This window comes from Ranitomeya variabilis, chromosome 7 (genome assembly GCF_051348905.1).
Source record: "Ranitomeya variabilis isolate aRanVar5 chromosome 7, aRanVar5.hap1, whole genome shotgun sequence".
Classification (NCBI taxonomy): Eukaryota; Metazoa; Chordata; class Amphibia; order Anura; family Dendrobatidae; genus Ranitomeya; species Ranitomeya variabilis.
The window spans coordinates 47,674,133-47,962,490 of NC_135238.1; the positions used below are offsets into that span (position 1 = coordinate 47,674,133).

A 288,358-nucleotide genomic window follows, 5' to 3' on the forward strand; every position below is an offset into this window, starting at 1 on the left:
AGCGGTTCAGCTCTTTGCTCCGCCACCTTCTTCTCAGCTCTTGGCTCTGCCTTCTTCTTCTCTGCTCTTGGCTCTGCCTCCTGTGTTTCTGCTTTGCATCCCCTCTTGCAGTTTTGCTCTTCCTCCATTCAGTAATTTGCGGGTCAGGTTCCTACCTGTTCCCATATACCCTCCTGTCTGAACAGGTTCCTATCTGTTTCCATATACCTGCCTGAAATCCGGTGCCTACCTGTCCTGCCAGAGTACCAGCCCTGTCCGCCTGTCCTGCCAGTGTCTCAGATGTGCCCGTCTGCTTGCCAGTGTCTCAGCCGTACCCGTCTGCCAGTGTCTCAGCTGTGACTGCCTTCTTGCCTGTGTTCCGTCCCCCAATGGGATCAGCAGCCACAGCCAAACACCACCCTCGAGTGGCACCTGGCAACTCAAGATAGCTGCTTAGTTACGCCCCTCCCAGGGTAGTCTGGTTAGTGGTCCCGTGGGGCCACACCTCCCACGCCAACCAGCCAAGGTGCGAGCGTTACACATTATCCTAAGAATCCTGTTCCAAAAATGGTTGATTTCCACTGAAAATCTACATGAACAGATGATGTTGGGGTAAATAAGAATCGGGTGTTTGAAAATTATTCTCCTGATACTTTTGTTTACTGGGGAGATGATTCTCAGCAGCGGTTCCCTCATATAGAAACACAGGAAGGCTGAGCTGAGTGTTGTGTATTTAGGAGACGGGAGGAAGATGTCGGCTGAACGATCGTTGTCTGTCAGCTTCTAATGGGTAAGGCCAACTTTTGGCCTGTTCATTGGAGGAGCGCTTGTGAACTGACGGCCTAAGTGAGCTCGTTCCTCACGGTAGCATTGGTGGCCAAAGGCTAGAGTGGCTTGTCCATTGCAGGAGAGATGGTGGGCTGGAGGCCAAGAAGTTTGGCTCAAGGCCTGAAGAGACCCTGAAAAGTAGAGCATCTGGCACTTTTTGGGAGAGAACGATTAGCCTAATACTGCTATGCAAGACCCAGAGACAGTCATTGTGGGCACACTGGAAACTTCTCAGTCCTTTTAGTCAAGAGGGTACTGAATATATGACTGCAAGTCATCAAAAAAGTGTTCTCATTTCAAGTACGGCTGCTGAGACTCCCACTAGTCGGGAAAGACCTGAAGCCCCCTATATGACTGGGGCAGGAGTGAGCATACGTGACCACCACTTCTACAGACAGTGAATGGAACAAAAGTGGCACATAATCACTACTATTACATTTAGGCCGGCGTCACACTCAGCGTAGGGAAATATGGTCCGTATTTTACGGTCGTAATACGCAGTAATTGTCCCAAAACACTGTTCCGTATTCAATGCGAGGATGCGATTTTTACGCACAAATTTATCCGTGTGTCATCCGTACGGCGATTTTTTTTCTCACAGACTTGCAAAATGGACATATCATGGATCCATCGGCTCAAATATTCTTAAAAACATATATACAGTCTATATATATATGTCAGTGAGACACACACACATATATATATATATATATATATATATATATATATATATATTTATATTTAATACAGCGCTAGATAGCAGAAAAGCCGGTAATTCAATTGCCGGCTTTTCCTATCTCCTTCACAAACCCGACAGGATATGAGACATGGTTTACACACAGTAAACCATTTCATATCCCTTCTTTTATTACATATTCCTCTTTACTAATGTAAGAAGCGTCTTTGTGTCAAATTTGGGGGCTCTAGCTATTAAATTAAAGGGTTAAATCCCGGAAAAAATTGGCGTGCGCTCCAGCGCAATTTTCTCCGCCAGAGTGGGAAAGCCACTGACTGAGGACAGATATTAATAGCCTAGAGAGGGACCATGGTTATAGGACCCCCCTGGCTAAAAACATCTGCCCCCAGCCACCCCAGAAAAGGCACATCTGTACGATGCGCCTATTCTGGCACTTAGCCTCTCTCTTCCCACTCCCATGTAGCAGTGGGATATGGGGTAATGAAGGGTTAATGTCACCTTGCTATTGTAAGGTGACATTAAGCCAGGTTAATAATAGAGAGGCGTCAATTATGACACCTATCCTTTATTAATCCAATAGTACGAAATGGTTAATAAAACACACACATTATTAAAAAGTATTTTAATGAAATAAAGACACAGGGTGTTTTAATATTCTATTATACTCTCAATCCACCTGAAGACCCTTGTCACTTGAAATAATGTTAAACAAAACAAACAACAATATTCCATACCTTCCGTTGTTCAGTCTTGTCCCACGCTGTAAATCCATCTGAAGGGGTTAAATCATTTTACACCCAGGAGCTCAAGTCGCGGTGATACGCCCTCTGCTGGATGAACTCATATGAACTCGAGCCTCGGAACTTTTCTGAATATTTTCCCATGCTCGAGTTCATATGAGTTCATCCAGCAGAGGGCGCATCACCGCGACTCGAGGTAACTACAGTACATTCTCCTGCATTCCATTCATTCACCAAGTTTTACAGTCAGGAGCACAGCTGCATTAGCAGAGCTCCTGGGTGTAAAATGATTTAACCCCTTCAGATGGATTTACAGCGTGGGAAAAGACTGAACGACGGAAGGTATGGGATATTGTTGTTTGTTTTTTTTAACTTTATTTCAGGTGACAAGGGTCTTCAGGTGGATTGAGAGTATAATAAAATATTAAAACACCATGTGTATTTATTTCATTAAAATACTTTTTAATAATGTGTGTCTGTTTTTTTAACTATTTCGTACTATAGGATTAATAATGGATAGGTGTCATAATTGACGCCTCTCCATTATTAATCTGGCTTAATGTCACCTTACAATAGCAAGGTGACATTAACCCTTCATTACCCCATATCCCACCGCTACACGGGAGTGGGAAGAGAGAGGCCAAGTGCCAGGATAGGCGCATCTTCCAGATGTGCCTTTTCTGGGGTGGCTGGGGGCAGATGTTTTTAGCCGGGGGGGGGGGGGCAATAACCATGGTCCCTCTCTAGGCTATTAATATCTGCCCTCAGTCACTGGCTTTCCCACTCCGGCGGACAAAATTGAGCGGGAGCCCACGCCAGTTTATTCCGCAATTTAACCCTTTAATAGCTAGAGCCCCCAAATTTGACACAAAGACACTTTTTACATTAGTGAAGAGGAATATGTAATGAAAGAAGGGATATGAGATGGTTTACTGTATGTAAACCATGTCTCATATCCTGTCGGGTTTGTGAAGGAGATCGCAAAAGACGGCAATTGAATTACCGGCTTTTCTGCTATCTAGCGCTGAATTAAATATAAATATATATATGTCTCACTGATATATACATATAACTATTCTATGTGTACACATTTATTCTACCTATTCTATTCTGTCAGTGTGATTTTACTGTACACCGTGGTGAATTACCGGCTTTTCAATAGAACAACGCTGCGAATTTCTCGCAAGTCACACTGCTGGTCCGTGTGTAATCCATAATTTTCTCGCACCCATAGACTTTCATTGGCGCATTTTTTGCGCAATACGCTGACAAACGCAGCATGCTGCGATTTTTTACGGCCGTAACGTACCGTATATTACGAATGCGTAAAATACGGCAGATAGGATCTGACCCATAGAGAATCATTGGGCCGTGTGCAATGCGTATTTTCTGGACGTACTTTCTGCTCTCATATGTCCGTAAAACTCGCTAGTGTGACGCCGGCCTTACAGTACACAGGTGGCTTTTGGATCCTCACTCTCGAGAATGGTGGAGGTCCCAGCAGCGAGACCCCCAGCAATCATACAACTATAACCTCTCTTGAGGACAGGTGAAACCTAGCGAATTTGGAAAATGTGTGTCTAAAAAAGTATCACATGACCTTAAAAAGTGCAAAGTGAGAATATACCCAAGAATTACAGAGAATAGGTACTGATCCAAAATCAGAGCACGGGTTCACATCTTGCTTTTATCTTATGTTTGGTGTGTATTTTCCTGACTTCTGTGCCAATCAGGTCCACAGGTTACAACGTACTTTGAGGCTGTGTGCACACGTAGCAGATTTTTCGTGTTTTTTTTTCGCTATAAAACCGCAAAAAAAACGCTCACATTAAGCATCCTATTTAATAGAATGCAATCCGCATTTTTTGTGCACATGCTGCATTTTTTTCCTGAGCGGAATCGCTTTCCAGAAAAAAACGCAGCATGTTCATTAAATTTGCGGAATCGCAGGAATTCCGCTCACCTAGGAATGCATTGATCTGCTTACTTCCCGCATGGGGCTATGCCCACCATGCGGGAAGTAAGCAGATCATGTGCGGTTGGTACCCAGGGTGGAGGAGAGGAGACTCTCCTCCACGGACTGGGCACCATATAATTGTTAAAAAAAATAAATAATTAAAACAAAAAATCGTGATATACTCACCCTCTGATGGCCCCGGAGTCCTCCCGCCTCTCAGCGGTGCACGTGGCCGCTTCTGTTCCTATAGATGGTGTGTGTGAAGGACCTGCGATGACGTCGCGGTCACGTGACCGTGACGTCATCAAAAGTCCTGCACACACACCATCTATAGGAACGGAAGCCGCTGAGGAGATCGGCTGTTTGCGGAAGGTGAGTATAACCATTTTTTTATTATTTTTAACATTCTATCTTTTACTATTGATGCGGCATATGTTTGACAAGTTTGACCAACCTGTCAATCAGTTTTCCAAGAGATGCTACAGATCTCTTTGAAAACGCTAGCATTCTGCAAGCTAATTATGCTTGCAAAACGCTAGTTTTCTGCGGGAATATGTATGCCAATTCTGCATGCGATATACCCGCGGCAGGAGTTGCAGAATTGCCGCGGAAAATTCCGCAGCAATTCTGCAACGTATGCACTTAGCCTTAGTGATTTCGCTCTAGAAACATTGATTGATCTTTATTCCCCACGGCCGCACCTCATTTTCAGTTATCGCCCCTCCACGCACCCTTGATGCTCTTAGGGTATGTGACCACGTTCAGGATTGCATCAGGATTTGGTCAGGATTTTTCATCAGTATTTGTAAGCCAAAACCAGGAGTGGAACAATTAGAGGAAAAGTATAACAGAAACACATGCACCACTTTTGCATTTATCACCCACTCCTGGTTTTGGCTTACAAATACTGATGAAAAATCCTGACCAAATCCTGATGCAATCCTGAACGTGGACACATACCCTTAGAGAGCACAGCTCTAATGATGGGACAACCCAATATCACATACAGAAAAACATTCAGCGAGGTCGGACAGCACTGCCCTATTTTTGTGCGCATCCTGAGAAGTTGCCAAAATTGACAATTCCACTTTACAAGAAAAGATGATTCACGAAACAAAGTGTCCAGCTCATGAAACATTGTGACGCCTTTCTCAATGTATTCACGAGTAGAAAATATTATGCGCTTACAGCTCACCTCACAAATGCTCCGTTACATCCATGGGAAGTGCTCAGATGAAAAATTCTGGTTTCGAAGGAATCGATAAACCTATAGAATAAAAAGAGACATCAAGTAAGAATTATTTTTAAATACTCGCAAATCACACAACTTCTTAAATCTCAGGGCGGTCTGCAGATAACTCTGCAAGGACTTTATAAAAGTAAACTGCAGAGTTAGCAGCTGCACGGAAATCATACAGCTGCTGTCAGAAACGGCCAGAATCCCCATAGAGAAGGCAGAGATGACTTATTACCATCTCTGCCTTCCTCGTCACTGCACAGACAGCACTAAACAAGTATAGGAAGCATAAACAGCGCCTCCTCCTCCGGACCCCAGAGATCATACGATGGCCGGACCCCGGAGCTGTGTGGTGTTAGCAGTCCCAGATTAGCGCTACAAGTGCAGGCCGCAGGCTGAATGTCCCCTGTAACCGACCCTAATGTGCCAGCCCCAGTTACAGGGGAAATCACCAATTACATGACATGTATAAATATTGAATTGTCCACCCCACAAAGGGCTTTTATGACCATATTGGGGTACAATGTAGGAAATAAGTGAAAAATGATAATGTCTGTAATGTGCTGTGGAATTAAATTAAATATTTGCAATATCATAGAGGAAAATGCGTACATAATGAAAAAATAAAAAAAATACTAACAAAATAAAAAAAGAAAGGCCAATCTGTATCCGTTTCTAGCCCCGCCGAGCCCCCCGTCCTCCAACTATTCAATGTATAAAAATAATTGCTACCTAACAGGAACCCGATTCAGAATATATGATAGGGCTCCCATGTGTGGCAAACAATAAAAAAAGTGAAAAACAAGCCAGATATTTCCTCTTTTTGTTTCCACACTTTCCTTTATAGCAAAGAAAAAAATATATTAAAAAGATAAGAATATAAAAATGAAAAAAAAAAAGATTAAAATAAGATTCGAACAAGGAGTCATGAAATAAAGAGGTAAAATTATTTGGATGCTGAAATGAGAAAACATTTTAGAGCTATTAAAAAAAGCATTTAAGAAATAAAAAATAAAAAGTGTCTGGTCGCGATATGGTTAATGATTTTTCATTCTCGATTATCACTGATTCTATAAAGAACTTTATCACTCTGCAACCAAGCTTTATTAGCGCTCCCTAACCAGAATCAGCGAGAGCCAATAGGATCGTATTACGTCATTCTCACGCTGCCGTCGCAGGCTGATGACATCACACAAACTATAGTGATGCATTAAAGCAGTATCCCTCCGCTACACAATATAGTCCCTCTCAATGCAAATCGCTTTACTGCAACGGTTTCACGTACGAATAACGGAGATGGCGACGATTATTATCAGCGATCTGGGTTATTATTGCATTGTGAACGATTAGATTGGAAGGTTTTATCTGGGATGTAGAGAAGAACTCGTCACTCGCGCAAAGGCTTTTGCGATGTGTGTTGGGCGGAAAACGGCGGAAGGTTCAAGTGTCCATTTCCGTGTGTGGTGCAGGGGCGGAATGTCTGGCCTGTAGCTCTGCGGTGATCGCCACGGTGAGATTTATGACTGGCGCCTTCTGGGGGTGACGGGGATTTTCTGTTTCTCGTCCCCATATGATGTGATAACGCTGAGCGGGCGGGCGTGAGGCCGGAGCTCTCCCCGGGGCTGCAGCACCATCCTGCCCGGCTGTACAGGGGACGTGCTGGGGCCGGTGCCCGGGCCTCCTGGCCGGATCTCCCCCCACACCGCGCTGCTCCCACTAGATGGCGCCTGTGTTCCTCATAGTGTGAGGAAGGAAATGCTGCAGTAATAAGCGCCATAAGCGGGGTCTGGAGGCCTCTCCTCACAGCTGTGGGCGGATATTAGCAGCGATTTGTTCTGTTTCTAGTGATGTTTCCAATTGTCACAGTCTGTTCTGTGCCCCATACACTGCGGCCATCTGCTAGTAATGTATTCTCCATGTGGGGGGCTGGAGACTGGGTATTCCCAGCTCTGAGATCCTGTCCTGATACGGAATAATATTATGTTACTAGAAGACACCAGGCGCTAGGCACGCGTGCCCAGAACAGCAGCAGGCTAACCAGTTAGTGGGGTGTGAAGGACTAACAACAAGCCAATAGGTATTTTAAAGGTTGCCGCGCTGAACGGCACTTACACGATGAAGTAACGTCCTGTGGGAAAAAAGTAGCTACTTGTCTGGCAATGTCCTTCCTCCCAGTCCAGGAATCTTTAGCAATCGGAATAATATTAGCTAATACCTCCAGACATATAGTATAGTTCTTCTGATTAGCTATGTCGCAGGGCATATCTCATGTGCAGGCATTGCAGTACTGTAGGTATACAAGGCTAAGACCACTCATGTAGTGAGTTGTTAGTGGTCATGACCATGGATACTTAAGCTACTGCAATGCCCTGCAACATAGCTAATCAGAAGAACTTTACTACATTTCTAATTGGAGGTATTTGCTAATATTATTATTACTCTTACTATATATTGGGATAGGGCCTTTTAAAGAGAACCTGTCCTTAGATTCCTGCTGCCTGAACCCCAAGCAGCATAAGTATGATTGCAGCCAGGTATATTTTGCTCTAAAATGTTGCTGTGTTTCTCACTAAATCTAGTTTGACGCCACCACACTTCAGATGACTGACAGGTCTCTTCCTATGTACGCACATGAGACCTGTCAATCACCAGGATCAGGCTGGGGGCCGCATCAAAGTCGGTCTCTGAAATGGCTTCTCAAGCAAAGGAGGCGATTCATCAGTTTTGTCACAAGTCGGTTGGTTTAAAAAAAAAAAAAATTGTTACTTTTGGCGTCCTCACTCCATTGTCACCCAGCTCTGAAAAAGTGGGATTGGGTGGGGACGTGGCTGCCCCCCACTCATCAAGCTTCTCCACAAGTCTTAAGGTACCTTCACACGAAACGACTTTGTAACGATATCGCTAGCAATCCGTGACGTTGCAGCGTCCTCGCTAGTGATATCGTTTAGTTTGACACGCAGCAGCGATCAGGATCCTGCTGTGATGTCGCTGGTCGCTGAATAAAGTCCAGAACTTTATTTGGTCGTCCGATCGCCGTGTATCGTTGTGTTTGAAAGCAAAAGCAACGATACCAGGGTAAACATCGGGTTACCAAGCGCAGGGCCGCGCTTAGTAACCCGATGTTTACCCTGGTTACCAGCGTAAAAAAAACAAACAGTACATACTCACCTGCGCGTCCCCCAGCGTCTGCTTCCTGACACTTACTGAGCGCCAGCCCTAAAGTGAAAGTGAAAGCACAGCGGTGACGTCACCGCTGTGCTGTTAGGGCCGGAGCTCAGTCAGTGTCAGGAAGCAGACGCTGGGGGACGCGCAGGTGAGTATGTACTGTTTGTTTTTTTTACTTTTACGCTGGTAACCAGGGTAAACATCGGGTTACTAAGCGCGGCCCTGCGCTTAGCAACCCGATGTTTACCCTGGTTACCCGGGGACCTCGGCATCGTTGGTCGCTGGAGAGCGGTCTGTGTGACAGCTCTCCAGCGACCAAACAGCGACGCTGCAGCGATCGGCATCGTTGCCGCTATCGCTGCAGCGTCGCTTCGTGTGAAGGTACCTTTACTCAAGCAGGGACTGGAGTAAGATTTGCAGTGAGGTGCACACCACTACGCACCTCGCCTGATTTATCCCCTTCACGACCTCCGCCGTACTAATACGGGAGGCTATTGAAGCATGGCAAAAGTAAAAAAAAAAAATGTTTAAAAAAATATATAAAAGTTTAAATCACCCCCCTTTTGACCCATTCAAAATAAAACGATAAAAAAAAGAAAAAAAACCTACACATCTGTTATCGCCGCGTTCAGAATCGCCCAATCGATAAATAAAAGGATTAACCTGATCGCTAAATGGCGTAGCGAGAAAAAAATTCGAAACGCCAGAATTACGTTTTTTTGGTCACCATGACATTGCATTAAAATGCAAAAGGTATCTGTACCAAAATGGTATCATTAAAAACACCAGCTCAGCACGCAAAAAATAAGCCCTCACCTGACTCCAGATCATGAAAAATGGAGACGCTACGGGTATCAGAAAATTGCACAGTGTTTTGTTTTTTTTTGCAAAGTTTGGAATTTTTTTTCACCACTTAGCTAACACATAACCTAGTCATGTTAGGTGTCTATGAACTCGTAATGACCTGGAAAATCAAAATGTCAGGTTAGTTTTTGCATTTAGTGAACCTAGCAAAAATGTCAAACAAAAAACCAGTGTGGGATTGCACTTTTGGCAATTTCATCGCACGTGGAATTTTTTTCCTGGATTCTACCGTGTTTCCCCGAAAGTAAGACAGTGTCCTACATTCTTTTACCACTCAAAAGTCCCACTATGTCTTACTTTCGGGGTATGTCTTACATTGGAAAAAAAACAACGATGCCGATCGCTGCAGCGTCGTTGTGTGGTCGCTGGAGAGCTGTCACACAGACAGCTCTCCAGCGACCAACTATGCGAAGTCCCCTGGTAACCAGGGTAAACATCGGGTTACTAAGCGCAGGGCCGCGCTTAGTAACCCGATGTTTACCCTGGTTACCCTTGTAAATGTAAAAAAAAAAAGAAAAAAAGTGAGGTGTCATATCTTGTTTTTTCCAGAGGTGATTTTGGAGTTTTTGGGCTGTCGGGACAGAATACAGTGGCTCTTCCTTTGCCTTTTGGTGTTTTTAATCCTTCAGAAAGATACTGTTGACTTCCATCTCCAAGTTCTAATCGTCGCTTCGCCGGAGGGTGCCCCAGTGCAGGCTGCAGTAGGCCGGCTCTGGCGGCGGGTCCATGCGGGGTGGAGTAGAGGAAGCTGGCCGCTGCTTGCTGCTCCGGAGCGCACAGTCCGTGCGGGGGATGGTGCATTGGGCCGGGGGAGGACAGGACGTGCAGGTATCCACCGCCTCCTACCCCAACCACAGCGCCGCCCCCGGCCACGAACCCCCCGGAGAAGCTGGAGCATTTGTCGGGTAGCAGCAGCTGGTCGTGCCCGAGGTGGCTTCCCTTTCTCATGGTACGGAGCCGCCGCCTTCTCCGCTCTCCTCCTTGTGACCCCAGTAATCCGCACTGCCCGGCCTGCACCCTACAAATAGCTGGGGCTGCAGTTAGAGCAGGTGCTGAGGTGAGCTCGTCAGAGGGCTATCGAGCACCGGGGGAGGCAGATGGAGGCGGATTGTACGGCTGTGTGTGCTCGGGCCCCAGCTCCGACCTCCCTGCCACCGCCGCGGCTGAAAAATGGCTCCAGGAAGCTGACAATGAATGAAGGGATGCGGTTTACGCGCGAAGGTCGGTGTTACATCCTCCGCTACGCTCCAGCGTCCTCGTTCCATCGCTCCAGCGTCCCGTCTGCTACGCTCCAGCGTCCTCGTTCCATCGCTCCAGCGTCCCGGTCTGCACGCTCCTCTGCAGGTGTTCTTTCTCTGCGCAGGCGCTCTAGCTTCCCTGTAGCTCGCAGGCCCAGCGTCTCTGTTACCTCCTTCTGAAGTCACATGTTCTTTCCATCCAATCCTGTTCCTGCTCCTCCTATAAAAGGTAGTTCTTCCTGCTTCCTGGTGCCTGATTGTTTTAGCACGTTTGCTATTACGTTTGGCCCTTCGTATTCCCTGCTCAGTGCCTGCACTCTGTGCCTTATCGTGCTACCTTCTGGTTCTCTCTGGTTCACTCCGTTTCCCTGTTGTTACCTGCAGTCCCTGTTCTTATTTTCCTGTAGTTACCTATGGTCTTTGTTTTGTTTTCCTTCCCTCAGCTCCGCTTCGTTCCTGCCTCCCGGCCCTCCAGGCTCTCTAGCAGCTTCCCGTATTCTTCCCCAGTATCCTGCCTTCGTTTATCTCTCTTCCTGGAGCCGTTCCTACTGGTATCTCACCGTGGGTAAGTGACCTCTGGGCTTGCTCCTTGCGGTCCCTGTATAGGGGTCGTTATCTCCTAGGTCGCTCGCCCAGGGGTAGGGCTCCCCACGGTCCAGAGGGTCCACTCTTGTCTCTCCTAGTTCGCTATAGTCGGAGCTGGGGCCCCGAGCACACACAGCCGTACAATCCACCTCACGAGGAGAGTGGAGAAGGCGGCGGCTCCGTACCATGAGAAAGGGAAGCCACCTCGGGCACGACCAGCTGCTGCTCCCCGACAAATGCTCCAGCTTCTCCGGGGGGTTCGTGGCCGGGGGCGGCGCTGTGGTTGGCGTAGGAGGGGTCAGATACCTGCACGTCCTGTCCCCCCCCCAGCCCGGTGCACCATCCCCCGCACGGACTGTGCGCTCCGGAGCAGCAAGCAGCGGCCAGCTTCATCTACTCCACCCCGCATGGACCCGCCGCCAGAGTCGGCCTACTGCAGCCTGCACTGGGGCGCCCTCCGGCGAAGTGACGATTAGAACTTGGAGATGGAAGTCAACAGTATCTTTCTGAAGGATTAAAAACGCCAAAAGGCAAAGGAAGAGCCACTGTATTCTGTCCCGACAGCCCAAAAACTCTAAAATCACCTCTGGAAATAACAAGATATGACACCTCATATTTTTTTTTTTTAACATTTACACTGGCAACCAGGGTAAACATCGGGTTACTAAGCGCGGCCCTGCGCTTAGTAACCCGATGTTTACCCTGGTTACCAGTGAAGACATCGCTGAATCGTCCGCATCCCGCAGTTAATGCAGCAAAAGGTACCGGTACGGCTTATATTTTTCCAACGTACAGTACTGTCTTACTTTCGGGGTGCGTCTTACATTAGCCGACCCCGCTAAAACCCCCACTACGTCTTACTATCGTGGGTGTCTTACTATCGGGGAAACACTGTAGTACACGAAATGATAAAACCAATGATGTCGTTCAAAAGTACAATTTGTCCCTCAAAAAACAAGCCCTCACATGGTTATATTGATGGAAAAATAAAAAAGTTATGGCTCTGGGATGGAGGGGAGCGAAAAACGAAAGCGAAAAAGGGCGAGGTCTTGAAGGGGTTAATGAATCATGAACACTTTGTTCCAATTCCTCCATTCATCAAGATCAGCAAGAAGATTGCTGGTTTGATAAATCGGAGCTAATAATAATAATCTTTTTATATAGCGCTAACATATTCTGCAGCGCTGTAGAGTTTGCACACATTATCATCGCTGTCCCCGATGGGGCTCACAATCTACATTCCCTATCAGTAAGTCTTTGGAATGTGGGAGTTCATGCAGCCCAGGAATTTACAGGAACTGGAGGCTTTTTGCCAAGAAGAGTGGGCAGCTTTACCATCTGAGAAAATAAAGACCCTCATCCACAACTACCACAAAAGACTTCAAGCTGTCATTGATGTTAGAGGGGGTGTCACGTTAATGTATAAAATCGCAGACGATTTTTCATTCTCCCTTGTTACCACACACGCTGCGGGCTCCGACCCCCCCCCCCCCCCCCCCTTTTTTTTTTTTCAAACCTTGGCCTGGCTTGGCCCAATCCGTGTGTAACTTGAAACTCAGTGTGGGGCTCTGATCCCCCTCCTCCTCCAAGCTAGGAATGTTAATTAGGAAGGAATTCCTTTGTCCAAAAAGAAACATGTGCTTTCCTTTGTATATAAGGGAGATAGTAAAAAGGGCATATCTCCGGCCCAATCAATGATAGAGACATGACAGATACATATTCGGAACGGGCTTTGATAGAGCTTCGCTACGGTGCCTTTTGATAAACTCTAAACCCCCAGGAACCTGAGAAATGGATTTCTCCTGAACTGTGTGGAATAGCTAGCCCAAGCGTAGACTGTTATGACCCCAATGGCAGAGGGTCTTAGAAGTTATTACCAAATCTGCAAACACAAAAAACCAGCTCATAGGGCAGTGGTAACTAGGCTGACCATATACCTGATCCTAGCACCACAAATAGCAGCAGCCGGGGAACGTACCTACGTTGGTTCTAGACGTCTCGCGCCAGCCGGAGAACTAACTAACTAACCCTAGAAGGGAAAAGATAGACCTTTCTTGCCTCCAGAGAAAAGACCCCAAAAGTTGGATACAAGCCCCCAACAAATAATAACTGTGAGGTAAGAAGAAAAGACAAACGTAAGAATGAACTAGGTTTTTAGCAAAGAGAGGCCCACTGACTAATAGCAGAATATAGTAAGATGACTTATACGGTCAGCAAAAACCCTATCAAAATTTCCACGCTGAATATTCAAGAACCCCCGAACCGTCTAACGGCCCGGGGGGAGAATATCAGCCCCCTAGAGCTTCCAGCAAAATCAGGAATCACATTTAGTGCAAGCTGGACAAAAAAGAGCCAGGTGGGTACCAAGCTGGGGAAAGAAAATCAGTGTCATGTCGCTAGTGACCACAAGAGGGAGCCAAATAATCCAATTCACAACAGTACCCCCCCCTTAAGGAGGGGTCACCGAACCCTCACCAAGACCACCAGGACGATCAGGATGAGCAGCGTGAAAGGCACGAACCAAATCGGCCGCATGAACATCAGAGGCGACCACCCAGGAATTATCCTCCTGACCATAGCCCTTCCACTTGACCAGATACTGAAGCCTCCGTCTGGAGAGACGAGAATCCAAGATCTTCTCCACCATGTACTCCAACTCGCCCTCAACCAACACCGGAGCAGGAGGCTCAACAGAAGGAACCACAGGCACAACATAGCGCCGCAACAAAGACCTATGGAACACGTTGTGAATGGCAAACGACACCGGAAGATCCAAGCGAAAGGACACTGGATTAAGGATTTCCAAAATCTTATAAGGACCGATGAAGCGAGGCTTAAATTTAGGAGAGGAGACCTTCATAGGAACAAACCGAGAAGACAGCCACACCAAATCCCCAACACGAAGTCGGGGACCCACACCGCGGCGGCGGTTGGCAAAACGCTGAGCCTTCTCCTGTGACAACTTTAAGTTGTCCACCACATGATTCCAGATCCGCTGCAACCTATCCACCACAGAATCCACCCCAGGACAGTCAGAGGGCTCAACATGTCCCGAGGAAAAACGAGGATGAAAACCAGAGTTGCAGAAAAATGGCGAAACCAAAGTAGCGGAACTAGCCCGATTATTAAGGGCAAACTCAGCCAATGGCAAGAAGGTCACCCAATCATCCTGATCTACAGAAACAAAACACCTCAAATAAGCCTCCAGAGTCTGATTTGTTCGCTCCGTTTGGCCATTAGTCTGAGGATGAAAGGCAAACAAAAATGACAAATCAATGCCCATCTTAGCACAAAAGGATCGCCAGAACCTGGAAACAAACTGGGATCCTCTGTCAGACACGATATTCTCAGGAATGCCGTGCAAACGAACCACATTCTGAAAGAACAAAGGAACCAGATCGGAAGAGGAAGGCAGCTTAGGCAAAGACACCAAATGGACCATCTTGGAAAAGCGATCACATACCACCCAGATGACAGACATGCCCTGAGACACTGGAAGATCTGAAATGAAATCCATGGAAATGTGTGTCCAAGGCCTCTTCGGGACAGGCAAGGGCAAGAGCAACCCGCTGGCACGAGAACAGCAAGGCTTAGCTCGAGCACAAGTCCCACAGGACTGCACAAATGACCGCACATCCCGTGACAAGGAAGGCCACCAAAAGGACCTAGCCACCAAATCTCTGGTGCCAAAAATCCCCGGATGCCCTGCCAACACCGAGGAATGAACCTCGGAAATGACTCTGCTGGTCCATTTATCAGGAACAAACAGTCTGTCAGGTGGACAAGAGTCAGGTCTACCAGCCTGAAATCTCTACAACACATGTCGCAAATCCGGAGAAATGGCTGACAAGATTACTCCCTCTTTAAGAATACCAGCTGGCTCTGAGACTCCAGGAGAGTCAGGCACAAAGCTCCTTGAAAGAGCATCAGCCTTCACATTCTTTGAACCTGGCAAATATGAGACCACAAAGTCAAAACGGGAGAAAAACAATGACCAATGGGCCTGTCTAGGATTCAGGCGTTTAGCAGACTCGAGATACATCAGATTTTTGTGATCAGTCAAGACCACCACACGATGCTTAGCACCCTCGAGCCAATGACGCCACTCCTCAAATGCCCACTTCATGGCCAACAACTCCCGATTGCCAACATCATAATTCCGCTCAGCAGGCGAAAACTTCCTAGAAAAAAAAGCACATGGTCTCATTACAGAGTAACCAGGGCCTCTCTGCGACAAAACGGCCCCTGCCCCGATCTCAGAAGCATCCACTTCAACCTGAAAGGGAAGTGAGACATCAGGCTGGCACAAAACAGGCGCCGAAGTAAACCGGCGCTTCAGCTCTTGGAAAGCTTCCACGGCTGGAGGAGCCCAGTTAGCAACATCAGAACCTTTCTTGGTCATATCCGTCAAAGGTTTAACAACGCTAGAAAAGTTAGCGATAAAACGACGGTAGAAGTTGGCAAAACCCAAGAACTTCTGAAGACTCTTAACTGACGTGGGTTGAGTCCAATCATGAATAGCTCGGACCTTGACTGGGTCCATCTCCACCGCAGAAGGGAAAAAAATAAAACCCAAAAAGGGAACCTTCTGTACTCCAAAGAGACACTTTGAGCCCTTAACAAACAAAGCATTCTCACGCAAAACCTGAAACACCATCCTGACCTGCTTTACATGGGAGTCCCAATCATCAGAAAAAAACAGAATATCATCCAGATAAACAATCATAAATTTATCCAGATACTTCCGGAAGATATCATGCATAAAGGACTGAAACACTGAAGGAGCATTAGAGAGCCCAAAAGGCATCACCAAGTACTCAAAATGACCTTCGGGCGTATTAAATGCAGTTTTCCATTCATCTCCTTGCTTAATGCGCACAAGGTTGTACGCACCACGAAGATCTATCTTGGTGAACCACTTGGCACCTTTAATCCGGGCAAACAAGTCCGACAACAGAGGCAAAGGATACTGAAATTTAACAGTGATTTTATTCAGAAGCCGATAGTCAATACAAGGTCTCAAAGATCCGTCCTTCTTGGCCACAAAAAAGAATCCCGCACCAAGAGGGGAAGAGGATGGACGGATATGCCCCTTCTCCAGAGACTCCTTGATATACGAACGCATTGCGGTATGCTCAGGTACAGACAGATTAAATAATCTTCCCTTAGGAAATTTACTACCTGGAATCAAATCTATAGCGCAGTCACAGTCCCTATGAGGAGGAAGAGCACTGGACCTGGACTCGCTGAATACATCCTGATAATCAGACAAATACTCAGGAACTTCCGAAGGAGTAGAGGAAGCAATAGACACCGGCGGGGAATCACCATGAATTCCCTGACAGCCCCAAATTGACACAGACATTGCCTTCCAATCCAAGACTGGATTATGGGTCTGTAACCATGGCAGACCCAAAACGACCAAATCATGCATCTTATGCAGAACAAGAAAACGAATCACCTCCCGATGCTCAGGAGTCATGCACATGGTTACCTGTGTCCAAAACTGCGGCTTATTTTCCGCCAATGGCGTAGCATCAATACCTCTAAGAGGGATAGGATTTACCAACGGCTCAAGAACAAAACCACAGCGCTTGGCAAATGACAGATCCATAAGACTCAGGGCAGCACCTGAATCCACAAACGCCATAACAGGGTAGGAAGACAATGAGCAAATTAAAGTCACAGACAAAATAAATTTAGGTTGCAAATTACCAATGGCGACAGGACTAACAACCCTTGTTAGGCGTTTAGAGCATGCTGATATAACATGTGTAGAATCACCACAGTAAAAACACAACCCATTCTGACGTCTATGATTTTTCCGTTCATTTCTAGTCTGAATTCTACCACATTGCATTAAATCAGGTGTTTGTTCAGACAACACCACCAGAGGATTAGCGGCTTTGCGCTCCCGCAAACGCCGGTCAATTTGAATAGCCAGCGCCATGGAATCATTCAGACTTGTAGGAATGGAGAAACCCACCATCACATTCTTAATGGCTTCAGAAAGGCCATTTCTGAAATTTGCGGCCAGAGCACACTCATTCCACTGAGTAAGTACGGACCATTTCCGAAATTTTTGGCAATACACTTCAGCTTCATCCTGGCCCTGAGAGATAGCCAGCAAGGCTTTTTCTACCTGAATTTCAAGATTGGGTTCCTCGTAAAGCAACCCGAGCGCCAGAAAAAACGCATCAATATTTGCCAATGCCGGATCTCCTGGCGCTAACGAGAAGGCCCAATCCTGAGGGTCGCCCCGCAAGAAAGAGATAACAATTTTAACTTGCTGAGCTGAGTCTCCAGACGAACGGGGTCTCAGAGATAGAAACAATTTACAATTATTCCTGAAATTCCTAAACTTAAGTCGGTCTCCAGAGAACAGTTCAGGAATAGGTATTTTAGGTTCAGACATAGGACTACTGGTAACAAAATCTTGAATGCCCTGCACACGAGCAGCAAGCTGATCCACACTAGTAATCAAAGTCTGGACATTCATGTCTGCAGCAAGCTCAAGCCACTCAGAGGTAAAGGGGAGGAAGAAAGAGAAAAAAAAAAACTCAGAATTTCCTTTCTTATTATCCCACTTCTGCAATGCATTAAACATTCACCTTGGGCCTGGCATACTGTTATGACCCCAATGGCAGAGGGTCTCAGAAGTTATTACCAAGTCTGCAAACACAAAAAACCAGCTCATAGGGCAGTGGTAACTAGGCTGACCGTATACCTGATCCTAGCACCACAAATAGCAGCAGCCGGGGAACGTACCTACGTTGGTTCTAGACGTCTCGCGCCAGCCGGAGAACTAACTAACCCTAGAAGGGAAAAGATAGACCTTTCTTGCCTCCAGAGAAAAGACCCCAAAAGTTGGATACAAGCCGCCAACAAATAATAACTGTGAGGTAAGAAGAAAAGACAAACGTAAGAATGAACTAGGTTTTTAGCAAAGAGAGGCCCACTGACTAATAGCAGAATATAGTAAGATGACTTATACGGTCAGCAAAAACCCTATCAAAATTTCCACGCTGAATATTCAAGAACCCCCGAACCGTCTAACGGCCCAGGGGGAGAATATCAGCCCCCTAGAGCTTCCAGCAAAATCAGGAATCACATTTAGTGCAAGCTGGACAAAAAATAAGAACAATGCAAATAACCAAAAAATAAGGAAGCAGGTCTTAGCTTATTTTGCAAGAACCAGGACCAGCAGACAGGAGCAAACAGAAAGGAACTGATTACAACGATGCCAGGCACCAGACTGAAAATCCAGGAAGCTTAAATAGCAACACCCCTGGACTAACGAGCCAGGTGGGTACCAAGCTGGGGAAAGAAACTCAAAGTGTCATGTCGCTAGTGACCACAAGAGGGAGCCAAATAATCCAATTCACAACAGTAGACCCATTAGAAAGCTAATTTCAATAGAAGATGAGTGATGTGGGTGCCGTTATTCTGCTAGGTACACAAGCACATTTAGGAGTATTATAAGTTTTCGTCCCAAAATGTGCACCCGGGCAGCTAGGGGAGGGTGCAGGTAAACCAGCCCCTTTAGTGATGTTGCAAGCCAGCAAGTATAAGGCACGGCTGTCAGCCCAGCATTCATTCTTGCCTGGGACCTCACTACAGAAAGATTCCCTGATGAATTGGGACTTCTGGCTCCGCCCACCAGCATGGTTAGCCTGAAATGATCTAATCCCTGTATTTTTTATAATTGCTGTACATACTTTAATTTTTCTCATATTGTAAAATCTTTATATACCTTTTATAAACACTGCCTAATCTTTTATGGAGTAAAATATAAAATTTACTAGTTCATTTTCCTTGCTCTAAAACCCTAAAAAGTCCTCTGAAGTTAATTACGCTACTAATTTGGGTTGGCTCGAACCCCTCTCTGAGAAATCTGAGCTGGTGGCAGCGAAGTGAGTTCTGGGCGAGGTGGGGACAGCTGGCAGCGACGGAACATGGTTTTATAAGCTATTGTCTGGCTGTGGCTTGAGCATTTATAATTCCCTCGCTGCAGCGTGCCTGCTAGCCAGTTCACAGTGAAGCAGCCCATCCGACGACTAATTATCCTAGGTGTAGTTCCCTGACTGACCTGAGGGTAAGGAGGGGCGCCGGAGAGCTGCAAGTTCTGAAGCGGAACTGAAAAGCGGGATATACATAAATCCCTGCAGTTCGTGATATATTGTAGCAGCAGTGGGATAACTAAAATAAGCTCCTGCGGTAAATTGATAGGTCAATATCCTTGGTTGTGTTTTCATCACATTGTAGCCGTAGAGGGATAACTAAGATAAGCCCCCCTGCACGTGTGATAGCCGTGTGCTGGCCAAAGGTCACCGACGATCCGTGACTGGGTAATACACGGTATTAAGAAATGGGGTGTGTGAACTTTAGATCATCGTCATTTGGATGTTTTGGGTTGTCATTATGATTTAAAAAGAGAAAACAGTAGTTTGACAATAAATTGCTTCACCCAACCACAATAGAGTTTATTTAATTTTAGTATCCATGATTAACCCCTTACCGACATCGGACGTACTATCCCGTCCGATGTCGGCTCCCCTGCTTTGATGAAGGGCTCCGCGGTGAGCCCGCATCAAAGCCGGGACATGTCAGCTGTTTTGAACAGCTGACATGTGCCCGCTATAGTGGCGGGTGAAATCGCGATTCACCCGCCGCTATTAACTAGTTAAATGCCGCTGTCAAACGCAGACAGCGGCATTTAACTACCGCATCCGGCCGGGCGGCCGGAAATGACGTCATCGCCGACCCCCGCCACATGATCGGGGGTCGGCGATGTGTCAGGACAGTAACCATAGAGGTCCTTGAGACCTCTATGGTTACTGATCGCCGGTAGCTGTGAGCGCCACCCTGTGGTCGGCGCTCACAGCACACCTGATTTTCTACTACATAGCAGCGAACAGCAGATCACTGCTATATAGCAGAGGCGATCGTGCTGTGCCTGCTTCTAGCCTCCCATGGAGGCTATTGAAGCATGGCAAAAGTAAAAAAAAAAAAAAGTTAAAAAAATATAAAAGTTTAAATCACCCCCCCTTTCGCCCCAATCAAAATAAATCAATAAAAAAATCAAATCTACACATATTTGGTATCGCCACGTTCAGAATCGCCCGATCTATCAATAATAAAAAAAGCATTAACCTGATCGCTAAACGGCGTAATGAGAAAAAAAATCGAAACGCCAGAATTACGTTTTTTTGGTCGCCGCGACATTGCATTAAAATGCAATAACGGGCGATCAAAAGAACGTATCTGCACCGAATTGGAATCATTAAAAATGCCAGCTCGGCACACAAAAAATAAGACCTCAACCGACCCCAGATCATGAAAAATGGAGACGCTACGAGTATCGGAAAATGGCGCAATTTTTTTTTAACTTAGGTAAAAAATAACCTAGTCATGTTAGGTGTCTATGAACTCGTAATGACCTGGAGAATCATAATGGCAGGTCAGTTTTAGCATTTAGTGAACCTAGCAAAAAAGCCAAGCAAAAAACAAGTGTGGGATTGCACTTTTTTTGCAATTTCATCGCACTTGGAATTTTTTTCCCGTTTTCTAGTACACGACATGGTAAAACCAATGATGTCGTTCAAAAGTACAACTCGTCCCGCAAAAAATAAGACCTCACATGGCCAAATTGACGGAAAAATAAAAAAGTTATGGCTCTGGGAAGGAGGGGAGTGAAAAACGAACACGGAAAAACGAAAAATCCCACGGTCATGAAGGGGTTAAGGACTGGTGTACAGTCAGAAATGCATAGGAAATTTATACTATATTGCTGGATGTTATTGAAAATGTTGTTCACTTTTTAACCGCACTGGGATAAATTTCTATTTTATACCTGGATTTTCTGTCTGGAGTTTTTCTTTTGGATCTGTATATCATGGAGTGTAGCAAGAGCGGCTTCTCCTGTACTGAAGAAAAAAACAGCTCTCCCGTTATATTAGTTTGATTCTATTTTTGCAATTTTAGAGGCAGATGATTTCTGAATATCACATCCATCATCTGCTGGCAGAGATGTGGGCTCAATTAATGAGCTTGCATCAAGGTCTTAGTTGCCAACCGTCTATAAATTTACGGACAGTCCATAAAATCCTGATGCTTTTCTCTGCTGTCCGTAGCATCCGGCAGAAATAAACACCGTCCAGTGAATTTCCTTCCCCATCCCTGAAGTTTGTACTGTGCATGCGCTAAAAAGGCTGCCATGTGCAGTACAAACAGGACCTGTCCCGGAAGAAGACTAGAAGGGCCATGTGGGAACCTGAAGGGTGGTGGCAGAAAATGGCGGAATTCTGCTGCAGACCTTCCTGCTGCTGCTCCCGGCTAGCTGAGCTGATGCTCTGGGACTCGGTGCACTACAGGTAGGGGGGCCCGAATCCGATGCCAGCGCGCTGGTGTCCCCTGCTCCAGTCTGCTTAGCGTCATTCTATCTAAGACGTCTCAGTGCAGAGGTCACGTTGTTGTCACTACAGCGCACTCTCTGTGCTGAGATGTCAGATAATCAGAACTTAGAATGTGCTGAGGAGACCTGACCGGAGCAGTGGACTCTGGAGCTCTGGCAGCGGGGAATACAACAGGGAGAAATGAGTATTTGTTGTTTTTCTTTTGTTTTTATAATGGAGCAATATATGGGACCCATTATTCTGTATTGAGAAATATATGGGTCCATTATACTGTATGCAGCATTATATGGGGCCATTATTCTGTATGGAGCATTATATGGGGCCCATAGGGATGGCAAATTCAGAATACCAAATTACCCAGAGGGTAAATAAGCCCTAGTTAAGGGCTTGTTAAAAAATGGTGGTACATAAATTATAAAAAAAAACACCCAGCAGTGTGCCTGTTAAATCTCACTATTATAATCTCTGTAAAAAAATATGTATAGCCCCAACCCTATGAGGAAGCATGTTAGGCAAAACTTGTTGGGGAAGCTATGTGTTAGTTTTAGATAGCAAAAGTGATGCCTGTGTATCCTAGGGATAGAGACTAACCCATAAACTGCAGTCATGGTGAATATAGTATTGCTCTGAATAGGGATTAGATTGATGAATTAATAAGATGGTTTGTGTATTCCTCCCTTTCCTTATCCTCCTGCCTATTTTGGTAAGTGCTGTTGTATGATAGTGGTATTCAGTTATCCCTGTTTTGTATTTGTGTCTTGTTTCTCTTACATTTCTGTACCAAGCCCCATGGGGTTTAACAAGATCATAGTAAGGTTGGAGACCCAGGCCTCTCTACCATCAAGAGAACCCCTGAGACAGGGATAGTTAGGGTCTCAGTTCCAGAGACAGTTTTAGGCACCTCTGTTATGTCTGTCACAGCGTGTCACCTACATACAGTATAATGGGCCCCAAATTGTCCTCCATACAGTGTAATACCTCCATATAGTCCTCAATATATAATGGCCCCACATTGTCCTCTATTCAGTATAATGGCCGCACTTAGTCCATACATTATAATGGCCCCACATACTCATCCATACAGTGTAATGACTCCACATAATCCTCTATACAGTGTATTGGGCCCCACAGTCCTCAATACAATATAATGAGCCCCACACACTCCTCCACACAGAATAATGGCCCCACATCTTCCATACAGTATAATGGCCCCACATAACCCTCCATACAGTATAATGGCCCCAAGAAATACTCCATATGGCATAATGTTTCCCACATTAAAAATAAAAATACTCCGCTCTCCCCAGTGTTCCAGACTCGACAGCGAGAACTCTGAAACTTGTCACTGCACTGCACAGCGGGAGTGTAAGGGCTCGTGCACACATTGCGGTTTTTGCTGCGGATCCACAGCGGATTTGACGCTGCGGATCCGCAGCAGTTTTCCATGCAGGGTACAGTACAATGTTACCCTATGGAAAACAAAAACCGCTGTGCCCACGATGCGGAAAATTCATTGCGGAACCGCTGCGGAAAAAAAGAAGGTGCATGTCACTTCTTTCTGCGGATTCCGCAGCGGTTTTCAACATATACCAATAAAAAAGTGCTATTGAAAACCCGAAGAAGAATCCGCAGTGAAAACCGCTGCGGTTTTGCACTGCGGATTTTCCAAATCCGCAGCGGAAAAGTCCCCAGAAGAATCCGCAAAGTGTGCACATACCCTAATAGTGATATTATCGCACCCCCTGCACTAAGACATCAGATGCAGAAGGAGAATTATGGCTCAGATCCCTCATTCATTATTACCTTCAACTGTATCGGAATCCTGGATGCTGAACAGTTGGAGTGATGCCGGGAAGGGGGCAGGGATTGGTGCGAACATCGTGGGCCAAATATAATCACCCTGCCGGAGAGATTTGGCCCGCAGGCCAGCATTTGACATGTGTGGTTCAAACCATACTGGGCTTCATGTAAATATTAAAAAATGGGTGGACAACTTTTCTCACATGACATATCAGAAATGAATGCCATAAAAAGAAAAAAATGCTTCCAACCTCACAAACAATATAAATGGTTATCAGATTGTCGGCGCTTCCACTTTAATCTGATCCACATCCTGAGATCATGATTGTGTGATCCTGATGTTTGTCATGGCAATTCATGGCCAAATAGCGGCCTTAGAGTCTCCCGGCTATAGCGGCCTGTTCAGAAGTTAGCGTCATTTAGGTGGTAAAAATACACTTTTTCATTCCTGTCATGCCATTTTGCATTAATTCCTTAAATCACCTAAAGGGTTAATAAACTACCTGACAGCAGTTTTCGATATGTCGGGGGGTGATGTTTTCAAAATGGTATCACTTTTGGGGTTTTACCAATATACAGGACCCCAAAGTCACTTCAAATCTGGATACGTCCCTCAAAAAATATATTTTGTAAGTTTCCTTGAAAAAATTAAAAATTACTGCTACATTTTTAAACCTAAAAGGCTAAGAAAATAAAATAACATTTTACAAATGGTGCCAATGTAAAGCAGACATGAGGGAAATGTTATTTATTAATGTTTTTCTGTGGTATGACAATCTGGATTAACCCCTTCACCCTGAAGCCTGTTTTCACCTAAGTGACAGGGCCAATTTTTACAATTCTGACCACTGTCACTTTATGAGGTCATAACTCTGAAACGCTTTAACGGATCTTGGTGATTCTGACACTGTTTTCTCGTGACATATTGTACTTCATGATAGTGGTAAAACTTCTTCGATATGACTTGCATTTATTTGTGAAAAAAACAAAAATTTGTCAAATTATGAAAATTTTGCAATTTTCAAACTTTTAGTTTTTATGCTTTTAAATTAGAGAGTTATATCACATAATATAGTTAATAAACAACATTTCCCACATGTCTGCTTTACATCAGCACAATTTTGGAAACATAATTTTTTTTTTTTGTTAGGGAGTTATAAGGGTTAAAAGTTGACCAGCGATTTCTCATTTTTGCAACAAAACCATTTTTTTACGGACCACCTCACACTTGAATTGACTTTGAGGGGTCTATATGACAGAAAATGCCCAAAAATGACACCATTCTAAAAACTGCACCCCTCAAGGTACTCAAAACCACATTCAAAAAGTTTATTAACCCTTCAGGTGCTTCACAGGAATTTTTGGAATGTTTAAAAAAAAATTGAACATTTAACTTTTTTTTTCACAAAATGTTTACTTCAGATCCAATTTGTTTTGTTTTACCAAGGGTAACAGGAGAAATTGGACCACAAAAGTTGTTGTACAATTTGTCCTGAGTACGCTGATACTTCATATATGGGGATAAACCACTGTTTGAGCGCATGGCAGAGCTCGGAAGGGAAGGAGCGCCGTTTGACTTTTCAATGCAAAATTGGCTGGAATTGAGATTGGAACCCATGTCGCGTTTGGAGAGCCCCTGACGTGCCTAAACAGTGGAAACACCCCACAAGTGACTCCATTTTGGAAAGCAGACCCCTAAGGAACTTATCTAGATGTGTGGTGAGCACTTTTAACCCCCAATTGTTTCACTAAAGTTTAGAATGTAGCACTGTGAAAATTAAAAAATCATTTTTTCTTTCCACAAAATGATGTTTTAGCCCGCAATTTTTTTTCCCCAAGGGTAACAGGAGAAATTGGACCACAAAAGTTATTGTCCAATTTGTCCTGAGTACGCTGATACCCCATATGTGGGGGGGAACCACTGTTTGGGCGCACGGCAGAGCTCGGAAGGGAAGGAGCGCCGTTTGAAATGCAGACTTAGATGGATTGGTCTGCAGGCGTCATGTTGCATTTGCAGAGCCCCTGATGTACCTAAACAGTAGAAACCCCCCACAAGTGACCCCATATTGGAAACTAGACCCCCCAAGGAACTTATCTAGATGTGTTGTGAGAACTTTGAACCAACAAGTGTTTCACTACAGTTTATCACGCAGAGCCGTGAAAAAAAAAATGGTTTTTTTTCCACGAAAATGATATTTTAGCCCCCACATTTTATTTTCCCAAGGGTAACAGGACAAATTGGACCCCAAAAGTTGTTGTCCAACTTGTCCTGAGAATGCTGATACCCCATATGTTGGGGGGAACCACTGTTTGGGCGCACAGGAGAACTCGGAAGGGAAGGAGCACTGTTTTAGTTTTTCAAAGCAGAATTGGCTGGAATTGATCGGGCGCCATGTTGCGTTTGGAGAGCCCCTGATGTGCCTAAACAGTGGAAACTCCCCAATTCTAACTGCAACCCTAACCCTAGCCCTAACCCTAATGGGAAAATGGAAATAAATACATTTTTTAAAATTGTATTATTTTTCCCTAACTAAGGGATGATGAAGGGGGGTTTGATTTACTTTAATAGCGTTTTTTGGCGGATTTTTATGATTGGCAGCCGTCACACACTAAAAGACGCTTTTTATTGCAAAAAATAGTTTTTGCATCACCACATTCTGAGAGCTGTAATTTATCTATATTTTGGCCCACATAGTCATGTGAGATCTTGTTTTTTGCGGGACGAGTTGACGTTTTTATTGGTACCATTTTCGGGCACATGACATTTTTTTGATCGCTTTTTATTCCGATTTTTGGGAGGCGGAATGAACAAAAACCAGCAATTCCTGAAATTCTTTTAGGGGGGGCGTTTATACCGTTCCACGTGTGGTAAAATTGATAAAGCAGCTTTATTTTTAAGGTCAGTACGATTACAGCTATACCTCATTTATGTAATTTTTTTATGTTTTGGCGCTTTTACACAATAAAAACTGTTTTATATAAAAAAATAATTGTTTTTGCATCGCTTTATTCTGAGAGCTATAACTTTTTTATTTTTCTGCTGATGATGCTGTATGGCGGCTTTTTTGTTGCGGGACAAGATGACGCTTTCAGTGGTACCATGGTTATTTATAACTGTTTTTGATCGCGTGTTATTCCACTTTTTGTTCGTCTGTATGATAATAAAGCGTTGTTTTTTGCCTTGTTTTTTATTTTTATTTTTTGCGGTGTTCACTGAAGGGGTTAACTAGTGAGATAGTTTTATAGAGCGGGTCGTTACGGACGCGGCGATACCAAATATGTGTACTTTTATTGTTTTTTTTTAATTACATAAATAAATGGATTTACTGGGAAATGTTTTTTTGTTCTTTATTTGGGGATTTGTTTTTTTTTTATACATTCTATTTTTTTTTTTTTTTTACTTTCTACCATTGTCCCAGGGTGGGACATCACTGCATTAGATCAGATCGTTGATCTGACAGTGTGCATAGCACTCTGTCCGATCAGCGTTCTGACAGGCAAGTTCAGGAGGCTTTCCGGCACCTGCTCTCAGCAGCTCTCAGCAGCTCTCAGCAGGCGCCGGCTAGCCAGGTCATTTCATGACCCGGAAGGAGTCCCGCGGCCATCTTGGATCCGGGGACTCCTTCCCGATGACCGGAGCAACGCGATCTGCTACAGTGGGAGAGCGCAGGGAGCCCCCGTCCCTGCGCGATCCCCCTCTATGCCGCTGTCACTACTGACAGCGGCATCAGAGGGGTTAAATGCCCGCGATCGGCGCTAGCGCCGATCGTGGGCATTGCTGCGGGGTGTCAGCTGTCATAATACAGCTGACACCCGCACCCGATCACCGCGGCGCTCAGCGCGAGACCGCGGTGATCGGTGCGCCGTACTAGTACTGCGGCTGGCACAAATGCAGTGTCGGCAGCGCAGTACTAGTACGGCGCATGGCGCAAAGGGGTTAAAGGAATAATCATTCAAAGTTTGAAAATGGCTATTTTTTTTATATTTTTGTCAAATTTGTATTACGGTATTTTTTATAAATAAACACAAAACGTATCAATCTAAATGTATCATTATTATAATTTATAATGTGCCACTAAAATACATTCCCAAATTCATGGGATTTGTTGAAGGATTCCAGAGTTATTACCCCATAAAGTGACATTGATCAGAATTCAAAAATTTGGCCCGATCACTAAGAGCTTAATGAAGGAAATGACTTTTTATAGGAGGCGGAGATGTCAGCATCTTTTGGCGACTTAGGTGCCCCATGAGCTTGTAGTAAAAGCCTCCATCTAGAACATTCCATGTGAGTTTTCTTTCTGTCTGACTTTTACATTATTACTTTCACAGCTTTGACATCCAGGCAAATATCTGAAGAATATCAAAGCTGAAGCCATAATGGAGAAAGGAGAAAGTGATGTGTGGTTTGATGAGTGGTGCAAAGAGGACTTTCCTACAGGTAACTGCCCCAGTGAGGAGTCACCACTAAATAGAGAATAGTCACATTCTCCTCATTGACCGGACTGGACAATTGAAGTTTGATGTTATGTGTTTTCTCAGCTTTTTTGGCCATAGATTTCCCTATTCAGCTAAAATACAGATTATATAGGGCTGACAATGTAATGGCGCAATATGTAATAAGACTGGCTGTGTATCTATAATATAGATTTTAAGGTACCGTCACACTCAACGAGAGCGACAACGATCCGTGACGTTGCAGTGACGTTGCAGCGTCCTGGATAGCGATCTCGTTGTGTTTGACACGCAGCAGCGATCTGGATCCGATGTTTACCCTGGTTACCATTGTAAAAGTAAAAAAAAAACCACTACATACTCACCTTCTGATGTCTGTCACGTCCCGCGGCGTCCACTCGCTGCTGCAGGGAGCTTTCCCTGCACTGACTGTGTGAGCGCCGGCCGGCCGTAAAGCAGAGCACAGCGGTGATGTCACTGCTGGCGACGCTGACACAATCAGTGCAGGGAAAGCTCTCTGCAGCAGCGCGTGGACGCCGGGGGACGTGACAGACATCAGAAGGTGAGTATGTAGTTTTTTTTTTTTTACTTTTACTATGGTAACCAGGGGAAATATCAGGTTACTAAGCGCGGCCCTGCACTTAGTAACCTGATGTTTACCCTGGTTAACCGGGTGCTGCAGAGGACTTCGGCATCGTTGAAGACAGTTTCAACGATGCCGAAGTCTTTCCCCTGATCGTTGGTCGCTGGAGAGAGCTGTCTGTGTGACAGCTCCCCAGCGACCACACAACGACTTGCCAACGATCAAGTCGATTTAAAGTCAAGTCAATTCAGATGGAATGAGAGGAATTCTTGGAATGAAAAGGTCCTCTCCTTTGGCACATTCTGTTGCTGAGCTGTGTATCTAATCCTATCCTGTGTGATACCATCTGCTGAGCTGTGTATCTAATTTTGTCCTGTGTGATACTGTCTACTGAGTCGTGTATCTAATCTATCCTGTGTGATACTGGGCTGTGTATCTAATCCTGTCCTGTGTGCTACTGTCTGCTGAGCTGTATATCTAATCCTATTCTGTGTTAGGCCATGTTCACACAATGCGTTTTTTACTGCGGAACCGCCGCGATTCTGCCGCTGCGGGTCCGCAGCTGTTTTCCATGCAGGGTATAGTACAATGTAACCCTATGGAAAACAGGAAACGCTGTGCACATGATGCTGAAATTCACTAAAAAAGCCGCGCTGAATAGCTGCGGTAAAAAAGAAGGACCATGTCACTTCTTTGTGCGGAACTGCAGCGGTTCTGCACCCATAGACCTCCATTGTGAGGTCAAACCCGCAGTAAAACCTGCAGATCAAAAATATATCTGCGGGTTTTATTGCGGTTATGGGTGGAGAAACCGCTGCAGCAGGAAGTGCGGGGAAGCGGGCGGAAGTGCGTGGGCGGAGTGTGTTCCTGTATCCCGAAGAGACATGGAGGCATACCGTCGCATGGGGATCGATGTCGGCCGTTTGATAGATTTGGTATGTGTATGTGTGTGTGTCCCCATGCGACGCTAGTGCCACCATTGTGCTAAGTCGCCGTATGGGACTACATGGGAGAGTTGTCCCTGTGTCCGGCGACTTAGCACAGTTGTAAAGTTACACAAAACACACACAATACACATACATGACACACAGTACATACAACATATAACACAGAGTATATACTCACCAACAGCACACTGGTAGGCGAAGCCCTCGATCCCCTAGAAAAAATCCCAAAATAAAAAATCAAATTCATACTCCCTGTCCGCAGAATCCATAAAACGAGTGTCCCACGCCGATCGGCTGCTCTCCGGCGATACACTGCCAGGAGCGAAGCTCCTAGCAGTGTATCGCGTACTGTTCCGGAGTTCAATGGCTCCGGCGTCTCGGTTAACGGCAGTACAGCTGTGTTGAACTTTCCCACGCAGCACTGCCGTTAAGCGAGAGTGCCGGGGTCAATGACCGCCTGTAAACTCGCTCGCGCATGCGCAGTGACACACCGACAGGAACTATGGCTCCTGTCAGTGTGTTGCTGCAGCCGTGGAGAGCAGACATATCTCTGGATGTGTCTGTTCTCCATGGAAGATCTTCGTGGGACCCTCGATGGATTTCTGCGGACAGGGCCAGGGAGTATGAATTTGTTTTTTTTATTTTGCGTCTTTTTCAGGTCGAGGGTCTTCAGGACGGATTGAGCGTACAATAAAATATGGTCAAAAAGTGGGTGTCTTTATTTCATTAAAATATTTTTTTTATAGTGTTATGTCTTATTGACGCCTCTCCATTATTAACCGGGCTTAATGCCACCTTACAATAGCAAGGTGGCATTAACCCCTCATTACCCCATATCCCACCGCTACAGGGAGTGGGAAGAGAGGGGCTAAGTGCCGGAATTGGCACATCATTTTGATGCGCCTTTTCTGGGGCAGCTGCGGGCTTATATTTGTAGCCGGGGGGGGGGGGGGGGGGGGGCAAATATCCATGGCCCCTTTCCTAGGCTATGAATGTAAGCCCACGCTGTCTGCGTAGCCTTTCTGGCCTAAAAATATAGGGGAACCCCAACACTTTTTTTGGGGGGGGGCTCTCCCTTTATTTCTGAGCCAGAAAGGCTACGCAGACAGCTGTGGGCTTCATATTCATGGCCTGGGAACAGCCATGGGTATTTTAACCCCTTCCCAGGCCACAAATATTGGCCCGCAGCAGTCTGCCTAGCCTTTCTGGCCTAAAAATATAGGGGGACCATATGTCTTTTTTTTTTTTTTTTTTTTTTTTTTTGGGGGGGGGTCCCCCTATATTTTTTTTAATCAATTTAATAGCATTAATAATGGATAGGCGTCTTATTGACGCCTCTCCATTATTAACTGGGATTAATGCCACCTTACAATAGCAAAAATAAGTGCAACTGAAATACGTGGCACTTGAATACGTGATACATGGCACTTGAGTACGTGATACGTGGCACTTAAATACGTGGCACTGAATACGTGATACGTGGCACTTAAATACATTGCACTTAAATACGTTGCACTTAAATACGTGGCACTGAAATACGTGATACGTGGCACTTAAATACGTGGCACTTAAATAGCTGGATAGAGCTGGATCCACGGGCTGTGATCTGGCCTACGCTCAGCACTCTGCGGAGCGCTGTCATTCAAAACACGTCCACTCATTTTGGTGTTTAGTCCCAAAATGGAGGATGGAAGAAGAAAAGGGTTGGACAAGGAAATTACATCATTTCTTTTTTTTCCCCCACTGCAGTTAAAGCTTTATTTGTGTCAAACACAGACAATCTGCAGAGAAAACTGCACTAAAAACCGCACCAAAAACCGCACCTGCGTTTTCTGCCAAGAGCTGCGGTTTTTAGTGCAGAAAAAACAGCAGGGAAATCAGGAACGTGTGAACATGGCCTTACTGTCTGCTGAGCCGTGTATCTAATCCTCTCCTTTGTGATACTGATTGCTGAGCCGTGTATCTAATTATATCCTGTGTGATACTGGGCTCCCCCTGCAGTCTGTGTCAGCACGGTAATAAATTATTTCCAGCTTTACAGAGGGACAATAACACCATAGAAATGATAAGAATAATAGGCCTCTGTTACCACAACTGTCCACAAGGAAAACTGTTGCTCATAGCAACCAATCACAGCTCAGCTTCTTATAAACAGCTCTGGTGAAATGAAAGCTGCTTAGTGATTGGTTGCTATGTGGAGTGGGCGTGGCTGATACACACACACACGTGCTTAGTGATTGGTTGCCCACACACATGCACTCATTAGATAGATGGATATAGATTTCCACAGCACACACCAGAGGATGCAATATGGAAACCAATTTTGCTTTATTATTCTAAAACAGTCCAGACCACAGACATAGACATGTAATTAGAGATGTTAGTACAGACATTACTTGTACCTGAGCCTTCTGACCGCACTGTCTCTGAAATCCACCATAGCCATGACGGTCCGGCCAATCATTCATCTATTATCTATGGGGAGAGAGAACAAAGCTGCTCCCATATCATGAATCAGTGCTTGTTACAGGTCATTACCTGCCTGTGTAAATGAACCTCTAAAGATAACCTGTCAGCTACAAAAATGCGATTTACCTGCAGGTATATTGGTAATCTGTAAGTACCGTATATACTCGAGTATAAGCCGACCCCCCTAATTTTGCAGCAAAAAACTGGGAAAACTTAATGACTCGAGTATAAGCCTAGGGTGGAAAAATGCAGCAGCTACCGGTAAATGTCAAAAGTAAAAATAGATACCAATAAAAGTAAAATTAATTGAGACATCAGTAGGTTAAGTGTTTTTGAATATCCATATTGAATCAGGAGCCCCATATAATGCTCCATACAGTTCAGTATGGCCCCGTAAGATGCTCCATATAATGCTCCATGCAGCTCTTTGTGACCCAATAGATGCCCCATATAATGCTCCATTCAGTTCTTTATGGCCCATTGATGCACCATATAATGCTCCATGCAGTTATGGCCCCATAGATGCCCCATATAATGCTCCATTCAGTACTTTATGGCCCCGTAGATGCCCCATATAATGCTCCTTTCAGTTCTTTATGGCCCATAGATGCACCATATAATGCTCCATGCAGTTATGGCCCCATAGATGCTCCATATAATGCTCCATGCAGTTCTTTATGGCCCCATAGATGCCCCATATAATGCTCCATGCAGTTATGGCCCCATATAATGCTCCATGCAGTTATGGCCCCATATAATGCTCCATGCAGTTATGGCCCCATAGATGCCCCATATAGCATTGTGCCACATGTAATGCTGCTGCTGCACTAAAAAAAATAAATAAATACATACTCGCCTCTCGCCGCTGCTCCTCAGCGTCCCGTCTCTCCACACTGACTGTTCAAGCAGAGGGCGGCGCGCACAGCGCACACTAATACGTCATCGCGTCCTCTGACCTGAACAGTCACTGCAGAGGACGCGGAAGACGGGGCGGCGGTGGAACGCGGAAAGGTGAATATGAAATACTCACCTGCTTCTGGCGCGGTCCCTGCATGTCCCACGTCTCCGGGAGCCGGCAGCTTCTTCCTGTAGTGAGCGGTGATGTGGCACCGCTCATTACAGTAATTAATATGCGGCTCCACCCCTATGGGAGTAGAGTCCATATTCATAACTTTAATGAGCGGTACCAGTGACCGCTGAACAGGGGAAGAAGCTGCCGTGCCCGAAGACCGTGGGACATGCAGGGACCGCGCCGGGAGCAGGTGAGTATTTGACAGGCATCGCTCCCCCTCACCCGTCGACCATGACTCAAGTATAAGCCGAGAGGGGCACTTTCAGCCCAATTTTTTTTAGCTGAAAATCTCGGCTTATACTCTACTATATATATATGGTAAATAGTATTTAAAGCATGTTAGGCTGTTTTATTGGGAGAGCGGCTACCAGGAGAAATTAAAATGTTTCTTGCAGCTTCTCGCTTAACCCCTTGCTGACATTGAGTGTAATGGTACTCCGATGTCAGTATCCCTCCCTTTGATGTTGGCTCCGATGCTGAGCTCACATCTTTCCCGGGACATGTCAGCTGTTTTGAACAGCTGACATGTGCCCGCAATATCCGCGGGTGGAATCGCGATTCATCTGCTTCTATTAACTAGTTAAATGCCGCTTCCTGCACTCGTGCCAGAAATACGCACACCGGTGACCCCGTCACGTGATCGGGGGTTACCGATTCGTCAGCATGACAACCAGAGGTCTCCTGGAGACCTCTTTGGTTGTCAGTGCCGGATTGCTGTGAGCGCCACTCAGTGGTCGACGCTCAAAACAACAAGTCAGTAATTCAGCTACATAAAAGCGAACTGATCATCGCCTCTATGTAGCTGACTCGATCGGTTTGTGGCAGCTTCTAGCCTCCCATGGAGACTATTGAAGCATGCCAAAAGTAAAAAGAAAAATGTTTTTAAAAATATAAAAAAAAATTAAAAAAAAAAAAGTTGAAATTGCCCCCCTTTTGCCCCATTCAATATAATACAAAAAAAAAAATCAAACATACACATATTTGGTATCACCGAATTCAGAATCTCCCGATCTATCAAAAAAAAAAAAGAATTAACCTGATCGCTAAACGGCGTAGCGAGGAAAAAAAATCTAAATGTCAGAATTACATTATTTTTGATCGCCACGACATTGCATTCGAATGCAATAACGGGCGATCAAAAGAATTTATCTGCACCAAAATGGTATAATTAAAAATGTCAGCTCGGCACGCAAAAAATAAGCCCTCACCCGACCCGAGGTCACGAAAAATGGAGACGCTACGGGTATAGGAAAATGGCGCATTTTTTTTCAACAAAGTTTGGATTTTTTTTTTTCACCGCTTTAAATACTAAAGAACCTAGACATGTTTGGTGTCTGTGAACTCGTAATGACCTGGAGAATCATAATGGCAGGTCAGTTTTACCAGTTAGTGAACCTAGTAAAAAAGCCAAACATAAAACAAGTGTGGGATTGCACTTTTTTTGCAATTTCACCGTACTTGGAAATTGTTAACTATTTTCTAGTACACGACATGGTAAAACCAATGGTGTAATTCAAAAGTAAAACTCGTTCTCCAAAAACCAAGCACTCATACGGCCATATTGGCGGAAAAATAAAAAAAAATTATGGCTCTGGGAAGGAGAGCGAAAAATGAAAACGCAAAACTGAAAAAAAGCTCTGGGGGTTAAGGGGTTAAAGTCATTGAGGTGGTGCATGGAGCTATAACAGAGAGGTGACTGCTACATCCCACTACTTCTGAAGAATAAAATCGAGTGGCTGCAAGGCGAATATAATTTCATCAATAAGCAGTGATTGATGGTATAGGAAGGTGATTGGGCTTATTAGCTTTCATTTTGATGAAGGAATGATGATTTGTTTCCTTATCTCATGGCTTTTTTATGATTGCAGAATATCCTCAGTTTATACAAAGGGGATGATGTGCTGTCAACAACGATCATTTTTATTCTAAGATATAAAATATGCGACCAATGACAAATGTTTTATTATTTGATGTTTGCATTGGCCAATGATTGCGAATGAACATTAGCACAATTGATTCTTTGTCAAATCATCACATCATGTAAATTACACCTTTAGTCAGTTAATAATAGAACTTAGCTACACACTTTGCAATTTCTATTTTTTTTTACTTAATGTTTTCTTATATTTAGATAAATATACGTATTAAGGTTTTTTGACTCAAAAATCACATCAGTTATATTCTTTACAGATGGTTGTACCAGCAGCTCCAAAATCCAAAAAAGCATTGCACAAGACCCATATGAAGAAGATGCCAACATCTCAAACATGGATCCTTTTAAAGTACACTGTCCTAATTCATCACAGACTGTTAAACAAAATAAAAGTCACAGAAGAAGTGTGGGAAATAAAAAAGCTCCCACAAGGAAGAAGCCATTTTCATGTTCAGAATGTGGAAAATGTTTCACAGTAAAATCACGTCTTGTTACACATGAGAGAATTCACACAGGAGAAAAGACATTTTCATGTACAGAATGTGGAAAATGGTTTGCCACAAAATCACATCTTGTTACACATGAGAGAATTCACACAGGAGAGAAGCCATTTTCATGTACAGAATGTGGGAAATGTTTTACTAAAAAAGATCATCTTGTCAGACATGAGAAAATTCACACAGGCGAGAAGCCATTTACATGTTCAGAATGTGGAAAATGTTTTACTAAAAAATATCAACTTGTCTCACATGAGAGAATTCACACAGGAGTGAAGCCATTTTCATGTTTAGAATGTAAAAAATGTTTTACAGAGAAATCAACTCTTCTTAAACATATGAGAATTCACACAGGAGAGAAGCCATTTTCATGTTCAGAATGTGGAAAATGTTTTACTAAAAAAGATCATCTTGTCACACATGAGAGAATTCACACGGGAGAGAAGCCATTTTCATGTTTGGAATGTGGAAAATGTTTTACAGACAAATCAACTTTTGTTAGACATGAGATAACGCACACAGGAGAGAAACCATTTTCCTGTTCAGATTGTGGGAAATGTTTTACACGGAAATCAATTCTTGTTGCACATGAGAGAATGCACACAGGAGAGAAGCTATTTTCATGTTCGGAATGTGGGCAATGTTTTACTCGTAAATCACATCTTTTTACACATGAGAGAATTCACAAAGCAGAGAAACCATTTTCATGTTCAGATTGTGGGAAATGTTTTACACGGAAATCAACTCTTGTTACACATGAGAGAATTCACACAGGCGAGAAGCCATTTTCATGCTCAGAATGTGGAAAATGTTTTACACAGAAATCAACTCTTGTTACACATGAGAGAATGCACACAGGAGAGAAACTATTTGCATGTTCATATTGTTGGAAATGTTTTACTCAGAAATCAACTCTTGTTACACATGAGTGTTCACACAGGAGAGTAGCCATTTTCATGTCCTGAAATGTGTGATATTTTTTAATCTAAATCTCAACTTCTTAGACATCAGAGAACTCGCATTGGGAAGAATGCATTGTAATTCTTTAGTGACCAAACCTAATTTTTGAAATTTGACATGTCACTTTTTGTAGTAATAATGATGGATTGTCTCGGGGCTGTGGCTATGTAAACACTGAGAAGTTGCATCTGAGAGGAGCTCCAGCCATCCGTACATTATCCTGCATCATACCTGACATCTGAGGCTCTGGTAAGCCTGTAAACTTCATCCTGGGGTGAATTTAGCCTGGCTCCAGAGGGGCTGTTTAGGTTCAGCCTCAGTTGGGCAGGGAGCTTCAAATCAACCACACAGAATACAGCTCTGGAGGTGTCAACGACCATCTTGGGTCCACGCTCTAAGGTACAGAGAGAGAGAGGAGTGAAAGTGCTCACAGCCTACTGTGGGATATGAATTTTTTCAGATACAGCCTGGGAGCTGTGGTGCAGAGCCCTGAATAAGGGACCCACAGCCAGCGTTTCTCTGCTGGACACAGGAGCTACGGCTAGGTTCACACTGTGTTGTGTGAACCCGTTTAACGGACTACGTTATAACGCGGTGTAACGTAGTCCGTTAACGCAGCCATTACTTTCAATGGCGAACGCATCGCTAGCGCACGCCCACAATGGGCGTGCGCTAGCGATGTGCCGTCATTTGAGTGACGGACCTGAGAAGCGGGCTGCAGCGTTTCCGGGTCCGTCACTGCTAGCGCAGATGGAGCTAGCTGGAGCTCCATCTGCGCTAGCGCTAAGCAAGCGCAGGCACTTGCGTTAGTGCAGTACATTCAACATATCTGTTAAACGGACTGCACTAACGCAGTGTGAACCTAGCCTAAGGAGGGATCTTGATTCAGTGAGGAGATTCTCTCAACCTCCTCCCAGAGATTAGTTCACTGGCAGTGGAAAACTTTGATTGTGACACTCAGCAGGCACCCAGGTAAGCTGTATTAAGGGTATGTGCACACGTCAGGATTTCTTGCAGAAATTTCCTGAAGAAAACCGGAAATTTTCTGCAAGAAATCCGCATTTTTTTTTTTTTTGCATTTTTTTTTTTGCATTTTTTTTTTCGCATTTTGCAAGCGTAATTAGCTTGCAGAATGATAAAGTTTTCCAAGCGATCTGTAGCATCGCTTGGAAAACTGACTGACAGGTTGGTCACACTTGTCAAACATAGTGTTTGACAAGTGTGACCAACTTTTTACTATAGATGCTGCTTATGCAGCATCTATAGTAAAAGATAGAATGTTTAAAAATAATAAAAAAAATGGTTATACTCACCCTCTGCAGACAGCCGATATCCTCAGCGGCGTCCGTTCCTATAGATGGGGTGGTTCAGGACCTTCGATGGTGTCGCGGTCACGTGACCGGTCGCATGACCGGTCTCTCGACCAATCACAAGACAGCGACGTCATCGCAGGTCCTTCACCACACCATCTATTAGGAACTGAAGCGGCAGCGGTGAGAGGCGGGAACACTCCGGGGGCCAACGAAGGTGAGTATATGACTATTTTTTATTTTAATTCTTTTTTTTTTTACCAATTATATGGTGCCCAGTCTGTGGAGGAGAGTCTACTCTCCTCCACCCTGGGTACCAACCGCACATAATCTGCTTACTTCCCGCATGGTGTGCACAGCCCCGTGCGGGAAGTAAGCAGATCAATGCACTCCTAGGTGTGCGGAATCCCCGCAATTCCGCATTTTTAATGAACATGTTGCTTTTTTTTCCGCGAAGTGATTTTTTTCGCGGAAAAAAATGCAACATTTGCACAAAAACTGCGGAATACACTGTAAATAATAGGAGGCATATGTAAGCGTTTTTATCACGTTTTTATAGCGGAAAAAAAAACGTGAAAAATACTGAATGTGTGCACATGGTTTAAGCCTTGTGATAAGGAACTGATAGCAAGCCTTATAACTCTATCAAACAATAGACATAGGCTGAGTGTCACAGGTCCCACAGTTCATAAAAAAACACAGGCATTGCAAATAAATTGACCAGGCTGTTAACAAGGAATATAGAATGCCCCAACCAGTGAGCAAAGTCCTATATTGCCTAAGGCCACCATTTTTTTTTTTTAGGGACCACATCTCATTTGAAGTCATTTTGAGGGGTCTATATGATAGAAAATAACCAAGTGTGACACCATTATAAAAACTGCACCCCTCAAGGTGCTCAAAACCACATTCAAGAAGTTTATTAATCCTTCAGGTGTTTCATAGGAATTTTTGGAATGTTTAAATAAAAATGAACATTTAACTTTATCACACAAAATTTATTTCAGCTCCAATTTGTTTTATTTTACCAAGGGTAACAGGAGAAAATGGACCCCAAAAGTTGTTGTACAATTTGTCCTGAGTACGCTGATACCCCATATGTGGGGGTAAACCACTGTTTGGGCGCATGGCAGAGCTCAGAAGGGAAGGAGCGCCATTTGACTTTTCAATGCAAAATTGACTGGAATTGAGATGGGACGCCATGTTGCGTTTGGAGAGCCCCTGATGTGCCTAAACATTGAAACCCCCCACAAGTGACACCATTTTGGAAAGTATACCCCTTAAGGAAGTTATCTAGATGTGTGGTGAGCACTTTGACCCACCAAGTGCTTCACAGACGTTTATAATGCAGAGCCGTAAAAATAAAAAATCTTATTTTTTCACAAAAATGATCTTTTCGCCCCCAATTTTTTATTTTCCCAAAGGTAAGAGAAGAAATTGGACCCTAAAAATTGTGCAATTTGTCCTGAGTACGCTGATATCCCATATGTGGGGGTAAACCATTGTTTGGGCATATGGCAGAGCTCGGAAGGGAAGGAGCGCCATTTGACTTTTCAATGCAAAATTGGAATTGAGATGGGACGCCATGTTGCGTTTGGAGAGCCCCTGATGTGCCTAAACATTGAAACCCCCCACAAGTGACACCATTTTGGAAAGTAGACCCCTTAAGGAACTTATCTAGATGTTTTTTGAGAGCTTTGAACCCCCAAGTGTTTCACTACAGTTTATAACGCAGAGCCGTGAAAATAAAAATTCTTTTTTTTTTTTCACAAAATTATTTTTTAGCCCCCAGTTTAGTATTTTCACAGGGGTAACAGGATAAATTGGACCCAAAAAGTTGTTGTCCAATTTGTCCTGAGTACGCTGATACCCAATATGTGGGGGGGAACCACTGTTTGGGCGCATGGCAGAGCTCGGAAGGGAAGGAGCGCCATTTGGAATGCAGACTTAGATGGATTGGTCTGCAGGCGTCACGTTGCATTTTCAGAGCCCCTGATGTACCCAAACAGTAGAAACCCCCCACAAGTGACCCCATATTGGAAACTAGACCTCCCAAGGAACGTATCTATATGTGTTGTGAGACCTTTGAACCCCCAACTGTTTCACTACAGTTTACAACGCAGAGCCGTGAAAATAAAAAATCTTTTTCCCTCAAAAATGATTTTTAGCCCCCCAAATTTTTATTTTACCAAGGATGACAAGAGAACTTGGACCTCAAAAGTTGTTGTCCAATTTGTCCCGAGTATGCTGATACCCCATATGTTGGGGTAAACCCCTGTTTGTGCGCATGGGAGAGCTCGGAAGGGAAGGAGCACTGTTTTACTTTTTCAACGCAGAATTGGCTGGAATTGAGATCGGACGCCATGTCGCGTTTGGAGAGCCCCTGATGTGCCTAAACAGTGGAAACTCCCCAATTCTACCTGAAACCCTAATCCAAACACACCCCTAACCCTAATCCCAACGGTAACCCTAACCACACCCCTAACCCTGACACACCCCTAATTCTAATCCCAACTGTAAATGTAATCCAAACCCTAACTTTAGCCCCAACCCTAACTTTAGCCGCAACCCTAACTTTAGCCCTAACCCTAACTTTAGCTCCAGCCCTAACCCTAATGAAAATAAATACATTTTTTTAATTTTATTTTTCCCTAACTAAGGGGGTGATGAAGGGGGGTTTGATTTACTTTTATAGCGTTTTTTATATCGAATTTTTATGATTGGCAGCTGTCACACACTAAAAGACGCTTTTTATAGCAAAAAAGTTTTTGCGTTTTCACATTTTGAGACCTATAATTTTTCCATATTTTGGTCCACAGAGTCATGTGAGGTCTTGTTTTTTGCGGGACGAGTTGACGTTTTTATTGGTAACATTTTCGGACACGTGACAGTTTTTGATCACTTTTTATTCCTATTTTTGTGAGGCAGAATGACCAAAAACCGGCTATTCATGAATTTCTTTTGGGGGAGGCGTTTATACCGTTCCACGTTTGGTAAAATTGATAAAGCAGTTTTATTCTTCGGGTCAGTACGATTACAGCGATACCTCATTTATATCATTTTTTTATGTTTTGTCGCTTTTATACAATAAAAGCTATTTTATAGAAAAAATAATTATTTTGGCATCGCTTTATTCTGAGGACTATAACTTTTTTATTTTTTTGCTTATGATGCTGTATGGTAGCTTCTTTTTTGCAGGACAAGATGACATTTTCATCGGTACCATGGTTATTTATATCCGTCTTTTTGATCACGTGTTATTCCACTTTTTGTTTGGCGGTATGATAATAAAGCGTTTTTTGGCTTTTTTTTTTTTCTTACGGTGTTCACTGAAGGGGTTAACTAGTGGGACAGTTTTATAGGTTGGGTCGCGATACTAAATATGTGTACTTTTATTGATTTTTTTTTAGATAAAGAAATGTATTTATGGGAATAATATATTTTTTTTTACACATGTGGAAATTTTTTTTTTTACTTTGTCCCGGGGGGGACATCACAGATCGCCGATTTGACAGTTTGACAGATCGGCGATCTGTCACATACAGCAGTGCAGGCTTTCCAGCGCCTGCTGTGGACCCGGAACTACTCCCTGCAGGACCCGGATGCAGCCCCGCGGCAATTTTGGATCCGGGGACTGCAGGGAGGAGACGCTCGGTACAAGGTGAGTACATCATGTTTGATCTCAGTGTGCCGGGGGTTAATGTGCCGGGGGCGGTCCGTGACTGCTCCTGGCACATAGTGCCGGATGTCAGCTGCGATAGTCAGCTGACACCCGTGAGCGCGGCCGATCGTATATGACGTACTCTCCCGTCACTGGGAATTAAGTCCCAGGTCACCTTGACGGGATAGTACGTCATATGGGATTAAGGGGTTAACTGAACTCACTTTATTAAAAGACTGCTCACACCGCCTACAAAATGAGTCCTGGGAAGAGTTCTAATCTGGCAGAAAAGCTTAAGAAATATGCCAGGACTGAACAAGCTGACTTTCCCGTGCCTCAAGGGAACAACACCTCAACAGCTAACAATACAGACCAGAGCAGATCTCAAATAAGCGAGAATGAGGGGAATGAAAATCAAGAGGATATGACTCTGAAGCAAGTAACTGAACAGCTTCTACACGCTATCTCTAGCTGTAAAACATCCCTATCAGGGAAGATTGAGGAGGTACATTCTGAAGTGGGGTTTCTCCGGCAAGATATGCAGGCTCTGAGAGGCTGTATAACAGAGGCCGAAAATAGGTTGTGGAGCTTGGAGGACAGGGTGGATGGTCACTAAACGAACAAAAGTGTCGGGATTAGTGATGCGTGAATATACTCGTTGCTCAGCCGCACCTCATTTTCAGTTATCGCCCCTCCACGCACCCTAGATATTCTTAGATACCAGAGCTCTAATGATGGGACAACCCAATATCACATACAGAAAAACATTCAGCGAGGTTGGACAGGACTCCCCTATTTTTGTGAGATTTCTGAGAAGTTGCCAAAATTGACAATTTTGCTTTACAAGAAAAGATGATTCACGAAAAAAAAAGTGTACAGCTCATGAAACATTGTGATTAGTGATGAGCGAGGATACTCGTTGCTCGGGTGGTCTCAGAATATTTGTTAGTGGTCGGATATTTAGTTTTCATCGCCGCAGCTGAATGATTTACATCTGTTAGCCAGCTTGATTACATGTGGGGATTTCCTAGCAACCAGGCAACCCCCACATGTACTCAGCCTGGCTAGTAGCTGTAAATCATTCAGCTGCGGCGATGAAAACTACATCTCCGAACACTAATAAATACTCAGGGACCACACTTGAGTGTGCTCGGGAAAACTCGAGCAACGAGTATATTCGCTCATCACTACTCGGGATCAATAAACGCCTGGCGTCAAAAAGCGGATGACTTGGAAAATCATCTGCACCGCAATAATTTGCGCATCATCAGATTACCAGAGTGAACAGAAGCGCAACAACCTGAGTGTTTTCTGGAGGAGTAGCTCAAGGACACACTCGGGGACAAATTTTCAAGTTTGCGGTAGAAAGAGCATAGAATCCCAACCAGATCTCTCCCACCCGGTGCCCTCCACGTCCATTCCTTGCATGTGTTCTAAATTGTAAGGCCCGAGATACCGCTCTACGCTTGTCGACACGAAAAAGCCCCATCAAGCATGATAATGCCACAATCTTTCATGACTTCTCGGGGGACCTATGAAAACAACAGGCCCAATTTCTGGAGGTGAAAAGCCCCCTTTGTGAAGAAGCTGAATAGCGAAACGGTGCTCGTCGGGCGCAGGGTTTTGGTACAGTCCTCCTTCCACACTGCATATTACTTCAGTATCTAACCTCAGGTATAGAGATGTTTCTGAGACCAGATTCCTTTTACAGCTTTAAGCTTTCAACAGCCACTGCTTATATTATCCATTCCATTCTTTGATTAGACATTTACTGCCCTCCAGTGGGCTGTCTGTAAATAGCCGCAAGGGTTTATTTAAATATATATATAACGATCTATTATCCCTTTCAGCAGGCTGCTACTGTTCATAGATCCATCTAATATATAAAGCTGAATATGTGTGTGTGTATGTCCGGGATTGGCATCTGCACCGTCGCAGCTACAGCCACAAAATCTTGCACAGTTACACGTCTGGACCCCGAGAGCGCCATAGGCTATGTTGTGAGGCGAAATTTCAACCCCACGCATTCCAATTCGCCAGACAATTTTGTCTTTATCTACATAATGGGGAAAAAGTGAAAGGAAAAGTGTTGGAGACAAATAGACAGCTGCCAGATGTGAACAAGGGGGACTTAAAGAATGAGAGCGATGGCGCCAAAGAGTATATACTGTACAGTTGCTAAGGTGGGGCCCCGACAAGGGATACTCACCACACACGGGGATATGAACACACACAAAATGCGCCACACACTACCACGTGCTTGAACACATATACCACCCTCAGCACACATTTCACCACACATACACCAACCTCGCCACATAAAACTCGAAACACAAAAGTCACCGCTCAAAACTCACCACGCGCAAAACTAGGCTCACGCAAAACTAGCCACACGTGCAAAACTCACCTGATGGAAAACTCGCCACACGCAAAACTTGAACACACGAAAAAATTGCCACATGTACAAAAGTTGCAACACATGCAAAAGTTGCCTCACACAAATCTTGCACATACTCAAAACGCACCACACATAAAACTCGCCACGCGCAAAACTCGCCACGTGCAAAACTTGCTGCACACAACTTGCTACACTAACCTGTCACATGCAACTCGACACACAAAAGTTGCTACACGCATGTCGCCACACGCAACTCAACACACAACTTGACACATGAAACTCGCCCTAAAACACACACAAGTCTGGTATTATCCTTCAAAAAAGAAAAATCTGATTAATAAGCAGACAAACTACAAGAGCAACAAATGTACCATATAGGAAATACGGCAGCTGTCAGTCACATGACCTGTCTATTATTTGTATGTGTGAGCTAATATATACTGCCAGGGGGGAGGGCTTCCTGTTAGCTGGGGATTTATCAGGCTGCCAATTTAGCTTACAAATACTGAGGTAAAAATACTGACTAAACGTGTGAACGAGGTCTAATACAGGAGGAGATGACATACAGGTACATACTATGTACAGGGGAGATGACACAGGTATATACTATATACAGGGGAGATGACACAGGTATATACTATATACAGCAGATGACATACAGGTATATACTATATACAGGAGCAGATGACAGAGGTATATACAATATACAGGAGCAGATTACACAGGTATATACTATATACAGGAGGAGATGACATACATGTATATACTATATATAGAAGGACATGACATACAGGTATATACTATATACAGAAGAGATGACATACAGGTATATACTATATACAGGAGGAGATGACATACAGCAGGTATATACTATTTACAGGGGAGATGACATACAGGTATATACTATATACAGGAGATGATGCAGCGCCCCAGAGTCCTGGTCGTTGCAGTACTGATGCTCCGCCACTAAGGGGAGTGATGGTACGTCTGATGGCACTGAAGGGGTTCACCTGACCAGGTATCACAGACACACAGTACACTTCACACTCCGGCCACCAGGAGGAGTGGTTCTATCTAGTAGGCCACTCCTCACAGTCTGGTAAAACTGGGGGTTGGACAGGAAGTCAGGGAGAAGAGAGCCCGGGAGAGTAGGAGAGAGGATCTGTCAAGTGAGGGGATCCTGATAGCGGGCCTGAAAAGAGAGAGATTGTTACGGAGTCGCGCCTGCACTATCTTGCGGCGGCATCTTAAGAAAGGACACGAGGCGAAGGATACTGTGGAAAAGTGAGAAGAGTGATCACAGCATTTAGGAGAAGGCACCAGAAGGAGTCGTGCCGTGGGACCGAGGCAACATCCTTCTGAGGCGCATAGCCGGTGGCCGGGGCACCGAGAAAGTAAGAGACTTTATGTACAACTTTGAACACGGCAGGACAGCTAATCATAGGTTGGTTGTCTCACCCAAATCGCCTAAGCAGACCAAGGAGGCAATCGTGGGAGAGGGGCGACTCTAGGGTCCCAGAATAGCTCCAGGCCTCCCCGTCATACGGGTGCGTCCTAGCCTGATCATCTGGGGGACAGAGAAGAACATCGAACGCAGACACAGCGGTTGTGAGGACTATCCCGTGGTGCTCAGCAGGGAAGGACTACAACATATAGGCGCTAGGAGGTAGGCACTGATCTCCACATGCAAGGAGAACCCTGGATGTGCCATCGGACCAGCCGGACTCTCACCGCCCGGTTAACCGTATTCCAGACTGAGGATCCTGAGCCTTCAGTAAAGAGGTAAAGAGACTGCAACCTGGTGTCATTAAATACTGTGACCGGCACTGCACCACATCATCACCACCACCCACACATCGAACTGTTATTCCTTTATTGGATCCCCCTTAACAGGGTCACAGGCCGGGGTCTAGCCACCGTGACATCGCCAGAGCCAGAAGGGAGACCCGGTACTTAGGACTCGGTGGCCCTGTGGTAGGGGCGCTCCAACTTGGCGTCACGAACAGGATCCTACTTAAGCCCGAGGCTCGGGTCATGTGTGCCTTGGAACTGTGACTGAATTGTGCTTTATTGAGAAGACTGTATTGCCGCAAAAAAAAAAATTTGCCATTGCCGCGACGAGGGGAGGGGCCATAGCTTCGTGGGCGGAGCCGGCCGAAAAGAGCGCGGAACGAGAAGGCACGGTGAAGAGCTGACTCCGGAAAAAGGAACTCTGACCCCGGAAGGCTAGCAAGGGAAAAGAACAGCTATGTCGGACCCCGGAGAAGCGGAGGCGGCGGCCGCAGCCACGGAGGCACTTCCGGACCCCGCAGTAGCCGCAGCCGCAGGTCCGGTATCACCGCCAGAAGCCGCGGGGCTTGCCGCTCCCATCGGCCAGCCGGACACTGCTACAGCTACAACAGCCATAATGCCCTTCTCCATGCCGTACCTACCAGGAGCCGCCTGGCTCCCGCGATACTCTGGAGAATCCCATATGTTCACTGACTTTAAAGAAGGGATCTGCAACCTGCTTGAGTTCTATCCCCTGACAGAGCCTCAGAAGGTCCATATGATAACCGGACAACTCTTCGGCGCAGCTTTAAGAGAAGTGAAGTCCTGGCCCGCCGCGGATAAGAAAACTGCACAGCAGGTCTTTGCAAAGCTAAAAACCACCTTTGACACCCGCACCGCTACGGAAATCAAATTGACATTCTATGGGTGCAAACAGAGGCCGCAGGATAGCTTATGGGACTATGCCCTTAATCTTCAGGAGGCACTGCGGGCCATCAAGCAGAGTGACCCCGGTAGTATGCAGGATGAAGATAAACTCCTGAAAGAACGGTTTGTCGAGGGGCTCCTGTGCAATCACCAAAGAGCCCAGCTACACTTCCTAGCCATGCAGAATCCGGACCTGACCTTCGCGCAGTTCAAAGATAAAGCCATCAAGGCGCTACAGGAGCGACAGCCCAGCCGCGCTGTCCTTCCCAGGCGTCAAGCTCTTACATACCATCAGGAGGCGGCGCCGGAAGCCCCTGTCTCCGCTGAGGCCGATGCCCAAATTCTGGACGACGATTCCCCCGCAGGACTACGTCTCCAGATGCAGGAGCTGACCAAGAGCGTTGCTGCCCTAGCCCGGACCGTCCAGTCCCTACAGGAGGCTCCCAAGGAAGAGATCCAGCTGGCTCCCAGACCGGAGGATGTCCCCTGGCAGCGACAGAGGAGGGTTTCGTCGGCCAGAGGCCGAGACAACGACCGCTTTCATCGGGATGGACGACCCATTTGCCGCCGCTGCCACCAAGTGGGCCACCTTGCAAGGTACTGTCATTTAAACGAGCAACCCCTGGGGCCAAGGGCCAACCCCCAGGAGTAGGACGATCGGGCCCGCAGAACTGGAGAGCCAAATACATTGGGGGACGACCAGTTCTCCCTATCGTGGTCGACGGCATCCCCATGAACGCTTTGTTGGACACCGGTTCCCAGGTGACGACTATGCCCTACGTCCTTTATAAGCGTTATTGGGAGGACACTGACATCACCCGCGGCCCTGATGATGATTTCACCATAATAGCTAGTAATGGTCAACCACTGCCACAAGTGGGGTATAAAGAGGTCACCATTAAAGTGGGGTGGGTGGAGTTGGAGGCCCAGGGGATGGTCATTGTTGATATCGATCGACGTGAATGTAATCCCATGATGACTATTGGTACTAATGTCATAGAAAATTGTCTTGCAGAAGTTATTGTCTTGTTGCAGCAGGTAGCCGAAACAGCTGGTTACAGTGAACAACATGCCTTACAGAAAGAAATCAGAGCTCTGATGCAGAGACAGCAGGTGGAGTTGACTGGTGGTGAAATTGGCCGGGTCACGGTGAGTGATTCAAACCCCATTGCGATACCCCCCAGGAGTGAAATGTTAATATGGTGTCGGGCAGCTATAGGCCTCAGAGGTAAAGACTATCAGGCCTTGGTCGAACCTGTGTATTCAGATAACAGGCCTACCCTCCTGACAGCCAGAGGGGTGGTTGACGTCCGCAAGGGGAGGGTGCCAGTCCGTATTCTCAACTGTGGGGAGGAAGAGGTCCACCTAACCAAATACGTCACACTTGCTAAACTGTTAACTGTTAATAACAACGCGATAGAGACACCCGGGCCCTTGGTTCCGCCCAGTCCAGCGGGAGACAATGGCGCTGCAGAGCAGTTGAAAGAATGGTGTCAGGAATTACATGTGGGCATTGACTCTACCCCATCTCACCAGAAACAGGGGGCCTACAGGGTAGTTTGTGAGTATGAGCGGGTATTTAGTAAGCATCCCCTAGATTTCGGGCAGGTAAAAGGGATTCAACATCACATCCCCACGGGAGATCACCCGCCCATAAAAGAGAGGTACCGTCCTGTACCCCCAGCTCAGTATCAGTGTGCCAAGGACATGTTGCGAGAGATGAAGGAGGTTGGGGTAGTAAGAGACAGTTGTAGCCCCTGGGCAGCTCCATTAGTTCTCGTTAGAAAGAAAGATGGCACCATGAGGATGTGTGTGGATTACAGGCAATTAAACCGCATTACACATAAGGATGCATATCCCCTGCCCAGGATAGAGGAGTCCTTGGCTGCCCTGAAGTCCGCTAACTACTTCTCTACCTTAGATCTCACCAGTGGCTACTGGCAGGTTCCCGTGGCGGAGGCGGACAAAGAAAAGACGGCCTTCACGACACCGATGGGTCTCTGCGAGTTCAATTATATGCCCTTCGGGTTGTGTAATGCCCCGGGGACGTTCCAGAGGATGATGGAGTGCTGTCTGGGACACAAGAACTTTGAAACTGTGCTGATCTATCTGGACGATGTCATTGTCTTCTCTAAAACCTATGAAGACCACCTGAAGCACCTGGCCGAGGTGTTTGAAGCTCTGTCCAACCTTGGCTTAAAGGTGAAACCGTCCAAATGCCATCTGCTAAAGCCCAAAGTGCAGTACCTGGGCCATGTGGTGAGTGCCGAAGGAGTAGCTCCAGACCCCGATAAGGTCACGGTGATCAAGGACTGGCCAAAGCCCGATAACCTCCATGAGGTCCGGCAGTTCCTCGGGTTGGTCGGCTACTACCGAAGGTTTATCAAAGACTTCACCAAAAAGGCCGCACCGCTGCAAGACCTGTTGGTGGGTCAATCCAAGAAGCCCAAGGGTAAGAGTGCCTCATTTGATTGGAACGATGGACTGGAAGAATCGTTCACATGCCTGAAGTCGGCGCTGACTGGAGAAGAGGTACTGGCTTACCCTGAATATGACCAACCGTTTGTGTTGTATACGGATGCCAGCAACGTGGGGCTGGGGGCCGTGCTGTCCCAGTTCCAGAAGGGCAAGGAAAGAGTAATCGCTTACGCCAGCAGGAAACTTCGCCCCACTGAGAGGAACCCTGACAACTACAGTTCCTTCAAGCTGGAGTTCCTTGCCGTTGTTTGGGCTGTGACGGAGAGGTTCAAACACTACCTGGCCTCGGCCAAATTCACCGTCTTCACGGACAATAATCCGTTAACGCACTTGGACACAGCGAAACTCGGTGCCCTGGAGCAGCGGTGGATGGCTCGATTGTCTAACTACGATTTCACCCTCAAGTACCGGGCAGGGCATAAGAATGCGAATGCCGATGCATTGTCCCGGATGCCTCACTTGTCAGAAACGGAGGAAGATCTGGAAGCGTTCGAGGAGGTGGAGATGCCCGCTTTCCATTGCCCCAAGGCAACCCAGTGCTCCCATCAGGTAGAGAACCGGCCCAAGAATAGACAAGGCGCCCTGTTGAATCCCCTGCCCCATCACGGGTGGGCAGAGAATCAGGATGGTGATCCTACGGTCCGTCGGGTGAAAGAGCTCCTGACGCAGGCAGGTTTGCATCCTGGCCCGGATGATCCGCCAGAGGCGTTGCAGTTGTGGAAGGAGAGGGGCAAGTTGTTTATTCACGATGGTAAGCTGTGCCAGAGGAGCATCGACCCCCGCACTCATGAATTGGTGTGGCAGATCGTGGTCCCAAGACAAGATGTGCCAATGGTCCTGGGGGCGTACCATGATGGGTCCGGACACTTCGGATGGAAGAAGCTAGAGAGGCTACTCCGTGGGAGGTTCTACTGGATTGGTATGAAGAGAGCCATCGAGAAATGGTGTCGAGAGTGTGGCCCCTGTAGCCTGCGCAGGAAGGATCGTGATAGCCAACGGGCCCCCTTGCAGCCTATCATCACCAAACGGCCGCTCGAGTTGGTCGCGCTAGATCACGTGAAGTTGACCCCAAGCCGGTCAGGCTATATCTATGCTCTCACCATAGTGGACCACTACTCGAGATTCCTGGTAGTCGTGCCGGTCAAAGATCTAACGTCTAGGACGGCTGCCAAAACCTTCCAACAGTACTTCTGTAGACCTCATGGGTACCCAGAGAGGGTATTGACTGACCAGGGGTCAGCATTCGAAGCGGAAGTGTTTCAGGAATTCTGCAACCTGTACGGGTGTAAGAAGATCAGAACCACGCCCTACCATCCACAAACCAACGGGATGTGTGAGAAGATGAACCAGGTGGTGATCGACTTACTGAAGACCTTGCCGGTAGAGGAACGGAACTTGTGGCCCTCAAAGTTGCTGGACCTGGTGGATATGTACAATCACATCCCAGTGAATTCCACCAACTGCACGCCGGCATACCTGATGCGAGGAAGGTCCAGCAAGTTACCTGTGGACCTGGACATGGGGGTCCTGACCCCTGAGGATATCTCGCCAGATGCGGATTGGGATACAGAGAGGCAGCAAAAGTACCGCCGAGTGCAGGAATGCGTGGAAAGAAGTCTCACCCAAGCCAGACAGAAACAGGAGAGGGATTACAACCAGCATGCTCCTGCAACTTCTTTGTCGCCTGGGGAGCAAGTACTCAAACGGAAGAGAAGGCTACACAAGCTTGATGACCAGTGGGAAACGGACCCGTATACCATCCTGCCATCCGATTTCGACAACACGAAGGTCTGCCTCATCAGCAAGGATGGAGGGGAAACCTCGACGGCAATATCAAGAGACCACCTTAAAGTGTGCCCTGACAAGTTGAGAGAGAGGGGAGCAGCTCCAGGGACCTCCCCACCTGTGGAAGAGGAGAAGGTGATGCACACTGTTCTTGGTGATTTTCCCCAGTCTTGGACTCAGATCGATCAGGCGATTGTGGTACCCGTCCTAACGTTCCGTCAACCGAACCTGCCAGAACTAATTGTGGGGCCAGATCATCCAGGTTTGCAATCTCCGCAACTCCCGCCTGAAGATGCCACGCCCACCGTTGATCCGGCAAGTCCTCCCTCCGCTATCAGCGAATCCGCCGTACCCACTGCTGGTGGCAGCAGCCCAGAGAGCCCCAACATGCCAGTGATACCAAGACTCACTAGAAGCGTAGCTAGAAGACAGTGCACTACACCAGTGGTAGCAAGCATAGCGGGCCCTGTTAGGCCGATAGCCGTCCCTGCGCTGCGAAGGCTTACACGCAGCACCCAGAATCAAACTCCCCTCTGCTACAAAACGTGGAGGTATTAATGAGGGCTGCTACTTGGTTGAAAATGTTTGTGTGCATATCTTTTGTTATAGATTTTAAAAATGGACAACGGAGTAATGGACAGTGAATTGCTCCAAAAACTTCTAAGGGGACCCCTTTGTTTAATCGGGGTCCCCGCCATTTCAAACACCGAACTGAGAGTCATAAACTGTGCATGACCTAACTTTCGCAACGTTCAAGAATCCTCACCTCCCGTAACGGGAAGCACTGTTATGTTTAATTGTTTATGTCATTTCAAAATTTTGCGTGTGTTTTCTATTAACATGTATTGTTGTTCTTATTTTCCCAGTCCGGGAGTACTGGATTTAGCCGGGGGGGGGGGGGGGAGTGCAGCGCCCCAGAGTCCTGGTCGTTGCAGTACTGATGCTCCGCCACTAAGGGGAGTGATGGTACGTCTGATGGCACTGAAGGGGTTCACCTGACCAGGTATCACAGACACGCAGTACACTTCACACTCCGGCCACCAGGAGGAGTGGTTCTATCTAGTAGGCCACTCCTCAAAGTCTGGTAAAACTGGGGGTTGGACAGGAAGTCAGGGAGAAGAGAGCCCGGGAGAGTAGGAGAGAGGATCTGTCAAGTGAGGGGATCCTGATAGCGGGCCTGAAAAGAGAGAGACTGTTACGGAGTAGCGCCTGCACTATCTTGCGGCGGCATCTTAAGAAAGGACACGAGGCGAAGGATACTGTGGAAAAGTGAGAAGAGTGATCACAGCATTTAGGAGAAGGCACCAGAAGGAGTCGTGCCGTGGGACCGAGGCAACATCCTTCTGAGGCGCATAGCCGGTGGCCGGTGCACCGAGAAAGTAAGAGACTTTATGTACAACTGTGAACACGGCAGGACTAGTGTTGAGCATTCCGATACCGCAAGTATCGGGTATCGGCCGATACTTGCGGGTATCGGAATTCCGATACCGAGATCCGATACTTTTGTGGTATCGGGAATCGGTATCGGGATTAATATCAATGTGTAAAAGAAAGAATTAAAATAAAAAATAGGGATATACTCACCTCTCCGACGCAGCCTGGACTTTACCGCCGTAACCGGGAGCCGTTGTACCTAAAAATGCGCGCTTGAAGGGCCTTAGATGAGGTCACGGCGCTCTGATTGGTCCGTAGCGGTCGCGTGACCGCTACGGACCAATCACAAAGCAGTGACGTCACCTAAGGTCTTTCAAGCGCTTGAAAGACCTTAGGTGACGTCACTGCTTTGTGATTGGTCGCGTAGCGGTCACGCGACCGCTACGCGACCAATCAGAAGCTGCGGACGTCTTCTAAGGTATTTTCTAAGGAAATTTCTATGTGACCCTAAACTTTTGAACGGTAGTGTGCGCTCCACAACAACAATTATGGGCATTACCATAGCCGACCGAACTGATGCTATTGGCCTATACACGGACGATATGGTAATATTTATGCATAAGGTTGAATAAACTTTACCACAGGTCATATCCATTATAGACACATTTAGGAAATATTCCGGACTCTACATAAATTGGGATAAGTCAGCACTAATGCCTCTAACATCCAGCAGGGGTCCATTTGAAGTGGCTATCTCCGCTCCCACCTGTATCTCAACTTAAATACCTGGACATAATTATACAGAAAGATAGCAGAAATGAGTTCCCATCTAACATCTCCCCCCTGCTTGACCACGCTAAACTTAAATTCACACAATGGAGCAAATTACCACTTTCAGTTACTGGAAGGATAAATCTGTTTAAATGATTCTACTCTTTAATTAAGCTATATATTTCAGCATAGTGGCATACCCCGTCCTAAGTTCTTTTCAACTCTTAGTTCATTAATCACTGGATTTATCTGGGGAAACTAGGCTGAAACTTAAACTGTCTACTCTACAAAGGCCCAAAAAGCAAGGTGGGGAGGCGCTACCAGACTGCTTTTCATACTACCTAGAGCAGGGGAGGGCAACTAATTTTGCCATGGGGCCGCATGAGAAATTGGGATGGTTTTAGAGGGCCAGACTAATACAATTAACTCATTTTTACCCAATACTGTAGTATACATATGCTATCTTTTCATAAGCAAACAGTATGTTAAACAATGCAAAGATTTACAATACAAAGGAAATATGGAAGACATACTTACATCATTAGATTAGAGATGAGTGAACTTACAGAAAGTACGGGTTCTTGCAAATGCAAATTTTCCACTGGATTCCACTGCCTGGAGAAAATGGATGCAGCCCTAGAGCCAGGAAAACAAGGATACAGCCATGTATAGCTATGGAAATAAATAAACATATCTGGTATCGCTGTATATGAAATTGTCAACTATGGGCCAGGTGGGGGTGTGGATGCAGGAAAAAATAGTATTTAGGACCCCTGTATTACATAGTAAAAGTGCCCCATCTGTGCCCTCATACCCCACTGTGCCACCATATTGAAAATAGAACCCCTATGTCCCTGCATATAGGGATCAGACCCCTCTGTGCCTCTAGCAATCCTCCCCCCCCCCCGTTCCCCTCCCCAGTATGTGATATCACCATTTCACGTAGTATTCCCCATGTAACACCCAATATGTAATATTCCTTAATGTAGCCATCCCTTGTAAGTAATCCCCATTGGTAGCAATCCCCCTGCCCCCCCCCCCCAGTATGTGATATCCCCCACTTTAGGTAGTGTTCTCCATGTAGCCCCCAATTATTGTGTCACCCTGTGTATTCAACACTCCTGTATCACCCTGTGTATTCTGCACCGTTTCACCCTGTGTGTGTATCCTGCACCCCTGTGTCTCCCTGTGTATCCTGCACCCCTGTGTCTCCCTGTGTATCCTGCACCCCTGTGTCTCTGGATGTTTTTCACCCCCCATGTCACCCTGTGTATCCTGCATTCCTGTGTCTCTCTGTGTATCCTGCACCCCTGTGTCGCCCTGGGTATCCGGTGGCTGCACTATATGGCAGTGTCCCCTATATTACCCTCCATCTCTTATAAGTGCAGATAAGAGATGCCACCTCTGCCATTCACCCCCAGCCCAGAACACACGTGCTTCCTACAGGACTGGGCCCTGGCTCTCTGGAAATTGATGCTTGCTGGTTTCTCTGCTGATTCTGACGATTGCTTTGGTTGGATATCCCTGGGAGCAGATATGGACCACGGACACACAGGCTTCAGCTGCGGATTAGTGTCTCCTCATACCTGTGTCGTGTCCACCTCGGCATTAGGTAGTACATGGACTTGTACGTTCCCCGTTGTGTTTCGTGTGATTTAATGGGAGGATCAGGGTTCATAACTCCCCAGCAACACAGGGACCCCCTCTCCCCCGACCGCGCAGATACTCACCCGAGACCGCCAGCCAGCAACTTTCACCGCAGCACATCCCGCACGGCGCTGGAGTGACGTACACACGTGGCATACAGGGCCGGCCAGTGAGCACCGCCCACCCATCCACCAGCGTCGCCCTGACCGCCAACGCAAGATCACATGGGGCCCCATATGATCAACGCATCAGACAGCGGGTGGAGTCAGTGGGTATGGCAGGGTGCAGTCAAATGACCAACGCACTCCATCTTAATCATGGGCTGCTCAGAACCGTCTGGTCGAGCGATGCCGGGGGCGGGCCGTTTAAAATCATCAGGCGGGCCGGATGCGGGCCGCATCTTGCCCAGGTCTGACCTAGAGGGACAGCTTAGGGCAATTGACTCGTGGATGCCAGATACTTCTCTGCCTAACTCAGAGAATCACTTGGCACAAGCAGCAGGGACGAACTGTTTATTGGGATTTCTGGAGACAAATAAACCAAACATTCCTAGAATGTTACCTCTCAAGCTTGCCCGCATAACCTGGACACAAAAAGTAAAAAAGTAGGTGATTTCACTGATGATGTGGCAGAAATGCCACTCTGGCACAACACATACTTCCCTTCTCTACAAGAACATCCCTCCTCTGCTTTCTGGAGCTCCAGAAATGTATTGAAAGTAAAAGACTTATATAATCCAAACATTCTAATGTCAGCAAACATGGACTCTACCCCTTTGGCGGTTAAGAGAAAATGGCAACCCTTGATTCCTAATATTCAGGAGGAGGACTGGGAGGAGATGCTGGAGTCCTCAATCAAGGTTTCCCCATCAGCTAACAACAAAATGACCCAATTATATATAATCCATCAAGCATATCTTACACCGGCTAAATTAGAAAAAATGGGCCATTCTCACACCTCGGAATGTCCGAGGTGTCATGAGTTGGAGGCCGACTTCATACACATGATGTGGAGGTGTCCAGTAATATATACACTCACCGGCCACTTTATTAGGTACACCATGCTAGTAACGGGTTGGACCCCCTTTTGCCTTCAGAACTGCCTCAATTCTTCGTGGCATAGATTCAACAAGGTGCTGGAAGCATTCCTCAGAGATTTTGGTCCATATTGACATGATGGCATCACACAGTTGCCGCAGATTTGTCGGCTGCACATCCCAAAGATGCTCCATACAAGGCAGGATGGATCCATGCTTTCATGTTGTTTACGCCAAATTCTGACCCTACCATCCGAATGTCGCAGCAGAAATCGAGACTCATCAGACAAAGCAACGTTTTTCCAATCTTCTACTGTCCAATTTCGATGAGCTTGTACAAATTGTAGCCTCAGTTTCCTGTTCTTAGCTGAAAGGAGTGGTACCCGGTGTGGTCTTCTGCTGCTGTAGCCCATCTGCCTCAAAGTTCGACGCACTGTGCGTTCAGAGATGCTCTTAGGCCTACCTTGGTTGTAACGGGTGGCGATTTGAGTCACTGTTGCCTTTCTATCAGCTCGAACCAGTCTGCCCATTCTCCTCTGACCTCTGGCATCAACAAGGCATTTCCGCCCACAGAACTGCCGCTCACTGGATTTTTTTTCTTTTTCGGACTATTCTCTGTAAACCCTAGAGATGGTTGTGCGTGAAAATCCCAGTAGATCAGCAGTTTCTGAAATACTCAGACCAGCCCTTCTGGCACCAACAACCATGCCACGTTCAAAGGCACTCAAATCACCTTTCTTCCCCATACTGATGCTCGGTTTGAACTGCAGGAGATTGTCTTGACCATGTCTACATGCCTAAATGCACTGAGTTGCCGCCATGTGATTGGCTGATTAGAAATTAAGTGTTAACAAGAAGTTGGACAGGTGTACCTAATAAAGTGGCCGGTGAGTGTACATTCTGGTAGGAGGTTACCACCTTCTTGTCATCCCTAATAGCAATACCAATTCCCCTGGATCCCTTGGTGTGCCTGTTTAGGGTTGTGGAAGAAGATAATTGGGACCATTATATTAAAATATTTCTCCAAGAGATGCTATTTTTGGCCAGGAAATTAATTGCTCTGAGATGGATGGGTAGTTCACACCCAACAATGAGATCTTGGGTAGAAATTGTCAATTCAGTGATTCCATATGAAAACACGGTCTATCAAAATAGAGGGTGCCCCGGGAAATTCTATAAAATATGGGACTTCTGGAACTCCACACCCGTCACTATCTAACAAGGGCCTATGAATATTAACGTGTGGGGGGGGGTGCCCAAACCACATTTACAGGTGCGTCGGTTTTTCCAGCAAAAATGTTAATTTTTAGTTATGTAAATAGTTATTGGGTATTCATCTCCAAGTTTCAAGATCGAAGTTGTGTGCGATCCAGTAAATGTGTCCTGAGATACCAAGGTAGAATGTGTGGTTAGATGTATGTGAAATATATAACCACAGGGTAACATTGCTGGACGGTTTATGACCAGACATGGGGATGAGCGCTACTAATTCATACAATGTTGCTTTTAATTTTATAAACCAGTGTAATAACAAAGCGTACTCCTGTTTATTTGTGTTTGTTCTTATGTATATTTTTACTTAACAAAGTAAGAAAAAAAATGATGGAATGTCTCATATCCCAGTTATTCTGAAAATATTTTTTTCCTTACAGTATATGTTGTTCTTTATTTTGGTAATGAATAATATGCAATATTCCAGCTTTGAATGTTTATACCTGTAAACCGTATAGTTATACTACATAAAAAACTTACAAAAACATTTACCTTATGTCTTCGATGTCAGTAATTTTTCAAACATCCTTTTATTTTGTTTGAAGGGTTAAAAGTTTAGTAGTTTAATAATTTTTCATTATTTTAAGGCAATGTGCAAAAGTCAAGGTTTTTAGGGACCTATTCAGTTTTGAAGTGACTTTGAGGGACTCATATATTGGGGATTCCTCTTAAAGGGATGCTGTTTTAACCCTTTCACCCACATGCCTGTTTTCACCTTCCTGACCAGAACAATTTTTTTCAATTCTGACCAGTGTCACGTTAAGGTAATAATGGAATGCTTCAATGGATCCAACGGATTCTGAGACATACTGACATACAGTGGGGAACATAAGTAGTTGATAATCTGCTGATCTTTCAAGTTTTCCCTCATACAAAGAATGGAGAGGTCTGTAATTATCGTAGGTAAACTTCAACTGTGAGAGACAGATTCTAAAAATAAAAATCAGAAAATGACATTGTATGATTTTTAAATAATTAAATTGCATTTTCTTGCATAAAAAAGTATTTAATCACCTACCAGCCAGCCTGTCTCTCACAGACCTGTTCACTTTTCTTTAAGAATCCCTCCTACTCTGCACTCATTACCTTATTATTGATTAATTGTAAAGTGCAGCGGAATATGTTGGCGCCATATAAATAAAGATTATTATTATTATTACTAGCTGTATTAATTGCACAGATCTCTCCATTCTTTGTAGGTGGGAAAACTGGCAACATCTCCAGTGTATCAAATAAGTATTTTCCCCACTGTATTGTACTTCATGATAGAGATATACTTTCTTTGATATGACTTGCATTTATTTGTGAAATAATTTGGAAAAAATGTAGAAAATTTTTCAAATTTTCAAACTTTTATTTTTTTAATTCCATTATATCAGAGTCATGTTACACCAAATAGTTAAACCGATAAAATTTTCCTTATGTCTACTTTACATCAGCACAATTTTTTGAAACATTATTTTTTTTTGTTAGGAAGTTAGAAGGGTTAAAAGTTGACCAGCGATTTCTCATTTTTACAATAAAATTTACTAACCCTTTTCTTATGGCCCACATCACCTTTGAAGTGACTTTGATGAGTCTATACGACAGAAAGTACTCAAAAGTGACACCATTCTAAAAACTGCACCCCTCAATGTGCTCAAAACCACATTCAAGTAGTTTATTAACCTTTCAGGAGCTACGCAGGAATCAATGGAATGTGGAAGTAAAAAATGAACATTTTAACATTTTTCACAAAAATATTACTTTAGACCCAAATTTTATTTTCACAAGGGTAACAGTGAAATAATGCCCTCCAAAATGTGTTGTGCAATTTCTCCTGAGCACGCCTACACTCCATATGTGATTGAATAGTACTGTTTGGGTGCATGGCAGGGCTCGCAAGGGAAGGAGCACTATTTGTCTTTTTTGAACAGCAGTCCCAGCTTCTCCTATGTGATGTATATACAGCAGTCCCTCCGTCTCCTATGTGATGTATATACAGCAGTCCCATCGTCTCCTATGTGATGTATATACAGCTGTCTCAGCGTCCTCTTTGTGATATAGATACAGCAGTCTCAGGGTCTCCTATGTGATATATAGACAGCAGTTACAGTGTCTCCTATGTGACATATATACAGCAGTCCCATCGTCTCCTATGTGGTGTATTTACAGCTGTCTCAGCATCTCCTGTCATGATCTCTGCGGCCAGAGATCATAGCAAGCCTATAGAGGGACAAGCTCTTGGAGATGGGACTATACTGACCATGAACTAAACCTGTCGCGCAACTAGAAATAGCCAGGTAGCATTTCCTATTTATCGCTAGATGCCCAGCTCTGGCCTAAGACCTAAATAGCTAGCAGAGGGAAATATAAGACCTGGCTCACCTCTAGAGGAATATTCAAAAGGAGATAGTAGCCCCCCACATATAATGACGGTGATTTCAGATGAAACAACAAACGCAGCAGGAAAATAGTTTTAGCAAATTTGAGGTCCGCTTACTAGATAGCAGAAGACAGATAGAGTACTTTCATGGTCAGCAGAAAAACCCTAACAAAACACCATCCAGTGATTACCTTAAACTCTGGCATTAACTCATAACGCCAGAGTAGTAATCCCTGATCACAAGAGCTTTCCAGACACAGTAACAAAACTGCAGCTGTGAACTGGAACAAATAGGCAAAAAACCAAGCATGGACAAAGTCCAACTTATCTAGTAGTTGTCTAGAAGCAGGAACAAGCACTGAGAGGAATCAGATAACATTGTTGACCGGCAAGGCACCACCAGAGAAATGAGCTTAAATAGCGACACCCACATCTGATGGAACCAGGTGAAACAGGAAAGAAGATGACAAGTCCAATTCCACAAGTAGCCACCGGGGGAGCCCAGAATCCAAATTCACAACAGTACCCCCCCCTCAAGGAGGGGTGTCATGATCTCTGCAGCCAGAGATCATAGCAAGCCTATAGAGGGACAAGCTCTTGGAAGATGGAGCTATACTGACCATGAACTAAGCCTGCCGCGCAACTAGAAATAGCCAGGTAGCATTTCCTATTTATCGCTAGATGCCCAGCTCTGGCCTAAGACCTAAATAGCTAGCAGAGGGAAATATAAGACCTGGCTCACCTCTAGAGAAATATTCAAAAGGAGATAATAGCCCCCCACATATAATGACGGTGAATTCAGATGAAACAACAAACGCAGCAGGAAAATAGTTTTAGCAAATTTGAGGTCCGCTTACTAGATAGCAGAAGACAGATAGAATACTTTCATGGTCAGCAGAAAAACACTAACAAAACACCATCCAGAGATTACCTTAAACTCTGGCATTAACTCATAACGCCAGAGTAGCAATCCCTGATCAACAAGAGCTTTCCAGACACAGTAACAAAACTTCAGCTGTGAACTGGACAAATAGGCAAAACAAAACATGGACAAAAGTCCAACTTATCTAGTAGTTGTCTAGAAGCAGGAACAAGCACTGAGAGGCATCAGATAACATTGTTGACCGGCAAGAAACCACCAGGGAAATGAGCTTAAATAGCGACACCCACATCTGATGGAACCAGGTGAAACAGGAAAGAGGATGACAAGTCCAATTCCACAAGTGGCCACCGGGGGAGCCCAGAATCCAAATTCACAACAGTACCCCCCCCTCAAGGAGGGGGCACCGAACCCTCACCAGAACCACCAGGGCGACCAGGATGAGCCCTATGAAAGGCACGAACAAGATCAGAAGCATGAACATCAGATGCATTGACCCAAGAATTATCCTCCTGGCCGTAACCCTTCCAGTTGACCAGATACTGGAGTCTCCGTCTGGAAACACGAGAGTCCAAAATTTTCTCCACAACGTACTCCAACTCACCCTCAACCAACACCGGAGCAGGAGGCTCAACTGAAGGTACAACAGGTACCTCATACCTGCGCAATAACGACCGATGAAAAACGTTATGAATGGAAAAGGATGCAGGGAGGTCCAAACGAAAAGAAACAGGATTAAGAATCTCCAATATTTTATAAGGGCCGATGAACCGAGGTTTAAACTTAGGAGAAGAGACCCTCATAGGGACAAAACGAGAAGACAACCACACCAAATCTCCAACACAAAGCCGAGAACCAACACGACGATGACGGTTGGCAAAACGCTGAGTCTTCTCTTGGGACAACTTCAAATTGTCCATAACCTGCCCCCAGATGTGATGCAATCTCTCCACCACCGCATCCACTCCAGGACAATCCGAGGATTCCACCTGACCGGAAGAAAATCGAGGGTGAAACCCCGAATTACAGAAAAACGGGGACACCAAGGTGGAAGAGCTGGCCCGATTATTGAGGGCGAACTCTGCCAATGGCAAAAAAGCAACCCAATCATCCTGGTCAGCAGAGACAAAGCACCTCAGATATGTCTCCAGGGTCTGATTAGTCCGCTCGGTCTGGCCATTAGTCTGAGGGTGGAAAGCAGATGAAAAAGACAAATCTATGCCCATCCTAGCACAGAATGCCCGCCAAAATCTAGACACAAATTGGGTACCTCTGTCAGAAACGATATTCTCAGGAATACCGTGCAATCGGACAACATTCTGAAAAAACAGAGGAACCAACTCAGAAGAAGAAGGCAACTTGGGCAGAGGAACCAAATGGACCATTTTAGAGAAACGGTCACACACCACCCAGATGACAGACATCTTCTGGGAAACAGGCAGATCTGAAATAAAATCCATCGAGATGTGTGTCCAAGGCCTCTTAGGAATAGGCAAGGGCAACAGCAGTCCACTAGCCCGAGAACTACAAGACTTGGCCCGAGCACAAATGTCACATGACTGCACAAAGACTCGCACATCCCGTGACAGGGAAGGCCACCAGAAGGATCTTGCCACCAAATCCCTGGTACCAAAAATTCCGGGATGACCTGCCAATGCAGAAGAATGTACCTCAGAGATGACTCTACTGGTCCAATCATCCGGAACAAACAGTCTATCAGGCGGACAACGATCCGGTCTATCCGCCTGAAACTCTTGCAAGGACCGCCGCAGATCAGGGGAAACGGCCGACAAAATTACTCCATCCCTAAGGATACCTGTGGGTTCAGAATTACCAGGAGAGTCCGGGTCAAAACTCCTAGAAAGGGCATCTGCCTTAACATTCTTAGAACCCGGTAGGTACGACACCACAAAATTAAAGCGAGAAAAAAATAAAGACCAGCGCGCCTGTCTAGGATTCAGGCGCCTGGCAGTCTCAAGATAAATCAAATTTTTGTGGTCAGTCAATACCACCACCTGATGCCTAGCCCCCTCGAGCCAATGGCGCCACTCCTCAAACGCCCACTTCATAGCCAAAAGCTCCCGATTCCCAACATCCTAATTCCGCTCTGCGGGCGAAAATTTGCGAGAAAAGAAGGCACAAGGCCTCATGACGGAGCAGTCGGAACCTTTCTGCGACAACACTGCCCCAGCTCCGATCTCCGAAGCGTCAACCTCAACCTGAAAAGGCAGATTCACATCAGGCTGACGCAACACAGGGGCAGAGGCAAAACGGTGCTTAAGCTCCTGAAAGGCCTCCACAGCATGAGGGGACCAATTAGCAACATCAGCGCCTTGTCTGGTCAAATCAGTCAGTGGTTTAACGACATCCGAAAAACCAGCAATAAATCGGCGGTAAAAGTTGGCAAAGCCCAAAAATCTCTGAAGACCCTTAAGAGAGGAGGGCTGAGTCCAGTCACAAATAGCTTGCACCTTGACGGGATCCATCTCAATGGAAGAGGGAGAAAAAATATACCCCAAAAAGGAAATTTTCTGGACCCCAAAAACGCACTTAGACCCCTTCACACACAAAGAATTAGACCGCAAAACCTGAAAAACCCTCCTGACATGCTGGACATGAGAGTCCCAGTCATCAGAAAAAATCAGAATATCATCCAGATATATTATCATAAATTTATCCAGAAAATCGCGGAAAATATCATGCATAAAAGACTGGAAAACTGAAGGGGCATTAGAAAGACCAAAAGGCATCACCAAATACTCAAAGTGGCCCTCGGGCGTATTAAATGCGGTTTTCCACTCATCCCCCTGCCTGATCCGCACCAAATTATACGCCCCACGAAGATCAATCTTAGAGAACCACTTGGCCCCCTCTATACGAGCAAACAAGTCAGTAAGCAATGGCAATGGGTATTGATACTTAACAGTGATTTTATTCAGAAGCCGATAATCAATACATGGTCTCAAAGAGCCGTCTTTTTTTGAGACAAAGAAAAACCCAGCTCCCAAGGGAGATGAAGATGGACGAATATGTCCCTTTTCCAAAGACTCCTTTATATATTCCCGCATAGCAGCATGTTCCGGCACAGACAGATTAAACAAACGACCCTTTGGATATTTACAACCCGGTATTAAATCTATGGCACAATCGCACTCACGGTGCGGAGGTAACGACCCAAGCTTGGGTTCGTCAAAGACGTCACGATAATCAGAGAGGAACTCAGGGACTTCAGAGGGAATGGACGAAGAAATAGAAACCAAAGGTATGTCCCCATGAATACCCTTACATCCCCAGCTCAACACAGACATTGCTCTCCAGTCCAGGACCGGATTGTGAGACTGCAACCATGGCAATCCCAGTACCAAATCGTCATGTAAATTATACAGCACCAGGAAACGAATAATCTCCTGGTGATCCGGATTAATACGCATGGTTACTTGTGTCCAGTATTGTGGTTTATTATTAGCCAATGGGGTGGAGTCAATCCCCTTCAGAGGAATAAGAGTCTCCAAAGGCTCTAAATCAAAACCACAACGATTGGCAAAGGACCAATCCATAAGACTCAGAGCGGCGCCAGAGTCAACATAGGCGTCCGTGGCAATGGATGACAAAGAGCAAATCAGGGTTACAGACAAAATAAACTTAGACTGCATGGTGCCAATGGAAACAGACTTATCAAGCTTCTTTGTACGCCTAGAGCATGCTGATATAACATGAGTAGAATCCCCACAATAGAAACACAATCCATTCTTCCGTCTAAAATTCTGTCGCTCGCTCCTGGAGAGAATTCTATCACACTGCATACTTTCTGGCGTCTTTTCTATGGACACCGCCAGATGGTGCACTGGTTTGCGCTCCCGCAGACGCCTATCAATCTGAATAGCCATTGTCATGGACTCATTCAGACTTGCAGGCACAGGGAACCCCACCATAACATCTTTAACGGCATCAGAGAGACCTTCTCTGAAAGTTGCCGCCAAGGCGCACTCATTCCACTGAGTAAGCACAGACCATTTACGGAATTTTTGGCAGTAGACTTCAGCTTCGTCTTGCCCCTGAGATAGTGCCATCAAAGTTTTTTCTGCCTGAAGTTCCAAATGAGGTTCCTCATACAGCAATCCCAAGGCCAGAAAAAACGCATCCACATCGCACAACGCAGGATCCCCTGCTGGTAATGAGAAGGCCCAATCTTGAGGGTCATCCCTGAGCAAAGAAATCACAATCCTAACCTGCTGAGCAGGGTCTCCAGCAGAACGAGATTTCAGGGACAAATATAGCTTACAATTATTTCTGAAATTCTGGAAGCTAGCTCTATTCCCTGAGAAGAACTCCGGCAAAGGAATTCTCGGCTCAGATACCGGAGCATGCACCACAAAATCTTGTAAATTTTGTACTTTCGTGATGAGATTATTCAAACCCGCAGTTACACTCTGAAGATCCATTATTGTCAGGTGCACACAGAGCCATACAGAGATTAGGAGGAGAGAGAGAAAAAAGACTGCAGCAAGGCAGACTGGAAGTGAACCAATCAAGCAAACACACAACTAGAGGAAAAAAAAAAAAATTCCCAGCAGACTTCTTATAACTCTCCTTTCTCAACCTGGGTCTTTAACACTTTATTGGCCGGTCAAACTGTCATGATCTCTGCAGCCAGAGATCATAGCAAGCCTATAGAGGGACAAGCTCTTGGAAGATGGAGCTATACTGACCATGAACTAAGCCTGCCGCGCAACTAGAAATAGCCAGGTAGCATTTCCTATTTATCGCTAGATGCCCAGCTCTGGCCTAAGACCTAAATAGCTAGCAGAGGGAAATATAAGACCTGGCTCACCTCTAGAGAAATATTCAAAAGGAGATAATAGCCCCCCACATATAATGACGGTGAATTCAGATGAAACAACAAACGCAGCAGGAAAATAGTTTTAGCAAATTTGAGGTCCGCTTACTAGATAGCAGAAGACAGATAGAATACTTTCATGGTCAGCAGAAAAACACTAACAAAACACCATCCAGAGATTACCTTAAACTCTGGCATTAACTCATAACGCCAGAGTAGCAATCCCTGATCAACAAGAGCTTTCCAGACACAGTAACAAAACTTCAGCTGTGAACTGGACAAATAGGCAAAACAAAACATGGACAAAAGTCCAACTTATCTAGTAGTTGTCTAGAAGCAGGAACAAGCACTGAGAGGCATCAGATAACATTGTTGACCGGCAAGAAACCACCAGGGAAATGAGCTTAAATAGCGACACCCACATCTGATGGAACCAGGTGAAACAGGAAAGAGGATGACAAGTCCAATTCCACAAGTGGCCACCGGGGGAGCCCAGAATCCAAATTCACAACAGAGGGGGCACCGAACCCTCACCAGAACCACCAGGGCGACCAGGATGAGCCCTATGAAAGGCACGAACAAGATCGGAAGCATGAACATCAGATGCATTGACCCAAGAATTATCCTCCTGGCCGTAACCCTTCCAGTTGACCAGATACTGGAGTCTCCGTCTGGAAACACGAGAGTCCAAAATTTTTTCCACAACGTACTCCAACTCACCCTCAACCAACACCGGAGCAGGAGGCTCAACGGAAGGTACAACAGGTACCTCATACCTGCGCAATAACGACCGATGAAAAACGTTATGAATGGAAAAGGATGCAGGGAGGTCCAAACGGAAAGAAACAGGGTTAAGAATCTCCAATATTTTATAAGGGCCGATGAACCGAGGTTTAAACTTGGGAGAAGAGACCCTCATAGGGACAAAACGAGAAGACAACCACACCAAATCTCCAACACAAAGCCGAGAACCAACACGACGATGACGGTTGGCAAAAAGCTGAGTCTTCTCCTGGGACAACTTCAAATTGTCCATAACCTGCCCCCAGATATGATGCAATCTCTCCACCACCGCATCCACTCCAGGACAATCCGAGGACTCCACCTGACCGGAGGAAAATCGAGGGTGAAACCCCGAATTACAGAAAAACGGGGACACCAAGGTGGAAGAGCTGGCCCGATTATTGAGGGCGAACTCTGCCAATGGCAAAAAAGCAACCCAATCATCCTGGTCAGCAGAGACAAAGCACCTCAGATATGTCTCCAGGGTCTGATTAGTCCGCTCGGTCTGGCCATTAGTCTGAGGGTGGAAAGCAGATGAAAAAGACAAATCTATGCCCATCCTAGCACAGAATGCCCGCCAAAATCTAGACACAAATTGGGTACCTCTGTCAGAAACGATATTCTCAGGAATACCGTGCAAACGGACAACATTCTGAAAAAACAGAGGAACCAACTCAGAAGAAGAAGGCAACTTGGGCAGGGGAACCAAATGGACCATTTTAGAGAAACGGTCACACACCACCCAGACGACAGACATCTTCTGGGAAACAGGCAGATCTGAAATAAAATCCATCGAGATGTGTGTCCAAGGCCTCTTAGGAATAGGCAAGGGCAACAGCAGTCCACTAGCCCGAGAACTACAAGACTTGGCCCGAGCACAAATGTCACATGACTGCACAAAGACTCGCACATCTCGTGACAGGGAAGGCCACCAGAAGGATCTTGCCACCAAATCCCTGGTACCAAAAATTCCAGGATGACCTGCCAATGCAGAAGAATGTACCTCAGAGATGACTCTACTGGTCCAATCATCCGGAACAAACAGTCTATCAGGCGGACAACGATCTGGTCTATCCGCCTGAAACTCTTGCAAGGACCGCCGCAGATCAGGGGAAACGGCCGACAGAATCACTCCATCCCTAAGGATACCTGTGGGTTCAGAATTACCCGGAGAGTCCGGCTCAAAACTCCTAGAGAGGGCATCTGCCTTAACATTCTTAGAACCCGGTAGGTATGACACCACAAAATTAAAGCGAGAAAAAAATAATGACCAGCGCGCCTGTCTAGGATTCAGGCGCCTGGCAGACTCAAGATAAATCAAATTTTTGTGGTCAGTCAATACCACCACCTGATGCCTAGCCCCCTCGAGCCAATGGCGCCACTCCTCAAACGCCCACTTCATGGCCAAAAGCTCCCGATTCCCAACATCATAATTCCGCTCTGCGGGCGAAAATTTGCGAGAAAAGAAGGCACAAGGCCTCATGACGGAGCAGTCGGAACTTTTCTGCGACAACACTGCCCCAGCTCCGATCTCAGAAGCGTCGACCTCAACCTGAAAAGGAAGATTCACATCAGGCTGACGCAACACAGGGGCAGAAGCAAAACGGTGCTTAAGCTCCTGAAAGGCCTCCACAGCATGAGGGGACCAATTAGCAACATCAGCACCTTGTCTGGTCAAATCAGTCAGTGGTTTTGCGACATCCGAAAAACCAGCAATAAATCGGCGGTAAAAGTTGGCAAAGCCCAAAAATCTTGTAAATTTTGTACTTTCGTGATGAGATTATTCAAACCCGCAGTTACACTCTGAAGATCCATTATTAACAGGTGCACGCAGAGCCATACAGAGATTTAGAAGGAGAGAGAGAAAAAAGACTGCAGCAAGGCAGACTGGAAGTGAAGCCAATCAAGCAAACACACAACTAGGGAAAAAAAAAAAAAAAAAAAATTTTCAGCAGACTTCTTATTACTCTCCTTTCTCAACCTAGGTCTTTAACACTTTACAGGGCCGGTCAAACTGTCATGATCTCTGCGGCCAGAGATCATAGCAAGCCTATAGAGGGACAAGCTCTTGGAGATGGGACTATACTGACCATGAACTAAACCTGTCGCGCAACTAGAAATAGCCAGGTAGCATTTCCTATTTATCGCTAGATGCCCAGCTCTGGCCTAAGACCTAAATAGCTAGCAGAGGGAAATATAAGACCTGGCTCACCTCTAGAGGAATATTCAAAAGGAGATAGTAGCCCCCCACATATAATGACGGTGATTTCAGATGAAACAACAAACGCAGCAGGAAAATAGTTTTAGCAAATTTGAGGTCCGCTTACTAGATAGCAGAAGACAGATAGAGTACTTTCATGGTCAGCAGAAAAACCCTAACAAAACACCATCCAGTGATTACCTTAAACTCTGGCATTAACTCATAACGCCAGAGTAGTAATCCCTGATCACAAGAGCTTTCCAGACACAGTAACAAAACTGCAGCTGTGAACTGGAACAAATAGGCAAAAAACCAAGCATGGACAAAGTCCAAAAGCAGGAACAAGCACTGAGAGGAATCAGATAACATTGTTGACCGGCAAGGCACCACCAGAGAAATGAGCTTAAATAGCGACACCCACATCTGATGGAACCAGGTGAAACAGGAAAGAAGATGACAAGTCCAATTCCACAAGTAGCCACCGGGGGAGCCCAGAATCCAAATTCACAACAATCTCCTATATAATGTATATGATTTACAAAACTTATTATGACAAAAAGTTGACTGCTCTCCTCTCGTGGCCAACTCAAACCTGGAAAAGCAGCTTGGAATCCATGTTTTTTAAAAATGTTCCAAGAATTTTTTAATAAATTTATCTATTCTTGGATGGAGGAGCTGATTTCCTCCTTATTCCAATTCATTAGCGTTGAAGAGTTTGGTTCCAGGGTTCAAGAGGACTGTTCTCAGGATCACTGGGGGTCCCAATGGTCGGACCCCCAGTGATTAGTAAGCTAGTCACCATCTTATGGATTGGAGGCAAGTTAATATCTTGGGAATAACCCTTTAACGCAGACAGCGGCATTTAACCGCCGCTAGTGGCCGGAAATGAGCGTATCGCTGACCCCCGTCACATGATTGGAGGTCGGCGATGCTTCTACATTGTAACCATAGAGGTCCTTGAGACCTCTATGGTTTCTGATCCCGGATAGCTGTGAGCGCCACCCTGTGGTCGGCGCTCATAGCACACCTGCAATTCTGCTGCATAGCAGCGAACATCAGATCGCTGCTATGTAGCAGAGGCGATGGCGTTGTGCCTACTTCTAGCCTCCCATGGAGGCTATAGAAGCATGGCAAAAGTTAAAAAAAAAATGTGAAAAAAATAAAAAAGAATAAAAGTTTTAAATCACCCACCTTTCGCCCCAATCAAAGTAATTCAATATAAAAAAAATCAAACCTATACATATTTGGTATCGCCGTGTTCAGAATCGCCCGATCTATCAATAAAAAAAGCATTAACCTGATCGCTAAACGGCGTAGCGAGAAAAAAATTTGAAACGCCAGAATTAAGTTTTTTTGGTCGTCGCGACATTGCATTAAAATGCAATAACGGGTGATCAAAAGAACGTATCTGCACCGAATTGGAATCATTAAAAACACCAGCTCGGCACGCAAAAATAAGCCCTCAACCGACCCCAGATCATGAAAAATGGAGACGCTACGAGTATCGGAAAATGGCGCAATTTTTTTTTTTTTATTAGAAAAGTTTGGAATTTTTTTTTCACCACTTAGATAAAAAATAACCTAGTCATGTTAGGTGTCTATTAACTCGTACTGACCTGGAGAATCATAATGGCAGGTCAGTTTTAGCATTTAGTGAACTTAGCAAAAAAGCCAAACAAAAAACAAGCATGGGATTGCACTTTTTTTGCAATTTCACCGCACTTGGAATTTTTTTCCCGTTTTCTAGTACAAGACATGGTAAAACCAATGATGTCGTTCAAAAGTACAAATCCTCCTGCAAAAAAATAAGCCCTCACATGGCCAAATTGACGGAAAAATATAAAAGTTATGGCTGTGGGAAGGAGGTGAGCGAAAAACGAACACGGAAAAATGTAAAATCCCAAGGTCATGAAGGGGCTAAGGCTGCTTGGTGGATACTGTACATCCAACATATACATCTGGAAAATCAACCAGCGTATACAAAGGACGTATCCATAGATCCTAAGATCTGGACACATGCCATTAGAGCCGGGTTGGGGACCTGCCTTCTCGGAATGCTAAGCTCTGTATAACCCCGCCCACACCACTGATTGGCAGCTTTCTGTGTACACTGTGCATAGGCAGAAAGCTGCCAATCAGTGGTGTGGGTGGGGTTATATAGAGACTTGGTAGATCTGCCGCAGAAAAAAAACTGATTTTATCAAAACTGCAGCAAGTAGCCCAGTAAGTGACACATCGCTGGAATCAGGCTCTCAGACCCTACATTTTTCTGCTCTCGGAATACATAGCAAAAACCTGCTGACAAATTCCCTATGAGTTATACAGAAGTGAAACTTTTTCCTTGCATATCTTATTCTTCCAATATATTTGTCTCTCAGTATAGGTTCATAATTATACATCAGTCTTACTGCAGCATAAAATCGTACGGACGGTGATGTACGGACCGGTCGCGGGTCTCTCAACCTAAAGTCAACGGTCTCGTAAAACGTGTTTTTCACTGATGCCACTAATTAGCCACCAGTGTTCCCTTCTATGTATACAAATATCATAGTAATATGTGTATACAGGGGCCGACGAGAGGACGCAGGCGGAGTAAGGAACCTCAATCAGGCCCACTGGGGTGTGGATGAACCTACTGAGGGGAGGGTTAATTTGGGGGAGTAAACGCCCCCGGACTAGTCCACAGATTGTCTGCTATATACACAAGGAGGTGAATTTATATAATGCAAGAATCACATCATTATAACGAAGGAATAAAACTGTGCAGCCAACGGTGGCGGTCTGGGGACCTGGCCAGTTCACTTTAAGAAACAAAAATTCCCTAAAAATGGCAACAGATAAATGATCCTGCAATATATCAATGACAGCTGAGATATTCCCACATCAGGCCGAAATATGCAGCAAAATGCCAATGAAATCTTCCTCACATCCCCGGCCCTCGGGGGCAGAATATTTGCAATTACCCGATCTTATGTCACTTAGATTTTCACCCTATAAATTCAATTGCACGACATAGCCATTCCCAGATACAGCAGTGACAGCCCCTACAATATACCCGACAGCCAGCAACGCATCCCCAGGGTATCAATGGGTTACTTACATCCAAATGTGGCAGCAGTCAGGAAAAGAAGGCAGTGGGTCACAGGCGTGAAGCTGGAGGCCATGACACCCCTATGTAGGGAGCAGCGAAGATCAGGAGCAGCTTTGTGCAGTCACATAATATGACAGCATCACCTCCCTCCTCTGTACCAGGGTGCTGTCACCCTCTGGTGGAAGTAGGTGGAACTGCACAGAGACATTGAGACAGAGGCAAAACTCCTTGTAATAACTTTTTTTTAAAATTTAATATGCCGAAATGAGGTTCCCACCGCATAATCTTGTTGAAAAAAAAAAAAAAAAAAATCAATTGAACTGCATTATAGTACATACTGTATAGAATGGTGGTAAGACCCCTCGGAGGTGGGACTGTTAATGATAATGCATGGGCAAAGTAAACCAATAGTAAGGCTGATCATTCATAACATTAACACCACCTGACTAATATTGTGTAGGTCCACCTAATGCTCCGAAAACTGCTGTAATCTATCAAGGCATGGACTCCACCAGACGTCTCATGGTGTCCAGTGATATCTGGCCCCAAGAGCTGATCCTGGAATTTGGAGGCTTCCTAACTTACAGTTTTCAGGTTTATATGTCCCATTGGGCCCCTCTTCACTTTCGATTTTTCCTCCTTGTTTTCCAACATCTGTACCTTTTTTCATTTCTTGTTCCATACAGTTGCATCTGGGCTTAATTTTTTTTAGGCCCAATCTGTAGTTTTTACCATCACCATTTTGGGGCCCATACGCTTTCTGATCTCTTATTGCTTTGTCTTTATGGGAGGTGAAATGACTGAAAAATAGCGGTTTCAATTTTATTTTTCATTTTATTCATTTTATAGGATAAATATTATATTTTATTCTTTTGAACTTATATATGTGGTGATACTAAATATCCAAATTATTTTTTTAAACATATTTCTTTGTTTGTTCTTTGTATGTTTTTATTGGATCACCCAATGGGCCTCTAACCTGCGATCCATCGATGACTTGTACACTACACTGCTTTGCTGTAATTATTCCGATACTCTTAAATATCGATCTCACTACTGACAGAGGCTTCTAGGGGGTTCAAATAAATTTGATTGCAGCAGTTACAGTGTATAACACAGCCGACATCCATGCTGTATGGAGCAGGCTCAACTCTGGAGACTGCTACATACATGCAGTGCGCGTATACAGCATGTATCATGAGTGGAAGTTTGGGCTGAGTGTCCGCCCCTCCATCCCTTGGTACAGTGGACTGACACTTGCCCGGGTATGCCAGGTGCTGGTGCCAGCTGTGACAGGCAGGGCTTGTTCTTCCAGCACATCTCACAGATGTTCTATCCGTCTGAGAAACCATAAATCCTTTGTCGTGATCCTGTAATAATTTCTGAGCATTTTTTTCAGAGTGGTATGTCACATTATCCTGCTAGAAAAGGTGTCTGCTACCACAAAGGGTGTTACTCGGTCTGTCCATTATTTAGGTAGCTGATATATGTCACATCCATGTGAATGCCAGGATCCAGTGCAGCAGACTGACTCCTCGTCATAATGTATCTTGATGCTCTCTCATCCCCAGATCATAACAATTCAGAAGAAGACGCAGTGGATGATTGTAAAAATGGACGATGTGTTTGATGGCTGGTAATGGGTGCCGTGATATTTCTAATGATTCGCATCACTTTTCTCAAATGGCCTCCCATCCCCCACCTGCCTGATACATCAACTTACTCACTCCGGACCATGCTGTGAGTTCTGTCTGCTGCCGACTCCATGCTGTGTGCCTCATGTCGTCTGCCTGCTCTGTGCATGCTTCCTGGCTGTGTGCATAGGGGGGCGGTGCTGGCAATTCCAGATTGTTATTGAGACTGTGTGCACCTCCCTAAGGTGTCCCCGGCCAATTGCCTAGAGGCCTCTGATACTTAAGGCATCCTCACCCATTGTTGGATGCCTGAGCAAATGATTTCCCTCAGTATCTTGTTACTGAGCTGCCAGGTCCTGTCTCTGCCTTCTGGGGGCTGCAATACCCAGGCCTATATCCGTGTCGAGTTCATGTATCCGTGTCTGCCCCTGTCAGTACTCTGGTCTATGTCCGTTCCTGTTGTTCTTTGCTTGTTTACCTTTCCCACTCTGCCGTTTGTACCTCTGTGTTCTCTCCCTCCTGCTCTGCTCAACCTGTGGCTCTGCGCCTCACTGCTCTGCTCGTCGCAACTTGTGGCTCTGTGCCTTCCTGCTCCCTGCTCTGCCTCTGGCGGTTCAGCTCTTGGCTCTGCCTCTGGCGGTTCAGCTCTTGGCTCTGCCTCCGACGGTTCAGCTCTTGGCTCTGCCTCCGACGGTTCAGCTCTTGGCTCTGCCTCCGACGGTTCAGCTCTTGGCTCTGCCTCCGGCGGTTCAGCTCTTTGCTCCGCCTCCTTCTCTGCTCTTGGCTCTGCCTCCTTCTTCTCAGCTCTTGGCTCTGCCTCCTTCTTCTCAGCTCTTGGCTCTGCCTCCTGTGTTTCTGCTTTGCATCCGCTCTTGCGGTCTTGCTCTTCCATGTACCCTCCTGTCTGAACAGGTTCCTATCTGTTTCCATATACCTGCCTGAATTCCGGTGCCTACCTGTCCTGCCAGAGTACCAGCCCTGTCCGCCTGTCCTGCCAATGTCTCAGACGTGCCCGGCTGCCTGCCAGTGTCTCAGCCGTACCCATCTGCCTGCCAGTGTCTCAGCTGTGCTTGCCTGTGTTCCGTCCCCCCATGGGATCGGTAGCCACAGCAAAACACCACCCTAGAGTGGCACCTGGCAGCTCAAGATAGCTGCTAAGTAACGCCCACCCAGGGTAGTCTGGTTAGTGGTCCAGTGGGGCCACACCTCCCACGCTCGCGCCAACTAGCAAAGGTGCGAGAGTTACACATAATCCTAGGAATCCTGTTTCAAAAATGGTTGATTTCCACTGAAAATCTACAAGAACAGAAGATATGGGGGTAAATAAGGATCGGGTGGTTGGAATTCAGTCTCCTTATGCTTTTTTTTTGCTGGGGAGATGATTCTCAGACGCGGTTCCCTCATATAGAAACACAGGAAGGCTGAGCTGAGTGTTGTGTATTTAGGAGACGGGAGGAAGATGTCGGCTCAATGATCATTTGGCTGATAGCTTCTAATGGGTAAGGCCAACTTTCGGCCTGTTCATTGGAGGAGCGCTTGTGAACTGACGGGCTAAGTGAGCTCGTTCCTCACGGTAGCATTGGTGGCCAAAGGCTAGAGTGGTTTGTCCATTGCAGGAGAGATGGTGGGCTGGAGGCCAAGAAGTTTGGCACAAGGCCTGTAGAGACACTGAAAAGTGGGGCATCTGGCACTTTTTGGGAGAGAACTATTAGCCTAATATTTCTATGCAAGACTCAGAGATAGTCATTGCGGGCAGACTGGAAACTTCTCAACAGTCATTTTAGTCAAGAGGGTACTGAGTATACGACTGTAAGCCATCAAAAAACTTCTCTCATTTCATGTACGGCTGCTGAGACTCCCACTAGTCGGAAAAGACCTGAAGCCCCCTATGTGAATGGGGCAGGAGTGGGCATATGTGACCACCACTTCTACAGACAGTGAATGGTACAATAGTGGTACATAATCGCTACTACTACATTTACACAGGTGGCTTTTGGATCCTCACTCTCGAGAATAGTGGAGGTCTCAGCAGCAAGACCCCCAGCAATCATACAACTATAACCTCTTCTGAGGACAGGTGAAACCTAGCGAATTTGGAAAATTTGTGTCTAAAAAAGTATCACATGACCTTAAAAAGTGCAAAGTGTGAATATACCCAAGAATTACAGAGGATAGGTACCGATCTGCCAAAATCAGAGCACAGGTTCACATCTTGCTTTTATCTTATGTTTGGTTTGTATTTTCCTGACTTCTGTGCCTATCAGGCCCACAGGTTACAACATCCTTTTAGCGATGCCGCTCTAGAAACATTGATCGATCTGTATTCCCCACGGCCGCACCTCATTTTCAGTTATCGCCCCTCCACGCACCCTAGATGTTCTCAGATACCAGAGCTCTAATGATGGGACAACCCAATATCACATACAGAAAAACATTCAGCGAGGTCGGACAGGACTCCCCTATTTTTGTGTGATTTCTGAGAAGTTGCCAAAATTGACAATTCCACTTTACAAGAAAAGATGATTCACGGAAAAACAAAGTGTCCAGCTCATGAAACATTGTGACGCCTTTCTCAATGTATTCACGAGTAGAAAATATTATGCGCTTACAGCTCACCTCACAAATGCTCCGTTACATCCATGGGAAGTGCTCAGATGAAAAATTCTGGTTTTGAAGGAATCGATTAAACCTACAGAAAAAAAAGAGACATCAAGTAAGAATTATTTTTAAATACTTGCAAATCACCCAACTAATTAAAATCTCAGGGCGGTCTGCAGATAACTGCAAGGACTTTATAAAAGTAAACTGCAGAGTTAGCAGCTGCACGGAAATCATACAGCTGCTGTCAGAAACGGCCAGAATCCCCATAGAGAAGGCAGAGATGACTTATTACCATCTCTGCCTTCCTCCTCACTGCACAGACAGCACTAAACAAGTGTAGGAAGCAGAAACAGCGCTTCCTCCTCCGGACCCCAGAGATCATACGATGGCCGGACCCCGGAGCTGTGTGGTGTTAGCAGTCCCAGATTAGCGCTACAAGTGCAGGCCGCAGGCTGAATGTCCCCTGTAACCAACCCTAATGTGCCAGCCCCAGTTACAGGGGAAATCACCAATTACATGAAATGTATAAATATTGAATTGTCCACCCCACAAAGGGCTTTTATGACCTCATTGGGGTACAATGTAGGAAATAAATGAAAAATGATAATGTCTGTAAAGTGCTGTGGAATTAAAGGTGCGATATCCACGAGTAAAATAATGAAAAAATAAGGAAAAAAAATACTAACAAAATAATAAAAAAAGAAAGGCCAATCTGTATCGCTGTTTCTAGCCCCCCCTCCCCCCCAACTATTCAATGTATAAAAATAATTGCTACCTAACAGGGAACCCGATTCAGAATATATGATAGGGCTCCCATGTGGTGGCAAAAAATAAAAAAAAGTGAAAAACAAAATGCGTGAAAAACAAGCCAGATATTTTCTTTTTTTTTTTCAACACTTTCCCTCAATATCAAAGAAAAAAATATATAAAAAAGAATAAGACTATAAAAATGACAAAAAAGCATAAAAATAAGGTTCAAACGTCATGGAAAAAAGAGGGAAAAATTATTTGGATGCTGAAATGAGAAAACATTTTAGAGCTTAAGAAAAAAAATCTAAAAAATAGAAAAAAAAGTGTCTGGTCCTGAAATGGTTAATGATTTTTCATTCTCGATTATCGCTGATTCTATAAAGAACTTTATGACTCTGCAACCAAGCTTTATTAGCGCTCCCTAACCAGACTCAGCGAGAGCCAATGGGATTGCAGGACGTCATTCTCACGCTGCCGTCGGAGGCTGATGACATCATAAGGCAACTATAGTTATTTTCTAAAAGCAGTATCCCTCCGCTCTACAATATAGTCCCTTTCAATGCAAATCTCTTTACTGCAACGGTTTCACGTACGAATAACGGAGATGGCGGCGATTATTATCAGCGATCTGGGTTATTATTGCGTTGTGAACGATGAGATTGGAAGGTTTTATCTGGGATGTAGAGAAGATCTCATCACTCGCGCAAAGGCTTCTGGGATGTGTGCTGAGCGGGAGACGGCGGAAGGTTCCACTCCTGGTGGCTGGTGCTGGGGCGGAATGCCGGGGGGCCTGTAGCTGTGAGGTGATCGCCACGGTGAGATTTATGAATGGCGCCTTCTGGGGGTGACGGGGATTTTCTGTTTCTCGTCCCCATATGATGTGATAATGCTGAGCGGGCGGGCGTGAGGCCGGAGCTCTCCCCGGGGCTGCAGCACCATCCTGCCCGGCTGTACAGGGGACGTGCTGGGGCCGGTGCCCGGGCCTCCTGGCCGGATCTCCCACCACACCGCGCTGCTCCCACTAGATGGCGCCTGTGTTCCTCATAGTGTGAAGGAGGAAATGCTGCAGTTAGTGATGGGCAGTCCGGCTCTTTTTTTAAAATAAAACTAGATTTTACACTGTCATGGTTCCCGCTCTTTGCCTGTAACAGTGAGGGCCTCATGATACACCTGTATAAGTATCTAGTGAAGCAGTACTGACTGTTTTTTAGCGTTGCTGTTTCCGCAGATTGTTGGCTCTTGTGAACAGGGTCTGCGCTACTCGGTTGTAGTCCTAAGGCCGGGTTCACACTGCGTTAGCAGCAGCCCGCTCAGCACATACGCTAACGGGCTGCTGTAACGTAAGTGCCGACATTCGCAGCGCGCTAGCGCAGATAGAGCATCTTCTAGCTCTATGTGCACTAGCAGTGACGGACCCGGAAATGCTGCAGCCCGCGTCTCAGGGTCCGTCACTCAATGACGGCACATCCCATTGTGGCCGTGCGCTAGTGATGCGTCCGACATTGGAGTCAATGGCGGCCGTAACGGACTATGTTACACCGCGTTTATGTCGCTGTGTAACGTAGTCCGTCTAACGGACGCCACTAACGCAATGTGAACCCAGCCTAACCTGTATCACTTTGTAATATGTGCCGTTTTTTGTACACGTCCTTTCTGAATTAGTAAGTGCTGTGCTATATGTTGGTGCTGTATAAGATTGTGAGTCATAAAAATAAAGGCATGCTGCAAGCACTGTGCTAAGGCTGCTTTCACACTAGCGTTGGTGCGGGGCCGTCGCTATGCGTCGGCCCGACGCACGTTGTGAAAGAAATGAACAACGGGGGCAGCGGATGCAGTTTTTCAATGCATCCGCTGCCCCATTGTAAGGTCCGGGGAGGAGGGGGCGCGGTCGAAAATGGCGGACGCGACGCACAAAAAAAGTTACATGGAACGTTTCTTTGTGCCGTCGGTCCACCAAAACACGACGCATCCGTCGCACGACGGATGCGACGTGTGGCCATGCGTCGCTAATGAAAGTCTATGGAGAAAAAACGCATCCTGCAGACAATTCTGCAGGATGCGTTTTTTTCTCCAAAACAACGCATTGCGACGTACACCAAACAACGCTAGTGTAAAAGTAGCCTTACGCACACTGTACACACATACACTGTACACACACACACTGTAAAGCATACGGAATAGTAAACTCAGTTTATTTCAACACAACATGGAACAGAAATGTATAAATGCTACTATACCAAGGTATCAACTTCTCCTGCTGGCGGTGCACAGCACTACAAATCCCAGCAAGTCAAACAGAATATGGCACTGCAACCCTAGTTACATACCAACTGTATTAACAGTTAAGGTACAGTAAATATACTTGAGGTAGTATTACACATAGAACAAGTTTAAAGAGATTGTCCATGACTAACATTGATGGCCTGGCCTATATTACTATAGGTGATCAATGTGTGATCACTGGACTCACATGCATTTATTTACAGTCCACAGACTCCACATCTCCCTCTCTGCTGACTACTCCTCCCACATGAGTCACAGTCACACTTCACTGGCTGAATCTGATAGGCTGCAGGCGCCAGACAAGGAAGGAAAAAAAAAAAAAGACTCGGCTCACTCACGCTGCAGAGCCGACTCCTTTCGTTCACAGCAGGGAGCCGGCTCTTTGTGTCGGCTCGTTCACGAACGACACATCACTACTGCAGTAATAAGAGCCATAAGCGGGGTCTGGAGGCCTCTCCTCACAGTTGTGGTCGGATATTAGCAGGGATTTGTTATGTTTCTATTGATGTTTCCAATTGTCACCGTCTGTTCTGTGCCCCATACACTGCGGCCATCTGCTAGTAATGTATTCTCTATGTGGGGGGCAAGAGCCTGAATATAGGGGTATTCCCAGCTCCGAGATCCTTCCCCAATATGGAATAACATTAGCTAATACCTCCAATTAAAACTACTGCAGTATAGTTCTTCTGATTAGCTATGTCGCAGGGCATCCCTCATGTGCAGGCATTGCAGTAGTGTAGGTATCCATGGTTACGACCACTCATGTAGTGAGTTGTTAACGAGGCTGAAGTTGGTTTCTTATTCGGCAATTTTTTTCTTTTGTTTTTTTTATAGGTTTAACGACAAAAAATAAACATCACAATATAACATACAATGCAGCGAGGTGCCGTAATGTGAATACACTTAAAAACAGCTACAAAAATTATAAAACTGGTACAAAAATGGGCATGAAAGGGCGTTAATGAAAGGGTTAAATGACTTTGGGCCACTGGTCTCACACTGCAGACATATAGAACAGGGCGCCCCACAGCAAAACCAGGAATCTCTAGCCTGGCCCAAATGGGCCAGTGGGCAGCACGGTGGCTCAGTGGATAGCACTGCAAGCAGCTTGTATGTTCTCCCCGTGTTTGCATGAGTTTCCTCTGGTTTCTCTGGTTTCCTCCCACATTCCAAAGACATACTGATAGGGAATGTAGATTGTGAGCCCCATCGGGGACAGCGATGATAATGTGTGCAAACTGTAACGCGCTGCTGAATATGTTGGCGCTATATAAATATAGATTATTATTATTTAAACTAGATGATGGCCCGATTCTAACGCATCGGGTATTCTAGAATATGTATTTATGTATGTACGGTATATAGCAGCCACATATTATATAGCACAGGCCATGTAGTATATAGCAGACAAATACTATGTGGCCTGTGCTATATACTGTGTGGCTGTTATATACATACATACATACATATTGTAGAATACCCGATGCGTAAATACAGGCCACGCAATATATAACAGTGGCCATGCAGTATATAACACAGCCCAAACAGTATATAACACAGCCCACGTACTATATAACACTGGCCGCATAGTATATAACACTGGCCGCATAGTATATAACACTGGCCGCATAGTATATAACACTGGCCGCGCGGTATATAACACTGGCCGCGCGGTATATAACACTGGCCGCGCGGTATATAACACTGGCCGCGCGGTATATAACACTGGCCGCGCGGTATATAACACTGGCCGCGCGGTATATAACACTGGCCGCGCGGTATATAACACTGGCCGCGCGGTATATAACACTGGCCGCGCGGTATATAACACTGGCCGCGCGGTATAGAACACTGCCCACGTAGTATATAGCAGCCATGTAGTATATAACGCAGCCCACGCAGTATAGAACACTGGTCATGTAGTATATAGCAGCCACGCGGTATCTAACACAGCCCACGTAGTATACAGCAGTGTGGGCACCATATCCCTGTTAAAAAAAATAATTAAAATGAAAAATAGTTATATATTCACCCCTGGGATCCAGCGAAGCTCCGGTGATGCGCACGCGGCTGCCGCCATCTTCCGTTCCCATAATGCATTGCGAAATTACCCAGATGACTTAGCGGTCTCCCGAGACCGCTAAGTCTTCTGGGTAATTTCGCAATGCATCTCTGGGAACGGAAGATGGCGGCAGCATCAATAGTAAAAAGATGGGGACACACAGGGTTAATAGCAGCGGAAACGGAGTGCGTTACCTGCGGCATAGCGCGGTCCATTACCGCCGGCATTAACCCTGTGTGAGCAGTGACTGGAGGGGAGTATGCGGGCGCTGGGCACTGACTGCAGGGAGGAAGGAGCGGTTATTTTGCCGCCGGACTGTGCCTGTCGCTGATTGGTTGTGGCTGTTTTGCCGCGACCAATCAGCGACTTGGATTTCCATGACAGACAGAGGCCGCGACCAATGAATATCTGTGACAGAAAGACAGACAGAAGTGACCCTTAGACAATTATATAGTAGATGGGTTCTGGGCATCATAACTGGCATCAAAGTTGAAAAACAGCCGATTTCCCAGATTTGAATAAGTAATAGTGATGGGCGAGTAGCATTGTTGCTCTGGTTTCCCTGAGCACGCTCTGGTGATCTCCGAGTATTTGTGAGTGCTTGGAGAGTTTTTGTCCAAGCAGCTGCATGATTTACGGCTGCTAGCCAGCCTGAGTACATGTGGGGGTTCCCTAGTTGCTAGTTAATCCCCACATGTATTCAAGCTGTCTGCTGCGGTCGACAAAAACTAAATCACCGAGCAGTCACATACTCGGAGACCACATGAGCATGCTTGGGAAAACCCGAGCAACGGATATAGTCGCTCATCACTAATAAGTAACTGATGTTTTAAAGGGTTAAATGACTTTCGGCCACTGATCTCACACAGAAATACACAGATGTATATTCTTAAGGTACCTTCACACGAAGCGACGCTGCAGCGATAGCGACAACGATGCTGATCGCTGCAGCGTCGCTGTTTGATCGCTGGAGAGCTGTCACACAGACCGCTCTCCAGCGACCAACGATGCCGAGGTCCCCGGGTAACCAGGGTAAACATCGGGTTGCTAAGCGCAAGGCCGCGCTTAGTAACCCGATGTTTACCCTGGTTACCAGCATAAAAGTTAAAAAAACAAACACTACATACTCACCAGCGCGTCCCCCAGCCTCTGCTTCCTGACACTGACTGAGCTCCGGTCCTAACAGCAGAGCGGTGACGTCACCGCTGTGCTTTCACTTTCACTTTAGGGCTGGCGCTCAGAGTGTCAGGAAGCAGACGCTGGGGGGACACGCTGGTGAGTATGTACTGTTTGTTTTTTTTACTTTTACGCTGGTAACCAGGGTAAACATCGGGTTACTAAGCGCGGCCCTGCGCTTAGTAACCCGATGTTTACCCTGGTTACCAGTGTAAAATATCGCTGGTATCGTTGCTTTTGCTTTCAAACACAACGATACACAGCGATCGGACGACCAAATAAAGTTCTGGACTTTATTCAGCGACCAGCGACATCACAGCAGGATCCTGATCGCTGCTGCGTGTCAAACGAAACGATATCGCTAGCGAGGACGCTGCAACGTCACGGATCGCTAGCGATATCGTTTCGTGTGAAGGTACCTTTAGTGTGAGATCAGTGGCCCAAAGTCAATTAGCCCCTTAAAACATCAGTCACTTATTCAAATCTGTGAAAATCAGATGTTTTCCCAATGTGATGCCAGTTCTGATGCCCAGAACCCATTTTGGCCAGACTAGAGGGACCTGTGTTTGATGCAGGGCATCACTATCTGTGTTTTCTTAGTGTGAGATCAGCGGCCCAAAGTCATTTAACCCCTTAAATCATCAGCTATCAGTTACTTATTCAAATCTGTGAAAATGGGCTGTTTGCCCACTATGATGCCAAGAACCCATTTGAGCCATGATGGAGGGACCTGGGTTTGATGCGCAACATCAATGGCTCTGTATTCTTTGTGTGTGCTCTGTGAGCCAAAGGCATTTAACCCCTTAAAAACATCAGTTACTTATTCAAAATCTGTGAAAATGGGCTGTTTGCCCACTTTGATGCCACTTCTGATGCCCAGAACCCATTTAGGCCAGGCTGGAAGGTCCTGGGTTTGATGCAAGGCATCACTATCTATGTATTCTTAGTGTGAGATCAGAGGCCCAAAGTCATTTAACCCCCTTCTCATGCGGCCCGCGGGAAGGTCCTCAGTGTCCGCAATGTCCGGGCGGCAGCCGCATCCTGCCGGCCCTTTAACTCCAAGTGCACCGCATGCAGCGTTCATCACAGAATCCTGCCTGCCCTGCACAGGAATGGTGTCATCGGGGTGGGCAGGGTTAGCATTAGGTAGGCGTGGCTGGGGTGGGCGAGGCCTGCACCAAATGCTCTCCCATCCTACTGTCCCTGAAGAGGAGCTGCTGCAGCCAGAGAGTCCAGAGCGATCTCTGTGCTGGCAGCTCTGCAGGTGATCTGTGTCCCTCAACTAATCTATGTGCCCATTGTGATCTCTGTGCCCCCCCCTGCTATGTGCCCCAATATGATCTCTTTGCTCCCCCAACTATAAGCCCCCTGTGATCTCTGTGCCTCCCAGCAATGTGGCCCATGTCATCTTTGTGCCCCTCCTGTGATCCCTGTGCCCATCAGCCATGTGCCCCCTGTGATCTCTGTTCCCCCCGCTATGCGCCCCAATATGATCTATTTGCTCCCCCAAGTATAAGCTCTGTGATCTCTGTGCCTCCCAGCTATGTGCCCCCATGTCATCACTGTGCCCCTCCTGTGATCCCTGTACCCCCCCAGCTATGTGCCCCCTGTGATTTGTGCCCCCCTCTATGTGCCACCCACTTTGTGCCCCAATATGATCTTTTTGCTCCCCCCAACTATAAGCCCCCTGTGATCTGTGCCTCCCAGCTATATGCCCCATGTCATCTCTGTGCCCTTCCTGTGATCCCTGTGCCCCTCAGCTATGTGCCACCTGTGATCTCTGTGCCCCCCGATATGTGCCCCAATATGTTCTTTGATCCCCCAACTATAAGCCCTCTGTGACTCCCAGCTATGTGCCCTCATGTCATCTCTGTGCCCCTCCTGTGATCCCTGTCACCCCGGCTATGTTTCCCCTGTGATTTATGTGCCCCTCAGTGATCTGTTCCCCCTGTAATCTCTGCCCCCCGCAGCTATATGCCCCCCTGTGATTTCTGTGCCCTCCAGCTATATGCCTCCTATGATCTCTGTGCCACCAGCTATGTGCCCCCCTGTGATCTCTGTTCCCCCTGTGATCTCTGTTCCCCCTGTGATCTCTGTTCCCCCTGTGATCTCTGTTCCCCCTGTGATCTCTGTTCCCCCTGTGATCTCTGTTCCCCCTGTGATCTCTGTGCCCCCTGTGATCTCTGTGCCCCCTGTGATCTCTGTGCCCCCTGTGATCTCTGTGCCCCCTGTGATCTCTGTGCCCCCTGTGATCTCTGTGCCCCCTGTGATCTCTGCCCCTTATCTATATGCCCCTCTGTGATTTCTGTGCCGTCCAGCTATATGTCCCTGTGATCTGTTCTCCCTGTGATCTCTCTGCCCCTCCAGCTATATGCCCCCTTGTGATATCTGTGCCCCCAGCTATGTGCATCCCTATGATCTCTGTGCCCCCTGCTATGTACCCCCCTTGTGATATTTGTGCTCCCATTTGAACTGTGGCCCTCCGTGATCTGTGTCCCCCAGTCATGTGCCCTCTTTTGATCTTTGTCCCCCCCTGTGATTTCTGTGCCCCTCCCCTGTGATCTTCGTGCCACCCCTGGAAAAGCAACTGTGAGAAGCAACATGATCAGCATCACCTAACATCACAGCTGCACCAAAGAGAAGCAGCTCCAGCCATCACATTAAGGGTGAGTTACCGTAATTAATTGTTTGACTAAACCTACCGGGGGAATTTTCAAGGTGATCATTTTTATGTGGCCCTTGAATGATGGTAGAAATTTCCAAATGGCCCCCGGCCGGAAAAAGGTTCCTCACCCCTGCCTTAAAGCATCAGTTACTTATTCATATCTGTAAAAATTGGCTGTTTGCCCACTTTGATGCCAATTCTGATGCCCTGAACCCATTTGGGCCAGGCTGGAGGGATCTGGATTTGATGCGGAGATCTGTATTTTAAGAGCAGATCAGTGGCCCAAAGTCATTTAACCCCTTAAAAACATCACTTATTCAAATCTGTGAAAATGGGCTGTTTGCCCACTTTGATGCCAGTTCTGAGGCCCAGAACCTATTTGGGCCAGGCTGGAGGGACCTGGTTTTGCTGTGGGGCTCCCTGTTCTATATGTCTGCAGTGTGGTATCCATGGCCCAAAGTCATTTAACCCTTTCATTAACGCCCTTTGGTGCCCACTTTGATGCCTGTTTTTGTGCTAGTTTTATCATTTGTGTAACTGTTTTTAACTGTATTCACATCAGGGCACCTCACTGCATTGTTTGTTGTTATTGCCGAGCAGAAGTGGAGAGGTATTCATATTTATTACCTTAAAGGGAACATGTCGCCCCCAAAATCGATGGTGAGGTAAGCCCACCGTCATCAGGGGCTCATTTACAGCATTCTGTAATGCTGTAGATAAGCCCCCGATGTATCCTGAAAGATGAGAAAAAGAGGTTAGATTATACTCACCCAGGGGCGGTGACGTCCTCTTCTGGTCTTCATGCCACGGCTCTGGCGCAGGCGTACTTTGTCTGCCCTGTTGAGGGCAGAGCAAAGTACTGCAGTGCGCAGGCATCGGGCCTCTCTGACCTTTCCCAGCGCCTTCGCACTGCAGTACTTTGCTCTGCCCTCAACAGGGCAGACAAAGTACGCCTGCGCCAGAGCCGTGGCGTGAAGACCAGAAGAGGACGTCATGGAATGAAGATTGGAGGCGCCGGATTGGACCTGAGACGCCCATCGGACCGGACCGCAGCGCAGCAGGACCGCCCAGGTGAGTATAATCTAACCTCTTTTTCTCCTCTTTCAGGATACATCGGGGGCTTAGCTACAGCATTACAGAATGCTGTAGATAAGCCCCTTAAACTAATAAACTAATAAAAACTAATAAAGAGCGCTGCAAAATCTCTTCTACTATCTTACAGCAAGAAAAACAAAATGAGATGGAGAAATTCCTAAAACGCAAACCTCTTATAGCTCGCGCAGCACATAAAAATTCTCACTCTAATAGTGCACTGGAAGAACATATAGAGGATTCTGATTCAAGCGATGTCGCTTCGGAGAGTGATGTTCCCCATGGGAGGAATATCAAAATCCTTTCTCAAAAAAGCACTAGCTTTGGCGATGAAGCCATTAATAGCTGAAGTCTCGGGCCTAAGAACAGACATACAACAAATTGGCAATAGGGTGGAAGCCCTGGAATCTACCCAATCTTCCATAATAAACCATTCAAACATCATCAAAGATTATCTAGAATTTCATAGATCACAACTAAACTCTGCATCCCTGCTCCTAGAAGACCAAGAAAACCAGAGCCGCAGAAAAAATATTAGAATTAAAGGTATACCGGAAAGTGTCTCTAATGAAGTTCTTGAGAAATCAACCTATGAGTGATCACCCATACAACTTTTTCAAGACTTAGCCCCTTCAACTCTTGCAAAAAGGAGAATCTTGAAGCCCCAACTCGAGGCTCTTCGTGCAAATAAAATTCTTTACAAGTGGTTATTCCCATTTGGACTGTCAATCCATGGCGGAGGAAAACAAGTCACGGTATGCCACGATGATCTTGTGAAAGTTTGGGACACCTTTAAAATTGAGGCAATTGAGGTTCCCTCTTGGCTGTCCCTTGACACCTCATTGAACACTCCCCCTAAACTCCACCCATTGAAGGACCAGGGGGACTGGTCTCCTGTTGAGAGATTTTCGTCACGGGGGAAATCTGGAGCTAAAAAGAAACCTCCACCCTGAGCTTCCTTGAATTCTCGAGGCTTCATATTTTGCGCTTGCCTTCCGCGAGCTCTATAGACCACATGTTTCGGCTACTTTTTGAACTCTTGTAGCTATGAGAATAATGTCAATTTGTTCTCCGTCTTAACCACCCTTTTCCACAGATATCCTTAAAAGGCTTGCTGGTAATACATAAAATAGTTTAGGCTTTTTTTTTTATCACCGGCGCGCCCACAAGAGACTGTTCTATCTACTTTGGAGGATGTTACATGCCCCAGCCTCCGCCGTGGATGGGATTTATTATGTTGATACGTTAACCATTTTCGCCCCAATTGTTAAAATTTTTATAATTGTTATGGCTACTTCCCCAGTTTGGTACACATGTGCTGCTCCTCTCTTAGCCACTTTATTGTTAAGTTATAGCAGGTAAAGATTCACAACTGGCTACTATAACAGTAGCTTTGTATAATATTAAAGGTCTACTCTCCCCGAATAAACGTGGCCAAATCATGAGATTCCTACACTACAAAAATTCCAGTATTATATTTTTTCAAGAAACCCATTTTAAAACTGGTCGAACCCCAGATATGTCACAGTCGCTTTTCCCTACCTGGTACCATAGCACGGGTCTCTCGGCGTCCAAGGGTGTGAGTATTGCAATACTAAAAAAAATGTTCCATTTAGCCTACAAGACTATCTTTCGGACCCAGAGGGAAGATATGTTATGGTTGTTACTTTTTGCAATCTTTATGCCCCCAATAATAATCAAATAAATTGGATACTCTTAGTCTGTTTAAAGAGGGTCTTCTGATAGTGGGAGGGGATCTCAATGTTTCATTTAACCCCTTGTTGGACACCTCATCAGGCAGATCTTCAATTTCACAAAAAGCTTTGAGAAAACTCCATCTGGGCCTTCTAGCTTTAAATTTGATTGACCCATGGAGAACCTTATTCCCTACATCAAGAGATTATACTTTTTTTTTCGCCACCTCACAATAGCTACCATAGAATTGATTACCTACTACTCCAAACCCCACACTTACAACTAGTAAAATCAGCAGACATAGATGTTATCTCTTTATCTGGCCACGCCCCGATCTTCTTAGAAATATTCGTTAGCTCCTTGCCTAAAGGCCCCGTCTCACATAGCGAGATCGCTAGCGAGATCGCTGCTGAGTCACAAGTTTTGTGACGCAACAGCGACCTCAGTAGCGATCTCGCTATGTGTGACACGTACCAGCGACCAGGCCCCTGCTGCGATTTCGCTGGTCGTGTCGGAATGGCCTGGACCTTTTTTTGGTCGTTGAGGTCCCGCTGACATCGCTGCATCGGTGTGTGTGACACGGATTCAGCGATGTCTTCGCTGGTAACCAGGGTAAACATCAAGTTACTAAGCGCAGGGCCGCGCTTAGTAACCCGATGTTTACCCTGGTTACCATCGTAAATGTAAAAAAAAACAAACAGTACATACTCACATTCCGGTGTCCGTCAGGTCCCTTGCCGTCTACTTCCTGCTCTCACTGAGTGCCGCCGTACAGTGAGATCAGAGCGCAGCGGTGACGTCGCCGCTCTGCTGTGCTCTCACTTTACGGCGGCACTCAGTGAGAGCGGGAAGCAGACGGCAAGGGACCTGACGGACACCGAAAGGCGAGTATGTACTGTTTGTTTTTTTTGGTAACCAGGGTAAACATCGGGTTACTAAGCGCGGCCCTGCGCTTAGTAACCCGATGTTTACCCTGGTTACCCGGGTGCTGCAGGGGGACTTTGGCATAGTTGAAGACCGTTTCAACAATGCCGAAGTCGTTCCCCTGATCGTTGGTCGCTGGAGAGAGCTGTCTGTGTGACAGCTCCCCAGCGACCACACAATGACTTACCAACGATCACGGCCAGGTCGTATCGCTGGTCGTGATCGTTGGTAAGTCGTTTAGTGAGACGGGGCCTTAAGCCCTCTTTCACTTGGATACTAAATGAAACACTTCTAGATTTCACTTCACATTTGACCAAATTCACAACCATCCTTGACCTTTTTTTCAAAGAAAATTCCCTCTCTGGTCCTTCCACGCCAATGGTTTGGGAGGCACACAAAACTGTTTTAAGAGGAGAATTCATAGCTCTAGGATCGTACCTGAACAAACAGAGGTCAAGGGAGGTGCTTTCTATCCTTCACCTGATAAACTCAGTTGAAAAACTTCACAAAAAATCACAACTGGAGGAGGTTCAGAAGAGGCTCATGGCACTTAGGTCTTCTCTAAAGGACCTTTTAAATGTTTAATCGGTTAAAATTTACATGAGAAGCCAACAAAGGTTTTATCTACATGGCAATAGAAGCAGCAAACTTATGACTTCTCTCCTGAAAAAACGCAAAGGCCAAACCTTTATTACAAACCTGAAATCCTCCAAAGGCGCTGTAATAACTGAGTCAACTGACAGCGCTAATGAATTTCAAAATTTCTATGAACGCCTTTATAATATAGATATACCTGACTACATGAGAGATCCTGCTAAAGCAATAGACACCATAGATAGATGGATTTCTATCTCCTTTAAAACTTCCCTCGCTATCGAGTGATGACTACTTATTTCTTCAAACACCAGTTACGTCTGAAGAGGTGCTGGATGTTCTTTCAACCATTCCCAACGGAAAAGCCCCGGGCCCAGATGGCCTCCCAATAATTTATTATAAAAAACTAATAAAACCATTGTTACCGCATCTAGTAGCCCTCTTCAACTCTTTCCTCGCAGGGAACTCCCCACTCCAACAAGCTTTGGAAGCCTTTATCACAATTTTACCAAAAGAAGGAAAAGACCCGCAGTTCTGTGCAAGTTATAGACCAATATCCCTACTTAAAGGGAACCTGTCACCACGTTTTTGGAAGATGGGATAAAAATAGCGTTAAATAGGGGCAGAGGTGGGCGTTACATTAGTGTGTTTGTTATGCGTTTATTACCCACCTAAGTTGCCGAAATACCTTTGCAAAGTCTCCGTTTTCGCCTGTCAATCAGGCTGGTCCGGTCACATGGGCGTGGTGTCTTCACCCAGATTTGGCATAGTTTTCCGTTGGTGGCGTAGTGGTGTGCGCATGCCCAAGGTCCCGAATCCTCTGCCAGGGGATTTCAAAGAGCGCGGTGTTCGTTACTGCATTGGTGATCGGTGGGCGCGGCCATCTTCCTTTGGCCGCGCGTGCGCCAGAAGCGGCGCTCTGCTGGCCGCGGCGCTCTGCTGGCCGCGGCTTCAGGAAAATGGCCGCCGCGATATCCATCTGCGCACGCGCGGCATCCCGCGGCCATTTTCCTGATGCCGCGGCCAGCAGAGCGCCACTTCTGCGCACGCGCGGCCAAAGGAAGATGGCCGCGCCCACCGATCACCAATGCAATAACGAACAGCGCGCTCTTTGAAATCCCCTGGCAGAGGATTCGGGACCTTGGCCATGCGCACACCACTACGCCACCAACGGAAAACTACGCCAAATCTGGGTGAAGACACCACGCCCATGCGACCGGACCAGCCTGATTGACAGGCGAAAACGGAGACTTTGCAAAGGTATTTCGGCAACTTAGGTGGGTAATAAACGCATAACAAACACACTAATGTAACGCCCACCTCTGCCCCTATTTAACGCTATTTTTATCCCATCTTCCAAAAACGTGGTGACAGGTTCCCTTTAATACAGACACAAAACTATGGGCGAAAATTCTAGCAAACAGACTAAGAGACATTCTTCCTAAATTGATCCATTCTGACCAAGCAGGGTTTGTCCGGGGGGCGAGAAGGCAAGGACAACTCAACCAAAATACTCCAATCTATAATGTATGCTAAAAAACGAGGCATCCCCCTGACTCTCCTGTCCACAGATGCTGAAGAAGCATTCAATAGGGTGAGCTGGAGATACATGGAACGTGTACTCAAATTTGCTTTCCCCCCACAATTCATTTCAGCAATTCTTTCTTTGTACTCTGCTCCCACAGCGAGGGTCAGGGTGAATGGCTCTTTATCGAATAGTCTAAAGATTTGTAATGGTACCAGACAGGGGTGCCCATTATTCCCATCTCTATTCATACTGATTATCGAGACGCTCATCCAATGCATCAGACAAAACACACAAATAGAGGGTCTCCAAATTGGTAACTTGGAAATAAAAACCCTAGCCTTTGCAGATGATCTGCTATTCGTGGTCACTAACCCACTCAAAGCTTTCCCTGTAATTCTAAACATACTCAACCACTTCGGCCAACTATCTAATTTTAAAATTAACTATTCTAAATCAGAAGCTCTTAATGTAACTCTATCGAATTACCATCTAGTTAAGCTTCGGAAACTGACACCCTTTCACTGGTCCACGACCTTCATAAAATATCTGGGAATCTGGATAACTAAAGACCCCACGGACCTATTCAAAATAAATTTCTATCCTCTATTAAAGAAACTAGAAACAATGATGAAAACTTACGACCTCCCCATTCTTTCTTGGGTGGGACGGGTTAATGTATTCAAAGCATATCTGATGCCGATTATACTATATAACATGAATATGGTGCCTATCTACCTACCGCTTACGTTTTTAAGAATCTAAGATCTCTGATTCTAGTTTTCATATGGAAAGGTAAAATGACTTAGGTTACCTTTTAAGCTTCTTACATACCCAAATTCATACGGAGGCCTAGGACTACTGGATCCTTATAATTATTACAAAGCTATTCACCTTAGTAGATGGCTGAGAGTTGTATTGGATTTTGATAAAAACACACACAATACCATCGATTTAGCTTTATTAGGCACCAAAGGTATTCTGCTCTTGTAGTCATATTCTAAACCACCTTCAACTTTAAGAATAGATGAAATCACTTCGACAACCCTGCGTATTAGACACTTAACTCTGAAGGATCTCCCATCAGATAAGTTCCCTTCATCTTTAACTCCCGTGTCAGCTATCCCATATCTAGTGGATCCAAATTTCAAAGACCCATATAACTTATGGTCGACATTACCCAAAGATTCCCTGGGTGGCCTCTACTCTAATAGCATTTTTGATAATGATGCCTGGTGGCCTATAGATGCCCTATCTAGCCCTAAAAATTTCCTCCAAGAACAACATGTCATACGGATCCTCTCGCAATTTAGACGAAAATATCCAAACAAATCTTCTTGGTCATGGCTAGACATCATGTTCAAAACATCATCCCCTAGATTCAAAACTATATCAAGAATGTATTCTTGCCTTATTTCACCTCCTCAAAATTTTAAACCCTCCTTTATCCACTCCTGGGAGACTGAACTTAAAATCAAGTTCTCAGATACCCAAATTACTAAAATTCTCCAGCATGCACGAGGATTCTCACGTTGCATTCTTCTACAAGAGAATGCATACAAAATTTTAACAAGATGGCATATGTCCCCGGTCAAGCTTTACCACCTAGGATTAGCGGATTCGGATTTGTGTTGGAGATGTGGAAGCCATCAGGGAAACCATACACACATCTTTTGGGATTGCCCGCTTATTAAAAATTTCTGGTCAAATGTTAATCTCAATCTCATAAAATTAAACTTGATCCAATCACACCTGACGGCTCAAGAAGCTTTAAGGTACCTTCACACTAAGCGACTTTGCAGCGAGAGCGACAGCGAACCGTGACGTTGCAGCGTCCTGGATAGCGATCTCGTTGTGTTTGACACGCAGCAGCGATCTGGATCCCGCTGTGATATTGCTGGTTGGAGCTAGAAGGCCAGAACTTTATTTCGTCGCTGATCACCCGCTGTCCATCCCTGGATCGGCGTGTGTGACGCCGACCGAGCGATGTGTTCACTTGTAACCAGGGTAAACATCGGGTTACTAAGCGCAGGGCCGCGCTTAGTAACCCGATATTTACCCTGGTTACCATTGTAAAAGTAAAAAAAAAAACTACATACTCACCTTCTGATTTCTGTCACGTCCCCCGGCGTCCACAGGGTTACGCGCTGCTGCTCAGAGCCTCCTGCACTGAATGTGTCAGTGCCGGCAGTAACAGCGGTGACGTCACCACTGTGCTCTGCTTTCCGGCTGCGCTGACACATTCAGTGCAGGAAGCTCTGAGCAGCAGCGCGTAACCCTGCGGACGCCGGGGGACGTGACAGACATCAGAAGGTGAGTATGTAGTGTTTTTTTTTTTTTTTTCTAACTTTTACAATGGTAACCAGGGTAAATATCGGGTTACTAAGCGCGGCCCAGCACTTACAGTAGTAACCCGATGTTTACCCTGGTTACCCGGGGACTTCGGCATCGTTGAAGACAGTTTCAGCGATGCCGAAGTCGTTCCCCTGATCGTTGGTCGCTGGAGAGCTGTCTGTGTGACAGCTCCCCAGCGACCTAAACAGCGACGCTGCAGCGATCGGCTCGCTGTCTATATCGCTGCAGCGTCGCTGAGTGTGACGGTACCTTAACTTTCATGCCCATCAGTCAACTTTAAACCCCATAAACATGACCTCCTACCCCTGCTTTTAAGCGCTGCTAAACATCTAATCACCTTCCATTAGCGGAGTGTGACTCCCCCAACAATAGAGGAATGGTTCACCAAAATTGACCACATCTCTAGATTAGAGGAGCTTTCAAGCTGGGAAGTTTATAAACACGATGCGTATTTGAAAACCTGGAGTCTATGGAAATCCTTTCATAAGACTTAATAAATGTGAATCTGTCTAAAATTTTTACCTGCACTTTTGGCAATTCTTCTTATTAGAAGTTTGTTCAAGGTTACATACATGTGTGTATCTGTTACCTTATTGGTTGTTACCCCTACCCTCCCCTCACTACCATTCCTAGCCTTTCTTACCAACTCCCCTTCCCCCCTTTTCTTCCCAATCCCCCCTTTCCCTCCTTCCTCTACTCCACTTTGTAATTTGTTTTCTTGTTTATTCTCTTAACTTAATTGTTGTTTATTGCATTTTCAGAAAAGCAAATATTCAAAAACGTTGTTTTGTAATTTTCCGTTTTCAAAATAAAGAATAAAAAAAAAAAACCAGGAGTGGAACAATTAGAGGAAAAGTATAATAGAAACATATGCACCACTTCTGCATTTATCACCCACTCCTGGTTTTGGCTTACAAATACTGATGTAAAATACTGACCAAATACTGCTAGTGTGACGGCAGCCTTATTCTGTATGGAACATTATATGAGGCCATCATTCTGTATGGAACATTATATGGGGCCCATACGGATGGCAAATTCATAATACCAAATTACCCAGAGGGTAAATAAGCCCTAATTAAGGGATGCATTAAAACATGGATTTTATTATACTTTTTTAAAAAATAGTGGTGCATAAATTAAAAAAAAAATACAAGTGTGCCTGTGCAATCTCATTATTATAATCTCTAAAAAATGTATAACCCCAACCCTATGAGGAAGCATGTTGGGGTACTGTCTCACAGTGGCACTTTGGTCGCTACGACGGCACGATCCGTGACGTTCCAGCGATATAGTTACGATCTCGCAGTGTCTGACACGCTACTGCGATCAGGGACCCCGCTGAGAATCGTACGTCGTAGCAGATCGTTTGAAACTTTCTTTCGTCGTCTAGTGTCCCGCTGTGGCGGCATGATTGCATCGTGTAACAAAGGTGTGCACGATATTGTATACGATGTGCGCACAGTAACCAACGGCTTCTACATCGCAAATACGTCATGAAATTATCGCTCCAGCGTCGTGCATTGTGAAGTGTGACCGCAGTCTACAACGCTGGAGCGATAATGGTGCGATGCTGGAGCGTCACAGATCGTGCCGTCGTAGCGACCAAAGTGCCACTGTGAGACGGTACCCTTAGGCAAAATTTGTTGGGGAAGCTGTGTGTTAGTTTTAGATAGCACAAGTGATGCCTGTGTATCCTAGTGATAGAGACTCTAACCCATGAACTGCAGTCATGGTGGATATAGTATTGCTCTGAATAGGGATTAGATTATTATTTATATAGCACCATTAATTCCATGTTGCTGTACATGAGAAAAGGGGTTACGTGCAAAGTTATAGATATCGTTTACAGTAAATAAATTTACAGTGACAGACTGGTACAGAGGGGAGAGGACCCTGTCCTTGCGGACTTACATTCTACGGGATAATGGGGAAGAGACAGAAGGTCGGGGGTGCGGCAGCTCTGGTGGTGGTGAGGCGGCAGCTTGGGTGGTGGTGAGGCGGCAGCTCGGGTGGTTGGTGAGGCGGCAGCTCGGGTGGTTGGTGAGGCGGCAGAATGGTTATTGCAGGCTGTAGGCTTTCCTGAAGAGATGGGTTTTCAGGTTCCGTCTGAAGGATCCGAGGGTGGTGGATAATCGGACATGTTGAGGCACAGAATTCCAGAGGATGGGGGATATTTGGGAGAATTCTTGGGAGTCGGTTGTGTGAGGAACGAATAAGTGTGGAGGAGAGTAGGAGGTCTTGGGAGGATCGAAGATTACGTGAGGGAAGATACTGGGAGATTAGTTCAGAGAATAGGGAGGGGACAGGTTATGGATGGCTTTGTAGGTCAGTGTTAGTAGTTTGAACTGGATTCGGTGAGGAATTGGGAGCCAGTGGAGGGATTTGCAGAGGGGAGAAACAGGGGAGTAGCGAGGAGAGAGGTGGATTAACCGGGCAGCAGAGTTGAGGACAGACTGGAGCGGTGCAAGAGAGTTAGCGGGGAGGCCACAGAGGAGGGTATTGCAGTAATCGAGGCGGGAGATGATAAGGGCATGCACAAGAGTTTAAGTAGATTGGAAACTGAGGAAGGGACAGATTCTGGCAATATTTTTGAGTTGGAGGCGACAGGAGGTGGCGAGTTTGGACGTGCGGTTTAAAGGACAGGGCAGAGTTGAGAGTTACCCCGAGGCAGCAGATTTCAGGTGCGGGAGAGAGCGTGATGCCGTTTACCATAATAGATCAGGTAGGGGGGATACACGAGATGGGGGAAAGATGATGAGTTCAGTTTTGTCTACATTGAGTTTTAGGAAGCGAGAGTTGAAGAAGGAGGATATGGCTGATGGACACTCAGGGATTCTGGAGAGCAGAGGTGTGAGATCTGGGCCAGAGAGGTAGATCTGAGTGTCGTCCGCATACAGGTGGTACTGGAAGCCATGGGACTTTGAGTTGTCCTAGTCCAAGGGTATAGATGGAAAACAGTGGGGGCCCCAGGACAGAGCCTTGAGGGGCTCCAACAGAGAGAGGGCGGTATGAGGAGGTAGTGGGAAATGCTAAATGGGCGGTCGGAAAGGTATGAGGCAATCCAGGATAGGGTAAGGCCTTTGATGCCAAGGGAAGAAAGAATCTGTAGCAGTAGGCAGTGGTCGACTGTGTCGAAAGCAGAGGACAGGTCGAGAAGGAGGAGGATGAAGAACTGTCTGTTAGCTTTTGCTGTGAGTAAGTCATTAGTAATTTTGGTCAGCGCAGTTTCGTTGGAGTGATGGGGCGGTAGTCAGATTGGAGGTTGTGAAGGAGAGAGTTAGATGAGAGGTGGGAGGAAAGTTGAGCATGGACATGCTGTTCAAGGAGTTTGGAAGCAAATGGGAGCAGTGATATGGGGCGATAGCTAGGCATAGCAGTTGGGTCAAGGTTAGCTTTTTGGTGTGATGGTGGCATGTTTGAAGGCAGAGGGGAAGGTACCAGAAGATAGCGATAGATTGAAGAGATGGGTTAGGGCTGGAATGAGCATGTTAGTGAGGTTGGGGAGCAGGTGGGAAGGGATGGGGTCAAGTGCACAGGTGGTGAGGTGTGATTTGGAAAGGAGGTGAGTAAGTTCTCCTTCAGTGATGTTGGAGAGGGATGTTATTATTGAAGGGCAGAGGTCTGGTATATGGAGTGGTTGGGGAGGTGGAACAGTAAAGGATTGCCTTGTTTGGTCGGTCTTGTTTTTGAAGTAGGTGGCAAAGTCCTCGGAAGAGATGAGGGGAGTTGGAGGTGGCAGTGGTGGGCAGAGGAGAGAATTAGGGTATGTTTCCACTTGCCAGATTACATCCGGAATAGCTGCGGATTGAACGCTGAATACAACCGCAGTGATTAACCCGCAGCGTCCAGATGTTACAACATAGTGGAGGGGATTGTATGAAATCCCGTCTCCACTATGCGTGCGAACACGTATCCGGCGGCCCTGCGATTCCGGACATGCGGCGCGCCTTTTTTGAACGCTGCATGTCCTTGCGGCGACGCCCTATGAATGGCGTGCGGAGATTCCGGATGTGTGCAATGAACAATGAGCTTTGGGCAGAGAGAGTTTTTTGCTCCGTCCAAAGCGCCGACGATTCGGCAAGTGGAAACATACCCTTAAATGTGCTGAAAAGTTGTTTCGGGTTGTAGGATAATGAAGATACAAAGTTTGTGAAATAGGTCTGTTTAGCAGAAGTGAGGGCTAGTTTGAAGGCAAGTGTAGCTTGTTTGAATGCTGTGAAGTTATCTGGCAGGCGTGTTTTCTTCCAGCACCGCTCCGCGACCCTGGATGTTTGTCGGAGTTTTGATTGATGAATGAATCTGATGGTTTGTGCATTCCTCTCTTTCCTTATCTTCCTGCCTATTTTGGTAAGTGCTGTTGTATGATAGTGGTATTCCGTTATCCCTGTTATGTATTTGTGTCTTGTTTCCCTTACACTTCTGTACCAAGCCCCATGGGGTGGGTGAGGGACCAGATTAGGGTTTAACAAGAACATAGTAAGGTTGGAGACCCAGGTCTCTCTACCATCAAGACATCAAGACTACCCCTGAGACAGGGATAGTTAGGGTTCCAGGGACAGTTTTAGCCCACTCTCCCTTACGTCTGTCACAGCATGACACCTACAAAACGTATAATGGGCCCCAAATTGTCCTCCATACAGTGTAAGGACTCCATATAGTCCTCAATACAGTATATAATGGCCCCACATAGTCCTCTATACAGTATAATGGCCGCACTTAGTCCTCCATATAGTATAATGGGCCCCCACATAGTCATCCATACAGTGTGATGACTCTACATAGTCCTATACCGTATATTGGGCCCCACATAGTCTTCTATACCATATAATGAGCCACAGCCAGTCTTCCACACAGAATAATGGTCCCACATAGTCCTCCATACAGTATAGTGGCCCGAATTATTACTCCGTGTGGCTTAATGGTCCCCACATTAAAAATAAAAATACTCAGTTCTCCCCAGTGCTCCAGGCTCGACAGCGAGTACTCTGAAGCTCTTCACTGCTCAGTACAGCTGGAGCGGAATAGTGATGTTATCGCACCCGCTGCACTGAGACATCAGGCGCAGAAGGAGAATTATGGGTGAGATCCCTCCAGGGCTGTTGAGTCGGAGTCGTGGAGTCGGAGTTAGTTTACGTTGGAGTCGGTAGAAATGTATCGACTCCGACTCCAGCTTTAAAAAAAATGCATTAATATTTCATAATTGAACTTCATATGAATTTTATAGATGTTACTCAAATATATATGTTCTATCAAACTATGAACAACAGTGATAAGCAGTTCTGCTGGAGATAGGGACATTTCTTCTTGTGTGTCACTGTTCTCCACTGCCCTTATCTAATCTTATACTTGGTTAACCTCATGCTGCCCCAACCCCCCTACTTACAATGTATGAAACTGAAAGTGAAAATGTGTTGCAAATTCTTAGTAGTAAAGCTCCTCCTCTAGACTAGATGTTTACTAGGTGTGCGTCTTCCAAGCATCTCACAGCTGCTACTCAGAAGAGGAAGACTGTAAGAAGTATTCTCCTTTCAACAAACTTTGCATCAGATAACTGTGAGTACATGAGGAATAACAGTATTACTGACCACTATATCAGTTGTACGACCTGGCAGTAATTTTGTACAATTGATTTTATGAAAAACAATTGTCATTTGGATTGTGAATGCAGAATTAAAAACCTGAGAATGTCAAAGAAGCGTCACATTAAATCAGCTGTATTGAACATTTCACCATCACTCAAGATAGAAAACATTATGTCTGTCAGTGTATGACAAATGATCCAGCAAAGATAAAAATGCTCCTACCAGAGCTTCTAATCTAAAGAGACATTTACAGCGCTTTCATCCAGAAGTACTGAAAGCAGTGGATGAGAAAAACTGCATCCAAACCAATGAACCAGTGCCCAGCTCTTCCAGCCAAACAAAGGAGCAGAGAACTTTGCAGCCATCAGTTGCAAGATATTTTGTCAGTGACAAAGTTACTCTGACAATGACAGTAGATACATTTAAAAAAACATATCATAGAGCTTGTTGTAAAGGATAGTGTGCCTATTTCATTATTTTCACGACCAGCTTTTATGTGTCTGAATGGGGAAATGGCCCGCAAGCTTGGTGTTTCTCTGGAGAGAGAGAGTATTAGAAAATTAGTAATCGAAGAAGCTTTTAAACAAAAGGAAGAACTTAAAAAAACTCTCAAGGGATGCTTTCTGTTTCTTAAAATGGATGCCTGCACAAGTCACAGAGTGAACTATTTTGCCATCAATGTCCGATTTGTTTGTGACAAAAATGAAATAGTTACCAAGACATTGGCAGGAAAAGACTCCAAAGCTCATCACACCAGTGAGTTTCTCCAGGTCTTGGTGGAAAAGGTTCTGCAAGACTATATACTTAAAAAAGAGCAAGTTCTTTCTGTCGTAACTGACAATGCTTCAAATATGATAAGTACTATTAAGCTAATGAATGAGAGTAATGGTGGTGACCAGCAGCTAGAAGAACATTCTGGGTCCACAGACACAGAAATGTTTGAAATAGAGGAACACAGTATTGTAACTGAGTAGCAAACTGAAGTTGCTTCAGATGAACAGCAACATGATAGTTTAGATGATCTTGTTGAAACTGTGTCAATACGTTCTTTCATTCATCACATGCGCGGTGTTGTGCATACGCTACAGCTGGCTATAAGAGACAGTCTGCAAGAAGGACATGCTGCTGCACTGATTGGCAAGGTGAGAAAATTGGCTACTGTTGCCAGAACCCCTAAAGTTGACTCAATTTTGAAGAGACGTGCTCGAAAAGGGGCAATTATTGCTCAAGCCACACGATGGGGCAGTACTTACTTAATGATTCAGCGCTTGGTTGAACTGAAAACCTTTCTTGTAGACATGGCTAACCCTCAACTGACGCTAAATGAAAGTCAGTGGAATCAGGTGACTGAGCTGGAAAAATTGCTAGAGCACCCATTTACAATGACTAAAAAATTACAAGCAGAGGACTTAACTCCAGGTATTTTCTTAAAGGAGTGGGAGAACCTGATGTTTCGCCTGTCCCAAAGAGGAGGGTTAATTGCAAGTGGCATTTCTACATCAATGAAACGGAGAGAGGAGCTACTATTACAAAATAACATTCTTTTGGCAGCTGTTTATGTAGACCCAATGCATCGGATTCTTCGAGAGGATCAACAGCTAACTAAAGGAAAAGAAGCTGTGTTTGAAATAGCAGTAAGGATGAAAGGGTTGCAGAACAGTCAGGAGGAACAAGAAGAATTTGGTCGTCCTGCCACATCTTCACCCTCATCAACTGATGAAGAATTTAATTTCAAAAAATATTTGGATCACAAGGACCGTGTAAAGCGTTCCCGCATAGAAGAGTCATCCCCATCAAAGAACACAGCCAGTACATTTCAGCACAATTTTTCATGTGCACTAAAAGAAATTGAGAAATTTGACCGATCAAAAATAACAGTGCAACAAGCGATTCTTCTGTATCCTGACATTGTCAGAGATGTTGCCCGAGTGGTTACTGCTTTGCCACCAACCCAAGTTAGTGTAGAGAGGTTGTTCTCTGCTCTCAAAATAATTAGATCAGATTTAAGGGCATCCATGAAGGAGGATCTGACAGGCAATACTTTTTCTGACGACAAATTTATAGATTTCTTCTTATTAACCCTAGAACGCATATTGGGGGCCTTTTAGGCCCCCATGCTTACATTTTTGCTATTATCTGCAAAATTACTTTAGTTAGAATTTTGAAACTCCAGGTATTCCTCAAGTATGTCGTTGTTGATAATATCCAGTTTTTCATATAATTTTTTTCATAGGCATTATGGTGTAACAATCCTTGTTTTTTGAAAACTACATCTGTGCGAATTGGGGGTCTTTTAGTCCCCCGCTATTTTTATCACGTTCTCAGTAGTGTTTGTATCTCAAGTTACTTTATTTGTACTCAGTAATGCTGGTGGAGGGGCCAGGGTGTGGATAATAACATGTGAGGAAGTCATGTGATTTTTGGAGGGAGTGATAAGGCCATGACATCACCTCAGGTCCTTCGGAACACAGTAATGCGCTGTGTATAGAGTACTGAGGACAGTATACACTGTGAGCTAATTGCTGAAGGACCTGTGATAAGATAAGCTGTTGAGAGGAATTCTGATTCATTTTCAGTTTCTGTTTCTTAAGAAGCTTGCAAAGGCTAGAGCTTGTGAGCCACAAAAATCCAGAGAATTGTACACCACCTAAAAGTATAAAAGGTAAGAGCTGCTGAGGGTGAGAGGAAGAAGGGGGGACATTACACTTACAGTGTGTCACACACAAGCAAAGAGTGGACAACCCTGATTCTGTTCGTTGTTTTTTCTTTTAGTTTGCTAACATCTAGTCAGCAATGGCACACTCTTCCTCCAAGTGTCTGACTGACCAAGAGATTGAAGCGATTATGTTTCAAAGCGATGATGAAAGTGAACTATCTTTGATGAAGAATATCTGCCACCAGCTGATCAAACATCCTCATCCAGTGATTCTTCTTATGATGAAGAAGTGAATCTAGTGGATCCTCAAGAAGTGATAAGCAGAACATCCAAAACGAATATTTTTTGGGACAGTAATCCTACATTAGTCGGATGTATTCCAACACACAATATTGAGACAGGCTCAAGGAGCTGTGAGAAGTCCAAGTTACTTTACCCCTAAAGATGTATTCTGTACTTATTTTTCTGACAAAAAATAAGTCCTGGAAAAATATCTCAAAAGAGGAACTCTATGCATATATTTGACTTTTACTGCTGGCAGGGAGTCAAAAATCGTATGATGTCCCAATACGAGAATTATTTCTGGACACACTTTCTGATCCACACTATAAGGCGACAATGTCAGTGGGCAGATATGAGGAAATTAGAAGAATCATTCGCTTTGATGATAAGCGAACTCGTGCAGCGAGGTTTGGAAAAGACAAATTAGCCCCTATCAGTTATATTTGGAACATATTTATCAAAAATTGCACATCTTTACAATCCTAGTACTAGTGTTACTGTAGATGAGGAACTTGTACCGTTCAGAGGTCGCTGCAAGTTCATACAATACATGTCCAGCAAGCCAGCCAAGTACGGAATAAAAATCTTCTGGATGTGTGATTCTGCAAATTATTATGGCATAAATGGCGTAATCTACTGTGGCAAAGAGGTTGGTGCACCAGTACAGAAGGATCTGGGGTCTGAAATAGTCAAAACTCTTGCTGTTCCAATATACAATTCGGGTAGAAACATTACCATGGACAATTATTTCACCAATTTTGAACTAGGCAATTTTCTGCTTGCAAAAGCTATTACAGGAGGTGTAGATAAAATGGATGAGATGGTGGGAGAATATTCGTGTAAGAGGCAAACAAAACGATGGCCTGTAGTACTATTTTCAAATATGCTTGATGTAGCAGCCCTAAATTCATTCATTATTTATACAGAAACTCATCCGGAATTTCATGCACAGAGGAAGGACAGGAGACGCATATTCTTGAAGGACCTTTGTCATGAACTTGTAAAGCCTCACATGATAGAGCGAAGCGACTTGAAATGCTTGCCAAAGCAAACTAAAGAAGCAATGAAACGGTGTGGCATACAGTTTCAGATTATTCCAGAGCCAGGAGAAAGAAAACGAAAGCGTTGTTTCATGTGTCCGAAACAGAGAGGTAAACTGAGCGATATTGTTCCACTTGTAAGGAAACTGTTTGCAAAGAACACTCTTCTGAAAAAATAACATGTCAGAATTGTTTGGAAGACTAATATAATAGAAAAGAAAGTTAGAATAAAAATGTAGCTGCAGCTAGTTTGCTATAGATTTCTATGCGTTTTTGTGTGTTTTCATGTCTTTGTGTGAAATTTGGGAAAAAAAAGATTTTTTGGTGTTTTCTGTGAAAAATTATAATTAAAATTTTGTCCACTATTCATATTTTATTGAGCAATTTTGAAATAAACTTGTGAAAGTTATTTAAGTGTGTTTTCCTACATTATGTGCATGGGGGGCCTAAAAGCCCCCCAATACGTTAATATGTATATTTTTAACGTCATGCGTTCTAGGGTTAACTGCATAAGTGTTTATTGCATATTTACTTACAAGAGTTTAGAAAAGTTTATAAAAGTGATTTGCTATATTCTAATTGTATTCTAATAAATATAGTTTTTGCTCTAAGTGGTCTGATTACTTATGTGATGGTGAGAAACTGAATAAGCACGATGTTAATATTTTACAACAGTAAATTTATTGTTACGAATTGGCCATTTATGAAGGAGCCGGAACCTGATAAAATCCAGGAGTCGGAGTCGCAACTGTGGCTTACCGACTCCACAGCCCTGGATCCCTCATTCATTATTAGCTTCAACTGTTTCGGCACCCAGGATGCGGAACAGTTGGAGTGATGCCGGGGAGGGGGTGGTGCGAACACCGTGGGCCAAATATAATCACCCTGCCGGACAGATTTGGCCAACAGGCCAGAGTTTGACAGGTGTGGTTTAAACCATACTGGGCTTCATGTAAATTTTAAAAAAATGGTGGACAACTTTTCTAGCATGACGTTTATATCAGAAATGAATGCCATAACATAAAAAAAATGCTTCCAACCTCTCAAAAAATAGCGTGTATTCCAAAAATGCAACCTCTCAAGACAAAACATTGCTTAAAAAATTCAAAAATAAAAATGGTAGTGCATTTAACCCTTTAATACTTCTTTTTACTGACCTGAGATATGAGACTAGCATCCCCATACAAGTGACAATCCAGCAGCTGTCTGCTGTACACTATAGCTGACAACTTGCTGTATCAGCCACGATCAGTGATGGCCCCGTCCATATATGCTTATCCCCTTAGATGCTTCTGTCAATAGTGACTACATCATATATAGGGTTAACAGATTGTGGGGGATTTCGCTTTATCCTCATCGACATCCTGAGATCATGATTGTGTGATCCTGATGTTTGCCATAACAATTCATAGCCAATAGTGATGAGTGAGTGTACTTGTTGCTCAGGTTTTCCCAAGCACACTCGGGTGGTCTCCTGAGTATTTGTGGTGAATTTAAACGTGAGCACTGCTGTCAGAGGTGCACGGGTAGGCTCCCACACCCTATAACTATGCAATATAAAACCCGGCACTCAACTTCAATTTGGCTGCTGTAAGGTTTATTGTGTAGTATCAACACTAAAACGTTTCGGTCCTGTGGACCTTCCTCAGTTACTACATCGTGAGAATAAAGAAATAAACATAATCATTTAACAGAAAGGAAAAAAACAAAGCAAAAAAACATAGGTATTTACAACAATATGTACAAAGCATAAACATGGTCATGTATCGGAAGGAACAAGTACATTATAACGCTTAGAGACCGAGGCATACCTAATTGTGAGGTTAGTAGAGAAGAAAAAAAACTCTTTGCCAATAGAGCCCTATTGGTGTAGCTATAAGGAAGAAAAAAGGGGGAGTGGTATTACTACATTGTGGGCTAATGAAGTTTAATGGTCCTCATGCATTTGGCCCATGGTGAGTACCTTAATGTCCAGAGTGCCTCCAAGTTTGCAGCATTGAGGCTGGAAAATAATGAAGATGGGACAAAAGTCCTAGTGAGTTGGAGTGCGCCATGTGGCGGAGTCCGGTGGGCGTGGCTAAATGCCGGTGTGGTGGCGCCGCTGAAAGATGCGCTGGTTACCTGTGCTGTGTCCGGGTGTAGACGCGGTGTCCACCGCTTGTCCCAACCTAAGCCGGAGTGCAGTAGATCGGTGTAAGCGCTAATTTATGTGAACGGCGTGGAGCGCCGGAAATGACGTACAGGAAGTGCGTCATGGGGCTGCCGTGACAGGCAGTCAGTGGGCGCCCAATGGGGGAGGACAGTAGTGTGATTATGGGCGGGACCGAGCGTGAAAGTGGTTACCAGGTAGTCAGGGAATAGAAAGCAGAGTCCGGTATAGTAGGTGGAGTTGAGAGCATAACACTGCGTAATAGATGGTAGTGATGAATGATGAGAAGTGCTCCTATGGTGGTAATCAAGTGTCCATTTCAGTGGTGAGAAGCAGAGACTCAGTATAGGCGGCTCTAGGAGAATGGATAAATATGTTAATATGATGTCCCAATCAACATGCAACATTACAGTATAGAACAAAGACAATATGGTACTATATGGTATTAGAGCCTATGTGGAGAAATATCTCATCAGACAAAGACCGGCTCGCTTGGAAAGTACAGTTACAGCGATAATGTAGTCTCTTACACAAAACCGGGGATGTTATTGGACATCAAGATACCGAGAACTGCGGATGCAAATAATCTGAAGATGAACAACATTGTATATTATTAAATTATGCAATTATAGCATGTATAGATAGGTATAAGACACCTAAAGAAATGGGAAAAGGTGATAGTAGAGATCATGGAGAACATACAGTTCCTTTATTGACCCAGGGCTGGAGTACAGTCTTTAGTTAAAGTCTCTGGTGCCCCAAGAAAACGGGGCCTCCTTTGGTGGATTCTGTTGTTGGTTTTACTGATTAAAAGACAAGAGGTCATAGTCTCTATTCAGACCTTTAGGATGCAGGGTGTCCAGCATATGGATCCAAAACGCCTCTCGGCGTTTGAGGATAGCTATCCTGTCACCCCCTCTTCTTGGTGTCTCCACTTGTTCTATGATTAGAAATTTGAGTTGGGAGATGTTGTGTCCCATAGTAATGAAGTGATGTGGGATAGGTAACAATGTGTTCCTGCATCTGATGGTCGACTTGTGCTTGGAAATGCGTTCTCGTATTCGCTGAGTGGTTTCTCCCACGTACATAAGTCCGCATGGGCACTTAATGAGGTAAATAACGTGTGTGGAGTCACACGTGTAGTACTGTTTGATGGGGAAGTTCTTGCCAGAGTGTGGGTGGTTGAAGGAGCTGCCCCTAAGTACATTGCTGCACTGGGCGCAGTGGAGACATGGGAAGGTGCCATATTTTGGGTTTTGTAAGAACCGTTGTTTAGGGTATTGTTTACCTGTACCCAAGTCTGCGCGAATGAGGGTGTCTCTGATGTTCCTTGCCCTCCTGAAGCAGGGGAGAAAGGGTTCCCTAAATTCCCTAATGTTGGGATGGGCAGTGGCCAGGAGGTGCCAATGTTGGCGGATTTTCCTATGCAATATGTACGCATATGGATGATAAGAGTGTACGAATGGGATTCGTTCTTTCTTCTGTCTCGGCTCACTGGGGGTTCTTTCTGCATTGTTCAGAGTTGATGTTGGGTAACCCCTGTTACGGAACTTGGTTTTCATTTCAGAGACCCGTTGTGCCCGCAGATTATCATCAGACACGATACGGGATACCCTCTGGATTTGAGATCTAGGGATAGACCTTTTGACAGCCTGAGGGTGCATGCTATCATAGTGGAGTAGGCTATTCCGATCTGTGTCCTTTATATGTAGGTCAGTGCTCAGAGTACCATTAGGGTCCTTGATTACGATTGTATCTAGGAAATTCATCCTATAGGGGTCATGGGCTATTGTAAACGTAATGCCTGGCCATGAAACGTTGAGAAATTCAAAGAATTGTAGCAAGGACTCCAATGTGCCGCCCCAGACGCAAAAGATGTCATCAATATAGCGTTTCCACAACAGTGCGTGGTCCTTGTATAATCTGTTGGGATAAATATGGCTTTCCTCGAAGTCTGCCATGTAGCAGTTTGCGTACGGGGGCGCTACATTGGAGCCCATTGCGGTCCCGCGTGTCTGTAGGAAAAACTCATCCTGAAATATGAAGTGGTTGGAATCGAGCACTACTGTAAGAAGATCTATGCATAAGGCGATTTGTCTGTGATCTATCCCTGCCTTCGTTAGGAGTTTTTCCACAGAGGTGATACCCTCAGTATGTGGTATTGAGGTGTATAAATCCTTGACATCTAGAGACACCAGTATGGCATCCGAAGGGATGTGCCCCATAGAGCGTATGATGTCAAGGAAGGCCCCTGTGTCAAGGAGATATGACCGTGTAGAGCGAATATGAGGAGTCAATATTCTCTCTAAGAAAATCGAGATGGGGGACAAAACAGAATTCGTGGCCGCCACTATGGGGCGTCCTGGAGGGTGTTCTAAGTTTTTGTGGATCTTAGGGAGTATGTGAAATACCGGAGTGACCGGGTGTTCATTGGTAAGGAAAAACCATGTTTTCATATCTAAAACTCCCATTTCCGTATATCTCTTAAGTATGTTGGAAATCCTATTGCGAATAGAATCTGTGGGGTTGGACTCAAGTTTATGGTAAACCGTGGAGTTGTTAAGCTGTCTTAATGCCTCTTTCAGATAATCTGTCTTGTCCATAATAACTATGGCTCCCCCCTTGTCCGCAGGTTTAATTACCAGACTAGTGTCTGATTGTAATGACCGTAGGGCTTGTTGCTCTATATTGGTGAGATTAGATGGATAATGTAGATGGCCTAGTTGGACCTGTTCTCGGAGTTCCTGAAAAGAATCATGAATGAACCCAATGAATGCCTCAACCGCATGGGAGCCCCGTGGGGGTCTAAAGTGACTTTTTGAACGTAGGCCTAGACTCTCCGCAGTGAGGAGTTGGGGAGGGTTGACGATATTTTCAGGAAATTGTGGGGTAGTATGGTGAGGATTAGAGAAATACACTTTTAAACGTAGGGATCGGTAGAACCTCTGTAGGTCCATGTCCAAATCAAATGTTCGGTACTGGTATGCTGGGCAGAAGGAGAGCCCCTTTTGGAGGACACTGTATTCTGATGTCCCCAAGGTTCTTGAGGAAATATTTACAATTAAGGATTCCATACCTGAGATCGTGTGATTCGCCCCTGATCCAGGTCTTTTCTGGTGTCCATGGCCCCTCCGCGTCCTCTTCTTCTCCCTCGTGGGCCCCTTTGCCCTAAAAAACGGGAGGTATTCGGAATGAAGGCTCCTCTGTCCATTTCTGATTCTGAGTTGGAGTAGTCTGTTGAGGAACGGTGTCCAGTTCTTGAGTTGGTGCGCCGAGAGGTATAGTTGTCCTGCCATCTATATACGCGGTTGCACACGGTTCGAGCACATATTAAATAAGTGCTCACATGACCTGATCACTCTAACTATTGAACACCTTCAAAAGGCCATAACTATTAGTTCAGAACAAATCAAGACTATTGAGATTCAGCTCTCTTCCACAGGGACCCCGGAGGAACTCAGCACATTGAAATCAGAAATCAAGACCAAAACAGACCAACACCGGAGGGACACGGAAAACAGGAAACGCCAGAAGTTCGCTAGAGATACGGAGGACTAAGAACAGAACCGCGTATATAGATGGCAGGACAACTATTCCTCTCGGAATATATTTTTCAAATATATTATTTAGCCTTCTGACTGAGCACTCCTCCTCCTAGCCCAGGTGTTTTAATCGCAACAGGTCCAGTACCCCTCCACAGAGAGAGAGAATGAGTCTAGGAAGAGGTTTTTCACAGGTACCCATTCACATGGAGACGTTTATTCTCAGCGAGGTAGGCAAGCGTAGGACCTGATATACGAGAGATGCCGTAAAGGGGCTATCAGGTACACATAAAATTGGCCATTTTTATGCGCTAAATGCTCTCATTTTTCATATTTCTAGTGCAGTATTGCAGTTCAGTTTTCATATTTCATGTTTGCATGTCTTAGCGCTGCAGTGTGCTGCCTTTTTTACTTTACTATATATGAGTTGGTTACTCTAGGTTCAGCACCTGTTCACACTTAGTCTATGTATGGATGTGACGGTCAGTTTTTTCAAATATAATGAATAGAGACTATGACCTCTTGTCTTTTAATCAGTAAAACCAACAACAGAATCCACCAAAGGAGGCCCCGTTTTCTTGGGGCACCAGAGACTTTAACTAAAGACTGTACTCCAGCCCTGGGTCAATAAAGGAACTGTATGATCTCTACTATCACCTTTTCCCATTTCTTTAGGTGTCTTATACCTATCTATACATGCTATAATTGCATAATTTAATAATATACAATGTTGTTCATCTTCAGATTATTTGCATCCGCAGTTCTCGGTATCTTGATGTCCAATAACATCCCCGGTTTTGTGTAAGAGACTACATTATCGCTGTAACTGTACTTTCCAAGCGAGCCGGTCTTTGTCTGATGAGATATTTCTCCACATAGGCTCTAATACCATATAGTACCATATTGTCTTTGTTCTATACTGTAATGTTGCATGTTGATTGGGACATCATATTAACATATTTATCCATTCTCCTAGAGCCGCCTATACTGAGTCTCCGCTTCTCACCACTGAAATGGACACTTGATTACCACCATAGGAGCACTTCTCATCATTCATCACTACCATCTATTACGCAGCGTTATGCTCTCAACTCCACCTACTATACCGGACTCTGCTTTCTATTCCCTGACTACCTGGTAACCACTTTCACGCTCGGTCCCGCCCATAATCACACTACTGTCCTCCCCCATTGGGCGCCCACTGACTGCCTGTCACGGCAGCCCCATGACGCACTTCCTTTACGTCATTTCCGGCGCTCCACGCCGTTCACATAAATTAGCGCTTACACCGATCTACTGCACTCCGGCTTAGGTTGGGACAAGCGGTGGACACCGCGTCTACACCCGGACACAGCACAGGTAACCAGCGCATCTTTCAGCGGCGCCACCACACCGGCATTTAGCCACGCCCACCGGACTCCGCCACATGGCGCACTCCAAATCACTAGGACTTTTGTCCCATCTTCATTATTTTCCAGCCTCAATGCTGCAAACTTGGAGGCACTCTGGACATTAAGGTACTCACCATGGGCCAAATGCATGAGGACCATTAAACTACATTAGCCCACAATGTAGTAATACCACTCCCCCTTTTTTCTTCCTTATAGCTACACCAATAGGGCTCTATTGGCAAAGAGTTTTTTTTCTTCTCTACTAACCTCACAATTAGGTATGCCTCGGTCTCGAAGCGTTGTAATGTACTTGTTCCTTCCGATACATGACCATGTTTATGCTTTGTACATATTGTTGTAAATACCTATGTTTTTTTGCTTTGTTTTTTTCCTTTCTGTTAAATGATTGTTTATTTCTTTATTCTCACGATGTAGTAACTGAGGAAGGTCCACAGTACCGAAACGTTTTAGTGTTGATACTACACAATAAACCTTACAGCAGCCAAATTGAAGTTGAGTGCCAGGTTTTATATTGCATATTCCTGAGTATTTGTGACTGCTCGGAGATTTAGTTTTCCTTGCCTCAGCTGCATAATTTACAGCTGCTAGCCAGCCTGAGTACATGTGGGGGTTGCCTGGTTACTAGGGAATCCCCACATGTAATCAAGCTGTCTGATAGCCGCAAGTCATGCAGCTTCGGCAAGGAAAACTACATCTCTGAGCAGTCACAAATACTCGGAGACCACCCAAGCAACGAGTATATTTGTTCATCACTATTGGCCAACTAGCAGCCTTAGAGTCTCCCGGCTATAGCGGCCTGTTCAGAAGTTAGCAACACTTAGGTGGTAGAAATACACTTTTTTATTCCTGTCATGCCATTTTGCATCAACCCCTTTCTGACATTAGACGTACTATCCCGTCGAGGTGGTCTGGGCCCGTATGACCACCGACGGGATAGTACGTCATATGCGATCAGCTTCACTCACAAGGGGAGCGTGGCCGGGTGTCAGCTGATTATCACAGCCTCCTGCACTGCCTGTCAGATCGCTGATTTGACACAGTGCTTTGCCAAGTGTCAGATCAGCGATCTGACACTATACAGTGATCTCCCACCCTGGGACAATGTAAAAAAGGAAAAAAAAAATTTTTATTAACGTGTAAAAAAAAAAAAAAAAAATCCTAAATAAAAGAAAAAAAAAAATTGTTCCAATAAATACATTTCTTTATGTAAATAAAAAAAACAATAGTACACATATTTAGTATCGCCTCGTCCGTAATGACCCGACCTATAAAACTGTCCCACTAGTTATAACCCCTTCAGTGAACACCGTGAAAAAAATTATTAAAAAAACGAAGCAAAAAACAATGCTTTATCAGAATACTGCCGAACAAAAAATGGAATAACACGCGATCAAAAAGACAGATATAAATAAACATGGTACCGCTGAAAACGTCATCTTGTTCCGCAAAAAAACGAGCTGCCATACAGCGTCATCAGCGGAAAAATAAGTTATAGCCCTCAGAATAAAGCGATGCAAAAATAATTATTTTTTCTATAAAAGTTTTTATTGTATAAAAGCGCCAAAACGTAAAAAAAGATATAAATGAGGTATCGCTGTAATCGTACTGACCCGAAGAATAAAACTGCTTTATCAATTTTACCAAACGCGGAACAATATAAATGCCCCCCAAAAGAAATTCATGAATTGCTGATTTTTGTTCATTCTTCCTAACAAAAATCGGAATAAAAAGCTATCAAAAAAATGCCATGTGGCCAAAAATGGTACCAATAAAAATGTCAATTCGTCCTGCAGAAAACAAGACCTCACATGACTCTGGGCCAAAATATGGAAAAATTATAGCTCTCAAAATGTGGTGACGCAAAAAATATTTTTTGCAGTAAAAATCGTCTTTTAGTGTGTGACAGCTGCCAAACATAAAAACCCGCTATAAAAATCCTCTATAAAAAGTAAATAAAACCCACCTTGATCACCGCCTTAGTTAGGGAAAAATAATAATTAAAAAATTTTTTTATTTATTTTCATTTTCCCATTAGGGTTAGGGTAGGGGCTAAAGTTAGGGTTGGGGCTAGATTTGGGGTTAGGGTTTGGATTACATTTACGGTTGGGTTAGGGGTGTGTTGGGATTAGGGTTAGGGGTATGTTCGGGTTGGGGCTAGGGGCGTGTTGGGGTTAGGGTTGGGATTAGGGTTAGGGGGTGTGTTGTGGTTAGGGTTGGAGTTAGAATTGGGGGGTTTCCACTGTTTTGGCACATCAGGGGCTCTCCAAATGCGACATGGCATCTGATTTCAATTCCAGCCAATTCTGCGTTGAAAAAGTCAAACGGTGCTCTTTCCCTTCTGAGCTTTGCTCTGCCATATGTGGTTTACCCCCACATATGGGATATCGGCGTCCTCAGGACAAATTGTACAGCAACTTTTGGGGTCCAATTTCTCCTGTTACCCTTGGTAAAATAAAACAAATTGGATCTGAAGTAATTTTTTTCTGAAAAAAAGTTAAATGTTCTTTTGATTTTTTTATACATTCCAAAAATTCCTGTAAAACACCTGAAGGGTTAATAAACTTTGTAAATGTGGTTTTGAGCACATTGGGTGCAGTTTAGAATGGTGTCACTTTTTGCTATTTTCTATCATATAGACCCCTCAAAGTGACTTCAAATGTGATGTGGTCCCTAAAAAAAATGGTGTTGTAAAAATGAGAAATCGCTGGTAAATTTTTAACCCTTAACTCCCTAACAAAAAAAATCTTGGTTCCAAAATTGTGCTGATGTAAATAGACATGTGGGCAATGTTACTTATTAAGTATTTTGTGTGACATATCTCTGTGATTAAAGGGCATGAAAATTCAAAGTTGGAAAATTGCGAAAGTTTCAACATTTTTGCCAAATTTCCGTGTTTTATTTTTCACAAATAAACGCAAGTAATATCAAAGAAATTTTACCATTATCATGAGGTACAATATGTCATGAGAAAACAGTGTCAGAATGTCAGAATCACCGGAATCCGTTGAAGCGTTTCAGAGTTATAACCTCATAAAGGGACAGTGGTCAGAATTGTAAAAATTGGCCCGGTCATTAACGTGCAAACCACCCTTGGGGGTAAAGGGGTTAATTCCTTAAAACCACCTGGAGGGTTAATGAACTACCTGACAGCAGTTTTCAATATGTCGGGGGGTGCTGTTTTCAAAATGGTATCACTTTTGTGGTTTTTCCAATATATAGGACCCCCAAAGTCACTTCAAATCTGGATAAGTCCCTTAAAATAAATGTTGTAAATTTCTATGAAAAAATAAAAAATTACTGCTACATTTTAAAACCTCCTAAAATGCTAACAAAATAAAATAACATTTTATAAATGATGCTGATGTAAAGCAGACATGGGGGAAATGTTATTTGTTAATATTTTTCTGTGGTATGACTATCTGGATTAATGGAGTATTCATTCAAAGTTTGAGGTTTTTTTTACATTTTTGTCAAATTTCTAATATTTTTTTAAATACACACAAAACATATCAACCTAAATTTATCATTATTATAAATTATAATGTGCCATGAAAAAAGTCTCAAGATCAATGGGAGTTGTTGAAGCATTCCAGAGTTATTACCCCATAGTGACATTGGTCAGAATTCAAAAATTTGGCTAAGGAAGGAAATCACTTTTCCATAATGCAGTTACTTAGTGACACCTGCTTCTATGACTACACCCCACCATACTGACTGAGGGCAGCCCCAGTGATATAGGAGGCAGAGATGTCGGCATCTTTTGGCGACTCAGGTGCCCCATGAGCTTGTAATAAAAGTCTCCATCTATTACATTCACGTGAGTTTTCCTTCTATCCTTCACTTTTTCATTATTACTTTTACAGCTTTGACATCCAGGCAAATGTCTGAAGAATATCAAAGCTGAAGCCATAATGGAGAAAGGAAAAAGCGATGTGCGGGATGATGAGTGGTGCAAAGAGGACGTTCCTACAGGTAACTGCCCCAGTGAGGAGTCACCACTAAATAAAGCAGAGAAGACTCAATATCTCCTCATTCACCGGACTGGACAATTTTAGTTTTGACGTTTTTTTGTTATGTGTTTTATCAGCATTTTTTACCATAGATTTCCCCATTCAGCGAAAATACAGATTTTATAGGGCTGACAATGTAATGATGCAATATGTAATAAGATCGGTTGTGCATCTATAATATAGATTTAAGATTAGACTGGGATCATAGATCATCAAAGATGTGTAACACCTCATGGGCAAAGTATCTAGTGTTTTACATTATATCCGTTAGAGTTCTGGTTCAAGGATTAATACACTGCTCAAAAAAATAAAGGGACCACTTAAAGAACAGAATATAACTCCAAGTAACTCAAACTTCTGTGAAATCAAACTGTCCACTTAGGAAGCAACACTGATTGAAAATCAATTTCACATGCTGTTGTTCAAATGGAATAGACAACAGATAGAAATTATTGGCAATTATCAAGACCAGCTCAATAAAGGAGTGGTTCTGCAGGTGGGGACCTGTTATGGATCCCAATGGATAGGGGATCGCACTGGACAAGCAAAAATAACTCAAATAACGGACGAGCTCTAGGGTGATGGAACCTGGGCTGACCGCTGACCTACTCCTGACAAACACAACTAGAAATAGCCGGGGAGCGTGCCTACGTTGATTCTAGACGCCTCGCGCCAGCCTAAGAGCTAACTAGCACTGCAGAGGAAATAAAGACCTAGCTTGCCTCCAGAGAAATGACTTTGCTTTGGGGCTCCCTCTGGTGGCTTTGTGTGGTCTGTTGGTCTCTGGCCGCCACCTGTTTCATCAGAAGCAGGGAGGTCCCTATTTAGCTCTGCTTCTCTGACTCTCATTGCCGGCTGTCAATGTACTCAGATGTGCTCAGTTTGGTTCTGACTACCTGCTTCCAGATCTCTCAGGATAAGCTAAGTTATGCTTTTCAGTTGTTTTGTTTTTTGTCCAGCTTGCTAAATATTACTCTATGCTAGCTGGAAGCTCTAGTGGGCTGAGGTGCTCCCCATGTGCCATGAGTTGGCACATGGGTTCTTGTAATCTCAGGATGGTTTTTGGTTAGGGTTTTTTGCTGACCGCTCAGACCCCTTTTGTATCCTTCTGCTTTCTAGTTATAGCGGGCCTCGTTTTGCTAAATCTAGTTTCATATCTATGTGCGTGCCTTCCTCTCATTTTCACCGTCAATACATGTGGGGGGCAACTATACCTTTGGGGTTCATTTCTCTGGAGGCAAGCTAGGTCTTTATTTCCTCTGCAGTGCTAGTTAGCTCTTAGGCTGGCGCGAGGCGTCTAGAATCAACGTAGGCACGCTCCCCGGCTATTTCTAGTTGTGTTTGTCAGGAGTAGGTCAGCGGTCGGCCCAGGTTCCATCACCCTAGAGCTCGTCCGTTATTTGAGTTATTTTTGCTTGTCCAGTGCGATCCCCTAGCCATTGGGATCCATAACAGGGACCACAGACCACATCTCAGTATCAATGCTTACTGGCTGATGTTTTGGTCACTTATGAATGTTGGTTGTGCTTTCACAGTCATGGTAGCATGAGACAAACTCTACAACCCACACAAGTGGCTCAGGTAGTGCAGCTCATTCAGGATGGCACATCAATGCGTGCTGTGGCAAGAAGGTTTGCTGTGTCTGTCAGTGTAGTGTCCAGAGGCTGGAGGCGCTACCAGGAGATAGGCCAGTACACTAAGAGACGTGGAGGGGGCCGTAGGAGGGCAACAACCCAGCAGCAGGACCGCTACCTCAGCCTTTGTGCAAGGAGAAACAAGATGAGCACTGCCAGAGCCCTGCAAAATGACCTTCAGCAGGCCACAAATGTGCATATGTCCGCACAAATGGTTAGACGCCTGGCATTTGCCACAGAACACCAGGGATTGGCAAATTTGCAACTGGCGCCCTGTGCTCTTCACAGATGAAAGCAGATTCTCACTGAGCACATGTGACAGAGTCTGTAGACGCCGTGGAGAGCGATCTGCCTGCAACATCCTTCGGCATGACCGGTTTGGCAGTGGGTCAGTAATGGTGTGGGGTGGCATTTCTTTGGAGGGCCACACAGCCCTCCATGTTCTCACCAGAGGTAGCCTGACTGCCATTAGGTACCGAGATGAGATCCCAGACCCCTTGTGAGACCATATGCTGGTGCGGTTGGCCCTGGGTTCCTCCTAATGCAGTACAATGCCAGACCTCATGTGGCTGAAGTGTGTCAGCAGTTCCTGCAAGATGAAGGCATTGAAGCTATGGACTGGCCCACCCGTTCCCCAGCCTGAATCCGATTGAACACATCTGGAACATCATATCTCTCCATCCACCAGTGTCACGTTGCACCACAGACTTTCCAGGAGTTGGCGGATGCTTTAGTCCTGGTCTGTGAGGAGATCTCTCAGGAGACCATCCGCCGCCTCATCAGGAGCATGCCCAGGCATTGTAGGGAGGTCATAGGCACTTGGAGCCACACACACTACTGAGCATCATTTCCTTGAGGCTTTTCCACTGAAGTTGGATCAGCCTGCAATTTGATTTTCCTCTTTGATTTTGAGCATCATTCCAACTCCAGACCTCCATGGGATATTAGTTGTGATTTACATTGATGATTTTTAGGTTTTATTGTTCTCATCGCATTCCACTATGTAATGAATTTCATTGTGATATCTAGGATGTGGGATTTTAGTGTTCCCTTTATTTTTTTGAGCAGTGTGTATAACCTAAGTAACCTATTTGGTATACTGAACTATCTGGAGATTAAAAAAACTTTTAAGACCATTGTCTCATAGTCACAGCCAGGAGTATATTATAAGAGAAAGCAGAGAATTGCCTGGGCTTATCCATCTTTATATTTGCTCCATGGCCATGACTTCCTGATACACGATCATACGTCTCCTCTGTTCTGCATGTAGCGGTCAGCGGTTGTGTGAGACTGACACTACCTAGTAGTACTGCCGCCTGAGCATTTCTCTAGACATAAGTAATACAATATGAGCAAGTCCTACACTCTTCACATGGAGGATTGGGTGCCAGTGGTCGATTTGAAGTGCTCACTGAAGAATAGAGGGTGGGCTTTTTATGTGGATACACCTAAATAAAATGGGAATGGTTGGTGATATCAACTTCCTGCTTTGTGGCACATTAGTGTATGAGAGGTGGGAAACTTTTCAAGATGGGTGGTGACCATGGTGGCCATTTTGAAGTCCATGTTTCTCTTTGCTTACAGCCATTGACATGTCGCAGAGGTTAAGACGTGAGGAGGATAGAAATTGTTTTGATGTCTGGTGAACGCAGTCCCCGGGTTATTGCAGCAGATTTCAATGCAAGATACCCTACGAGGCCACCCTTCCCCCATGCTACAGTTATCAAACTGCTTGCCAAATTCTGTGAAACTGGCTCAGTGTTGGATTTGCCAAAATGTGGACTCAATAAAATTCACTAATGAAGAAACATCAGTGGCTGTCCTAGCTTCATTCAGCTACACTGTATGCAGAATTATTAGGCAAGTTGTATTTCAGAGGATTATCTTTATTATTGATCAACAACTATGTTCTCATTCAACCCAAAAGATTCATAAATATCCAAGCTTAATATTTTTGGAAGTTGGAGTGTTTTTTTTTTTAGATTTGGCTCTCTTAGGAGGATATCTGTGCAGGTAACTATTACTATGCAGAGTTATTAGGCAACTTAATAAAAACCAAATATATTCCCATCTCACTTGTTTATTTTTCACAAGATAAACCAATATAACTGCACAAAATTTAATAAGCATTTCTGACATGCAAAAACAAAACCCCGAAAAATTAGTGACCAATAAAGCCACCTTTTTTTATGATGACACTCAACAGCCTTCCATCCATAGATTGTCAGTTGCTTGATCTGTTTACGATCATTGCATGCAGCAGCCACCACAGCCTCCCAGACACTATTCCGAGAGGTGTACGGTTTTCCCTCCCTGTAGATCTCACATTTTATGAGGGACCACAGGTTCTCTATGGGGTTCAGATAAGGTGAACAAGGGGGCCATGTCATTATTTTTTTATCTTTTGAGACCTTTACTGGCCAGCCACGCTGTGGAGTAGTTGGAGGCATGTGATGGAGCATTGTTCTGCATGAAAATCATGTTTGTTTGTTTTTTAACAATACCGACTTCTTCCTGTACCACTGCTTGAAGAAGTTGTCTTCCAGAAACTGGCAGTAGGTCTGGAAGTTGAGCTTCACTCCATCCTCAACCCGAAATGGTCCCACAAGTTCATCTTTGATTATACCAGCCCATACCAGTACGCCACCTCCACCTTGCTGGCGTCGGAGTGGAGCTCTCTGCCCTTTACTGATCCAGCCTCTGGCGCATCAAGAGTTACTACACTCATTTAATCAGTCCATAAAACCTTTGAAAAGTCAGTCTTAAGATATTTCTTGGCCCAGTCTTGACGTTTTATCTTATGTTTCTTGTTCAAAGGTGGTCGTTTTTGTGCCTTCCTTACCTTGGCCATGTCCCTGAGTATCGCACACCTTGTGCTTTTTGATATTCCAGTAATATTGCCGCTCTGAAATTTGGCAAAACTGGTGGCAAATGGCATCTTGGCAGCTTCACACTTGATTTTCCTCAATTCATGGGCAGTTATTTTGCTCCTTTTTTGCCCAACACGCTTCTTGCGACCCTGTTGGCTATTTGCCATGAAACGCTTGATTGTTCGCTGATCACGTTTCAAAAGTTTGGCAATTTCAAGACTGCTGCATCCCTCTGCAAGGCATCTCACAATTTTGGACTTTTCAGAGCCCGTCAAATCTCTCTTCTGACCAATTTTGCTAAAGGAAAGGAAGTTGCCTAATAATTAAGAACACCTTATATAGGGTGTTAATGTCATTAGACAACACCCCTCCTCATTACAGAGCTGCACATCACCTGATTTACTTAATTGGTAGTTGGCTCTCAAGCCTGAACAGCTTGGAGTAGGACAACATGTATAAAAAGTATCATGTGATCAAAATACAACTTGCCTGATAATTCTGCACACAGTGTAGAGCCCTCAGCGTAGCACTCACTGCATGTCACTGGAGAGTGGCATCAGTCGAACATCCCTTTGGCGGATATTAGCTACTCACAAATGACCCCCTTACAAAATCCAGCTGCTGCAGCATCTTAACAAGGATGACCCAGATCGGCACGCTAAATTTGCAGAATGGGTAAAGCAAAAATTGGAACAGGAGCCTCAGTTTACACAGAACATTATGTTCAGTGATGAGGCAGACTTTTCTGTGAATGGTGAAGTTAACAAACAAAACCACCGCTATTGGTCTGACAGTAACCCACAGTGGATAGATCCTCCCAAGACTGTTGGAACACAAAAATTCATGGTATGGTATGGTGTGGTATATGGGGTCCAAAGATAGTGGGGCCATTCTTCATCAGTGGAAACCTCAATGCCACTGGATATGTGAAATTGCTGCATGATGATGTGTTGCCCTCTTTATGCACTGAAGATGGCACGTTCCCTGAGTTTTTCCAGCAAGATGGTGCACCACCACATTATGGGTGTCAGGTCCAAGCATTCTTACATGAACAGTTTCCTGGAAAGTGGATTGGTCATCGTGGGCCAGTTGAATGGCCACCAAGGTCTCCCGATCTGACCCCATTAGACTTTTATCTTTGGGGTCAGCTGAAGGCAATTGTCTATGCTGTGAAGGTGCGAGATATGCAGCATCTGAAACAACGGACACTGAAATCCTGTGCTAGCATTTCTTCTGCGTGTTGCTGTGTCAAGAGTGGGAGAAGAGGGTTGCATTGACAATCCAACACAATGGGCAAGCACTTTGAATACATTTTATAAGTGGTCATAAACTTGTAAATAACGCATGAAAGAATAGTTGCATTAAAACCAAGCACACCATTGTGTTTCTTGTGAATTTCTCAATAAGTTTCATGTGTCACATGACCCTCTTCCCTTTGGAAAAAATAAAGTTGGATCCAAAATGTCCGACTTCAAAATGGCCGCCATGGTCACCATCCATCTTGAAAAGTTTTCCCCCTCCCATATAATGTGCCACAAACAGGAAGTTGATATTACCAACCATTCCCATTTTATTTAGATGGATCGATGTAAATGACCCACCCTGTAGACATAATTTCCACAGCACACACCAGAGGATGCAACATGGAATCCAATTATGCTTTATTATTCTAAAACAGTCCAGACCACAGACATAGACACGTAATTAGAGATGTTAGTATAGACATTACTTGTTCCTGAGTCTGCTGACGGCTCTGTCTCTGAAATCCACCATAGCCATGAGGGTCCGGCCAAGCATTCACCTATTTTCTATGGGGAGAGAGAGCAAAGCTTCTCCCATATCATGAATCAGCGCTTGTTACAGGTCAATACCTGCCAGTGTAAAACAACCCCTAAAGATAACCTGTCAGCTACAAAAATGCAATTTACCTGCAGGTATATTGGTAACCTATAGGTAAATAGTATTTAAAGCAGTTAGGCTGTTTTACTGGGAGAGCGGCTACCAGGAGAAATTGAAATATGTTCCTTGCAGCCGCTTTCTTCCAGTCATTGAGGTGGTGCATGGAGCTCTAACACAGAGAGGTGACTGCTACAGCCCTCTACGTCTCCTGAAGAATAAAATCGAGCGGCTGCAAACAGAATATAATTTCATCAATGAGCAGTGATTGATGGTATAGGAAGGTGATTGGGGCTTATTAGCTTTTATTTTGATGTAGGAATGATGATTTGTTATTATTTCTTATGGCTTTTTTATTATTACAGAATATCTTTAATTTAGACAAAGAGAATGATGCGCTGTCAACAACGATCATTTTTATTCTCATATGAAATATGCGACCAATGACAAATGTTTTATTATTTGATGATTGCACTGGCCAATGATTGAGAATGAGCATTAGCACAATTGATTCTGTGTGAAATCATCACATCATGTAAATTTCACTTCAGTCAGTTAATAACAGAACTTTGCTACACACTTTGCAATTTCTATGTAATTTTTTTATTTTTACTTTTCTTAATGTTTTATATTTAGATAAATATACGTATTAAGGTTATTTGACTAAGAAAATCACAGCAGTTATATTCTTGACAGATGGTCGTAGCAGCAGCTCCAAAATCCAAAAAAGTATCGCAGAAGACCCATATGAAGAACATGCTAACATCTCAGACATGAATCCTTTTAAAGTACATTGTCCTAATTCATCACAGACTGTTAAACAAAATAAAAGTCACAGAAGAAGTGTGAAAAATAAAAAAGCTCCCACAAGGAAGAAGCCATTTTCATGTCCAGAATGTGGAAAATGTTTTACACTGAAATCAACTCTTCATACACATGTGAGAAGTCATACAGGAGAGAAGCCATTTCAATGTTCAGAATGTGGAAAACATTTTACAGATAAATCAACTCTTGTTAAACATGAGAGAGTTCACACAGGAGAGAAGCCATTTTCATGTTCAGAATGTGGCAAATGTTTTACTCTAAAATCTCATCTTGTTAAACATGAGAGAATTCACACAGGAGAGAAGCCATTTTCATGTTCAGAATGTGGCAAATGTTTTACTCTAAAATGTAATTTTGTTAGACATAAGAGAATTCACACAGGAGAGAAGCCATTTTCATGTTCAGAATGTGGGAAACGTTTTACAGATAAATCAACTTTTGTTAGACATGAGAGAATTCACACGGGAGAGAAGCCCTTTTCATGTTCAGAATGTGGAAAATGTTTTACTCTAAAATCTCAACTTGTTAAACATGAGAGAATTCACACAGGAGAGAAGCCATTTTCATGTTCAGAATGTGGGAAACGTTTTACAGATAAATCAACTCTTGTTAGACATGAGAGAATTCACACAGGAGAGAAGCCATTTTCATGTTCAGAATGTGGCAAATGTTTTACTCAAAAATCTCAACTTGTTAAACATGAGAGAATTCACACAGGAGAGAAGCCATTTTCATGTTCAGAATGTGGAAAATGTTTTACTCAAAAATTTAGTCTTGTTACACATGAGATAATTCACACAGGAGAGAAGCCCTTTTCATGTTCAGAATGTGGAAAATGTTTTTCAGGTAAATCACATCTTGTTAAACATGAGAGAATTCACACAGGAGAGAAGCCATTTTCATGTTCAGAATGTGGGAAACGTTTTACAGATAAATCAACTCTTGTTAGACATGAGAGAATTCACACAGGAGAGTAGCCGTTTTCATGTCCCGAATGTGGTTTTTTTTTTTTATCTAAATCTCAACTTGTTAGACATCAGAGAACTCGCATTGGGAAGAAGGCATTATAATCCTTTAGTGACGGCCTAATTTTTGAAATCTGAAATGTCACTTTTTGTTGCAATTTATTTTGGTAATAAATAAAAATATGCAATATTCAAGCTTTTGAAGTGACTGAGGGGTTAATATATTGGGAATTCCCTTAAAGAGGTGGGTTTTTTAACCCTTTCACCCCACATGCTTGTTTTCACCTTCCTGACCAGAAACATTTTTTTCAATTCTGACCAGTGTTACTTTATGAAGTAATAACTCTGGAATGCTTCAATGGATCCCACTGATTCTAAAACATGCTGACATACTGTCACGCCGTATGCGGCGATAAAGGGGCAGGACGGCGTACTGGAACCCGCACCTGTCCCTGCACTAAAGGGGCCCTGACTTTCCCTTATCTCAGGGGTACCTATGATGGTTAGGAGGCCTGAGCCCCCAGCGTATCCCTGTCTCCTGTGCAGGCCCTATCAGTGGCCCCCTCTCCCCCAAAGGAGGTGGACTGCACCAGTATAACAATACAACTAAACAGGGTATACAGACAAGGTAACTAAAAGTCTCAAACTCACCAGATGCTCACACAACCACAGAGGAAACACAAGAGAAGGAGGGAAGAGAAGGAATAAACTAGGAAGGAAAACAGATTTAACATGCAACCAAAACAGCAGACACCAATCTCTGTAAATAAACCTCCAACTCCAATACTACGCTCCTTCAACCTTCAAGCCAGGCAGTAGAACTGATCACTGACAATAGCTGAAGTCAGGACTGAGTCTATATAGAGGATCCGATTACAAAATCCAGTACAGCTGAGATACCCAGCTCTCAGCAATAAGGTTAACTCCTGCACTGCTGGCACAAAGCAGCCAGGTGAGAACACAGGTGAAGAGCTTCTGTTCACTGTGTGTGAACGAGGCCCAGAGCGCTGCGGTTCTCTGGAACTTCTCTGTCGCGGTAGCCCCGTGACACATACAGTGGGGAACATAATTATTTGATACACTGCCAATTTTTCACGTTTTCCCACCTACAAAGAATGGAAAGGTCTGTAATTATTTTAGGTACACTTCAACTGTGAGACAGATTTTGAAAATAAAAAACAAAAAAATCACATTGAATGATTTTTAATTAATTAAATTGCATAAAATAAGTAATTGATCACCTACCAACCAGTCTGTCTCTCACAGACCTGTTCACTTTTTTTTTAAGAATCCCTCGTACTCTGCACTTATTACCTTATTATTGTTTAATTGTAAAGTGCAGCGGAATATGTTGGCACTATATAAATAAAGATTATTATTATTACTACCTGTACTAATTGCACAGATCTCTCCATACTTTGTAAATGGGAAAACTTGCAAAATCTGCAGTTTATCAAATAAGTATTTTCCTCACTGTATTGTACGTCATAATAGAGGTATACTTTCTTCGATATTACTTGCGTTTATTTGTGAAAAAAATGGAAAATTGGAAAAATGTTGAACTTTTTTCAATTTTCAAACTTTTATTTTTTAACTCCCTTAAATCAGAGACTCCTGTTACACAAAATAGTTAAAAGAATAACATTTCCCACATGTCTACTTTACATCAGTACAATTTTTGAAGCATAATTTTTTTTAGTTAGGAAGTTAGAAGGGTTAAAAGTTGACCACCGATTTCTCATTTTTACAATAAAATTTGCTAACCTTTTTTTTATGGACCACATCATATTTAAAGTGACTTTGAGGAGTCTATATGACTGAAACTACTCAAAAGTGACACCATTCTAAAAACAGCACCCCTCAATGTGCTCAAAACCACATTCAAGTAGTTTATGAACCCTTCAGGAGTACACCGGAATTAATGGAATGTAGAAGGAAACAAAATGAACATTTAAAAATGTTACTTTAGACCCAAATTTTATTTTCACAAGGGTAACAGAAAAATAATGCACCCCAAAATTTGTTGTGCCATTTCTCCGTAGCAGGCCTATACCCCATATGTGATTGATACTACTGTTGGGGCGCATGGCAGGGCTCGCAAGGGAAGGAGCGCAGTTTGCCTTTTTGAATGCAAAATTTGCTGGAATCATTAGCGGACGCCACGTCGTGTTTGAAGAGCCCCTGATGTATGATGTGATTAAATAATGGAAACCTCCCACAAATGATCCAACTTTGGAAACTAGACTTCTTAAGGAACTTATTTGGCACTTTATGCACAGCTAAAAAGTTGGACACTGCTGGATCAGAGGTCATACGACGTCCACAGTGCCTTCATCGACCTCGGTATAGGGATTCTATCACCAGGGGTTCTGTCTGAATCACTTATTTCAGAGATTTACATGAAAACCAAAGTGTAAGCGCTCAAAGTAGAGCGCAGGAGAAATGTGAGCCGAGCCTTACATTATCTTTGGGGAACTGAACAAATAAACAGCAGGTGAAGAATTGGTTTTATTTTTTATGCAGTTCCCCATGCTGTATAAGAGATTAGACAACTTTATGCTTGGGTCAGTGTGATTACAACCCGATTTATATTGTCTTTTACATTTGGCTGCGGTCACACACTAAAACACGCTTTTTATTGTAAAAACAAGTTTTTGCATCGCCATATTTTGATACCATACAAAAAAGATAAAAACAGCAATCCTTCTTAGAGAAAAATGGTGGTTTAATAGCCCATATAGGCTACTGCGACGTTTCAGCTCAAAGTGTGAGCCTTTCTCAGGCAATGTGAAATGTGAGCAAGCAGAATATTTAGCAATATATCTATTATAAATTGATTACAGTAATAAAGTGCATAAGTGCCATCCAAAGTTGTAAAAATGATTACAATATACATGTATACAATCAGTGTTTAACAGGTTACATAATAAAGTGCATATAAATAGATAATGCACAATAGAGGATGCATAAACTACAATTAAATTAAACTACATATGAATTGCAAGAACATTGTGAAGAGAGTAATGCAATTTTTGGTATTTCTGGTATTCTCAAAAAACATTGGCCTATGGTTGGTAAGTGTGTGCCTGAGATTCTGGAATATAGGAATTCCCCCTCTTCTAACGTCTAAAATACAAATTAACACATGCGGATATTGGACCTTCCAAAATTAGCAAACAATCATTTTTCAACAAGAACCAAGAAGACTGGGTGTTATCCCTGAATTGTGTTAATTGTACCCGTCACTGCCTATATATTGAAGGGCAACCAATTTTTACATCCTCAGACCAATGTGAAATTTACCATTAAGCAATATCTAACATGTGCTTCCGAATTTCTTATATAGCTACTGCAGTGTCCTTGTAATTTACTGTATGTGGGAGAGTCCACATGGGACCTAAAAACAAGACTGAATCACCATAGGTATACCAGTCGTAAGAAAAAAAATTAATTTGCCAGTTTTTGATCATTTAGTAGAGTGGTCATAATTAGTGATGAGCCAGCACTAAAATGCTCGGGTGCTCGTTGCTCGGGTCGAGCAAATTGGAATACTCGGGTACTCGACCCGAGCAACAAGCCCAATGTAAGTCTATGGGAAACCTAAGCATTTTTACCGCCATCCCCCCAGGGGTTCTTTAAGGTCTAAAAACGTCTGAAAATGATGGAAACACTGCTCAAATGACACAGGAACATCATGGGGATCGCCCCTGGAAGCATTTCTGACTCCTAGGTCACAGCTTTAAGCAATGTTGTCAGAGTTTCACGCCATTTTTACAGGTGCACCAAAAAAACATAAAAACTAAACCAAAATGGATTTTGCTGGAAAATATGTTAAGGTACATCCTGTCCAGGGTAATGACTTGTATATAAGGCAAAATAATTAACCCCAGACCGAAATGTTCCTCCACCACTTGGGCTATGTTCACATGCAGCGTTTTTTATCCGTTTTTCAACTTTGACATTGCTTTCAACCAATACAAATGCATTCACTGGGAAATGTCATTGTAACATTTAACAACCCTAGCTGGCCACGTGGTGTGTGACATAAGGAATAGTGATGAGCGAATATACTCGTTACTCGAGATTTCTCGAGCATGCTCAGGTGTCCTCCCGAGTATTTTTTAGTGCTCGGAGATTTAATTTTTTTGCCGCAGCTGAAAGATTTACATCTGTTAGCTAGCATAAGTACATGTGGGGGTTGTCTGGTTGCTAGGGAATCCCCACATGTACTTATGCTAGCTAACAGATGTAAATCTTTCAGCTGCGGCAAGAAAAACTAAATCTCCAATCACTAAAAAATACTCTGAGGACCCCCGAGCATGCTTGAGAAATCTTGAGTAACGAGTATATTCGGTCATCACTAATAAGGAAGGCACATCTTGTTTAATTTATGAAAGAGGGACTCTGTCTTAAAGTCACAGGGCCTATTTTTAGAGGGGCATCAGGCGGCATTAATATTTCTAAAGGGCCATTATTAAACTGTGGGTCTCCTATGCTGTTATTGCCTATGAAGTGAGTGGCTGGGCTGCCAACAATTACAACGCACCCCAATTCCCTTTCACGAGAGGTACAGGAGGGCTTCCTGAAAAAATGTTGCATTGAATGCAAGGCCTGCCCTGCTATCAAGTTATATGCACCCCAATAAGCATTTGAACCCAGGTACTGGATGGCCCCAGGAAAAGCTACTTCACATTCTTCAGTCAGTCCTGCCATACTGTTTTCTTATGTATTGACTGCAAGGCCTGCCCTGCTACCCAGTCATATGCACCCCAATAAGCCTTTGAGCCCAGGTACTGGATGGCCACTGGAAAACCCACTTCACATTATACAGTTGGTTCTGCCATACAGTTTCCTTATGCATTGAATACAAGAACCATCTTGATAAAAATGTGCACGCACCCCAATCCCCCCTTGGAAGCAACATGGAGGAGGGCCTCCGAAACAAAACTGTCCCATTACCAAGGAGCGTGTGTCCTAGACTCGTAATGCCCATACACTAAGTGTATGGACTGACCAACATTTCCCCAATGGCGGGTAAAAAATTTTTTAAAAACGATTCATGACAAAATAGTGTTTACTGTTTTGAGCTAGGGTAACAACAAAAAAAGAAGAATGGAAGCCTCAAAAGCACACTTTGTAGCCCACAGATAGATGAGGCATGTCACAGAACTACCACACTATAAAACATTTTTTGTTTTAACCAAGATAGTGTATAGACCTAGGGTATTAGACAGGCCAAAAATTGGAATGTATGTATGAAAAAAAAATGTTTTCAGACCACACATAAAATTGCCTATCGGACGAAGATAACAGACCATTTCAATATGTGAAGACACAAGAAGAGCACAGCGAGGTCAAAAATTCTCTGTTGTAAAAAAGTCACAGTAAATAAGCAAGCGCTAGTCAAAAAATGAAAAAAATACAGGGTATTTAGTTAATACCTTTTTTTGCAAAAAAATGTATATTAAGCTGCTCCACCAATCGACAAGGTATACCCATAATAGAGCAGTCCTATCTAATGTATATAATCCCTATCTGATGTATTTAAAAACCTGATCATCTGTATAGTACCTGTATAAGCAGGGTTCAGAGAGAAAATATCCATGTGGACATGCTGGATGGAACAGCTTCAATGCAAATGGCCCACAGAGGAGTGGTGGACTCCCCAATCTTGTAGAAACAAGAGAACGATTATAGAACCAAAAACACATGGGCTACTTGCACAGTGAACAAGTCTGTAGAAACCTGTTCACACCACCAAGAAACTTGAAGACACAAAAAGAGCACAGCGAGGTCAAAAATACTCTGTTGTAAAAAAGTCACAGTAAAAAAGCAAGTGCTAGTCAAAAAATGAAACAATACAGGGTATTTAGTTAATACGTTTTTTGCAAAAAATGTATATTAAGCTATAATATATATAATATAAGTATAATATATATATAACTAGCTATTGAGCCCGTTCTACGCCCAGGTGGCGAGCATTTATATTGGTATATGGTCTCCATCCTGGTATGTGCTGCTCCCATCCTGTCATGTGCTGCTCCATCCTGCGCCCCCATCCTGTCATGTGCTGCTCCATCCTGCATCCCCATCCTGTCATGTGCCCCATCCTGTCATGTGCTGCTGCATCCCCATCCTGTCATGTGCTGTTCCATCCTGCGCCCCCATCCTATCATGTGCTGCTGCATCCTGCGTCCCCATCCTGTCATGTGCTCCCATCCTGCGCCCCCATCTGTCATATGCTGCTCCATCTTACACCCCCATACTGTCATGTGTGTGCCTCCATTCTGTCTTGTGCTGCTCCCATCCTGTCATGTGCTCCCATCCTGTGCCCCAACCTGTCATGTGCTCCCATCCTGCACCCCCATCCTGTCATGTGTGCGCCCCCATTCTGTCATGTGCTGCTCCCATCGTGCGCAATCATTCTGTCATGTGCTGCTCCCATCCTGCGCCCCCATTCCGTCATGTGCTGCTCCCATCCTGTGCCCCCATTCTGTTGTAATGTGCTGCACCCGTTCTGCCTGTTCCTGTTTCCATTCTGCCATATGTTGCTCTCATCTTTTTCTCTCCGGCTCTACTGCCCGAGTTCGGCTGTGCTGAGTGCGGGCGGCTGTGCGTGGCTGTGCTGAGTGCGGGCGGCTGTGCTGAGTGCGGGCGGCTGTGCTGAGTACGTGTGGCTGTGCTGAGTGCGGACGGCTGTACGTGGCGGTGCTGAGTGCGGGCGGCTGTGCTGAGTGCGGGCGGCTGTGCGTGGCGGTGCTGAGAGCGGGCGGCTGTGCTGAGTGCCGGCGGCTGTGCTGAGTACGGGTGGCTGTGCTGAGTGCGGACGGCTGTACGTGGCGGTGCTGAGTGCGGGCGGCTGTGCGTGGCGGTGCTGAGTGCGGGCGGCTGTGCGTGGCTGTGCTGAGTGCAGGCGGCTGTGCTGAGTGCGGGCGGCTGTGCGTGGCTGTGCTGAGTGTGGGCGGCTGTGCTGAGTGCGGGCGGCTGTGCTGAGTACGGGCGGCTGTGCGTGGCTGTGCTGAGTGCGGGCGGCTGTGCGTGGCTGTGCTGAGTGCGGGCTGCTGTAAGTGGCGGTGCTGAGTGCGGGCAGCTGTAAGTGGCGGTGCTGAGTGCAGGCTGCTGTAAGTGGCGGTGCTGAGTGCGGGCGGCTGTGCGTGGCGGTGCTGAGTGCGGGCGGCTGTGCGTGGCTGTGCTGAGTGCGGGCGGCTGTGCGTGGCGGTGCTGAGTGCGGGCGGCTGTGCGTGGCTGTGCTGAGTGCGGGCGGCTGTGCATGGCTGTGTTGAGTGAGGGTGGCTTTGTTGAGTGTGGGCGGCTGTGCTGAGTGTGGGCGGCTGTCCGTGGCTGTGCGGAGTGCGGGCGGCTGTGCTGAGTGCGGGCGGCTGTGCGTGGCGGTGCTGACTGCGGGTGGCGGTGCTGAGTGCGGGCGGCTGTGCGTGGCTGTGCTGAGTGCGTGCGGCTGTGCTGAGTGCAGGCGGCTGTGCATGGCGGTGAGTGCGGGCGGCTGTGCGTGGCGGTGGTGAGTGCGGGCGGCTGTGCGTGGCGGTGCTGAGAGTGCGGGCGGATGTGCGTGGCGGTGGTGAGTGGGCGGCTGTGCGTGGCGGTGGTGAGTGCGGGCGGCTGTGCGTGGCGGTGGTGAGTGTGGGCGGCTGTGCGTGGCGGTGCTGAGAGTGCGGGCTGCTGTGCGTGGCGGTGGTGAGTGCGGGCGGCTGTGCGTGGCGGTGGTGAGTGCGGGCGGCTGTGCGTGGCGGTGCTGAGAATGCGGGTGGCGGTGGTGAGTGCGGGCGGCTGTGCGTGGGGGTGCTGAGTGCGGGCGGCTGCGTGGCGGTGAGTGCGGGCGGCTGTGCGTGGCGGTGAGTGCAGGCGGCTGTGCGTGGCAGTGGTGAGAGTGCGGGCGGCGGTGAGTGCGTGGCGGTGGTGAGTGCGGGCGGGTCTGCGTGGCGGTGCTGGGCGCGGGCGGCTGTGCTGAGCGCCGAGTGCTGGCGGCCTGAGCAGGCGGGGACACCGGCGCGCTGTGGGGGTCAGGTGCCGGAGTCACCGCTAGCTCAGGCCCCCGGCACTTGCTGTATTTACCTGTCCCCCGTTCCACTGCTGCGTGCCGCTCCATCTTCCGGGTCCTCTGCCTGTGACTGTTCAGTCAGAGGGCGGCGCGCATTAAGCGCGTCATCGCGCCCTCTGAACTGAACGTCGCAGGCAGACGATGGAGCAGCGGTGGAACGTGGGACAGGTAAATATTGCATACTCACCCTCCTGGCTCGTCCCTGCTTCTCCGTTGGAGATCGCGGTGTGCGTTCAGTGCTTACGCATACCGCGATCTCCTGGGAGCGTCACTCTGTGGGGTCCAGACTGCACCGGCGCTTGCACAGTCTATAAAGGCTTCGGACAGAGTGACGCTCCCAGCGTTATATTATAGATATAAAATGTATTTTAACTAAATACCGTGTATTTTTTCATTTTTTGACTAGCACTTGCTTATGCCCGCACTCAGCACCGCCACGTACAGCCGTCCGCACTCAGCACCGCCGTGCACAGCCGCCCGCACTCAGCACAGCCGCCCGCACTCAGCACAGCCGCCCGCACTCAGCACAGCCGCCCGCACTCAGCACAGCCACGCACAGCCGCCCGCACTCAGCACAGCCGCCCGCACTCAGCACAGCCGAACTCGGGCAGTAGAGCCGGAGAGAGAAAGATGAGAGCAACATATGGCAGAATGGAAACAGGAACAGGCAGAATGGGTGCACCACATTACAACAGAATGGCACAGGATGGGAGCAGCACATGACGGAATGGGGCGCAGGATGGGAGCAGCACATGACAGAATAGGGGTGCAGGATGGGAGCAGCACATGACAGGATGGGGGTGCAGGATGGGAGCACATGACAGGTTGGGGCGCAAGATGGGAGCACATGACAGGATGGGAGCAGCACATGACAGAATGGAGGCACACACATGACAGCATGGGGGTGTAGGATGGAGCAGCATATGACAGATGGGGGCGCAGGATGGGAGCACATGACAGGATGGGGACGCAGGATGCAGCAGCACATGATAGGATGGGGGCGCAGGATGGAACAGCACATGACAGGATGGGGATGCAGGATGGAGCAGCACATGACTGGATGGGGGCACATGACAGGATGGGGATGCAGGATGGAGCAGCACATGACAGGATGGGGCGCAGGATGGAGCAGCACATGACAGGATGGGAGAGCAAGATGGGAGCAGCACATACCAGGATGGAGACCATATACCAATATAAATGCTCGCCACCTGGGCGTAGAACGGGTTCAATAGCTAGTTATATATATTATATTTATATTATATATATTATAGCTTAATAGGTGGTGTGAACAGGTTTCTACAGACTTGTTCACTGTGCAAGTAGCCCATGTGTTTTTGGTCCTGTTTCAATATGTGGCCTGTATTTTTAAAAATTTTCTAACCACAAAATACTGTATACACCAAGGGTCTCAGAGCAAAAAATGGAATGTATGTCTGAAAAGACAAGATTTGAAGACCTCTGATAGACCAGACGTGTGACTGAGATAACAGACTGTTTCAATATGTGGGATGTATTTTTTAAAATTTTAAAAGCAACAAAATACTGTATACACCAAGGGTAGCAGTATAGCAGACTAAAAAATGCAATGTATGTCTGCAAAGGAAGGATTTGGACACCACAGATATACGGTGCATCTGATGGAGATGATAAAGTGATCAAAATGTGTTCTTATTTTTTTAGGGCCCACAAAAGTGTCTATAAGTAGGCTATGACACTAAAATAAAACATTTGGAGTACTAAAATTGTCAAAACATTTCCCCATAGGGGGTACAATTTTAAAAAATCTTTTCTGGGCATCATAGACACCCTTTCCAAAAATTGGCCTGCCTGTAGCAGCACAAAACACTGTTAACCATGGTGATCTAGCGCATATACTCGTTACTCGAGATTTCCTGAGCATGCTCTGGTGTCTTCCGAGTACTTGTAAGTACTCGGAGATTTAGTTTTCATCGCCGCAGCTGAATGATTTACAGCTACTAGCCAGCAGAAGTACATGTGGGGGTTGTTAGGGAATCCCCACATGTAATCCAGCTGGCTATTAGATGTAAATCATTCAGCTGCCGCGATGAAAACTAAATCTCCGAGCACTTACAAATACTCGGAGGACACCCGAGCATGCTCGGGAAATCTCAAGTAACGAATATACTCGCTCATTACTAGTGATATTTTAAGGAAGGCATTCTTCTAAACTAGGCCCAATTTTAAGGAGCGGGTCTCCTAGACTTGTAATGCCCATACACTAAGTGTATGGGTGACAAACATTTTCCCATGGAGGGTACATTTAAAAAAAATATTTAATGGGGATCATAGACACCCTTGCCAAAAAACTGACCGTCTGTATCAGCACGGAACACGTGAACCCTGGTGATCTAGTGGTGGAAAATGAAGGGAAGGCCTCATTAAAAACTAGGCCCAATTTTAGGGCTGTCCCACGCGTCCAGATAATTCCGGTACCGGAAACAATCGGTACCGGAATTATCCGTGTCCGTGTGCCCCTACGTTTCCTGTGTACATACACGCACCGTGCTGGGTACCACACGTACCAGCATCCGGTGCTGAAGCTGCGATTCATATGTTCCCTGCAGCAGCGTTTGCTGCAGAGAAGATATGAATAATAGTGTTTAAAATAAAGATCTATGTGTCCGGCGCCCCCCCACCCACTGTGCGCCCCCCCCGCTGTTCGGAAAATACTCACCCGCTTCCCCCGTTGGCTGTGCGGCTTCCTGGTCTGAGTGCGCCTTCTACTGTATGCGGTCACGTGGGGCCGCTCATTTACACTCATGAATAGGCGACTCCACCCCTATGGGAGGTGGAGCCACATATTCATGAGTCTAATCGGCGGCCCCACGTGACCGCATACAGTAGAGAAGCCGCGGCCGGGACAGGAAGCTGCCACGGCCAACGAGGGAAGCGGGTGAGTATTTTCTGACCAGCGGGGGGGGGGGGGGGAGGGGGGGAAAACAGGGGGTGGGGGGCGGCGGACACATAGATCTTTATTTTAAACACTATTATTCATATTTTCTCTGCAGCAAATGCTGCTGCAGGGAACATATGAATCGCGGCTTCAGCACCATGTGGGGGGGACAGCGCTTACTGTAGCGCTGTCTCCTGCACGCAAACGGACTGCAGACGGAGAATGTCCGTGTGCGGTCCCTGTTTTACACGGACCCATTGACTCTATTGGGTCCCTGTAATCCGTGCGCTCCCACGAACACTGACATGTCTCCGTGTTTGGCACACGGAGACACGGTCCGCAAAAAATCAATGACATCTGCACAGATGCATTGATTTTAATGGGTCTACGTGTGTCAGTGTCTCCGGTACGTGAGGAAACTGTCACCTCACGTACCGGAGCCACTGACGTGTGAAACCGGCGTTAAGGAGCGGGTCTCCTAGAATTGTAATGCATATACACTAATTGTATGGGCTGAAAAACATTTCCCCAAGGGGGATACATTTACATACTATGGGCATCATAGACACCCTTGCCAAAAATTGGACTGCCTGTAGCAGCACTGAAGACGTTGAGCCTGGTAATGTAGTGGTGGAGAATGAGACATAAAGATACTGAAATAAAAAATAAATAAATAAAGGATATGAATCCACCGATGAAAGTAAATAAGAAAAGGGAGGGGTGAACACAGGTTCATATATATGATGCCAGATTGTGTCCAACGAGATATGTTTGTCCCTAGCAACAGCTCAGAGACAGGGAAATACTATTATTTTTTTTCTATTTCAATATTTTCATATTGTAGAGGTTAGAGCAGGCTCCAGGTTTTTGAGGGCCCCGGGTGAAAGAGTCTCAGTAGGCCCCCCCTTTAACACATACCACGATTCATGATGCACAGATACAGCAGAGAAATATAGGTATAGTACAATGCCAGATTTCACTTACATTAGGTAAAATTGTAAAAAGCCAAATTAGCCAAACAAAAACAAAGGGGTACCACAGTGAAGGAAGTGCCCTATAACCAACGAACAAAAAGGTACTACTGGCCTCTCAGATCCTCAATATTAATCTGACCTGATAGCAAAATGACTATAGTTGCCCATAGGATATGTCCTCCAAAGCAGAAAACCTTCAGCTCGTCTGCATTGTTGGGTCTGGTGTCTCATCTTCCTCCTGACAATACCCCAAAGATTCTCTATGGGGTTAAGGTCAGGCGAGTTTGCTGGTCAATCAAGCACAGTGAGGCCGGCGTCACACATGCGTGTTCTACGGACGTAAGAGCGCAGAAACTACGTCTGTAAAACTCGCATAACATACGGCACAATTATTCTCAATGGGGCTGCTCCTATCAGCCGTATATTACAGTTCAGTATTATACGGCTTTCTACGGTCGTACAAAATCGCAGCATGCTGTGTTTGTCAGCGTATTGCGCAAAAAAATCGCCAATGAAAGTCTATGGGGGCGAGAAAAATACGGATTCCACACGGACCAGCAGTGTGACTTGCGAGAAATACGCAGCGGTGTTAGTGAAAAGTCGGTAATTCAATTGCCGGCTTTTCATTTCTCCTGCACAAACCCGACATGATATCAGACATGGTTTACATATAGTAAACCATCTCATATCCTCTTTTTTTTTGCATATTCCACACTACTGTTAGTAGTGTGTATGTGCAAAATTTCAGCGTTGTAGCTGCTAAAATAAAGGGTTAAATGGCGGAAAAAATTGGCGTGGGCTCCCGCGCAATTTTCTCCGCCAGAATGGTAAAGCCAGTGACTGAGGGCAGATATTAATAGCCAGGAGAGGGTCCATGGTTATTGGCCCCCCCGTGGCTAAAAACATCTGCAACCAGCCACCCCAGAAAAGGCACATCTGGAAGATGCGCCTATTCTGGCACTTGGCCACTCTCTTCCCACTCCCTGTAGCGGTGGGATATGGGGTAATGAAGGGTTAATGCCACCTTGCTATTGTAAGGTGACATTAAGCCAGATTAATAATGGAGAGGCGTCAATTATGACACCTATCCATTATTAATCCAATTGTTTGAAAGGGTTTAAAAAAAACACACACACACATGATTTAAAAGTATTTTAATGAAATAAACACAGCGGTTGTTTTAATAATTTATTGCTCTCTCAATCCATTTGCAGGCCCTCGCTTGGCAAAATAATAAACGCACAAGATACATACCTTCTGATGTCCTATCACGTCCAACGACGTAATCCATCTGAAGGGGTTAACTAATATTACAGGCACGAGCTGCGATAAACCACTCGCTCGTGTCTGTAATCCCCCGGGTGCTGAAAGGAAAGCTGGATCTGTACTTACATTGAGTCGCGGTGATGCGCCCCTGGTGGATGTTCTCATGAACTGCAGCCTGGGAACTTTTTCCCACGCTCCAGGTCATATGAGGACATCCAGCAGGGGGCGCATCACCGCGACTGAAGGAAATGTAGGTCAATGACCTACATTTCCTTCATTCTCCGGGGAATTACAAGCACGAGCACACCGCTGCATTAGCAGGGCTCCTGCTTGTAAATTATTTTAACCCCTTCAGATGGATTACGTCGTGGGACGTGACGGTTCAGCTGAGGGCATGTATCTTGTGCGTTTATTATTTTGCCAAGCGAGGGCCTGCAAATGGATTGAGAGAGCAATAAAATATTAAAACAACCGCTGTGTTTATTTCATTAAAATACTTTTTAATTGTGTGTGTGTTTTTTAACCCTTTCAAACAATTGGATTAATAATGGATAGGTGTCATAATTGACGCCTCTCCATTATTAATCTGGCTTAATGTCACCTTACAATAGCAAGGTGGCATTAACCCTTCATTACCCCATATCCCACCGCTACAGGGAGTGGGAAGAGAGTGGCCAAGTGCCAGAATAGGCGCATCTTCCAGATGTGCCTTTTCTGGGGTGGCTGGGGGCAGATGTTTTTAGCCATGGGGGGGCCAATAACCATGGACCCTCTCCTGGCTATTAATATCTGCCGTCAGTCACTGGCTTTACCATTCTGGCGGAGAAAATTGCGCGGGAGCCCACGCCAATTTTTTCCGCCATTTAACCCTTTATTTGAGCAGCTACAGCGCTGAAATTTTGCACATACACACTACTAACATTAGTAGTGTGGAATATGCAAAAAAAAAAAGGGGATATGAGATGGTTTACTATATGTAAACCATGTCTCATATCCTGTCGGGTTTGTGCAGGAGAAATGAAAAGCCGGCAATTGAATTACCGGCTTTTCACAGATATCGCGCTGAATGAAATCTAAATACAGAATATATATATATGTGTCTCAATGACATATATATATACTGTATATATGTTTTCCCGAACATTTGAGCACATAAATCCATTAGATGTCGGTTTTGCAAGCCTGCGCGAAAATCTCACAGTACGGATGCCATACGGATTACATACGGAGGATGCCATGCGCAAAATACGCTGACACACCCTGACTACGGATCAATATTTTGGGAACATTTCCGTATTACGGCCGTAGTACGGACGTATAATACGTGGCGTATTGTCTTACGCCAAGTGTGACGCCGGCCTGATACTGTTGTATTTAAACGAGGTATTGGTACTTTTGGCAGCGTGGACAGGTGCCAAGTCCTGCTGGAGAATGAAATTTCCATCTCCAAAAAGCTTGTTGGTAGAGGGAAGCATGAAGTGCTCTAAAATTTCTTGGTAGACGGCTGCGCTGACTTTGCTCTTGATAAAATTCAGTGGACCTACACCAGCAAATGACATGGCTCCCCATCCATCACTGATTGTGGAAACTTCACATTTGACCTTGGAAATCAAGGTCCCAGAGTCTGGAGGAAGAGTGCAGAGGCCACAATCCAAGCTACCTGAGGTCTAGGGTGAAGTTTCCACAATCAGTGGGGGTAATGACTTTTGGGTTTTCATTGGCTGTAAGCCATAATCATTAACATTATCAGAAATAAACACATGAAATAGATCACTCTGTTTGTAATGACTCTATATAGTAAATGAGTTTCACTTTTTGTATTGAAGAACTGAAACAAACTAACTGTTTGATGATATGCTAATTTTGTGAGAAGCACCTGCATGTCCGACACGCTGGATCTAAAGTAGCACAATATCCAAGAACCTGACCAAACAAGTGTCAACATATGTCATGTATAAGGCCGTCGTCACACTAGAGAGTTTTTGCGAACATATGAGAGGCGTAAAAACAACGCATTGTAAACGGACCAATGATTCTCTATAGGGCAGCTCCTGTCTGCCGTATATTTCGCAGCCGTATTTTACGGGCTGAGAAAATTGCAGCATGCTGCGTTTGTCATCGTATTGTGCAAAAAATCCGCCAATGAAAGTCTATGGGTGCGCGAAAAATATGGATTGCACACGGACCATGAGTGTGACTTGCGAGAAATACGCTAGACTTTTGCAGCTGACAGGAAATGTGACAAGCCCTCAATCAGGAAGCTTAGACATGCTAATTAGCTGAAAAAGCCAGGCAGACATCCCGGAAGTCTGCTGCACGCATCCACGGAGTCTCCTGCATCATGGCATCTATCATAAATGTCGATATGCTCCTGGTGCTGGTCCAAGAGGGCCAGAAATCTGGGATCAAAGGGATGCCCATTACTCCAACTGGGCAAGAAAAGAGGCTGCTTGGAGGAGCATATGTGGCCTCCTTTTCCCTGATTATGAGCAGCGGCCACGTGAGGGCCAGAGGCAAATAAGTAAGTTCACTCATGTTTCTCTATTATTAATATTCTAAACTGTAGTAGCTAGCAGTTTTTCAGACTATTATTTATTTATATAGCAACGTGAATTCCATGGTGCTGGACATGAGAAAGGGGTTACGTACAGTGTTATAGATATCGTTTACAGTAAAAAAAATTACAATGACAGACTGATACAGAGGGGAGAGGCCCCTGTCCTTGTGGACTTACATTCTATGGGGATCCCCTTATATCCTATTGTGCTGTTTGTGTGTTTATTTGTATTACTGAAGATATTTTGTAAGAAATGCAGCTTACTAGGCCACATAAATATGTAAAATCACTGACACCTTGTGGTACCACTGTGCACAATGGCCTTATACATTATTTTCTTCTCTGTCATTGCAGTGGAAGATGTTATGAGACGATGGCGCAGCATTTGGGACCAATACAGGAGGGAAAGACAGCAGCGGGCCAGGAGTGGGGCAGCTGCTACTTAAAAAAAAAAGAAAATATTTATATTTTGATAGACTCTCCTTTCTGGATCCCAGTATGGATCTGAGACCGTAAGTACAATGCTCACAACACATTAGCCAAATGTTTTGAATGGACATACTGTATATTAAATGTGATTTTATTATTCTCATACTTTTCTAACAGAACACAGCCCAACCTCACTGAGAGGGAGACCGGGTCCGACTCAGGTTGTCATTGATTCGGTTGGGGAAGGGGAAGAGGTGGCTGGCCCATCTTTGGATCCTTCCAGGTCCATCTTCTGCTGCACCCCAAGCTCCGGCAACAACAGGCCCAGATGCTGCACCACCACCCACAGCAGCACCAGCTCCAGTAAGCCAGGATGATCCTGAGAACAGCAGCAGCCCGACTGTCCCACTGGAGACTTCCCCACAGCCTGCTGTGACTTCACGCCGTGACCGCAGAAGGAGAGAGCTGATGGAAAGAAGGAGACATGTGAACTCTGGCCAGGGCTGCTCAGGATGAGGGTGAGGAGGCCTATTTGCAGAGCCTGGCCCTGTACCTCCGTCCGGTAGCCCGTGAGGTGAGGCTACGTGTGAGAGCGTGCATTTAAATCCTTCTTGATGCATACATCCCCCCAAATAGCCTGTTATTTGAATACATTGAGAGGTGGCAGCTGTCACCACGTAACCTCATGCGTCTTCAAACAACTCAACAGTTGCATACTCGAGAGGGATCTGAACCACCTCCTCCACATGTGCCTACACCTCTACCCGTTCCCACCCAAAACCCCTCGTGTGTATTCAAGTTTCATCTGAGGTAAAAAAAGATAACCACCAAATATTCAATGTGTGCATGTGGCTTTACATTTGCACAATGAAAATGGAGTGGATTTTCTGGCCACGGGCACACACTGAGCACTTTTTGAGTTTTTTACCTCAGTATTTGTAAGTCAAAACCAGGAATTGGTGATAAATACAGAAGTGGTGACGTGTTTCTATTATACTTTTCCTCTGATTGTTCCACTCCTGGTTTTGGCTTACAAATACTGAGGTAAAAAACTGACCAAATACTGACTGTATGAACATGGCCTAATAGAAACATGGCACCACTTCTGTATTTATCACCCAGTCCTGGTTTTGGCTTACAAATACTGAGGTGAAAAAACTCACCAAACACTCAGTGTGTGCCCGTGGCCTTAGAGAGAAAAATCTGCAGTAACATTGTGGAAATGTAGCTGGCCTGCAGAACATTTCACCCTCTGTAATGAACTTTAGCAGTGACATCCGCAGCATTAGGCGATGTCCGAACATTGCAGATCTCTTCTACAATCAATATTATAATTTACGGCTGAACGATAGAGAAAATAAAAATGGCTGTCATGTGATACGTCTTCTACCATTATTCCATGTTGCTATAGTCCACACTATGGGCTGATAACGTCGCTTCTTTATGTACATTACAGAGATGGTACAGGTAATTCCAGTCCATCTACGGTACATATGCTGGATGGAGAAGGAGAATAGTATTGTGCCCCCTCCACAGTACACCCACTCTTTACCACCAGCCATTATCACCACACAATCATGATCCATGAGCATTAATATGGAGTCGATGCCTCCTTTGCAGATAAAATGTCTCCCAACTCTACAGGAAAGGTTTTTCACAAGATATTGGAGGCGTCTGGGGGAATTTTTGCCCCATCATCCAGAAGAGCATTTGTGAGGTTGGACCCTAATGTTGGAGAGGTCAGGCTCACAATCTCCGTTCTAGTTTACCCCAAAGGTATCGGATGAGGTTGAGGTCGGCTGGTCATGTTATTCCATGCCAAACTCCTCCAACCATATCTTTATGGAATTTGTGCACTGGGACACAGTCATAGAAAACAGGAAAGGGTCTGGAGGCTTAAATTGTCCAAAATGTCTTGGTGCTGAACTATTAGGCCATGTTCACACGTTGCATTTTTTCTGCCGGCAGAACCTGCTCTCTTGGCAGTAAAGAAGCTGCTTACAAAAAGCATGTTATGCTGCATTTTTTGCTGCGATTTTGCTGTTTTTTTACCAAGTACACTTGTCTCTTGCGCATGTTGATAAAGTTAATGCCCGCCCAAAAAACATAATGCAACTTTCAGGTTTTTGTGCCAAAAACGCAGCAAAACCCTATACCTGCGTTTTTGCACTTATTACTTCCTATGGATGAAAAAACACTGAAAGATGTGACATGCTGCAGTTTAAAAAAAAACAGTTTTCCAAATTAGTCAGAAAAAAAACCCAATGTGTGTACATGAGATTTCTGAAATCTCATACATGTTGCTGATACTGTAAAACGCAGCTTAAAATTTGTGTTAGAAAAACGCAATGTGTGAACATAGCCTTAAAGGGAACTTGTCACCTCCAGAAAAGCTATTTACCTTAAGAAATAGGGTTAGTCTGCAGGTAAATAGTGCTTATATCTGGCAGGTTTACTAGATCACAGCTACAGGGAGAAAGTGAAGTTCTATTATCCCTGCAGCCTCTTGCTCCCAGTCATAGAGGCAGCATGGAGTGGTTACAATCACTGCTCTCTATGACGTGAGCACGGCTGAACTTATTCCTCTGCACAATTACTGACAGCCAGCTCTGTGTGCATATGCTGCACACACATGCTGCAGAGCACGCTGTCGGTGATGGTGCAGGGGAATTGGTCACAACACGATCACTGTGTACTGAGCAGTGACTGTAATTGCTCCTTGTACCTCCCCGAGAACAGGAAGCGAGCAGCTGTAGGGGGAATAAAACTCCATTTTCTCTCTATATCAGTGCTTCCAGTAAGTCGGCTACATGACAAAATGCTGTTTACCCTTACGACTGCAAGTAAATTACAGGTTTCCTTTAACTTTTCCTTTCACTTGAACGGAAGGACCGAGGTCGACCCCAGAAAAACAAGCCCATGGCGTTATCCTCCCACACCAAACTACATCTGGCTCAATGTGGTCAGGCAGGTAACGTTCGTCTCAAATTCTCCAAATTCAGACTCATCCATCAGATGCCACACAGTAGATCTGTCACTGCACACAACACATTTCGACTGCTTCACAGTCCAATGGTGGCGGTGTAACACCCCAGGTAACCGGTTGTTACAGTGGTATTGCCTTCCTCACGGGGAAGGTGATGCCATGCTTGGAAGCGAGGAAAAGATCACTTTAACAGGTAACACATACATGCAACACATTCTGGCTCCAGGCCAGAAGGGGGGAGCTCTGATCCAGTTTATGGGTGGCTTCCCTATATATTCTGGTCTGGAGGAGGAGTTAGTCAGTCTGTGAGAGGAGAGTGAAGAGAGAGGAAGCAGACAGAGAGAGTACAGGAAGAGAGCTGGGGCCGTGCAGACGAGCAGATCTGCAGCTCCTGGAAGGAAAGAAAAGCAGAGCAGTCTGTAGGAGACTGGAAGGGAAGAGAAGCACAGGAGAGTAAAGAGCTGGAGGGAAGCTGTGACTGAGCTTCCTCTGTTCTGAAGCGCAGAATTCCGGTAGCCAGAAGACCAAGGTTGTGGGGGGTAACTTCTTGCCCCACAGCAGAAACTGGCGGACGGCAGGATTTTAGGTCAACTGTCCACCATTAACACCTGAAGGCACAGTAACACAGAGCGCGGGTCATAATTAGAGATCCTGTAATAAGGCTCACGTTACCTGCTATGCGGGTTAGTGTCCTACCTAAAGGGGGGACAGAGAAAGTGAGGACCTTATGTGATGCCTAAGGCAGCAAGGCTTCCGATTCCACCTGGCTGAGGGGATTCCTGAGTCGCTTCCATGTGGCTGCCTTGCATCAGTAAAGAGACTGCAACCTTGTGTCCTCTAGTTCTTTCTACACCATCTACCTTCTGTCCCAACTACATCGGGAGCCCTGGGTACCCAGCTTCACCTGTGGGAAGCCATACCATCCCTGCTGCCAAAACATCACCCCAGAGGACCCCTTTAAGCAGCGTCGGTTATCCCTGACTGAATACCACAGGTGGCGTCACAACATTTTTTTTATTCAACAACCCCTTAACCCCCGGAGCTTTTTTTGTTTTTGTTTTTTGCTCCCCTTCTTTCCAGAGCCATAACTTTTTTACTTTTTCGTCAATATGGCCATATGAGGGCTTATTTTTTGCGGGAAGAGTTGTACTTTTGAACTATACCATTGGTTTTACCATGTCGTGTAATAGAGCACGAAAAAAAATTCCAAGTGCGATGAAATTGCAAAAAAAGTGCAATCCCACACTAGTTTTTTGTTTGGCTTTTTCGCTAGGTTCACTAAATGCTAAAACTGACCTGCCATTATGATTTTTCAGGTCATTACGAGTTCATAGACACCAAACATGTCTAGGTATTTTTTTATCTAATTGGTGAAAAATAAATCCAAACTTTGCTATAAAAAAAATTGCGCCATTTTCCGATACCCGCAGCATCTCTATTTTTCGTGATCTGGCTGTTGGGTGAGGGCTTATTTTTTGCGTGCCGAGCTGATGTTTTTAATGATACCAGATTTGTGCAGATACATTTTTTGATCGCCCGTTATTGCATTTTAATGCAATGTCGCGGCGACCAAAAAAAGTAATTTTGGCGTTTTGATACCAAATATGTGTAGGTTTGATTTTTTTATTGCTTTATTTTGATTGGGGCGAATGGGGGCTGATTTGAACTTTTATATTTTTTTTATATTTTTAAACACATTTTTTTTTGCATGCTTCAATAGTCTCCATAGGAGGCTAGAAGCATGCACATCTCGATCACCTCTGCTATATAGAGGTGAAGCACAGATCACCTCTATGCAGCAGAATAACAGGCTTGCTATGAGCGCCGACCACAGGGTGGCGCTCAAAGCAATCTGCCATCATCAACCATAGAGGCCTCGGGTTGTTATGGCAATGCACTGCTGACCCCCGATCATGTGACCGGGGTCAGCGGTGCGAGCGCTTCCGGCCGCGTGGCAGAGTTTGACAGCAGCATTTAACTAGTTAATGGGCACGGGCGGATTGTGATTCTGCTTGCACCCATTGCTGCCACGTCAGCTGTTGATAACAGCTGACGTCGCAGTTTTGAGGTGGGCTCACCGCCGGAGCCCACCTCAAAGCGGGGAAGTCTGCCAGCTGATGTACTATCCCGTCAGCTGGCAGAAAGGGGTTAAAGTCCTTTTCCTTAGACGCCCAGGGCCAAGGACCGGGTCGCTGCCACCGTGACCACCTCTTTAACGACCACCGGACCCGGTACCAAGTAACCCCTAGGCCCAGGCTGGCACTCCAGCGGCTTTACCACCCTCCATCCGATGCTATGGATTGTGCTTGGTGATGTACGTCTGCATGCAGTTGCTAAGCCATGAAGCCTCCAGTGGGGGTGCAGTGTTGGTGCTGATATTAATATCAGCAGAAGTCTGGACTCTGCAGTTATGGAGTCAGCAGATCATTGTTGACTTTTCTTCCCTCTGCTCCTCAGCACTCGACCCCCCTCTCTGTAACGTTACGGGGTCTCCACTTCATGGCTGAGTTGCTGCAGTTCCTTCTGCTCAATAATATCGCTCACGGTAAAGGGGGAAGATTTAGAAGGGAAGAAATGTCAGGATAGACTTGTTACACCGGTGGCTCCTATTACAGGACCGCGCTGGTATCAGGGAGCTCTGCACCACCAGTCATTCTGTCACAGGTTAGTAAAGGTAGATGGCATGTAAGGCTACGTTCACATTAGCGTTGTGCGGCGCAGCATCGGGCGCAGCTGCGGCGACGCATGCGTCATGCGCCCCTATATTTAACATGGGGGGCGCATGGACATGCGTTGTCTTGCGTTTTGTGACGCATGCATTTTTTTGGCACAAGTGTCAGGGCGCAGAGGACGCAGCATGTTGCATTTTTTTTGCGCTATAAAAATGAACACATGCGTCACAAAACGCTGCATTTTGCTGCGTTTTGCATGCGTTTTTGCGTGCGTTGGGCGTTGCGTCGCCGACGCAGCACACAACAACGCAAATGTGAACGTAGCCTAAAGGGGTTGGATTTTATACACCGGATCCATAGGTCGGATGTTATATATCAGGGCTGGATGTCATACATCGGGGTCCAGGGGATACATGTTATACACCAGGGGCGGGATGTTATACACCAGGGGCGGGATGTTATACACCAGAGGCAGGTGGGCTGGAAGTTATACAATAGAGGCAGGGGACCCGGACCTTATACACTGGGATGGGGGAGGGGGTGCGGAAGTTCCACAACAGGGACGAGGGGCCAGATGTTATACACCAGAGGCAGGTGGGCTGGATGTTTTACACTGGGTAGGGGAGGTGCCGATGTTCCACAACAGGGATGAGGGGCAGGATGTTATACACTTGGGGCGAGGGGCCAGATGTTATACACGGGGGCGAGGGGCAGGATTTTATACACGGGGGCGAGGGGCCGGATGTTATACACCTGGGGTGAGGGGCCAGATGTTATACACCAGAGGCAGGTGGGCTGGATGTTATCCATCGGGTAGGGGAGGCGCTGATGTTCCACAACAGGGATGAGGGGCGGGTTGTTATACATGAGGGGCTGGACATTATACACCTGGGGCGAGGGGCCAGATGTTATACACTGAGGGCAATTAGACTAAATACCAATCCTGAAGTCTATGAGATCCAATACGTTTCTCCATGTTGTGTTTGCACAGTAAGGCGTGAGTAACTGAAGTGTTTGGATTCCAGGACTTGCACTTTGTCAGACAGCAGTGGGTGTAATCAGAATTTGTACTTCTCCCCCATACACGCACTGTATGTATGACTCAATGTAAAATGTTCTGCAGGCTTCTAATACACTTTGTGATCTAATTTCTACCATTTTTAAGATCTTTGATTGCTACCAGTGAATAATATCTACAAACCCAAGTCATAATATGAAGTTTCTGTACACAGAAATCATATTTCCAGCCTGGTCAGGGGTTGTTCACCTCTGGAGACATTTTTGTTAACCCCTAAATTATATTTGGAACTAGAAATCATTTTTGCAATTGGGTTCCATTAAAAATGTTGCACCATTTTGCTTTTACAGGCCCTTTGTTTTCTGCACATTCGACTTTGATGTGGTCATAAATCAGCTGAGAGGAGCTCAGAAAACACAGGTAAAAGAGTTAGAAACTCTCCCATTGAACATCAGAATGACAGATTCTGAGTTAACCCATTCTACAGCCAGCAGTAGACAGTGCAACATAAAAGCTATAGATCTCAAGGGTGCAAAATGTTAATGGAAAAGCAAAAAAAAATTTAAAATATTGCAAAAAATCCATGCATTTCAATAGGAAAAAACAATTGTGCCTAAAGGTTGACAACCCCCTCAACTCACACTTACCTTCCAAAGATGTGCAGGGATATGCTGATATTCTGCCCGGTGGTGGTCTCTCTAGGGCCAGCTATGGCGATACTGCTTATAATATCTGGAATCCAAAATACAACAGCGGTAACTTTCTGTGCAGAAAAAGGATGTAGTAGTGTTAGGTCCAGTATAATGAAGACAACGGAGCCTTAATAGCGATAGTACCTATCACAGAACCTTCTATTAAATCCTTAAAGGAACACTAAACATAGAAAATTATCAGAAAACATAAAAATATCCCGGGGAATCCTCCCTAATCTCCTTTTCTTTTATCCTATTCTGTCTCATATCACAATTATGACTGATGAACATGTAAAGGAATCTTCTCTCTGTGTGATAGGGGCTCAGTAATGTCCTTTTTATTAGTATCTTGGGTCTGGTAGTAAAGCAACTGGCTGATGCATGTGCCTCCCCCCTCTGCCCTTTCTGCAGCAGGAGCTTCCCCCCTCTGCCCTGTCTGCAGCAGGAGCCTCCCCCCTCTGCCCTGTCTGCAGCAGGAGCCTCCCCCTTCTGCCCTGTCTGCAGCAGGAGCCTCCCCCCTCTGCCCTGTCTGCAGCAGGAGCCTCCCCCCTCTGCCCTGCATTTCTACAAAAACTGAACTTTTCAGGTTCAGGCAGGAAAGGCTGCGACTGAATTAGTGAGGAATTTATTTTTAAGCATTAATTTCGGCGATTAGTGTTCCCTTAGGTATACAATTTAAACGCCCAACTCCAAAGTCATCAGAGGTTTAAAGGTGTGTTCTCATCTCCGAAATCACTGGGACCAATATCTTATCTTAAGAACAGTGCCCTATCATAGAGTGGATCCAGGGCCGGACTGGCCGCCATCAGGCATTCCTGGCAAATGCCAGGAGTGGGCTGCTTCGGCTATCAGCGGTGCCAGGGCCGACTCTCCCCCCTATCGCCCGCCCCGCATTTAACTGTAAGGGTACGTTCACACAGGACTTTTTTGCTGCTTTTTTTTGCTGCTTTTTTTTTATGCTAATTTAGGTGCGTTATTTTGGTGCGTATTTGGTGCGTTTTTTGGGTACGTTCACACAGGACTTTTTTGCTGCAGATTTTTGCTGCAGATTTTTGCTGCTTTTTTTATGCCAATTTTCAGCTGCTAGGACACCTCACAATGGCTCTTCACACCTCACAATGGCTCTTCACACCTTACTACCAGGAACTCCCTCACAATAGATCACAATCAGGACACCTCACAATGGCTCTTCACACCTCACAATGGCTCACAATGGCTCTTCACACCTCACTAACCACACCCCTAAGCTCTTGGCTGTGAGATCCCTTCCTGCTGGCCATGATTTTCTGCACAAAAAACGCAGCAAATAATGCTACATGCGTTTTTTCAGAGTTTTTGCAGCGTTTTTTTTCATCACCCATTCAAGTCAATGGGTGAAAAAACGCTGCAAAAACGCAGCAAAAACGCTGAAAGAAGTGACATGCCCTATGTCCAAAAAAAGCAGTAAAGCAGAAAATACTGATCAAACAAAAAAACAACGTGTGTGCATGAGATTTCTGAAATCTCATAGGCTTTACTGGTACTGTAAAAAGCAGCTGAAAATTATCATAAAAAAAAGCAGCAAAAAAAGCAGCAAAAAAGTCCTGTGTGAACGTACCCTAACTGTAACAATTGAATGCAATGATGGAGGAGAGCGCGTCCGCTGTCGCTCCCTCTCCCATCATTCCCTGCTCTGCCTCGATCTGACACTGCGGGTGCGCGATGGCGCCATATCATCGCACACCTGCTGTGTGGCCGGGGAGACTGCAGCTGCTGAGACCGGATCTGGGAGCAGCGCGGGGCACGAGGAGAGGTGAGGAGAGTGTTTTTTTTTAAATATATCAATGAGTGATAACTGGATTGTGGGGCAATTGGGGGGGCTGTATTACATTCTATGGGGGCTGTGCTGTATTACATTCTATAGGGGGCTATGCTGTATTACATTCTATAGGGGGCTTTATTACATTCTATGGGGGCTGTGCTGTATTACATTCTATGGGGCCTGTGCTGTATTACATTCTCTGGGGGGCTTTATTACATTATATGGGGGCCGGCTGCATTACATTATATGGGGGCTGGCAGTATTACATTCTATAGGGGGGGCTTTATTACATTCTATGGGGGCTGTGCTGCATTACATTCTATAGGGGCTGGCTGCATTACATTCAATGGGGGCTGGCTGCATTACATTCTATGGGTCTGGCTGCATTACATTCTATGGGGGCTGGCTGCATTACATTCTATGGGGGCTGGCTGCATTACATTGCTGTATTACATCCTATTGGGGGGCTTTATTACATTCTATGGGGGTTGTGCTGTATTACATTCTATGGGGGGTTTATTACATTCTATGGGGGCTGTGCTGTATTACATTCTATGGGGGGCTTTATTACATTCTATGGGGGCTGGCTGCATAAGATTGCTGTATTACATTCTATTGGTGGGGGGGTTATTACATTCTATGGGGCTGGCTCCATTAAATTCTGTGGGGGGCTTTATTACATTCTATGGGGGCTGGCTGCATTACATTCTGTGGGGGCTGGCTGCATTACATTGCTGTATTACATTCTATTGGGGGGACTTTATTACATTCCATGGGGGATGGCTGCATTACATTCTATGGGGGCTGTGCTGTATTACATTCTATGGGGGTTGTGCTGTATTACATTCTATGGGGGTTGTGCTGTATTACATTCTATGGGGGGCTTTATTACATTCTATGGTGCCTGTGCTGTATTACATTCTATAGGGGCTGGGCTGCATTACATTCTATGGGGGGGCTGTATTACATTCTATGGGGCTACATTATATTCTATGGGGGGCTGTATTATATTCTGTGAGGGGTGATTGCATCATACTCTTATGAGGGGGCTGCATTATATTCTATGGGGAGCTGCATTATACTATATGAGGAGTGCTGCATTGTATTCTATGGAGGGGCTACATTATATTTTATGGGGGGCTGCATTTTGCTCTATGAGGGGGCTACCATATATATATGCAGGGGCTGCATTATACTCTATGAGGGGGCTGCATTATATTCTCTGGGGGTATTACATATACTCGGGGCTACAATATATTCTGTGGGGTGGCTGCATTATACTCTGGGGTGGCATCATTATACTATATGTGGGCTGCATTTTACTGTATAGAGGACTATGGGGAATACATTATACTATATGAAGAACTATGGGGTGTATTATACTATGGGAAGTGAATTGTACTACATGGGTGACAATGGCAGTGCATTATACTATATGGAGCACTATGAGGAGTGTATTATACTATTTGGAGGACTGGCAGTACATTATACTATATGGAGGACTGAGGAGTGTATTATACTATATGGAGGACTGAGTAGTGTATTTTAATATATGGAGGACTATGAGGAGTGTATTATACTACATGGAGGACTGAGGAGTGTATTATACGATATGGAGGACTATGAGGAGTGTATTATACTATATGGAGGACTGAGGAGTGTATTATACTATATGGAGGACTGAGGTGCATATTATAATATATGGAGGACTATGGGGTGTATTATACTAAAGAAGCAAAATGCTGCCTATTCATCGAGTGATTGGATTGTTTATGTGGGAACAGAAATTCTTGTTCTCAGCAGCACATCGCCAGTGTAAACTATAGATCTGCTGATAGCATGATACTGTATGGGGACAGATTGATCTAATTGTGATTCTTCTGTTCTCTTCATTCTTTCTCAGTTGGTGTAAAGAGGCCGGGAAACAAGCGAACGACTTCAGTATTGTCGATCACACTCGTTTAGCGGCCTGAGATCTGTGCATGTAAATACAGCAGAAATGCTTCGCAGGGAGATGAGGCAAGGATGATGACAGTTGTAGTTAGCAGCCGACGCCTGTGAATAGCGCTAACTCTACTGCTTTTCCCAGCGCCAAAGCATTTAATTCTGGTGTGTAATGATTTTTTGTGTTGATGTCAGCTGTGTAATGTCAGCTGCTACCCTGGTGTAAGTAATGGAGAGGTGTCTATCAGACACCCCCACTACTAGCCCAGACCTAGCGAGACCCAGCGACTCTGAAGAGTGGTGACAGTGGTAACAATACTGCTCTTCACAGTCGCCGAGCTCAGCGCAAGACCCGGAATATCTCAAGAGCGGTGATGTTACTGATGTCACCGCTCTTCAGTCACCGGGTTTCGTGCTGCGCAGCGGAACCAAAAGTGGCTGTAGACAAAGTGTATGGAGCATCAGAATGAGGTTCCATAGCCTTTGGTCGTCTCATCCATTCATTATCTATGAGATCTAGTTATGTAGGTAAAGTAGCAGCTTTTCTTGGTACTGCAACTAAAAGCAATAAATAGGACTGAGCTATAATGCTGGATACAGCTGTAATTATATCTTATACTAGCTGTACTACCCGGCTTTGCCACAAAACAAATAGATAGAAATGTAATTATTAAAAGACAATAACTAAGTTCATTGGCTCTTGAGGAAGCAGCTCTTGTTTTCATGTCTGCAAGCCTCTCTTCCCTCTCCTCAGAAAGTTCATTGGCTCTTGAGGAAGCAGCAGCTGTTCTTATGTGTGTCAGCCTTGTTTCTCGGTCTTCACATTTTACATTGGCCCGTTTCTTTTCGTATAAGCTGACATTTGTGCCATGGAATTCCTTTTCTTATGAGGCATTATTGTGGTAAAAATAGCCTGTAACTGGCAGTTTCTATATCCTCTCACATAGAGGTAATGTGACTGACATCAGCCTTTCCACCAACACACCCTAACTGACGTGCTATTACCTCACACAAGCTTTGTCATACTGAGAATGTCCTTTGTTGCCTATAATGACTAATCAGAGTTCAGATTAATTAACTGTAGCAAAATAGAAGCTGAGCTGTGATTGGTTGCTATTGGCAGCCTGATAAATCCCCAGCCAACAGGAAGCCCTCCCTCCTGGCAGTATATATTAGCTCACACATACACATAATAGACAGGTCATGTGACTGACAGCTGCCGTATTTCCTATATGGTACATTTGTTGCTCTTGTAGTTTGCTTATTAATCAGATTTTTATTTTTGAAGGATAATACCAGACTTGTGTGTGTTTTAGGGTGAGTTTCATGTGTCAAGTTGTGTGTGTTGAGTTGCGTGTGGCGACATGCATGTAGCGACTTTTGTGAGATGAGTTTTGTGTGGCAACATGTGTGTAGCAACTTTTTGGGTGTCGAGTTGCATGTGACAGGTTAGAGTAGCAAGTTGTGTGCAGCAAGTTTTGCGCATGGCGAGTTTTGCGCGTAGCGAGTTTTATGTGTGGTGCATTTTGAGTATGTGCTAGTTTTGTGTGAGGCAACTTTTGCATGTGTTGCAACTTTTGTGCATGTGGCAATTTTTCTGCGTGTGCAAGTTTTGCGTGTGGCGAGTTTTCCATGAGATGAGTTTTGCACGTGTGGCTAGTTTTGCGCGTGGCGAGTTTTGAGTGACGACTTTTGTGTTTCGACTTTTATGTGGCGAGGTTGGTGTATGTGTGGTGAAATGTGTGCTGAGGGTGGTATATGTGTTCAAGCACGTGGTAGTGTGTGGCGCATTTTGAGTGTGTGTTCATATCCCCGTGGTGGTGAGTATCCCATGTCGGGGCCCCACCTTAGCAACTGTATGGTATATACTCTTTGGCGCCATCTCTCTCTTTAAGTCCCCCTTGTTCACATCTGGCAGCTGTCAATTGGCCTCCAACACTTTTCCTTTCACTTTTTCCCCATTACAGTAATGGGGAAAAAGTGACAAAGGGGCAAAATTGTTTGGTGAATTGGAATGCGCAGGGTTAAAATTTCGCCTCACAACATAGCCTATGACGCTCTCGGGGTCCAGACGTGTGACTGCAAAATTGTGTGGCTGTAGCTGCGACGGTGCAGATGCCAATCCCGGACATACACCATACCTCCCAACCATCCCGGATCCAGCGGGACTGTCCCTATTTTGACAGTCAGCCCTGTGATCCCGGGCGGGACATTAGTTGTCCTGCACTGGTTGGGAGAGGTGTATATCACCCGGTCAGCTCCCTGAGCCCCTGCACCCGCAGACTCTCTGTGCGCACAGAACCTGTGATGAAGTCACAGGATGGGAGGAGTCAGGGGGGTCACATGATCGGGAGGACCTCCGTGTACAGGACTCTGCTGGTTGTCATGGCGCTGGAGGAAGGTAAGGGTATGTGTGAGGTCAGGAGGTGTTTACAGTGTGGATATAGCAGAGCCATGTGTGTGCGAGGTGTATGGATCGGAGCAGTGTGTGAAAGGTGTATGGAGCAGAGCCGTGTGTGTAAGACGTGTACGGAGTGGAGCCACGTGTGTACGAAGTGTGCGGAGCAGAGCCATGTGTGTACAAGGTATACGGAGTGGAGCAGTGTGTGCAATGTGTATGGAGCGGAGCCGTGTGTGTACGAGATGTATGGAGCAGAGCCGTGTGTGTACGAGATGTATGGAGAGGAGCCATGTGTGTATGAGGTGTACGGAGTGGAGCCGTGTGTGTGCGAGGTGTACGGAGAGGAGCCGTGTGTGTACGAGGTGTACGGAGTGGAGCCGTGTGTGTGCGAGGTGTACAGAGAGGAGCCGTGTGTGTACGAGGTGTACGGAGTGGAGCCGTGTGTGTATGAGGTGTACGGAGTGGAGCCGTGTGTGTATGAGGTGTACGGAGCGGAGCCGTGTGTATGAGGTGTACGGAGCGGAGCCGTATGTATGAGGTGTACGGAGCGGAGCCGTGTGTACGAGGTGTACGGAGCGGAGCCGTGTGTGTACGAGGTGTACGGAGCGGAGCCGTGTGTGTACGAGGTGTATGGAGCAGAGCCGTGTGTACGAGGTGTATGGAGCGGAGCCATGTGTACGAGGTGTATGGAGCGGAGCCGTGTGTACGAGGTGTACGGAGCGGAGCCGTGTGTACGGTGTGGAGACGTGTGTGTACGAGGTGTACGGTGTGGAGCCGTGTGTGTACAAGGTGTATGGAGCGGAGCCGTGTGTGTGTGAGGTGTATGGAGCGGAGCCGTGTGTGTGTGAGGTGTATTTAGCGGAGCCGTGTGTGTGCGAGGTGTATGGAGTGGAGCCGTGTCTGTGCGAGGTGTATGGAGAGGAGCCATGTGTGCAAGTGTAAGGAGCGCAGCCACGTGTGTAGGAGTAGCTATGTGTGGCCATTATATGGTGCGAAGTATCATGTGCAGCCAATATACAGTATGGAGCATCATGAGCGGCCAATATACAGTATGGAGCATCATGTGCGGCCAATATACAGTATGGAGCATCATGTGCGGTCATTTTACAGTATGGAGCATCATGTGCGGTCATTATACAGTATGGAGCATCATGTGTGGTCATTATACAGTATGGAGCATCATGTGCGGTCATTTTACAGTATGGAGCATCATTTGGGGTCATTATACAGTAGGGAGCATCATGTGCGGCCATTATACAGTATGGAGCACTGTGTGGCCATATTTTTTTGTTTATAATTATTGTATATGAAACAGTGTGATCAGCAGTGCTAAATGGGTGTGGTTGGGACGTGGATATGGGTGTGACTAGTTATGAATGGGTGTGGTCAGAGGCGTGGCCTAAAATTTGCCGCGGCGCGCGTTGCGCACCGCTAACTTTGTCCCTCTTTCCCATCTTCAAAAGTTGGGAGGTATGTTTACAGTAAACAGGTTTACAGTGACACACTGGTACAGAGGGGAGAGGACCCTGTCCTTGCGGACTTACATTCTATGGGATAGTGGGGAAGAGACAGAAGGTAGGGGTGAGGCGGCGGTGGTGAGGCGCGCGGCTCGGTTATTGTAGGCTGTAGGCTTTCCTGAAGAGATGGGTTTTCAGGTTCCGTCTGAAGGATCCGAGGGTAGTGGATAATCGGACGTGTTGAGGCATGGAATTACAGAGGATGGGGGATATTCGGGAGAAATCTTGGAGGCGATTGTGTGAGGAACGAATAAGTGTGGAGGAGAGTAGGAGGTCTTGGGATGAACGAAGATTACGTGAGGGAAGATAGTGGGAGATTAGTTCAGAGGTATAGGGAGGGGACAGGTTGTGGATGGCTTTGTAGATCAGTGTTAGTAGTTTGAACTGGATTCGTTGGGGAATTGGGAGCCAGTGGAGGGATTTGCAGAGGGGAGAAGCAGGGGAGTAGCGAGGAGAGAGATGGATTAGGCGGGCAGCAGAGTTGCGGGCAGCAGAGTTGAGGACAGACTGGAGTGGTGCAAGAGAGTTAGCGGGGAGGCCACAGAGGAGGGTGTTGCAGTTATCGAGGCGGGAGATGATGAGAGTATGCACAAGAGTTTTGGTAGATTGTGGACTGAGGAAGGAACGGATTCTGGCAATATTTTTGAGTTGGAGGCGACAGGAGGTGGCAAGAGCTTGAACGTGAGGTTTGAAGGACAGGGCAGAGTCAAGAGTTACCCCGAGGCAACGGATTTCAGGAGCGGGAGAGAGCGTGATGCCGTTCACCATAATAGATAGATTGGGTAGGGGGGATACGTGAGGTGGGGGAAAGATGATGAATTCGGTTTTGTCTACATTGAGTTTTAGGAAGCGAGAGGTGAAGAAGGAGGATATGGCTGACAGACACTTCGGGATTCTGGACAGCAGGGAGGTGACATCTGGGCCAGAGAGGTATATCTGAGTGTCGTCTGCATACAGGTGGTACTGGAAGCCATGGGACTTTATGAGTTGTCCTAGGCCAAGGGTATAGATGGAAAAAAGTAGGGGTCCTAGGACAGATCCTTGAGGGACTCCAACAGAGAGAGGGCGGGATGAGGAGGTAGTGTGGGAGTGGGAAACGCTAAATGTGCGGTTGGATAGGTATGAGGCAATCCAGGACAGGGCGAGGTCTTTGATGCCAAGGGAAGAAAGAATCTGTAGCAGTAGGCAGTGATCGACTGTGTCGAAAGCAGAGGACAGGTCAAGAAGGAGGAGGATGGACAACTGTCTGTTAGCTTTGGCTGTGACTAGGTCATTAGTAATTTTTGTCAGGGCAGTTTCGGTCGAGTGGTGGGGGCGGAAGCCAGATTGGAGGTTGTCAAGGAGAGAGTTAGATGAGAGGTGGGAGGAAAGTTGTCCATGGACATGCTGCTCAAGGAGTTTGTATAAGGTGTATGGAGCGCAGTCATGTGTGTACGAGGTGTACGGAGTGGAGCCGTGTGGTACGAGGTGTATGGGGAGGAGCTGTGTGTGTATGTGGTGTACGGAGTGGAGCTGTGTGTGTACGAGGTGTATGGGGAGGAGCCTTGTGTGTATGAGGTGTAAGAAGCGGAGCCGTGTGTGTACGAGATGTATGGAGAGGAGCTGTGTGTGTATGAGGTGTACGGAGCGGAGCCGTGTGTGTATGAGGTGTACGGAGCGGAGCCGTGTGTGTACGGAGTGGAGCTGTGTGTGTACGAGGTGTATGGGGAGGAGCCGTGTGTGTATGAAGTGTACGGAGCGGAGCCGTGTGTGTATAAGGTGTATGGAGCGGAGCCGTGTGTGTACGAAGTGGAGCCGTGTGTGTACGAGATGTGTGGAGAGGAGCCGTGTGTGTATGAGGTGTACGGAGCGGAGCCATGTGTGTATAAGGTGTATGGAGCGGAGCCGTGTGTGTACGATGTCTACGGAGTGGAGCCGTGTGTGTACGAGATGTATGGAGAGGAGCCGTGTGTGTATGAGATGTATGGAGAGGAGCTGTGTGTGTACGAGGTGTACGGAGCGGAGCCGCATGTGCAAGGTGTATGGAGCGGATTCGTGGGTGTACGGAGCGGACGCTGGCTGTGTCGGATCGGAGCAGATATTGCTCCTCGCTCTGACACTGACTGGCACAGGAGACACAGGAGGTCTTTATCAGTGGCGTATCACAGCTGCAGTGACGTGAGCAGTCAGCGGCGCAGCTGGATGACACCATTCAGAGCCGTGGGAGTGGAACCTGCCGGCTGCTGCGAGGGAGCGCGGTGAAAGGTGTGTGTGTAGTGATGGAGAAGGCAATGATGGGGGTGGGGTAACCATGTGTGGCCATTATACTGCACCCAGCATTGCGTGGGGTCATTATACTGTATGTAGCATCGTGAGGGGCCATTATACTGTACCCAGCATTATGTGTGGCCATTATACTGTACCCAGCATCGTGTGGGGCCGTTATACTGTACAAAGCATCATGTGGGGCCATTATACTGTATGGACCATCACGTGGGGCAAGTATACTGTACGCAGCATCATGTGGGGCCATTATACAGTATGGAGCATAATGTGGCCATTATACAGTATGGAGCATTATGTGTGGAGATTATACAGTATGGGGCACTGTGTGGCCATTATACAGTATGGAGCATCATGTGGAGCCATTATACAGTAAGGAGCATCATGTGTGGCCATTATACAGTATGGAGCATCATGTGTGGCCATTATACAGTACGCAGCAACATGTGTGTGTTCATTATACAGTACGAAGCATCATGTGGGGTCATTATACAGTATGGAGCGTCATGTGTGGCCGTTATACAGTATGGAGCGTCATGGGTGGCCATATTTTTTTGTTTATAATTATTGTTTACGAAACATTGTGATCAGAAGTGCTAAATGGGTGTGGTTGGGGCGTGACTAGTTGCGAAATGGGTGTGGTCAGAGGTGTGGCCTAAAATTTGCCGCTGCGCGTGCCGCTGACTTTATCCCTCTTTCCCTTCCTCGAAAGTTGGGAGGTATGCATACACACATACACACACACATATTCAGCTTTATATATTAGATAGTCGTGTTACTCCCCTCACTTCTTGTAACCTACAGGTGTACAAAGATATTATACAGTCACCATGTGACAAGTGGGCCTGTGTAACTTCAAATGCCAGGGCTGAATTTTAGTCCCAGTCCGCCCCTGAGTGGATCTATTAGAGCCTCTTTAAGATAGCCATACAGCTTAAACAGCTGTGTAAATCTTGACTCCTTCCCTATCCACAATATTAGGATTATGCTGCTGCCAGTTACCTTGACTGCATCTCATCTTTAGAACAAAAGGATTGAGCATTTTGAAATTCAATATGCCTGATCTTTCTTTCTCTCAAGTCCGTGGTGGTCATCTGATTCCGCCGAAACCAGCAGGTTGGACTAATATTCATCTAATGTGTATTGCCACCTTTCTGTTGCTGCTCTGACCCTTCACCATGCTTTACACTGCTGCTCAGCTTCATCAGATGGGTTTCTGTGTATAACCACAAGCCCAGGACATAATCATGTCAGCGCACAGAGAGCCGATCCCCCTCCACAATATATCCTCATTAGTGAGAACAAGATCTGCCAAAAGAGAACCAAGATCAAAACCCCCAACAACATGTACCTTGTAAGGTTAACATGGCCGTGAAGTTCCCAGTCTTTCTCTCATGGTGTCTTTGGTAATTGGCTTCATGGAGATAAGCAGTAACAAGAAGGGAAAGTTTCCAGGGGAAGAATAGTTTTGATGGACAAAATGATCAGATGTCAAAACCGTGGTTCTGTAGTAAGAAAACACAAAGACATTAGATATGCTTATATACAGTACATAGAGATCGGTCCAGCAGAAGACCCTGCTCTCTAGGCTCACACAAGATCGATCTTCCTACAGATAATTCATCCATCAAGTCGCTATGGCTCATCCATTTTTAAAAACTGATAGAGGTGACTGGTCTGACGTTTTTTGTGCACTGACTCTAGGTAATGTATAGGGTCACACGACTGTATAAAAAAATACACTGCTCAAGAAAATAAAGGGAACACTAAAATCCCACATGAAGTTACAGGCTGATCCAACTTCAGTGGAAATGCCTCAAGACAAGGAAATGATGCACAGTATTGTGTGTGGCCTCCACGTGCCTGTATGACCACCCTACAACGCCTGGGCATGCTCCTGAGGGATCTCCTTCCAGACCTGGACTAAAGCATCCGCCAACTCCTGGACAGTCTGTGGTGCAACGTGACGTTGGTGGATGGTGCGAGACATGATGTCCCAGATGTGTTCAATCGGATTCACGTCTGGGGAACGGGCGGGCCAGTACATAGCTTCAATGCCTTCATCTTGCAGGGACTGCTGACACACTCCAGCCACATGAGGTCTGACATTGTCCTGCATTAGGAGGAACCCAGGGCCAACCGCACCAGCATATGGTCTCACAAGGGGTCTGAGGATCTCATCTCGGTACCTAATGGCAGTCAGGCTACCTCTGGCGAGCATAAATAATCAATAAAGGAAAATCAATCAGATATTAAGTTACTCAAAGAATAATGCCATATACGATTATTCTTTGGGTAACTTAATATCTGATTGATTTTCCTTTATTGATTATGCTGGCCGGTTGGCACACTGCGCCCCCTCACCTCATTACTTGGTTTTATTCTTTGTGTTTTAGCATGCCACACATGCTTTTTAAATTGTGTTGTACAATGATGTCTTTTTCTTATTGTCGTCTAATAAAGTTTATATAATTATTACTTTGTCTTCTGGATACTTCCTTTTTTTCTTTTGGATTTGTGGTAATAGTATCCTATTTTCATACTTATTAGTACAATTGGTATTTATTTTCTATGTAGGTTTATTTACCTCTGGCGAGCACATGGAGGGCTGCGCGGCCCGCCAAAGAAATGCCACCCCACACCATTACTGACCCACTGCCAAACCGCTCATGCTGAAGGATGTTGCAGGCAGCAGATCGCTCTCCACGGCATCTCCAGACTGTCACGTGCTCAGTGTGAACCTGCTTTCATCTGTGGCGAGCACAGGGTGCCAGTGGCGAATTTGTCAATCCTGGTGTTCTGTGGCAAATGCCAAGCGTCCTGCACGGTGTTGGGCTGTGAGCACAACCCATCTGTGGACGTCGGGCACTCAGACCATCCTCATGGAGTCGGTTTCTAACCGTTTGTGCAGACACAAGCACATTTGTGGCCTGCTGGAGGTCATTTTGCAGGTCTTTGTCAGTGCTCCTCCTGTTCCTCCTTGCACAAAGGTTGAGGTAGCGGTCCTGCTGCTGGGTTGTTGCCCTCCTACGGCCCCCTCCACGTCTCCTGGTGTACTGGCCTGTCTCCTGGTAGCGCTTCCAGCCTCTAGACACTACGCTGACAGACACAGCAAACCTTCTTGCCACAGCTCGCATTGATGTCCCATCCTGGAGGAGCTGCACTACCTGAGCCACTTGTGTGTAGCGTCCGTCTCATGCTACCACGAGTGTGAAAGCAGAACCAACATTCAAAAGTGACCAAAACATCAGCCAGAAAGCATTGGTACTGAGATGTGGTCTGTGGTCCCCACCTGCAGAACCTCTCCTTTATTGAGGGTGTCTTGATAATTGCCAATAATTTCCATCTGTTGTCTATTCCATTTGCACAACAGCATGTGAAATTACCGTATATACTCGAGTATAAGCCGAGATTTTCAGGCCAAATTTTTATTATCACATGCAGATTCGGTCAGTGAAAACAGTCGCTCATCTGCACCGCCCCATTGAATAATATTGGTCCGAGTGCGATCCTATTTTTTGATGGACAGCACTCAGGCCAAAAATACGGTGGTGAGCACTGGGCCGGATGGGAAACTTTAAGTACAAAGTCTGTCCTCTGATTCTCATCCATTTTACACAGATTTCCATAGACTTTAGGGTAAGTTCACACAGGGCGTTTTTGCTCCTTTTTTTATGCTAATTTTCAGCTGCTTTTTCCATTACCAGCAAAGCCTATAAGATTTCAGAAATCTCATGCACACACATTGTTTTTTTGTGAGGATTTTGTGCTTTGCTGCGTTTTTTGACGTAGAACAGGTCACTTCTTTCAGCGGTTTTGCTGCGTTATTTCAGCATTTTTCACCCGTTAACGTGAATGGGTGTTGAAAAAACGCTGCAAAAACGCAGGTATCATTATTTGCTGTGTTTTTGCTGCTGAAAATTCAAGGACATTAGCATGGATAAAGAGAAAAAAAAAAAACACAACAAAAAAATGCACCTAAACCTGCGTTTTTAATGCAGCTTCTTTCCTGACAAGAAGATCAGGTTTTGCTACAGAAAGAAAAGCAGCAAAAACGCCCTGTGTGAACTTACCCTTAATAATAATCTGTGTAAAGTGCTGTGGAATTAAAGGCGCGATATCAGCAAGTAAAATACATTATAAAAAAAAGAAAGGCCAATCTGTATCGCTGTTTCTAGCCCCGCCGAGCCCCCCGTCCTCCAACTATTCAATGTATAAAAATAATTGCTACCTAACGGGAACCCAATTCAGTATATATAATAGAGGTCCCATGTGTGGGAAAAAATAAAAACATGAAAAAAATAACTGAAAAACAAGCCAGATATTTCCTTTTTTTTCCGACACTTTCCCTCGATATCAAAGAAAAAAAATTAAGAATATAAAAATGACAAAAAAAAACATAAAAATAAGGTTCAAACAAGGTGTCACTAAATAAAGAGGCAACAATTATTTGGATGCTTAAACGAGAAAACATTTTAGAGCTAGTAAAAATGCATATAAATGTTTTTTTGTTTTTTGTTTTTAAAGTGTCTGGTCGTGAAATGGTCATAATGATATTTCATTTTCGATTATTATCACGGATTATATAAAGAACTTTATGACTCCGCAACCAAGCTTTATTAGCGCTCTCTAACCAGACTCAGCGAGCGCCAATGGGATCGCAGAACGTCACTCTCACGAAGCCGTTAGAAGCTATTGTTAGTTATGGTCTTACTCTAGGTATCCCTCCGCTCTACAATATAGTCCCTCTCAATGCAAATCGCTTTATTGCTACGGTTTCACGTATGACTAACGGAGATGGCGACGATTATTATCAGCGATCTGGGATATTATTATTGGATTGTGATCGATTAGATTAGATTTTATCTTTGATGTAGAGAAGATCTCGTCACTCGCGCAAAGGCTTCTGGGTTGGGATGTGTGCTGAGCGGGTCACGGGAGACTGCGGAAGGTTCTACTGTCCGTGGCTGGTGCTGGGGCGGTGATGGCCTCGGTGAGATAGATTTATGACTGGCGCCTTCTGGGGGTGACGGGGATCAGGAGATTTTATCTTTCTCGTCCCCATATGATGTGATAATGCTGAGCGGGCGGGCGTGAGGCCGGAGCTCTCCTCGGGGCTGCAGCACCATCCTGCCCGGCTGTACAGGGGACGTGCTGGGGCCGGTGCCCGGGCCTCCTGGCCGGATCTCCCACCACACCGCGCTGCTCCCACTAGATGGCGCCTGTGTTCCTCATAGTGTGAAGGAGGAAATGCTGCAGTAATAAGCGCCATAAGCGGGGTCTGGAGGCCTCTCCTCACAGCTGTGGGCGGATATTAGCAGCGATTTGTTCTGTTTCTAGTGATGTTTCCAGTTGTCACAGTCTGTTCTGTGCCCCATACACTGCGGCCATCTGCTAGTAATGTGTCCTCCATGTGGGGGGCTGGAGCCTGATTATAGGGGTATTCCCAGCTCCGAGATCCTGCCCCAATATGGAATAACATTAGCTAATACGTCCAATTAAAACTACTGCAGTATAGTTCTTCTGATTAGCTATGTGGCAGGGCATACCTCATATGCAGGCTTTGCAGTAGTGTAGGTATCCATGGTTACGACCACTCGTAGTGAGTTGTTAACGAGGCTGAAGTTGGTTTCTTATTCGGCAATTTTTTTTTTTGTAGGTTTAACGACAAAAAAATAAGCATCACAATATAACATACAATGCAGCGAGGTGCCGTAATGTGAATACACTTAAAAACAGCTACAAAAATTATAAAACTGGCACAAAAATGGGCATGAAAGGGGTAAATGACTTTGGGCCACTGATGTCATACTGCAGACATATAGACCAGGGCGCCCCACAGCAAAACCAGGAATCTCCAGCCTGGCCCAAATGGGCCAGTGGGCAGCACGATGGCTCAGTGGTTAGCACTGCAAGGAGTTTGCATGGGTTTCCTCCAGTTTCCTCCCACATTCCAAAGACATACTGATAGGGCATGTAGATTGTGAGCCCCATCGGGGACAGCGATGATAATGTGTGCAAACTGTACAGCGCTGCGGAATATGTTGGCGCTATATAAAGATTATTATTACTTAAACTAGATGATGGCCCGATTGTAACGCATCCGGTATTCTAGAATATGTATTTATGTATGTACGGTATATAACCACATAGTATATAGCACAGGCCACGTAGTATATAGGAGCCATGTAGTATATAGCAGACAAATACTACGTGGCTTGTGTTATATACTATGTGGCTGCTATATACCGTACATAAATACATATTCTAGAATACCCGATGCGTAAATACAGGCCACGCAATATATAATACAGCCCACGCAGTATATAACACAGGCCACGTAATATATAGCACAGCCCACGCAGTATATAACACAGGCCACGCAGTATATAACACAGGCCACGCAGTATATAACACAGGCCACGCAGTATATAACACAGGCCACGCAGTATATAACACAGGCCACGCAGTATATAACACTGACCACGTAATATATAGCACAGCCCACGCAGTATATAACACTGCACACGTAGTATATAGCAGCCACGTAGTATATAACACAGGCCACGCAGTATAGAACACAACCCACATAGTATATAACACTGGCCATGTAGTATATAGCAGTGTGGGGACCATATCCCTGTTAAAAAAAAAATAATTTAAATAAAAAATAGTTATATACTCACCCCTGGGATCCAGCGAAGCTCCGGCGATACGCACGCGGCTGCCGCCATCTTCCGTTCCCATGCATTGCGAAATTACCCAGATGACTTAGCGGTCTCGCGAGACTGCTAAGTCTTCTGGGTAATTTCGCATTGCATCTCTGGGAACGGAGCTGGCGGCAGGCGCGAGCGCATCGTCGGACTACGTAGGGTGAGAATAGCAGGTTAGTAAAAAGTTGGGGACACACAGGGTTAATAGCAGCGGTAACGGAGTGCGTTACCCGCGGCGTAGCGCGGTCCATTACCGCCGGCATTAACCCTGTGTGAGCGGTGACTGGAGGGGAGTATGCAGGCGCCGGGCACTGACTGCAGGGAGGAAGGAAGGAGCGGCCATTTTTCCACCGGACTGTGCCCGTCGCTGATTGGTCGTGGCTGTTTTGCCTCGACCAATCAGCGACTTGGCTTTCCATGACAGACAGAGGCCGCAACCAATGAATATATGTGACAGAAAGACAGACAGAAGTGACCCTTAGACAATTATATAGTAGATGGGTTCTGGGCATCATAACTGGCGTCAAAGTGGAAAAACAGCCGATTTCCCAGATTTTAATAAGTAATAGTGATGGGCGAGTAGCATTGTTGCTCTGGTTTCCCCGAGCACGCTCTGGGGATCTCCGAGTATTTGTGAGTGCTTGGAGAGTTTTTGTCCAAGCAGCTGCATGATTTACGGCTGCTAGCCAGCCTGAGTACATGTGGGGGTTTCCTGGTTGCTAGTTAATCCCCACATGTATTCAAGCTGTCTGCTGCGGTCGACAAAAACTAAATCACCGAGCAGTCACATACTCGGAGACCACCTGAGCATGCTTGGGAAAACCCGAGCAACGGATATAGTCGCTCATCACTAATAAGTAACTGATGTTTTAAAGGGTTAAATGACTTTGGGCCACTGATCTCACACAGGAATACACAGATGTATATTCTTAGTGTGAGATCAGTGGCCCAAAGTCAATTAGCCCCTTAAAACATCAGTCACTTATTCAAATCTGTGAAAATCAGATGTTTTCCCAATGTGATGCCAGTTCTGATGCCCAGAACCCATTTTGGCCAGACTAGAGGGACCTGTGTTTGATGCGGGGCATCACTATCTGTGTATTCTTAGTGTGAGATCAGAGGCCCAAAGTCATTTAACCCCTTAAAACATCAGTTATTAGTTACTTATTGAAATCTGTGAAAATGGGCTGTTTGCCCACTTTGATGCCAAGAACCCATTTGAGCCATGATAGAGGGACCTGGGTGTGATGCGCAACATCAATGTCTCTATTCTTTGTGTGTGCTTTGTGAGCCAAAGGTATTTAACCCCTTAAAAACATCAGTTACTTATTCAAAATCTGTGAAAATGGGCCGTTTGCACACTTTGATGCCAGTTCTCATGCCCTGAGCCCATATGGGCCAGGCTGGAGGGACCTGGGTTTCATGCAGGGCGCCGCTGTGTATTCTTAGTGTGAGATCAGTGTCCCAAAGTAATTTAACCCCTTAAAAACATCAGTTACTTATTCAAATGGCCAAAATCGACTTCCCACTTTGATGCCACTTCTGATGCCCAGAGCCCATTTAGGCCAGGCTGGAGGGTCCTGGGTTTGATGCAAGGCATCACTATCTATGTATTCTTAGTGTGAGATCAGAGGCCCAAAGTCATTTAACCCCCTTCTCATGCGGTCCTCGGTGTCCGCAATGTCTGGGCAGCAGCCGCATCCTTCCGGCCCTTTAACTTCAAGTGCACCGCACGCAATGTTCATCACAGCATGCTGCCTGCCCTGCACAGGAATGGTGTCATCGGGGTGGGCAGGGTTAGCATCAGGTGGGCGTGGCTGGGGTGGGCGGGGCCTGCACCAAATGCTCTCCCGTCCTACTGTCCCTGAAGAGGAGATGCTGCAGCCAGAGAGTCCAGAGCGATCTCTGCTGGCAGCTCTGCAGGTGATCTGTGTCCCTCAGCTAATCTATGTGCCCACTGTGATCTCTGTACCCCCCTGCTATGTGCCCCAATACGATCTCTTTGCTCCCCCAACTATAAGCCCCCTGTGATCTCTGTGCCTCCCAGCAATGTGGCCCATGTCATCTCTGTGCCCCTCCTGTGATCCCTGTGCCCATCAGCTATGTGCCCCCTGTGATCTCTGTTCCCCCCGCTATGCACCCCAATATGATCTATTTGCTCCCCCAACTATAAGCTCTGTGATCTCTGTGCCTCCCAGATATATGCCCCATTTTATCACTGTGCCCCTCCTGTGATCCCTGTACCCCCCAGCTATGTGCCCCTGTGATTTGTGCCCCCCCTCTATGTGCCACCCACTTTGTGCCACCCACTTTGTGCCCCAATGATCTTTTTGCTCCCCCAACTATAAGCCCCCTGTGATCTCTGTGCCTCCAAGCTATATGCCCCATGTCATGTCTGTGCCCCTCCTGTGATCCATGTGCCCCAATATGATCTTTGCTCTCCCAATTATAAGCCCTCTGTGACTCCAAGCTGTGCCCCCTGTGATTTCTGTTCCCCCTGTGATTTCTGTTCCCCCTGTGATCTCTGCCCCGTATCTATATGCCCCTCTGTGCTTTCTGTGCCGTCCAACTATATGCCCCCTGTGATCTGTTCCCCCTGTGATCTCTCTGCCCCTCCAGCTATATGCCCCCTTGTGATATCTGTGCCCCCAGCTATGTGCATCCCTATGATATCTGTGCCCCCTGCTATGTACCCCCCTGTGATATTTGTGCTCCCATTTGAACTGTGCCCCCTGTGATCTGTCTCCTCCAGCTGTGTGTGGCCCTCCGTGATCTCTGTGTCTCCCAGCTATGTGCCCTCTCTTGATCTTTGTCTCCCCCTGTGATTTCTGTGCCCCCCCCCCCCCCTGTGATCTTTGTGCCACCCCTGGAAAAGCAACTGTGAGAAGCAACATAAGCATCACCTAATATAATAAAAAGAAGAAAGTGGCACTCACCAAGATCTTGCTAGACAGTGGATTGTCCTTTATTGCAATATCACAACATAGCGACTTTTACATGGAGAGGCGGCAGGTTAGAGGTAGGGTGCGGGGAGTGAGGAGAGGACTACGGCCGTTTCGCGCTTGTGACCAAGAAACTCTCCTCACTCCCCGCACCCTACCTCTAACCTGCCGCCTCTCCATGTAAAAGTCGCTATGTTGTGATATTGCAATAAAGGACAAACCACTGTCTAGCAAGATCTTGGTGAGTGCCACTTTCTTCTTTTTATTATATTGGATCGTTCATATACACCTTTTTCAGTGGAGCACCGCCTATTGACTGCTGTCAGCACATTCAGAACAATCCCGCAATAAATCCTGTAACAACAAGTTGTATGGTGGGATTTACAGGAGCCTAGTGCCGGATACTTCGGGTTATTTTACATTTGTGTTATAAGCATCACCTAACATCACAGCTGCACCAAAGAGAAGCAGCTCCAGCCATCACATTAAGGGTGAGTTACCGTAATTAATTGTTTGACTAAACCTACCGGGGGAATTTTCATGGTGATCATTTTTATGTGGCCCTCGAATGATGGTAGAAATTTCCAAATGGCCCCCGGCCGGAAAAAGGTTCCTCACCCCTGCCTTAAAGCATCAGTTACCGTATATACTTGAGTATAAGCCGACCCCCCTAATTTTGCCACAAAAAACTGGGAAAACTTATTGACTCGAGTATAAGCTTAGGGTAGGAAATGCAGCAGCTACCGGTGAATTTCAAAAATAAAAATAGATGCTCCATACCGTTCATTATGGCCCCATAGATGCTCCATATAAAGCTATGCCATACATAATGCTCTGCACCGTTGATTATGGCCCCATAGATGCTCCATATAAAGCTATGCCATATATAATGCTCTGCACCGTTCATTATGGCCCCATAGATGCTCCATAGAAAGCTGTAACATATAGAATGCTCTACACCTTTCATTATTGCCCCATAGATGCTCCATAGAAAGCTGTGCCATATAGAATGCTCTGCACCGTTCATTATGGCCCCATAGATGCTCCATATAAAGCTGTGCCATATAGAATGCTCTGCACCGTTCATTATGGCTCCATAGATGCTCCATATAAAGCTGTGCCACATATAATGCTCCATACCGTTTATAGCGGACTAGAGGAAACTAGAGTGGACCCTCTGGACCTTGGGGAGACCTACCTCTGGGCGAGCGGCCTAGGTGAGAAACGACCCCTATACAGGGACCGCAAGGAGCAAGCCCAGAGGTCACTTACCCACGGTGAAGATACCAGGAGGGACGGCTCCAGGAAGAAGGCTGGAAACTGGAGAGGAATACGGAAAACAGCGGGAGAACCAGGAGGACTGGGAAGCCGGAACGGAGAGACCGCTGAGGGAAAAAGCAAAACAAAACAATAGGTAAACAATAGGAACGGGTAACCAGGAACTGAGGGGTAAAAACAAAGGAGGGGACGGAATTGAAGACAAGGTTGGCACGGACAAGAACGGAGTGCGAATGCTGAGCAGAGAAACAATGGAGGGCCAAACGCAATAGCAGAAATGCTAAAACAATCAGGCACCAGGGAGCAGGAAGACCTACCTCTTATAGTAGAGGCAGGAACGGGATTGGGTGAGAGACAGATGACCTCATGACCTCAGGAAGAGGTAACAGTGAAGCTGTGCCTGCGTCCCTGAGGGAAGCTAGAGCGCCTGCGCAAAGAGAGAATACCTGCTGAGGACCTGGACACCGGAATTGCTAGGGAAGCAGAGGAGCGCGCGGACCCGGACATGGATAGCCGGGGACATGCAGCAGCAGGGGAGGAAGATCCGGCGATCACAGGACCAGGAGCAGAGCAGATGGAAGCAGGTGCCGGGACCGAGCGAGGACGCAGGAGCGCAGCGTTGGGAATAGAGCGGTGAGAGCGGCGGGACCCGGGCGGTGCAGCGGTGGAGCGAGAACGCAGGAGCGCAGCGTTGGGAACAGAGCGGTGAGAACGGCGCCGCAGGAGAGCGGCGTCTGTAACACCGTTCATTATGGCCCCATAGATGCTCCATAGAAAGCTGTGCAATATATAATGCTGCAATAAAAAAAATGACATACTCGCCTCTCTTGCTGCCCGCAGCTCCTCAGCGTCCAGTCTCGGCGTCTCTCCGCAGTGACTGTTCAGGCAGAGGGCGGCGCGCACACTAGTACGTCATCGCACCCTCTCACCTGAACAGTCACAGCCTGTTATGATTCCAATGGCAGAGAATCTCAGAGATTACAGCAAAGTCTGCAAACATAAATACCAGCTCATAGGGAAGTGGTAACTAGGCTGACCATATACCTGATCCTAGCACAAACAACTAATAGTAGCCGGGGAACGTGCCTACGTTGATCCTAGACGTCTCGCGCCAGCCGGAGAACTAACTAACCCTGTCAGGGAAAATAAGACCTCTCTTGCCTCCAGAGAAAAGACCCCAAAGTTATAGTACAAGCCCCCAACAAATAATAACGGTGAGGTAAGAAGAAAAGACAAACGTAAGAATGAACTAGATTTTAGCAAAGAGAGGCCCACTGACTAATAGCAGAATATAGTAAGATGACTTATATGGTCAGCAAAAAACCCCTGCAAAATATCCACGCTGAATATCCAAGAACCCCCAAACCGACTAACGGTGAGGGGGGAGAATATCAGCCCCCTAGAGCTTCCAGCGATATTAGAAATCACATTTTGTACAAGCTGGACAAAAATATGAAAAATGCAAATAAACAAAAATAAGAAAGCAGGACTTAGCTTATCTTGAAAGAACCAGGACCTGAAGACAGGAGCAAACAGAAATGAACTGATTACAACGATGCCAGGCACTGGACTGAGAATCCAGGAAGTTTAAATAGCAACACCCCAGGCCTAACGAAGCAGGTGAGTATCAACCTGGGAAAAGACAATCCAAGTGCCCAACCACTAGTGACCACAAGAGGGAGCCAAGAAGTATAGTTCACAACAGTACCCTCCCTTTAAGGAGGGGTCACCGAACCCTCAGCAAGACCACCAGGGCGATCAGGATGAGCAGCGTGGAAGGCACGAACCAAATCGGCCGCATGAACGTCAGAGGCGACCACCCAGGAATTATCCTCCTGACCATAGCCCTTCCATTTGACCAAATACTGAAGCCTCCGTCTAGAGAGACGAGAATCCAAGATCTTCACCACGTACTCCAACTCGCCCTCAACCAACACCGGAGCAGGAGGCTCAACAGCAGGAACCACAGGCACAACGTACCGCCGCAACAAAGACCTATGGAACACGTTGTGAATGGCAAACGACACCGGAAGATCCAAACGAAAAGAAACCGGGTTAAGAACTTCCAAAATTTTATAAGGACCAATAAAGCGAGGCTTAAACTAAGAAGAGGAAACCTTCAGAGGGACATACCGAGAAGACAACCAAACCAAATCCCCAACACTAAGTCGGGGGCCCACACCGCGGCGGCGGTTGGCAAAACGCTGAGCCTTCTCCTGTGACAACTTCAAGTTGTCCACCACATGATTCCAAATCCGCTGCAACCTATCCACCACGGAATACACCCCAGGACAGTCAGAAGACTCAACATGACCCGAGGAGAAACGAGGATGAAAACCAGAGTTGCAGAAGAATGGCGAAACCAAAGTAGCGGAACTAGCCCGATTATTAAGGGCAAACTCAGCCAATGGCAAGAATGTCACCCAATCATCCTGGTCCGCAGAAACAAAACATCTCAAATAAGCCTCCAGTGTCTGATTAGTTCGCTCCGTTTGACCATTAGTCTGAGGATGGAAGGCAGATGAAAACGACAAATCAATGCCCATTTTAGCACAAAAAGATCTCCAGAATCTGGACACAAACTGGGATCCTCTGTCGGACACGATATTCTCCGGAATGCCGTGTAAACGAACCACATTCTGAAAAAACAAAGGAACCAGATCGGAAGAGGAAGGCAACTTAGGCAAGGGTACCAAATGGACCATCTTGGAAAAACGATCACACACCACCCAGATGACAGACATTCCTTGAGACACCGGAAGATCAGAAATGAAATCCATGGAAATGTGTGTCCAAGGCCTCTTCGGGACGGGCAAGGGCAAAAGCAACCCGCTAGCACGAGAACAACAAGGCTTAGCCCGAGCACAAGTCCCACAGGACTGCACAAATGACCGCACATCCCGTGACAAGGAAGGCCACCAAAAGGACCTAGCCACCAAATCTTGGGTACCAAAAATTCCCGGATGCCCTGCCAACACCGAGGAATGAACCTCGGAAATGACTCTGCTGGTCCATTTATCAGGAACAAACAGTCTGTCGGGTGGACAAGAGTCAGGTCTACCAGCCTGAAATCTCTGCAACACACGTCGCAAATCAGGAGATATGGCCGACACGATTACTCCCTCTTTAAGAATACCAGCTGGCTCCGAGACTCCAGGAGAGTCAGGTACAAAGCTCCTAGAGAGAGCATCAGCCTTAACATTCTTTGAACCAGGCAGGTACGAGACCACAAAGTCAAAACGAGAGAAAAACAATGACCAACGAGCCTGTCTAGGATTCAGGCGCTTAGCAGACTCGAGATACATCAGATTTTTGTGATCAGTCAAGACCACCACACGATGCTTAGCACCCTCGAGCCAATGACGCCACTCCTCAAATGCCCACTTCATGGCCAACAACTCCCGATTACCAACATCATAGTTCCGCTCAGCAGGCGAAAACTTCCTAGAGAAAAAAGCACATGGTCTCATCACAGAGAAAGCAGAGCCTCTCTGCGACAAAACAGCCCCAGCCCGATCTCAGAAGCATCCACTTCAACCTGAAAGGGAAGTGCGACATCAGGCTGGCACAAAACAGGCGCCGAAGTAAACCGGCGCTTCAGCTCCTGGAAGGCCTCCACAGCTGCAGGAGCCCAATTAGCCACATCAGAACCTTTCTTGGTCATATCCGTCAAAGGTTTAACAACGCTAGAAAAGTTAGCGATAAAGCGACGGTAGAAATTAGCAAACCCCAAGAACTTCTGAAGACTCTTAACAGACGTGGGCTGAGTCCAATCATGAATAGCTCGGACCTTGACTGGGTCCATCTCCACAGCAGAAGGGGAGAAAATAAAGCCCAAAAAGGAAACCTTCTGCACTCCAAAGAGACACTTTGAGCCCTTCACAAACAAAGCATTATCACGCAAAACCTGAAACACCATCCTGACCTGCTTTACATGAGAATCCCAATCATCCGAGAAAACCAGAATATCATCCAGATAAACAATCATAAATTTATCTAGATACTTCCGGAAGATATCATGCATAAAGGACAGAAACACTGAAGGAGCATTAGAGAGCCCAAAGGGCATGACCAAGTACTCAAAATGACCTTCGGGCGTATTAAATGCAGTTTTCCATTCATCTCCCTGCCTAATGCGCACAAGGTTGTACGCACCACGAAGATCTATCTTGGTGAACCACTTGGCACCCTTAATCCGAGCAAACAAGTCTGACAATAGTGGCAAAGGATACTGAAACTTAACAGTGATTTTATTCAGAAGCTGATAGTCTATACAAGGTCTCAAAGACCCGTCCTTCTTGGCCACAAAAAAGAATCCCCCACCAAGAGGGGAAGAGGATGGACGAATATGCCCCTTCTCCAAAGACTCCTTGACATAAGAACGCATCGCGGCATGCTCGGGTACAGACAAATAATCGTCCCTTAGGAAATTTACTGCCAGGAATCAAATCTATAGCGCAGTCACAGTCCCTATGAGGAGGAAGAGCACTGGACCTGGACTCACTGAATACATCCTGATAGTCACACAAATACTCAGGAACTTCAGAAGGAATAGAAGTAGCAATAGACACCGGCGGAGAATCGCAATGAATTCCCTGACAACCCCAACTCGACACAGACATAGCCTTCCAATCCAAACCAGGATTATGGGTCTGTAACCATGGCAGACCCAAAACGACCAAATCATTCATTTTATGCAGAACAAGAAAACAAATCACCTCCCGATGTTCAGGAGTCATGCACATGGTCACTTGTGTCCAATACTGCGGTTTATTTTCCGCCAGTGGCGTAGCATCAATTCCTCTAAGAGGAATAGGAACTTTTAAAGGCTCCAGGACAAAACCACAGCGCTTGGCAAACGACCAGTCCATAAGACTCAGGGCAGCACCTGAATCCACAAACGCCATAACAGGGTAGGAAGACAATGAACAAATTAAAGTCACAGACAAAATAAATTTAGGCTGCAAATTACCAATGGTGACAGGACTGACAACCTTGGTTAGGCGTTTAGAGCATGCTGATATAACGTGTAGAATCACCACAGTAAAAACACAGCCCATTCTGACGTCTATGATTTTGTCGTTCGGTTCTAGTCAGGATTCTATCACATTGCATTGCCGGATCGGGGTCTCTATCACATTGCATTGAGACAGGTGTCTGTTCAGACAACACCGCCAGAGGATTAGCGGATTTGCGCTCCCGCAAACGCAGATCAATCTGAATAGCCAGCGCCATAGAATCATTCAGACTTGTAGGAATTGTGAAACCCACCATCACATTCTTAATGGCTTCAGAAAGGCCATTTCTGAAATTTGCAGCCAGAGCACATTCATTCCATTGAGTAAGCACGGACCATTTCCGAAATTTTTGGCAATACACTTCAGCTTCATCCTGGCCCTGAGAGATAGCCAGTATAGCTTTTTCTGCCTGAATTTCAAGATTAGGCTCCTCATAAAGCAATCCAAGCGCCAGAAAAAACGCATCAACATTCGCCAATGCCGGATCTCCTGGCGCCAACGAGAAAGCCCAATCCTGAGGGTCGCCACGCAAGAAGGAGATCACAATTTTAACTTGCTGAGCTGAATCTCCAGACGAACGAGGTTTCAAAGATAGAAACAATTTACAATTATTCCTAAAATTCCTAAATTTAAATCGATCTCCAGAGAACAGCTCAGGAATAGGTATCTTAGGCTCTGACATAGGACTGCTAACAACAAAATCCTGAATGCCCTGCACTCGTGCAGCAAGCTGATCCACACTAGTAATCAAGGTCTGAACATTCATGTCTGCAGCAAAGCTTCAAGCCACTCAGAGATAAAGGGGAGAAAGAAAGGAAAAAAAACTCAGAACTTCTTTTCTTTTAATCCCACTTCTGCAATGCATTAACTATTCATGGGCCTGGCATACTGTTATGATTCCAATGGCAGAGAATCTCAGAGATTACAGCAAAGTCTGCAAACATAAATACCAGCTCATAGGGAAGTGGTAACTAGGCTGACCATATACCTGATCCTAGCACAAACAACTAATAGTAGCCGGGGAACGTGCCTACGTTGATCCTAGACGTCTCGCGCCAGCCGGAGAACTAACTAACCCTGTCAGGGAAAATAAGACCTCTCTTGCCTCCAGAGAAAAGACCCCAAAGTTATAGTACAAGCCCCCAACAAATAATAACGGTGAGGTAAGAAGAAAAGACAAACGTAAGAATGAACTAGATTTTAGCAAAGAGAGGCCCACTGACTAATAGCAGAATATAGTAAGATGACTTATATGGTCAGCAAAAAACCCCTGCAAAATATCCACGCTGAATATCCAAGAACCCCCAAACCGACTAACGGTGAGGGGGGGAGAATATCAGCCCCCTAGAGCTTCCAGCGATATTAGAAATCACATTTTGTACAAGCTGGACAAAAATATGAAAAATGCAAATAAACAAAAATAAGAAAGCAAGACTTAGCTTATTTTGAAAGAACCAGGACCTGAAGACAGGAGCAAACAGAAATGAACTGATTACAACGATGCCAGGCACTGGACTGAGAATCCAGGAAGTTTAAATAGCAACACCCCAGGCCTAACGAAGCAGGTGAGTATCAACCTGGGAAAAGACAATCCAAGTGCCCAACCACTAGTGACCACAAGAGGGAGCCAAGAAGTATAGTTCACAACACAGCCAGAGGACTGGATGACTGAGCGGCGCCCGGCGGGTGGAACGCGGACAGGTAAATATGACATACTTACCTGCTCCCGGCGTCCCTGGCTCCTTATCCCGGACAGATGGTCTTCGGGTGCCGCAGCCTCTTCCTCTGTCAGCGGTCACTGGCACCGCTCATTACAGGAATGAATATGTGGCTCCACCCCTATGGGAGTGGAGTCCATATCCATAACTTTAATGAGCGGTACCACGTGACCGCTGAACAGAGGAAGAGCTGCGGCACCCGAAGACCTTGGGATAGGCAGGGGGAGCGCCAGGAGCCCCGGAAGCAAGTGAGTATGCGACAGTCCTCTCACCCGCCGACCCTGCCGCCGACCATGACTCGAGTTTAAGCCGAGAGGGGCACTTTCAGCCCAAAAATTTGGGCTGAAAATCTCGGCTTATACTCGAGTATACGGTACTTATTCATATCTGTAAAAATTGGCTGTTTGCCCACTTTGATGCCAATTCTGATGCCCTGAACCCATTTGGACCAGGCTGGAGGGATCTGGATTTGATGCAGAGGATCAATATCTGTATTTTAAGAATAAGATTAGTGGCCCAAAGTCATTTAACCCCTGAAAAACATCACTTATTCAAATCTGTGAAAATGGGCTTTTTGCCCACTTTGATGCCAGTTCTGATGCCCAGAACCTATTTGGGCCAGGCTGGAGGGACCTGGTTTTGCTGTAGGGCTCCCTGTTCTATATGTCTGCAGTGTGGTATCCATGGCCCAAAGTCATTTAACCCTTTCATTAACGCTCTTTGGTGCCCATCTTGATGCCTGTTTTTGTGCTAGTTTTATCATTTGTGTAACTGTTTTTAAGTGTATTCACATCAGGGCACCTCACTGCATTGTTTGTTGTTTTTGCCGAGCAGAAGTGGAGAGGTATTCATATTCATTACCTTCAAGGGAACCTGTCGCCCCCAAAATCGATGGAGAGGTAAGCCCACCGTCATCAGGGGCTCATCTACAGCATTCTGTAATGCTGTAGATAAGCCCCCGATGTTACCTGAAAGAGGAGAAAAAGAGGTTAGATTATACTCACCCAGGGGCGATGACGTCCTCTTCTGGTCTTCACGCCACGGCTCCGGCGCAGGCGTACTTTGCCCTGCTGAGGGCATAGCAAAGTACTGCAGTGCGCAGGCACCGGGCCTCTCTGACCTTTCCCGTCGCCTGCGCACTGCAGTACTTCCCTCAACAGGGCAGACAAAGTACGCCTGCGCCGGAGCCGCAGCATGAAGACCAGAAGAGGACGTCATGGAATGAAGATAGTAGGCGCCGGATTGGACCTGAGACGCCCATCGGACCGGACCGCAGCGGGACCTCCCCTGGTCGAGTATAATCTAACCTCTTTTTCTCCTCTTTCAGGATACATCGGGGGGCTTATCTACAGCATTACAGAATGCTGTAGATAAGCCCCTGATGACAGTGGGCTTAGGTCACCATCGATTTTAGGGGTGACAGGTTCCCTTTAATGAGCAGGGCCACGCGATCGCTCGGCCGGAAATGCTGCTGGCACCGGAACCAACTAGATGCGAGGGAGCGCAGGAAGTTGAGTAGGATGTCTTCTGGAAGCCGGCGGCTGCAGATGTCACTGTGCGCGCTATAAGAGAAATTAATATTCATTTCTCTTTAGCAGCGGGCACAGTTACAGCCGCCGGTTCCTGCCTCTGTGACCCGCCTCTCCCCCTTCCCCGCCAGGCCCTCTAGGACAATTGACTTGTGTATATGCCGAGGTGGGTATTTCCAGCACACAAAAAAAGTGCTAAAAAACTCAGCTTATACACGAGTATATACGGTAATAATAATCTTTATTTTTATATAGCGCTAACATATTCCGCAGCGCTGTACAGTTTGGTGTACAGGTGGTGAGTTCTCCTTCCATGGAAGTTTTCAATCAGAGGCTGGACAGACATCTGGGTCATTCCACATCAAGTGGACCAGTTTTAAAAATCGTCCCCACTCGACCTTCTCCGATTTTGCTGAAAATTTATAAGGATGTACATGTATATTTGAAAAGAGGTTCTGTAAATTTTTAGGGCCAGATCTCAAATACATTGGCCACTGTTGACCTTTCACTGGAGGTTCCACCAAGCCTGCGGCTTTAGCTAAGTGGATTTTCCAAACTTTGGCACATAGCCATTAGAGTTCTATACTGGCTATGATGCTGAAATTTGGCATACTAGCTTAACTTTTGCTGCTAAACACGATAAAATTATTACTGGCTATGACAAAACAATATTTGGGCCGCAATTTTGTGTCAAAGTAGCTTGAAAAACGCGTCGCATAAAATTTATGCCAAACTTTGCCCATATATAACTCAAGACCAAAAACCAATAGTAACTGGTGCTTTGCCCTGTACACCAAACATCTACATGACTTTGCATTGCTGCAATATCACGGTCAAAGCATATGTATTTGTGGAAATATTCACACCCACATATGATGAAAAACGAATTTTACCTATTTTTAGGTCAAATTTCTCAAAAAGGGTACCCCTAAAATATATTAATTCTGATATCATTAGAAAGAGCACATTTTTCTCTACAAGGATCATTGTTTGTTTTTTTGGAGTCTCTCAGTTTAAGAAATGAAAAATGCCACTGAACATGGTGTTATTTATTAATATGCAATGAATGGTAACTGCACTAGTCAAACCCTTGCGTTGGTCCATGGTGGTTATACCACAACCAATTCCCTAAGAATTGGTATTATAATCCTATTAAGAATTGTAATAATGCTGTCTTTCGAGAATTGGCAGCCCCATCGCCTAGGAGCCATGGCCGATAGCCGTGCAAGGCGAGCCTCGGGCGGTCTCTTTATTGCAGGTTCCGAAGCCTGAGGGTGGGTGTCTTTGCCTAGGATCCCAAGCCTAATATTGGGTATCTTTTGTTGGTTCCCAAGCCATAATGTTCAGTCTATGTGGTCTGGAATTGTTGCTGAATTTGCAACATAATCTGTTCAGAGAAGCTGTATTGTCGGCCCATTGATGTTGCAGCTGGTGCTGGAATTATTGCAATGATTGACTACTCGGGAATCCAGCATGTATAATTTCTCACAGGCCAGTGAAAGAAGCTAGCTGGTCCATGAGGATGCATAAAATTTATTAATGCATCATGCTCGTCGACAGAAATTTCAGAAGTATTTCCAATCCACCAGTTCCTATCGTAAATGCAGGCAATGTATTGCCCTGGCTGGAGGTTTGCATTTGGCACAAAAGGCATTTCTGATCTGACAGATCTATCTACATAGGCAATGAAAGATGATGGGTCATTTGACACCCTTGAAATGCGAATCTTTTTGTCATCAAGTGGCACAAACTGGTGATTTTCTCTTGTTCCAGCAATTGTATGTCCATCTTTGAACCTTTCCTCTTGAACTACCCGTATTTCGTCAATTTTTTCTTTTGGAACAAAAAAAAACTTGATTCCATGCAGTTGCTCATTGCAAAAGTTGAATAAATCCACCGGGGTCAGTATTTGGTTTTCAGTTGGGCGTTGAAGACTGGCACGAGCTGCCCACCTCTTTGCTGTCCCTCCAATCCCATCACAGGGCGACTTTCCATGACTGGTACCAAAAAAATTCCATTCAGCTCTGATATTGAAATCAGCATTGTGGTGGCACAAGTTGAGAACATTTTTGAAATTTTTGTACTGGGCTGCAGATCCATCGCTGAAGTAGTGGATATGACGAATCCCATAGATGAGAGTCTTGAGATACTCCACAATTACTGTTAAGAAAGTGTGGACTGCAACTGTGTCATGTTGTGAGCAATCACTGATTATGCACAAGCTGATGTTCTGCGCAGCTTCACCATTTTACTCCTTGAAGTAAATTACAAATGGGTGTACTGTAGCTTGACTATTTTCCCAGTGGAAACCTTGAATGGCATCTTGAACAATAAATGAGTAATTTTCAGCAAAGTCCATAAGGATCACAAGCTCTCCAGGTCTCAGATTTTCCTTCAACGATTTCAGATAGCAACGTTGATGCTTGGCGATGTAGTGATGGCTACAAAGTTTAGAAATTTTCAAAACCAATTCTTCAATGAAATCTTCTGTAGTCAGTTGTTTGGCATCAAGCGTGTCTCGATCAGTGTGAATCCATTGTTTGAACTCAATAATATCTTCAGGGTCACTGTTGACAAACACATTGACTAGAAATTCTTTTAAAACTTCAGGACCCGGGCATTTATCACAACGGCCAAGCATACAGTCCTTGGATTCAATTCCACAGACCATTTTGCATATGAGCTCTTTGTAGTCATCATTGATTGGGCATACTGCAAGCACATTCTGGTGAATGGTACACATACAAACGGAATGTGTTCCAGCAGATCCAACGGTTACGCACCACTTTGGCCGAAGCTCACAAAACTTGGAAAATCCAATTTGAGGGCCATTCCGATCCCGATCGGCAACAAACATTTCCCTCATATTCCTCAGTAATAGTCGCTTTTGCATCTGCTTTTTTTCTCCTGCTATTCGCACTGATACATAGTCTTTTGTACCAGGGCACATTCGACTGAATTCATCATCCTCAAAAAATGCCTGCACCTTTTTCTTCACTTCCTCAGAAACTTTCTTGCCACACTTAATTCTAGGTAAGGCTAAGATCCCATGTTCACATTTAAGCTTTCGAGCTTGTTTGACCATTCGTTCAGAGACACCGAATTCGTCTGATATAGCCTTAATGGACCAACTTTTAGGTGCCAATGCCAAGATTTGGACCTTTTTAGACAGCAATGGGCTGACAATACAGCTTCTCTGAACCGATTATGTTGCAAATTCAGCAACAATTCCAGACCACTTAGACTGAACATTATGGCTTGGGAACCAACAAAAGATACCTAATATTAGGCTTGGGATCCTAGGCAAAGACACCCACCCTCAGGCTTCGGAACCTGCAATAAAGAGACCGCCCGAGGCTCGCCTTGCACGGCTATCGGCCATGGCTCCTAGGCGATGGGGCTGCCAATTCTCGAAAGACAGCATTATTACAATTCTAATAGGATTATAATACCAATTCTTAGGGAATTGGTTGTGGTATAAACACCATGGACCAACGCAAGGGTTTGAATAGTGCAGTTACCATTCATTGCATATTAATAAATAACACCATGTTCAGTGGCATTTTTCATTTCTTAAACTGAGAGACTCCAAAAAAACAAACAATGATCCTTGTAGAGAAAAATGTGCTCTTTCTAATGATATCAGAATTAATATATTTTAGGGGTACCCTTTTTGAGAAATTTGACCTAAAAATAGGTAAAATTCGGGTTTTTTAAGTTTTTCATCATATGTGGGTGTGAATATTTCCACAAATACATATGCTTTGACTGTGATATTGCAGCAATGCAAAGTCATGTAGATGTTTGGTGTACAGGGCAAAGCACCAGTTACTATTGGTTTTTGGTCTTGAGTTATATATGGGCAAAGTTTGGCATAAATTTTATGCAACACGTTTTTCAAGCTACTTTGACACAAAATTGCGGCCCAAATATTGTTTTGTCATACTCGGTAATAATTTTATCGTGTTTAGCACCAAAAGTTGGGCTAGTATGCCAAATTTCAGCATCATAGCCAGTATAGAACTCTAATGGCTATGTGCCAAAGTTTGCAAAATCCTCTTAGCTGAAGCCGCAGGCTTGGTGGAACCTCCAGTGAAAGGTCAACAGTGGCCAATGTATTTGAGATCTGGCCCTAAAAAATTACAGAACCTCTTTTCAAACATACATGTACATCCTTATAAATTTTCAGCAAAATCGGAGAAGGTCGAGTGGGGACCACTGGTCCACTTGACCACGGAATGACCCATCTGTCTGGGATGATTTAGTAAATCCTGCTTTGAGCAGGTAGTTGGACCAGATGACCCAGGAGGTCCCTTCCAACTCTACCATTCTATGATATGAGTGCAATTATTCTGTATGGAACATTATATGAGTGCCATTATTATGTATGGAACATTATATAAGGCCATTATTCTGTATGGAACATTATATGAGGCCATTATTCTTTATGGAACATTATATGAGGCCATTATTCTGTATGGGACATTATATGAGTGCCATTACTCTGTATGGAACATTATGAGGCCATTATTCTTTATGGAACATTATATGGGGCCCATAGGGATGGCAAATTCATAATACCAAATTACCCAGAGGGTAAATAAGCCCTAATTAAGGGATGCATTAAAACATGGATTTTATTATACTTTGTTAAAAAATAGTGGTGCATAAATTAAAAAACAAGTGTGCCTGTGCTATCTCACTATTATAATCTCTATAAAAAATGTATAACCCCAACCTAATGAGGAAGCATGTTGGGCAAAACTTGTTGGGGAAGCTATGTGTTAGTTTTAGATAGCACAAGTGATGCCTTTGTATCCTAGGGATAGAGACTCTAACCCATGAACTGCAGTCATGGTGGATATAGTATTGCTCTGAATAGGGATTAGATTATTATTATTTATATAGCACCATTAATTCCATGGTGCTGTACATGAGAAAGGGGGTTACGTACAAAGTTATAGATATCGTTTACAGTAAATAAATTTACAATGACAGACCTTGTAAGGAGGGGAGAGGACCCTGTCCTTGCAGACTTACATTCTACGGGATAATGGGGAAGAGACAAGGTCGGGGGTGCGGCAGCTCTTGTGGTGGTGAGGCGGCAGCTTGGGTGGTGGTGAGACGGTAGCTCGGGTGGTTGGTGAGGCGGCAGCTCGGGTGGTTGGTGAGGCGGCAGAATGGTTATTGCAGGCTGTAGACTTTCCTGAAGAGATGGGTTTTCAGGTTCCGTCTGAAAGATCCGAGGGTAGTGGATAATCGGACATGTTGAGGCACAGAATTCCAGAGGATGGGGGATATTTGGGAGAAATCTTGGAGGCGGTTGTGTGAGGAACAAATAAGAGTGGAGGAGAGTAGGGGGTCTTGGGAGGATCGAAAATTACGTGAGGGAAGATATTGGGAGATTAGTTCAGAGATATAGGGAGGGGACAGGTTATGGATGGCTTTGTAGGTCAGTGTTAGTAGTTTGAACTGGATTGTTTGAGGAATTGGGAGCCAGTGGAGGGATTTGCAGAGGGGAGAAACAGGGGAGGAGAGAGGTGGATTAGCCGGGCAGCAGAGTTGAGGACAGACTGGAGCGGTGCAAGAGAGCAGGGAGGCCACAGGAGGGTATTGCAGTAATCGAGGCGAGAGATGATGAGGGCATGTACAAGAGTTTTAGAAGATTGTGGACTGAGGAAGGGATGGATTCTGGCAATATTTTTGAGTTGGAGGCGACAGGAGGTGGCAAGAGTTTGGACGTGTGGTTTAAAGGACAGGGCAGAGTTGAGAGTTACCCCGAGGCAGCGGATTTCAGGTGCAGGAGAGAGCGTGATGCAGTTTACCATAATAGATCAGGTAGGGGGGATACGCGAGATGGGGAAAAGATGATGAGTTCGATTTTGTCTACATAGAGTTTTAGGAAGCGAGAGTTGAAGAAGGAGGATATGGCTGATGGACACTCCGGGATTCTGGATAACAGAGAGGTGAGATCTGGGCCAGAGAGGTAGATCTGAGTGTCGTCCGCATACAGGTGGTACTGGAAGCCATTGGACTTTGAGTTGTCCTAGGCCAAGGGTATAGATGGAAAACAGTAGGGGCCCCAGGACAGATCCTTGAGGGGCTCCAACAGAGAGAGGGCGGGATGAGGACGTAGTGTGGGAGTGGGAACGCTAAATGGGCGGTCGGAAAGGTATGAGGCAATCCAGGACAGGGTAAGGCCTTTGATGCCAAGGGAAGAAAGAATCTGTAGCAGTAGGCAGTGGTTGACTGTCGAAATCAGAGGACAGGTCGAGAAGGAGGAGGATGGAGAACTGTCTGTTAGCTTTGGCTGTGAGTAAGTCATTCGTAATTTTCGTCAGAGCAGTTTCGTTGGAGTGATGGGGGCGGAAGCCAGATTGGAGGTTGTTAAGGAGAGAGTTAGATGAGAGGTGGTATTAAAGTTGAGCATGGACAGGCTGCTCAAGGAGTTTGGAAGCAAATGGGAGCAGTGATATGGGGCGATAGCTGGGCATAGCAGTTGGGTCAAGGTTAGCTTTTTTGAGGATGGGTGTGATGGTGGCATGTTTGAAGGCAGAGGGAAAGGTACCAGAAGATAGCGATAGATTGAAGAGATGGGTTAGGGCTGGAATGAGCATGTTAGTGAGGTTGGGGAGCTGGTGGAAAGGGATGGGGTCAAGTGCACAGGTGGTGAGGTATGATTTGGAAAGGAGGTGAGTAAGTTCTCCTTCAGTGATGTTAGAGAGGGAGGTTATTAGGGAAGGGCAGAGGTCTGGTATATGGAGAGGTGGAACAGTAAAGGTTTGGTCGATCTTGTTTTTGAAGTAGGTGGCAAAGTCCTCGGAAGAGATGAGGGGAGTTGGAGGTGGCAGTGGTGGGCGGAGGAGAGAGTTAGGGTATGTTTCCACTTGCCGAATTACATCCGGAATAGCTGCGGATTGAACGCTGCATACAACCGCAGTGTTCAACTCGCATCGTCCAGATGTTACAACATAGTGGAGGAGATTTTATGAAATCCCGTCTCCACTATGCGTGTGAACACGCATCCGGTGGCCCTGCGATTCTGGACATGCGGCGTGCCTTTTTAGAAAGCTTCATGTCCGTTTACCTTGCTTCGACTCCCTATGAATGGGGTGCGGAGATGTGTGCAATGAACAATGAGTTTTGGGCGGAGAGAGTTTTCCGCTCCGTCCAAAGCGCAGACGATTCGGCAAGTGGAAACATACCCTTAAATGTGCTGAACAGTTGTTTCGGGTTGTAGGATAATGAAGATACAAAGTTTGTGAAATAGGTCTGTTTAGCAGAAGTGAGGGCTAGTTTGAAGGCAAGTGTAGCTTGTTTGAACGCAGTGAAATTATCTGGCATGCGTGTTTTCTTCCAACGCCGCTCCGCGACCCTGGATGTTTGTTGGAGTTTTGATTGATGAATGAATCTGATGGTTTGTGCATTCTTCTCTTTCCTTATCCTCCTGCCTATTTTGGTAAGTGCTGTTGTATAATAGTGGTACTCAGTTATCCCTGTTTTGTATTTGTGTCTTGTTTCCCTTACATTTCTGTACCAAGCCCCATGGGATGGGGGAGGGAACAGATTAGGGTTTAACAAGAATATAGTAAGGTTGGAGACCCAGCTCTCTCTACCATCAAGACTACCCCTGAGACAGGGATAGTTAGGGTTCCAGGGACAGTTTTAGGCCCCTCTCCCTTACGTCTGTCACAGCGTGACACCTACAAAACGTATAGTGGGCCCCAAATTGTCCTCCATACAGTGTAATGACTCCATATAGTCCTCAATACAGTATATAATGGCCCCAAATAGTCCTCTATACAGTATAATGGCCGCACTCAGTTCTCCATATAGTATAATGGGCCCCACATAGTCCTCTATACAGTATAATGAGCCACACACAGTCTTCCACACAGAGTAATGGTCCCACATAGTCCTCCATACAGTATTGTGGCCCGAATTATTACTCCGTGTGGCTTAATGGTCCCCACATTAAAAATACTCGGCTCTCCCCAGTGCTCCAGGCTCGACAGCGAGTACTCTGAAGCTCGCCTTCTCAGCACAGCTGGAGCGGAATAGTGATGTTATCGTACCCGCTGCACTGAGACATCAGACGCAGAAGGAGAATTATGGCTGAGATCCCTCATTCATTATTACCTTCAACTGTATCGGCATCCAGGATACTGAACCGTTGTAGTGATGTCGGGGGGGGGGGGGGGGGGGGGGGGTTGAGGCTGCGAACACCGTGGGCCAAATATAATCACCCTGCCGGACAGATTTGGCCAACAGGCCAGAGTTTGACGTGTGGTTTAAACCATACTGGGCTTCATGTAAATGTTAAAAAAATGGGTGGACAACTTTTCTAACATGACATTTATATCAGAAATGAATGCCATAAAAAAATGCTTCCAACCTCTCAAAAAATAGCGTGTATTCCAAAAATACAACATCTCCAGACAAAACATTGCTTGAAAAATGCAAAAATAAAAATGGTAGTGCATTTAACCCTTTAATACTTCTTTTTACTGACCTGAGATATGTGACTAGCATCCCCATACAGGTGACAATCCAGCAGCTGTCGGCTGTACACTATAGCTGACAACTTGCTGTTTCAGCAGCGATCAATGATGGCCCCGTCCATATATTCTTATCCCCTTAGATGCTTCTGTCAATAGTGACTACATCCTATATAGGGTTAACAGATTGTGGGGGCTTCCGCTTTATCCTCATCGACATCCTGAGATCATGATTGTGTGATCCTGATGACAATTCATGGCCAATAGTGATGAGTGAGTGTACTTGTTGCTCAGGTTTTCCCAAGTACGCTCGGGTGATCTCCGAGTATTTGTGACTGCTCAGAGATTAAGTTTTCCTTGCCTCAGCTGCATGATTTACAACTTGCTAGCCAGCCTGAGTACATGTGGGGGTTGCCTGGTTACTAGTGAATCCCCACATGTAATCAAGCTGTCAGATAGCCGCAAATCATGCAGCAAGGAAAACTACATCTCCGAGCAGTCACAAATACTCGGAGACCACCCGAGCAACGAGCATATTTGTTCATCACTAATGGCCAACTAGCGGCCTTAAGGCCCCGTCACACATAGCGATTTACCAACGATCACGACCAGCGATACGACCTGGCCGTGATCGTTGGTAAGTCGCTGTGTGGTTGCTGGGGAGCTGTCACACAGACAGCTCTCTCCAGTGACCAACGATCAGGGGAACGACTTCGGCATCGTTGAAACTGTCTTCAACGATGCCGAAGTCCCCCTGCAGCACTCGGGTAACCAGGGTAAACATCGGGTTACTAAGCGCAGGGCCGCGCTTAGTAACCCGATGTTTACCCTGGTTACCAAAAAAATCAAACAGTACATACTCACAATCTGATGTCCGTCAGGTCCCTTGCCGTCTGCTTCCCGCTCTGAGTGAAGCCGTATAGTGAGAGCAGAGCGCAGCGGTGACGTCACTGCTGTGCTGAGCTCTCACTGTACGGCCGGATCTCAGTCAGAGCAGGAAGCAGACGGCAAGGGACCTGACGGACATCAGATGGTGAGTATGTACTGTTTGTTTTTTTTTTACATTTACGCTGGTAACCAGGGTAAACATCGGGTTACTAAGCGCGGCCCTGCGCTTAGTAACCCGATGTTTACCCTGGTTACCAGTGAAGACATCGCTGAATCGGTGTCACACACACCGATTCAGCGATGTCAGCGGGACCTCAACGACCAGAAAACGGTCCAGGCCATTCCGACACGACCAGCGATCTCGCAGCAGGGGCCGGGTCGCTGGTACGTGTCACACATAGCGAGATCGCTACTGAAGTCGCTGTTGCGTCACAAAACTTGTGACTCAGCAGCGATCTCGCTATGTGTGACGGGGCCTTTAGAGTCTCCCGGCTATAGCGGCCTTTTCAGAAGTTAGCAACACTTAGGTGGTAAAAATACACTTTTTTATTCCTGTCATGCCATTTTGCATCAACCCCTTTCTGACATTAGACGTACTATCCCGTCGAGGTGGTCTGGGCCCGTATGACCACCGACTGGATAGTACGTCATATGCGATCAGCCGCGCTCACGAGAGGAGCGCGGCCGGGTGTCAGCTGATTATGACAGCCTCCTGCACTGCCTGTCAGATCGCTGATCAGACACAGTGCTTTGCAAAGTACATTTCTTTCTTTATTTCTTTTCTTTTGCAATAAATACATTTCTTTATGTAAATAAAAAAATAATAAAAGTACACATATTTAGTATCGCCACGTCCGTAACGACCCGACCTATAAAACTGTCCCACTAGTTAACCCCTTCAGTGAACACCGTAAAGCAAATTATTAAAAAAAAGAGGCAAAAAACAATGCTTTATCATCATACTGCCGAACAAAAAATGGAATAACATGCGATCAAAAAGACAGATATAAACAAACATGGTACCGCTGAAAACGTCATCTTGTCCCGCAAAAAAATGAGCCGCCATACAACGTCCTCAGCGGAAAAATAAAAGTTATAGCCCTCAGAATAAAGCGATGCAAAAATAATTATTTTTTCTATAAAAGTTTTTAGTGTATAAAAGCGCCAAAATGTAAAGAATTGATATAAATGAGGTATCGCTGTAATCGTACTGACCCGAAGAATAAAACTGCTTTATCAATTTTACCAAACGTGGAACAATATAAACGCCCACCAAAAGAAATTCATGAATTGCTGGTTTTTGTTCATTCTGCCTAACAAAAATCGGAATAAAAAGCAATCAAAAAATGCCATGTGGCCGAAAATTGTACCAATAAAAACGTCAATTCGTCCCGCAAAAATCAAGACCTCACATGACTCTGTGGGCCAAATTATGGAAAAATTATATCTCTCAAAATGTGGTGACGGAAAAAATATTTTTTGCAATAAAAAGCATCTTTTAGTGTGTGACAGCTGCCAAACATAAAAACCCGCTATAAAAATCCTCTATAAAGAGTAAATAAAACCCACCTTGATCACCGCCTTAGTTAGGGAAAAATAATAAAATAAAAAAATGTATTTATTTCCATTTTCCCATTAGGGTAGGGGCTAAAGTTAGGGTTGGGGATAAAGTTAGGGTTGGGGTTAGGGGTTTGGATTACATTTACGGTTGGGTTAGGGGTGTGTTGGGATTAAGATTAGGGGTGTGTTCGAGTTGGGGTTAGGGGTGTGTTGGGGTTAGGGTTGGGATTAGAGTTAGGGGTATGTTGGGGTTAGGGTTGGAGTTAGAATTGGGGGGTTTCCACTGTTTAGGCACATCAGGGGCTCTCCAAATGCGACATGGCTTCTGATTTCAATTCCAGCCAATTCTGCGTTGAAAAAGTCAAACGGTGCTCTTTCCCTTCCCAGCTCTGCCTTGCCATAAGTGGTTTACCCCCACATATGGGGCATCAGCGTCCTCAGGACAAATTGTACAGCAACTTTTGGGGTCCAATTTCTCCTGTTACCCTTGGTAAAATAAAAGAAATTTGATCTGATGCAATTTTTTTCTGAAAAAAAGTTAAATGTTTTTTTAAACATTCCAAAAATTCCTGTAAAACACCTGAAGGGTTAATAAACTTATTAAATGTGGTTTTGAGCACCTTGGGTGCAGTTTTTAGAATGGTGTCACACTTGGTTATTTTCTATCATATACAGTCATGGCCAAAATTTTTGAGAATTTTGAGCAGTAATGCTGCAGTCTAACAAGGTGGCTCTTTTAGTTTTTGATACATTTATTACCTCAATAAAGCGTTTTAAAAATTGGCCACACATACCAGATATTTTGAATATTGAATTTGAATTTTGAGAATCCCCCAACTGCGATCACTCTTCTCTTCAGGGCCGATGGTACCCGCCCCCTGAGCGTTGTTGCTTCTTAAATCCGGCGCCTGCGCTGTGCGTGCCTGCCTGGGGCCTGCGCAGTGTTCTTTGTCAGTCACATCTCAGATGCCCGGGTGCCTGACTCCGCCTGTGCGGGCAGTGCGGCCGCCCTGTTACTGAATCCCCGCCCCGCACTGTGTTATTCATTATGCACAGTGCGGGGCTGGCATTCCTGGGCATGCGCACTGCGCTGTTCAGGCGCTCCCCCATCTCGGACGCTCTCCCATCTCTGACGCTCCCCCGCCTTCCCAGGAACCCCAGCCCCGCACTGTGCATAATGAATAACACAGTGCGGGGCGGGGATTCAGTAACAGGGCGCAGTCAGGCACCCGGCATCTGAGATGTGACTGACAAAGAACACTGCGCAGGCCCCAGGCAGGCACGCAAAGCGCAGGCGCCGGATTTAAGAAGCAACAACGCGAAGGAGGCGGGTACCATCGGCCCTGAAGAGAAGAGTGACGGCAGTTGGAAGATTGATAGAGGACGATTCGGACCGCCTCCTGGTACAATATCTGGTATGTGTGGCCAATTTTTAAAACGCTTTATTGAGGTAATAAATGAATCAAAAACTAAAAGAGCCACCTTGTTAGACTGCAGCATTACTGCTGCACAAGGTGGCTCTTTTAGTTTATAACGGCTGGGGGGGGGGGGGGGTGACAGTGGCCCTTTAAAGTGTCCAGTGATGTCATTCTTACTTAATCATGACTGATTGATCGCCAGCCCTGTCTTCATCAACACCCACACCTGTGTTAATGGATCAATCACTAAAACGATGTTAGCTGCTCCTTTTAAGGCAGGACTGCAATCATGTTGAAATGTGTTTTGGGGGTTAAAGTTCATTTTCTGGGCAAATATTGACTTTGCAAGTACAGTAATTGCTGTTAAGCTGATCACTCTGACATTCTGGAGTATATGCAAATTGCCATTAGAAAAAATGAAGCAGTAGACTTTGGAAAAATTAATATTTGTCTCATTCTCAAAATTTTTGTCCATGACTGTAGACCCCTCAAAGTGACTTCAAATGTGATGTGGTCCCTAAAATAAAATGGTGTTGTAAAAATGAGAAATCGCTGGTGAATTTTTAACCCTTAACTCCCTAACAAAAAAAATGTTGGTTCCAAAATTGTGCTGATGTAAAGTAGACCTGTGGGAAATGTTACTTATTAAGTATTTTGTCTAACATGTCTCTGTGATTAAAGGGCATGAAAATTCAAAGTTGGAAAATTGTGAAAGTTTCAAAATTTTCGCCAAATTTCCATTTTTTTTTCCCACAAATAAACTCAAGTAATATCAAAGAAATGTTATCCATGAAGTACAATATGTCATGAGAAAACAGTGTCAGAATCACCGGAATCCGTTCCAGAGTTATAACCTCATAAAGGGACAGTGGTCAGAATTGTAAAAATTGTCCCCGTCATTAACGTGCAAACCACCCTTGCGTGTAAAGGGGTTAATTCCTTAAAACAACCTGAAGGGTTAATGAACTACCTGACAACAGTTTTCAATATGTCGGGGGTGCTGTTTTCAAAATGGCCTGTTCAGAAGTTAGGGACATTTAGGTGGTAAAAATACACTATCTCATTCCTGTCATGCCATTTTACATTTATTCCTTAAAATCACCTGAAGGGTTAATAAACTATCTGACATCAGTTTTCAATATATGTGGATGTGGGGGGGCGGTGATGTTTTCAAAATGGTATCACTTTTGTGGTTTTTCCAATATATAGGACCCCAAAGTCACTTCAAATCTGGATAGGTCCCTTAAAATAAATTTTGTAAATTTCCATGAAAAAATGAAAAATTACTGCTACATTTTAAAACCTCCTAAAATGCTATCAAAATAAAATAACATTTTATAAATAATTCTGATGTAAAGCAGACATGAGGGAAATGTTATTTGTTAATATTTTTCTGTGGTATGACTATCTGGAGTAGAGGAGTAATCATTTAAAGTTTGAAATTTTTTTACATTTTTTTCAAATTTCTGATATTTTTTATAAATAAAACATATCATTAAAAAAGTCTCAAGATCAGTGGGATTTGTTGAAGAATTCCAGAGTTATTACCCTGTTAACATTTAGAATTTCAAGATCCCCCCTGAAGTCCTGAGAGAGGGTCAAATGACCCTCAGTCCATATTGACACTTTAATTAGCATCCTTTCATTTGTAAATGTGCTCTTGCCTGAGGAATCTGCATGGGGGATTATCTAAGATAAGAGTGTGTAAACAGAAGAATGCAAGCTATTCCTGAGTGTGGGGGTTGCTGCTCACAAGAAAGAGATGCTGGCTTCACAGTGCCTTTTTTTGCCTGATCGTTTGCATCCTGTTAGGCAGGGGTTGGTGCAGAGAAGGTACAGTCATCCAGAGAATGGCCCGGGGATCGCCTCTGAACTACAGGCTGGTTCCGAGGCGATCCTTCACAGACGTTCGCCGGCGACATGTCCGCATGTGTCATGTTACCAGTGATGCCCCGGCGATGTGCACACGCACGTGATCGCTCCCACATCGCCGGGAATCATCTCCCCGTGTGACGGCCCCATTAGGGCCCAGAAGTGACTCCAAAACCCAGAACAGGTGTCAATCTTGAAAGAAAACTGATCAGGAACTGAAGTGTGTCCATACCCAAAGAATGTTAGCTGCTCTTGAGTGTCTGCCCCCCCCCCCCAGCATTGCATTAGCAAATTTGCATGCAGCTTTATGTGCTGTGGGGGAGAAACCTATTTTGTTCACAGGAAAGAAAATGGAGAGAAGGCACACCATTGAAGAGGCATTGGAACTGATTCTGAGCAATACAAACTCTTCTGACTCAGATGGAGAAGACTGCAGAGACCGTGTGTCGTAAACCGTGCCTTCCCCCGTCCCACCACTCCGTAATAAAAGATACCGATAAGCCTGGATGGGTTGAACAGGTCGGTCACAGTTTATTTTGCAAAGTAGAGAAGGGCAATTACATTTCGCAACGGACTCATTGCTGAAGGCCCCAGCCGACGACCGCTGGGCCAGCAAGCCGATGAGAGGTTACGAACCTTTGCCCCCTCTACCTACCGCTGTGACGTGTAAAAAAGAACATCAAGATTTTTGTGTTTTTTTTGTGTGTGTTTTTTTTTTGAATAATTTAGGACAATTACAAAGTAACAACACAGTACAATTACAAGTTCATAAGGGAGGGCGGGTGGGACAACCGCTTCCAAGGGTCAGCCGGGGAGAAAGAGGGAAAATCCGGCCTTGGCACTAGAATTTAACCCCTGAGGGTGTGGCCTGACTCCCCTCCCCGGCCGGTCCGCTGGGCGTCCCGATCATGACCTCACCTGGGAAAGTAGTGGGAGGGGGGAATTGGGCACTGCACAGTTTTCCCCTCTAGCTATCCCTTAAGGGCTCTGCAGTCAGAGGCACATTCCTTATACAGTACCGTGCCTACCAGACTGCAGAGACCCGTGTGTCGTAAACCGTGCCTTCCCCCGTCCCACCACTCCGTCATAAAAGATACCGACAAGCCTGGATGGGTTGAACAGGTCGGTCACGGTTTATTTTGCAAAGTAGAGAAGGGCAATTACATTTTGCAACGGACTCATTGCTGAAGGCCCCAGCCGACGACCGCTGGGCCAGCAAGCCGATGAGAGGTTACGAACCTTTGCCCCCCTCTACCTACCGCCACGGAGGATCATGTGTATGACCTACACAGGACTCCGACCGCCACACAACAACATTAGAGCCTGTTCAACACCATCCCGCAAACCCTCTAAGAATATGTCGAGCCCGACTTCCGTGAGGTGGATGCCATCCGGTCTTAGTAAAGCTAAATTGTTCCTTCTAGTTCTTGGTGGCGAACCGCAATGCCGTAATTTTCTCTCACAAACTTCGACATCTTTGTGTTAATCCTTTTTCTTGAGTTTTCGATGGCTTTCATGGCTTTCACGTCCTTGGCTCCGTGCCAAACCGCTCGAGGTATTATCTCAGACCACACCACCACCATATCCGGTAGTAAACAAACAAACCGTTCGATATCTGTTGACATTACTGTGTACAGCTCGGCCCCTTTCCGCTTGCCCAAATTATTGCCACCGGCATGTAGGACCAGAACCACCGGCCCCTTGGCCCTCTTAGCGATGTCGACCATCTCCGGGAAGATCTGACGCCACCGGAGCCCTCGGATGCCTCTCCAATTGACTTCCAGATTCGGGAAGCCAAAATTGATTCCACCCGGCCTTAGTTTGGCCCTTTTGCACGCCCAGTAGACAAAAGAATGCCCCACTACCCAGACTGTGGGCCTACAGCTGCCTGTAAGAGACAAAAGGTGTTAAAGCAGGTCTGGTCTTATGTATCTTGCGAAGCATGCGGATTTCCAGCGGCCCATTCTCGGCACCTCAACTTCCGATACCCCCGCTCTAGCTGCTTCGGTAGCCGCCCCTATTCGGAAGGAATGTGTCCCATATTCTTTTGGGGCCACGCCGACTGCCTCTAGGCACTGTTTAAAAATCGCTTGAAACTGATATTTTGTGAGCGGGGACCCGTTGGTGTGTGAAAGAAAAAATCTACCCGGATGTCTTACTACCGCATAGTGTTTAACTATTTTTACGGGGCATATAGGGCCGTTTGACGCCTTGACCACTACCCATGTCCTCCTCCCGGTGGGGTCGCATTTGGATCTCCGTACTCTAATGCGCAGAGCTTCGCTGCATATGACGAGGTCTTCGTTGATTAAACCGCATACTGATGCTGTTTTTGACTGCGGCACTAATTCGCTGATGCGAAGCGCCCCGAAGAAGGCGATTGCAAACGCTGCAGATATCAGCGTTGCCTCGTATTGTGACTTGCACACTGATGAAGATATTGCAATTATGTCATCCAGTAGCCTTAAGGAAACTGGGCGACGGCATTCCTGGCTAGGTTGAAGCCTTCTCCAGCCTTTAACGGCTTGTTTTATGAAAAAATATTTGGTTACGTCCACCCACCCCAGCAGCTGAAAGAAGAAGGCTATTCCCGATAAATGACGTTGCGCTGATGTCCCTGACGCGCCTCTCCACCTGAGCCGTTCTAAGAGTTCTAGCACGTCGCATCTCGCCCGGTCGCACCTATCGACTGGTCTTCCTTGCGTTAGCGAGCACCACTCCTCCCACTCCTTACCGTAAACCTGCCACGTCGCCGGTGTCACTGAAGCGCGGATCAAGGGCATCAGTGATTGGCCACCATGTCCAAGAGGGAAGGAGGACATTGTAGGCCCGATGTTTGCACTCTGGGGAGGAAGAGTTTGAATGCCTGCCAATCGAAAGATAACAAAGAGTTAACAATTTTATCATCTACAGTCGCCGCAAATCTGGCCCGGCACCAGATGTTGTGCTTCAGGCATAGTAGTGCTAGGCGGCGCAACAGCGCGAGCACTGGCTGTGAAGAAGAGGACATGCTGTTTAGGGCTTTTGCTGTTCTCAGCTGTTTGGTTATAAATCTGATGTTTGTATTTTCCAATTGGGCACCCCATAGCTCGACTGATGTTACTATTGCCAAAATTTCCACCAGTGATGGGTCACGGCCCCATGCAGCCGTGGTCCATAGTTTAGGCCATTGGCCTTTGCACCACTGGTCCTTGTAGATTGCCGCGAAACCATCCGTAATATTTCCACCAACCAGTAGGCCTAAGTCTTTGCTTGGCATCTTCCGTGTCATAACGCATGTATGCCCATTGTAGGACTCCAGGAATGTCCTCCAGACCAGCAAGTCAGCCTTCAGGGAGCGGTTTAGTCTAATTCTGTGGCTCGGCTGGGCTATGCCCTTGGTTGCCAGTGATAGTCGGCGTGAAAAAACTCTGCCCACCGGCATTACACGACAGGCAAAGTTGAGCAATCCTAGCAGGGACTGCATCTGCTGTAGGGTGACTTTTTTTGCTTCATGGAAGTTTTTAACCATTTGCAGGGTTTTTTGCAGTTTATCGGCTGGTAGACGAAACACCATTGCATTGGTGTCTATTTCAATACCTAGAAAAGGCAGAACGTTACAAGGGCCGACTGTTTTTTCCGGCGAGAGTGGTACTCCGAATTTACAAGCTAAAAACCTAAACTTTTGGAGAAGAAAGGAGCAGAGTCTGGAGTCCCTGGGACCGACGAACAAAAAATCGTCGATGTAGTGAATCGTTGAATTGCTACCAGTTTCGTATCGTAAAACCCAGTCTAGGAAGGTGCTGAAAAGTTCAAAATAATGACAGGAAATGGAGCAGCCCATAGGTAGGCACATATCGAAGTAGAATAGCCTGTCCACCTCACAACCTAATAAATGGAAACACTCAGGGTGAACGGGCAAAAGGCGGAAGGCCGACTCTATGTCGGATTTCGCCAGCAGGGCACCGGGCCCAGCTGCGCGCACGAGCTCGACAGCCCTGTCAAAAGAAGAGTAAGTCACGGACGTCTCTTCCGCGGGTATCGCATCGTTAACCGATGCGCCTTTTGGGTAAGAAAGGTGATGTATTAGCCGATATTTTCCTATCTCTTTCTTGGGAACGATACCTAAAGGTGAGATCCTGAGATTCTTAAATGGTAAAGATCTAAAAGGGCCCGCCATCCTGCCCAGTTCTACTTCTTTCTGGATTTTTTTATGTAAAATCTCGGGGAATTCGCGTGCCGATTTCAAATTACTTGCCGTAGTCGGTGAGGGGCTGGGTTTGAAGGGGATATAAAAACCGTGTTTAAAACCGAAATATAGCTGCTGTGCCGCTTCTTTATTGGGGTAACGGTTTAGCCATGGGCCCATTGCGGTTACATTCACCGGGGTGAATCCTCGCAGGCGCTCTGTTTGCTTGGTGGGTACACCTGGATGCAGGGTGTCCACCTCCGCAGGAGGAGCATTCGTGTTTATATTTACAGGACCTGTGGAAACGGCAGTATCCGTCGTTAAAAAGTAAGCAGGCCCCAGGTCCGCGTACGACCACTGTATTCTGGCCTGCTGCTGCTGAGTAATAAGTGGTCGCTGTTGTAAAGGGGGGCTGTTTTTGGGACAGCATGAGTCGTAACCATACGTCCGTCGCTTTTACCCCCCAGCCCAAGTCTGGTTGCATGGCCAACCGCCTGCGGAACTCCTCGTCGTACCGTTTCCATGCAGACCCGCCGTGACACTTATATGAATTATAAATTAGATCCTGGTAAATAAACAATTCGGAACAGCGCTCTGGGTGCTTTTGGCCCATGATGCAGCCGAGAACCGTGAAAGCCTGAAGCCAGTTATTCATCGTTTGCGCTATTTTTGGTTTGCTCCGATCTTGTACCCGCTCGCCTATCCTCCTTTCCTTATCTACGGACTGTTGGTCGGCCGATAGCAGTGACCATATATCTACGTAATCGTTACACCATATTTTCTGCTTTGTCTCCAAGTCTACGTGCGCTCCCAGTGGGCTAACACCACAGAAAAATACGTCCTTGTGCAGACTGGCTGCTTGGGTGATGCTATTGTCAGTTGGTACGCCTGGGCGTGTCAACTGCTGAACTAGGGCCTGGATAGCGGCTGCCAGCTCGCTTTCTCCCACATTTTTTATGATAGAGTGCTCACCGAAATCAAGGAACTCACCGCTGTCAAATGCAGGCAGAGTGTCTCCGGACGGAGGTACTCTGGCTCCCGCCGTGGCGCTGTCCTGGTGCTGACCGCCCGCCCGGAAGGATGAAGATGGCAGGCCAGCGCCGTGGCACGGGGATGTTGTCCGCTGTGTTGCGACTGATGCCGAGCGACTCCTGGAGAGGGAGGTGCTCCGGCTTCTATTGCCTCGATGGATCGGTGCTGGCTGGTGGACCGGGGAGGTATGTATGGAAGTTCTCCCTGTGCGTCAGCCAGAGACGGAGCACGTGACGGATGAGATCTGTCATGTGCTCGAGGACGAGAGGCTATTGGGGCTCCGACCTCCGCCTGGTCGGTGACGGGGGGTGTCAATGTCTGTTCCCACCGGGTACCCACTCTGGGTGTCCGGTGAGGCCGCTGTCTTTCGGCGTGCGACAGGTACCGCTCGTTGTGACTCCCCGATGTGTCTGAGCCGTTGGTTGAGGATGGCGAGCGCCATCTGGAGGAGCGGGATCTATGGTGGCTCCTGCGGCTCCTGTATGAGTGGTGTCGGCGACTGGAGTGGGAATGCCGACAGCTAGAGGGACAGCGAGGACGGTGGCGGGACTCTACTGATGAGGGTGAGGACGATCTGCGGCATCTATGCCTGCGATCGCCCCGTCTTGGGGTTGTGTTATGGGCATTTAATTCGGGAGTAGGGGGGACGTTAATTTGGTTATGGGGCGTGAGCGGCGGTGCAGGGTGTAGAGCTGGGGAAGGCGCAGCGACTGTTAGGCTAGCACCGCAGGGTGAGCTTAAAAGGGCGGGGGCTGATAGAAAACTGTCTGCGAGTTGCGTTTGGGACCATGGGGGTGTTGGTGGCGCATAATTTATTGCAGCTGTGTTAGTGCTTAGTGCGACCGTGTGCGTGCTTGGTGCATACTCTCCTGGCTGCAGAGCGTGCTGGCCGGTTCGGTTAGACCGGTCATCACGCTCTGCGGCCGTGTTCGTGGCTCTGGCCCCTGACCGCCCGCCCCCCCGCAAGGCAATGCTGATGTGCCTGCTGGGGGGACATGGCAGGCCAGGAGTGGGCTGGCCAGAGGTCCACGGTGGTGCAGCCCTGGCGTGGCAGGGGACGCTGCAGCGCTACGTGGCGGGATCTGGCTCGGGGGGCTAGTGAGCGCCGCCTGTGAGGTGCCCCCCCGACCGATTTTGCGGGCTGGGGCCCCACAGGCTAACGCTGCGCTACTACTGCTTCCCGGGGAGTAGGTGGGCGGGGCTCGGCGGTCCCATGCCGGCATCAGGGAGGGCAGACTCCCTGACGCTGCAGGGGACTCGCGGTGTGCCTGGGCTGGCTGCCCACGCCGCACCCCGGTCCTCTTGAGCGGCTGGCGCACCGCTGAGGACACCAAGGCGGCGGGCGGTCCCCTGCTTGCCCCCGCAATGCCATGGGCCTGCTGGGAGGAAGTGGGGCCGGAAGTGGGCGTGCCCCGCCAGGCCCGCACTGCGCTCTGGGAGACAGGGCGGGCCTGGACAGTGTGAGGGGGCGGGGGTTCCACTAAGCGCGCCGGGCCCCGGGTTTCAGAGAGGGGACCGGAAGTGACCGGGGCCCGAACGCGTTCGGAGTATGGCGCGGGCGCCTGGCACCGGCGGGCAGCGGAGCCCGAAGCAAACGCCGCGACGTCCGCCGCGCCCCCCAGAGCCGTGCGTGGGGCAGAAGCACGGCGACTTGGCAGCGCCGGCTCCTCTCCAACACGCAGGCGCTCAGGGGGATGGGAGGAACGTCCCGAGCGTCTACCTGGCGGCGCCCCTGCGCCATGGTCAGCCGGAGCGCCGGGGGGGGGGACGCGGCGGACGTCGCGGCGTTTGCTTCGGGCTCCGCTGCCCGCCGGTGCCAGGCGCCCGCACAACAACCGCTTCCAAGGGTCAGCCGGGGAGAAAGAGGGAAAATCCGGCCCCAGCACTAGAATTTAACCCCTGAGGGTGTGGCCTGACTCCCCTCCCCGGCCGGTCCGCTGGGCGTCCGATCATGACCTCACCTGGGAAAGTAGTGGGAGGGGGGAATTGGGCACTGCACAGTTTTCCCCTCTAGCTATCCCTTAAGGGCTCTGCAGTCAGAGGCACATTCCTTATACAGTACCGTGCCTACCAGACATAGTCCTTCAACCGGATTCGGACTCTGAGCTGTCTTCAGGTTAGGTTGGCTTCACACTCCCTTTTTTGCCTGTTCATTTGGATCCTATGTTTTGCAGGGGTTGGTGCAGATAAGGGTCGGTGGGGGGCAGGTGTGGTGCGTGGGCAGTACGCTGCGGTGCAGGGTGGGTGTGGTGCGGGGTTAATGTGTTTTCCTCTGTGGCTTTCTTTTTCTGTCTCTCCCCTGTGTCTCTCTCTTTTCTGTGTCTTCCCTGTCTTACCTGTCTTCTCTGGCTGTCTCATCCCCGGTTCTCCCTCTTAGGGATGATTCACACATCTGTGCCTCCTGCACATGTGGGGTCTGTGCTGACACATGCCGTAGGCACGGACATACGGGACACATGTTCCCCTATGGCCCCATTCCGCACGAACTGTGTCTCTGTGTGGAGCACATGCGTGTCCGTCTGCTCCACAGAGACATGTCCGTTGTTTTGCGGAAGCACGGACTGCTTTTTGCCGAAAACGTCCATGCACACAGATGTCATCCGTGTGAAAAGCCTAAAAATAAAGAATTTCATATTCACCTCAGTCCAGCGCTGACAGTTCCTCTCACTTCCGGTGCCGCTCATTAGGCTTATGAATATTCACTTCACTGAGCCCAAGAGTGAACCGGAAGTGAGAGGAGAAGAGGCGCTGGAGGGAGGTGAGTATGTGGTGACAGCAGACAGCGCTATCTGTGGATTCACGGATAGCACACGGACATCACCCACGGTGCATGGGGGCCAAAAGGGATCCTGTTCTGCTTGTTTCAAAAATGGACAGAACAGGATGCCAAAAAAGGCAGTGTGAGTTACCTATTTTATTTCCTGACTATCTTTTTTTATTTTGAACCAAAACAAAATGCTTATTTGAAATTATTTATCTTGCAGATGAGGAGACTCTGCCTCTACCAAAAAAGAGAGCTCGGTTGGCGAGTGAGCCGACAGAGACCGCAATAGATGGCACAGTGTGGCATGAAGTACAAGTGGGGAAACATTTCCATTTGACACCAATAGAACCGTACCCTACAGATGGAGAGCCAAGTGCTAAGGCCAGACGAAGTGTCCAGAGTCGCCTTCAGAGCTTCCTCTGTTTTATCAGCCTTGACATGCTTCGTAGCATTGAAGAATGGACTACTCAACATGCACGTCACACGGAGCAGGTGGATTGGTTCATGGGTCTCCCGGAACTAATGACATTTATTTCAGTCATTATCTTGCGGGGGGTGACCAAGGTTCCATCACTACTTGACAGCTGGTCAGCAAACCTGGGAAACCCAAGGATCATTGCCACTATGACCCAAAACCGCTTTCAAGACATCATGCAACACCTACGCTTTGATGACATGTTCACGCGCAGTGAGCGAGTGGAGACCGATAAGTTTGCTGCAATCTCCGATGTGTGGAGATCGTTTGTCACCAACTGCATCGCATCCTACAACCCTGGTCGACACATCACTATTGATGAACAGCTTTTCCCGTCAAAGACTCGCTGCTGTTTTCTGCAATACATTGCAACAAAACCAGACAAGTTTGGCATCAAGTTTTGGGTGGCTAGCGACTTGAAATCAAAGTACATCTGTAATGTCCTCCCATATCTTGGCAAGGACCCCAGTCGTCCCAGCGGGGAGAGACTGTCCGAAACTGTAGTGATGAGGCTGATGGAACCATCCATGGACAAGGGCAGAACTGTGACCACGGACAATTTCTTTACATCATTGTCACTTGCACAACGACTGCTTAGCCGGGAAACCACTATCCTCGGCACAGTCAACAAGAGTCGCCAAGAAATTCCTCAATCCGCTAGACAGATGGACCTCACTGAATTCACCACTCAAGTGTTTTCAACCACTGGTGCCACGCTGACAGTGTATGCACCCAAACGAAAGAAGGCCGTCTACATTCTCAGCAGCATGCACAGCGTGGTTGAGACTGAGGATACCAAGAAAAGGAAGCCAAACACGGTCACACAATACAACCACACAAAGTGCGGTGTGGATGTAATGGACCAAATGGTGCGGGAGTACAGCGTGCGTGCAGGAACACGGAGATGGCCAGTCGCCGTGTTCTACAACATGATTGACATGGCAGCACTCAATGCTCATGTTCTTTATCAGGCATGCACTGGGGTGCAGGAGAGACTGGTGGACTTCCTGGTTGAGCTTGCAAAAGAGTTAGGTGGCCGTCATGTGACTGAAAAGAAGGCACGCAAGGAGAAACTCCTTTGGCAACTTCCTTCCACACCCAGCCCTGGCAAAAGGGTCAGGTCAAACATCGATGCACGAACAATTGTGCAACTGAGAGATGTGTTGACTGCTACAAATACACGTGTGGCAAATGTATCAGGGACATACCCAGGCAGTGCCAGGTATGTTCCGACATGTTCAGACAGACTGCTGAGTGAGTGCTGAAATGCTAGTCACACAAGGACATGCCACTCACACACACAGCCCCCCACTGCAGCCTATTGAAAATATGTGTGGAATTGTTTTATTCCTTGTATTTTTTTAACATTTTTATAACAAAAATAAAAAGCATCCTTTGATGCGTGCTCCTTTACTCCCCTACCCCCATGTATTTGTCTTTACCCTTTCCCCCCTCCCCTCTTCCCACTCCTCCACCAACATCCCTCCCTGTTGTATAATTTGATTATATTGTTTTCTTGTTCACTGTTTTATCACATTTGTTTGGCCATGCCGCTTATACACTGCTCATCTTGAAAATGTGACTATTTGTTTGATGTTGGTGTGAAATAACCCTTTAGTGAAAAAAAAAATCGTATTGGTTTTTAAAAAAAAATAAAAAGCATCGAAACAAATAACAGTTGTTCTTTTGTATATTTTTCACACAAAAATTTCAGTCCTCTTGTGCAAATTTTTGTTTTCGCGACAAATTTGCACAAGAATGAACATGCTGCGATTTTTTTTCGCTAGTGTGATTGAGGCCTAAAGGTACAGTTACACGTTACGATCTCGTTGACGATATCGTTTGAAAACGTCACGTGATCACATCGTTCATGCGATGTCGTTTTCACATCGTTGCGTGTAACGTGAAGATATCAGACGAACACATTGTTGGATCGCTGATCGCAGAATTGAGGTCAGGATCTCAAATCTGACGATCCTCGTCCAATTTTGTGTCAGAAGATGTGCAGCATCGTTCAGTGTAACGCTGAGATGAACGATGTTGGTCTAAATTCTCCTATTCCTGCCATTGTGAAAAATCGTTCGGTCAAACGTTTGCAATGAGGCTAACGCGGAGCCAAAATTTACATCGTTAACAAGATAGTTGCATGTGACGCCTCTTGGACGATGTGAAACTGATTGCACGAACGATGTGATCACGTGACATTTCTAACTATATCGTCGACGAGATCGTAACATGTCACGGTACCTTTGACCGCTGCGGATCCGCAGCAGTTTCCCCTGAGTTTACAGTACAATGTAAACTTATGGGAAACAAAAAACGCTGTGCACATGCTGCGGAAAAATCTGCGTGGAAACGCTGCGGATTACATTCCGCAGCATGTCACTTCTTTTCTGCGGATTTTCACCTGCTCCAATAGGAAACTGCAGATGAAAATCCGCAGAAGAAACCGCAGTAAAAAACGCGATAAATCCGCAGTAAAAACCGCAACGGGTTTTCACTGCGGATTTTGGAATTCCGCTGCGGAAAAATCCGCAGTGGAATCCGCAAAGTGTGCACATAGCCTTAGACACAAATGCTTCTGGTCATTACTCACAGCTGTACCTTGCTCTAAAATTTCTAATTCTCTATTTAAAATATATAAAAAATGATTCATTGTTTCAGCGCTTTTTTGCTCAAATAAAACTAAACTAAATACAATACGTATATTCTTTATATTATCAAATACAATAAACTGAACAGAACTAAGGGTACTGTCTCACAGTGGCACTTTTGTCGCTACGACGGTACGATCCGTGACGTTCCAGCGATATCCATACGATATCGCTGTGTCCGACACGCAGCAGCGATCAGGGACCCTGCTGAGAATCGTACGTCGTAGCAGATCGTTTGGAACTTTCTTTCGTCGCTGGATCTCCCGCTGTCATCGTTGGATCGGTGTGTGTGACACCGATCCAACGATGCGTTCGCTTGTAACCAGGGTAAACATCGGGTTACTAAGCGCAGGGCCGCGCTTAGTAACCCGATGTTTACCCTGGTTACCATCGTAAAAGTAAAAAAAAACAAACAGTACATACTCACCTTCTGCTGTCTGTCAGGTCCCTTGCTGTCTGCTTCCCGCTCTGACTGACTGCCGGCCGGAAAGTAAGAGCAGAGCACAGCGGTGACGTCACTGCTGTGCTCTGCTTTCACTTTACGGCGGCACTCAGTCAGAGCGGGAAGCAGACGGCAAGGGACCTGACAGACAGCAGAAGGTGAGTATGTACTGTTTTTTTTTTTTACTTTTACGATGGTAACCAGGGTAAACATCGGGTTACTAAGCGCGGCCCTGCGCTTAGTAACCCGATGTTTACCCTGGTTACCCGGGGCCTTCGGCATCGTTGGTCGCTGGAGAGCGGTCTGTGTGACAGCTCCCCAGCGACCACACAACGACTTTCCAACGGTCACGGCCAGGTCGTATCGCTGGTCGTGATCGTTGGAAAGTTGCAGAGTGTGACGGTACCCTAACTTGAAACTTGAAACTACATGGGTAAACTCCATGGAAAACAGCAAACAACCTCCTGTGGTGCAACAGTAATGGCCTTAATTACAGAACAAAAGACAGTGAATAGAGATAAGATAAGCGATAGATAAAATCCTTTAGGTCATTTGACCCTTCTCTGGGTTTCAAACGTAGAAATGTCAAATGACCCGTCTCTGGGACTTCTAGTGTTAAAGTGACATTGATCAGAATTCAAAAATTTGGCTAATGAAGGAAATCACTTTTCCATAATGCAGTTACTTAGTGACACCTGCTTTTATGACTACACCCCACCATACTGACTGAGGGCAGCCCCAGTGATATAGGAGGCAGAGATGTCAGCATCTTTTGGCGACTCAGGTGCCCCATGAGCTTGTAGTAAAAGTCTCCATCTAGAACATTCACGTGAGTTTTCCTTCTATCCTTGACTTTTTCATTATTACTTTTACAGCTTTGACATCCAGGCAAATGTCTGAAGAATATCAAAGCTGAAGCCATAATGGAGAAAGGAAAATACGATGTGCGGGATGATGAGCGGTGCAAAGAGGACATTCCTACAGGTAACTGCCCCAGTGAGGAGTCACCACTAAATAAAGCAGAGAAGACTCAATATCTCCTCATTCACCGGACTGGACAATTTTAGGCTTGACGTTTTTTGTTATGTGTTTTATCAGCATTTTTGGCCATAGATTTCCCCATTCAGCTAAAATACAGATTTTATAGGGCTGACAATGTAATGATGCAATATGTAATAAGGTCGGTTGTGCATCTATAATATAGATTTAAGAATAGACTGGGATCATAGATCATCAAAGATGTGTAACACCTCATGGGCAAAGTATCTAGTGTTTTACATTATATCCATCAGAGTTCTGGTTCAAGGATTAATGTACTCAAAAAAATAAAGGGACCACTTAAAGAACAGAATATAACTCCAAGTAACTCAAACTTCTGTGAAATCAAACTGTCCACTTAGGACGCAACACTGATTGAAAATCAATTTCACATGCTGTTGTTCAAATAGAATAGACAACAGATAGCAATTATCAAGACACACTCAATAAAGGAGTGGTTCTGCAGGTGGGGACCACAGACCACATCTCAGTATGAATGCTTTCTGGCTGATGTTTTGGTCACTTATGAATGTTGGTTGTGCTTTCACACTCATGGTAGCATGAGACAAACTCTACAACCCACACAAGTGGCTCAGGTAGTGCAGCTCATCCAGGATGGCACATCAATGCGAGCTGTGGCAAGAAGGTTTTCTGTGTCTGTCAGCGTAGTGTCCAGAGGCTGGAGGCGCTACCAGGAGATAGGCCAGTACACTAAGAGACATGGAGGGGGCCGTAGGAGGGCAACAATCCAGCAGCAGGACCGCTACCTCAGCCTTTGTGCAAGGAAAAACAAGATGAGCACTGCCAGAGCCCTGCAAAATGACCTTCAGCAGGCCACAAATGTGCATGTGTCCGCACAAATGGTTAGAAACCGACTCCATGCAGGACGCCTGGCATTTGCCACAGAATACCAGGGATTGGCAAATTCGCAACTGGCGCCCTGTGCTCTTCACAGATGAAAGCAGGTTCACACTGAGCACATGTGACAGAGTCTGTAGACGCCGTGGAGAGCGATCTGCTACCTGCAACATCCTTCAGCATGACCGGTTTGGCATTGGGTCAGTAATGGTGTGGGGTGGCATTTCTTTGGAGGCCACACAGCCCTCCATGTTCTCACCAGAGGTAGCCTGACTGCCATTAGGTACCGAGATGAGATCCTCAGACCCCTTGTGAGACCATATGCTGGTGCGGTTGGCCCTGGGTTCCTCCTAATGCAGTACAATGCCAGACCTCATGTGGCTGAAGTGTGTCAGCAGTTCCTGCAAGATGAAGGCATTGAAGCTATGGACTGGCCCGCCCGTTCCACAGCCTGAATTCGATTGAACACATCTGGGACATCATGTCTCTCTCCATCCACCAACGTGACGTTGCACCACAGACTGTTCAGGAGTTGGAGGATGCTTTAGTCCAGGTCTGGGAGGAGATCCCTCAGGAGACCATCCACCGCCTCATCAGGACCATGCCCAGGCATTGTAGGGAGGTCATATAGGCACGTGGAGCCACACACACTACTGAGCATCATTTCCTTGAGGCTTTTCCACTGAAGTTGGATCAGCCTGCAATTTGATTTTCCTCTTTGATTTTGAGCATCATTCCAACTCCAGACCTCCATGGGATATTAGTTGTGATTTACATTGATCATTTTTAGGTTTTACTGTTCTCATCACATTCCACTATGTAATGAATTTCATTGTGATATCTAGGATGTGGGATTTTAGTGTTCCCTTTATTTTTTTGAGCAGTGTACACTCACTGGCCACTTTATTAGGTACACCATGCTAGTAACGGGTTGGACCCCCTTTTGCCTTCAGAACTGCCTCAATTCTTCGTGGCATAGATTCAACAAGGTGCTGGAAGCATTCCTCAGAGATTTTGGTCCATATTGACATGATGGCATCACACAGTTGCCGCAGATTTGTCGGCTGCACATCCCTGATGCGAATCTCCCATTCCACCACATCCCAAAGATTTCATGTTGTTTACGCCAAATTCTGACCCTACCATCCGAATGTCGCAGCAGAAATCGAGACTCATCAGACCAAGCAACGTTTTTCCAATTTTCTACTGTCCAATTTCGATGAGCTTGTGCAAATTGTAGCCTCAGTTTCCTGTTCTTAACTGAAAGGAGTGGTACCCGGTGTGGTCTTCTGCTGCTGTAGCCCATCTGCCTCAAAGTTCGACGCACTGTGCATTCAGAGATGCTCTTAGGCCTACCTTGGTTGTAACGGGTGGCGATTTGAGTCACTGTTGCCTTTCTATCAGCTCGAACCAGTCTGCCCATTCTCCTCTGACCTCTGGCATCAACAAGGCATTTCCGCCCACAGAACTGCCGCTCACTGGATTTTTTTTCTTTTTCGGACCATTCTCTGTAAACCCTAGAGATGGTTGGGCGTGAAAATCCCAGTAGATCAGCAGTTTCTGAAATACTCAGACCAGCCCTTCTGGCACCAACAACCATGCCACGTTCAAAGGCACTCAAATCACCTTTCTTCCCCATACTGATGCTCGGTTTGAACTGCAGGAGATTGTCTTGACCATATCTACATGCCTAAATGCACTGAGTTGCCGCCATGTGATTGGCTGATTAGAAATTAAGTGTTAACAAGAAGTTGGACAGGTGTACCTAATAAAGTGGCCAGTGAGTGTATATAACCCAAGTAACCTATTTGGTATACTGAACTATCTGGAGATTAAAAAAAACTGTTTTAAGACAATTGTCTCATAGTCACAGCCAGGAGTATATTATAAGAGAAAGCAGAGAATTGCCTGGGCTTATCCATCTTTATATTTGCTCCATGGCCATGATTTCCTAATACACGACCATACGTCTCCTCTGTTCTGCATGTAGCGGTCAGCGATTGTGTGAGACGGACACTACCTAGTAGCACTGCCGCCTGAGCATTTCTCTAGACATAAGTAATACAATATGAGCAAGTCCTACACTCTTCACATGGGAGGATTGGGTGCCAGTGGTCGATTTGAAGTGCTCACTGAAGAATAGAGGGTGGGCCATTTATGTGGATACACCTAAATAAAATGGGAATGGTTAGTGATATCAACCTCCTGCTTGTGGCACATTAGTATATGAGAGGGTGGAAACTTTTCAAGATGGGTGGTGACCATGTCGGCCATTTTGAAGTCCATGTTTCTCTTTGCTTACCGCCATTGACATGTCGCAGAGGTTAAGACGTGAGGAGCGGATAGAAATTGTTTTGATATCTGGTGAACGCAGTACCCGGGTTATTGCAGCAGATTTCAATGCAAGACACCCTACGAGGCCACCAATCCCCCATGCTACAGTTATCAAACTGCTTGCCAAATTCTGTGAAACAGGTTCAGTGTTGGATTTGCCAAAATGTGGACTCAATAAAATTCACTAATGAAGAAACATCAGTGGCTGTCCTAGCTTCATTCAGCTACACTGTATGCAGAATTATTAGGCAAGTTGTATTTTAGAGGATTATTTTTATAATTGATCAACAACTATGTTCTCATTCAACCCAAAAGATTCATAAATATCCAAGCTTAATATTTTTGGACGTTGAAGTGTTCTTTTTTTTAGATTTGGCTCTCTTAGAAGGATATCTGTGCAGGTAACTATGAGGGTATGTGTCCACGGTAAGGAAACGCTGCTTGTTTGACGCTGCAGCGTCAAACAAGCAGCGTCCAGATGTTCCAGCATAGTGGAGGGGATTTGTTGAAATCCCGTGTCCACTATGCGTGGAAACACGCACGCGGAGACCCTGCGACTCCGGACATGCTGCGCGTCTTTTCAGATCGCAGCATGTCGGTATACCTTGCGGGGACGCAGCGTCCCCGCAAGGCATATCACAGGGCCCTATGGGAGGGGGTGCGATGATCCCGGATGTGTACTGTACACATCCGGCACCATCGCGTCCCATTAAGGGGGCGGGGCTTAGCGCCGAGCGGCTTCGCCGCTGCGCCGAGGCCGCCGCGGCTACGCTCAGTGGACACATACCCTTACTGTGCAGAGTTATTAGGCAACCTAATAAAAAACAAATATATTCCCATGTCACTTGTTTATTTTCACCAGGTAAACCAATATAACTGCACAAAATTTAGAAATAAACATTTCTGACATGCAAAAACAAAACCCCAAAAAATTAGTGACCAATAAAGCCACTTTTCTTTATGATGACACTCAACAGCCTTCCATCCATAGATTCTGTCAGTTGCTTGATCTGTTTACGATCAACATTGCGTGCAGCAGCCACCACAGCCTCCAGACACTGTTCCGAGAGGTGGACGGTTTTCCCTCCCTGTAGATCTCACATTTTATGAGGGACCACAGGTTCTCTATGGGGTTCAGATCAGGTGAACAAGGGGGCCATGCAGGCTCGGACTGGCCCACCGGGGAATCGGTTGATCCCCTGGTGGGCCCCTCCCCCAGAGGGCCCCTGCCTCCGACAGTCTCTCTCTTCTGAGCATTGCTGCATGCTCGATTTAAACTCCGCCTCTCCCCGCCCATCAGAAGAGGAGAGAAACGCCGTGCTCTGGCATATGCCTGCTATAATGGTGTTGAGATCACTACCTCAGACTGCAGCATTAGAGAGCAGTGTGCGGCTGGGGCTGGATCTCTTCCCTCCCCGGAGTCTCTGGCTAGGATGGGAGGAGGGACTCGGGAGGCTCAGACAGCCATTTACCTGACCTGCACTCAGACGCTGCTCCTGGAGCCTGACAGCAGTAAGTCCTGCACACCAGCATGGACCGGGTCAGGCTGTGCTGCAACATACGGCCAGGAGAGCCGTGCAGTCACTGAAGCTAGCAGTGATGAAAGTGCTAATGGAAGTGAAGAGGCGTCTGCAGCTCCTGCCCTGCTCCAAGCTCTGAGCTGTCGTCGGCACAGGCAGGAGGGGGAGGGGAGGCCCCAGAGGAACACAGTGCTGACCTGAGTGAGCTTCCTGTTTATGTCTGTCCTGACTCTCTCCTGGCCTCCACACCAACAAAAGCTGTTTTTTTTTTCTAAGTAATGAAATAGAAACCACTGCGCTTCCCAAAAGCAACAGAACAAGCAGATAAAAACTAGACTTACTTGATAAGGAATTGGTTAATGGGTATAGGAGCCGGAGGTTCCCATAGAAGTGGAGTAAAACCTGATTAAGATATATAGCTGGAAGAAATGTAGCACAGTTAATGGGGTGTTAAAAAAGTGCAAATGTAATAATAGAGGGTATTGTATACACACTCACTTATTATAAGAGGCTATTTATATGCTGTACTGTAAGAAGTGTTCCTATGTAGGAGCTGCCAATCCTGCTTCCTTAAAGGGTGTTTCTAAGGAGAAATAGCGGTTTACTAATAAAAGGGTATATACATACAACTTCAACCTATTAATAATATAGATACAGACTACTCACTGCTTATATGGGGGTCCGGTGGCTGCACCGGTGGTGCTAGCTAGCCGCAGTGTAGTTAAGTCGATACTAGTATGAAGAAATAGATGATGATATAAGCGATCTATCGTACCATAGATAATCTGTCCTGGAACATGCAAAACTAACAATAGCAAAGGGATAAAGTTGTCCGTTCACTCACCCGATACTGATAGGGTCAATGCCTCTGGGTGTGATAGCGCTAGTTAGGTCCGGCAATAGATGGTGCAGGGGAATACCAGGAGTTTTCTGCAGAAGCGCGTTCTAGCAAGCGTGCGGGAGCGCGGGAGATCACCAGCGCCTCGCGTGCCCCGGCCGGAAGCAACGCTGAGGACGCGGCGGTGACTAGGGGGCGGAGCTGTTGTGACGTCACACAGAGTAAGGACGGGAGCGTGGTGGAGACAAGCTGCCTACGCGTTTCGAGGGTTAACTTCCCTCTTCGTCAGGGCTATGTCTCCACTATAGGTGTCCGTCCTTATATAGTCTCCTGATTACTGGATAAGCTCTCCTGGAGCCCCTGATTAGCAAATGACACCCTAATGGAGGTTAATTGGCCGCATAAAGTGATCCCTGATTGTCAATCAACCTTATAGTTTATGCTGGGATTCCAGACGGTATACTATTTATAAAAATGCCGTTTATTAATCACCATACCATAGAATAGTAAGAGGAACCCTGAGCTATGTAGAATCTTAAACATTAGATACTCCTACAAATACCATTAGGTATTTAAATAGATAATTAGGGACCTTTATTGATTTATACTGGCAAGATATATTATACTTAAAGGGAGATAGTATAACGTTAAAAACATATTTTTATTATTACTTTTTAAAAAAGATAAAAACAGACCAAAGGTGAATAAAAGTGTATGTAAATATGAATATAAACATAGTATATGGTAGACAATAAAATATAATAAAAAATACCAATTAAAAATGAAAAATGGTGAAAGGAAAACCAAACAGCACATCTAGCCATCCCTGTTATTTATTTATTAGAGCCTAAGGGGATTAGCAAATGTAGATGTGGATAGAAATATTATTTAGTGATCCTAACATTAATCATATAGATAACTAGTGCAAATACTATAAAAACACTATATAAAAAATGTACTAAGATATATAACTGGAAATAGTCACAATCTCAGACCACACACTTCCCCTGCATATCTCCGTTACTCTGCGTGATGGGGTTGTAAGGGAGGGGGTGAATGACGGGGGGCGGGGCAAAAAAGGTTATATTAAAAAGCATATAGTTCAATTTCTTGGTTTAAGCCAGTCGGAGCCAGACTGTCTAAGGTAAATATCCACCTGGACTCGACCCGAGACATGGCTTTAATATAATCCCCCCCTCTGGAATTGCGTGGGACCACTTGGATGCCCCAAAAAGATGTACCATGGAGGGAGTGATTGTGTTGTTCCAAATAGTGTCGGGATAATGGGTGACCTATGAACCCCTTACTGATGTTATTAAAATGTTCCTTAATCCTGTCCAAAAGTCTTCTTTTTGTACGACCTACATAAATCTTACCACACGGGCATTTTAATATATAGATGACCCCTGTGGTCTGGCAAGTAATATAGTCGTGTGTTATGACCCCAATGGCGAGGGTCTCAGAGGAACGTGGAAGTCTGCAGAATACAAAAATCCAGCTCATAGGGCAGTGGTAACTGGGTTGACCATATATCTACTCCTAACGCCAACACTAGAAGTAGCCGGGGATCATTCCTACGATGATTCTAGATGACACGCTCCAGCCGGAGAATCTAGCTACCCCTAGTAGAGGAAAACAAAGACCTTTCTTGCCTCCAGAGAAGGGGACCCCAAAGCTGGATAGAAGCCCCCCACAAATAATAACGGTGAGGTAAGAGGAAATGACAAACACAGAAATGAACCAGGTTTAGCACAGAGAGGCCCGCTTACTGATAGCAGAAATAAAGAAAGGTAACTTATATGGTCAACAAAAACCCTATCAAAATCCACACTGGAAATTCAAGAACCCCCGAACCGTCTAACGGTCCGGGGGGAGAACACCAGCCCCCTAGAGCTTCCAGCAAAGGTCAGGATATAGATTAGGAACAAGCTGGACAAAAATACAAAACCAAAACAAATAGCAAGAAGCAAAAAGCAGACTTAGCTGATTTAACTGGAACCAGGATCAGTAGACAAGAGCACAGGAGACTAGCTCTGATAACTACGTTGCCAGGCATTGAACTGAAGGTCCAGGGAGCTTATATAGCAACACCCCTAACTAACGACCCAGGTGCGGATAAAAGGAATGACAGAAAAACCAGAGTCAGAAAACTAGTAACCACTAGAGGGAGCAAAAAGCAAATTCACAACAGTCGTGAATAGCATATTCGCTTAATTCATTGGCGTCCTTAAAACTAGTGCGAACCACTTTCTTACTGGAGACTTGTTTACAGCATGTACATTTGCCACATGGCATAAAACCTTGTGGTTTTGCTTTGAGCTCAGTTAGATATGTCTGTTTTTTGGGGTTTTGTATGGGAAGTATGGATTTCGTAGTTGGTGCAAGTAAGAGTCCCAAGTTTTGTGCCTTTGTGTAAACAAACTTGGGTTGTGTGGGTAGCAGGTCGCCAATGCACTTGTCCCCTTTTAAAATGGGCCAGTGCTTATTAATAATATTTTTGAACCGCCTATAGCCTGAATGGAATTGTGTTATTATTGGGACTTGCCCTATCTGTTCTTGTATAGTAGGGGGATTGCAAGTGGCTTTGGTTCTATGAATTAAAGCGTCCCTCGGCATAGTTTCTATTTCCATTCTTGTTCTATTGAGAATGGGTGCATCGTAACCCTTTTCCTCAAACTGTGCTAACAAGTAATCACTTTCCCTTCGATAATCCTCGACTTCTGTACAGTTCCTTCTAATTCTTAAAAACTGGCTTTTTGGAATATTGGAAAGCCATACTGGCAGGTGACAACTACTGACGTATATAGCTGTTTGAGTCCACTTGTTTGTGGAAACCCTTAGTGATTATTTTGTTCTGTTCTATACAGATAGTTAGATCTAAAAAATTTACGCTAGTATGGCTAATGGTGGGTGTAAACTCCAGGCCATAGTTATTGGAGTTGAGGCTGGAAATAAAGACTTGTAGGTCTGGTAGTGGACCCTTCCAAATAAAGATGATGTCATCTATAAAGCGGTGCCAAGTTTGAAGGCCTTTTCGGAGATGACCGTTCTCGTAGATGAATTCAAGCTCCCACTTTCCTACATAAAGATTTGCGAAACTAGGCGCTAACCGCGTACCCATAGCGGTCCCGTGGGTTTGCAGATAATACTGTTTTTCGTATAGAAAGTAGTTGTGTTTTAGAATAAACTCAATGCCCTCAATTATGAACTGGATTTGTGTATTTTGGTAGGTGCCTAGTTTTTTTAGAAAAAAATCTGCTGATTGACATCCTTTTAATGGGTCAATTACCGTATAGAGGGACTTGATGTCCAGAGTTCCCAGGATGAAGTCATTTTGCCATTCTATCGATTCCAAAATCTGTAGAGTGTGCGTGGTATCCTTTAAGTATGCAGGCAGAAGTGGCATACATTTTTGGAGATGGGTATCCACGTACCTGGATAAATTGTGGAGTATATTTTGAATTTCTTTTGTGCATTTTCTTAATATCTGTAGTTACCATAGTTTCGAAAGCCCGAAATGAGTTAGAGTACTCATTGAGGGGATTGAACATAGATGGACAGGCTAAATTAGTATGGACATACTCCATGGGTGGCTGATTTAAAGTGGTGGTAGCAGTACCTGGGTTGTTAATGCTTTTTTTAAGAAAAAATGTATGCCACTTCTGCCTGCATACTTAAAGGATACCACGCACACTCTACAGATTTTGGAATCGATAGAATGGCAAAATGACTTCATCCTGGGAACTCTGGACATCAAGTCCCTCTATACGGTAATTGACCCATTAAAAGGATGTCAATCAGCAGATTTTTTTCTAAAAAAACTAGGCACCTACCAAAATACACAAATCCAGTTCATAATTGAGGGCATTGAGTTTATTCTAAAACACAACTACTTTCTATATGAAAAACAGTATTATCTGCAAACCCACGGGACCGCTATGGGTACGCGGTTCGCGCCTAGTTTCGCAAATCTTTATGTAGGAAAGTGGGAGCTTGAATTCATCTACGAGAACGGTCATCTCCGAAAAGGCCTTCAAACTTGGCACCGCTTTATAGATGACATCATCTTTATTTGGAAGGGTCCACTACCAGACCTACAAGTCTTTATTTCCAGCCTCAACTCCAATAACTATGGCCTGGAGTTTACACCCACCATTAGCCATACTAGCGTAAATTTTTTAGATCTAACTATCTGTATAGAACAGAACAAAATAATCACTAAGGGTTTCCACAAACAAGTGGACTCAAACAGCTATATACATGTCAGTAGTTGTCACCTGCCAGTATGGCTTTCCAATATTCCAAAAAGCCAGTTTTTAAGAATTAGAAGGAACTGTACAGAAGTCGAGGATTATCGAAGGGAAAGTGATTACTTGTTAGCACAGTTTGAGGAAAAGGGTTACGATGCACCCATTCTCAATAGAACAAGAATGGAAATAGAAACTATGCCGAGGGACGCTTTAATTCATAGAACCAAAGCCACTTGCAATCCCCCTACTATACAAGAACAGATAGGGCAAGTCCCAATAATAACACAATTCCATTCAGGCTATAGGCGGTTCAAAAATATTATTAATAAGCACTGGCCCATTTTAAAAGGGGACAAGTGCATTGGCGACCTGCTACCCGCACAACCCAAGTTTGTTTACACAAAGGCACAAAACTTGGGACTCTTACTTGCACCAACTACGAAATCCATACTTCCCATAAAAAACCCCAAAAAACAGACATATCTAACTGAGCTCAAAGCAAAACCACAAGGTTTTATGCCATGTGGCAAATGTACATGCTGTAAACAAGTCTCCAGTAAGAAAGTGGTTCGCACTAGTTTTAAGGACGCCAATGAATTAAGCGAATATGCTATTCACGACTATATTACTTGCCAGACCACAGGGGTCATCTATATATTAAAATGCCCGTGTGGTAAGATTTATGTAGGTCGTACAAAAAGAAGACTTTTGGACAGGATTAAGGAACATTTTAATAACATCAGTAAGGGGTTCATAGGTCACCCATTATCCCGACACTATTTGGAACAACACAATCACTCCCTCCATGGTACATCTTTTTGGGGCATCCAAGTGGTCCCACGCAATTCCAGAGGGGGGGATTATATTAAAGCCATGTCTCGGGTCGAGTCCAGGTGGATATTTACCTTAGACAGTCTGGCTCCGACTGGCTTAAACCAAGAAATTGAACTATATGCTTTTTAATATAACCTTTTTTGCCCCGCCCCCCGTCATTCACCCCCTCCCTTACAACCCCATCACGCAGAGTAACGGAGATATGCAGGGGAAGTGTGTGGTCTGAGATTGTGACTATTTCCAGTTATATATCTTAGTACATTTTTTATATAGTGTTTTTATAGTATTTGCACTAGTTATCTATATGATTAATGTTAGGATCACTAAATAATATTTCTATCCACATCTACATTTGCTAATCCCCTTAGGCTCTAATAAATAAATAACAGGGATGGCTAGATGTGCTGTTTGGTTTTCCTTTCACCATTTTTCATTTTTAATTGGTATTTTTTATTATATTTTATTGTCTACCATATACTATGTTTATATTCATATTTACATACACTTTTATTCACCTTTGGTCTGTTTTTATCTTTTTTAAAAAGTAATAATAAAAATATGTTTTTAACGTTATACTATCTCCCTTTAAGTATAATATATCTTGCCAGTATAAATCAATAAAGGTCCCTAATTATCTATTTAAATACCTAATGGTATTTGTAGGAGTATCTAATGTTTAAGATTCTACATAGCTCAGGGTTCCTCTTACTATTCTATGGTATGGTGATTAATAAACGGCATTTTTATAAATAGTATACCGTCTGGAATCCCAGCATAAACTATAAGGTTGATTGACAATCAGGGATCACTTTATGCGGCCAATTAACCTCCATTAGGGTGTCATTTGCTAATCAGGGGCTCCAGGAGAGCTTATCCAGTAATCAGGAGACTATATAAGGACGGACACCTATAGTGGAGACATAGCCCTGACGAAGAGGGAAGTTAACCCTCGAAACGCGTAGGCAGCTTGTCTCCACCACGCTCCCGTCCTTACTCTGTGTGACGTCACAACAGCTCCGCCCCCTAGTCACCGCCGCGTCCTCAGCGTTGCTTCCGGCCGGGGCACGCGAGGCGCTGGTGATCTCCCGCGCTCCCGCACGCTTGCTAGAACGCGCTTCTGCAGAAAACTCCTGGTATTCCCCTGCACCATCTATTGCCGGACCTAACTAGCGCTATCACACCCAGAGGCATTGACCCTATCAGTATCGGGTGAGTGAACGGACAACTTTATCCCTTTGCTATTGTTAGTTTTGCATGTTCCAGGACAGATTATCTATGGTACGATAGATCGCTTATATCATCATCTATCCTTCTTCATACTAGTATCGACTTAACTACACTGCGGCTAGCTAGCACCACCGGTGCAGCCACCGGACCCCCATATAAGCAGTGAGTAGTCTGTATCTATATTATTAATAGGTTGAAGTTGTATGTATATACCCTTTTATTAGTAAACCGCTATTTCTCCTTAGAAACACCCTTTAAGGAAGCAGGATTGGCAGCTCCTACATAGGAACACTTCTTACAGTACAGCATATAAATAGCCTCTTATAATAAGTGAGTGTGTATACAATACCCTCTATTATTACATTTGCACTTTTTTAACACCCCATTAACTGTGCTACATTTCTTCCAGCTATATATCTTAATCAGGTTTTACTCCACTTCTATGGGAACCTCCGGCTCCTATACCCATTAACCAATTCCTTATCAAGTAAGTCTAGTTTTTATCTGCTTGTTCTGTTGCTTTTGGGAAGCGCAGTGGTTTCTATTTCATTACTTGGTTGTTTTTTCTAACAGGATTGGCGCAGAGCCTGTTGCAACCACTCGCAGCTCCCACAGCATTCTACTCTACCCTTTCAGGTGACTAGGCGCCAGTATACACACTGTATATTTGTTTGTTTTTTCTGTTTGCCCCTCACAGCTGCACTCTTTCTACCCCCTCTACCCTTTCTGCCTTCTAGTTGTTGATATCACTTTACCTTCCCCCACTGCCACCTGTGATAGTGACAGGGGGCCCCCATCTTCTTCATGGCACTTGATGCCCGAAATCTTATTTCTGTGTGTGTATAAGGTGTGTACCCAAATCCTAATATGTACACTATCTAGAGAAGTACAGTGTGTCTGCAATGCATTTACGTCAATAAGTGACTGTGTGCATACATGTGACATTAAAAAGCGCCGCAACAAAACACATGTCCCTTTTAAAAACATACCTGGCATTTTTATATGCAGAATGAACAATGAATATATTTATAATATCATTTATCACAAAAATATAACAGTAAAAAAAAATGCCATCTCTCCAGTTTGCATTGGGTGCTCTATAACAGTGATCAAAAGGAAAGAATAGGAAAAATGTCCTATTGTTGCGGGGTACAGGCGGGCAGATCTTGGGGGGCGATAACAGCAATCACATGATCGGACAGCAGAAAATCCGGCCCTGCTCATGTTCTCCGGGGTCTCGGGTAACCCTGGTAGCTGAGACCCTGGAGATTTTCCGACTCTGGGGGGCGCTACAGCCTTATCCCTGATTGCCATTTTAGAACGGCGATGAGGAAATAAGGACACTTAGCTTAATGAGTGTCAGCGGTTGCTAAAGGTTTAAACTAAGGCTGCGATCACGCAATGAGTATTTGGTCAGTATTCTACCTCAGGATTTGTAAGCCAAAACCAGGAGAGGAACAGTCAGACGGAAAGTAAAAGGCCGGGGTCATATTTGCGAGTGCAATGCAAGAGACTCCCACGAGTCTCTCACCTCAATACTCGGCACTGCCACCGGCATTCGGGATCGGAGTGTGCGGCTGCATAGAAATACAGTGCCGGGTATTGAGGCGAGAGACTTGTGCGAATCTCTCGCATTGCACTCAGAAGCGTGACCTCGGCCTAAGGCTACGTTCACACTGGGCGTTTTTGCTATGTTTTAATGCATTTTTTATACTAATTTTCACCTGCGTTTTACAGTACCAGCAAAGCTAATGAAATTTCAGAGATCTCATGCACACACATTGGTTTATTTTTTTATCAGTATTTTGAGCTTTGCATGTTTTTTTGGATGTAGAGCATGTCACTTTTTTCAGCTTTTTTTAGTGTTTTCACCCATTGAATTTAATGGAAAAAAATGCATGAAAAAACGCACCAAAAATGCAGTGGAACCTGCCAAGCACTCAGGTTTTGCTGCAGAAACTGATGTAAAATACCGATAGGCTGTGTGCACACGTTGCGGATTTCCTGCGTTTTTTCCGTGCAGAACCGTAAGTAATTTACAATACAATGTAAATCAATGGGAAAATAAAAGTGCTGTGCTGATGGTGCGGAAGAATCCGCACGGAATCCGCAGGGGATTAAAAAAAGGACCATGTCAGTTCTTTGTGCGTTTCTGCACCCATTCCATTATAGAAATGCGCAGGGCTAAAAACTCATAAAATCTGCAAGAAAAACGCGCAGATTTTGACCTGCGTTTTCTGCCAAGAGATGCAGAATCCGCACAGAAAGTTCCAGAGGCAAATCCACAACATGTGCACATAGCCATAGTGTGACCATAGCCTTAAAGAAATGGATCTGTCAAAAATAGACAAAAATGGCGATGGAGAGAACCAATTAAATACAGTAATCAGGTCTTTGTTGTTTCCGTTAGTGTCCATTTTTTTTGCAGAAAACAATGTGCAGCATGTTGTATCTGTACTAGTGAATATGATGAAACTTACTGCTGAGCCTTCTAACACATACTACAACACAAAGGTGAACCTAGCCTGAGCATTGAAATGTAGAGTGGGCCCCTGGAGTCAGTTCCAATGGTGGGCCCTAGGCACCCCCGTCCGACACTGGGGCCATGTCATTATTTTTTTTTCTTTGAGACCTTTACTGGCCAGCCACGCTGTCGAGTAGTTGGAGGCATGTGATGGAGCATTGTCCTGCATGAAAATCATGTTGTTTTTTTAACGATACCGACTTCTTCCTGTACCACTGCTTGAAGTTGTCTTCCAGAAACTGGCAGTAGGTCTGGGAGTTGAGCTTCACTCCATCCTCAACCTGAAATGGTCCCACAAGTTCATCTTTGATTATACCAGCCCATACCAGTACCCCACCTCCACCTTGCTGGCGTCGGAGTAGAGCTCTCTGCCCTTTACTGATCCAGGCTCTGGCCCATCAAGAGTTAGGGTACCGTCACACTAAACGACTTACCAATGATCACGACCAGCAAAACGACCTGGCCGTGATCGTTGGTAAGTCGTTGTGTGGTCGCTGGGGAGCTGTCACACAGACAGCTCTCCAGCGACCAACGATGCCGAAGTCCCCGGGTAACCAGGGTAAACATCGGGTAACTAAGCGCAGGGCCGCGCTTAGTAACCGATGTTTACCCTGGTTACCATTGTAAATGTAAAAAAAAAACACTACATACTTACATTCTGATGTCTGTCACGTCCCCCGCCGGCGTCCACAGGGTTAAACTGCTTTCGGCAGGAGCGCTGCTAATGCACGCTGCTGCCGAGAGCTTCCCTGCACTGAATGTCTCAGCGCCGGCAGACAGCGGTGACGTCACCGCTGTGCTCTGCTTTACGGCCGGCACTGACGCATTTAGTGCAGGGAAGCTCTCGGCAGCAGCATGCATTAGCAGCGCTCCTGCCGAAAGCAGTTTAACCCTGTGGACGCCGGCGGGGGATGTGACAGACATCAGAAGGTAAGTATGTAGTGTTTTTTTTTACTTTTACACTTGTAACCAGGGTAAATATCGGGTTACTAAGCGTGGCCCTGCGCTTAGTAACCCGATATTTACCCTGGTTACAAGTGTAAAACATCGCTGGCATCGTTGCTTTTGCTGTCAAACACGACGATACACGCCGATCTGACGACCAAATAAAGTTCTGGACTTTCAGCAACGACCAGCGATATCACAGCAGGATTCAGATCGCTACTGCGTGTCAAACACAACAAGATCGCTATCCAGGACGCTGCAACGTCACGGATCGCTGTCGTTCTCGTTGTAAAGTCGCTCAGTGTGACGGTATCTTTACTATCAGTCCATAAAACCTTTGAAAAGTCAGTCTTAAGATATTTCTTGGCCCAGTCTTGACGTTTTATCTTATGTTTCTTGTTCAAAGGTGGTCGTTTTTCAGCCTTCCTTACCTTGGCCATGTCCCTGAGTATCGCACACCTTGTGCTTTTTGTTACTCCAGTAAAATTGCAGCTCTGAAATACGGCAAAACTGGTGGCAAATGGCATCTTGGCAGCTTCACGCTTGATTTTCCTCAATTCATGGGTAGTTATTTTGCGCCTTTTTTGCCCAACATGCTTCTTGAGACCCTGTTGGCTATTTGCCATGAAACGCTTGATTGTTCGGTGATCACGCTTCAAAAGTTTGGCAATTTCAAGACTGCTGCATCCGTCTGCAAGGCATCTCACAGTTTTGGACTTTTCAGAGCCCGTCAAATCTCTCTTCTGACCAATTTTGCTAAAGGAAAGGAAGTTGCCTAATAATTAAGGTCACCTTATATAGGGTGTTGATGTCATTAGACAACACCCCTCCTCATTACAGAGTTGCACATCACCTGATTTACTTAATTGGTAGTTGGCTCTCAAGCCTGAACAGCTTGGAGTAGGACAACATGTATAAAAAGTATCATGTGATCAAAATACAACTTGCCTGATAATTCTGCACACAGTGTAGAGCCCACAGCGTAGCACTCGCTGCATGTCACTGTAGAGTGGCATCAGTCGAACATCCCTTTGGCGGATATTAGCTACTCACAAATGACACCCTTACAAAATCCAGCTGCTGCAGCATCTCAACAAGGATGACCCAGATCGGCATGCTAAATTTGCAGAATGGGCAAAGCAAAAATTGGAACAGGACCCTCAGTTTACACAGAACATTATGTTCAGTGATGAGGCAGACTTTTCTGTGAATGGTGAAGTAAATAAACAAAACCACCGCTATTGGTCTGACACTAACCCACAGTGGATAGATCCCCCAAGACTGTTGGAACACAAAAATTCATGGTATGGTGTGGTATATGGGGTCCAAAGATAGTGGGGCCATTTTTCATCAGTGGAAACCTCAATGCCACTGGATATCTGAAATTGCTACATGATGATGTGCTGCCCTCTTTCCAGCAAGATGGTGCACCACCACATTATGGGTGTCAGGTCCGAGCATTCTTACATGATCAGTTTCCTGGAAAGTGGATTGGTCGTCGTGGGCCAGTTGAATGGCCACCAAGGTCTCCCGATCTGACCCCATTAGACTTTTATCTTTGTGGTCATCTGAAGGCAATTGTCTGAGTGAAGGTGCGAGATGTGCAGCATCTGAAACAACGGACACTGGAATCCTGTGCTAGCATTTCTTCTGCGTGTTGCTATCTGTGTCAAGTGGGAGAAGAGGGTTGCATTGACAATCCAACTCAATGGGCAAGCACTTTGAACACATTTTATAAGTGGTCATAAACTTGTAAATAACGCATGAAAGAATAGTTGCATTAAAACCAAGCACACCATTGTGTTTCTTGTGAATTTCTCAATAAGTTTCATGTGTCAAATGACCGTCATCCCTTTGGAAAAAATAAAGTTGGATCCAAAATGTCCGACTTCAAAATGGCCGCCATGGTCACCATCCATCTTGAAAAGTTTTCCCCCTCCCATATACCAATGTGCCACAAACACGAAGTTGATATAACCAACCATTCCCATTTTATTTAGGTGGATCCATGTAAATGACCCACCCTGTAGACATACTGTAATTTCCACAGCACACACCAGAGGATGCAACATGGAATCCAGTTATGCTTTATTATTCTAAAACAGTCCAGACCACAGACATAGACATGTAATTAGAGATGTTAGTATAGACATTACTTGTTCCTGAGTCTGCTGACGGCTCTGTCTCTGAAATACACCATAGCCATGACGGTTCAGCCAAGCATTCATCTATTTTCTTTGGGGAGAGAGAAGAAAGCTGCTCCCATATCATGAATCAGTGCTTGTTACAGGTCCATTACCTGCCTGTGTAAATGAACCCCTAAAGATAACATGTCAGCTACAAAAATGCTATTTACCTGTGGGTATATTGGTAATCTGTAAGTAAATAGTATTTAAAGCATGTTAGGCTGTTTTACTGGGAGAGCGGCTACCAGGAGAAATTGAAATATGTTCCTTGCAGCCGCTTTCTTCCAGTCATTGAGGTGGTTCATGGAGCTCTAACACAGAGAGGTGACTGCTACCGACCTCTACGTCTCCTGAAGAATAAAATCAAGCGGCTGCAAGGAGAATATAATTTCATCAATGAGCAGTGATTGATGGTATAGGAAGGTGTTTGGGGCTTATTAGCTTTCATTTTGATGTAGAAATGATGATTTGTTTCTTTATCTTATGGCTTTTTTTTTATCACAGAATATCCTCAATTTACACAAAGAGAATGATGCCTTGTCAACAATGATCATTTTTATTCTCATATGAAATATGCGGCCAATGACAAATGTTTTATTATTTGATGTTTGCACTGGCCAATGATTAAGAATGAACATTAGCACAATTGATTATTTGTGAAATCATCACATCATGTAAATTTCACTTCAGTCAGTTAATAACAGAACTTTGCTACACACTTTGCAATTTCTATGTAATTTTTGTATTTATACTTTTCTTAATGTTTTATATTTAGATAAATATACGTATTAAGGTTATTTGACTAAAAAAATCACAGCAGTTATATTCTTGACAGATGGTCGTAGCAGCAGCTCCAAAATCCAAAAAAGTATTGCACAAGACCCATATGAAGAACATTCTAACATCTCAGACATGGATCCTTTTAATGTAAAATATCCTAATTCGTCACAGACTGTTAAACAAAATAAAAGTCACAGAAGAAGTGTGGAAAATAAAAAAGCTCCCACGAGGAAGAAGCCATTTTCATGTTTTACAAATGAATCTAAACTTGTTGCACATGAGAGAATTCACACAGGAGAGAAGCCATTTACATGTTCAGATTGTGGCAAATGTTTTACTGTAAAATCTAATCTTGTTAGACATGAGAGAATTCACACAGGAGAGAAGCCATTTTCATGTTCAGAATGTGGGAAACATTGTACAGATAAATCAACTCTTGTTAGACATGAGAGAATTCACACAGGAGAGAAGCCATTTTCATGTTCGGAATGTGGGAAATGTTTTTCAGATAAATCAACTCTTGTTTCACATGAGCATATTCACAAAGGAGGGAAGCCATTTTCATGTTCAGAATGTGGAAAATGTTTTACAATGAAATCAACTCTTCATACACATGTGAGAATTCATACAGGAGAGACGCCATTTCCATGTTCGGAATGTGGGAAATGTTTTGTTCTAAAATCACAACTTGCTGCACATGAGAGAATTCACACAGGAGAGAAGCCATTTCCATGTTCGGAATGTGGAAAATGTTTTGTTCTAAAATCACAACTTGCTGCACATGAGAGAATTCACACAGGAGAGAAGCCATTTCCATGTTCGGAATGTGGGAAATGTTTTACTCTAAAATCTCATCTTGTTATACATGAGAGAATTCACACAGGAGAGAAGCCATTTTCATGTTCAGAATGTGGAAAACGTTTTACAAAGAAATCAACTCTAGTTTTACATGAGAGAATTCACACTGGAGAGAAGCTCTTTTCATGTTCAGAATGTGGAAAATGTTTTACTCTAAAATCCCGTCTTGTTAAACATCAGAGAATTCACACAGGAGAGAAGCCATTTTCATGTTCAGAATGTGGAAAACGTTTTACAAACAAATCAAATCTAGTTTCACATGAGAGAATTCACACTGGAGAGAAGCTCTTTTCATGTTCAGAATGTGGAAAATGTTTTACTCTAAAATCTCATCTTGTTAAACATGAGAGAATTCACACAGGAGAGAAGCCATTTTCATGTTCAGAATGTGGCCAATGTTTTACTCTAAAATCCCATCTTGTTAAACATGAGAGAATTCACACAGGAGAGAAGCCATTTTCATGTTCAGAATGTGGAAAACGTTTTACAAACAAATCAAATCTAGTTTCACATGAGAGAATTCACACTGGAGAGAAGCTCTTTTCATGTTCAGAATGTGGAAAATGTTTTACTCTAAAATCCCATCTTGTTAAACATGAGAGAATTCACACAGGAGAGAAGCCATTTTCATGTTCAGAATGTGGAAAACGTTTTACAGATAAATCACCTCTTGTTGAACATGAGAGAGTTCACACTGGATACAAGCCATTTTCATGTTCAGAATGTGGCAAATGTTTTACTATAAAGTCTAATCTTGTTAGACATGAGAGAATTCACACAGGAGAGAAGCCATTTTCATGTTCAGAATGTGGGAAACATTGTACAGATAAATCAACTCTTGTTAGACATGAGAGAATTCACACAGGAGAGAAGCCATTTTCATGTTCAGAATGTGGGAAATGTTTTTCAGATAAATCACATCTTGTTAGACATGAGAGAATTCACACAAGAGAGTAGCCATTTTCATGTCCCGAATGTGTTTTTTTTTTATCTAAATCTCAACTTGTTAGACATTAATTTTTGAAATCTGAAATGTCACTTTTTGTGGTAATAACGATGGAATGTCTCATATCTCAGTTATTCGGAAAATATTGTTTCCTTTTATGTTGCGATTTATTTTGGTAATAAATAAAAATATGCAATATTCAAACTTTTGAAGTGACTTTGAGGGATTAATATATTGGGAATTCCCTTAAAGAGGTTGGTTTTTTAACCCTTTCACCCCACATGCTTGTTTTCACCTTCCTGACCAGAAACATTTTTTTCAATTCTGACCAGTGTTACTTTATGAAGTAATAACTCTGGAATGGTTCAATGGATCCCACTGATTCTAAAACATGCTCACATACAGTGGGGAACATAATTATTTGATACACTACCAATTTTTCAAGTTTTCCCACCTACAAAGAATGGGAAGGTCTATAATTATTGTAGGTACACTTCAACTGTGAGACAGATTTTAAAAATAAAAAACAAAAAAATCACATTGAATGACTTTTAAATAATTAAATTGCATTTTATTGCATAAAATAAGTAATTGATCACCTACCAACCAGTCTGTCTCTCACAGACCTGTTCACTTTTTTTTAAGAATCCCTCATACTCTGCACTTACTACCTTATTATTGTTTAATTGTAAAGTGCAGCGGAATATGTTGGCACTATATAAATAAAGATTATTATTATTACTACCTGTATTAATTGCACAGATCTCTCCATTCTTTGTAAGTGGGAAAACTTGCAAAATCAGCAGTTTATTAAATAAAGTATTTTCCTCACTGTATTGTACGTCATGATGGAGGTATACTTTCTTCGATATGACTTGTGTTTATTTGTGAAAAAAATTGGAAAAATGTAGAGCATTTTTCAATTTTCAAACTTACATTTTTTAACTCCCTTAAATCAGAGACTCCTGTTATTCAAAATAGTTAAAAGAATAACATTTCCCACATGTCTACTTTACATCAGTACAATTTTTGAAGCATAATTTTTTTTTTAGTTAGGAAGTTTTTACAATAAAATTTGCCAACCTTTTATTTTATGGACCACATCACATTTAAAGTGACTTTGAGGAGTCTATATGACTGAAACTACTCAAAAGTGATACCATTCTAAAAACTGCACTCCTCAATGTGCTCAAAAACACATTAAAGTAGTTTATGAACCCTTCAGGAGTAACAGGAATTAATGGAATGTAGAAGGAAACAAAATAAACATTTAAAAATGTTACTTTAGACCCAAATTTTATTTTCACAAGGGTAACAGAAAAATAATGCACCCCAAAATTTGTTGTGCCATTTCTCCGTAGCAGGCCTATACCCCATATGTGATTGAATACTACTATTGGGGCGCATGGCAGGGCTCGCAAGGGAAGGAGCGCAGTTTGCCTTTTTGAATGCAAAATTTGCTGGAATCATTAGCGGATGCCACATCGTGTTTGAAGAGCCCCTGATGTATGATGTGATTAAATAATGGAAACCTCCCACAAATGACCCAACTTTGGAAACTAGATTTCTTAAGGAACTTATTTGGCACTTTATGCACAGCTAAAAAGTTGGACACTGCTGGATCAGAGGTCATACGACGTCCACAGTGCCTTCATCGACCTCGGTATAGGGATTCCGTCTGAATCACTTATTTCAGAGATTTACATGAAAACCAAAGTGTAAGTGCTCAACGTAGAGCGCAGGAGATATGTGAGCCGAGCCTTACATTATCTTTGGGAGACTGAACAAATAAACAGCAGGTGAAGAATTGGTTTTATTTTTTATGCAGTTCCCCATGCTGTATAAGAGATTAGACAACTTTATGCTTGGGTCAGTGCGATTACAACCCGATTTATATTGTTTTTACATTTGGCTGCGGTCACACACTAAAACACGCTTTTTATTGTAAAAACAAGTTTTTGCATCGTCATATTTTGATACAATACAAAAAAGATAAAAACAGCAATCCTTCTTAGAGAAAAATGGTGGTTTAATAGCCCATATAGGCTACTGCGACGTTTCAGCTCAAAGTGTGAGCCTTTCTCAGGCAATGTGAAATGTGAGCAAGCAGAATATTTAGCAATATATCTATTATAAATTGATTACAGTAATAAAGTGCATAAGTGCCATCCAAAGTTGTAAAAATGATTACAATATACATGTATACAATCAGTGTTTAACAGGTTACATAATAAAGTGCATATAAATAGATAATGCACAATAGAGGATGCATAAACTACAATTAAATTAAACTACATATGAATTACAAAAACATTGTGAAGAGAGTAATGCAATTTTTGGTATTTCTGGTATTCTCAAAAAACATTGGCCTATGGTTGGTAAGTGTGTGCCTGAGATTCTGGAATATAGGAATTCCCCCTCTTCTAACGTCTAAAATACAAATTAACACATGCGGATATTGGACCTTCCAAAATTAGCAAACAATCATTTTTCAACAAGAACCAAGAAGACTGGGTGTTATCCCTGAATTGTGTTAATTGTACCCGTCACTGCCTATATATTGAAGGGCAACCAAGTTTTACATCCTCAGACCAATGAGAAATTTACCATTAAGCAATATCTAACATGTGCTTCCGAATTTCTTATATAGCTACTGCAGTGTCCTTGTAATTTACTCTATGTGGGAGAGTCCACATGGGACCTAAAAAGAAGACTGAATCACCATAGGTATACCAGTCGTAAGAAAAAAAATTAATTTGCCAGTTTTTGATCATTTAGTAGAGTGGTCATAATTAGTGATGAGCCAGCACTAAAATGCTCGGGTGCTCGTTGCTCGGGTCAAGCAAATTGGAATACTCGGGTACTCGACCCGAGCAACAAGCCCAATGTAAGTCTATGGGAAACCTAAGCATTTTTACCGCCATCCCCCCCGGGGGTTCTTTAAGGTCTAAAAACGTCTGAAAATGATGGAAACACTGCTCAAATGACACAGGAACATCATGGGGATCGCCCCTGGAAGCATTTCTGACTCGTAGGTCACAGCTTTAAGCAATGTTGTCAGAGTTTCACGCCATTTTTACAGGTGCACCAAAAAAACATAAAAACGAAACCAAAATGGATTTTGCTGGAAAATATGTTAAGGTACATCCTGTCCAGGGTAATGACTTGTATATAAGGCAAAATAATTAACCCCAGACCGAAATGTTCCTCCACCACTTGGGCTATGTTCACATGCAGCGTTTTTTATCCATTTTTCAACTTTGACATTGCTTTCAACCAATACAAATGCATTCACTGGGAAATGTCATTGTAACATTTAACAACCCTAGCTGGCCACGTGGTGTGTGACACATAAGGAATAGTGATGAGCGAATATACTCGTTACTCGAGATTTCTCGAGCATGCACAGGTGTCCTCCCGAGTATTTTTTAGTGCTCGGAGATTTAATTTTTTTGCCGCCGGTGAAAGATTTACATCTGTTAGCCAGCATAAGTACATGTGGGGGTTGTCTGGTTGCTAGGGAACCCCCACATGTACTTATGCTAGCTAACAGATGTAAATCTTTCAGCTGCGGCAAGAAAAACTAAATCTCCGATCACTAAAAAATACTCTGAGGACCCCCCGAGCATGCTTGAGAAATCTTGAGTAACGAGTATATTCGGTCATCACTAATAAGGAAGGCACATCTTGTTTAATTTATGAAAGAGGGACTCTGTCAAAGTCACAGGGCCTATTTTTAGAGGGGCATCAGGCGGCATTAATATTTCTAAAGGGCCATTATTAAACTGTGGGTCTCCTATGCTGTTATTGCCTATGAAGTGAGTGGCTGGGCTGCCAACAATTACAACGCACCCCAATTCCCTTTCACGAGAGGTACAGGAGAGCTTCCTGAAAAAATGTTGCATTGAATGCAAGGCCTGCCCTGCTATCAAGTTATATGCACCCCAATAAGCATTTGAACCCAGGTACTGGATGGCCCCAGGAAAAGCTACTTCACATTCTTCAGTCAGTCCTGCCATACTGTTTTCTTATGTATTGACTGCAAGGCCTGCCCTGCTACCCAGTCATATGCACCCCAATAAGCCTTTGAGCCCAGGTACTGGATGGCCACTGGAAAACCCACTTCACATTATACAGTTGGTTCTGCCATACAGTTTCCTTATGCATTGAATACAAGAACCATCTTGACGAAAATTTGCACGCACCCCAATCCCCCCTTGGAAGCAACATGGAGGAGGGCCTCCGAAACAAAACTGTCCCATTACCAAGGAGCGTGTGTCCTAGACTCGTAATGCCCATACACTAAGTGTATGGACTGACCAACATTTCCCCAATGGCGGGTAAGAAATTTTTTTAAAACGATTCATGACAAAATAGTGTTTACTGTTTTGAGCTAGGGTAACAACAAAAAAAGAGTGGAAGCCTCAAAAGCACACTTTGTAGCCCACAGATAGATGAGGCATGTCACAGAACTACCACACTATAAAACATGTTTTGTTTTAACCAAGATAGTGTATATAGAAAAAAAAAGAGCATGAACCGCACATCCCAAAATCATACGTTGATCTAAAGCCGCTAGGCAAAAATTTAAATACTGAACATGAGGTTTTCAGTTTAACATTCTGATCAGACTGTATGAAGCCCACTGCCCCTTCACGGCAAACCTCGTAGTGGGTCCTAACGCCCTAACGGAGCGGAGCCTGTTGTGAATTTGGATTTTGGGCTCCCCCGGTGGCCACTGGTGGAATTGAACTTGTGTCATCATCTTTCCTGTTCACCTGTTCTCATCAGATCTGGGTGTCGCTATATAACCTGGCTTCTTTGTTAGTTGCTTGCCGGTCAACAATGTTATCAGAAGCCTCTCTGTGCTTGTTCCTGCTCCCAGACATCTACTAGATAAGTTGGACTTTCGTCCATGTTTGTTTTTGCTTTTTGGTTCCAGTTCACAGCTGCAGTTTCGTTACTGTGTCTGGAAAGCTCTTGTTGATCAGGAATTGCCACTCTGGTATTATGAGTTAATGCCAGAGTCCTAAAGTAATTTCTGGATGGTGTTTTGTTAGGGTTTTCTACTGACCATGAAAGTGTGCTTTCTGTCTTCTGCTATCTAGAAAGCGGACCTCAAATTTGCTAAAATCTATTTTCCTGCTGCGTTTGTTATTTCTTCTAAAATCACCGCCAATATATGTGGGGGGCCTCTGTCTCCTTTTTGGGCATTTCTCTAGAGGTGAGTCAGGTCTTATATTTCCCTCTGCTAGCATTATTTAGTTCTCCGGCCGGCGCTGGGCATATAGGGATAAAAAGTAGGACATGCTACCTGGCTACTTCTAGTTGTGCGGTAGGTTTAGTTCATGGTCAGTACAGTTACCATCTTCCAAGAGCTTGTTCCTATATAGGCTTATGCTATGTTCTCTGGCCATGGAGATCATGACAGTTTGACCGGCCAACTAAAGGGTTAATTCCTTGGCTGAGAAAGGAGTGAAATAAGAAGTCTGCTGAGAGTTTTTTTTTTTTTTTTTTTTTTTGTGCTCTTAATTGGATCATTTGCCAGTCTGTCTATGCTGCAGTCTTTCTTTTTTTTCTCTCTCCTTCTAATTTTTGAATGGCTCTATGTTCACCTGTTTATTATGGATCTTCAGAGTGTAACTGCAGGTTTGAATAATCTCACCACGAAAGTACAAAATTTGCAAGATTTTGTTGTTCATGCTCCGGTATCTGAACCGAGAATTCCTTTGCCGGAATTTTTCTCGGGGAATAGATCTGGTTTTCAGAATTTTAGAAATAATTGCAAGTTATTTTTGTCCCTGAAATCTCGTTCTGCCAGGGACCCTGCACAGCAGGTTCGGATTGTGATTTCTCTGCTCCGTGGCGACCCTCAAGACTGGGCTTTTTCATTGGCACCAGGGGATCCTGCGTTGCGCAATGAAGATGCGTTTTTTCTGGCCTTGGGGTTGCTTTATGACGAACCTCATTTGGAACTTCAGGCAGAAAAAACTTTGATGTCCCTATCTCAGGGGCAAGATGAAGCTGAAATTTACTGCCAGAGATTCCGTAAATGGTCTGTGCTTACTCAGTGGAATGAGTGTGCCTTGGCGGCTACTTTCAGAGAGGGTCTCTCTGATGCCATTAAGGATGTTATGGTGGGGTTCCCTGTGCCTGCGGGTCTGAATGAGTCCATGACAATAGCTATTCAGATCGATAGGCGTCTGCGGGAGCGCAAACCAGTGCACCATCTGGCGGTGTCCACTGAGAAGACGCCAGAAAGTATGCAGTGTGATAGAATTCTGTCCAGAAGCGAGCGGCAGAATTTTAGACGGAAAAATGGGTTGTGTTTCTATTGTGGGGATTCTACTCATGTTATATCAGCATGCTCTAAGCGTACTAAAAAGCTTGATAAGTCTGTTTCCATTGGCACTTTACAGTCTAAGTTTATTTTGTCTGTGACCCTGATTTGCTCTTTGTCATCTATTACCACGGACGCCTATATCGACTCTGGCGCCGCTTTGAGTCTTATGGATTGGTCTTTTGCCAATCGTTGTGGGTATGATTTAGAGCCTTTGGAGACTCTTATTCCTCTGAAGGGGATTGACTCCACCCCATTGGCTAATAATAAACCACAATACTGGACACAAGTAACTATGCGTATTAATCCGGATCACCAGGAGATTATTCGTTTTCTGGTGCTGTATAATCTACATGATGATTTGGTGCTAGGATTGCCATGGCTGCAGTCTCACAATCCAGTCCTTGACTGGAGAGCTATGTCTGTGTTGAGCTGGGGATGTAAGGGGACTCATGGGGACGTACCTTTGGTTTCCATTTCATCATCTATTCCCTCTGAAATCCCTGAGTTCCTGTCTGATTATCGTGATGTCTTTGAAGAACCCAAGCTGGGTTCACTACCTCCGCACCGTGAGTGCGATTGCGCTATAGATTTAATTCCGGGTAGTAAATACCCAAAGGGTCGTTTATTTAATCTGTCTGTGCCTGAACATGCTGCTATGCGAGAATATATAAAGGAGTCCTTGGAAAAGGGACATATTCGTCCGTCGTCGTCTCCCTTAGGAGCCGGCTTTTTCTTTGTGTCAAAAAAAGACGGCTCTTTAAGACCATGTATTGATTATCGGCTTTTGAATAAAATCACGGTTAAATATCAATACCCATTGCCGTTGTTGACTGATTTGTTTGCTCGCATAAAGGGGGCCAAGTGGTTCTCTAAGATTGATCTCCGTGGGGCGTATAATTTGGTGCGGATCAGGCAGGGGGATGAGTGGAAAACCGCATTTAATACGCCCGAGGGCCACTTTGAGTATTTGGTGATGCCTTTTGGTCTTTCTAATGCCCCTTCAGTCTTCCAGTCCTTTATGCATGATATTTTCCGCGATTTTTTGGATAAATTTATGATAGTGTATCTGGATGATATTCTGATTTTTTCGGATGACTGGGACTCTCATGTCCAGCAAGTCAAGAGGGTTTTTCAGGTTTTGCGGTCTAATTCTCTGTGTGTCAAGGGTTCTAAGTGCGTTTTTGGGGTTCAGAGAATTTCCTTTTTGGGATATATTTTTTCTCCCTCTTCCATTGAGATGGATCCTGTCAAGGTTCAAGCTATTTGTGATTGGACGCAGCCCTCTTCTCTTAAAAGTCTTCAGAAATTTTTGGGCTTTGCCAACTTTTATCGTCGATTTATTGCTGGTTTTTCGGATGTCGTTAAGCCATTGACCGATTTGACTAGACAGGGTGCTGATGTTGCTAATTGGTCCCCTGATGCTGTGGAGGCCTTTCAGGAGCTTAAGCGCCGTTTTTCTTCTGCCCCTGTGTTGCGTCAGCCTGATGTGGCTCTTCCTTTTCAGGTTGAGGTCGACGCTTCTGAGATCGGAGCTGGGGCAGTGTTGTTGCAGAAAAGTTCTGACTGCTCCGTGATGAGGCCTTGTGCCTTCTTTTCCCGTAAATTTTCGCCCGCTGAGCGGAATTATGATGTTGGGAATCGGGAGCTTTTGGCCATGAAGTGGGCGTTTGAGGAGTGGCGCCATTGGCTTGAGGGGGCCAGACATCAGGTGGTGGTATTGACTGACCACAAAAATTTGATTTATCTTGAGACCGCCAGGCGCCTGAATCCTAGACAGGCGCGCTGGTCATTATTTTTTTCTCGGTTTAATTTTGTGGTGTCATACCTACCGGGTTCTAAGAATGTTAAGGCGGAAGCCCTTTCTAGGAGTTTTGAGCCTGATTCACCCGGCAACTCTGAGCCCACAGGTATCCTTAAGGATGGAGTTATTTTGTCAGCCGTTTCTCCAGACCTGCGGCGGGCCTTGCAGGAGTTTCAGGCGGATAGACCGGATCGTTGTCCGCCTGATAGGCTGTTTGTTCCTGATGATTGGACCAGTAGAGTCATCTCTGAGGTGCATTCTTCTGCATTGGCAGGTCATCCTGGAATTTTTGGTACCAGGGATTTGGTGGCAAGATCCTTCTGGTGGCCTTCCCTGTCACGAGATGTGCGAGGCTTTGTGCAGTCTTGTGACGTTTGTGCTCGGGCCAAGCCTTGTTGTTCTCGGGCTAGTGGATTATTGTTGCCCTTGCCTATTCCTAAGAGGCCTTGGACGCACATCTCGATGGATTTTATTTCAGATCTGCCTGTTTCCCAGAAAATGTCTGTCATCTGGGTGGTGTGTGACCGTTTTTCTAAGATGGTCCATTTGGTTCCCCTGCCCAAATTGCCTTCTTCTTCCGAGTTGGTTCCCCTGTTTTTTCAAAATGTTGTTCGTTTGCATGGTATTCCTGAGAATATCGTTTCTGACAGAGGAACCCAATTTGTGTCTAGATTTTGGCGGGCATTCTGTGCTAGGATGGGCATAGATTTGTCTTTTTCGTCTGCTTTTCACCCTCAGACTAATGGCCAGACCGAGCGGACTAATCAGACCCTGGAGACATATCTGAGGTATTTTGTGTCTGCTGACCAGGATGATTGGGTTGCTTTTTTGCCATTGGCGGAGTTCGCCCTCAATAATCGGGCCAGCTCTGCCACCTTGGTGTCCCCGTTTTTCTGTAATTCGGGGTTTCATCCTCGATTTTCCTCTGGTCAGGTGGAATCTTCGGATTGTCCTGGAGTGGATGCTGTGGTGGAGAGATTGCATCAGATCTGGGGGCAGGTGGTGGACAATTTGAAGTTGTCCCAGGAGAAGACTCAGCTTTTTGCCAACCGTCACCGTCGTGTTGGTCCTCGGCTTTGTGTTGGGGATTTGGTATGGTTGTCTTCTCGTTTTGTCCCTATGAGGGTCTCTTCTCCTAAGTTTAAGCCTCGGTTCATCGGTCCGTATAAAATATTGGAGATTCTTAACCCTGTTTCCTTCCGTTTAGACCTTCCTGCATCCTTCTCCATTCATAACGTTTTTCATCGGTCATTATTGCGCAGGTATGAGGTACCTGTTGTGCCTTCCGTTGAGCCTCCTGCTCCGGTGTTGGTTGAGGGTGAGTTGGAGTACGTTGTGGAGAAAATCCTAGACTCCCGTGTTTCCAGACGGAGACTCCAGTATCTGGTCAAGTGGAAGGGATACGGCCAGGAGGATAATTCTTGGGTCACTGCATCTGATGTTCATGCCTCCGATCTTGTTCGTGCCTTTCATAGGGCCCATCCTGATCGCCCTGGTGGTTCTGGTGAGGGTTCGGTGCCCCCTCCTTGAGGGGGGGGTACTGTTGTGAATTTGGATTTTGGGCTCCCCCGGTGGCCACTGGTGGAATTGAACTTGTGTCATCATCTTTCCTGTTCACCTGTTCTCATCAGATCTGGGTGTCGCTATATAACCTGGCTTCTTTGTTAGTTGCTTGCCGGTCAACAATGTTATCAGAAGCCTCTCTGTGCTTGTTCCTGCTCCCAGACATCTACTAGATAAGTTGGACTTTCGTCCATGTTTGTTTTTGCTTTTTGGTTCCAGTTCACAGCTGCAGTTTCGTTACTGTGTCTGGAAAGCTCTTGTTGATCAGGAATTGCCACTCTGGTATTATGAGTTAATGCCAGAGTCCTAAAGTAATTTCTGGATGGTGTTTTGTTAGGGTTTTCTACTGACCATGAAAGTGTGCTTTCTGTCTTCTGCTATCTAGAAAGCGGACCTCAAATTTGCTAAAATCTATTTTCCTGCTGCGTTTGTTATTTCTTCTAAAATCACCGCCAATATATGTGGGGGGCCTCTGTCTCCTTTTTGGGCATTTCTCTAGAGGTGAGTCAGGTCTTATATTTCCCTCTGCTAGCATTATTTAGTTCTCCGGCCGGCGCTGGGCATATAGGGATAAAAAGTAGGACATGCTACCTGGCTACTTCTAGTTGTGCGGTAGGTTTAGTTCATGGTCAGTACAGTTACCATCTTCCAAGAGCTTGTTCCTATATAGGCTTATGCTATGTTCTCTGGCCATGGAGATCATGACAGGAGCCGTGCGGCGACCACCGCCGCAGCGGCCATGCACCAGCAGGGCGGACGGCCTGTTGCCCCACAGCACCCATGCTGCGAGAATGAGCCCCCATGACTCCAGACCGCGCCGCCCCACCAGCACAAAGCCACAGCAACAATGGCCGCCACACAGCACCAGCACCAAAATGAAGGGAGCATTTAAACTCACCTTCCTCCAGCTCTTCAGTGAGAGCCAAAATGGGCTAGACCCCTTACTTTGCAGTCTCCTGCTAATTAAAATCACCTGAGCCAAATGGGAGGAGTGCTGGTCCAAAAAAAGAGACAAGTACATGCTATGTGCAAAAAGAAAAAAAAAGAGCATGAACCGCACATCCCAAAATCATACGTTGATCTAAAGCCGCTAGGCAAAAATTTAAATACGTTAGGACCCACTACGAGGTTTGCCGTGAAGGGGCAGTGGGCTTCATACAGTCTGATCAGAATGTTAAACTGAAAACCTCATGTTCAGTATTTAAATTTTTGCCTAGCGGCTTTAGATCAACGTATGATTTTGGGATGTGCGGTTCATGCTCTTTTTTTTTTCTTTTTGCACAAGATAGTGTATAGACCTAGGGTATTAGACAGGCCAAAAATTGGAATGTATGTATGAAAAAAAAATGTTTTCAGACCACACATAAAATTGCCTATCGGATGAAGATAACAGACCATTTCAATATGTGAAGACAAGAAGAGCACAGCGAGGTCAAAAATTCTCTGTTGTAAAAAAGTCACAGTAAATAAGCAAGTGCTAATCAAAAAATGAAAAAAATACAGGGTATTTAGTTAATACCTTTTTTTGCAAAAAAATGTATATTAAGCTGCTCCACCAATCGACAAGGTATACCCATAATAGAGCAGTCCTATCTAATGTATATAATCCCTATCTGATGTATTTAAAAACCTGATCATCTGTATAGTACCTGTATAAGCAGGGTTCAGAGAGAAAATATCCATGTGGACATGCTAGATGGAACAGCTTCAATGCAAATGGCCCACAGAGGAGTGGTGGACTCCCCAATCTTGTAGAAACAAGAGAACGATTATAGAACCAAAAACACATGGGCTACTTGCACAGTGAACAAGTCTGTAGAAACCTGTTCACACCACCAAGAAACTTGAAGACACAAAAAGAGCACAGCGAGGTCAAAAATACTCTGTTGTAAAAAAGTCACAGTAAAAAAGCAAGTGCTAGTCAAAAAATGAAAAAATACAGGGTATTTAGTTAATACGTTTTTTGCAAAAAATGTATATTAACTTAAGCTATAATATATATAATATAAGTATAATATATATAACTAGCTATTGAGCCCGTTCTACGCCCAGGTGGCGAGCATTTATATTGGTATATGGTCTCCATCCTGGTATGTGCTGCTCCCATCTTGCTCTCCCATGCTGTCATGTGCTGCTCCATCCTGCGCCCCCATCCTGTCATGTGCTGCTCCATCCTGCGCCCCCATCCTGTCATGTGCTGCTGCATCCCCATCCTGTCATGTGCCCCCATCCTGTCATGTGCTGCTCCATCCTGCATCCCCATCCTGTCATGTACTCTTCCATCCTGCGTCCCCATCCTATCATGTGCTGCTGCATCCTGCGTCCCCATCCTGTCATGTGCTCCCATCCTGCGCCCCCATCTGTCATATGCTGCTCCATCCTACACCCCCATACTGTCATGTGTGCGCCCCCATTCTGTCATGTGCTGCTCCCATCGTGCGCAATCATTCTGTCATGTGCTGCTCCCATCCTGCACCCCCATTCTGTCATGTGCTGCTCCCATCCTGCGCCCCCATTCCGTCATGTGCTGCTCCCATCCTGTTCCCCCATTCTGTTGTAATGTGCTGCACCCATTCTGCCGGTTCCTGTTTCCATTCTGCCATATGTTGCTCTCATCTTTCTCTCTCCGGCTCTACTCCCCGAGTTCGGCTGTGCTGAGTGCGGGCGGCTGTGCTGAGTGCGGGCGGCTGTGCTGAGTGCGGGCGGCTGTGCTGAGTGCGGGCGGCTGTGCTGAGTGCGGGCGGCTGTGCTGAGTGCGGGCGGCTGTGCTGAGTACGGGCGGCTGTGCTGAGTGCGGACGGCTGTACGTGGCGGTGCTGAGTGCGGGCGGCTGTGCTGAGTGCGGGCGGCTGTGCTGAGTGCGGGCGGCTGTGCTGAATGCGGGCGGCTGCTGAGTGCGGGCGGCTGTGCTGAGTGCGGGCGGCTGTGCTGAGTGCGGGCGGCTGTGCTGAGTGCGGGCGGCTGTGCTGAGTGCGGGCGGCTGTGCTGAGTGCGGGCGGCTGTGCTGAGTGCGGGCGGCTGTGCTGAGTGCGGGCGGCTGTGCTGAGTGCGGGCGGCGGTGCTGAGTGCGGGCGGCTGTGCGTGGCGGTGCTGAGTGCGGGCGGCTGTGCGTGGCGGTGCTCAGTGCGGGCGGCTGTGCGTGGCTGTGCTCAGTGCGGGCGGCTGTGCTGAGTGCAGGCGGCTGTGCGTGGCTGTGCTGAGTGCGGGCGGCTGTGCTGAGTGCGGGCGGCTGTGCTGAGTGCGGGCGGCTGTGCTGAGTACGGGCGGCTGTGCGTGGCTGTGCTGAGTGCGGGCGGCTGTGCGTGGCGGTGCTGAGTGCGGGCTGCTGTGCGTGGCGGTGCTGAGTGCGGGCAGCTGTAAGTGGCGGTGCTGAGTGCGGGCTGCTGTAAGTGGCGGTGCTGAGTGCGGGCGGCTGTGCGTGGCGGTGCTGACTGCGGGTGGCTGTGCTGAGTGCGGGCGGCTGTGCGTGGCTGTGCTGAGTGCGGGCGGCTGTGCTGAGTGCAGGCCGCTGTGCTGAGTGCAGGCGGCTGTGCTGAGTGCGGGCGGCTGTGCGTGGCGGTGCTGACTGCGGGTGGCTGTGCGTGGCGGTGCTGACTGCGGGCGGCTGTGCGTGGCGGTGCTGAGTGCGGACGGCTGTGCGTGGCGGTGAGTGCGGGCGGCTGTGCGTGGCGGTGGTGAGTGCGGGCGGATGTGCGTGGCGGTGCTGAGAGTGCGGGCGGATGTGCGTGGTGGTGGTGAGTGTGGGCGGCTGCGTGGCGGTGGTGAGTGTGGGCGGCTGTGCGTGGCGGTGCTGAGAGTGCGGGCGGATGTGCGTGGCGGTGGTGAGTGTGGGCGGCTGCGTGGCGGTGGTGAGTGCGGGTGGCTGTGCGTGGCGGTGGTGAGTGTGGGCGGCTGTGCGTGGCGGTGCTGAGAGTGCGGGCGGCTGTGCGTGGCGGTGGTGAGTGCGGGCGGCTGTGCGTGGCGGTGCTGAGAATGCGGGTGGCGGTGGAGAGTGCGGGGGCCTGTGCGTGGGGGTGCTGAGTGCGGGCGGCTGTGCGTGGCGGTGAGTGCAGGCGGCTGTGCGTGGCAGTGGTGAGAGTGCGGGCGACTGAGTGGCGGTGAGTGTGTGGCGGTGGTGAGTGCAAGCGGCTGTGCGTGGCGGTGGTGAGTGCGGGCGGCTGTGCTGGGCACGGGCGTCTGTGCTGGGCGCCGAGTGCTGGCGGCCTGAGCAGGCGGGGACCCGGCGCGCTGTGCGGGTCAGGTGCCGGAGTCGCCGCTAGCTCAGGCCCCCGGCACTTGCTGTATTTACCTGTCCCCCGTTCCACTGCTGCGTGCCGCTCCATCTTCCGGGTCCTCTGCCTGTGACTGTTCAGTCAGAGGGCGGCGTGCATTAAGCGCGTCATCGCGCCCTCTGAACTGAACGTCGCAGGCAGACGATGGAGCAGCGGTGGAACGTGGGACAGGTAAATATTGCATACTCACCCTCCTGGCTCGTCCCTGCTTCTCCGTTGGAGATCGCGGTGTGCGTTCAGTGCTTACGCATACCGCGATCTCTTGGGAGCGTCACTCTGTGGGGTCCAGACTGCGCCGGCGCTTGCACAGTCTATAAAGGCTTCGGACAGAGTGACGCTCCCAGCGTTATATTATAGATATAAAATGTATTTTAACTAAATACCGTGTATTTTTTCATTTTTTGACTAGCACTTGCTTATGCCCGCACTCAGCACCGCCACGTACAGCCGTCCGCACTCAGCACAGCCACGCACAGCCGCCCGCACTCAGCACAGCCGCCCGCACTCAGCACAGCCGCCCGCACTCAGCACAGCCGCCCGCACTCAGCACAGCCGCCCGCACTCCGCACAGCCACGCACAGCCGCCCGCACTCAGCACAGCCGCCCGCACTCAGCACAGCCGAACTCGGGCAGTAGAGCCGGAGAGAGAAAGATGAGAGCAACATATGGCAGAATGGAAACAGGAACAGGCAGAATGGGTGCAGCACATTACAACAGAATGGGGCACAGGATGGGAGCAGCACATGACGGAATGGGGGCGCAGGATGGGAGCAGCACATGACAGGATGGGGGTGCAGGATGGGAGCAGCACATGACAGGATGGGGGTGCAGGATGGGAGCACATGACAGGTTGGGGCGCAGGATGGGAGCACATGACAGGATGGGAGCAGCACATGACAGAATGGAGGCACACACATGACAGTATGGGGGTGTAGGATGGAGCAGCATATGACAGATGGGGGCGCAGGATGGGAGCACATGACAGGATGGGGACGCAGGATGCAGCAGCACATGATAGGATGGGGGCGCAGGATGGAACAGCACATGACAGGATGGGGATGCAGGATGGAGCAGCACATGACAGGAAATACCCTGTATTTTTTCATTTTTTGACTAGCACTTGCTTTTTTACTGTGACTTTTTTACAACAGAGTATTTTTGACCTCGCTGTGCTCTTTTTGTGTCTTCAAGTTTCTTGGTGGTGTGAACAGGTTTCTACAGACTTGTTCACTGTGCAAGTAGCCCATGTGTTTTTGGTCCTGTTTCACTATGTGGCCTGTATTTTTAAAAATTTTCTAACCACAAAATACTGTATACACCAAGGGTATCAGAGCAAAAAATGGAATGTATGTCTGAAAGGACAAGATTTGAAGACCACTGATAGACCAGACGTGTGACTGAGATAACAGACTGTTTCAATATGTGGGATGTATTTTTTAAAATTTTAAAAGCAACAAAATACTGTATACACCAAGGGTAGCAGTATAGCAGACTAAAAAATGCAATGTATGTCTGCAAAGGAAGGATTTGGACACCACAGATACACGGTGCATCTGATGGAGATGATAAAGTGATCAAAATGTGTTCTTGTTTTTTTAGGGCCCACAAAAGTGTCTATAAGTAGGCTATGACCCTAAAATAAAACATTTGGAGTACTAAAATTGTCAAAACATTTCCCCATAGGGGGTACAATTTTAAAAAATGTTTTCTGGGCATCATAGACACCCTTTCCAAAAATTGGCCTGCCTGTAGCAGCACAAAACACTGTTAACCATGGTGATCTAGCGCATATACTCGTTACTCGAGATTTCCTGAGCATGCTCGGGTGTCTTCCGAGTACTTGTAAGTACTCGGAGATTTAGTTTTCATCGCCGCAGCTGAATGATTTACAACTACTAGCCAGCAGAAGTACATGTGGGGGTTGTTAGGGAATCCCCACATATAATCCAGCTGGCTATTAGATGTAAATCATTCAGCTGCCGCGATGAAAACTAAATCTCCGAGCACTTACAAATACTCGGAGGACACCCGAGCATGCTCGGGAAATCTCAAGTAACGAATATACTCGCTCATTACTAGTGATATTTTGAGGAAGGCATTCTTCTAAACTAGGCCCAATTTTAAGGAGCGGGTCTCCTAGACTTGTAATGCCCATACACTAAGTGTATGGGTGACAAACATTTTCACATGGAGGGTACATTTAAAAAAAATATTTAATGGGGATCATAGACACCCTTGCCAAAAAATTGACCGTCTGTATCAGCATGGAACACGTGAACCCTGGTGATCTAGTGGTGGAAAATGAAGGGAAGGCCTCATTAAAAACTAGGCCCAATTTTAGGGCTGTCCCACACGTCCAGATAATTCCGGTACCGGAAACAATCGGTACCGGAATTATCCGTGTCCGTGTGCCCCTACGTTTCCTGTGTACATACACGCACCGTGCTGGGTACCACACGTACCAGCATCCGGTGCTGAAGCTGCGATTCATATGTTCCCTGCAGCAGCGTTTGCTGCAGAGAAGATATGAATAATAGTGTTTAAAATAAAGATCTATGTGTCCGGCGCCCCCCCCCACCCACTGTGCGCCCCCCCGCTGTTCGGAAAATACTCACCCGCGTCCCCCGTTGGCTGTGCGGCTTCCTGGTCTGACCGCGCCTTCTACTGTATGCGGTCACGTGGGGCCGCTCATTTACACTCATGAATAGGCGACTCCACCCCTATGGGAGGTGGAGCCACATATTCATGAGTCTAATCGGCGGCCCCACGTGACCGCATACAGTAGAGAAGCCGCGGCCGGGACAGGACGCTGCCACGGCCAACGAGGGAAGCGGGTGAGTATTTTCTGACCAGCGGGGGGGCGCACAGGGGGTGGGGGGGCGGCGGACACATAGATCTTTATTTTAAACACTATTATTCATATTTTCTCTGCAGCAAACGCTGCTGCAGGGAACATATGAATCGCGGCTTCAGCACCATGTGGGGGGGACAGCGCTTACTGTAGCGCTGTCTCCTGCACGCAAACGGACTGCAGACGGAGAATGTCCGTGTGCGGTCCCTGTTTTACACGGACCCATTGACTGTATTGGGTCCGTGTAATTAGTGCGCTCCCACGAACACTGACATGTCTCCGTGTTTGGCACACGGAGACACGGTCCGCAAAAAGTCAATGACATCTGCACAGATGCATTGATTTTTATGGGTCTAAGTGTGTCAGTGTCTCCGGTACGTGAGGAAACTGTCACCTCACGTACCGGAGCCACTGACGTGTGAAACCGGCCTTAAGGAGCGGGTCTCCTAGAATTGTAATGCAAATACACTAATTGTATGGGCTGAAAAACATTTCCCCAAGGGGGATACATTTACATACTATGGGCATCATAGACACCCTTGCCAAAAATTGGACTGCCTGTAGCAGCACTGAAGACGTTGAGCCTGGTAATGTAGTGGTGGAGAATGAGGAGACATAAAGATACTGAAATAAAAAAAAAAAAAATTAAGTATATGAATCCACCGATGAAAGTAAATAAGAAAAGGGAGGGGTGAACACAGGTTCATATATATGATGCCAGATTGTGTCCAACGAGATATGTTTGTCCCTAGCAACAGCTCAGAGACAGGGAAATAGAAAAAAATAATAGTATTTCAATATTTTCATATTGTAGAGGTCAGAGCAGGCTCCAGGTTTTTGAGGGCCCTGGGTGAAAGAGTCTCAGTAGGCCCCCCCTTTAACACATGCCACGATTCATGATGCACAGATACAGCAGAGAAATATAGGTATAGTACAATGCCAGATTTCACTTACATTAGGTAAAATTGTAAAAAGCCAAATTAGCCAAACAAAAACAAAGGGGTACCACAGTGAAGGAAGTGCCCTATAACCAACGAACAAAAAGGTAAAAAGGTACTACTGGCCTCTCAGATCCTCAATATTAATCTGACCTGATAGCAAAATGACTATAGTTGCCCATAGGATATGTCCTCCAAAGCAGAAAACCTTCAGCTCGTCTGCATTGTTGGGTCTGGTGTCTCATCTTCCTCTTGACAATACCCCAAAGATTCTCTATGGGGTTAAGGTCAGGCGAATTTGCTGGTCAATCAAGCACAGTGAGGCCGGCGTCACACATGCGTGTTTTACGGACGTAAGAGCGCAGAAACTACGTCTGTAAAACTCGCATAACATACGGCACAATTATTCTCAATGGGGCTGCTCCTATCAGCCGTATATTACGGTTCAGTATTATACGGCTTTCTACGGCCGTACAAAATCGCAGCATGCTGCGTTTGTCAGCGTATTGCGCAAAAAAATCACCAATGAAAGTCTATGGGGGCGAGAAAAATACGGATTCCACACGGACCAGCAGTGTGACTTGCGAGAAATACGCAGCAGTGTTAGTGAAAAGTCGGTAATTCGATTGCCGGCTTTTCATTTCTCCTGCACAAACCCGACATGATATGAGACATGGTTTACATATAGTAAACCATCTCATATCCTCTTTTTTTTTTGCATATTCCACACTACTAATGTTAGTAGTGTGTATGTGCAAAATTTCAGCGCTGTAGCTGCTCAAATAAAGGGTTAAATGGCGGAAAAAATTGGCGTGGGCTCCCGCGCAATTTTCTCCGCCAGAATGGTAAAGCCAGTGACTGAGGGCAGATATTAATAGCCAGGAGAGGGTCCATGGTTATTGGCCCCCCCGTGGCTAAAAACATCTGCCCCCAGCCACCCCAGAAAAGGCACATCCGGAAGATGCGCCTATTCTGGCACTTGGCCACTCTCTTCCCACTCCCTGTAGTGGTGGGATATGGGGTAATGAAGGGTTAATGCCACCTTGCTATTGTAAGGTGACATTAAGCCAGATTAATAATGGAGAGGCGTCAATTATGACACCTATCCATTATTAATCCAATTGTTTGAAAGGGTTAAAAAAAAACACACACACACACACACACACATGATTTAAAAGTATTTTAATGAAATAAACAGCGGTTGTTGTAATAATTTATTGCTCTCTCAATCCATTTGCAGGCCCTCGCTTGGCAAAATAATAAACGCACAAGATACATACCTTCTGATGTCCTATCACGTCCAACGACGTAATCCATCTGAAGGGGTTAACTAATATTACAGGCACGAGCTGCGATAAACCACTCGCTCGTGTCTGTAATCACCCGGGTGCTGAAAGGAAAGCTGGATCTGTACTTACATTGAGTCGCGGTGATGCGCCCCTGGTGGATGTTCTCATGAACTGCAGCCTGGGAACTTTTTCCCACGCTCCAGGTCATATGAGGACATCCAGCAGGGGGCGCATCACCGCGACTGAAGGAAATGTAGGTCAATGACCTACATTTCCTTCATTCTCCGGGGAATTACAAGCACGAGCACACCGCTGCATTAGCAGGGCTCCTGCTTGTAAATTATCTTAACCCCTTCAGATGGATTACCTCGTGGGACGTGACGGTTCAGCTGAGGGTATGTATCTTGTGCGTTTATTATTTTGCCAAGCGAGGGCCTGCAAATGGATTGAGAGAGCAATAAAATATTAACTCCTTCACCCCCGGAGCTTTTTCCGTTTTTCCGTTTTCGTTTTTCGCTCCCCTCCTTCCCAGAGCCATAACTTTTTTATTTTTCCGTCAATTTGGCCATGTGAGGGCTTATTTTTTGCGGGACGAGTTGTACTTTTGAACGACATCATTGGTTTTAGCATGTCGTGTACTAGAAAACGGGAAAAAAATTCCAAGTGCAGTGAAATTGCAAAAAAAGTGCAATCCCACACTTGTTTTTTGCTTGCCTATTTTGCTAGGTTCACTAAATGCTAAAACTGACCTGCCATTATGATTCTCCAGGTCACTACGAGTTCATAGACACCTAACATGACTAGGTTATTTTTCACCTAAGTGGTGAAAAAAAATTCCAAACTTTGCAAAAAACAAAACAAAACAAAATTGCGCCATTTTCCGATACTCGTAGCGTCTCCATTTTTCGTGATCTGGGGTCAGGTGAGGGCTTATTTTTTGTGTGCCGAGCTGGCGTTTTTAATGATAGCATTTTGGTGAAGATACATTCTTTTGATCGCCCGTTATTGCATTTTAATGCAATGTCGTGGCGACCAAAAAAACGTAAATCTGGCGTTTTGAATTTTTTTCTCATTACGCCATTTAGCAATCAGGTTAATGCTTTTTTTTTATTGATAGATCGGGCGATTCTGAACGCGGCGATACCAAATATGTGTAGGTTGGGGTTTTTTTTTTATTGATTTATTTTGATTGGGGCGAAAGGGGGGTGATTTAAACTTTTATATTTTTTTTATTTTTTTCACATTTTTAAAAACTTTTTTTTTTTACTTTTGCCATGCTTCTATAGCCTCCATGGGAGGCTAGAAGCAGGCACAGCCCGATCGCCTCTGCTATGCAGCAGTGATCATAAGATCGCTGCTACACAGCAGATTTGCAGGTGTGCTGTGAGCGCCGACCACAGGGGAGCGCTCACAGGCACCGGCAATCAGTAACCATAGAGGTCTCAAGGACCTCTATGGTTACAATGGAGGAGCATCGCCGACCCACGATCATGTGACTGGGGTCGGCGATGCGCTCATATCCGGCCGCCCGGCTGGATGCGGTAGTTAAATGCCGCTGTCTGCGTTTGACAGCGGCATTTAACTAGTTAATAGGCGCGCGCAGATCGCGATTCTGCTCGCGCCTATTGCGGGGACATGTCAGCTGTTGAAAACAGCTGACATGTCCCGGCTTTGATGTGCGCTCACCGCCGGAGCGCACATCAAAGCGGGGGTCCCGACATGTGACGTACTATTCCGTCACATGTTGGGAAGGGGTTAAAACAACCGCTGTGTTTATTTCATTAAAATACTTTTTAATCATGTGTGTGTTTTTTAACCCTTTCAAACAATTGGATTAATAATGGAGAGGTGTCATAATTGACGCCTCTCCATTATTAATCTGGCTTAATGTCACCTTACAATAGCAAGGTGGCATTAACCCTTCATTACCCCATATCCCACCGCTACAGGGAGTGGGAAGAGAGTGGCCAAGTGCCAGAATAGGCGCATCTTCCAGATGTGCCTTTTCTGGGGTGGCTGGGGGCAGATGTTTTTAGCCACGGGGGGGGCCAATAACCATGGACCCTCTCCTGGCTATTAATATCTGCCCTCAGTCACTGGCTTTACCATTCTGGCGGAGAAAATTGCGCGGGAGCCCACGCCAATTTTTTCCGCCATTTAACCCTTTATTTGAGCAGCTACAGCGCTGAAATTTTGCACATACACACTACTAACAGTAGTGTGGAATATGCAAAAAAAAGGGGATATGAGATGGTTTACTATATGTAACCATGTCTCATATCCTGTTGGGTTTGTGCAGGAGAAATGAAAAGCCGGCAATTGAATTACCGGCTTTTCACAGATATCGCACTGAATGAAATCTAAATACAGAATATATATATATATGTGTCTCAATGACATATATATATATATATATATATATATATATATATATATATATATATACTGTATATATGTTTTCCCGAACATTTGAGCACATAAATCCATTAGATGTCGGTTTTGCAAGCCTGCGCGAAAATCTCGCAGTACGGATGCCATACGGATTACATACGGAGGATGCCATGCGCAAAATACGCTGACACACCCTGACTACGGATCAATATTTTGGGAACATTTCTCCGTATTACGGCCGTAGTACGGACGTATAATACGTGGCGTATTGTCTTACGCCAAGTGTGACGCCGGCCTGATACTGTTGTTTTTAAACGAGGTATTGCTACTTTTGGCAGCGTGGACAGGTGCCAAGTCCTGCTGGAGAATGAAATTTCCATCTCCAAAAAGCTTGTTGGTAGAGGGAAGCATGAAGTGCTCTAAAATTTCTTGGTAGACGGCTGCGCTGACTTTGCTCTTGATAAAATTCAGTGGACCTACACCAGCAAATGACATGGCTCCCCATCCATCACTGATTGTGGAAACTTCACATTTGACCTTGGAAATCAAGGTCCCAGAGTCTGGAGGAAGAGTGCAGAGGCCACAATCCAAGCTACCTGAGGTCTAGGGTGAAGTTTCCACAATCAGTGGGGGTAATGACTTTTGGGTTTTCATTGGCTGTAAGCCATAATCATTAACATTATCAGAAATAAACACATGAAATAGATCACTCTGTTTGTAATGACTCTATATAGTAAATGAGTTTCACTTTTTGTATTGAAGAACTGAAACAAATTAACTTTTTGATGATATGCTAATTTTGTGAGAAGCACCTGTATGTCCGACACGCTGGATCTAAAGTAGCACAATATCCAAGAACCTGACCAAACAAGTGTCAACATATGTCATGTATAAGGCCGGCGTCACACTAGAGAGTTTTTACGAACATATGAGAGGCGTAAAAACAACGCATTGTACACGGACCAATGATTCTCTATAGGGCAGCTCCTGTCTGCCGTATATTTCGCAGCCGTATTTTACGGGCTGAGAAAATTGCAGCATGCTGCGTTTGTCAGCGTATTGTGCAAAAAATCTGCCAATGAAAGTCTATGGGTGCGCGAAAAATATGGATTGCACATGGACCATGAGTGTGACTTGCGAGAAATACGCTAGACTTTTGCAGCTGACAGGAAATGTGACAAGCCCTCAATCAGGAAGCTTAGACATGCTAATTAGCTGAAAAAGCCAGGCAGACATCCCAGAAGTCTGCCGCACGCCTCCACGGAGTCTCCTGCATCATGGCATCTATCATAAATGTCGATCTGGTCCTGGTCCAAGAGGGCCAGAAATCTGGGATCAAAGGGATGCCCATTACTCCAACTGGGCAAAAAAAGAGGCTGCTTGGAGGAGCATATGTGGCCTCCTTTTCCCTGATTATGAGCAGCGGCCACGTGAGGGCCAGAGGCAAATAAGTAAGTTCACTCATGTTTCTCTATTATTAATGTTCTAAACTGCAGTAGCTAGCAGTTTTTCAGACTATTATTATTTATTTATATAGCAACGTGAATTCCATGGTGCTGGACATGAGAAAGGGGTTACGTACAGTGTTATAGATATCGTTTACAGTAAAAAAAATTACAATGACAGACTGATACAGAGGGGAGAGGCCCCTGTCCTTGTGGACTTACATTCTATGGGGATCCCCTTATATCCTATTGTGCTGTTTGTGTGTTTATTTGTATTACTGAAGATATTTTGTAAGAAATGCAGCTTACTAGGCCACATAAATATGTAAAATCACTGACACCTTGTGGTACCACTGTGCACAATGGCCTTATACATTATTTTCTTCTCTGTCATTGCAGTGGAAGATGTTATGAGACGATGGCGCAGCATTTGGGACCAATACAGGAGGGAAAGACAGCAGCGGGCCAGGAGTGGGGCAGCTGCTACTTCAAAAAAAAAGAAAATATTTATATTTTGATAGACTTTCCTTTCTGGATCCCAGTATGGATCTGAGACCGTAAGTACAATGCTCACAACACATTACCCAAATGTTTTGAATGGACATACTGTATATTAAATGTGATTTTATTATTCTCATACTTTTCTAACAGAACACAGCCCAACCTCACTGAGAGGGAGACCGGGTCCGACTCAGGTTGTCATTGATTCGGTTGGGGAAGGGGAAGAGGTGGCTGGCCCATCTTCGGATCCTTCCAGGTCCATCTTCTGCTGCACCCCAAGCTCCGGCAACAACAGGCCCAGATGCTGCACCACCACCCACAGCAGCACCAGCTCCAGTAAGCCAGGATGATCCTGAGAACAGCAGCAGCCCGACTGTCCCACTGGAGACTTCCCCACAGCCTGCTGTGACTTCACGCCGTGACCGCAGAAGGAGAGAGCTGATGGAAAGAAGGAGACATGTGAACTCTGGCCAGGGCTGCTCAGGATGAGGGTGAGTAGGCCTATTTGCAGAGCCTGGCCCTGTACCTCCGTCCGGTAGCCCGTGAGGTGAGGCTACGTGTGAGAGGGTGCATTTAAATCCTTCTTGATGCATACATCCCCCCAAATAGCCTGTTATTTGAATACATTGAGAGGTGGCAGCTGTCACCACGTAACCTCATGCGTCTTCAAACAACTCAACAGTTGCATACTCGAGAGGGATCTGAAACACCTCCTCCACATGTGCCTACACCTCTACCCGTTCCCACCCAAAACCCCTCGTGTGTATTCAAGTTTCATCTGAGGTAAAAAAAAGATAACCACCAAATATTCAATGTGTGCATGTGGCTTTACATTTGCACAATGAAAATGGAGTGGATTTTCTGGCCACGGGCACACACTGAGCACTTTTTGAGTTTTTTACCTCAGTATTTGTAAGTCAAAACCAGGAATTGGTGATAAATACAGAAGTGGTGATGTGTTTCTATTATACCTTTCCTCTGATTGTTCCACTCCTGGTTTTGGCTTACAAATATTGAGGTAAAAAACTGACCAAATACTGACTGTATGAATATGGCCTAATAGAAACATGGCACCACTTCTGTATTTATCACCCAGTCCTGGTTTTGGCTTACAAATACTGAGGTGAAAAAACTCACCAAACACTCAGTGTGTGCCCGTGGCCCTAGAGAGAAAAATCTGCAGTAACATTGTGGAAATGTAGCTGGCCTGCAGAACATTTCACCCTCTGTAATGAACTTTAGCAGTGACATCCGCAGCATTAGGCGATGTCCGAACATTGCAGATCTCTTCTACAATCAATATTATAATTTACGGCTGAACGATAGAGAAAATAAAAATGGCTGTCATGTGATACGTCTTCTACCATTATTCCATGTTGCTATAGTCCACACTATGGGCTGATAATGTCGCTTCTTTATGTACATTACAGAGATGGTACAGGTAATTCCAGTCCATCTACGGTACATATGCTGGATGGAGAAGGAGAATAGTATTGTGCCCCCTCCACAGTACACCCACTCTTTACTACCAGCCATTATCACCACACAATCATGATCCATGAGCATTAATATGGAGTCGATGCCTCCTTTGCAGATAAAATGTCTCCCACTCTACAGGAAAGGTTTTTCACAAGATATTGGAGGCGTCTGGGGGAATTTTTGCCCCATCATCCAGAAGAGCATTTGTGAGGTTGGACCCTAATGTTGGAGAGGTCAGGCTCATAATCTCCGTTCTAGTTTACCCCAAAGGTATCGGATGAGGTTGAGGTCGGCTGGTCATGTTATTCCATGCCAAACTCCTCCAACCATGTCTTTATGGAATTTGTGCACTGGGACACAGTCATAGAAAACAGGAAAGGGTCTGGAGGCTTAAATTGTCCAAAATGTCTTGGTGCTGAACTATTAGGCCATGTTCACACGTTGCCTTTTTTCTGCCGGCAGAACCTGCTCTCTTGGCAGTAAAGAAGCTGCTTACAAAAAGCATGTTATGCTGCATTTTTTGTTGCGATTTTGCTGTTTTTTTTACCAAGTACACTTGTCTCTTGCGCATGTTGATAAAGTTAATGCCCGCCCAAAAAACATAATGCAACTTTCAGGTTTTTGTGCCAAAAACGCAGCAAAACCCTATACCTGCGTTTTTGCACTTATTGCTTCCTATGGATGAAAAAACACTGAAAGATGTGACATGCTGCAGTTAAAAAAAAAAAACAGTTTTCCAAATTAGTCAGAAAAAAAAACAATGTGTGTACATGAGATTTCTGAAATCTCATACATGTTGCTCATACTGTAAAACGCAGCTTAAAATTTGTGTTAGAAAAACGCAATGTGTGAACATAGCCTTAAAGGGAACTTGTCACCTCCAGAAAAGCTATTTACCTTAAGAAATAGGGTTAGTCTGCAGGTAAATAGTGCTTATGTCTGGCAGGTTTACTGGATCACAGCTACAGGGAGAAAGTGAAGTTCTATTATCCCTGCAGCCGCTTGCTCCCAGTCATAGGGGCAGCATGGAGTGGTTACAATCACTGCTCTCTATGACGTGAGCACGGCTGAACTTATTCCTCTGCACAATTACTGACAGCCAGCTCTGTGTGCATATGCTGCACACACATGCTGCAGAGCACGCTGTCGGTGATGGTGCAGGGGAATTGGTCACAACACGATTACTGTGTACTGAGCAGTGACTGTAATTGCTCCTTGTACCTCCCCGAGAACAGGAAGCGAGCAGCTGTAGGGGGAATAAAACTCCATTTTCTCTCTATATCAGTGCTTCCAGTAAGTCGACTACATGACAAAATGCTGTTTACCCTTACGACTGCAAGTAAATTACAGGTTTCCTTTAACTTTTCCTTTCACTTGAACGGAAGGACCGAGGTCGACCCCAGAAAAACAAGCCCATGGCGTTATCCTCCCACACCAAACTACATCTGGCTCAATGTGGTCAGGCAGGTAACGTTCTTCTCAAATTCTCCAAATTCAGACTCATCCATCAGATGCCACACAGTAGATCTGTCACTGCACACAACACATTTCCACTGCTTCACAGTCCAATGGTGGCGGTGTAACACCCCAGGTAACCGGTTGTTACAGTGGTATTGCCTTCCTCACGGGGAGGGTGATGCCATGCTTGGAAGCAAGGAAAAGATCACTTTAACAGGTAACACATACATGCAACACATTCTGACTCCAGGCCAGAAGTGGGGAGCTCTGATCCAGTTTATGGGTGGCTTCCCTATATATTCTGGTCTGGAGGAGGAGTTAGTCAGTCTGTGAGAGGAGAGTGAAGAGAGAGGAAGCAGACAGAGAGAGTACAGGAAGAGAGCTGGGGCCGTGCAGACGAGCAGATCTGCAGCTCCTGGAAGGAAAGAAAAGCAGAGCAGTCTGTAGGAGACTGGAAGGGAAGAGAAGCACAGGAGAGTAAAGAGCTGGAGGGAAGCTGTGACTGAGCTTCCTCTGTTCTGAAGCGCAGAATTCTGGTAGCCAGAAGACCGAGGTTGTGGGGGGTAACTTCTTGCCCCACGGCAGAAACTGGCGGACGGCAGGATTTTAGGTCAACTGTCCACCATTAACACCTGAAGGCACAGTAACAAAGAGCGCGGGTCATAATTAGAGATCCTGTAATAAGGCTCACGTTACCTGCCATGCGGGTTACTGTCCTACCTAAAGGGGGGACAGAGAGAAAGTGAGGACCTTATGTGATGCCTAAGGCAGCAAGGCTTCCGATTCCACCTGGCTGAGGGGATTCCTGAGTCGCTTCCATGTGGCTGCCTTGCATCAGTAAAGAGACTGCAACCTTGTGTCCTCTAGTTCTTTCTACACCATTTACCTTCTGTCCCAACTACATCGGGAGCCCTGGGTACCCAGCTTCACCTGTGGGAAGCCATACCATCCCTGCTGCCAAAACATCACCCCAGAGGACCCCTTTAAGCAGCGTCGGTTATCCCTGACTGAATACCACAGGTGGCGTCACAACATTTTTTTTATTCAACAACCCCTTAACCCCCGGAGCTTTTTTCGTTTTTGCTTTTTGCTCCCCTTCTTTCCAGAGCCATAACTTTTTTACTTTTCCGTCAATATGGCCATATGAGGGCTTATTTTTTGCGGGAAGAGTTGTACTTTTGAACTATACCATTGGTTTTACCATGTCGTGTAATAGAGCACAAAAGCACGAAAAAAAATTCCAAGTGCGCTGAAATTGCAAAAAAAGTGCAATCCAACACTAGTTTTTTGTTTGGCTTTTTCGCTAGGTTCACTAAATGCTAAAACTGACCTACCATTATGATTTTTCAGGTCTTTACGAGTTCATAGACACCAAACATGTCTAGGTTTTTTTTTATCTAATTGGTGAAAAAGAAATCCAAACTTTGCTATAAAAAAAAATTGCGCCATTTTCCGATACCCGCAGCGTCTCTATTTTTCGTGATCTGGTTGTTGGGTGAGGGCTTATTTTTTGCGTGCCGAGCTAATGTTTTTAATGATACCAGATTTGTGCAGATACGTTTTTTGATCGCCCGTTATTGCATTTTAATTTTGGCGTTTTGATATTCTTTTTCTCGCTACGCTGTTTAGCGATCAGGTTAGTCCTTTTTTTACATTGATAGATCGGGCGATTCTGAACGCGGCGATACCAAATATGTGTAGGTTTGATTTTTTTTATTGCTTTATTTTGATTGGGGCGAATGGGGGGTGATTTGAACTTTTATATTGTTTTTATATTTTTAAACACTTTTTTTTGCATGCTTCAATAGTCTCCATAGGAGGCTAGAAGCATGCACATCTCGATCACCTCTGCTATATAGAGGTGAAGCACAGATCACCTCTATGCAGCAGAATAACAGGCTTGCTATGAGCGCCGACCACAGTGTGGCGCTCAAAGCAATATGCCATCATCAACCATAGAGGCCTCGGGTTGTTATGGCAATGCGCTGCTGACCCCCGATCATGTGACCGGGGTCAGCGGTGCGAGCGCTTCCGGCCGCGTGGCCGGCAGGGCGCTTGTTAAATGCCGCTGTCAGAGTTTGACAGCAGCATTTAACTAGTTAATGGGCACGGGCGGATTGTGATTCTGCTTGCACCCATTGCTGCCACGTCAGCTGTTGATAACAGCTGACATGTCGCAGTTTTGAGGTGGGCTCACCGCCGGAGCCCACTTCAAAGCGGGGAAGTCTACCAGCTGATGTACTATCCCGTCAGCTGGCAGAAAGGGGTTAAAGTCCTTTTCCTTAGACGCCCAGGGCCAAGGACCGGGTCGCTGCACCGTGACCACCCCTTTAACGACCATCGGACCCGGTACCAAGTAACCCCTAGGCCCAGGCTGGCACTCCAGCGGCTTTACCACCCTCTATCCGATGCTATGGATTGTGCTTGGTGATGTACGTCTGCATGCAGTTGCTAAGCCATGAAGCCTCCAGTGGGGGTGCAGTGTTGGTGCTGATATTAATATCAGAGGAAGTCTGGACTCTGCAGTCATGGAGTCAGCAGATCATTGTTGACTTTTCTTCCCTCTGCTACTCAGCACTCGTCCCCCCCTCTCTGTAACGTTACGGGGTCTCCACTTCATGGCTGAGTTGCTGCAGTTCCTTCTGCTCAATAATATCACTCAACGTAAAGGGGGAAGATTTAGAAGGGAAGAAATGTCAGGATAGACTTGTTACACCGGTGGCTCCTATTACAGGACCGCGCTGGTATCAGGGAGCTCTGCACCACCAGTCATTCTGTCACAGGTTAGTAAAGGTAGATGGCATGTAAGGCTACGTTCACATTAGCGTTGTGCGGCGCAGCATCGGGCGCAGCTGCGGCGACGCATGCGTCATGTGCCCCTATATTTAACATGGGGGGGCGCATGGACATGCGTTGTCTTACGTTTTGTGACGCATGCATTTTTTTGGCACAAGCGTCAGGGCGCAGAGGACGCAGCATGTTGCATTTTTTTTGCGCTATAAAAATGAACACATGCGTCACAAAACGCTGCATTTTGCTGCGTTTTGCATGCGTCTTTGCGTGCGTTGCGTCGCCGACGCAGCACACAACAACGCAAATGTGAACGTAGCCTAAGGGGGTTGGATTTTATACACCGGATCCATAGGTCGGATGTTATATATCAGGGCTGGATGTCATACATCGGGGTCCAGGGGATACATGTTATACACCAGGGGCGGGATGTTATACACCAGAGGCAGGTGGGCTGGAAGTTATATAATAGAGGCAGGGGACCCGGACCTTATACACTGGGATGGGGGAGGGGGTGCGGAAGTTCCACAACAGGGACGAGGGGCCAGATGTTATACACCAGAGGCAGGTGGGCTGGATGTTTTACACTGGGCAGGGGAGGTGCCGATGTTCCACAACAGGGATGAGGGGCAGGATGTTATACACCAGAGGCAGGTGGGCTGGATGTTTTACACTGGGTAGGGGAGGTGCCGATGTTCCACAACAGGGATGAGGGGCAGGATGTTATACACTTGGGGCGAGGGGCCAGATGTTATACACGGGGGCGAGGGGCAGGATTTTATACACGGGGGCGAGGGGCCGGATCTTATACACCTGGGGTGAGGGGCCAGATGTTATACACCAGAGGCAGGTGGGGCTGGATGTTATCCATCGGGTAGGGGAGGCGCTGATGTTCCACAACAGGGATGAGGGGCGGGTTGTTATACATGAGGGGCTGGATTTTATACACCTGGGGCGAGGGGCCAGATGTTATACACCAGAGGCAGGTGGGCTGGATGTTATCCATCGGGTAGGGGAGGCGCTGATGTTCCACAACAGGGATGAGGGGCGGGTTGTTATACATGAGGGGCTGGACTTTATACACATGGGGCGAGGGGCCAGATGTTATACACTGAGGGCAATTAGACTAAATACCAATCCTGAAGTCTATGAGATCCAATACGTTTCTCCATGTTGTGTTTGCACAGTAAGGCGTGAGTAACTGAAGTGTTTGGATTCCAGGACTTGCACTTTGTCAGACAGCAGTGGGTGTAATCAGAATTTGTACTTCTCCCCCATACACGCACTGTATGTATGACTCAATGTAAAATGTTCTGCAGGCTTCTAATACACTTTGTGATCTAATTTCTACCATTTTTAAGATCTTTGATTGCTACCAGTGAATAATATCTACAAACCCAAGTCATAATATGAAGTTTCTGTACACAGAAATCATATTTCCAGCCTGGTCAGGGGTTGTTCACCTCTGGAGACATTTTTGTTAACCCCTAAATTATATTTGGAACTAGAAATCATTTTTGCAATTGGGTTCCATTAAAAATGTTGCACCATTTTGCTTTTACAGGCCCTTTGTTTTCTGCACATTCGACTTTGATGTGGTCATAAATCAGCTGAGAGGAGCTCAGAAAACACAGGTAAAAGAGTTAGAAACTCTCCCATTGAACATCAGAATGACAGATTCTGAGTTAACCCATTCTACAGCCAGCAGTAGACAGTGCAACATAAAAGCTATAGATCTCAAGGGTGCAAAATGTTAATGGAAAAGCAAAAAAAAATTAAAATATTGCAAAAAATCCATGCATTTCAATAGGAAAAAACAATTGTGCCTAAAGGTTGACAACCCCCTCAACTCACACTTACCTTCCAAAGATGTGCAGGGATATGCTGATATTCTGCCCGGTGGTGGTCGTCTCTCTAGGGCCAGCTATGGCGATACTGCTTATAATATCTGGAATCCAAAATACAACAGCGGTAACTTTCTGTGCAGAAAAAGGATGTAGTAGTGTTAGGTCCAGTATAATGAAGACAACGGAGCCTTAATAGCGATAGTACCTATCACAGAACCTTCTATTAAATCCTTAAAGGAACACTAAACATAGAAAATTATCAGAAAACATAAAAATATCCCGGGGAATCCTCCCTAATCTCCTTTTCTTTTATCCTATTCTGTCTCATATCACAATTATGACTGATGAACATGTAAAGGAATCTTCTCTCTGTGTGATAGGGGCTCAGTAATGTCCTTTTTATTAGTATCTTGGGTCTGGTAGTAAAGCAACTGGCTGATGCATGTGCCTCCCCCCTCTGCCCTTTCTGCAGCAGGAGCTTCCCCCCTCTGCCCTGTCTGCAGCAGGAGCCTCCCCCCTCTGCCCTGTCTGCAGCAGGAGCCTCCCCCTTCTGCCCTGTCTGCAGCAGGAGCCTCCCCCCTCTGCCCTGTCTGCAGCAGGAGCCTCCCCCCTCTGCCCTGCATTTCTACAAAAACTGAACTTTTCAGGTTCAGGCAGGAAAGGCTGCGACTGAATTAGTGAGGAATTTATTTTTAAGCATTAATTTCGGCGATTAGTGTTCCCTTAGGTATACAATTTAAACGCCCAACTCCAAAGTCATCAGAGGTTTAAAGGTGTGTTCTCATCTCCGAAATCACTGGGACCAATATCTTATCTTAAGAACAGTGCCCTATCATAGAGTGGATCCAGGGCCGGACTGGCCGCCATCAGGCATTCCTGGCAAATGCCAGGAGTGGGCTGCTTCGGCTATCAGCGGTGCCAGGGCCGACTCTCCCCCCTATCGCCCGCCCCGCATTTAACTGTAAGGGTACGTTCACACAGGACTTTTTTGCTGCTTTTTTTTGCTGCTTTTTTTTTATGCTAATTTAGGTGCGTTATTTTGGTGCGTATTTGGTGCGTTTTTTGGGTACGTTCACACAGGACTTTTTTGCTGCAGATTTTTGCTGCTTTTTTTATGCCAATTTTCAGCTGCTAGGACACCTCACAATGGCTCTTCACACCTCACAATGGCTCTTCACACCTTACTACCAGGAACTCCCTCACAATAGATCACAATCAGGACACCTCACAATGGCTCTTCACACCTCACAATGGCTCACAATGGCTCTTCACACCTCACTAACCACACCCCTAAGCTCTTGGCTGTGAGATCCCTTCCTGCTGGCCATGATTTTCTGCACAAAAAACGCAGCAAATAATGCTACATGCGTTTTTTCAGAGTTTTTGCAGCGTTTTTTTTCATCACCCATTCAAGTCAATGGGTGAAAAAACGCTGCAAAAACGCAGCAAAAACGCTGAAAGAAGTGACATGCCCTATGTCCAAAAAAAGCAGTAAAGCAGAAAATACTGATCAAACAAAAAAACAACGTGTGTGCATGAGATTTCTGAAATCTCATAGGCTTTACTGGTACTGTAAAAAGCAGCTGAAAATTATCATAAAAAAAAGCAGCAAAAAAAGCAGCAAAAAAGTCCTGTGTGAACGTACCCTAACTGTAACAATTGAATGCAATGATGGAGGAGAGCGCGTCCGCTGTCGCTCCCTCTCCCATCATTCCCTGCTCTGCCTCGATCTGACACTGCGGGTGCGCGATGGCGCCATATCATCGCACACCTGCTGTGTGGCCGGGGAGACTGCAGCTGCTGAGACCGGATCTGGGAGCAGCGCGGGGCACGAGGAGAGGTGAGGAGAGTGTTTTTTTTTAAATATATCAATGAGTGATAACTGGATTGTGGGGCAATTGGGGGGGCTGTATTACATTCTATGGGGGCTGTGCTGTATTACATTCTATAGGGGGCTATGCTGTATTACATTCTATAGGGGGCTTTATTACATTCTATGGGGGCTGTGCTGTATTACATTCTATGGGGCCTGTGCTGTATTACATTCTATGGGGGGCTTTATTACATTATATGGGGGCCGGCTGCATTACATTATATGGGGGCTGGCAGTATTACATTCTATAGGGGGGGCTTTATTACATTCTATGGGGGCTGTGCTGCATTACATTCTATAGGGGCTGGCTGCATTACATTCAATGGGGGCTGGCTGCATTACATTCTATGGGTCTGGCTGCATTACATTCTATGGGGGCTGGCTGCATTACATTCTATGGGGGCTGGCTGCATTACATTGCTGTATTACATCCTATTGGGGGGCTTTATTACATTCTATGGGGGTTGTGCTGTATTACATTCTATGGGGGGTTTATTACATTCTATGGGGGCTGTGCTGTATTACATTCTATGGGGGGCTTTATTACATTCTATGGGGGCTGGCTGCATAAGATTGCTGTATTACATTCTATTGGTGGGGGGGTTATTACATTCTATGGGGCTGGCTCCATTAAATTCTGTGGGGGGCTTTATTACATTCTATGGGGGCTGGCTGCATTACATTCTGTGGGGGCTGGCTGCATTACATTGCTGTATTACATTCTATTGGGGGGACTTTATTACATTCCATGGGGGATGGCTGCATTACATTCTATGGGGGCTGTGCTGTATTACATTCTATGGGGGTTGTGCTGTATTACATTCTATGGGGGTTGTGCTGTATTACATTCTATGGGGGGCTTTATTACATTCTATGGTGCCTGTGCTGTATTACATTCTATTGGGGCTGTGCTGTATTACATTCTATAGGGGCTGGGCTGCATTACATTCTATGGGGGGGCTGTATTACATTCTATGGGGCTACATTATATTCTATGGGGGGCTGTATTATATTCTGTGAGGGGTGATTGCATCATACTCTTATGAGGGGGCTGCATTATATTCTATGGGGAGCTGCATTATACTATATGAGGAGTGCTGCATTGTATTCTATGGAGGGGCTACATTATATTTTATGGGGGGCTGCATTTTGCTCTATGAGGGGGCTACCATATATATATGCAGGGGCTGCATTATACTCTATGAGGGGGCTGCATTATATTCTCTGGGGGTATTACATATACTCGGGGCTACAATATATTCTGTGGGGTGGCTGCATTATACTCTGGGGTGGCATCATTATACTATATGTGGGCTGCATTTTACTGTATAGAGGACTATGGGGAATACATTATACTATATGAAGAACTATGGGGTGTATTATACTATGGGAAGTGAATTGTACTACATGGGTGACAATGGCAGTGCATTATACTATATGGAGCACTATGAGGAGTGTATTATACTATTTGGAGGACTGGCAGTACATTATACTATATGGAGGACTGAGGAGTGTATTATACTATATGGAGGACTGAGTAGTGTATTTTAATATATGGAGGACTATGAGGAGTGTATTATACTACATGGAGGACTGAGGAGTGTATTATACGATATGGAGGACTATGAGGAGTGTATTATACTATATGGAGGACTGAGGAGTGTATTATACTATATGGAGGACTGAGGTGCATATTATAATATATGGAGGACTATGGGGTGTATTATACTAAAGAAGCAAAATGCTGCCTATTCATCGAGTGATTGGATTGTTTATGTGGGAACAGAAATTCTTGTTCTCAGCAGCACATCGCCAGTGTAAACTATAGATCTGCTGATAGCATGATACTGTATGGGGACAGATTGATCTAATTGTGATTCTTCTGTTCTCTTCATTCTTTCTCAGTTGGTGTAAAGAGGCCGGGAAACAAGCGAACGACTTCAGTATTGTCGATCACACTCGTTTAGCGGCCTGAGATCTGTGCATGTAAATACAGCAGAAATGCTTCGCAGGGAGATGAGGCAAGGATGATGACAGTTGTAGTTAGCAGCCGACGCCTGTGAATAGCGCTAACTCTACTGCTTTTCCCAGCGCCAAAGCATTTAATTCTGGTGTGTAATGATTTTTTGTGTTGATGTCAGCTGTGTAATGTCAGCTGCTACCCTGGTGTAAGTAATGGAGAGGTGTCTATCAGACACCCCCACTACTAGCCCAGACCTAGCGAGACCCAGCGACTCTGAAGAGTGGTGACAGTGGTAACAATACTGCTCTTCACAGTCGCCGAGCTCAGCGCAAGACCCGGAATATCTCAAGAGCGGTGATGTTACTGATGTCACCGCTCTTCAGTCACCGGGTTTCGTGCTGCGCAGCGGAACCAAAAGTGGCTGTAGACAAAGTGTATGGAGCATCAGAATGAGGTTCCATAGCCTTTGGTCGTCTCATCCATTCATTATCTATGAGATCTAGTTATGTAGGTAAAGTAGCAGCTTTTCTTGGTACTGCAACTAAAAGCAATAAATAGGACTGAGCTATAATGCTGGATACAGCTGTAATTATATCTTATACTAGCTGTACTACCCGGCTTTGCCACAAAACAAATAGATAGAAATGTAATTATTAAAAGACAATAACTAAGTTCATTGGCTCTTGAGGAAGCAGCTCTTGTTTTCATGTCTGCAAGCCTCTCTTCCCTCTCCTCAGAAAGTTCATTGGCTCTTGAGGAAGCAGCAGCTGTTCTTATGTGTGTCAGCCTTGTTTCTCGGTCTTCACATTTTACATTGGCCCGTTTCTTTTCGTATAAGCTGACATTTGTGCCATGGAATTCCTTTTCTTATGAGGTATTATTGTGGTAAAAATAGCCTGTAACTGGCAGTTTCTATATCCTCTCACATAGAGGTAATGTGACTGACATCAGCCTTTCCACCAACACACCCTAACTGACGTGCTATTACCTCACACAAGCTTTGTCATACTGAGAATGTCCTTTGTTGCCTATAATGACTAATCAGAGTTCAGATTAATTAACTGTAGCAAAATAGAAGCTGAGCTGTGATTGGTTGCTATTGGCAGCCTGATAAATCCCCAGCCAACAGGAAGCCCTCTCTCCTGGCAGTATATATTAGCTCACACATACACATAATAGACAGGTCATGTGACTGACAGCTGCCGTATTTCCTATATGGTACATTTGTTGCTCTTGTAGTTTGCTTATTAATCAGATTTTTATTTTTGAAGGATAATACCAGACTTGTGTGTGTTTTAGGGTGAGTTTCATGTGTCAAGTTGTGTGTGTTGAGTTGCGTGTGGCGACATGCATGTAGCGACTTTTGTGAGATGAGTTTTGTGTGGCAACATGTGTGTAGCAACTTTTTGGGTGTCGAGTTGCATGTGACAGGTTAGAGTAGCAAGTTGTGTGCAGCAAGTTTTGCGCATGGCGAGTTTTGCGCGTAGCGAGTTTTATGTGTGGTGCATTTTGAGTATGTGCTAGTTTTGTGTGAGGCAACTTTTGCATGTGTTGCAACTTTTGTGCATGTGGCAATTTTTCTGCGTGTGCAAGTTTTGCGTGTGGCGAGTTTTCCATGAGATGAGTTTTGCACGTGTGGCTAGTTTTGCGCGTGGCGAGTTTTGAGTGACGACTTTTGTGTTTCGACTTTTATGTGGCGAGGTTGGTGTATGTGTGGTGAAATGTGTGCTGAGGGTGGTATATGTGTTCAAGCACGTGGTAGTGTGTGGCGCATTTTGAGTGTGTGTTCATATCCCCGTGGTGGTGAGTATCCCATGTCGGGGCCCCACCTTAGCAACTGTATGGTATATACTCTTTGGCGCCATCTCTCTCTTTAAGTCCCCCTTGTTCACATCTGGCAGCTGTCAATTGGCCTCCAACACTTTTCCTTTCACTTTTTCCCCATTACAGTAATGGGGAAAAAGTGACAAAGGGGCAAAATTGTTTGGTGAATTGGAATGCGCAGGGTTAAAATTTCGCCTCACAACATAGCCTATGACGCTCTCGGGGTCCAGACGTGTGACTGCAAAATTGTGTGGCTGTAGCTGCGACGGTGCAGATGCCAATCCCGGACATACACCATACCTCCCAACCATCCCGGATCCAGCGGGACTGTCCCTATTTTGACAGTCAGCCCTGTGATCCCGGGCGGGACATTAGTTGTCCTGCACTGGTTGGGAGAGGTGTATATCACCCGGTCAGCTCCCTGAGCCCCTGCACCCGCAGACTCTCTGTGCGCACAGAACCTGTGATGAAGTCACAGGATGGGAGGAGTCAGGGGGGTCACATGATCGGGAGGACCTCCGTGTACAGGACTCTGCTGGTTGTCATGGCGCTGGAGGAAGGTAAGGGTATGTGTGAGGTCAGGAGGTGTTTACAGTGTGGATATAGCAGAGCCATGTGTGTGCGAGGTGTATGGATCGGAGCAGTGTGTGAAAGGTGTATGGAGCAGAGCCGTGTGTGTAAGACGTGTACGGAGTGGAGCCACGTGTGTACGAAGTGTGCGGAGCAGAGCCATGTGTGTACAAGGTATACGGAGTGGAGCAGTGTGTGCAATGTGTATGGAGCGGAGCCGTGTGTGTACGAGATGTATGGAGCAGAGCCGTGTGTGTACGAGATGTATGGAGAGGAGCCATGTGTGTATGAGGTGTACGGAGTGGAGCCGTGTGTGTGCGAGGTGTACGGAGAGGAGCCGTGTGTGTACGAGGTGTACGGAGTGGAGCCGTGTGTGTGCGAGGTGTACAGAGAGGAGCCGTGTGTGTACGAGGTGTACGGAGTGGAGCCGTGTGTGTATGAGGTGTACGGAGTGGAGCCGTGTGTGTATGAGGTGTACGGAGCGGAGCCGTGTGTATGAGGTGTACGGAGCGGAGCCGTATGTATGAGGTGTACGGAGCGGAGCCGTGTGTACGAGGTGTACGGAGCGGAGCCGTGTGTGTACGAGGTGTACGGAGCGGAGCCGTGTGTGTACGAGGTGTATGGAGCAGAGCCGTGTGTACGAGGTGTATGGAGCGGAGCCATGTGTACGAGGTGTATGGAGCGGAGCCGTGTGTACGAGGTGTATGGAGCGGAGCCGTGTGTACGAGGTGTACGGAGCGGAGCCGTGTGTACGGTGTGGAGACGTGTGTGTACGAGGTGTACGGTGTGGAGCCGTGTGTGTACAAGGTGTATGGAGCGGAGCCGTGTGTGTGTGAGGTGTATGGAGCGGAGCCGTGTGTGTGTGAGGTGTATTTAGCGGAGCCGTGTGTGTGCGAGGTGTATGGAGTGGAGCCGTGTCTGTGCGAGGTGTATGGAGAGGAGCCATGTGTGCAAGTGTAAGGAGCGCAGCCACGTGTGTAGGAGTAGCTATGTGTGGCCATTATATGGTGCGAAGTATCATGTGCAGCCAATATACAGTATGGAGCATCATGAGCGGCCAATATACAGTATGGAGCATCATGTGCGGCCAATATACAGTATGGAGCATCATGTGCGGTCATTTTACAGTATGGAGCATCATGTGCGGTCATTATACAGTATGGAGCATCATGTGTGGTCATTATACAGTATGGAGCATCATGTGCGGTCATTTTACAGTATGGAGCATCATTTGGGGTCATTATACAGTAGGGAGCATCATGTGCGGCCATTATACAGTATGGAGCACTGTGTGGCCATATTTTTTTGTTTATAATTATTGTATATGAAACAGTGTGATCAGCAGTGCTAAATGGGTGTGGTTGGGACGTGGATATGGGTGTGACTAGTTATGAATGGGTGTGGTCAGAGGCGTGGCCTAAAATTTGCCGCGGCGCGCGTTGCGCACCGCTAACTTTGTCCCTCTTTCCCATCTTCAAAAGTTGGGAGGTATGTTTACAGTAAACAGGTTTACAGTGACACACTGGTACAGAGGGGAGAGGACCCTGTCCTTGCGGACTTACATTCTATGGGATAGTGGGGAAGAGACAGAAGGTAGGGGTGAGGCGGCGGTGGTGAGGCGCGCGGCTCGGTTATTGTAGGCTGTAGGCTTTCCTGAAGAGATGGGTTTTCAGGTTCCGTCTGAAGGATCCGAGGGTAGTGGATAATCGGACGTGTTGAGGCATGGAATTACAGAGGATGGGGGATATTCGGGAGAAATCTTGGAGGCGATTGTGTGAGGAACGAATAAGTGTGGAGGAGAGTAGGAGGTCTTGGGATGAACGAAGATTACGTGAGGGAAGATAGTGGGAGATTAGTTCAGAGGTATAGGGAGGGGACAGGTTGTGGATGGCTTTGTAGATCAGTGTTAGTAGTTTGAACTGGATTCGTTGGGGAATTGGGAGCCAGTGGAGGGATTTGCAGAGGGGAGAAGCAGGGGAGTAGCGAGGAGAGAGATGGATTAGGCGGGCAGCAGAGTTGCGGGCAGCAGAGTTGAGGACAGACTGGAGTGGTGCAAGAGAGTTAGCGGGGAGGCCACAGAGGAGGGTGTTGCAGTTATCGAGGCGGGAGATGATGAGAGTATGCACAAGAGTTTTGGTAGATTGTGGACTGAGGAAGGAACGGATTCTGGCAATATTTTTGAGTTGGAGGCGACAGGAGGTGGCAAGAGCTTGAACGTGAGGTTTGAAGGACAGGGCAGAGTCAAGAGTTACCCCGAGGCAACGGATTTCAGGAGCGGGAGAGAGCGTGATGCCGTTCACCATAATAGATAGATTGGGTAGGGGGGATACGTGAGGTGGGGGAAAGATGATGAATTCGGTTTTGTCTACATTGAGTTTTAGGAAGCGAGAGGTGAAGAAGGAGGATATGGCTGACAGACACTTCGGGATTCTGGACAGCAGGGAGGTGACATCTGGGCCAGAGAGGTATATCTGAGTGTCGTCTGCATACAGGTGGTACTGGAAGCCATGGGACTTTATGAGTTGTCCTAGGCCAAGGGTATAGATGGAAAAAAGTAGGGGTCCTAGGACAGATCCTTGAGGGACTCCAACAGAGAGAGGGCGGGATGAGGAGGTAGTGTGGGAGTGGGAAACGCTAAATGTGCGGTTGGATAGGTATGAGGCAATCCAGGACAGGGCGAGGTCTTTGATGCCAAGGGAAGAAAGAATCTGTAGCAGTAGGCAGTGATCGACTGTGTCGAAAGCAGAGGACAGGTCAAGAAGGAGGAGGATGGACAACTGTCTGTTAGCTTTGGCTGTGACTAGGTCATTAGTAATTTTTGTCAGGGCAGTTTCGGTCGAGTGGTGGGGGCGGAAGCCAGATTGGAGGTTGTCAAGGAGAGAGTTAGATGAGAGGTGGGAGGAAAGTTGTCCATGGACATGCTGCTCAAGGAGTTTGTATAAGGTGTATGGAGCGCAGTCATGTGTGTACGAGGTGTACGGAGTGGAGCCGTGTGGTACGAGGTGTATGGGGAGGAGCTGTGTGTGTATGTGGTGTACGGAGTGGAGCTGTGTGTGTACGAGGTGTATGGGGAGGAGCCTTGTGTGTATGAGGTGTAAGAAGCGGAGCCGTGTGTGTACGAGATGTATGGAGAGGAGCTGTGTGTGTATGAGGTGTACGGAGCGGAGCCGTGTGTGTATGAGGTGTACGGAGCGGAGCCGTGTGTGTACGGAGTGGAGCTGTGTGTGTACGAGGTGTATGGGGAGGAGCCGTGTATGTATGAAGTGTACGGAGCGGAGCCGTGTGTGTATAAGGTGTATGGAGCGGAGCCGTGTGTGTACGAAGTGGAGCCGTGTGTGTACGAGATGTGTGGAGAGGAGCCGTGTGTGTATGAGGTGTACGGAGCGGAGCCATGTGTGTATAAGGTGTATGGAGCGGAGCCGTGTGTGTACGATGTCTACGGAGTGGAGCCGTGTGTGTACGAGATGTATGGAGAGGAGCCGTGTGTGTATGAGATGTATGGAGAGGAGCTGTGTGTGTACGAGGTGTACGGAGCGGAGCCGCATGTGCAAGGTGTATGGAGCGGATTCGTGGGTGTACGGAGCGGACGCTGGCTGTGTCGGATCGGAGCAGATATTGCTCCTCGCTCTGACACTGACTGGCACAGGAGACACAGGAGGTCTTTATCAGTGGCGTATCACAGCTGCAGTGACGTGAGCAGTCAGCGGCGCAGCTGGATGACACCATTCAGAGCCGTGGGAGTGGAACCTGCCGGCTGCTGCGAGGGAGCGCGGTGAAAGGTGTGTGTGTAGTGATGGAGAAGGCAATGATGGGGGTGGGGTAACCATGTGTGGCCATTATACTGCACCCAGCATTGCGTGGGGTCATTATACTGTATGTAGCATCGTGAGGGGCCATTATACTGTACCCAGCATTATGTGTGGCCATTATACTGTACCCAGCATCGTGTGGGGCCGTTATACTGTACAAAGCATCATGTGGGGCCATTATACTGTATGGACCATCACGTGGGGCAAGTATACTGTACGCAGCATCATGTGGGGCCATTATACAGTATGGAGCATAATGTGGCCATTATACAGTATGGAGCATTATGTGTGGAGATTATACAGTATGGGGCACTGTGTGGCCATTATACAGTATGGAGCATCATGTGGAGCCATTATACAGTAAGGAGCATCATGTGTGGCCATTATACAGTATGGAGCATCATGTGTGGCCATTATACAGTACGCAGCAACATGTGTGTGTTCATTATACAGTACGAAGCATCATGTGGGGTCATTATACAGTATGGAGCGTCATGTGTGGCCGTTATACAGTATGGAGCGTCATGGGTGGCCATATTTTTTTGTTTATAATTATTGTTTACGAAACATTGTGATCAGAAGTGCTAAATGGGTGTGGTTGGGGCGTGACTAGTTGCGAAATGGGTGTGGTCAGAGGTGTGGCCTAAAATTTGCCGCTGCGCGTGCCGCTGACTTTATCCCTCTTTCCCTTCCTCGAAAGTTGGGAGGTATGCATACACACATACACACACACATATTCAGCTTTATATATTAGATAGTCGTGTTACTCCCCTCACTTCTTGTAACCTACAGGTGTACAAAGATATTATACAGTCACCATGTGACAAGTGGGCCTGTGTAACTTCAAATGCCAGGGCTGAATTTTAGTCCCAGTCCGCCCCTGAGTGGATCTATTAGAGCCTCTTTAAGATAGCCATACAGCTTAAACAGCTGTGTAAATCTTGACTCCTTCCCTATCCACAATATTAGGATTATGCTGCTGCCAGTTACCTTGACTGCATCTCATCTTTAGAACAAAAGGATTGAGCATTTTGAAATTCAATATGCCTGATCTTTCTTTCTCTCAAGTCCGTGGTGGTCATCTGATTCCGCCGAAACCAGCAGGTTGGACTAATATTCATCTAATGTGTATTGCCACCTTTCTGTTGCTGCTCTGACCCTTCACCATGCTTTACACTGCTGCTCAGCTTCATCAGATGGGTTTCTGTGTATAACCACAAGCCCAGGACATAATCATGTCAGCGCACAGAGAGCCGATCCCCCTCCACAATATATCCTCATTAGTGAGAACAAGATCTGCCAAAAGAGAACCAAGATCAAAACCCCCAACAACATGTACCTTGTAAGGTTAACATGGCCGTGAAGTTCCCAGTCTTTCTCTCATGGTGTCTTTGGTAATTGGCTTCATGGAGATAAGCAGTAACAAGAAGGGAAAGTTTCCAGGGGAAGAATAGTTTTGATGGACAAAATGATCAGATGTCAAAACCGTGGTTCTGTAGTAAGAAAACACAAAGACATTAGATATGCTTATATACAGTACATAGAGATCGGTCCAGCAGAAGACCCTGCTCTCTAGGCTCACACAAGATCGATCTTCCTACAGATAATTCATCCATCAAGTCGCTATGGCTCATCCATTTTTAAAAACTGATAGAGGTGACTGGTCTGACGTTTTTTGTGCACTGACTCTAGGTAATGTATAGGGTCACACGACTGTATAAAAAAATACACTGCTCAAGAAAATAAAGGGAACACTAAAATCCCACATGAAGTTACAGGCTGATCCAACTTCAGTGGAAATGCCTCAAGACAAGGAAATGATGCACAGTATTGTGTGTGGCCTCCACGTGCCTGTATGACCACCCTACAATGCCTGGGCATGCTCCTGAGGGATCTCCTTCCAGACCTGGACTAAAGCATCCGCCAACTCCTGGACAGTCTGTGGTGCAACGTGACGTTGGTGGATGGTGCGAGACATGATGTCCCAGATGTGTTCAATCGGATTCACGTCTGGGGAACGGGCGGGCCAGTACATAGCTTCAATGCCTTCATCTTGCAGGGACTGCTGACACACTCCAGCCACATGAGGTCTGACATTGTCCTGCATTAGGAGGAACCCAGGGCCAACCGCACCAGCATATGGTCTCACAAGGGGTCTGAGGATCTCATCTCGGTACCTAATGGCAGTCAGGCTACCTCTGGCGAGCATAAATAATCAATAAAGGAAAATCAATCAGATATTAAGTTACTCAAAGAATAATGCCATATACGATTATTCTTTGGGTAACTTAATATCTGATTGATTTTCCTTTATTGATTATGCTGGCCGGTTGGCACACTGCGCCCCCTCACCTCATTACTTGGTTTTATTCTTTGTGTTTTAGCATGCCACACATGCTTTTTAAATTGTGTTGTACAATGATGTCTTTTTCTTATTGTCGTCTAATAAAGTTTATATAATTATTACTTTGTCTTCTGGATACTTCCTTTTTTTCTTTTGGATTTGTGGTAATAGTATCCTATTTTCATACTTATTAGTACAATTGGTATTTATTTTCTATGTAGGTTTATTTACCTCTGGCGAGCACATGGAGGGCTGCGCGGCCCGCCAAAGAAATGCCACCCCACACCATTACTGACCCACTGCCAAACCGCTCATGCTGAAGGATGTTGCAGGCAGCAGATCGCTCTCCACGGCATCTCCAGACTGTCACGTGCTCAGTGTGAACCTGCTTTCATCTGTGGCGAGCACAGGGTGCCAGTGGCGAATTTGTCAATCCTGGTGTTCTGTGGCAAATGCCAAGCGTCCTGCACGGTGTTGGGCTGTGAGCACAACCCATCTGTGGACGTCGGGCACTCAGACCATCCTCATGGAGTCGGTTTCTAACCGTTTGTGCAGACACAAGCACATTTGTGGCCTGCTGGAGGTCATTTTGCAGGTCTTTGTCAGTGCTCCTCCTGTTCCTCCTTGCACAAAGGTTGAGGTAGCGGTCCTGCTGCTGGGTTGTTGCCCTCCTACGGCCCCCTCCACGTCTCCTGGTGTACTGGCCTGTCTCCTGGTAGCGCTTCCAGCCTCTAGACACTACGCTGACAGACACAGCAAACCTTCTTGCCACAGCTCGCATTGATGTCCCATCCTGGAGGAGCTGCACTACCTGAGCCACTTGTGTGTAGCGTCCGTCTCATGCTACCACGAGTGTGAAAGCAGAACCAACATTCAAAAGTGACCAAAACATCAGCCAGAAAGCATTGGTACTGAGATGTGGTCTGTGGTCCCCACCTGCAGAACCTCTCCTTTATTGAGGGTGTCTTGATAATTGCCAATAATTTCCATCTGTTGTCTATTCCATTTGCACAACAGCATGTGAAATTACCGTATATACTCGAGTATAAGCCGAGATTTTCAGGCCAAATTTTTATTATCACATGCAGATTCGGTCAGTGAAAACAGTCGCTCATCTGCACCGCCCCATTGAATAATATTGGTCCGAGTGCGATCCTATTTTTTGATGGACAGCACTCAGGCCAAAAATACGGTGGTGAGCACTGGGCCGGATGGGAAACTTTAAGTACAAAGTCTGTCCTCTGATTCTCATCCATTTTACACAGATTTCCATAGACTTTAGGGTAAGTTCACACAGGGCGTTTTTGCTCCTTTTTTTATGCTAATTTTCAGCTGCTTTTTCCATTACCAGCAAAGCCTATAAGATTTCAGAAATCTCATGCACACACATTGGTTTTTTGTGAGGATTTTGTGCTTTGCTGCGTTTTTTGACGTAGAACAGGTCACTTCTTTCAGCGGTTTTGCTGCGTTATTTCAGCATTTTTCACCCGTTAACGTGAATGGGTGTTGAAAAAACGCTGCAAAAACGCAGGTATCATTATTTGCTGTGTTTTTGCTGCTGAAAATTCAAGGACATTAGCATGGATAAAGAGAAAAAAAAAAAACACAACAAAAAAATGCACCTAAACCTGCGTTTTTAATGCAGCTTCTTTCCTGACAAGAAGATCAGGTTTTGCTACAGAAAGAAAAGCAGCAAAAACGCCCTGTGTGAACTTACCCTTAATAATAATCTGTGTAAAGTGCTGTGGAATTAAAGGCGCGATATCAGCAAGTAAAATACATTATAAAAAAAAGAAAGGCCAATCTGTATCGCTGTTTCTAGCCCCGCCGAGCCCCCCGTCCTCCAACTATTCAATGTATAAAAATAATTGCTACCTAACGGGAACCCAATTCAGTATATATAATAGAGGTCCCATGTGTGGGAAAAAATAAAAACATGAAAAAAATAACTGAAAAACAAGCCAGATATTTCCTTTTTTTTCCGACACTTTCCCTCGATATCAAAGAAAAAAAATTAAGAATATAAAAATGACAAAAAAAACATAAAAATAAGGTTCAAACAAGGTGTCACTAAATAAAGAGGCAACAATTATTTGGATGCTTAAACGAGAAAACATTTTAGAGCTAGTAAAAATGCATATAAATGTTTTTTTGTTTTTTGTTTTTAAAGTGTCTGGTCGTGAAATGGTCATAATGATATTTCATTTTCGATTATTATCACGGATTATATAAAGAACTTTATGACTCCGCAACCAAGCTTTATTAGCGCTCTCTAACCAGACTCAGCGAGCGCCAATGGGATCGCAGAACGTCACTCTCACGAAGCCGTTAGAAGCTATTGTTAGTTATGGTCTTACTCTAGGTATCCCTCCGCTCTACAATATAGTCCCTCTCAATGCAAATCGCTTTATTGCTACGGTTTCACGTATGACTAACGGAGATGGCGACGATTATTATCAGCGATCTGGGATATTATTATTGGATTGTGATCGATTAGATTAGATTTTATCTTTGATGTAGAGAAGATCTCGTCACTCGCGCAAAGGCTTCTGGGTTGGGATGTGTGCTGAGCGGGTCACGGGAGACTGCGGAAGGTTCTACTGTCCGTGGCTGGTGCTGGGGCGGTGATGGCCTCGGTGAGATAGATTTATGACTGGCGCCTTCTGGGGGTGACGGGGATCAGGAGATTTTATCTTTCTCGTCCCCATATGATGTGATAATGCTGAGCGGGCGGGCGTGAGGCCGGAGCTCTCCCCGGGGCTGCAGCACCATCCTGCCCGGCTGTACAGGGGACGTGCTGGGGCCGGTGCCCGGGCCTCCTGGCCGGATCTCCCACCACACCGCGCTGCTCCCACTAGATGGCGCCTGTGTTCCTCATAGTGTGAAGGAGGAAATGCTGCAGTAATAAGCGCCATAAGCGGGGTCTGGAGGCCTCTCCTCACAGCTGTGGGCGGAGATTAGCAGCGATTTGTTCTGTTTCTAGTGATGTTTCCAGTTGTCACAGTCTGTTCTGTGCCCCATACACTGCGGCCATCTGCTAGTAATGTGTCCTCCATGTGGGGGGCTGGAGCCTGATTATAGGGGTATTCCCAGCTCCGAGATCCTGCCCCAATATGGAATAACATTAGCTAATACGTCCAATTAAAACTACTGCAGTATAGTTCTTCTGATTAGCTATGTGGCAGGGCATACCTCATATGCAGGCTTTGCAGTAGTGTAGGTATCCATGGTTACGACCACTCGTAGTGAGTTGTTAACGAGGCTGAAGTTGGTTTCTTATTCGGCAATTTTTTTTTTTGTAGGTTTAACGACAAAAAAATAAGCATCACAATATAACATACAATGCAGCGAGGTGCCGTAATGTGAATACACTTAAAAACAGCTACAAAAATTATAAAACTGGCACAAAAATGGGCATGAAAGGGGTAAATGACTTTGGGCCACTGATGTCATACTGCAGACATATAGACCAGGGCGCCCCACAGCAAAACCAGGAATCTCCAGCCTGGCCCAAATGGGCCAGTGGGCAGCACGATGGCTCAGTGGTTAGCACTGCAAGGAGTTTGCATGGGTTTCCTCCAGTTTCCTCCCACATTCCAAAGACATACTGATAGGGCATGTAGATTGTGAGCCCCATCGGGGACAGCGATGATAATGTGTGCAAACTGTACAGCGCTGCGGAATATGTTGGCGCTATATAAAGATTATTATTACTTAAACTAGATGATGGCCCGATTGTAACGCATCCGGTATTCTAGAATATGTATTTATGTATGTACGGTATATAACCACATAGTATATAGCACAGGCCACGTAGTATATAGGAGCCATGTAGTATATAGCAGACAAATACTACGTGGCTTGTGTTATATACTATGTGGCTGCTATATACCGTACATAAATACATATTCTAGAATACCCGATGCGTAAATACAGGCCACGCAATATATAATACAGCCCACGCAGTATATAACACAGGCCACGTAATATATAGCACAGCCCACGCAGTATATAACACAGGCCACGCAGTATATAACACAGGCCACGCAGTATATAACACAGGCCACGCAGTATATAACACAGGCCACGCAGTATATAACACAGGCCACGCAGTATATAACACAGGCCACGCAGTATATAACACTGACCACGTAATATATAGCACAGCCCACGCAGTATATAACACTGCACACGTAGTATATAGCAGCCACGTAGTATATAACACAGGCCACGCAGTATAGAACACAACCCACATAGTATATAACACTGGCCATGTAGTATATAGCAGTGTGGGGACCATATCCCTGTTAAAAAAAAAATAATTTAAATAAAAAATAGTTATATACTCACCCCTGGGATCCAGCGAAGCTCCGGCGATACGCACGCGGCTGCCGCCATCTTCCGTTCCCATGCATTGCGAAATTACCCAGATGACTTAGCGGTCTCGCGAGACTGCTAAGTCTTCTGGGTAATTTCGCATTGCATCTCTGGGAACGGAGCTGGCGGCAGGCGCGAGCGCATCGTCGGACTACGTAGGGTGAGAATAGCAGGTTAGTAAAAAGTTGGGGACACACAGGGTTAATAGCAGCGGTAACGGAGTGCGTTACCCGCGGCGTAGCGCGGTCCATTACCGCCGGCATTAACCCTGTGTGAGCGGTGACTGGAGGGGAGTATGCAGGCGCCGGGCACTGACTGCAGGGAGGAAGGAAGGAGCGGCCATTTTTCCACCGGACTGTGCCCGTCGCTGATTGGTCGTGGCTGTTTTGCCTCGACCAATCAGCGACTTGGCTTTCCATGACAGACAGAGGCCGCAACCAATGAATATATGTGACAGAAAGACAGACAGAAGTGACCCTTAGACAATTATATAGTAGATGGGTTCTGGGCATCATAACTGGCGTCAAAGTGGAAAAACAGCCGATTTCCCAGATTTTAATAAGTAATAGTGATGGGCGAGTAGCATTGTTGCTCTGGTTTCCCCGAGCACGCTCTGGGGATCTCCGAGTATTTGTGAGTGCTTGGAGAGTTTTTGTCCAAGCAGCTGCATGATTTACGGCTGCTAGCCAGCCTGAGTACATGTGGGGGTTTCCTGGTTGCTAGTTAATCCCCACATGTATTCAAGCTGTCTGCTGCGGTCGACAAAAACTAAATCACCGAGCAGTCACATACTCGGAGACCACCTGAGCATGCTTGGGAAAACCCGAGCAACGGATATAGTCGCTCATCACTAATAAGTAACTGATGTTTTAAAGGGTTAAATGACTTTGGGCCACTGATCTCACACAGGAATACACAGATGTATATTCTTAGTGTGAGATCAGTGGCCCAAAGTCAATTAGCCCCTTAAAACATCAGTCACTTATTCAAATCTGTGAAAATCAGATGTTTTCCCAATGTGATGCCAGTTCTGATGCCCAGAACCCATTTTGGCCAGACTAGAGGGACCTGTGTTTGATGCGGGGCATCACTATCTGTGTATTCTTAGTGTGAGATCAGAGGCCCAAAGTCATTTAACCCCTTAAAACATCAGTTATTAGTTACTTATTGAAATCTGTGAAAATGGGCTGTTTGCCCACTTTGATGCCAAGAACCCATTTGAGCCATGATAGAGGGACCTGGGTGTGATGCGCAACATCAATGTCTCTATTCTTTGTGTGTGCTTTGTGAGCCAAAGGTATTTAACCCCTTAAAAACATCAGTTACTTATTCAAAATCTGTGAAAATGGGCCGTTTGCACACTTTGATGCCAGTTCTCATGCCCTGAGCCCATATGGGCCACGCTGGAGGGACCTGGGTTTCATGCAGGGCGCCGCTGTGTATTCTTAGTGTGAGATCAGTGTCCCAAAGTAATTTAACCCCTTAAAAACATCAGTTACTTATTCAAATGGCCAAAATCGACTTCCCACTTTGATGCCACTTCTGATGCCCAGAGCCCATTTAGGCCAGGCTGGAGGGTCCTGGGTTTGATGCAAGGCATCACTATCTATGTATTCTTAGTGTGAGATCAGAGGCCCAAAGTCATTTAACCCCCTTCTCATGCGGTCCTCGGTGTCCGCAATGTCTGGGCAGCAGCCGCATCCTTCCGGCCCTTTAACTTCAAGTGCACCGCACGCAATGTTCATCACAGCATGCTGCCTGCCCTGCACAGGAATGGTGTCATCGGGGTGGGCAGGGTTAGCATCAGGTGGGCGTGGCTGGGGTGGGCGGGGCCTGCACCAAATGCTCTCCCGTCCTACTGTCCCTGAAGAGGAGATGCTGCAGCCAGAGAGTCCAGAGCGATCTCTGCTGGCAGCTCTGCAGGTGATCTGTGTCCCTCAGCTAATCTATGTGCCCACTGTGATCTCTGTACCCCCCTGCTATGTGCCCCAATACGATCTCTTTGCTCCCCCAACTATAAGCCCCCTGTGATCTCTGTGCCTCCCAGCAATGTGGCCCATGTCATCTCTGTGCCCCTCCTGTGATCCCTGTGCCCATCAGCTATGTGCCCCCTGTGATCTCTGTTCCCCCCGCTATGCACCCCAATATGATCTATTTGCTCCCCCAACTATAAGCTCTGTGATCTCTGTGCCTCCCAGATATATGCCCCATTTTATCACTGTGCCCCTCCTGTGATCCCTGTACCCCCCAGCTATGTGCCCCTGTGATTTGTGCCCCCCCTCTATGTGCCACCCACTTTGTGCCACCCACTTTGTGCCCCAATGATCTTTTTGCTCCCCCAACTATAAGCCCCCTGTGATCTCTGTGCCTCCAAGCTATATGCCCCATGTCATGTCTGTGCCCCTCCTGTGATCCATGTGCCCCAATATGATCTTTGCTCTCCCAATTATAAGCCCTCTGTGACTCCAAGCTGTGCCCCCTGTGATTTCTGTTCCCCCTGTGATTTCTGTTCCCCCTGTGATCTCTGCCCCGTATCTATATGCCCCTCTGTGCTTTCTGTGCCGTCCAACTATATGCCCCCTGTGATCTGTTCCCCCTGTGATCTCTCTGCCCCTCCAGCTATATGCCCCCTTGTGATATCTGTGCCCCCAGCTATGTGCATCCCTATGATATCTGTGCCCCCTGCTATGTACCCCCCTGTGATATTTGTGCTCCCATTTGAACTGTGCCCCCTGTGATCTGTCTCCTCCAGCTGTGTGTGGCCCTCCGTGATCTCTGTGTCTCCCAGCTATGTGCCCTCTCTTGATCTTTGTCTCCCCCTGTGATTTCTGTGCCCCCCCCCCCCCCTGTGATCTTTGTGCCACCCCTGGAAAAGCAACTGTGAGAAGCAACATAAGCATCACCTAATATAATAAAAAGAAGAAAGTGGCACTCACCAAGATCTTGCTAGACAGTGGATTGTCCTTTATTGCAATATCACAACATAGCGACTTTTACATGGAGAGGCGGCAGGTTAGAGGTAGGGTGCGGGGAGTGAGGAGAGGACTACGGCCGTTTCGCGCTTGTGACCAAGAAACTCTCCTCACTCCCCGCACCCTACCTCTAACCTGCCGCCTCTCCATGTAAAAGTCGCTATGTTGTGATATTGCAATAAAGGACAAACCACTGTCTAGCAAGATCTTGGTGAGTGCCACTTTCTTCTTTTTATTATATTGGATCGTTCATATACACCTTTTTCAGTGGAGCACCGCCTATTGACTGCTGTCAGCACATTCAGAACAATCCCGCAATAAATCCTGTAACAACAAGTTGTATGGTGGGATTTACAGGAGCCTAGTGCCGGATACTTCGGGTTATTTTACATTTGTGTTATAAGCATCACCTAACATCACAGCTGCACCAAAGAGAAGCAGCTCCAGCCATCACATTAAGGGTGAGTTACCGTAATTAATTGTTTGACTAAACCTACCGGGGGAATTTTCATGGTGATCATTTTTATGTGGCCCTCGAATGATGGTAGAAATTTCCAAATGGCCCCCGGCCGGAAAAAGGTTCCTCACCCCTGCCTTAAAGCATCAGTTACCGTATATACTTGAGTATAAGCCGACCCCCCTAATTTTGCCACAAAAAACTGGGAAAACTTATTGACTCGAGTATAAGCTTAGGGTAGGAAATGCAGCAGCTACCGGTGAATTTCAAAAATAAAAATAGATGCTCCATACCGTTCATTATGGCCCCATAGATGCTCCATATAAAGCTATGCCATACATAATGCTCTGCACCGTTGATTATGGCCCCATAGATGCTCCATATAAAGCTATGCCATATATAATGCTCTGCACCGTTCATTATGGCCCCATAGATGCTCCATAGAAAGCTGTAACATATAGAATGCTCTACACCTTTCATTATTGCCCCATAGATGCTCCATAGAAAGCTGTGCCATATAGAATGCTCTGCACCGTTCATTATGGCCCCATAGATGCTCCATATAAAGCTGTGCCATATAGAATGCTCTGCACCGTTCATTATGGCTCCATAGATGCTCCATATAAAGCTGTGCCACATATAATGCTCCATACCGTTTATAGCGGACTAGAGGAAACTAGAGTGGACCCTCTGGACCTTGGGGAGACCTACCTCTGGGCGAGCGGCCTAGGTGAGAAACGACCCCTATACAGGGACCGCAAGGAGCAAGCCCAGAGGTCACTTACCCACGGTGAAGATACCAGGAGGGACGGCTCCAGGAAGAAGGCTGGAAACTGGAGAGGAATACGGAAAACAGCGGGAGAACCAGGAGGACTGGGAAGCCGGAACGGAGAGACCGCTGAGGGAAAAAGCAAAACAAAACAATAGGTAAACAATAGGAACGGGTAACCAGGAACTGAGGGGTAAAAACAAAGGAGGGGACGGAATTGAAGACAAGGTTGGCACGGACAAGAACGGAGTGCGAATGCTGAGCAGAGAAACAATGGAGGGCCAAACGCAATAGCAGAAATGCTAAAACAATCAGGCACCAGGGAGCAGGAAGACCTACCTCTTATAGTAGAGGCAGGAACGGGATTGGGTGAGAGACAGATGACCTCATGACCTCAGGAAGAGGTAACAGTGAAGCTGTGCCTGCGTCCCTGAGGGAAGCTAGAGCGCCTGCGCAAAGAGAGAATACCTGCTGAGGACCTGGACACCGGAATTGCTAGGGAAGCAGAGGAGCGCGCGGACCCGGACATGGATAGCCGGGGACATGCAGCAGCAGGGGAGGAAGATCCGGCGATCACAGGACCAGGAGCAGAGCAGATGGAAGCAGGTGCCGGGACCGAGCGAGGACGCAGGAGCGCAGCGTTGGGAATAGAGCGGTGAGAGCGGCGGGACCCGGGCGGTGCAGCGGTGGAGCGAGAACGCAGGAGCGCAGCGTTGGGAACAGAGCGGTGAGAACGGCGCCGCAGGAGAGCGGCGTCTGTAACACCGTTCATTATGGCCCCATAGATGCTCCATAGAAAGCTGTGCAATATATAATGCTGCAATAAAAAAAATGACATACTCGCCTCTCTTGCTGCCCGCAGCTCCTCAGCGTCCAGTCTCGGCGTCTCTCCGCAGTGACTGTTCAGGCAGAGGGCGGCGCGCACACTAGTACGTCATCGCACCCTCTCACCTGAACAGTCACAGCCTGTTATGATTCCAATGGCAGAGAATCTCAGAGATTACAGCAAAGTCTGCAAACATAAATACCAGCTCATAGGGAAGTGGTAACTAGGCTGACCATATACCTGATCCTAGCACAAACAACTAATAGTAGCCGGGGAACGTGCCTACGTTGATCCTAGACGTCTCGCGCCAGCCGGAGAACTAACTAACCCTGTCAGGGAAAATAAGACCTCTCTTGCCTCCAGAGAAAAGACCCCAAAGTTATAGTACAAGCCCCCAACAAATAATAACGGTGAGGTAAGAAGAAAAGACAAACGTAAGAATGAACTAGATTTTAGCAAAGAGAGGCCCACTGACTAATAGCAGAATATAGTAAGATGACTTATATGGTCAGCAAAAAACCCCTGCAAAATATCCACGCTGAATATCCAAGAACCCCCAAACCGACTAACGGTGAGGGGGGAGAATATCAGCCCCCTAGAGCTTCCAGCGATATTAGAAATCACATTTTGTACAAGCTGGACAAAAATATGAAAAATGCAAATAAACAAAAATAAGAAAGCAGGACTTAGCTTATCTTGAAAGAACCAGGACCTGAAGACAGGAGCAAACAGAAATGAACTGATTACAACGATGCCAGGCACTGGACTGAGAATCCAGGAAGTTTAAATAGCAACACCCCAGGCCTAACGAAGCAGGTGAGTATCAACCTGGGAAAAGACAATCCAAGTGCCCAACCACTAGTGACCACAAGAGGGAGCCAAGAAGTATAGTTCACAACAGTACCCTCCCTTTAAGGAGGGGTCACCGAACCCTCAGCAAGACCACCAGGGCGATCAGGATGAGCAGCGTGGAAGGCACGAACCAAATCGGCCGCATGAACGTCAGAGGCGACCACCCAGGAATTATCCTCCTGACCATAGCCCTTCCATTTGACCAAATACTGAAGCCTCCGTCTAGAGAGACGAGAATCCAAGATCTTCACCACGTACTCCAACTCGCCCTCAACCAACACCGGAGCAGGAGGCTCAACAGCAGGAACCACAGGCACAACGTACCGCCGCAACAAAGACCTATGGAACACGTTGTGAATGGCAAACGACACCGGAAGATCCAAACGAAAAGAAACCGGGTTAAGAACTTCCAAAATTTTATAAGGACCAATAAAGCGAGGCTTAAACTAAGAAGAGGAAACCTTCAGAGGGACATACCGAGAAGACAACCAAACCAAATCCCCAACACTAAGTCGGGGGCCCACACCGCGGCGGCGGTTGGCAAAACGCTGAGCCTTCTCCTGTGACAACTTCAAGTTGTCCACCACATGATTCCAAATCCGCTGCAACCTATCCACCACGGAATACACCCCAGGACAGTCAGAAGACTCAACATGACCCGAGGAGAAACGAGGATGAAAACCAGAGTTGCAGAAGAATGGCGAAACCAAAGTAGCGGAACTAGCCCGATTATTAAGGGCAAACTCGGCCAATGGCAAGAATGTCACCCAATCATCCTGGTCCGCAGAAACAAAACATCTCAAATAAGCCTCCAGTGTCTGATTAGTTCGTTCCGTTTGACCATTAGTCTGAGGATGGAAGGCAGATGAAAACGACAAATCAATGCCCATTTTAGCACAAAAAGATCTCCAGAATCTGGACACAAACTGGGATCCTCTGTCGGACACGATATTCTCCGGAATGCCGTGTAAACGAACCACATTCTGAAAAAACAAAGGAACCAGATCGGAAGAGGAAGGCAACTTAGGCAAGGGTACCAAATGGACCATCTTGGAAAAACGATCACACACCACCCAGATGACAGACATTCCTTGAGACACCGGAAGATCAGAAATGAAATCCATGGAAATGTGTGTCCAAGGCCTCTTCGGGACGGGCAAGGGCAAAAGCAACCCGCTAGCACGAGAACAACAAGGCTTAGCCCGAGCACAAGTCCCACAGGACTGCACAAATGACCGCACATCCCGTGACAAGGAAGGCCACCAAAAGGACCTAGCCACCAAATCTTGGGTACCAAAAATTCCCGGATGCCCTGCCAACACCGAGGAATGAACCTCGGAAATGACTCTGCTGGTCCATTTATCAGGAACAAACAGTCTGTCGGGTGGACAAGAGTCAGGTCTACCAGCCTGAAATCTCTGCAACACACGTCGCAAATCAGGAGATATGGCCGACACGATTACTCCCTCTTTAAGAATACCAGCTGGCTCCGAGACTCCAGGAGAGTCAGGTACAAAGCTCCTAGAGAGAGCATCAGCCTTAACATTCTTTGAACCAGGCAGGTACGAGACCACAAAGTCAAAACGAGAGAAAAACAATGACCAACGAGCCTGTCTAGGATTCAGGCGCTTAGCAGACTCGAGATACATCAGATTTTTGTGATCAGTCAAGACCACCACACGATGCTTAGCACCCTCGAGCCAATGACGCCACTCCTCAAATGCCCACTTCATGGCCAACAACTCCCGATTACCAACATCATAGTTCCGCTCAGCAGGCGAAAACTTCCTAGAGAAAAAAGCACATGGTCTCATCACAGAGAAAGCAGAGCCTCTCTGCGACAAAACAGCCCCAGCCCGATCTCAGAAGCATCCACTTCAACCTGAAAGGGAAGTGCGACATCAGGCTGGCACAAAACAGGCGCCGAAGTAAACCGGCGCTTCAGCTCCTGGAAGGCCTCCACAGCTGCAGGAGCCCAATTAGCCACATCAGAACCTTTCTTGGTCATATCCGTCAAAGGTTTAACAACGCTAGAAAAGTTAGCGATAAAGCGACGGTAGAAATTAGCAAACCCCAAGAACTTCTGAAGACTCTTAACAGACGTGGGCTGAGTCCAATCATGAATAGCTCGGACCTTGACTGGGTCCATCTCCACAGCAGAAGGGGAGAAAATAAAGCCCAAAAAGGAAACCTTCTACACTCCAAAGAGACACTTTGAGCCCTTCACAAACAAAGCATTATCACGCAAAACCTGAAACACCATCCTGACCTGCTTTACATGAGAATCCCAATCATCCGAGAAAACCAGAATATCATCCAGATAAACAATCATAAATTTATCTAGATACTTCCGGAAGATATCATGCATAAAGGACAGAAACACTGAAGGAGCATTAGAGAGCCCAAAGGGCATGACCAAGTACTCAAAATGACCTTCGGGCGTATTAAATGCAGTTTTCCATTCATCTCCCTGCCTAATGCGCACAAGGTTGTACGCACCACGAAGATCTATCTTGGTGAACCACTTGGCACCCTTAATCCGAGCAAACAAGTCTGACAATAGTGGCAAAGGATACTGAAACTTAACAGTGATTTTATTCAGAAGCTGATAGTCTATACAAGGTCTCAAAGACCCGTCCTTCTTGGCCACAAAAAAGAATCCCCCACCAAGAGGGGAAGAGGATGGACGAATATGCCCCTTCTCCAAAGACTCCTTGACATAAGAACGCATCGCGGCATGCTCGGGTACAGACAAATAATCGTCCCTTAGGAAATTTACTGCCAGGAATCAAATCTATAGCGCAGTCACAGTCCCTATGAGGAGGAAGAGCACTGGACCTGGACTCACTGAATACATCCTGATAGTCACACAAATACTCAGGAACTTCAGAAGGAATAGAAGTAGCAATAGACACCGGCGGAGAATCGCAATGAATTCCCTGACAACCCCAACTCGACACAGACATAGCCTTCCAATCCAAACCAGGATTATGGGTCTGTAACCATGGCAGACCCAAAACGACCAAATCATTCATTTTATGCAGAACAAGAAAACAAATCACCTCCCGATGTTCAGGAGTCATGCACATGGTCACTTGTGTCCAATACTGCGGTTTATTTTCCGCCAGTGGCGTAGCATCAATTCCTCTAAGAGGAATAGGAACTTTTAAAGGCTCCAGGACAAAACCACAGCGCTTGGCAAACGACCAGTCCATAAGACTCAGGGCAGCACCTGAATCCACAAACGCCATAACAGGGTAGGAAGACAATGAACAAATTAAAGTCACAGACAAAATAAATTTAGGCTGCAAATTACCAATGGTGACAGGACTGACAACCTTGGTTAGGCGTTTAGAGCATGCTGATATAACGTGTAGAATCACCACAGTAAAAACACAGCCCATTCTGACGTCTATGATTTTGTCGTTCGGTTCTAGTCAGGATTCTATCACATTGCATTGCCGGATCGGGGTCTCTATCACATTGCATTGAGACAGGTGTCTGTTCAGACAACACCGCCAGAGGATTAGCGGATTTGCGCTCCCGCAAACGCAGATCAATCTGAATAGCCAGCGCCATAGAATCATTCAGACTTGTAGGAATTGTGAAACCCACCATCACATTCTTAATGGCTTCAGAAAGGCCATTTCTGAAATTTGCAGCCAGAGCACATTCATTCCATTGAGTAAGCACGGACCATTTCCGAAATTTTTGGCAATACACTTCAGCTTCATCCTGGCCCTGAGAGATAGCCAGTATAGCTTTTTCTGCCTGAATTTCAAGATTAGGCTCCTCATAAAGCAATCCAAGCGCCAGAAAAAACGCATCAACATTCGCCAATGCCGGATCTCCTGGCGCCAACGAGAAAGCCCAATCCTGAGGGTCGCCACGCAAGAAGGAGATCACAATTTTAACTTGCTGAGCTGAATCTCCAGACGAACGAGGTTTCAAAGATAGAAACAATTTACAATTATTCCTAAAATTCCTAAATTTAAATCGATCTCCAGAGAACAGCTCAGGAATAGGTATCTTAGGCTCTGACATAGGACTGCTAACAACAAAATCCTGAATGCCCTGCACTCGTGCAGCAAGCTGATCCACACTAGTAATCAAGGTCTGAACATTCATGTCTGCAGCAAAGCTTCAAGCCACTCAGAGATAAAGGGGAGAAAGAAAGGAAAAAAAACTCAGAACTTCTTTTCTTTTAATCCCACTTCTGCAATGCATTAACTATTCATGGGCCTGGCATACTGTTATGATTCCAATGGCAGAGAATCTCAGAGATTACAGCAAAGTCTGCAAACATAAATACCAGCTCATAGGGAAGTGGTAACTAGGCTGACCATATACCTGATCCTAGCACAAACAACTAATAGTAGCCGGGGAACGTGCCTACGTTGATCCTAGACGTCTCGCGCCAGCCGGAGAACTAACTAACCCTGTCAGGGAAAATAAGACCTCTCTTGCCTCCAGAGAAAAGACCCCAAAGTTATAGTACAAGCCCCCAACAAATAATAACGGTGAGGTAAGAAGAAAAGACAAACGTAAGAATGAACTAGATTTTAGCAAAGAGAGGCCCACTGACTAATAGCAGAATATAGTAAGATGACTTATATGGTCAGCAAAAAACCCCTGCAAAATATCCACGCTGAATATCCAAGAACCCCCAAACCGACTAACGGTGAGGGGGGGAGAATATCAGCCCCCTAGAGCTTCCAGCGATATTAGAAATCACATTTTGTACAAGCTGGACAAAAATATGAAAAATGCAAATAAACAAAAATAAGAAAGCAAGACTTAGCTTATTTTGAAAGAACCAGGACCTGAAGACAGGAGCAAACAGAAATGAACTGATTACAACGATGCCAGGCACTGGACTGAGAATCCAGGAAGTTTAAATAGCAACACCCCAGGCCTAACGAAGCAGGTGAGTATCAACCTGGGAAAAGACAATCCAAGTGCCCAACCACTAGTGACCACAAGAGGGAGCCAAGAAGTATAGTTCACAACACAGCCAGAGGACTGGATGACTGAGCGGCGCCCGGCGGGTGGAACGCGGACAGGTAAATATGACATACTTACCTGCTCCCGGCGTCCCTGGCTCCTTATCCCGGACAGATGGTCTTCGGGTGCCGCAGCCTCTTCCTCTGTCAGCGGTCACTGGCACCGCTCATTACAGGAATGAATATGTGGCTCCACCCCTATGGGAGTGGAGTCCATATCCATAACTTTAATGAGCGGTACCACGTGACCGCTGAACAGAGGAAGAGCTGCGGCACCCGAAGACCTTGGGATAGGCAGGGGGAGCGCCAGGAGCCCCGGAAGCAAGTGAGTATGCGACAGTCCTCTCACCCGCCGACCCTGCCGCCGACCATGACTCGAGTTTAAGCCGAGAGGGGCACTTTCAGCCCAAAAATTTGGGCTGAAAATCTCGGCTTATACTCGAGTATACGGTACTTATTCATATCTGTAAAAATTGGCTGTTTGCCCACTTTGATGCCAATTCTGATGCCCTGAACCCATTTGGACCAGGCTGGAGGGATCTGGATTTGATGCAGAGGATCAATATCTGTATTTTAAGAATAAGATTAGTGGCCCAAAGTCATTTAACCCCTGAAAAACATCACTTATTCAAATCTGTGAAAATGGGCTTTTTGCCCACTTTGATGCCAGTTCTGATGCCCAGAACCTATTTGGGCCAGGCTGGAGGGACCTGGTTTTGCTGTAGGGCTCCCTGTTCTATATGTCTGCAGTGTGGTATCCATGGCCCAAAGTCATTTAACCCTTTCATTAACGCTCTTTGGTGCCCATCTTGATGCCTGTTTTTGTGCTAGTTTTATCATTTGTGTAACTGTTTTTAAGTGTATTCACATCAGGGCACCTCACTGCATTGTTTGTTGTTTTTGCCGAGCAGAAGTGGAGAGGTATTCATATTCATTACCTTCAAGGGAACCTGTCGCCCCCAAAATCGATGGAGAGGTAAGCCCACCGTCATCAGGGGCTCATCTACAGCATTCTGTAATGCTGTAGATAAGCCCCCGATGTTACCTGAAAGAGGAGAAAAAGAGGTTAGATTATACTCACCCAGGGGCGATGACGTCCTCTTCTGGTCTTCACGCCACGGCTCCGGCGCAGGCGTACTTTGCCCTGCTGAGGGCATAGCAAAGTACTGCAGTGCGCAGGCACCGGGCCTCTCTGACCTTTCCCGTCGCCTGCGCACTGCAGTACTTCCCTCAACAGGGCAGACAAAGTACGCCTGCGCCGGAGCCGCAGCATGAAGACCAGAAGAGGACGTCATGGAATGAAGATAGTAGGCGCCGGATTGGACCTGAGACGCCCATCGGACCGGACCGCAGCGGGACCTCCCCTGGTCGAGTATAATCTAACCTCTTTTTCTCCTCTTTCAGGATACATCGGGGGGCTTATCTACAGCATTACAGAATGCTGTAGATAAGCCCCTGATGACAGTGGGCTTAGGTCACCATCGATTTTAGGGGTGACAGGTTCCCTTTAATGAGCAGGGCCACGCGATCGCTCGGCCGGAAATGCTGCTGGCACCGGAACCAACTAGATGCGAGGGAGCGCAGGAAGTTGAGTAGGATGTCTTCTGGAAGCCGGCGGCTGCAGATGTCACTGTGCGCGCTATAAGAGAAATTAATATTCATTTCTCTTTAGCAGCGGGCACAGTTACAGCCGCCGGTTCCTGCCTCTGTGACCCGCCTCTCCCCCTTCCCCGCCAGGCCCTCTAGGACAATTGACTTGTGTATATGCCGAGGTGGGTATTTCCAGCACACAAAAAAAGTGCTAAAAAACTCAGCTTATACACGAGTATATACGGTAATAATAATCTTTATTTTTATATAGCGCTAACATATTCCGCAGCGCTGTACAGTTTGGTGTACAGGTGGTGAGTTCTCCTTCCATGGAAGTTTTCAATCAGAGGCTGGACAGACATCTGGGTCATTCCACATCAAGTGGACCAGTTTTAAAAATCGTCCCCACTCGACCTTCTCCGATTTTGCTGAAAATTTATAAGGATGTACATGTATATTTGAAAAGAGGTTCTGTAAATTTTTAGGGCCAGATCTCAAATACATTGGCCACTGTTGACCTTTCACTGGAGGTTCCACCAAGCCTGCGGCTTTAGCTAAGTGGATTTTCCAAACTTTGGCACATAGCCATTAGAGTTCTATACTGGCTATGATGCTGAAATTTGGCATACTAGCTTAACTTTTGCTGCTAAACACGATAAAATTATTACTGGCTATGACAAAACAATATTTGGGCCGCAATTTTGTGTCAAAGTAGCTTGAAAAACGCGTCGCATAAAATTTATGCCAAACTTTGCCCATATATAACTCAAGACCAAAAACCAATAGTAACTGGTGCTTTGCCCTGTACACCAAACATCTACATGACTTTGCATTGCTGCAATATCACGGTCAAAGCATATGTATTTGTGGAAATATTCACACCCACATATGATGAAAAACGAATTTTACCTATTTTTAGGTCAAATTTCTCAAAAAGGGTACCCCTAAAATATATTAATTCTGATATCATTAGAAAGAGCACATTTTTCTCTACAAGGATCATTGTTTGTTTTTTTGGAGTCTCTCAGTTTAAGAAATGAAAAATGCCACTGAACATGGTGTTATTTATTAATATGCAATGAATGGTAACTGCACTAGTCAAACCCTTGCGTTGGTCCATGGTGGTTATACCACAACCAATTCCCTAAGAATTGGTATTATAATCCTATTAAGAATTGTAATAATGCTGTCTTTCGAGAATTGGCAGCCCCATCGCCTAGGAGCCATGGCCGATAGCCGTGCAAGGCGAGCCTCGGGCGGTCTCTTTATTGCAGGTTCCGAAGCCTGAGGGTGGGTGTCTTTGCCTAGGATCCCAAGCCTAATATTGGGTATCTTTTGTTGGTTCCCAAGCCATAATGTTCAGTCTATGTGGTCTGGAATTGTTGCTGAATTTGCAACATAATCTGTTCAGAGAAGCTGTATTGTCGGCCCATTGATGTTGCAGCTGGTGCTGGAATTATTGCAATGATTGACTACTCGGGAATCCAGCATGTATAATTTCTCACAGGCCAGTGAAAGAAGCTAGCTGGTCCATGAGGATGCATAAAATTTATTAATGCATCATGCTCGTCGACAGAAATTTCAGAAGTATTTCCAATCCACCAGTTCCTATCGTAAATGCAGGCAATGTATTGCCCTGGCTGGAGGTTTGCATTTGGCACAAAAGGCATTTCTGATCTGACAGATCTATCTACATAGGCAATGAAAGATGATGGGTCATTTGACACCCTTGAAATGCGAATCTTTTTGTCATCAAGTGGCACAAACTGGTGATTTTCTCTTGTTCCAGCAATTGTATGTCCATCTTTGAACCTTTCCTCTTGAACTACCCGTATTTCGTCAATTTTTTCTTTTGGAACAAAAAAAAACTTGATTCCATGCAGTTGCTCATTGCAAAAGTTGAATAAATCCACCGGGGTCAGTATTTGGTTTTCAGTTGGGCGTTGAAGACTGGCACGAGCTGCCCACCTCTTTGCTGTCCCTCCAATCCCATCACAGGGCGACTTTCCATGACTGGTACCAAAAAAATTCCATTCAGCTCTGATATTGAAATCAGCATTGTGGTGGCACAAGTTGAGAACATTTTTGAAATTTTTGTACTGGGCTGCAGATCCATCGCTGAAGTAGTGGATATGACGAATCCCATAGATGAGAGTCTTGAGATACTCCACAATTACTGTTAAGAAAGTGTGGACTGCAACTGTGTCATGTTGTGAGCAATCACTGATTATGCACAAGCTGATGTTCTGCGCAGCTTCACCATTTTACTCCTTGAAGTAAATTACAAATGGGTGTACTGTAGCTTGACTATTTTCCCAGTGGAAACCTTGAATGGCATCTTGAACAATAAATGAGTAATTTTCAGCAAAGTCCATAAGGATCACAAGCTCTCCAGGTCTCAGATTTTCCTTCAACGATTTCAGATAGCAACGTTGATGCTTGGCGATGTAGTGATGGCTACAAAGTTTAGAAATTTTCAAAACCAATTCTTCAATGAAATCTTCTGTAGTCAGTTGTTTGGCATCAAGCGTGTCTCGATCAGTGTGAATCCATTGTTTGAACTCAATAATATCTTCAGGGTCACTGTTGACAAACACATTGACTAGAAATTCTTTTAAAACTTCAGGACCCGGGCATTTATCACAACGGCCAAGCATACAGTCCTTGGATTCAATTCCACAGACCATTTTGCATATGAGCTCTTTGTAGTCATCATTGATTGGGCATACTGCAAGCACATTCTGGTGAATGGTACACATACAAACGGAATGTGTTCCAGCAGATCCAACGGTTACGCACCACTTTGGCCGAAGCTCACAAAACTTGGAAAATCCAATTTGAGGGCCATTCCGATCCCGATCGGCAACAAACATTTCCCTCATATTCCTCAGTAATAGTCGCTTTTGCATCTGCTTTTTTTCTCCTGCTATTCGCACTGATACATAGTCTTTTGTACCAGGGCACATTCGACTGAATTCATCATCCTCAAAAAATGCCTGCACCTTTTTCTTCACTTCCTCAGAAACTTTCTTGCCACACTTAATTCTAGGTAAGGCTAAGATCCCATGTTCACATTTAAGCTTTCGAGCTTGTTTGACCATTCGTTCAGAGACACCGAATTCGTCTGATATAGCCTTAATGGACCAACTTTTAGGTGCCAATGCCAAGATTTGGACCTTTTTAGACAGCAATGGGCTGACAATACAGCTTCTCTGAACCGATTATGTTGCAAATTCAGCAACAATTCCAGACCACTTAGACTGAACATTATGGCTTGGGAACCAACAAAAGATACCTAATATTAGGCTTGGGATCCTAGGCAAAGACACCCACCCTCAGGCTTCGGAACCTGCAATAAAGAGACCGCCCGAGGCTCGCCTTGCACGGCTATCGGCCATGGCTCCTAGGCGATGGGGCTGCCAATTCTCGAAAGACAGCATTATTACAATTCTAATAGGATTATAATACCAATTCTTAGGGAATTGGTTGTGGTATAAACACCATGGACCAACGCAAGGGTTTGAATAGTGCAGTTACCATTCATTGCATATTAATAAATAACACCATGTTCAGTGGCATTTTTCATTTCTTAAACTGAGAGACTCCAAAAAAACAAACAATGATCCTTGTAGAGAAAAATGTGCTCTTTCTAATGATATCAGAATTAATATATTTTAGGGGTACCCTTTTTGAGAAATTTGACCTAAAAATAGGTAAAATTCGGGTTTTTTAAGTTTTTCATCATATGTGGGTGTGAATATTTCCACAAATACATATGCTTTGACTGTGATATTGCAGCAATGCAAAGTCATGTAGATGTTTGGTGTACAGGGCAAAGCACCAGTTACTATTGGTTTTTGGTCTTGAGTTATATATGGGCAAAGTTTGGCATAAATTTTATGCAACACGTTTTTCAAGCTACTTTGACACAAAATTGCGGCCCAAATATTGTTTTGTCATACTCGGTAATAATTTTATCGTGTTTAGCACCAAAAGTTGGGCTAGTATGCCAAATTTCAGCATCATAGCCAGTATAGAACTCTAATGGCTATGTGCCAAAGTTTGCAAAATCCTCTTAGCTGAAGCCGCAGGCTTGGTGGAACCTCCAGTGAAAGGTCAACAGTGGCCAATGTATTTGAGATCTGGCCCTAAAAAATTACAGAACCTCTTTTCAAACATACATGTACATCCTTATAAATTTTCAGCAAAATCGGAGAAGGTCGAGTGGGGACCACTGGTCCACTTGACCACGGAATGACCCATCTGTCTGGGATGATTTAGTAAATCCTGCTTTGAGCAGGTAGTTGGACCAGATGACCCAGGAGGTCCCTTCCAACTCTACCATTCTATGATATGAGTGCAATTATTCTGTATGGAACATTATATGAGTGCCATTATTATGTATGGAACATTATATAAGGCCATTATTCTGTATGGAACATTATATGAGGCCATTATTCTTTATGGAACATTATATGAGGCCATTATTCTGTATGGGACATTATATGAGTGCCATTACTCTGTATGGAACATTATGAGGCCATTATTCTTTATGGAACATTATATGGGGCCCATAGGGATGGCAAATTCATAATACCAAATTACCCAGAGGGTAAATAAGCCCTAATTAAGGGATGCATTAAAACATGGATTTTATTATACTTTGTTAAAAAATAGTGGTGCATAAATTAAAAAACAAGTGTGCCTGTGCTATCTCACTATTATAATCTCTATAAAAAATGTATAACCCCAACCTAATGAGGAAGCATGTTGGGCAAAACTTGTTGGGGAAGCTATGTGTTAGTTTTAGATAGCACAAGTGATGCCTTTGTATCCTAGGGATAGAGACTCTAACCCATGAACTGCAGTCATGGTGGATATAGTATTGCTCTGAATAGGGATTAGATTATTATTATTTATATAGCACCATTAATTCCATGGTGCTGTACATGAGAAAGGGGGTTACGTACAAAGTTATAGATATCGTTTACAGTAAATAAATTTACAATGACAGACCTTGTAAGGAGGGGAGAGGACCCTGTCCTTGCAGACTTACATTCTACGGGATAATGGGGAAGAGACAAGGTCGGGGGTGCGGCAGCTCTTGTGGTGGTGAGGCGGCAGCTTGGGTGGTGGTGAGACGGTAGCTCGGGTGGTTGGTGAGGCGGCAGCTCGGGTGGTTGGTGAGGCGGCAGAATGGTTATTGCAGGCTGTAGACTTTCCTGAAGAGATGGGTTTTCAGGTTCCGTCTGAAAGATCCGAGGGTAGTGGATAATCGGACATGTTGAGGCACAGAATTCCAGAGGATGGGGGATATTTGGGAGAAATCTTGGAGGCGGTTGTGTGAGGAACAAATAAGAGTGGAGGAGAGTAGGGGGTCTTGGGAGGATCGAAAATTACGTGAGGGAAGATATTGGGAGATTAGTTCAGAGATATAGGGAGGGGACAGGTTATGGATGGCTTTGTAGGTCAGTGTTAGTAGTTTGAACTGGATTGTTTGAGGAATTGGGAGCCAGTGGAGGGATTTGCAGAGGGGAGAAACAGGGGAGGAGAGAGGTGGATTAGCCGGGCAGCAGAGTTGAGGACAGACTGGAGCGGTGCAAGAGAGCAGGGAGGCCACAGGAGGGTATTGCAGTAATCGAGGCGAGAGATGATGAGGGCATGTACAAGAGTTTTAGAAGATTGTGGACTGAGGAAGGGATGGATTCTGGCAATATTTTTGAGTTGGAGGCGACAGGAGGTGGCAAGAGTTTGGACGTGTGGTTTAAAGGACAGGGCAGAGTTGAGAGTTACCCCGAGGCAGCGGATTTCAGGTGCAGGAGAGAGCGTGATGCAGTTTACCATAATAGATCAGGTAGGGGGGATACGCGAGATGGGGAAAAGATGATGAGTTCGATTTTGTCTACATAGAGTTTTAGGAAGCGAGAGTTGAAGAAGGAGGATATGGCTGATGGACACTCCGGGATTCTGGATAACAGAGAGGTGAGATCTGGGCCAGAGAGGTAGATCTGAGTGTCGTCCGCATACAGGTGGTACTGGAAGCCATTGGACTTTGAGTTGTCCTAGGCCAAGGGTATAGATGGAAAACAGTAGGGGCCCCAGGACAGATCCTTGAGGGGCTCCAACAGAGAGAGGGCGGGATGAGGACGTAGTGTGGGAGTGGGAACGCTAAATGGGCGGTCGGAAAGGTATGAGGCAATCCAGGACAGGGTAAGGCCTTTGATGCCAAGGGAAGAAAGAATCTGTAGCAGTAGGCAGTGGTTGACTGTCGAAATCAGAGGACAGGTCGAGAAGGAGGAGGATGGAGAACTGTCTGTTAGCTTTGGCTGTGAGTAAGTCATTCGTAATTTTCGTCAGAGCAGTTTCGTTGGAGTGATGGGGGCGGAAGCCAGATTGGAGGTTGTTAAGGAGAGAGTTAGATGAGAGGTGGTATTAAAGTTGAGCATGGACAGGCTGCTCAAGGAGTTTGGAAGCAAATGGGAGCAGTGATATGGGGCGATAGCTGGGCATAGCAGTTGGGTCAAGGTTAGCTTTTTTGAGGATGGGTGTGATGGTGGCATGTTTGAAGGCAGAGGGAAAGGTACCAGAAGATAGCGATAGATTGAAGAGATGGGTTAGGGCTGGAATGAGCATGTTAGTGAGGTTGGGGAGCTGGTGGAAAGGGATGGGGTCAAGTGCACAGGTGGTGAGGTATGATTTGGAAAGGAGGTGAGTAAGTTCTCCTTCAGTGATGTTAGAGAGGGAGGTTATTAGGGAAGGGCAGAGGTCTGGTATATGGAGAGGTGGAACAGTAAAGGTTTGGTCGATCTTGTTTTTGAAGTAGGTGGCAAAGTCCTCGGAAGAGATGAGGGGAGTTGGAGGTGGCAGTGGTGGGCGGAGGAGAGAGTTAGGGTATGTTTCCACTTGCCGAATTACATCCGGAATAGCTGCGGATTGAACGCTGCATACAACCGCAGTGTTCAACTCGCATCGTCCAGATGTTACAACATAGTGGAGGAGATTTTATGAAATCCCGTCTCCACTATGCGTGTGAACACGCATCCGGTGGCCCTGCGATTCTGGACATGCGGCGTGCCTTTTTAGAAAGCTTCATGTCCGTTTACCTTGCTTCGACTCCCTATGAATGGGGTGCGGAGATGTGTGCAATGAACAATGAGTTTTGGGCGGAGAGAGTTTTCCGCTCCGTCCAAAGCGCAGACGATTCGGCAAGTGGAAACATACCCTTAAATGTGCTGAACAGTTGTTTCGGGTTGTAGGATAATGAAGATACAAAGTTTGTGAAATAGGTCTGTTTAGCAGAAGTGAGGGCTAGTTTGAAGGCAAGTGTAGCTTGTT

General features: G+C 45.8%; 1 protein-coding gene, 2 long non-coding RNA genes and 1 pseudogene across 4 annotated transcripts; 3 read left to right on the top strand and 1 right to left on the bottom strand.

Moving 5' to 3' along the window:
• The first annotated feature begins 6,265 nt into the window (after positions 1 to 6,265).
• Positions 6,266 to 42,298, top strand: LOC143785878 (uncharacterized). Of its 2 annotated transcripts, XM_077275017.1 has the most exons (3): positions 6,266 to 6,948; positions 27,838 to 27,946; positions 35,222 to 42,298. In XM_077275017.1, exons 2-3 carry the CDS (start codon positions 27,886 to 27,888, stop codon positions 36,424 to 36,426), a joined length of 1,266 nt encoding a protein of 421 aa, XP_077131132.1. In that variant the 5' UTR covers positions 6,266 to 6,948; positions 27,838 to 27,885; the 3' UTR covers positions 36,427 to 42,298. The 2 variants fall into 2 exon arrangements, with proteins under 2 accessions (XP_077131132.1, XP_077131133.1); XM_077275018.1 differs by lacking the exon at positions 27,838 to 27,946.
• LOC143785880 (uncharacterized) lies at positions 36,680 to 71,210 on the bottom strand. The gene is made up of 3 exons (XR_013218133.1): positions 71,016 to 71,210; positions 53,433 to 53,531; positions 36,680 to 36,815 (listed from the first exon to the last, which is right to left on the bottom strand). It is a non-coding gene; the product is annotated as an uncharacterized LOC143785880 (long non-coding RNA).
• Positions 71,211 to 82,669: 11,459 nt separating this feature from the next.
• On the top strand, positions 82,670 to 116,481 carry LOC143785881 (uncharacterized). Its single transcript, XR_013218134.1, has 3 exons — positions 82,670 to 84,178; positions 112,892 to 113,000; positions 116,257 to 116,481. It is a non-coding gene; the product is annotated as an uncharacterized LOC143785881 (long non-coding RNA).
• Positions 116,482 to 120,137: 3,656 nt separating this feature from the next.
• On the top strand, positions 120,138 to 220,898 carry LOC143786227 (uncharacterized; annotated as a pseudogene).
• The last annotated feature ends 67,460 nt before the right edge of the window (positions 220,899 to 288,358 follow it).

Bases quoted from the DNA above. Each gene is read 5' to 3' on its own strand.
- LOC143785878 (XM_077275017.1), top strand. From the start codon at position 27,886: ATGGAGAAAGGAGAAAGTGATGTGTGGTTTGATGAGTGGTGCAAAGAG. The intron at 27,947-35,221 runs GTAACTGCCCCA...TATTCTTTACAG, and splicing joins CAAAGAGGACTTTCCTACAG to ATGGTTGTACCAGCAGCTCC.